The sequence below is a fragment of the Bos indicus x Bos taurus genome, chromosome 9 (assembly GCF_003369695.1).
Source record: "Bos indicus x Bos taurus breed Angus x Brahman F1 hybrid chromosome 9, Bos_hybrid_MaternalHap_v2.0, whole genome shotgun sequence".
Lineage (NCBI taxonomy): Eukaryota > Metazoa > Chordata > Mammalia > Artiodactyla > Bovidae > Bos > Bos indicus x Bos taurus.
In genome coordinates this window covers 25,945,150-26,188,942 of record NC_040084.1, presented here as the reverse complement: position 1 = coordinate 26,188,942, position 243,793 = coordinate 25,945,150, and the positions used below count along the sequence as shown (strand labels likewise).

The 243,793-nt window shown below is 41.8% G+C and overlaps 2 protein-coding genes, 1 non-coding gene and 1 pseudogene across 8 annotated transcripts; 3 read left to right on the top strand and 1 right to left on the bottom strand.

The window, feature by feature from the left end:
* The first annotated feature begins 2,100 nt into the window (after positions 1-2,100).
* On the top strand, positions 2,101-95,901 carry TPD52L1 (TPD52 like 1). Of its 5 annotated transcripts, none has more exons than XM_027551070.1 (8): positions 2,101-2,457; positions 62,552-62,667; positions 71,162-71,310; positions 80,437-80,538; positions 83,798-83,812; positions 86,688-86,726; positions 89,675-89,735; positions 95,283-95,901. In XM_027551070.1, exons 1-8 carry the CDS (start codon positions 2,439-2,441, stop codon positions 95,409-95,411), a joined length of 630 nt encoding a protein of 209 aa, XP_027406871.1. In that variant the 5' UTR covers positions 2,101-2,438; the 3' UTR covers positions 95,412-95,901. The 5 variants fall into 5 exon arrangements, with proteins under 5 accessions (XP_027406871.1, XP_027406873.1, XP_027406872.1 ...); XM_027551073.1 differs by lacking the exon at positions 2,101-2,457 and adding an exon at positions 60,654-60,675; XM_027551071.1 differs by lacking the exon at positions 83,798-83,812 and having other exon boundaries at positions 2,237-2,457.
* Positions 65,632-66,196, top strand: LOC113898772 (annotated as a pseudogene).
* A 5,810-nt stretch (positions 95,902-101,711) lies between the features above and the next one.
* Positions 101,712-121,473, bottom strand: HDDC2 (HD domain containing 2). 2 transcript variants are annotated; one of them, XM_027551069.1, is made up of 6 exons: positions 121,322-121,473; positions 118,843-118,964; positions 117,034-117,136; positions 110,976-111,044; positions 106,815-106,953; positions 101,712-102,061 (listed from the first exon to the last, which is right to left on the bottom strand). In XM_027551069.1, exons 1-6 carry the CDS (start codon positions 121,406-121,408, stop codon positions 101,964-101,966), a joined length of 618 nt encoding a protein of 205 aa, XP_027406870.1. In that variant the 5' UTR covers positions 121,409-121,473; the 3' UTR covers positions 101,712-101,963. The 2 variants fall into 2 exon arrangements, 1 of the variants encoding a protein (XP_027406870.1); XR_003512548.1 differs by lacking the exon at positions 117,034-117,136 and having other exon boundaries at positions 121,322-121,450.
* A 48,939-nt stretch (positions 121,474-170,412) lies between these two features.
* On the top strand, positions 170,413-170,484 carry TRNAC-GCA. The gene has a single exon. It is a non-coding gene; the product is annotated as a tRNA-Cys (tRNA).
* Positions 170,485-243,793: the final 73,309 nt, after the last annotated feature.

Sequence of the window (243,793 nt, the reverse complement as noted above, 5' to 3'; positions counted from 1 at the left end):
TTATACATGTTCCAGGCAATTATGAGTGCTCCTCTTTCAAGCAAAAATGTCTCTCTTAATGTTTATTAGACTATATTCTGAGAGTAACTATAGAAACTACTAGTTAGTTGTTTATTCAATAAATCATTTTATAGCTATGAATCTGTATAAGGCTCTTTGGCAGGCAATGAGAGGCTCAGTATAAAGACCCACATTGGCAACACAGGAGACCTGGGTTCAATCCCTGGGTCAGGAAGACTCCCTGGAGAAGGAAATGGCAACCCACTTGCCTAGAAAATTCCACTGACAGAGGAGCCTGGCGGGCCACAGTCCATGGAATCACAAAGAGTCGGACGTGACTGAGTGACTAACACTTTCACACTTTCAATATGAGAGACCCACACTGGACCCTGACAGACTTTACCATCTAAGAGAGGACAAAAAAATAAAAACAACTGAACAATACAGCAAATCATTCAAGACAAAAAGTAAGTAAAGACTACACTGTATTTTGCAGATGAAGATGGTATAGGTGGGAGGAAAAGTTACCGAGACAGCTAAATAGCTGAGGAGGTGCGGCAGGAGCTGATATTTCTTAGTCCCTGCCATGCTTTCTGGTCACATTGCCAGGTCAGGTCAGGCTGGGAACAGAAATGTAAATTTCTAGTCCTTTGTCTCAAAAATATGACTGCTTCATCAACCTACAGGTACAGCCCATGGGCTTCAGATTAGAAAAATTATACAGTTGATGCTTTTTATTGGCATATTCTGTATCTGCGAATTTGCCTCCCTACGAAAATGTGTGATACCAGAATCAATAGAGCACTTCCATGGTCCCTCCTGGACAAGGGCAGAGCCCTGAAATAGCTAGGAGGACTGGTGTATACCTCCTAGCAAAGGAATCAAAGGCTAACCTCCACCTTCTTCTTTCAGCTCTCAGATGGTACATAACTGCCCTTCTCACAGACTATAATGAAGGCTAAAATGAAGGCTAGTTCTACTATTTAAAAAGGCCTCCACGCCTGGTTGGCGGTATAGTGGTGAACATAGCTGCCTTCGGAGCAGTAGAACTGGGTTCAATCCCCAGCCAACGCAGCAGGCTGGTCTCTGGGGCTTCCCAGGTGGGGCTAGTGGGAAAGAACCCACCTGCCAATGCAGGAGACTAAGAGACATGGGTTCAGTCCCTGGGTTGGGAAGATCCCCTGGACAAGGGCATGGCAACCCACTGCAGTATTCTTGCCTGGAGAATCCCACGGACAGAGGAACCTGACGGGCTAAGGTCCATAGGGGCGCAAAGAGTCTGACACAACTGAAGGGACGTAGCACGCATGCGCGCACCCACCAAGCCTGGTGCTGAAGAGCCGTGGGGTATCCTAAGTGCCTGAAAGCTGTCTGCGACTTAGGGAGAAATGCAGATATTGAATAAGCTTCAGAAGTTCTGTTCACATTTCCTAAGTTAAATAGGCTTAATAGTGCTGTGGGCTGGGAGTGTTCAATATTAGTGAGTGAACAGTATGTATTAAATGAGGTATTTTTAAACAGAAACACACATCAAACAAAGTTATATACTAATCAGTTGACAAAAAAATATTGAGTCCAGAGGTTCAGAGGAACCTACCACTGTATCCCTTATTGTAAAGCCCCCTTCCTTCCCCTCTTCAGGGCATTGGCTGTACTGCAAGCCCATGGATCTTGCCATTGGTCAGCAACGGCATTCATAAGAAACTGTCCCATAAACACACACACATACACACATACCCTTTCATCTCCAGTATTCGGACACTAAGTGTCAACAGTGGTACTTTCTTCACCTAGGATATTGATTCCTAATCGTTTCTCTTTGTTCATGATTGATACCCTTTTCCTTGATTTAAACGTATACATAATTTTACCCTACATGCTCCATTGCCTAAGAGACCACTTGAGTGTATAAGGGCCACTGTTTAATGATTTATCAATATTCGGGTCTGTGAACCGGCAGAGGATTCTGACGATTGAGACCTCGGTAGATTGGACCTCGGTGATATCCAAGAGAAAAATATTTTTATGCTTGTGGATTATTTTAATGAACTATAGAAAGTGGGTATCAATAAATGTATTTACAAAAAAGAAAATTGAAAGCACCGCGGACCTCAAGCCGGCTTTAGACATCGCTGGGCAGAGCACGCGCCCTAAGCCCGGAGCGCGCGCCCCCGGCCCGATGCCCGAATCGGCCGGCAGGTGGCGCCCAGCGGTGGGCTGCACCCCCGCGAGGTCTGGGCCAGGTAGACTGGAAGGGGCGGAGGTAACCCGGAGCGGGCAGCGGAGGCCGCCCCTCGGCCCCCACCCCCTCCACGCCGCGCTCGCTACACGCGTGCGGGGAGAGGACGTGGCCAGCTGCGTTCCGAGATCCGGCACCGCCGCTGCTTCTCCGCCAGGCGCCGGGCGTCCCCGCCACTCTCAGTCCTAAGTCGGCTACTATGGAGGCGCAGGCTCGAGGTGAGTGGTCGCCGATCGCCCCGAGGGTCAGGCCCTAGGGCTCCCAAAGGCCCTTTCCCCTCATCACCTAACTTTGCTCCCCGGCCGAGCGGATGGGTGACCTCACCCCATGTGTCCACCACTCTACTCCTCCCCGCGCCTGCGGGACAATTCCTGCTCCCCCAAACTCAGGATGTGCTGTGGGCTGGGGACCAGTGGAGAGGACCCTCGACAGGAAACGCGCCCCCGGATTGCTCGACTTCTTTCCCAGCCAGTCGCGCTCGCGCTTCCTACACCCCGCGGGCACCCGCAGGACCTGTTGGGCAGGGTCCGGAGAACGCCTTTCGTCCCCTTCTTCCCGCCGGGAGTAGGGAGGGGCCGCGACGACTCCTGCAGTGCACGGTGGGCTCGCGTCCTGCACCTCCCGAATCCCGGGCTGAGCGCAGCGCGCGCCGAGGTGCTAGCTCCGCGGAGACCCCGGGTCTCCCGGACACGCGAGGGGTTTGCAGCGCGGGGACCTGCCTTCCGAGACCGGGGAGTGCGTTACCCGCCCGCTGATTTTCGCAGCTCGACGCGAGAGTCCCGGTTTCCTTCGGTCGGGGGGCGACCTCTGCCTCCCTTGGCGCGCGGGGCCTTCGAGCTCCGGGGGTCACTGGCTCCAGGAGCCCGAGAGGGCTTCACCGAGGGCAGCCTGGTGTCTTGAGGTCGCAGCAGAGAAGGGTTAGGGAATCCCGATGGAATCGTGCCAGAATGGAAGTAAATGGTATATGTAAAGAAGCAGAGGTGGACGAATGTGGAGCAGGAGACTGGAGTCTGACTCTATAGAGTCTCTCTTGGGAGCAATGCCGAGAATGAATGAATGCGAGTTCAGCCTTTTTCGGGCTTTAGAACAATCATCACCACCTTTCTTCCACGGGAAATTCTATGTAGGCTTTTAAATAAAATAAGAGCCCCGTTTAAAAAGTTTAAAAAACGAAGAGGTTCATGACCCTATGTGCTCCCTTTTTAGGGGCTTAAGTGTCCTCCTACATGAGAGCGACTTGGCAGATGCTGGGTCTGGAGTCACCCAACAGGTTTGGCTGCCAGGCTTACAATGGTCTGAACAGTACGAACCATCCTCATTCTTTCCATCAGCCAAGATCTTGTCCATAAAGCTGCTGCTTCCAGTATTTTTCCTCCACTGTCTATCTAAATAGGAAAGGAGAATGCAACCAAGGGTGGGGAATTTTTCTATGTGTGCTGTGTGCTCAGTCCTGTTGGACCCTTTGCAACCCCATGAACTGTAGCCCACCAGGCTCCACTGTCCATGGAATTTTCCAGGCAAGATACTGGAGTGGGTTGCCATGTCCTCTTCCAGGGGAAATTTCCAAGCTCAGGGATCAAACCTTTGTGTCTTGTGTCTCTTGCACTGGCTGGCAGATTCTTTACCACTGTGCCTCCTGGGAAGCCCCTGGGGAGCTCCTTAGTCTAATTCAAAAGTTGAGATCAGGTTGGAAGCCTTCACTCCTAAACTGAAGCAGGTAGGAACAGCTGGAGCTTTCCAACCTGCTTTGCCAATGAGATTTGCAGTTTTAAATACAGGCCCTGGCCCAATCCAGATCCAGCAAACTGGAATCTCTGGGGCCTGGGCATGGGTATATTTGAAAGCTTCTCAAGTGAATCCGTTATTCAGTGAGGTTGGAGAGAAAAACTACAGCAGATAGGAAACATTCATCAGATTGGACCCATTGGTGTTACTGGTTTGCTTTACTTGTGAGATTTACTTAACAAACACTTCAGTGCTTTCCTTTGCCAAGCACTGTGCTAAGAGGAACAAACATGGCCTGGATCCCTGCTTTGTGAAATTTGTAGTAGAGGAAGAGACGGACATTAACTTGAGAGTTATTTGATAACTAAACAGAAAAATTGCAACCATCTAAATGATAAGAAGAGTACCGCAGTGTAGTGAGAGCTTTAAGGAAGCTCCCAGCCTAGTAAAGTAGTGAAGTGAAGTCGCTCATTGTGTCCAACTCTCTGCAACCCCATGGACTGTGGCCTACCAGGCTCCTCCATCCATGGGTTTTCCCAGACAAGAATACTGGAGTGGGTCGCCAGTGAGAGCCTGAAGAAAGCTCCCAGCCCAGCAGGTGATAGTCAAACCAGCAGAGTTTGCTCAGTGTCCCTGTTTCTGCTCTTTGTGCTTTACATGGGTTGACTCACTGCTTCACAGCAGTTCCATGAGCTAGGTAGTCTGGTCCTTCCCATTCTCCAGAAAGGAAACAAGCCAGATATGTAAATTCCTTGTAACAACAAGTATATAATATTGCAGAGTGGATGCTGTAAAGGCCCACTCCCCACACAAAGCCTACCACTTTCAGAAGAGAACTAAAACTTAAGTCCCTACCTGCTCGTACTTTCTTTGGCCCCCTCTGCCTCTTTCCCCCTTCATGTGAAGGCCTCCTAGGGAGACTGGAATAGGGTGATGGTCAGCCAGGGGGACAAAAGTCAATAGAGTTAAGAAATACTTGGGAAGAAAAAAAACGGTAACTTGGATTGGCTGTGAAGGATGGCGGGTGACTTGGGAAGGAAACAATGGTAACTTGGATTGGCTGTCAAGGATGACTTTCAACTTTATAGTTTTACAATCTGGTGGATGATATTTGCCCCTTAAATTCTCATCTTCCCAGTACATTAAGTTCTCCATTTTCAGACTTTTTTTTTTTTTTGGTCAGTTAAGCAGCAGACATAGTAAGTTCTTTGAAAATGAAACATTTCACAAAATGTTTATGGTTTATATTAAAGAGATCTTCTTTCTACTTGGTACATTTCTCTGGCTAAATAATTGCCTCTTAGATTCTAAGAGAGTCCTGTAGTTTCCTAAACGCAAGCTTCTAACCTTAGCACTGTTTATTTTAGATTTATCTAGAGAGGGGATGGCTCCTCTTTCTGCCCTTTGATCTAGAGAAAAGCAAACATGAATGTGGTTAAGTGGTCAGTGCTATTGAGATGTCCTCAGGTACTTTATAGTACCTCTTCCTGGAAGAGGGTCTGGCAACCCACTCCAGTATTCTTGCCTGGAGAATCCCATGGACAGAGGAGCCTGGGGGCTTCCAGTCCATGGGGTTGCAAAGAGTCGGACAGGACTGAAGCAACTCAGCACACACTTTATACTACAGATGCTATGGACTTCATTTACACACAAATCTCCATAAATGCAGTAGTGGGTCTTAGAAGTGAAATGCTGCTGTTAGGTTCTTTGACTTTGTAGAAGAACAGATTACTTCCAACAGAACAGGAAGACATTCTGGGAAGTTGGCAGAAGGAAAAACACAGAAGTGGGGTTAGGAACAATTCCACGAGGAGAGGCTGGAGAACTGTGTGCCGTGAGAGGCCCACAAGAGGCTATGTTGCCCATTGTTTTCCTGGTACTAGAGAATTTGCTTTAATAAAGTTGATATGTTAGAGAGAATTTATTTTGGAATGTAGCATTTTCCTGAAATATTTGGCAGTCCTTTAAAGAAGGTTCCTTTTGGAACCACCTTTCATATTTCATTACTCTAGAAATTAACTTTTTGTCTTTCCCAATGTCTTGAATGTTACAAGGAAAAATTTCACTTAATACTTGTATGTATTCAGATTAATGATTGTGTTAGTGTCCTATGATTGCTGTAACTGTAGGGTAAGGGAGTTAGAGAAGGCGAGGTTCGGAAAAAGAACGAGATCAGCACTTCACAGAAACAGGTCACCTTTAATGGGGCGAGAAGGGGCAGCAGTCAGATTAGTGAGCTGCTGCACTAACCCAAGAAAAGAGTCAGTATATATAGGCATATATGTGGAAAGCTACTGTCTTAAGGCGGCCTGTTCTTCTCCAAGGTCGTTCGGAGTAGTTTTGTCTTAAATGGTCGGGGCAAGGAATTCTGGATATTGGCCAGAGGCTGGACTGGCTGGGAGCTGGGCATAATCAACCTTAATGTCCATTTTTTTCTTCTTTGTTTTGCACAGAATGGTGGGGAGGACCTGGAGGGGAGTTTTAACTCCAGGCTATTTTGAGCCATATAACTTTCCTTCAATAACAAATTACTACAAATATAGTGGCTTAAAACAACAGAAATGTATTCTCTCACAGTTCTGGAGGCTTGAAGTCCAAAATTACCATCGCTCGAGCAGAATTAGGACGTCAGCAAGGCTTCGATCTTTCTGGATGCTCTCAGAAATACTTCTTCCTTGCCTCCTCCAACCACTGGCCACATCTCTTCAGTCTCTACCTTTGTGGTCCCGTTGCCTTCTCTTCTGTCAGATCTCCCTCTTTCGCTCTTAAAAGAATATTTGTGATATTTCATTTAGAGCTCACCTGGAGCGTCTAAGATAATCTTCCCATCCCAAGATTCTTTTCCCATAAAAGGTAATATTTACAGGCCCCAGGGATCAGGATCTGATATCTTTGGGGACCAATATTCAGCCAGTTATAGTAACTACTTTTTATATTCAGACATTCTATTCAGGAGGATTCTCAGAAGTCCATGAATGACTTAAAGTGATACATGTCAGATTAAGCCTGTTTGCAGATTCCATTAAAGTGAAATGTCATGTTTATCTTACGTTCCTCTTTGCTCCCAGGACATTTGTTTGGAGTCGTCTTGTTCCAGGAAGAAGTCAGGGCATTTTATACAGACAAATGAAACACAGGAAGATAATGTAAGTTAGATGAAAGAAAACAAACAGATAAGACATAAAATGAAGCAAAGAACGAGCTCTAGAAAAAAATAAATACAGTTGTATCCTTTTTATTAATATTCCATGCAAACAAATTCTTGCTTTGTAAGCAAAGCATATTATTGTTTTTTTTTTTTAACAAAACAGTAAAATAATCCCTTCTTTCTCAAAGAGCAAGAGGTTAAGTCTCTTGTATTGTAGAGATCAGAGTACTCAAAGAAAAAGAAATCTGTTTTCTACATTTCAGGTTGTACAATCGTAAACCTCACACTATGGAAGCTAGGTATTACACCTTTTGATTTATGACTTTTAAAAATATTATGAAGAGTATTCTTACTGTCTTCAAAGCTACTTTCTACTGTTTTACTTTCCCTCTAAAAAATTTTAAAGTAGGTAGTGATGTATATATAAGATAAAGTCAATCATTTGTAACAAATCATATACTGTTAGGCTTCCCTGATGGCTCAGTGGTAAAGAATCCACCTGCCGGTGTAGGAGACACAGGTTTGATCCTTGGACTGGAAAGATACCCTGGAGAAGGAAGTAGCAACCTACTCCAGTATTCTTGCCTGGGAAATCCTATGGACAGAGGAGCCTGGCAGCCTACTGGCCCATCGGGTCACAAAAGAATCAGACACAACTTAGCGATTAAACAGCAGCATGTACAGTTGTTGCAATTAAATTTTTTATAAAATGGAGTCACACGAACCATAGATATTATGTTGTTGTTGTTGTCATTCAGTTGCTAAGTTGTGTCCAACTCTCTGTGACCCCATGGACGCAGCATGCCAGGTTCCTCTGTCCTCCACTGTCTCTAGGAGTTGGCTCAAATTTGTGTCCATTGAGATGGTGATGCTATCTAACCATCTCATCCTCTGCCGCCCCCCTCTCCTTTTGCCTTCAATCTTTCCTAGCATAAGGGTCTTTTCTAAGGAGTTGACTATTCATATCAGGTGACCAAAGTATTGGTGCTTCAGCTTCAGCATCAGTCCTTGCAATGAATATTCAGGATTGAGTTCCTTTAGGATTGACTGGTTTGATCTCTTTGCCATCCAAGGGACTCTCAAGAGTTCTCTCCAGCACTGCAGTTCAAAAGCATCAACTCTTTAGTGCTCATAGTGCTCAGCCTTCTTTATAGTCTAACTTTATGGTTTTTATGGTCAAACTCTCATATCCATACATTAACTGCTGAGAAAACCATAGCTTTGAATATATGGACTTTTGTCAGCAAAGTGCTTTTTAACATGCTGTCTAGGTTTGTCATAGCTTTCCTTCCAAGGAGCAAACTTCTTTTAATTTCATGGCTGCAGTCACTGTCTGCAGTGATTTTGGAGCCCAGGAAAATAAAATCTGTCACTGTTTCCACTTTTCCCCCATCTATTTGCCATGAAGTGTTGGGACGGGAAACCATGATGTTAATGTCTTTAATGTTGAGTTTCTTTTTTTTTTTTTTTTGATTTTTAAAATTTTTTAATTGAAGGATAATTGCTTTACAGAATTTTGTTGTTTTCTGTCAAATGTCAACATGAATCAGCCATAGGTATACATATGTCCCTTCCCTCCATAAAATTTTTTTAATGGTGTTTAACATAAACAGTTTTTTTTTTTTTAGTTGTTCAACTTTACCTGTCCAAGTAAAATTTGAAGGAAAGAAGCAAATAAATAACTAAATAAAACAAAGACATGCGAACAGATAGGATAAATAGTAAAAAGCAAGTAATACAGTAGCTTCAAATTTTACTTGGACAGGTAAAGTTGAACAACTAATGTTGAGTTTCAAATTAGCTTTTTCACTCTCCTCTTTTACCCTCATCAAGAGGCTCTTTATTTCCTGTTGACTTTCTGCCATTAGAGTTGGTATCATCTGCGGATCTGGGGTTTTTGGTATTTCTCACGGCAGTCTTGATTCCAGCTTGTGAATCATCCAGCTCAGCATACTAGAAGCTATTTTGAATTGCATTCCCTAATATGTGCCTTGTTTTCTTAATACTTTCTGGCAGGCAGAATTTGAGAAATTGCTTCAAAAAACTTAGAAGTATATGAGTCCATTTTCTGGTCAATCATAAGATTTGGTACTTGGTGTTAATATGTTGTCTCCTGTATTCTTCACAATACAACCTCTGAACTAAGTCTGTATTTTTATACTATGGAACTGAGACTGAGCAGACTTGCTTACTTCCTCTAATTTACCAGCCAATGTGTGTGGTGAGTGGTTTAGTCATGTCCAACTCTTTGTGACACCATGGACCATAGCCTGCCATGCTCCTCTGGGCATGAGATTTCCCAGGCAAGAGTACTGGAGTGGGTTGCCATTTCCTTCTCCAGGGGATCTTCCCCAGCCAGGGATCAAACTCATGTCTACTACATTATAAGCAGATTCTTTATCTTCTGAGCCACCAGTGAAGCCTAGGGAACTAAGTAAATAATAAATAAGTACTTTAGCAACTATCCTTTAAAATGTGCAAATCATCTATACTTAAAAACTGGCAATTGGAGAAAAGAGGGTGGCAGCCCCAGTTACCAGCCTGGCTTGCTCTCCACGTATGTCAATGTTCATCATTACTGCAGTTCTGGAATGTCCCCAGCAACACTTTAAAGCCACCTCCTAAACTGAGTCAGGATGCAGTTAAGAACACATGAAGGATGACCCTAAACTGTGGATTTTCAAGCCTGTCATTCTACTTGTCATTGAATGTTTATGAAATGAAGTGTAATGTATTTAAAATCTATGCATAAAATTAAGAATCATTATTAATGCACCAGGGAAGGCAATAGAACATTTTAATGAATTTGAGTTGGCTAAAAGAAAGCTTTGGGTCCTCAAGGAAAGATGAATTTTAAATAGTTTCTCACAGTGTGAGTTGTTTATAAATGTTGCATTTTGATGCAGAGCATGTGAAAGTCCCAGAATAAAACCATAAATCTCCAAGAATACCCCTTTATCGCCAACCTATTACTTCTTCTTCAGAAGACAAAAATCCGATGCTTGGCTATTTGTGCTGTAGCCAAATGATGTACCACATACCGAAAACGTGTGTATATATGTTACATCTCATCTCTAGACTTAAATCTAGTTATTTGCACCTTACACAAATTACATTTTCTCTGACATATATCTAAAACACAGAATCCACCAAGCCCTTGGAAACTGCAAAATGCAATTTTTTTATAATTAGACACTTCTTTTGTCAATCATTAGCAAGAGCAGCTTGTCAAGGATTCTGGAAACAGAACTGATTCATTCAGAAGAAAATTATAACTACGGGTACAATGAGCGGGGAGTCTCTTCAGATTTCTCTATTTCAGAGGCTCTGGCTGTTGGGTATTTACTTGTTTGTTTTCCCCTGATTTCCGCCCCCTGTATGTGAACAAGCTGAGAGTAGCGATAATGAGAACAGTAAATAATCTATAAATATTGCCAACACTTGGGATTTCAGAATTCATGTAGGATTCATTTCTACATGAAGACATCATGGAAAGATGGTTCCCTTACTTAAGAGTTGAGACAAGTCAGGAAGAAATTGAAGTCTTTGATCCTCATTATTCCTCTTTTGATACCCCAGGATCCATCTTCTTGCTTTCTGCAAAGTTTATTTCAAATGATGGAAAGGTTCTTATAAGCACTTACCCATTTCTCCTAATTTACACATTCCACGAAGGACATTACTGACAAGGAAAATGTCTGTTTATTGTGGACTTAGTGTGTGCTGGACCTGGTTCCAATTGCTTATATGAGATGTTCCGTCAGGTTTCCAGAGCCCAATGACTCTGTACCTGAAAGAAGGAAGCTTATTCTGAGGATTAGGACTCACATTTGTCACTGTGACCCTTGAGAGAATGTATAGAGGTAAGAACACACATGCAGAACTTTTTTGAAATATGATCTTGCTATTTTGGGAGAGGAGAGTGCTGAAGAATTGATGCTTTTGAACTGTGGTATTGGAGAAGACTCTTGCGAGTCCCTTGGACTGCAAGGAGATCCAACCAGTCCATCCTAAAGGAGACCAGTCCTGGGTGTTCATTGGAAGGACTGATGCTGAGGCTGAAACTCCAATACTTTGACCACCTCATGAGAAGAGTTGACTCATTGGAAAAGACCCTGATGCTGGGAGGGATTGGGGGCAGGAGGAGAAGGGGATGATAGAGGATGAGATGACTGGATGGCATCACTGACTCGATGGACGGACTGAGTCTGAGTGAACTCCGGGAGTTGGTGATGGACAGGGAGGCCTGGCGTGCTGCGATTCATGGGGTTGCAAAGAGTTGGACACGACTGAGCGACTGAACTGAACTGAACAGAACTGATCCACCAGCCCAAAGGCAGCTGGTTATTCCATGGTAGTGCTCAATGCATATGCCTTACGGATTCTCTTGCATGCAGGAGAAGGGCTGAACGGAGACCTTGGCCTCTCCTTTCCAGAAATGATTTTGGCATCTGAGAGAGAAAGGCCCTTGTATTTACAAACAGAAAATCTAATACATTTGAAAAGCAAATCTTGTATTGGAAAAAAAAATGTGGATTGAGTACCAGTAAAAAACAGAGGGAAAACACACGTCTAAAAATCGATTCATATATACATTTGAAAAGAATTGGAATCACAATATTACCTACCCCGCTAATGACTTACATTCTTTTTTTTTTACATTTAAAAGTATATTTTATTTTTGAATTGGAGGATAATTTCTTTACAATGTTGTGCTTGTTTCTGCCATATGACTATGCAAATAAGTCATAATCATGTATATATCCCCTCCTTCACAGTCTGCCTCCCCCCTCCCATCCCACTCAACTTAAATTCTTTGATTATGTATGTTATGGGGTTGCTGACTTCCTTCATTAAGAGAAATGGACAAATGATAGTGGTGTTAGCACTAACATTTTTTATTCTGTCATCTTTTATTTAGTTTAAAAATTTTTAATTTATTTATTTTTAATTGGAGGATAATTGCTTTACAATGTTGTATTGGTTTCTGCCATACATCAACAGGAATCAGCCATAGGTACATATGTCCCCTCTCTCTGGGTTGGGGACATCTGAACCTACATATGAACCTCCCTCCTACCTCCAACCCCATCCCACTCCTCTAGGTTGTCACAGAGCACAGGGTTGAGCTCCCTGCATCATACAGCAGATTTCCACTGGCTATCTATTTTACATATGTTAATGTATGTATTTCAAGGCTACTCTCTCAATTCATTCCACCCTCTCCTTCCCCCGCTATGTCCATTAATCTGTTCTCTACGTCTGCATCTCTACTACTCCCTACAGATAGGTTCATCAGTATCATTTTCCTAGATTCCATATATACGCATTAATATATGATATTTGTTTTTCTGACTTACTTCACTTTGTATCACAGGCTCTAGATTCATCCACCTCACTGGAACTGACTCAGATTTGTTCCTTTTTATGGCTGAGTAATATCCCATTGTATATATGTTCCATAACTTTTTTATCCATTCATCTGTCGATGGACATCTAGGTTATCCTATGTCCTGCTTATTGTAAATAAGGCTGCAGTGAACATTGGGGTGTCTTTTAGAATTGTGGTTTTCCCAGGTTTTTTGCCCAGTAGTGGGATTTCTGGGTCATATGGTAGTTTTATTCCTAATATATTTTTTAAAGAACTCTCCATACTGTTCTCCATAATGGGTGTATCCATTTACATTCCCACCAACAGTGCAGGAGGGCTCCCTTTTCTCCACATCCTGTCCAGCATTTATTGTTTGTAGATTTTTTTTTTGATCATGGCCATTCTGACTGTTGTGAGGTGATATATATCTCATTGTAGTTTTGATTTTCATTTATCTTATAATAAGCAATGATGAATATTTTTTTCAGGTGTTTATTAGCCATCTTCATGCCTTCTTTGGAGAAATGTCTCTTTAGGTCTTCCTCCCATTGTTTGATTTTCTTGTTTGTTTTTCTGATTGAGCTGCATGAGCTGCTTTATTTTGGAGATTAATCCTTTGTCAGTTGCTTCATTTGCAGTTACTTTCTCCCATTCCGAGGGTTATCTTTTCACCTTGTTTATGGTTTCCTTTGCTGTGCAAAAGCTTTTAAGTTTAATTAGGTCTCATTTGTTTATTTTTTTCATTTATTTCCATTACTGCAGGAGGTGGGGTCATAGAGGATCTTGCTGTGATTTATGTAAAAGAGTGTTTTGTCTACATTTTCCCTGTGAGCGTTTTATAGTTTCTGGTCTTACATTTAGGTCTTTAATCCACTTTGAGTTTATTTTTGTGTGTGGTGTTAGGAAGTGTTCTAATTTCATTCTTTTACACATAGCCATCCAGTTTTCCCAGTGCTACTTATTAAAGAGACTGTCTTTTCTTCACAGTATATTCTTGCCTCTTTTGTCAAAGATGAGGTGCCCATAGGTGCATGGGTGTATCTCTGGGCTTTCTGTCTTGTTTCATGGGTCTATATTTCTGTTTTTGTGCCAGTACCATACCAGCATCACTTGGCACAGCTGCTCAGTCCCTCCTCCCTGGAGCGCTTTGTTCTCTAGGTTTCCAGGATGCTAAGCGCTTTCCCCCTACTCCTTCACAAGCCCTGCCTCAGTCTCCTTTCTTTCTATCTGCACTCATTCTCTTGGTGAGCTTCTCATACTTTTAAATTCCATCTGTAAACTAACAACTCCCACATCTGTTTTCTCAGCCTGGACCTGGCCCCTCACCTTCAGCCTCTTCACTTGCTGTCTCTACATGAATGCCTAATAAGCATCTTGAACGTAATGTGTCTGACATTGAATTTCTGATCTTCTTTCTTGGAAATAACCCTAGAATCCTAGTATCTCCCAAAGTTATCCACATCTCAGCTAACAACAGCATTTCAACCACAGTAGCCCCAAACCTATCCTTGGAAAGCTTTTGTTTTGGGGCCCCCCGCCCCATCATAGCCCATTTCCAGTCTGTCATGCTAGCTCTACTTTCAAAAATATGAAAGTGTGTGTGTCAGTCGCTCAGTCGTTGCCAACTCTTTGTGACCCCATGCACTGTAGCCCGCCAGGCTCCTCTGTCCATGGGATTTCCCAGGCAAAAAGACTGGAGTGGGTTGCCATTTCCTCTTCTGGGTGGGAGGTGGGTGTGGTCTTCCCAACCTAGGGATCGAACCCAGGTCTCCTGCATTTCAAGCAGATCCTTCACCATCTGAGCTACCAGAGAATCCGCCTTTCAAAATATGCCTAGAGTCAAATGACTTGCACCCTCTCTGCACCTCGCAGATGATGGTCTGGGCCACCATCATCTCTCACTGACTCTCTCCTGGAGTTTCCTAGCTGGTCTCCCTGCTTTGGCCCTGGCCTGTCTTCAGGTTGTTCCTCCACATGGTGCCGAGAGTGACCCTCTCAAAACACGTGGCGCCATGCCACTCATCCCTTCAGGACTCGGCAGTCAGCTCTCCTTTCACTCAGGATAAAGGATAAAGGGTCCTTGCTGTGGCCACGAGGCTGCGCCATGATCGGTCCCCCTTCTTCCTCGTTTCCTCCCTGACCTCATCTCCTAACAGACTCCTTCTGAGTTCCCCGGGCTGCCTCCTCACAGCCTTTCAACTCACTGAGTCTTCTGCCTCAGAAACTCTCCCTCGGCTGCCTCCCCGGCTCATGTCCTCATCCTCGTTTCCAGTCGGGGTCACCCTTCGTCCTGGCAGCCGGGCCCTGTTGTGAGGAGACAGTTCTCTGTTGGTGTCTCGAGTTTCCGCACGGCTGGTCTTGGGAGCAAAGGCATTCACTGCTGATTCTCCCTGGACTGTCTTTTCAGGGAGGTTTTGCATAGCAGGCAGCCTTGGAAGACAGAGACCGCCTCCCTTAGGGGTAGATAGGTTTACCATCCGAGATAATAAAGATCAGGACTCCAGCGAGACCCAGTGTCTGCGGATCTGTATAAAATCAGAGCATCCTAATCTCGGTGTTGGTCTCAGAAACTCATCCCACTGTGTAATCAGACAACACCTGGCCCTCAGCGTGTCACCCTGCCAGAATTAGGGCTCAGGGAACCAGTGCAATGATGTTACCATGGCTACTGCTATCACTGTGAGTAATAAATTCTCTCTGTTCTGTGACCCAGGAGTCGGGTGTTTTCTGCCAGCAGAAACTGGCAGGCTAATTTGTTTGTTCGCCAAGTGGGGCAAAATCCAACCCTTCACAATTCTTGACACCCGTCCTGAGCCATTAACTTCAGACGGCCCCGTTTTAGGCTTCGTCTAGCTGCGCCTTGTCCAGAGTGAGCACCTAGAACCTGTGTCTCTTCTTCTAGGCTGTCTTCTGGGTACCCAGGACTCCAGAACACTCTGCGTAAACAGCCCTCAGTGGGCTGCCAGGCTTACGTGTCCCTTCGTGGGTGGACCATGCTGCCAGCATGAACAGTCTTCATCCTGAGCTATGACAGAGCTGATTGTTCTTAGAGGTGGCAGTGGTGTACGGGCAATGCACTGCTTGTCAAAGTGTGATCCCTTGACCAGCCTCATTAGCTTCACCTGGGAACTTGTTAGAAATGCATATCCTTAAAGCCCCACTCTGGGCTTCCCAGATGGTCCTAGTGGTAAAGAACCTGCCTGCCACTGTAGGAGACATAAGAGATGAGCGTTCAGTCCCTGGGTTGGGAAGGTCCCCTGGAGGAGGGCATAGCAATCCACTCCAATATTCTTGCCTGGAGAATCCCATGGACAGAGGAGCCTGGTGGTCTACAGTCCATGGGGTCACACAGAGCTGGACACGACTGAAGCTACGTGCATGCAAGCCCCATTTCTAGACCTACTGAAACAGAGACTTTGGAGACGAGCCATCTCTGTCTCCAGTGCCCTTCCAATGATTCTGATGCACACTCTGCTTGAAACTTCTGATATAAACTCACCAGGCTAGGTTGCTGCATGCACGTGTATGGGAGCCCCTACTTGTGCTCATGGTGGACAGACCCCAGGGTGACCCCAGTGAGGAATGATTTCTGGTTTGCATACCCCTGTGTGATCCCTCCGCCTGGATTTCAGGTCTGTTTGCTCACCTCTTGCTCAAGAGGTTGGGTCAAATGTCCTTTGAGCTCCTTTGTTCGTGAAACGCTCATTCAAATTTTTTATCACATGTTGCTTTTTAAAAATAAAAGTACATATACATGTATGTACCAGATGTCCCAGGTGGTGCTAGCGGGAAAGAACCCGCCTGTCAGTGCCGGAGACATAAGAAACTCAGCTTTGGTCCCTGGTTCGGGAAAACCCCTGGAGGAGGGCACTGCAACCCACTCCAGTATTCTTGCCTGGAGAACCCCATGGATAGAGCCTGGCAGGCTGCAGTCCACAGGATTGTAAAGAGTTGGGCATGATTGAAGCAACTTAGCATGCATGCGTGTGTGTGTGTGTGTGTGTGTGTGTGTAAAGCTGCTGTTCCTATATATATATACACACACACACAAAGCTATAAAGCAGCAATAATGAAACTATGCTTGTTTCCATTTCTATGTGGAAAGCTGCTGCTGCTAAGTTGCTTCAGTCGTGTCCAACTCTTAGTGACCCCATGGACTGCAGCCCACCAGGCTCCTGCATCCATGGGATTTTCCAGGCAAGAGTGCTGGAGTGGGTTGCCATTGCCTTCTCCGAAGTTTACAGCCAAATTAGATATTTTCTTTTCCTAACGTGATTCCTAAAATTTAAGTCTGGCTGCTGGTCCTTCGCATTTAGAGAATGACTGTACACCCACATAAGCTGTTTCTCCAGGCTGAGGATATGAGTGTGTCATGTGGGGAGAAGTCAGGAGGAAGAAATAGAAGAAAAAAGGAAAGAGGTTCTGGCATATAAAGAGACTCCACCCTAGTGGTGGGAACACAGATGTTGTCTCATAGAATTGAATTCATGAACTGAATTGAGTTCAGTTACTTTTTGGATGTGTGAGTTTTAACTTAAGTCTCAGTTTTCTCATATGAAAAATGGTGAGAGTGGTGGGTTTGGTGATGACTGAGACAATGCCCATGAAGCACTTTGGACAGTGCTTGGGTACTATTCCAGTAATGAAAAGGAAATGTGAGAGTTATTTATTAAACCAAGTCCTTTCTTATGAGCTTACCACCCTATTTTTGTCATAGCAGTTAGGTGTCAAGCTACTATCTTTAATGCATTCTTTTATCAGAAAACTCTTTGGATTTTGTACACCACCTACCATGCGATTAAAAATAGCTCTCTGGAGCTAAGGAAAGATGAGTAGGTTGAAGATAGAAATAAATATATAAGTTGCTGAAATTTGGATATCTGGCCTGCATGCAGAGTTCTTTTCTGGAGTGTAAATTTTACCTAGTAAAGCACACTGCAATTTTGCTAACAAGAGGGTATTTTAAATGATTGCTCCTTTGGTCCTTCTTGGATCAAAACTTAGAGATAGGCAGACATACAAAGCCGTGTTCATCATTTGGACACATTTTGAGAATGTGAGTGCTCAGTTGCTCAGTTGTGTCTGACTCTTTGTGACCCCAGGGACCCGCCAGGCTCCTCTGTCCATGGGATTTCCCAGGCAAGAATACTGGAGTGGGTTGCCATTTCCTACTCCAGGGGATCTTCCTGACCCAGGGATTAAACCAGCATCTCTTGTGTCTCCTGCATTGGCAGGTGGATTCTTTACCACTATCGCCGCTTGGGAAGCCATTTTGAGGATGAATGAGTTAAATTCTTTGCTTCCATTTCCACTGCTTCTCCCATAATAATTTCATAGATCATCGGAGGCAGGGGAGTGCTGGCAGCGCTTATCTTTTCAGATGGCAAATCTTCTTTCTGGTCTTTTGTGGTTTGGATGTTGATTATTACAGCGCAGCCTTGCTGAAGCAATGCGGAGCCCATGGAGCAAGGTGTGTGTTCTGGGTGGCAGGCCTTTGAAGGTCCTGGTGTCTGTTGCTTAGCAGCATGCTTGAGATTTCCGAGTATTCTGAAAAGCTCCTAATGACAAATGTAGGTTTCTGCTCTTGCTATTTCAGAGGTTTCAAAAAATAAGGCACAAATGAAAACTATGTATATATATAAATATATATGTGTGTGCTGTGCTGTGCAAAGTCACTTCAGTCATGTCCGACTCTCTGCGACCCTGTGGACTGTAGCCCGCTAGGCTCTCTGTCCATGGGATTCTCCAGGCAGGAATACTGGAGTGGGTTGCCTTGCCTCCGCCAAGGAGTCTTATATGCATATATATTTTATGTATGTATATATACCTATACATATATGTATACATATATATATATCCATCCCAATCTATTTCCTTTATTCTGCCTTCTTTTTCTTCATAGCACTATGGCATTTCGTATTATGTATAACTGTTTGTCTCTACTTTCTCTCAACTATTATTTAAACTCCTTGAGGGAAGGGAACTTTGTCTTGTTTATTTTCATGTCCCCAGTGTCTGGAACAATAACTGGTCCATGGAAAACACTCTGTAAATACTTGTGGAGGAAACAAAAATGAAGGAGTGAATAGTACTGAGTGGATAACATCTTATCTAACCCCAGCAGGGTGTAATAGGGGATGAACATCTCAATTTTTATAAGAAATGGCTAGTTTTTAAAAAAAATTTTATTGTAACTTCTCATCAAATCTTTCTAAATTAAAGAAGCGCTAGTAAGAGGGATGGGCTTCCCCGGTGGCTCAGCAGTAAAGAATCTGCCTGTAATGCAGGAGATGTAGGAGACATGGGTTCAATCCCTGAGTCAGAAAGATCCCCTGGAGGAGGGCATAGCAACCCAATCTTAGTATTCTTTGCCTAGAGGATCCCATGAACAGAGGAGCCTGGCGGGCTACGGTCCCTAGGGTTGCACAGAGTCGGACATGACTGAAGAAACTTAGCACACACGCATACAGTAAGAGTGATAGTAAGAATTCTCAGTATTCTTTCTTTGTCATGATTATCTCCAATATTGAAGTACCGAAGATGATATTAAGCTTAGGAGTTGAGGGATGGCGATATAAAAATAGAAGCTGGGGAAGAACTAAGTTGCTCCTCTTAAGAAAAGGAGAGTGAGAAGACTCTGGAGAGGGTGAGGGGGAAATACAGGAAGTAGGAAGGAAGGACCCACAAAGAGTGAGCCTTGGAGAGAGAAAAGGAAATACAGTGGGAGACAAGAAGAGATGCCTAGAGGCTGATGAGAGAAACTCAGGACAAGAGGTACTTCTAATGGCGCTTTCCCGGGAAATGAGATCAATCACCTCCTAATTTTCCCCGTGATATCTTGATTCAATGAAGAATTTCTTTTTTAAAATGGAGTTTTTTTGGTAAGACAGCTCGAAAGAAAAGAGGTCACTGGACACCTGATATATATTTGACAAGCAAAGAAATAGATACTGGGTTTCTCCCCGTCTCCATTAAGGCACTATCAAACAAATACATAATAGACTTCAGGATGAGCTGTGCAGATGAACCGTGTGCCCTGGGTTCCCAGGTTTTCCTGGCTGTCCTGGTGCAGAGTCCAACAGGGCATTGGAGGGACCAGAAAGAGAGACTGTAACTCACTCTCGTGAGGATGCTTTACCCGAGCAGCTGATTTTCAGTGCAGTGGGAAACCCTGCATCAGCAATACTTGATCATGCTGTTTTACCTGGACAAATGAAAGTCTCATTCATAGAAATAAAAGCTACCGGAATTTGGTAGCATTTTCTCCTGTAATGTGCGGGTGGCCTGGTCTGCTTGCTCTTTGATAGAGATTTATGAGAAGATATGTCTTTATTCTTACATCCACTCCACTTATTTCCTTCCCTGAATGAGCCACCTCTCCCAGGTCTTTGCTGATGGCCTGTGAGGGTTTGAAATATTGATGCATATGCATCCATTTTTCTCCCAATTTCACTGACCTTTCATTGGAGAGTATTTTTAGCTTTGTTGAGAATTTAGGGCAAATTCTGATTTCTGAGGGATCTCTTAGAGAAATATCAGACTTTGTGGGTATTCTTTTAGTTTCATAAAACTCAAGATGTATTCTGTAAAATGAATATTTGGCTTAGGATTAGCCTTTATACTAATGAAGTTGCACACTATGAAGTAAATTTAAAATAAGCTCCCAAGGAATTACTGTGTGATGTGAAAGCATATTTGTTTGGTAAAATCTAATCTTAATACCGGAGAAGGCAATGGCACCCCACTCCAGTATTCTTGCCTGGAAAATCCCATGGATGGAGGAGCCTGGTAGGCTGCAGTCCATGGGGTCGCTAAGAGTCGGACACGCCTGAGCGACTTCACTTTCACTTTTCACTTTCATGCATTGGAGAAGGAAATGGCAACCCACTCCAGTGTTCTTGCCTGGAGAATCCCAGGGACGGGAAGCCTGGTGGGCTGCCATCTATGGGGTCGCACAGAGTTGGACATGACTGAAGTGACTTAGCAGCAGCCGCAGCAATCTTACTACAAATAGATGTAATCATTTTGATAATCAAATGTTTGTTGAGGCCCTATGTAAATACTACCATTGTGCTGTTAAAATGTCTCTGACTTCCTAGCAGATACAGTAAATGCTGCTGCTAACACATCAGCTTTTTGAGCTGTGAGCTGTATTTATCCACACACCAGTGAAGAGCTCTCTTGACTGTACTGGATGGCACGCTCACCATTGCACATTTTTCTGTGTCTCCATTTCCCAAGCCCACTTTCTAGTTTCCCATGTTTTGTCCACCTGGAATCCTGGTTCCTCTCATTTCGGCTTGACAGATCCCATCCAACTGCTAATGAACTTCTGATTTTCTCCCTGGAGTTAATCCCTCTCTTTTCCCAACTTCCATGGCATTTTGAATCTGTTATGTCCTTAAGGAACAACATCATCACTGAGAGTTGGGAGAAGTTAATTAGTGATCTCATACAGTCACTTCATTTTGCAGATGAAAACACGGCAAGATCTGGTTTGGGGTGGGTCGTTGGCTCAGGCTGGTTTCTTTTACATGGGGACACTGGAACCGAATGTGGGTTTTCTTCCTATCTCGAGGCCCTGTGATCCTGTCATATGTGTGTGGCCTTCTCCCTTCTGAATCACGCTGTGGTTTGTTCTTGTGCCCTGTTGAAAAGACTATTGGAAGTGGGGGGTTTTTTTTTTTCATTTAACAGTTAACATTTTATTCATTGGAAATGAATGTAAAGTTTCAGAAAATTTACATTCTTAAATTCAGCTTGCAAATCTTATCCTATTTATAAAATGAGCAAATGCTAATAATTACTGTTAAAGGAACTTTGAATAGTATAATATTAACCAATATATACATTTAGCTGATAGTCAATTTCAGTTTTTCCAGTTGACTGTCCTGCCCAATTACTTAAATCTTGTAAATCTAGAAATTAAATATATAAATATAGTAAATCTAAAATTCTCTTAAATGTTCTAATGTTACTTACAAATTTAGTAAGATTTCTACCCTAAAATCACATTTAAATCAATGACCTAATTAAATGTTTAAAATTGTAATTATAAACCTGATAGTCTCTCAAAAGATGAAACTCTCTCAACCATAATATGAAATTCCAAATATTCAGATACCTTCCCACAAGTTTGCCAGTTCTGTGGTCTTACTCATTTCTTCATGTGGTAATTACCTGAAATATCTACGTGTCAAGGCATTGTTCTAAACTCCAGAAAAACATAAGCAAACAAAAAGAAAATTTCTGCCCTGAGGAAATGTCTTCCCCCTATTTGAGGGAAGAAAGTGAAAGTCGCTCAGTCGTTTCCAACTCTTTGTGAGCCCATGGACTATACAGTCCATGGAATTCTCTAGGCTAGAATACTGGAGTGGGTAACCTTTCCCTTCTCCAGGGGATCTTCCCAACCCAGGGATCGAATCCAGAGTGGATTCTTTACCAGCTGAGCCACAAGGGAAGCCCATTGGAGGGAATAGGCAAATAGTAAACATGGGCTACCTCCCGGACTGTAGCCCGCCAGCCTCCTCTGTCCATGGAATTCTCTAGGCAAGAATACTAGCGTGGTTGCCATTCTCTTCTCCAGGGCATCTTCTGTACCCAGGGATTGAACCCAGGTCTCCTGCATTACAGGCAGATTCTTTACTGCTGCACCGCCTGGGAAGCCCATATAAATAGTAAACAACATAAATTAATTAAAGATGTAGTATACTAGATGTGTTGGTCAATGTTAAAGAAAACAGTGAACAGTTGAAGGGGGTGGGTGGAGTGATGCTCACAGATGATTCTGCATCTTTGTGGGGTTGATACTCTGCACAGAGACTTTATTAACTGAGCTTACTTTCCAGGAAACAGAGTTGGCTTTCTGAGTATGTGTGAAGTTGCACAAGGACAAGAGATTTAGGTTGGAACATTGCCTACATTCTCACTGGTGACCCCGGTGAATACCCTGAACTGCTGTGTCCACAATTCTGGGACTTCTAGAGGGAAATCTGCAGCCTCCACTTGATTGGATTTTGCATTTCTTTGCCTCTTACAAAATATGAACATTCTTTCCACCCAGCTGTAAAGACCTCTGCTGTATCTCTGAAATCCTTCATATTCTTTGAACCAGTCAGTCTTAACAGACACACCTGACTGCATTCTTGGCATCCTTCATGGTTCTCTCCTTCATTTGGACACAACTTCCCCAGTCACTTTCCTGTTCAACTTTAGCTCTCCTGGCAACAGAGAACTTCAAGAAGAAAAACACTGTGCTTTGTTCCATTACTCTGTTTATCATTGTGTACTGTGGAACACAGTGGATTACCCAAGAAAGCCCTCAGGACATGTTGCTTAAAGCAGTAAGTACCAGGTACGCTTCCTGGCGGTCTGTGATTAGGATTCAGGGCTCTCACTGCCGCAGCCCGGGTTCTCTTCCTGGTCAGGGAAGCCTTTCTTCTTCCTCTCCACCTGCCACCTACCACCCTCCTCAGTGTGACTGTACCACTCTTTGGGCTTCCCTGGTGGCTCAGACGCTAAAGAATTTGCCTGTAATGCAGGAGACCATGTTCGATCCCTGGGTCTGGAAGATCCCCTGGAGAAGGAAATGGCAACCCATTCCAATATTCTTGCCTGGAGAATCCCACAGATAGAGGAACCTGGTGGGCTGCAGTCCATGGGGTCACAAAGAGTCTGACAGAATTGAGCAATTAGCACAACAACAGCACTTAGTGTTGCTCAAAGAAAGACAGGGTCATCCTACTCAGCCTCCTGTTAAAGTCAACTGCTCAGAGGCTGGACTCCCTCAAGAGTGAATGTTGTTGTTGTTCAGTCTCCAAGTCACTTCCAGCCCTTTGTGACCCCATGGACTGCACCACACCAGGCCTCCCTGTCTCTTACCATCTCCCAAAGTTTGCCCAAGTTCATGTCCATTGAATCCATGATACCATCCAGAGGATACATCTCATCCTCTGTCACCCTCTTCTCCTTTTGTCCTCAATCTTTCCCAGCATCAGGATCTTTTCCAGCGAGTCGGCTCTTCGCATCAGGTGGCCAAAGTACTGGAGCTTCAGCTTTAGCATCAGTCCTTTCAATGAGTATTCAGAGTTGATTTCCTTTTAGGGTTGACTGGTTTTATGTCCTTGCTGTCCAAGGGACTCTCAAGAGTCTTCTCCGGCACCACGGTTCAAAAGCTTTCAATTCTTTGGCGCTCTGCCTTCTTTATGGTCCAACTCTCACATCTGTATATGACTACTGGAAAGACCATAGCCTTGACTCTATGGACGTCTGTCGGCAAAGTGATATCTTTGCTTTTTAATACCCTGTCTAGGTTTGTCGTCGCTTTCCTTCCAAGAAGCAATTGTCTTCTAATTTCAAGGCTAAAGTCACCATCTGCAGTGATTTTAGAGCCCAAAAAGAGGAAATCTGTCACTGCTTCCATCTTTTCCCCTCCTGTTTGCCATGAAATGATGGAACTGGATGCCATGATCTTTTTTTTTTTAAATATTGAGTTTTAAGCTGGCTTTTTCTCTCTCCTCTTTCACCCTCATCAAGAGGCTCTTTAGTTCCTCTTTGCTTTCTGCCATTACAGTGCTATCATCTGCATACCTGAGGTTACTGATAATTCTCCTCACAGTCTGGATTCCAGCTTGTAACTCATCCAGTCCAGCATTTCACATGATGTACTCTGTATATAAGTTAAATAAGCAGGGTGACAATATGCAACCTTGTCATACTCAAGTGTAAATAGGAATTATAATAATCCCCACATGCCTCTAAGCCCTTTGTTAGCTAAGAACCACTATTGGAATACTGATTTTCATAGTATTAGTGGTTGAATATTTATTTTTTAAATTCCTTAAAACATTTCACAGGCAGATCATTTTTTCCCTTTCTATTTAGGCTTTAGGGTAATGTGAGTTTATACTGTTTTGTTTCTACCATGCTGATAATTTCATTGTGTCCAGTATATATTTAAGGCAGAAGTTTTTTCCACAGGATAGCTTCAATGTTGCATAATGATTTTTAATTTCTTTCTTTTCACTTGGTAGTACTAACTTTTTTTTCCCTAGTCCTTCAGTGTACTTACTCTGAATACCAGTAATCTTTTTATGGACAGAAATACTGAGAAGGCAGCTCTTATTTGAAGTGAGTCTTTTCGGCTCTCATGCATGATAATGTTGTTTGAGCATTCTAAGAAAATTTCAAAAATAGTTTTTAAGAGGGCTGTGTTGCCTTGGGGAGTAGCATCTTCAAGGCAATCTGGTTAAGGTAGAGAGAGAGTTTGAAAGCCATTTCGACAAGGAAAGTCACTTACTACCTCGAGTCTGAATGCACCTGGATCCATCACCAGGCAGAACTCTGATACCATCCTGACACTACCATTTCATTATCTCTTGTCCATAGTTCTGGTTACTGCTGTTCTTCTGTCAGCGTTCTATCACATGAGTAATTGTTCCACTCAGAGTCTTTGGGAATCATCAGATATGTCCCTATGTCTTCTCACAGTTGCTATACAAGCCCTATTTTATTTTTGTGCAATTATTATCTCATCATATATGATGTTGTAAGTCAATTCAACTCTGTTATGGAGTGAAGGCGGAAGAAGAGGAAGGGAGGAAAAGAAAGGCAGGCTTGTATTTGTTATGATTTCAAGGACAGATATTTGAAATTGAACATTTTCCCAGGGTTACCTACCACTTGCTATGGTTAATTGGACAGTTAGTGCCAAGCATGATTTATAACTTTTTTAAATTGAGCAAAATTTCACTTTAACTTTGAGGTTCCTGAAAGTACTAACAAATTGGAATTTGCAAATTAAATTCAATACATAATTTTTAAATAAATAAATAAATTCAGCATATCTATGTGTGTGTATTCAGCTTTTCTTTATCAGAGGATATAAAGGAGTGTGAATTACCCCATTCTGTAGAATTCAACTTATAACTGAAAACATGAGTGGGATTCTTTCACATCTATATAAAACACTGCTTCCCAGTTTTTCTAATGATACATTCAGGTATCAAAAATGTTTTCTATTTACTTGCTCAAAGTTCCTTTAAGTAAAGAAATAGAATCATACCAGCTCCCAGCTCTGGTGGCCCACAGAATGGCAGCCAAATGACTTGCTATTACCATAACCCTTTATACTTGCTGAATGCTATTCAGTACATCTAATTGTGAGTATTCACAGTCTTTTCAGGGGGTGTGAAGGAGGCTGGCATTGCTCTTGTGCAGATTACAAAGCTGGAAACAGAAGACATGAGGAAATAATGGCATAGAGTAGTCTTAGAAGTTGGGTTCAAGTCTACAGTTTGCTTTTCTCTTTAAGATCCAGAAAGGTGAAAAATCTGATGGCAGTGAACACGATGTCATATTATTAATGAATTATTAATTTACATACTTCAAATAAATTTGTAGCAATGAGGTAGGAAACCTGTTAATATGTGATCTAAATGATTAGCATAAGTAACAATGCCAAGACCAAACTTCAGGAAGACAAAGAGGTTGTAATATAAGATACCTCTTAGGAGGATTTAGGAATACAAACTATTCCTAAATAGTTCCTAATAGGATTTAGGATTTAGGAATAGGATTTAGGAATAGGAGGATTTAGGATTTAGGAACCCAGGGAACTATGTAACAGATCTAACAGACTCAAGAAACATTACCGGCCATAATACAAAAAGAACTGAGGCTGCTGGGAGTTTAGTGATACTGTCAAGGTGACCAGCTATTTCACCTGATTATATAGATGCTGTTTTCTAGAGAAAAAAGAGAGAGACGAAATCAAACCAGGATTTAACCAGAATCATGGAATTTAAATATCAGACTAAGAATAGCTATAGAATTTGGGTGTTTTCCACTAGCACTGAGGATAGAACCAGACAGAGGCATATGTTACTTTATGATAACATTTATTAAATGATAAGCATTTCCTGAACATCTTCTGTATGCTGGGCAACATATTGTTGTTCAGCTGCTCAGTCATTTCTGACTCTTTGCCATTGCATGGACTGCAGCACACCAGGCTTCCTTGTCCTTCACCCTCTCCCGGAGTTTGCTCAAACTCATGTCCATTGAGTCAGTGATACCATCCAACCATCTCATCCTCTGTCGCCCCATTCTCTTCCTGCCTTCAATCTTTCTCAGCAATCAGGGTCTTTTCCAATGAGTTAGTTCTTATCAAGTGGCCAAAGTATTGGAGTTTCAGTTTCAGCATCAGTCCTTCCAATGAATATTCAGTGTTAATTTCTTTTAGGATGTACTGGTTTCATCTCCTTGCTGTTCAAGGGACTCTCAAGAGTCTTTTCCAGCACTTGAGAAGTGTTCAAAAACATCAGTTCTTCAGTGCTGTTCTTCTTTAGGGTCCAACTCTCACATCCATACATGACTACTTGAAAGACCGCAGCCTTAACTATACGACCTTTGTTGGCAAAGTGATGTCTCTGCTTTGTAACGCACTGTTTAGATTCTGGTGATACAGTGATGACCCAGAAGGGGTACTAAAATGTGTCAGCATAGATAATCGTGGGCATTTAGGATTGATCTGTTTCCCTTGGCCTGGTATGAGCCATAGGTCTCTGGACAATTTCTCTCTTTTTTCAGGTTTCAAAGGAGAGCTGGAGTGAGTTGGTGTTGGATGGTACAGGGTCTGAGGAGTCTCTTGGGCATGAGGGAGATTCTGGGGCAGTTGGCTTTTGTTTGGAAAGTGGAGTTTGAGTTCACTTCCCCTGGTGGCTCTGTCCTACATCACCCCTTCAGGCTAGTTCTTGTGCGCCCGGCTACCTCTAGGATGTGTCTGGCTTGAGGGAGGCAGGACTATGCTCCCTGGCAGCTGTACTTTCTAGAAATCAGTTAAGCATATAATGACAGAGTCCTGAGATGGCAGAAAGGCATAGGTGCTGAGTCAATGCCCGGGGGCATTTTATTAAGCCAGTACTCGTAAATGTATGTCACTTGGCTGGACGTTGTACAGATCAGTTTAAACAGCAGCTGTGCCTTCTCGGAGGCGAGGTGCGAAGCACACAGCGGCGCTGGGAACGTCTGTAAACCTGAACAAACGCACAGCGCAGCATTGTTTTTGACCATGCAGAGGCACAAGCTGCCTTTTTTGGGGTTCGTGAGCTGAAGTCGTGAGCAAAGTGGTGTAGGAGTTGCATTTTTAGAACGTGAGGTGAGAGCAGTGGCTGCCTCTGTATAGACAGTCAGGAGAGGTTGCTGAGGGGGCGGTTCTGAGAGTTGGTTGAAGGTAGAAGGGGAGGGAACCTGCCATTTAGATGGATGATGACTTTCCAGGCGCTGGGTACTGTCTTATTTTTTTTTTTTCTTTTAAAAAATTTATTCTTTAATTGGAGGGAAATTGCTTTGCAATGTTGTGCTGGTTTCTGCCGTGAACTAAAAGAAAGTGAAAGTGTTAGTTGCTCAGTCATGTCCAACTCTTTTCAACCCCATGGACTATAGCCCGCCAGGCTCCTCTGTCCATGGGATTCCCCAGGCAAGAGTACTGGAGTGGGTTGCCATTCCCTTCTCCAGGGGATCTTCCCAACCCAGGGATCAAACTCCAGTCTCCTGCATTGCAGGCAGATTCTTTACTGTCTGAGCCACCAGGGAAGCCCTACAACAACACAATTCAGCCATAATTATACATATATCACCTGCCTTTTATGCCTCCCTCCCAGCCCCCCATCCCACTCATCACAAAGGGCTTCCCTGATAGCTCAGTTGGTAAAGAATCCACCTGCAATGCAGGAGACCCTGGTTTGATTCCTGGGTCAGAAAGATCCCCTGGAGAGGGGATAGGCTACCCACTCCAGTATTCTTGGACTTCCCTTGTGGCTCAGTTGGTAAAGAATCTGCCTGCAATGCAGGAGACCTGGGTTCAATCCCTGGGCTGGGACGATCCCCTGGAGAAGGAAACAGCTACCCATTCATGTATTCTGGCCTGGAGAATTCCATGGACTGTATAGTCCATGGGGTCGCAAAGAGTTGGACAAAACTGAGCAACTTTCACTTTCACTTTAGGAATTTAAGTAATCTGTGCACCAAGTACTCACAAATTACTGTGTGTGTTTATATACCACATTGTAACATACACACACACAGACACACACACATATGGTGGGGATTAAGAATGCAATGAATGGTATTTTGAGTACTTCATGAAACTCTGAGGACAGCCAAAGAAACAAATTCCCATTCTTTGAGGAATTTCCAATAGAACCTACTTATACAATAAACAAAAATGAAAAGAAAATGGGAATGAAAAGCAGCATTGAACATGTCTATATAAAACTGAAGCATCTAGATGGTTCAGGGTGGCCAGCCCGGGTCATAACTATAAAGGAGAACTTCTTGGAAGAGTGAGCTTGAAGCATGGCTTTGTAGTAAGGATTGACAGGGCAAAAGTGTTGGATTGCTTCTCGGCCTTTTGGCTAAGATCAAGTGTAGATTATAAGTATTGGAAAGAAGCTTGGGTAGTTGAAGTGTGTCTAGTGAAGGGCCTTGAAGTGGCACAGGTTGATGCTATTGGCGTTTGTATGGCTCCACTGGAAGGTCTTAAGGGAAGTATGTTTAAGAAAAAAAACCTGCACACATGACAGCATGCACACTACAGTATGCAAAACAAATAATCAACAAGATGTGAACTGCTCCGGTCTTTTTGGAAAACAATTGGGCAACATCTATGAAAATTCACATTCTTCTCTTGACATTTTTTGGAACCAAAACTACCCTATGTAATGGTACCTGCACAAAGATATCCATTGCAGCACTGATTATAGTGGGCACCTCCCCAGCCAGAAAACAGTGAAGTCAATAAGCGTCCATCAAAGGGGCAATGTTTGAATACATACAGTATTTGCTTATCATGAACTATTCACCAGTCCCCTAAAGCAATTAGTTATAGATGTACCATTTAGCATGCATATTCATTATGAATTGCTAAGTAAGAATAGCAAGAGACAGAAGAGTACATAACTATGATGCTATTTTTGTCAAACAGTGGAAAAAAGTGCATATGTATGTATAATTATATATTTATACATGTGTACACACACATAGACACATGCATCGGCAGCAAGTACAAAGTCTTATGTTATCTTAAATCCAGAAACTGTCAGATGCACTTTTGTTTTTATACCTCCTCTACCAAGGTTTTTATGGCATTAAAACACGAAGGGTTTTAGCTGGGGTTTGGAGGGAAGGGTAAGGGGAGCATTTCACCTCTAAGAATAATTAATAGAGATCTTGTTTTGGAAGTTTCTGTTGAAAAGGTGGCCAGGATTTATGACATCGCCTGTTGAATAAGATACCCCATAGTTATCCACGCGTATTGCACATTCCGCTAAAGCCGTCACAGCTGGGTAGGTTTCGGAACAAGTTACCATAGCTGAGAAGACTCATGACTCCGGTGGAGACTACAGTGCCTCTCTCCTCTGTCAATTGGTATCTAAGCGGAAAGGCACATTTTTATCCTTCGGTGGATCTTCTTCCTGTAGTAAGTGTTGATTCTTCCTCCTACAACTGTGTTCTAAGTAGAGCTAAAAGGGCCTCACTTATCCTGGCTTACTCCTACCCTTCCCTCGTTGGAAAGAGGGACTATGCAGTGAGAGTGTGTGAAAATTTAGATCTTGTATTAAATGAAGTAAAGCCTCCTTCTTAGATGTGTTTTTCAAACTTTTCAAACCTTGATACAAAATAACCAATACATCTTACGTTACATTCTGTTATATTGGTGTGTATGTGTATATGGTTGTGCCTGTATATATATATACACACATATATAGAATAATGGCTATGAAGCAAAATTTCATGCAACATTACTTGCCCTAACTCTGGGTATTCCTAGTAATTTCTACTCTATTCTCATCTACTTTGTTTTATTTCATTTAAAAAAAAAAAACAAAAAACGCTAGTCATACACCCTTAAGTTCACTTACTGATCCACTAAATAGGGTAGTGACCTGCAGTTAAAAAAAAAAAAAACAAAACTGCATCAGAAAACACCTATCAAGTTGGGTGCCTGGCATTCCCTGGTCAGAAGATATCCACTGGGCTGGTAAGACAGTTTACTCAGTAAGATCAAATCCAGACCTAGATGTTCTTTGCTTTGTTGAGTACATGCCAGTAAGGCCAGCTTATGTGGAAGACATTCAGAGAGCAGGTTTCTTAAGATATTGGGTTGGCCCACAAGTTCACTCAAGTTTTTCCATTACATCGTATGGGAAAACCTAAGCAAACTTTTGGGCCATCCCAATAGTTTTCAGTCTTAAGGAAAGCATTGTGTGATACTTTTAGCTGCTGCTACTGCTGCTAAGTCGCTTCAGTCATGTCCGACTCTGTGCAGACCCATAGACGGCAGCCTACCAGGCTCCTCAATCTCTGGGATTCTCCAGGCAAGAACACTGAAGTGGGTTGCCATTTCCTTCTCCAATGCATGAAAGTGAAAAGTGAAAGTGAAGTCTCTCAGTCGTGTCCGACTCTTAGTGACCCCATGGACTGCAGCCTACCAGGCTCCTCCATCCATGGGATTTTCCAGGCAAGAGTACTGTGGGGTGTCATTCCCTTCTCTGGATACTTTTAGAGAATTAGCTTAAAATGGGAGCAGATACATTTTTACTGCTGTGGTAGATGCCTTAGGTAATAATTTTTCTCCAGCGGTTGGATTTTTCATAAGAAGGCTGATCATCCTGATATAAATAGAAGGCATCCCAGTTAATTTCACCTCTGCTCTAAGCATTCTTTTCTGCTTAAGCTTTAAAATTGTATGCTTAAATAGAAAGAAAAAAGTTCCATGCCATACTTAACAACAATTAAGTATACTTTTATAGTAATTATCCCAGTTGGGCAAACTGCTAAATTAATTCTTTGTAGGACCAGTAGAGATCAGTTGCGCACTTCATTTCAAATATGGGATTTGTGTGGGTCATAATCATAGAGGTGGCTGATGTAGGCATTGAAAGTGGAAGTGTTTAAAAATCTGACTCCTACTTTGACTGCAAAGGAAAATGACATGTATTATATCTAACAGGATTTGGGAGCAACAAATTTTAAAAAGACGGCAGAAAATGGACTCTGCCTACGGCGTCCTAGGATACCTAATTTAAGATGTGTATAACAAACATTTTTAGGTATTCATTAGGAAAAGAAAGCCTTTATATCCTGCCATCAACTTTATTTTTTTAATCTAACATGTTTTTCATAGTCATTAACACTGATGCCTTTGATTTTGCAGGTGTTGTCAAAAGATAGTTAATCACACGAGGAAAGAGCAGAGTTGGGGTTGGCAACCTCTCTCTTCGTGGTACTTTTGCATAAGACTTCTTTCAACAACCTCATTATTCTTCCCCTTTTACTCTGGAGTAGATCTAATATTGTAGGAACTTGATTTTGTTTCCTTATTACATGAGTGTTTGAAATAAATTGAGCCATAAGAAGAATATAAAGTAAAAACCATAGCAGTAATACTTACAGTTAATGAAACACTTGATAAAAAGGATATTCTAAGACAGTGAAAGTCAAATCATAGGTCTTCCTAAAATATCCCTTTCCATTTGCCCTCCCTTCCTAGAATTCTCTACCAACACTGAAGTATTGGAGTTTAGGATAGAAAGGAAGTGTGGATAGAGCTTTCTGCTTTAAGATCGTTTCCCATATCTTTAAATAAAGACAGCCTCAAGAGCCAGAGTAGAAATAGCTTTTATAATCTATACTGGTCATAATTTGAACTATTCCTACTGGCTGTGACTTTGTAACTGGAAAGAATTAATACACCTTTCTTGGTTTTTGTAGGACTGCCGAAAACTAAGACACCAAACTTGTGACCGGTCCCAAGGGAAACAGACTGTTGTCCTTCGTGCCCTATTTTCAGAATAAGTCCTAGGTCATTCTCTCCGAAAACAGTGCTGAAGTAGGTGGCATTTGGGAGTCACTGCAAAACCCAGACTGAGGATAGGAAATCAATGAAGCGGAATGCCATCAACATTACATCGGCATGCTTCAGAGTTTTTACAGTGTACCCAACATAATCTCTTTTGCTAAACCAAGGAAACAATATAGAGCCATCCATTACTGTTGTCTCTGCTCTACTTACTGATGACAGTGGTTTGTATTATGTCCTATGATGTTCCATGGACTCTTAACTGGATTCTGAATTCATTTGTCTTCCAAACTATAGCTTTGTTTTTTCTAAGAGTGAATTCTTGGTGACCTTGGGATTTTGTTTTGTTCTTGACGTCTGCTTGGTTATTTTGTTCAGATTACATTTTCTCCATTCCTTTATTCTCAGTAGTGTTCCTAACCTTATTTCCTAGTGGATGATTTTGCAGGAGAACAGGCTGTCCTTTGACACTTGGATCTTACCCATTGTCCACTTGCTTGATGTGTTTCATGAGCACAGGTGTTTCTAAATGGAGAGACTCAGTGTCCTCTTTCAGTTCCGTCAAAATATGGGTTTCATTAGTTTTCAAGATAATGATGTGTTCAAAACTGGGTGAATATTATTTCTTGTAAGCGGAACAGTGTAGAGGAACCTACCCACTACCAAATATCGCTGGTGCAGCCCTGTAAGCACCCAAGAACAGTGCTGTTTTCCATTTGGCTGGCTATTCTCACACGTAGTTTGTCAAAATAGAGAAACAGGGTGCAGATATTTGAAGTGTTAATATAAAGCCAAACATACTCTGAGCCTGTCTGTCTCCTTAATATCTGGAGAGAGAGAGTTCTGAGCAAAGAAAGAAATGGATAACTGGGACATCACAGTCCTCACCAGCCTTCAGATACTTGATTTTTTCTTGTTCCTCTTTCTGCCCACTGGACACCAACATACCTTGTCATTATGAACTTTTACTGTTTTTTAACAAAAAGTTCAAGAAAAAAGAACCAATATTCACACAGTGTAATAACATGGAACTTGCTATTCTAAAGCACAATATAGAATCATAAAAGGTTTGAACAGGATTATGAATGAAGAACCTAAAATAGCAACTACACAGCCACCAAACTTTCCTAGTCATGCTGTTGCAGAAAACTGTCACCTCCTCATTACTCCCTCAGGGCCTCTGTTGCAGGAGAATTGTTGGGGTGGGGGGGGGGCGGTTAAGCATGGCTTTACTCCAAGTGGGAATTGTTGTTCTCCTGATGAAACTGGCTGGCATTCAGGACCAGGTATTTAGCTCTTGGCATATGACTGTCACCCAGCTACACTGACACCTGCCCTTAATGCCAAGGGTTTCAGAACCAGCATCATGAAGTTCTATGGGGTTAATTAATAGCAATAATACTTTTGAGAAAAAGGGGGAATCCTCATTTTCCTTATCTGGAAGTGCCTCAGAAGGATCGCCAAATGTACTTGCTGGTAACTTGATACATAATCTGCTAAGGAAGAAACGGACATGCAGACCTTGTCCCTTTAATGGAAAAAACACCTGCTATGACATCACTTGGCCACCAAGGGACGCATTACTAGCCCTTCTTTGGAAAGCACAGGGGGGTGGGTGTGTTTTCTTTTCTTTTCATGCAGCAGTACCTCACAGTGAGTCTTTCTGCTGCTCATCTTCAATTCTGAGGAAATCAGTTCAGTTCAGTTCAGTTCAGTCACTCAGTCGTGTCCAACTCTTTGCGACCCCATGGACTGCAGCACACCAGGCTTCCCTGTCCATCACCAACTCCTGGAGCTTACTCAAACTCATGTCCATTGAGTCGGATACATCTCATCCTCTGTCATGCACTTTTCCTCCTGCCTTCAATCTTTCCCAGCATCAGGGTCTTTTCCAATGAGTTAGTTCTTTGCATCGGTGGCCAAAGTATTGGAGTTTCAGCTTCACCATCAGTCCTTACAATGAATATTCAGGACTGATTTCCTTTAAGCATCAGTTTTTCTCCCCTGTGTGAATTTACCAGCTAGTGCTAAGCCCACTTTTCTGAGAGTTGTTAAGAACTCAGAGAGAAAAGAGAATATTATTCATGGTTCCAAACACCAACCATGCACTTTGCAGTGGGGGTCTGCTTCGTGGCTGGCCCGAGCCTGCACGGACCCCTGTGGGGCTTGGCTCCCCTGTTCTCCACACTGATAAAGTCAGGCCCATGCGTGGCTACCCTAGTGAGAGCTGGTTCTGTCACAGGTGTGTCCCACCTGATTTCTTGAGAGATCTTATTAGCATCCATGTCCTCCATTGTTGTTGTTCAGTCTCTCAGTTGTGTCCGACTCTTTGTGACCCTACGGACTGCAGCACGCCAGGCTTCCCTATCCACTATCTCCTTGTCCTCCCTGGCCAGCATTTAATCCTAAGGGCACCGATGGTCGTGCCTAGCTGGTTGTTTGTACTAATCAGTGCTGACATCTATTCATTATCCTTCTCTGTTAGTCTTTATACCCAAGAGTTTACATAATTTAATCTTATTTAATCTTCTGGACAATTTTTGAGGAAGTGACTATTATTTTCTCTATTTTACAGATGAGGAAAGCGACACTTAGAGAAGCTAAGTGAGATAGCCAGGACTGCTCAGCTCTTAAATGTATTGCCAGGACTAGATTCAGGTCCATCTTATTCCGAAGGAGATATTCTGAAGTTATACTGCGATTCTCAGTAGAGAGGGTGGAGACCAGGGCTAAGACCTGTCCTCAGTGGGGTGGGGCAGAAGGACCTAGGGGATTTTTTTCAAGCTGTTTGTGTTTCTGTTCCCCTTTGCCGTGTTCCTCCTCCATCCTCCCCTCTTTCTTCCTTTTCTGGTGCCTCTCTTCCTGGGTAGACAGGGTGGGGGAGTGCCTATCGTTGCTACTGCCATTCACCGCCACAACGAGTCACTGTTCCTGAGAGTGTGTCACAGCTCTTAGGGGGACCATGAAGGTAAATTGCTGAGAACCAGTGGGCTGCGGAAGGCAGACAAATCCCCAACCAATTTTCCTGTGACTTCCTGTGTGAGGCATTCTCTCTACGATGGCACAGCTTCAGGGGCACGCACAGTGGCGGAGTGCTAACGCAAGCTGAAAACAGCCTCTATGGATATGAGAAACGTATGCATAAAAAATAGGAAACTTGTCTATAAAATGTACGTATGTGTGCGGTCAGTCATGTCTGACTCTCTGCGACCCCGTGGACTGTAGCCCACCAGACTCCTCTGTGTCCGTGGAATTTTCCAGGCAAGAATACTGGAATGGGTTGCCATCTCCTACTCCAGAGGATTTTCCTGACCCAGGGATCAGACCCACGTCTCCTGTATTGGTAGGCGATTCTTCACCACTGCGCCTTTGTGTGTACACATACATAGGCAAAGCACATATTCATGAAAAATATGTATGTAAATGAGAAAAAAATATATACATAGATATTTTATATGTAAATCTATATATCTAGGAATAGATATTGATGTGAAAGTATTGGACTCTAGGTACACATTTCCTCCCCTCCCAATTCCAACATCAACCTTAGTTAAAGGTGCAAAGCTGTTATGCGTTCATTACACAGCAGTTCTCCTTTGAGACTTGCAAGACAGAGCTGGGGAGTTGATGAGGGTGAAGGCATGCCCAGGCCTTCAAGGAGCTCACAATCCAAAGGACTTTTGTTTTTCTTAAAGATAACATTGACAGTTCAATTTATAGATCACTGCTCTTAGAGCATCATGATTTAGACAGCCAGAGAATTCTGTGGAAAAGTTTTCTGAAAAGTAAAAAAATTGAAAAATGAATACAGGGCCCCATGCCATTTAGTCAGTAAGAGCTGACTAGGACCGCCTTTGGAGTTCCAGCGTATTTACTCAATTACACAATTGATATTGAGTGCGACTTTTTTGGTTTTCCTTGGCATCCTGTAGTTTGCAATCGGTTAGAAGTGGGCAGTTCACAGCAGGGAAAGATCTGGAAGAAGCAGGAATAGATCTGGAAGCTCAGTACTTCTGAGTTTTCTGTTTAAGGATGAAAGGGCCATTTATAACTCAGCAGCCCCTGGGGTCATCCCTGAGTACATCATAGCATCAGGAAAGTTGTGTTTTCTCCTATCCTGCTGTCCCTCTGCTCAAAAGTCTGTCCTTTCTTTTTCCATCTCCTGCCTCCAGTCTCCTTTCCACCGTTTTTTCCAATTCAGGGTCCTCTAGGATCCAGACCAAACGTTCTTTTTGGTACATTTCTTATCCCTTCCGGAGAAGGCAATGGCACCCCACTCCAGTACTCTTTCCTGGAAAATCCCATGGACAGAGGAGCCTGGTAGGCTGCAGTCCATGGGGTCTCGAAGAGTCGGACACGACTGAGTGACTTCATTTTCACTTTTCACTTTCATGCATTGGAGAAGGAAATGGCAACCCACTCCAGTGTTCTTGCCTGGAGAATCCCAGGGACGGGAGCCTGGTTGGGCTGCTGTCTATGGGGTCGCACAGAGTCGGACACGACTGAAGCGACTTAGCTGCAGCAGCAGCAGCTTATCCCTTCCCCTAAAAGCCTAACTTCAGATGGCCAAGCAACTCTTCATTCTTGTACTAAACTTTTTTGGTTCTTAAACTTTGCCAATGCTCTTCCTATAAGATCTCCCTCGCCATTCTCCTATTTTGTGAGACCAATATTAAACAACATTATTTCTGAGAAGACCTTGAGGATTAGTTTTTGGAATTAAACATTTCTTATTTCATGCCAATAGTATGCTGTTTAAACACTTGGCTAAAGTGTTTATTACATTCTTTCTTAATTTATATTTAGCTGTGCACACTGAGGCGCTGTACTCTGTTCTTTGAGGGTAAGAAGCATATCATGCATTTTTTGTGTCTCTTTAATGAAAGAAAGATTTTGTATAAAATGAGTATTTTAAAAACATTAAGTAAACCTTAGATCTATGAGAAGCGCACTGATGTGACATTCCCTGGTAATACAGGGTAAGTCAGCATTGTCATCTTGTGTTGCTTTAATCAGTACTTGTGTGTTTTGATTCTTTGATGTTTCAAGCAGGTTTTAACCTTAGGGCTTTTGAGCTAGCTCTTGCCTGTCCCTAGAAATGTCTTTCCTTTTGGAGTTTTAAATTTCAGCTCCTTCTTAGGGCCAGCACAATGACCCATCTTAGAGAGGCTTCTTTTGACTTCTCAGACCACTGCTGGTCCTGTTTTGAGATGGAAACCCTTCCTCCAGTTGCTCTGTCGTGGTGCCCAGCCACAGCCTTATGAGTTGTTGCTTATCTGCTGAAGTGTCTCTTAAGTTTCATGAGAGCAAAGGCTTTGTCTGCTCTGATAATCACTATATTTCTAGAAACTAGGCCAGGGCCAATCTAACTGTGACACCGCTTATATCATATTATGTCATTTAAAATCAGTTGTTCTCAATCTTGACTGCCCATCAGTGTCACCTGTGGGACTTAAAAAAACACAAATGTGCAAGATTGACCTCAAAGATTCCAACTCGGTTGACCTGGAATGATGCCTTAAAGTTAGCTCTAAAGGTATGAATCATCAAAGGCTCAGGAAAACAAGGACAGATAAGATTTGCATAGCTTCCAAAGTTGTGGTTGTTTTCTAAGACTTCCTATATTTTATGTTAACCTCGTCTCATATCCTTAATCCTTGTGACTGTCACAGAGAGATAATGAGAAGATCAAACATGAACTTGCATCAGAAGCATCTGGGGCAGTTCCAAAGTGTTAATTACCATTTCAGTAATGTAAGAGCTTAATTATAGTTTGCATGTTGAAACAAGTTTGGGTATATTGCCCTGCAAATACAGGAAATGTAAGTAAATATCATCTGGGCTTCTGTCTAAATATCAGACTGGCAATCACCAAATGGTTTTTAAGAGACATACTACATATTGTTATTTTTTCTCTTAGCTTATATAAGATACATGACATTGATTAATGAACTTGACATAAATATTTTTTTATCCATAATATATACTTTGGTGTTTATCAGATTCCATTAAAATTGTACAACAAATTTCAGTGGAAATAGAGCTTTCCTTTTCCTCATGCTTATGTATGTGACATCAGACTTTATTCTTAGACTCTCCACCTACCTCATCACCATGGTATCTAAACAGATTTATGAGTCTGACATGCTGTCCATGTTTTACACATGAGGCACAGAGGTGAGAGCAAAGAGGAGTCCTGCTTGGAGCCACTTACCCGGAGAGTGGCAGACCCAGAGTTAGAATTTCTGCCGCTTAGTAGCAAAGGTGTAGTCATAGTCTTAACTCTTTCGGCAAAAAGGAAAAAACAACAACCGTAAAACTGTTCCTTGGAGATACTTGGCCAAACCCGTGCTTTTAATCAGAATAGTCATGTGGTGACTCTCCCACTAAGGAGACTCGGAAAAGAGTCTCCTAACTTTTTCTAGACTTTGAGGAACTACATTTAATTTATAATCTGAAAACATTTCTGAACACAGACGCATAATCTTGCTTACTGAAATGTCATTTCATCTTTTTTGTTGCTTGCTGAAAAAAGAGCTGCGGCTCTTTTCAACATGCCTCCTTATATGAACAGTCTTTCCTATAGAGAAAGAGAAGTCCCTTTCCCAGATTACAGTTTCTTTTTATGTGTTATCACTTTGACCGTCTAAACCCTTGAATCTTTTAACTTTTTCATCTTGGTAGGTCTGTTCTCTTCATAATCTCTAATGAATAGTTCTCAGCAACACATATCTGCCCTTTGATCCAGTTCCATACTGAGTGGTATGAATCAAGTTCACATGCTTAGAAATTCAAGAGATGTAACTTTCCTTATTTTTCTGATTCTCGTTTTCATATCTCTTTTGAGTTCTTTTTCTAACAGTGAGAATTTTGGAGAAATGTTTGTCTTCCAAGTCAGGAATCCCTTCCCTCTTTCTCCCTGCCAGGCCCTAAAGTAAAGACTCTTCTGAGTGTTAAGTGTACGACTCAGAAGTCTAAGAGGCAGAATGTGTGCCGTGTGCTAAGTCGCTTTAGTCGTGTCTGATTTTTCTGCAACCCCATGGCTAGGCTCCTCTGTCCATGTATTCTCCAGGCAAGAACACTGGAGTAGGTTGCCATTTCCTTCTCTAGGGGATCTTCCCGACCCAGGGATCTAACGCGTGTTTCTTAATATCTCCTGTATTGGCAGGCGAGTTCTTTACCACTAGAGGCAGAACAGTTGGATGAATTTTTTAAAGCAAAGTCTGTTTTCTACTCAAAGTAAAATATAACGTTCTAATCATGTGTGCAAACTTGTTATTTCTGAAATAACATGTAATTTAATATTTTCTTAAAGTTAGCCCATACTTCAGAAACAAGAGTTTCTTTCCAATGACTACTCTCATTTGAGCTCTATCCCAAACGATCATTAAAAACTTGGCCAAGTTGCTTTTCATTTCATCTTAGTGCTAAGGATTCAGATGGGTGACAGGAACTAGGTAAACAATAGTGTCTGTAATTGGTGACGTGGAAGAGTCCAAAGAGAACTGAATGAAGCCCACTAACCTTCGGAGGTGAGAGGTTACACCATGCAGTTTTCAAAGAGGCATTTGAGTGTCCTTTACCTGAGACAGTGGAGTCACTAATGTCTCCAGAAAAAGAGGAAATAAGAGAGAAGGGAGGGAATGTTATGGACTTCCCTGGTGGAGCTAGTGGTAAAGAACCTCCCTACCATGCAGGAGAGGTAAGAACCTATGCAGGAGACATAAGAGACGCAGGTTCGATCCCTGGGTCAGGAAGATCTCCTGAGGAGGGCATGGCAACCCACTCCAGTATTCTTGCCTGGAGGATCCAATGGACAGAGGAGCCTGGCAGGCTACAGTCCATGGGGTCGCACAGAATCGGGCACGACTGAAGCAACTTAGTATGCACGCATGCAGAAAAAGCAGGGGAACATGGCTCGACCGTTTTCTCTGTGAACACCAATTTTCTCATCTATAAGTTAGGAATGATGATACTTAACCGTATGAATTAATGAGCATCAAACCCACTGGGCTAGTGCCTGACACACTGAGAACACATGTCAGCTCCCTCCTGGCAGCCATAGTAGTGGACATGGGGCTGCCTCCATGCTTCCGGGAGAACTTCTTCACTGGTTCCCGGCTGGGTGTGGTTCTGCCCTGCAGAGGACATTGGGCAATGTCTGGAGACTGGTAGTCTCAGCTGGGGGAAGGGTCCTACCGATGGCTATCTGGCAGAAACCCTGTAAACTCCTGAGCATCCTACAGTGTGCAGAACAGTCTTCCATAACAAAGAATCCTCTGACCCCAAATGTCAAATTGTGCTGGGGTTGAGACACCCATCCAACTGAAAAGTCATAGCAAAAAAGAACAAGTTTGGCTCATTTGCCTTCACCCTTAGGAAAAAGAACATGTAAATATACTAACATCGTGTTAACATAACATTACTGACCTCTTCTGGCACTTAAGGATCCCAAGAGCCTACAGAATCTAGACACTGCTATGAAACTAAATCTGATTCTGGTGAAAGAAAACTTTTTCTTTAAATATAAGGGTGTTTTTGTTTATTTGAATTTAAACAAGCCGTCTTACTTACTCAGCTGATTATGGTTTGAAGGATCTAGGGCTGGATATTATTGATTTTCATTTTTATCAAAAATACAGCCTAAAAAAGTATTTTGCTAGATTTGTATGATTCACTAATTACTGATGTTTGCATGACACATAAAACCAAGAAAAAGTCAAGTGTTAAATTCTTTATTTAGGTATTTATTTCAATTCAAATGAGATTCTGAAGGAAAAAGACATCAAATTTAACTTGCCTTAATATACAAGAAAAATGTGCTAGAATTGAGTACTTATATCATGAAATATCAGATGTCAATGAAAAATTTTAAATGACTTACTGCACAAGAATGCTTTAGAATCATAGGGCAGTGTTAAAGCTTGACTTTCTTGTGTTTCCACATTGTTGCACTGCCGGATGAAGTCTCTTCAGTGGATGATTACCACCTGACTGCCTGCGTTGGGCTCCCTGGGACACATCGCCATGGTTTAGAGCTGCTGTGTGTGCGTGCTAAGTCGCTCCAGCCGTGTCTGACTCTTTGTGGCAGTGTGAACTGTAGCCCACCAGGTTCCTATGTCCATGGGATTCAACAGGCGAGAATTCTGGAATGGGTTGCCATGCCCACCTCCAGGGGATCTTCCCAACCTAGGAATGGAACCCGAGGCTCCTGCATTGCAGGCCGATTCTTTACTGCTGAGCCACCGGGGAAGCCCTTAGAGTTGCTAGCATGTGTTAAACTTCTGAGGTGCATCTTTCTAAAAGAATATACATTTTAAAGCCGCTGATTATTATTTAAACCCTTCTTTCAGTCACTTTACTTGAAGACTTTGGTTTTGTGGTTTTGTTTGCCACCACCTGGAGAAGAAGTTTAAAGAAGGACCAGGAGCCTTCCTGTTTCCATGTTTGTGTGTGTGTGTGTGTGTGTTAGATGCTCAGTTGTATCCAACACTTTGCGACCCCATGGACTGTATGTGTAGCCTGCCAGGTTCTTTGATTCATGGGATTCTCCAGGCAAGAATAGTGGAGTGGATTGCCATTTCCTTCTCCAGGGGATCATCCCAACCCAGGGATCAAATCCAGGTTTCCTGCATTGCAGGCAGATTGTTTACTGTCTGAATCATCAGGCAAGCCTGTTTCCATGTTTAGTATGGCATAAACTCACTTAATAAATTCTTAAGATAGTTTGATCTTTAAAAAAAAATAGTTCTAGACTTAGTCATTTGTTAAAAATGTGTTGAAAATTGACTACATGTGTACAGAATTGTACTCACTACAAACTAATTTAAATACATATTTTCTTTGAAAAAATTTGCATTCAAAATATAGGAAATGCTTTCACAAAATAGAAGCAAATGATATACACAGTTTCTCATCAGTTCCACATGACCTGATTTTTAAATGTTTCTCAGTAGTCATTGCTCCCCAGAATGAGCAAAGGCTTTTATGTCTGAGAGTGTGGGGACAGCAGACCAGCTTCTGGTAACTTCTGACTGCAGTGGTCTGTGAGTGCTGTCTGAGATCCGTGGACACTGGGGCTTTGCGTTCTCCCTGTCCCTCCCCTGCTGATCTCTCAGTGAGAAGGCACTGTCTTCTCAGTTCAGTTCAGTCGCTCAGTCATGTCCAACTCTTTGTGACCCCATGGGCTACAGCATACCAGGCTTCCCTGTCCATCACCAACTCCCAGAGCTTATTCAAACTCATGTCCATCAAGTCGATTATGGCATCCAATCATCTCATCCTCTGTTGTCCCCTTCGCCTCTTGCCTTCAATCTTTCCCAGCATCAGGGTCTTTTCCAATGAATCAGTTCTTTGCATCAGTGGCCAAAGTATTGGAGTTTCAGTTCAGTCCTTCCAATGAATATTCAGGACTGATTTCCTTTAGGATTGACTGGTTTGATTTCCTTGCAGTCCAAGGGACTTTCAAGAGTCTTCTCCAACTCCACAGTTCAAAAGCATCAAATCTTCAGTGCTTCCCTGTAGCTCAAACAGTAAAGAATCTGTCTGCGATGCAGGAGACCAGGGTTTGATCCCTGGGTTGGGAAGATCCAAGAACTGCAATCCACTCTAGTATTCTTGCCTGGATAATTCCACAGACAGAGAAGCCTGGTGGGCTACAGTTCATGGGGTCCAAAGAGTCAGACATGACTGAGTGACTAACAGACAAACACAGCTTTCTTTATAGTCCAATCCATACGAGACTACTGGAAAAACCATAGCTTTGACTGGACCTTTGTTGGCAAAGTAATGTCTCTGCTTTTTAATATGCTATCTAGGTTGGACATAGCCTTTCTTCCAAAAAGTAAGTGTCTTTTAATTTCATGGCTGTAGTCACCACTGCAATGATTTTGGAGCCTCCCAAAATAAAGTCTCTCACTGTTTTCATTGTTTCCCCATCTATTTGCCATGATGTAATGGGACCAGATGCCATGGTCTTAGTTTTTTGAATATTGAGTTTTACACCGACTTTTTCACTCTCCTCTTTCACTTTCATCAAGAAGCTTTTTAGTTCTGTCTTTGCTTTCTGCAATATGGGTGGTGTCATCTGCATATCTGAGGTTATTGATATTTCTCCTGGAAATCTTGATTCCAGCTTCTGCTTCATCCAGCCTGGCATTTTGCATGATGTACTCTGCATATAAGTTAAATAAGCAAGGTGACAGTATACAGCCTTGACGTACTCCTTTCCCAATTTTGAACCAGTCCATTGTCCCATGTCCGTTTCTAACTCTTCCTTCTTGGTCTGCATGTAGATTTCTCATGAGGCTGGTCAAGTGGTCTGGTATTCCCATCTCTTTAAGAATTTTCCACAGTTTGTTGTGATCCACACAGTCAAAAGCTTTGGCATAGTCAATAAAGCAGAAGTAGATGTTTTTCTGGAACTCTCTTGCTTTCTCTATGATCCAACGGATGTTGGGAATTTGATCTCTGGTTCCTCTGCTTTTTCTAAATGCAGCTTGAACATCTGGAAGTTGATGGTTCACTTATTATCGAAGCCTGGCTTGGAGAATTTTGAGCATTACTTTGCTAGCGTGTGAGATGAGTGCAATTGTTGAGTAGTTTGAACATTCTTTGGCATTGCCTTTCTTTAGAATTGGAATGAAAACTAACCTTTTCCAGTCCTGTGGCCACTGCTGAGTTTTCTAAATTTGCTGTCATACTGAGTGTAGCACTTTCACAGCATCATCTTTTAGGATTTGAAATAGCTCAACTGCAATTCCATCACTTCCACTAGCTTTGTTTATAGTGATGCTTCCTAAGGCCCACTTGACTTCACATTCCAGGATGTCTGACTCTAGGTAAGTGATCACACCATTGTGGTTATCTGAGTCATTAAGATCTTTTTTGTTTAGTTCTTCTGAGAATTCTTGCCACCTCTTCTTAATATCTAATTTAATTCAGATGACCATTATATCTACTACTGTGGGCAAGAATCCCTTAGAAGAAATGGAATAGCCCTCATAGTCACAAAAGAGTCCAAAATGCAGTACATAGGTGCAATCTCAAAAACAACAGAATGCTCTCTGTTTGTTTCCAAGACAAACCATTCAATATCACAGTACTACAAGTCTATACCCCAACCAGAAATGGTGAAGATGCAGAAGTTGAATGGTTTGATGAAGATCTACAAGACCGTCTAGAACTAATACCCCAAAATGATGTCCTTTTCATCATAGGGGACTGGAATGCAAAAATAGGAAGTCAAGAGATACCTGGAGTAACAGGCAAATTTGGCCTTGGAGTACAAAATGAAGCAGGGCAAAGGCTAACAAGAGTTTTGCCAAGAGAACTCTCTGGTCATAGCAAACACCCTCTTCCAACAACACAAGAGAAAACTCTACACATGGACATCACCAGATGGTCAATACCGAAATCAGATTGATTATATTCTTTGTAGTCAAAGATGGTGAAGCTCTATACAATCAGCAAAAACAAGACCAGGAGCTGACTGTGGCTCAGATCATGAAGTTCTTATTGCCAAATTCAGACTTAAATTGAAGAAAATAGGGAAAACCAATAGACCATTCAGGTATGACCTAAATCAAATCCCTTACAATTATACAGTGGAAGTGACAAATAGGTTCAAGGGATTAGATCTGATACAGTGCCTGAAGCTCTATGAACAGAGGTTTGTGATATTGTATGGGAGGCAGTGATCAAGCCATCCCCCAGAAAAAGAAATGCAAAAAGGCAAAATGGTTGTCTGAGGAGGTCTTACAAATAGATGAGAAAAGAAGAGAAGCTAAAGGCAAAGGAGAAAAGAAAAGATATACCCATTTGAATGCAGAGTTCCAAATAAGAGCAAGGAGAGATAAGCAAGCCTTTCTCAGTGATCAATGCAAAGAAATAGAGGAAAACAATAGAATGGGAAAGACTAGAGATCTCTTCAAGAAAATTAGAGATACCAAGGGAACTGTCTCCTGAGCCACCTTCTAAAATCCAGAGCCTTGGGACTTCCCTTGTGGTCCAATGTTTAAGACCCCACATTGCCAGTGCAGGGGGCACATGTTCGATTTCTGGTCAGGATTCCGCATGCCACAGGGTGTGGCCAATATGTAAGTAAATAAATGAATATTTAACAAATAATAATAAAGTAAAATAAAATCTGGACCCCTTTTGCCCAGGTCCATTTTGCTCAGCTTGTGTAAGTTTTCTCTGTGCATGTTCCTTTACCAACTCTTTATTTGAAATGAAAATCACCATTCACAATTCAAAAGTTTGCATTGTCTCCCACTGGGGCCAAAGATGTAGACTGAAATGAGTTATTTAATGGTTTATACCTATACTGTATATATGCTCTCCTTGTGGTGATAACATTGACACAATTTAAAAGACTCATCTATTCTTTTTACTCCTACATATTTTAAAAGTCTATCTCCCCCCCCCCCCAAAATAGGCTATGATTTTGGATTGCAGTTTGTAAGAACTGGCAACTCTCTTGCTCAGAAAGATTCCCTGATTCAGTAATTGTTCTTGTCTTTTCTATTTTCTTGGTGATTTTTGACCAGAGGTTCCAATCATTCTCCTATTATATGCTACAACTGTGCTAAGTGCTGAAGATTCAGACACAATGAAGACAGAGTCTGTATTCTCAAAGAGTTCTTGCTGCTGCTGCTGCTGCTAAGTCGCTTCAGTTGTGTCCGACTCTGTGCGACCCCATAGATGGCAGCCCACCAGGCTTCCCTTCCCTGGGATTCTCCAGGCAAGAACACTGGAGTGGGTTGCCATTTCCTTCTCCAATGCATGAAAGTGAAAAGTGAAAGTGAAGTCGCTCAGTCGTGTCCGACTCTTAGCGACCCCATGGACTGCAGCCTTCCAGGTTCCTCCGTCCATGGGATTTTCCAGGCAAGAGTACTGGAGTGGGGTGCCAAGTTCTTAGGTAAGGACTAATAAACCCGGAAGTCCGTGTAATGAGTGCTGGAGCAGAACCAGTCAGAACAGATAAGACACATACATGAGGAAGCAGTTAATTCAGGGAAAAGCTTCACAGTGTGGGTGCCATTTGGCCTGGGCTTCCCTGGTGGCTCAGACGGTAAAGTATCTGCCTGCAATGTGGGAGACCCAAGTTCAATCCCCGGGTTGGGAAGATTCCCTGGAGAAGGGAATGGCAACCCACTCCAGTATCCTTGCCTGGAGAATCCTGTGAACAAAGGAGCCTGTTTGGCTACTGTCCATGGGATTACAAAGAGTCATACGTGATTTAGCGACTGACAGTTTCACTTTCTTTCACTTTTTGAGGTTGAAGGACTTCCCAGGTGACGCCAGTGGTAAAGAACCTACCTGCCACTGCAGGAGACATAAGAGACACGGATTCAATCCCTAGGTTGGGAAGATCCCCTGGAGGAGGGCATGGCAACCCACTCCAGTATTCTTGCTTAGAGAATCCCATTGACAGAGGAGCCTGGAGGGTTACTGTCCATAGCATCGCAAAGAGTTGGACGTCACTGAAGCGACTTAGCGGAGGCAGGCTGAGGATGAAGCAGTGTTGAACGCATGAAGGGAAGGGTATGACTTGCCAAAGAGCAGCGTGAGTAGAGGATTGGGAGCTGAGATTGCCCAGTTCTCTGAGAATGGCTGATGAGCTGATGCAGGTGGAGAGCAGGCTGCCTGATAAAGACTCTCAAAGGGCTCAGTGTAGAGGGGCTCTGTCCAGTCTTGATGCTCTGCTAAGATGGTTATACTTTATTCTGCATCTAGTAAAGAGCCATCAAAGGCTCTCTGGTGATGTTATAGACCAGCTTATCCTTAGGTGAGCTAAGTATGATGTAGGAGCCCCAAGGAACCCAACTAGAATGATAGGGACTTTTTTTCTTAATATATATCTATTATAGAAAATTTGAAGAATATAGAAAAGAGGAAATAAATTAAAAAGTCACCTATAAATCCACTTCCCAGTAATACTCATTTTAAAGATTTTTGTGGATTTCCTCCATATAATATTTTCCTCTGCATAGAAAATATATGCATTTTACATAAAATTTGTTTTAAAATTTCAAACTACAGTTTTATATGTTTTAAAATTAGCATGATATTTTGAGCTTTTAATGTTATCATTGTTTTTCTGGAAAATTGGTGTTTTACAATGCAAAATGTTTGTTTTTAACAGACTTATCATAAAGTGTAAAAATAATCCTCCATTTTTTTGACATTTAACATTTCACTTTTTTGTTGTTAGTTTTCAATATTTGTCTTTAAGAGAGTTTGCTGAACATACCAGTTAGTATTGTTAAAAATAACACATCAGTGATATTGTATAATTTTTCATTGATTCCACTGAAACAAGATAATAAATGTTGTTTGTTCTGAATGGAAATGAGGCGTTTGCTTTGATGATAGTGAGAGTAATTTGAGTTAGACATTAGAAAAGACTTTCTTACTCTAACAATGGGATACATATTTGTAACCATGGGACTCCTGAACCTATAGTCTCATTTTCTGGATAATTTAGAAGATAAATAGCCAGGACCTAAGTACTTATCTTTCTTACCTGAATTGACTAGGATAGGTAGTGTCTTATATATATATTTATAGTTTTGTTATCTTTTTAAATTTTACTTATCTATAATTTTGAAATTATAAAATGCAAATTTTGAGAAATTTTAACAGTTACATACTATGTTAGTCCATTCAGGCTACCATGACAAAAATGCCATAGACTCAGTGGCTTAAACAACAGAAATATATTTATCACACTTCTGGAGGCTAGAAAGTCCAAGATCAAGGTACCAGCAGATTCTGTGTCTGGTGGGAATCCACTTCCTGGTTCATAGACGGCCATCTTTTTGCTATGTCTTCACATGGTGGAAGGGGGCGAGAACTCTCAGGGGTCTCTTTTATAAGGGCACTAATCCCATTCATGAGGCCTCCATCCTCATTATCTAGAAGTGTTAGTCACTCAGTCATGTCCAACTCTTTGTGACCCCATAGACTGTAGCCTGCCAGGCTCCTCTGTCCAGGCAAGAATACTGGCATGGGTTGCTATTTCCTTCTCAAGGGGATCTTCCCCACCTAGGAATTGAACCTGGGTCTCCTGCATTGCAGGCAGCTTCTTTACCATTTGAGCCATGAGGGAAGCCCTCATGACCTAATCCCTTCCCAAAGACCCCACCTCCTAATATCATCACATTGGAAATTATTATTTCAACATGTGAATTTAGGGGGACCACGAACATCCAGTCAATTACATATACTTATTGTAACCAGCCAGGTAATGCAGAGGTATGTCGAACAGTTAATCTTTTCCCTGTCCAATCTCACCCTTTTGCAATAAATAGCATTAATGATTTGGTGTGTATTTTTTCTCACATTTCTCAGTACACTTAGAAACACACGGACATTCATGTTCACATATAAAAGGTATTTCTGTTGAGCAGAGTACTGTGTGCTGGATATTTATCCCAAGGGAGCAAAACACCACACACCAATACCAGGAGAGAACTTTAAACACTCTTGTCCATTGTATATTGATATTGGAGTTACCAAGGAAAATACAGCAACACAGTCAAGCACTCGATGGAACAGTGCTTTGCTTACATAGAAAGAGAGAAAGATCAGCTTCATTAGTGTGCCTAGGTCCCTCAGGACTAGCAAGTCCCCTCCCTCACCCAGGTAGACAAGGGCAATGGATCTTACTTACCCCTCTCCTTTCTACCACCATCAGCAATGGAGAGGAATGATCCCAACCCCACCCGTGTGGAGTCTGAAATACTGAAAGTAGGGTGTGCTTGGAAGCCATTGCCACATGCTTAAGCAGAGCAAAAAAGCACCCACTAAGCCTGAGATAAGGAAAGAGATTCCCTTACGAGGTGATAAACCCCGCAGAGGCCATGTGGGCTCTTTATCTCTTGGTATGAAATATCCCAGGCCCAAGGCCCTTTCTTATTCTGCCAGATGGAGGTCTGAAGACCTCATTCTTGAGACTGCCTTTCCCAACAGTTTTTATTCTTCTTCGCAAATGGGTCATAGGCAAACATGACTTGGCAATTTGCTTTAACACATTTAACAACATACAGTGAACCTTCCTCCTGGTCCATGCATGTCGATCCAATTCATTATTTTTAATAACTGAAAAATAGTACTCTGTGCGACTGTCCTGTGCTTGTCTCTGACATTTCTATACTAATGAGCACCCAGGTTTTTTTTTTGTTTGTTTTCTACAGCTGCCAACAATGCTGCTGTAAATATTTAATACCTGTTTTCTTAAGTCTTCTTTTTCTTCTGTAAGATTGATTCGCAGAAGTGGGAGGGCAGGGTCAGAGGGGCTCTCAATCAGTTGTCACAGTCTGGAAGTGAGTGACGTGGAGGAAGACCACGTAAGGTTGTTTCTCTACAACCTTATCAGCACAGGCTGTGCTCCCACATTCGCATTTTTGCTAATCTCTTAGATGAAAAATCATATGATTTTTTCAATTTTAATTTGCATTTTCCTTCTTACCAGTAAGGTTATATTTTCATATTTTATTTAGCCATTGCATTTTCTTGTATTTAACTTGCCTTTGTGCATGCTAAATCGCTTCAGCTGACTCTTTGCGACCCTGCAGACTATAGCCTGCCTGGCTCCTCTGTCCATGGGATTCTCCATACTGGAGCAGGTTGCCATGCTCTCCTCCAGGGGATCTTCCCGACTCAGGGAATCAAATCCCCATCGCTTCTGTCTCCTGCATTGGCAGGCGGGTTCTTTACCACTAGTGCCACCCAGGAAGCCCTAGACTTTCCTAGTTCTTGCATATTTTATTTCTGCTAAAGATTTCGTGATTCAGAAACACCTCTTTCTAGCTCCTTTAACATTTATTTTCCTTCTCAGATTTCAGGAGAACAGAGATTTTTCTCCTGGACATTGTCAATGGCAGCTATTTGAAATGCTAAAGTTTTAATAAGTGAAACTGGATAAATGTGAATGCTATTGAACTGATTGTTTAACGTAAAGGGAAGACTGCCTATACCTCTGACCAATGCTTTTTAAATGATCAGGCCTTGGAGTCAGACTGTGGTACCTGTAGCTGATGATTTAAGAAGAAAGAGGGGAGAGGAAGGGAGACCAAGAGGAGTGATTTCTTTTTTAAAAAATGAGTGTTAATTTTTGTTGATGAGTTTGGATCCAGGATAGTTTATTACCCTGGGATTTTCATGTAATAGAAAAGAGAACATCTCCCTTCTTATTCAAGGCAAAAATCTGAGGCTGGGTGTTAAATTTGGAGGATTTATCTTTTGTCAATTTTGATTTCTTTTTTCCAAATTCCAAGAGAGGCAAACTTGAATATGTATGTATGGGGCTGGGGGTTGTGAAATGAGGATGGGGATGCAAAAGAAAAGGATGGTTTAAAGGTTTAGATGGTCTACCTATTTGGGGTTTGTCTATACACACTCCTGCAATAGTTTTATTTTTCTGCATCAGTGTAGGAGTTTATTCAGAGAAGGAAGTTCCTAGAGTCTGTCCCACAGGAAGATTAGCTATTTTTGTTTTTCCACAACTATTTGTTTGTTTTTTTAGTCACAAATTTGTGGCTGCTGTGTTTTTATGACTGTGTTTTGGGGTTGCTTTGGTCTGAGTTGCAGATTTATCCACCACGCATCTATTTTGTGTGTGTTGAATTGTGCCTTTCAAGACCAGCAAACGATGGTTTGAAATGGGAAACGTATTCTAAGTGCCTTAATCTTATACTTGAAACACAGGCCATTGGAGAGCCAAGATGATTCACAATAAATATTTTATGTCTTTTCATTGAAAATTGACTTAATGTTTTTCTCCGTGGTTTGGAGTGTGTTCACTTGAAATGCTTGTAAGCAACAGAAGCCATTGGTGTGAATAGGGCCATGTGACTGCAGGTGAGGCATAAAAGCTCAGGTCTGCATGGCTCAGATGCATTGTGATGCATGGTGGTCCCACGGGAGTGACATTCAGAAACAGCCCCTGGCAGAACGCATCTACCACATCAACTGTAAGGAACTTAAGCTTCTCTGTTGCTGGCTTTCATTTCAGAAAACCTGACTAACGTCTTATGCCTGTTCCCTTAACCCACTTTTAAACATTTTTTTTTAACTCTTTTCCTACAGTTATCTTTTATCGATATATTCTAAAGAACATAAATTACCACTGATGTTGGAAAGTATAATACAACTATGTCCCGGGTGACAGGAAGAGAACCTTTCTACCACAAATGTTGCTGTTGTTCAGTCGCTCAGTCATGTCCGACTCTTTGCAGCCCCATGGACTGCAGCACATCAGGCTTCCCTGTCCATCACTATCTCCTGGAGTTTGCTCAGACTCATGTCCATTGAGTTGATGATGCCTTCCGCCATGTAATGCTCTGTCATCCCCTTCTCCTGCCTTCAATCTTTCCCAGCATCACGGTCTTTTTCAGTGATTTGGCTCTTCTCATCAGGTGGCCAAAGTCCTGAGTATATGTCTGTTTTCAGTTTGTGGGGATGTTGGGTAAGATCCTTCTGTGGGTGTGTTCTGTTACCAAATGGAGTTAACTTTCCTGGGTCACCCATCATGTCTTAAGGATCCTAATTCATCTTAATCTTTCTCATTTTACTTGTATCTTTTTCAAGGAAGTAGAAACTCAGAATTGTTTTATCTGCAATTATAGAGGTATAAACTCAGGCAGAACATTGATAGAATGAAAGCTAGCCTCAGGTTTAACTTAGTTTTTGAGGGGACTAAATGCAGTAACAGAAATGGAGTGCTGGTACCAGGGCAGCTGATATATTGATGTGTGTTGATTGTTACTTCTCTGCCATGTTACTTACCATTTTTGTCAACGGCCATCACGCTGGTTGTAAGTCTTTTTCATCTTATTGTCAACACCACAGAAAGATAGGTGTTCTCCTGACTGAACATTGGATTTAATGTATAGGCATTTGAATAGCACATATGTAAGGTCATGATAGCTAATTAAATTATTCCACAGGTATTTATGGAGTACCAAATTTTGAGTGAATAAAGTACCTCAGAATCTAATGGAGGAGAAAGACAATGAATCATACAGTTAAAATATGGCATAAGTGCTAAACATCTTGATGTCATCGAACTCTCTGTGTCTATCCCAGTGCTTACCAAATAATCCTTTGCTGTTCATTTGGTTTCTCAAATAGATATTGTTTTGAGAAAGCGAAGAGCACAGACTTTCCCGTTAGAAATTTGATGTACTTGACAATCTCCCAGAAAATCTGTTAGTAAAAGCTATCATCTAAGAGGGGGATTACCACAGTGTGAAATAGTGACATAAAATATCTGGACCTAAGAAAAACCTCAGATGACAGTTTGGAATCTGATATCACTCAAATATGCAGCCAAGCAGGTGATCCCAGCCTGAATGGCCAGCTAGTCTTTCACAATAATAATGGCCAGCTAGTCTTTCACACTGTACTTAATGCAATGACAATTCCTATAGTTAGCTCAGTAAAATGATGCCACAAAGCAAGCCACTCACATGGGCCTGGGCAGTGGCACTGTAGCCATAGGGTGAACAAGGCCTGTCTATCCTCAAGTGCCTGCAGTTTTCAGAGCCTTCAGGAGCACCCTGAAGATGTGGGTTGGCTGGGAGCCCAGAGGAGCCTGGGGTAAACGGGGCCAGTTCATGCCATCTGGGATTCTTATCCTGGGAGCTGAGTAAGAGCCCTGGTCAGACTTTAGTCACAGAAATGATCATTTAGGTTTAAGTGCATCTTGGATTGATCTGAGCTCCTTGAAGATAGGCTGCCCTTCGGGGCTGGGAAATGCTTGTGTAAGCACTGAAGTGAAGTGAAGTGAAGTCGCTCAGTCATGTCCGACTCTTTGCGACCCCGTGGACTGTAGCCTACCAGGCTCCTCTGTCCATGGGATTCTCCAGGCAAGAGTACTGGAGTGGGCTGCCATGTCCTTCTCCAGGGGATCTTCCCAACCCACAGGTCGAACCCGGGTCTCCCACATTGGAGGCAGACGCTTTAACCTCTGAGCCACCAGGGAAGCCGCTGGATGCCATATACTTTCTGCTAACTTTAATTCTGTTGAATTTTGGTGACCTCATCAATACCCAATGCAAAGGTATGTTTTCTTACACAATCAGAAGACAGCCACCTTGTACATATGCATGAGTGAGAAATGGAAGGAAATGTTTCCATACTTATGTTGATCTGTATCTGTAGTAGCATGTCACTTCCATCTCTAGCCAAAGTTAAATTTTGATCAGTCATAAATTTTTCTTTAGAGATGAATACATTTTAACTAGCATTTAACTGTGTGGGTTATCACCTAAATAGCATATTTTTTTTAAAAGCAGAAAGATGGAGTATAAGAATTTAATTTAGTCTTCTACAACCTCAGAAGCATCTTTAGATAAAATACTTAGTAAAAAGCATAAAGTCTTCCTTTAGTTAGCTGATTAGTAACTCTCAGGCTAAGCATTACAGAGATGACTTGTTTTAGTTACATTATTAAATGACACCAAGCTTTAGAAAACAATGCTATTAATAGTGATGATTCATGTGTTCTTCATATTTTCAGAAGGACACTAAACTTTTGCAAGACAGTGTCTGAAAAGTTTTCTTCATAAACTTGTTTAACTATAACTATAGTGATATATAGTATTGTGTGTTTTACTGCAATTTATAATGCAAATTATACTGTAGCTTATACTCTATATATGCTATTTAGTAGCAATATGTAGAGCAGTATATATCATAAAATGTAGAGAAAGCAAAAAGGCAACATTTTAGATTAATTTAAGGCACACAACACATTAGCTTATTTTCCTAGTGTTGTTGGCAACTTGGTAGGATCCTCAGAAGAGAAACTGAAGAGGAAGGGGAGAGAGAATTGGGAGAAAGATGGGGTGGTATGAAAACAGGAATGACTAGAATATGACTGAGGGACATAGCATGTGACGGCCTGTTGGGTTTTGAAGCATTGGTGGGAAAACCTTAGGTAAGCTAGTTGGAATCATCACTTGTAGACTGCTGTAGATGGTTTTGAATGCTAGTATTAGAATTTTCAAATTTAGTTTAGGAACAAATCTCATCCACTTAATGTTTTTTAAACTAGTTTTGACATGATGAGAGTATTGTGTTCAAAATATTAATTTGAGTGTTGTGTAGGTTGAGTTGTGGAGAAAGCCACTGAAAGCAAGGAGATAAAATTTAGCTGAGATTTAAATACTTTTGAGTGTGTAGTGATAAAAGCCTAAATCACAGTAAGCAGTAGGCACAGCAAGCAATATTGGGTTGTAGCAGTGAAACTTCAAAAGGATAGAAAAATATGACGGATAATGAAGAGATATGCAAAGGGCATCGAGAAGACTTGATAGGATGTAGGAAACAAGCTTATGGTTATCAAAGGGGAAAGTGGGTGGGGAAGGATAAAACAGGAGTTTGGGACTAGCAGATACAAACTACTATATATAAAATAGACAGACAACAAGGTCCTACTATATAGCACAGGGAGCTGTAGTCAGTATCCCATAAGAAACCTTAATGGAAAAGAATATGAAAAATCTATACATATATATATATGGCATCCGGTCCCATCACTTCATGGGAAATAGATGGGGAAACAGTGGAAACAGTGTCAGACTTTATTTTTCTGGGCTCCAAAATCACTGCAGATGGTGACTGCAGCCATGAAATTAAAAGACACTTACTCCTTGGAAGGAAAGTTATGACCAACCTAGATAGCATATTCAAAAGGAGAGACATTACTTTGCCAACAAAGGTTCATCAAGTCAAGGCTATGGTTTTTCCTGTGGTCATGTATGGATGTGAGTTGGACTGTGAAGAAGGCTGAGCGCCGAAGAATTGATGCTTTTGAACTGTGGTGTTGGAGAAGACTCACCGGGTGGAGAGTCCCTTGGACTGCAAGGAGATCCAACCAGTCCATTCTGAAGGAGATCAGCCCTGGGATTTCTTTGGAAGGAATGATGCTGAAGCTGAAACTCCAGTACTTTGGCCACCTCATGCAAAGAATTGACTCATTGGAAAAGACTCTGATGCTGGGAGGGATTGGGGGCAGGAGAAGAAGGGGACGACAGAGGATGAGATGGCTGGATGGCATCACTGACTCAATGGACATGAGTCTGAGTGAACTCCAGGAGTTGGTGATAGACAGGGAGGCCTGGCGTGCTGCGATTCAAGGGGCTGCAAAGAGTCGGACACGACTGAGCGACTGAACTGAACTGAACTGATACTTCAGTGAACAAAAAGAAGAGTTGATAGCTTGGTTTTCTATTCTAGGGTATTGGTTCAATAAGCATTCATTAAGCAACTCCTATACAAGAGGGTTTGGGAGATGAAAGCCCACCCTGGATTTTTTCCAGTGTTGGATGGTGGTGAGGCTGCATATGTTACAGCTACAGACTGTCATAGGCGACAGTCGGGGTTTATGTCTCACCCCTGCTCTCAAAGGCTGGAGATAGGTTACCCCCACCCAGTTCTGTCCTGCCTCAGGGCTCAGGCCTTGGTTTTAGGACATGGCAGTGCAGAGGCCTCACTGTACTGCTGTTAACATTTGAGGCCTCTCCCGAGACTACAAGGTGGTGCCTAAGAAACAATATTTTGGCTTCTTTGTGGAAGATTTAGTGAATCCTGTGGAAAGGATTCCAATGAATAAATTTGTTTTATAGCTTTAATTTCTGCCCTTCTCAAATTAATATGTATTAGGGGCTTTGTTCACTTAAAGATAATCATAAATCCAACAGGATTGATATTAGCTCAGTTGTTTTTCCCTTAGGGAATAAGTGGAGATACTTTGAAGTTTTATGTTAAAAGAATGCCTAAAGCTATTTTTACCAAACATCCTAAAGAAAATGTGATTAAGTAATAAATATTGCAGTCTTAAATTTATTATTTAAAACATGGTTAATTTTCATTTGAGCTATTTTATTGAATTCTTTTTTAAGTCCTTAGGATAGCTGTGTGTTGTTTTTGAAAATATACACTATTCTTCTTTGTTAGGCTAAATTTGTTTATTTCTGAATATTGGTGCAAACACACACATACCAGCAAGACTATTTTGCTTTTTAAGAGAAATTCTGTAACTTTTCTGTATATGCCAGCAATTCAGGATATGATCACTCAACTGAAATCACAGTTCATAGTCATTTTAACTCATAGCTGTCTATACTGTTTCAATCATATACATGAAGCCACAACCTAATCCACTGACTCTTGAGAGTCCCTTGGACAACAAAGAGATCCAACCAGTCCATCCTAAAGGAAATCAACCCTGAATATTCATTAGAAGGACTGATGCTGAAGTTGAAGCTCCAATACTTTGGCCACCTGATGCAAAGAGCTGACTCATTGGAAAAAACCCTGATGCTGGGAAAAATTGAGGGCAAAGGAGAAGGGGAAGGCAGAGGATGAGATGTTTGGATGGCATCACCAACTCAATGGACATGAGTTCGAGGAAACTCAGGGAGATAGTGATGGACAGAGAAGCCTGGCGTGCTACAGTTCATGGGGTCGCAAAGAGTCGGACATGGCTTAGTGACTGAACAACAACAGCAATTCATTGGAGCATTTGACAAAGATGCATTAAAAGTGTGCTGATGCCAGTGGCTGATTTCATTTCAAGACTAGAGGGGAGATATTTTAATCCAGAGCTCACTCTTGATTTGTGTTTACCAACATTTTGTTTACTATTCTTCAAATGGCTGTGAGATATAGAAGGGTTAGGAGTCAGACTAGCCTAAATTAGAGCCCAGTGACTTGTGACTGAGCCAGACTCCCAACCCAGGTCCTATGAGTGAGAGACCCCATTAGCAATGGCTGAGACCAGCCCACAATGACTTCTCAGTTGGATCTGGTTCAGTTTGTTGTCATTCAGCCCCATATGTGGGACTGACCCATCTGAGTCATTACCGGCCAGTGGTAGATACAGTGAAAGCAGGAAGATGCTAGCACTGGACAGGTATTTAGAGACCTACCTGCTTCCCCAGGATGTCACCTCGCCAAGGCAGAAGCATGAATCCTGCAGTAGAGTCAGACCTGTAGATATTTGTTACTTTTATTAAAACGAATCTGTATATTTTGTTGCATGTACTAAATGAAAGGAAATCAATCCCAAATATTCATTAGAAGGACTGATGCTGAAGCTCCAATACCTTTGTCATCTGATGTGAAGAGCGGACTCATTGGAAAAGACCCTGATGCTGGGAAGGATTGAAGACAGGAGGAGAAGGGGACAACAGAGGACTAGATGATTGGGTGGCATCACCAACTCAATGGACGTGAGTTTGAGCAAACTCTGGGAGTTGGTGAAGAACAGGGAAGCCTGGCGTGCTGTAGTCCATAGGGTCGCAAAGAGCTGGACATGACTGAGTGACTGAACAACAATTAAATGAAAGTAAAACGGTCATCTTTGTGTGCAAAGTACTCCACAGCAGGACCACAAGATTTATTCACACTACATCTTGGTGTACATACAAGTGCTCCATTTTGTTTTTTAAACCTATCCCTGATCTATACCTGTATCCCTACCACCCCTGGGCTTTGGATAGTGTGGAAGAAGAAGTGGTTTAGTCCATTCCAGTACAATCATTTTTAAAGCCCCTTTAAGTAATACTCAATTTCTCAGTAAAAGTACCCTTGAGCTCAGAATTCTCCTTTTATAGCTGCCCTTTCCCTTGTCCCAGCTAAGTGGGTGGCTAGTATATGGAAGCAGGAAGGGCCCATGTAGTGCCTTGTATTCTGCACTGGCTCTTTGGGCAGCTGGGACCATGAAGTCTTCTGCTGCTGCTGTTTCCTGCAGATATTGCTTGTGATCTTGTCTTCCTCACCTGAGTTTGGGCCCAGTAGCCCTTCCAGGCTGATTCAGCCTCACTTTGGCACTCACTGGTGTCAGATCTCTCTACCTTCTCCATCCAGACCTCTGGCCAGAGCCAGGACCCTCCACTCCGGCTGCAGGACCCCCACCCCTGGCCAAGGTGGCAAGTTTCTCCCTAAGTACGACAGGTATTCTGGATCCCATGCGTGGTTACCTGACTGCAGAAGATTGAATTAGGAAACTAAACACCAGGGGTCAATCTGCCCCACCACCCAGCACCTGACCAGTTTACAGAGATGTGGCTGCATTCCAGGTTGGTATGGGACAATCTGAAACATTTATTTTTTCTAGACATCTCACCCCAAAATAAAAGGAGAGTGGGGGCAGTCTTCCTGTATCAGTCAGGGACCAGGAAAGAACTTGATGGATGGCATGCTCAAAGAAGGTGCCTGATTTAAAAGGGTTTAATGAAGGAACTATTAGAAAGATAGGAAGGATTAAGGGAAACGAACAGGGGATGTTGTAGTTCTTCAGAATGACAGCAGCAGGAAATCAATACAGTCCCTAAGCTGGAGGAGAGGTCAGGGTTCTAGGAACTAGACGAGAGCTGAGCTGTAGAAGAAAACTGCCTGACAAAAGCTGTAGTCTTTGGTGGTGAAAAGCTGATTCAGTGTTTTGATATACTGAGCCACCTCATTGGAAGAGACCCTGATGCTGGGAAAGACTGAGAGCAGCAGGAGAAGGAGACAACAGAGGATGAGATGGTTGGATGGCATCACCGACTCAATGGACATGAGTTTGGGCACACTCTGGGAGACGAAGGGCGGGGAAGCCTGGCGTGCTGCAGTCCATGGGGTCACGCAGAGTCGGACACGACTGAGTGACTGAACAACAAATACTCCATTTAAAATTATTATAAAAATATTGGCTGTGCTTTACAATATATCCTTGTATCTTATTTATTTCAGATAGTAGTTTGTCTCTCTTAATCCTCTACCCCTATGTTTTCCCTTGCCGATCCTTCTTCCCACTGGTAACCAACAGTTTGTTCTTTATGTCTGTGAGGCTGTTTCTGTTTTATTTGTTTGTTTTATTTTTTTAGATTCTACATCAAAATGATAACAAACAGCATTTGTCTTTCTCTGTCTGACTTATTTCACTAAGCATAATACCCTCTGGGTCCATCCACCTGTTGCAATGTCTTCTTTATTCTTTCATTTGTTGAGGGACCCTTAGACTGCATCCATATCTTGGTTATTATAAATAATTCTGCTATGAATATTGGGGTACATATATCTTTTCAAATCAGTGCTTTTGTTTTCTTTGGGTAAACATGCATAAGTGAAATTGATGGCTCATACAGTAAATCCTATTTTTGGCTTTTTGAAGAACCTCCATACTGGCTTTCCATAATGGCTGCACCAATTTACATTCCCACTAACAGTGCACAAAGATTCCCTTTTCTCCTCACCATCATTTGTTATTTGTGGTCTTTTTGACAATAGCCATTCTGACAAGTGTGAGGTGATACCTCATTCTTCATCTTATCCCTCCTTTCTTTCAAGATTTTCCCTTTTTTGTGTATCTTAAGAAATACTTTCTTACCTACTGCTGCTGCTGCTAAGTCACTTCAGTCATGTCCGACTCTGTGTGACCCCATAGACAGCAGCCCACCAGGCTCCCCCGTCCCTGGGATTCTTAAGGCAAGAACACTGGAGTGGGTTGCCATTTCCTTCTCCAATGCATGAAAGTGAAAAGTGGAAGTGAAGCTGCTCAGTCGTGTTCGACTCTTCGAGACCCCATGGACTGCAGCCCACCAGGCTCCTCTGTCCGTGGGATTTTCCAGGCAAGAGTACTGGAGTGGGGTGCCATTACCTTCTCTGCCTTTCTTACATAGAAGTCCATAAATATGAAGTCCCATGTTGTCTTGTAAAATATTTATAATTTAATATTGGTGAATGGTGTGAAGGTGTCCCATTTTTTTTTTAATATGGGTAACAAGTTATTCCAGTAGAATGTATTGTATGACCTCCCTTTATGTGGAGAAGTATAAATGCCAGTGCTGTCATAATTCATGTCATAAATAAAGCTTCCCTATATGTGTGTACCTGTGTCCTATGCCCCTAGAGAACAATGCATTTGCATTGGCCAGATGCTGACAAACTCCATAGGGAACCTCTTTATTTTTTTGCTAATAAAGCATTTTGCTCACATGACAAGTCAGAAGTCCCTCAACAATCTGTGGCACAATGGTGTCACCAAGAACCCAGGCACTTCCCACACCCCTTACCAAGAGTCTGTGTGGTCATGATGTTTCCTCACTGCTGCAGCTGTTCTAGGCTTCATATCTGTATATTTCCATTACCAAAGTCAAAAATAGTTTTATTTAATACCTCTAATCTGAAGGTTTGTTTGTAGTGATGCTTCCAGTGGAGGTGATGGAATTCCAGTTGAGCTATTTCAAATCCTAAAGATGATGCTGTGAAAGTGCTGCACTCAATATGCCAGCAATTTAGAAAACTCAGCAGTGGCCACAGGACTGGAAAAGGTCAGTTTTCATTCCAGTCTCAAAGAAAGGCAATGCCAAAGAGTTTTCAAACAACCACACAATTGCACTCATCTCACACGCTAGCAAAGTAATGCTCAAAATTCTCCAAGCCAGGCTTCAACAGTATGTGAACCATGAACTTCTAGACGTTCAAGCTGGTTTTAGACAAGGCAGAGGAACCAGAGATCAAATTGCCAACATCTGCTGGATCATCGAAAAAGCAAGAGAGTTCCAGAAAAACATCTACTTCTACTTTATTGACTATGCCAAGGCCTTTGACTGTGTGGATCACAACAAACTGTGCAAAATTATTCAAGAAATGGGAATACCAGACCAGATTTCTGCTCCTCAGAAATCTGTATGCAGGTCAAGAAGCAACAGTTAGAACCAGACATGGAACAACAGACTGGTTCCAAATCGGGAAAGGAGTACGTCAAGGCTGTATATTGTCACTCTACTTATTTAACTTATATGCAGAGTGCATCATGCGAAATGCCAGGCTGGATGAAGCACAAGCTGGAATCAAGGTTGCTGGGAGAAATATCAGTAACCTCAGATGTGCAGATGACACCACCCTTATGGCAGAAAGTGAAGAATAACTAAAGAGCCTCTTAATGAAATTGAAAGAGGAGAGTGAAAAGTTGGCTTAAAACTCAACATTCAGAAAACTAAGATCATGGCATCTGGTCCCATCACTTCATGGCAAATAGATGGGGAAACAGTGGAAATAGTGAGAGACATTGTTTTTTGGATTCCAAAATCACTGCAGATGGTGATTGCAGCCATGAAATTAAAAGATGCTTGCTCCTTGGAAGAAAAACTATGACCAACCTAGACAGCATATTAAAAAGCAGAGACATTATTTTGCCAACAAAGGTCCATCTAGTCAATGGTTTTTCCAGTGGTCATGTATGGATGTGAGAGTTGGACTATAAAGAAAGCTGAGTGCCGAAGAATTGATGCTTTTGAACTGTGGTGTTGGAAAAGACTCTTGAGAGACCCTCGGAGTACAAGGAGATCCAACCAGTCCATCCTAAAGGAAATCAGTCATAAGTATCCATTGGAAGGACTGATGCTGAAGCTGAAACTCCAATACTTTGGCCACCTGATGGGAAGAACTGCCTCATTGGAAAAGACCCTGATGCTGGGAAAGATTGAAGGCAGGAGGAGAAGGTGATGACAGAAGGTGAAATGGTTGGATGGCATCTCCAACTCGATGGACATGAGTTTGAGCAAGCTCCAGGAGTTGGTGATGGACAGGGAAGCCTGGCATGCTGCAGTCCACGGAGTCGCAAAGCGTCGGACATGACTAAGGACTGAACTGAACTGAACTGATCTCAATGTTCTTTTGGATCACCTGAGGATGTCATGAATTCTTGGGGGAGGCTCTATTGGTCTGTCCATTCTGTGCTGAGGGTCAAGGCAGGTGATTTGCCTTGTAGATTCCTGTGGGGATGAAGGGTATTTATTTCTAGTTCACCTTACTCTTAGGGTGTAGCCCTGTGGGGACGTAGATTTATGGAGAGGTCTCTTCATAAAATCCTCTCCCTCAATAGTCCTGGGCTTTGTCCCCAGTCATCTGCATCCCAAGGGACAGTGGAAACCGAGGCTGGGATTCATCTCGGTGGCAAATGTAGAACTAATGAAAACTCGTTTGTATCTATAGCTTCCCACTTTCACTTAACTTTGGGCGATTCTTAGTATTCTTCACTTTCTTGGCAGCTCATTACACATTTAGAATGATTTTCTTCTGGAATTTGTAGTTGTTTTTCAGAGAGAGGGTCGATCAGAGTATCTAGTCTTTCAGACTGTGGAACTAGAATTTGGCTAAATTCATTCTTTAAATGACAGTATATTTTACCAATCTTGCCTAAAGGTTTGTTGGAGACCGAACCACTGCAAGGAAGAGATGAAGACGCAATAGCCAGTGCTGACTCCCCTAGCATGCTCTCCGAGGAAGAAAAAGAAGAGTTAAAGGCAGAACTAGTTCAGGTATGCTTAGTGATCTTCTTGTTGCTATGCCTATCTCCGGATTCTCAGCATTATTGTTAGTCTGATGTTGGGTTGGCCAAAAAGTTTGTTTGAGTTTTTCTGTAAGGTTTTATGAAATGGAGGTCCATTTATATGGACCAATATATTGGAACATTTATATGACCAATAAAAGGTCCATATTACAGTAATGTTGTCTTTCATTTAATAAGATTGAATAGGTGTTGAATTGTAAGATAATTCATTTTCTATGGTATTTTGTGGTGCTAATGGTCCATTGCCCAATGGTGACCATAGGAAAACAAATGGTCATGATGCTCAAGCAACAATAAAGAGTTGCAAACATGCACCTCACATTTAGTATCACAATGCTTAAACCTGATGGAATTCCTTCAAGACCTCAGTTTAGATGCCAGCTACCTTTTAAGAGCAGTTGTTGTTTTTGGTCAGCAGCCTAGCTCAACAACTACTTGGAAATGATTTATTTTTATAATGACAAGTCAGTCATGGAAGCAACTGAATTTATTAAATTGATGTGCTGTTTTTCAGAAGAATAGAACTCTGGGGGTGGAGAGGGAACTGTGATGACTTTAGGCTTCGATCTTGTGTAGTTAGGCTTAGATCTTGTGTAGTTGCTCTGAGCATCTGGTCCTAGATTCGGGGAGGCTGCCTGGCTTGTCCTGAAGACAACTCTTAGTTCAAGCCATTTGTCTGTATCACCCACTAGCCCCTCAACAGTTTGCTAAGGAGCGTTTACATTGTAGGAGGAAAGGGCAGGAGAAGGGGAGCTTCTTAAGCAGAAGCAGCAATAGGGCAAGAGGGAAGGGGCCAGTGTTCCTCCCCATTTTGAATCCCTGGCTCAGAGGACAGGAAGCCCCTGGTCCAGTGGGAAGCAGGGCTCCACCTTCCTGCTTTGGCCTCTTCTACTGCTTTAAGTTAAGCTTCACCTTACCCTCACCCCACTTCATTCATCCCAGACTCTCCAAGCTCTAAGGTTCTGATGCTGAGTGTTCATGATAGCTCTTAATAATACTGAAGACATTTCAGGTGCTTTCACAAGACACACCCTAAAATAACTTCATGCTCAAATAAAAGAGCAGCTTGTTCTTCTAGTGCAGCAGAGATTATTTTAGTAAGGACAGTGCCTCGGATCAAATGGCCTAGTTCTTTAGCTGGGTCTGTCTGTGGCCACTGATCCAGAACCACCTTGTTGACTTCACATTGGCCACACCTGCCAGGGTTCATGGACCAGTCAGCCTTGACAGAGAACGTCCTAGCTCCACATTTTCTTAAGGCCTGGAATCCTGGATCATGACTTGTTTGTGTCAGTTTTGGTGTCCAAAAGTTATATTCTACAGACCAGTGTTAGCTAACTGATTCTAAGCCAAAATTTAACTCCTTCACTGCTACCGTCCAAGTTTAAGTTCGTACACAATCTCTGTAACAGACCAAGTTTTATAAAATGACTTGATTTTTCTTTCGGCAGTTACTGATAGACAGATAGGTAGATGGACAGACGGATGGATACACACATACATACATCTATGTTTTGTGCACCTGCATTCTATATTTTCTAAACTTTCAACAATGATCATGTATTACTTTGATAATCGAGAAACAGTAAGCCTTGGTTCTCAGTGGTTGCCCCCATGAATATAAAAACCCAAAGTTTTCACACATTTTTGTCTCATTTGGCCACATTAACGATCCTCCAGTGTGTCTCACTCCTAAGACTTTTTGAGCCTGACTTCTGAAAGTAACATCAGACTCCCTGTTACTTGTTCATGTTATCAGGATTGATGTTTTCATCCCTTACGATGCATTAGCCTCCATGCCTCCTGTCTCTCATTTCTGGATTCCTCAGGAGTGAAGAAGCACTGCATCTCGCTAAGGGCAGCAGTGTGACTTCTGGGGGCACTGGGCACAGCTCTTTGCTCCTGCGCAGCAAAAAGCAAAGAAAGTAATCTGCTATTTTTCCTTTTCACATTCCCATTTCTTCTCCCTCCACCTCAGGCCACCAATGCTTTATGCTCACCCTTTTCTTAAACCCGCTTTTTCTGCCCTTATATAGTGCCTGCCCTTCGCACACACACACAAATTAGGTTCTTTCAGACCACACATGCATTCAGATGACCTCAGATGCTAGGGTTTAATTGTATCAAGGACATCTCAGCGGTCTCACCGCTGGCCCTATGAAGAACTGAGATGTCTTGTAAACAGCTCAGCTTATCTACCTCAGTTCTCCAGAGATATTTTTCCAGGACCCCTGCCCACAAGCAGCTCCTCTCTGTTTGAGGGACGATCCCACTGGGTCTGTTAGCCACGTGGGTGGACACCTCACAGATCAGCCTGTTATATTGCTTTCGAGTCAGGCAATCAGTTGTGGCCATGATCCAAGGCAAGAGCTTTGTGTAGAAGGACGTCTTATGTCTGACTGCTTTGCTTAAAGGAGTCGCAGGGTATGCCGGGCACCCAGTCTCCCCTTCTGTACACTGCCCTCCCTTGAATTCTTCTACTGTCTGTCAGCTGTACTGGATCCACCCTGCTCCATTTCCCCCACACCCTGGTCTGCTTTTACCTTACGCTGTTTTGTAGCCCATATTCCAGGAGGATACCTTTAGACTTCAGGGTGAATCTGTAACTGCATTCACTCACACAACCAGCATATTGTTCTTTTACCAAGTGCTGGCTGCAGGAAGACCTGTCCTTGAGAAGAGAGACGTAAGCAAATACTGTCCAAGAGGCTACTACATCTTAGATGGAAGTCTGCATTTTAAAAGAGGAATCTGTTCAGTCCTGAGTTTGTTATTGTGGTCATGCAATATGCGTTTTTTTAAAAGTTCCTTCAGCTTTCCTCTGCTGCTGCTAAGGTGCTTGGTCCTTCTGAGGAAACTAAGGCCATTTTGGGGTGAGGCTCTCACTTCATCCGGCAACTAGCACTGTGCCTGGCAGCCCCCTCCTAGCTAACTCGCCTGCACCCTGGCCTCCATCTTGGAGCTCGCCTGCACCCACTCAGCCCTCATTCTGCACGACAATGAGGTGACAGTCTGGAGGATAAGATCAATGCCTTCATTAATGCAGCTGGTGTACATGTGTTCACTGATTCTTGTCAGTATATGGCAAAAACCACTACAATATTGTAAAGTAATTAGCCTCCAATTAAAATAAATTAATTAATTAAAAAAAAAAAAGCAGTTGGTGTAAATGTTGAGCCTTTCTGGCCAGGCTTGTTTGCAAAGGCTTTGGCCGGTGTCAACATCGGGAACCTCCTCTGGGGCTGGCGGACCTGCCCTGGTCACCACTGCTGCCCCAGCTGAGGAGAAGAAAGTAGAAGCAAAGACAGCAGAATCTGAAGAGTCTGATGATGACATGGGCTCTGGTCTTTTTTCACTAAGCCTCTTTAGTAACACATTCAATAAAAAGCTGAGCTCTAAAAAAAGAAAAAAAAGTTCCTTCAACGCAACACCAGTATCACTTCTGACCTGATGCAGTGGTTTGTGTACACATGGAGGGTGTGCAGTTAACATTTCTAATGAACTTGATTCAGAGCACCAACAAATGTATGTATTTGTAAATTCCAGAAGTAGAATATGGGTTTTTTTTTTTTAAACAAATCTTGTCCATATATAAAGAAATACTATTTGTTTTAAGTATTTGTTCTCATTAGTCCTCTTACCAGCTGCTCCTAACATCTTTTCTGAGTTCTTTACACATCTATTCTGTGGGTTTTTTTTTTTTTTTCCTAGCTCTCTTTTTAAATAAACTTGCTCATTAGTTCTGTGCTACTAACATCCCACTCCCACTTTCATTTTGCGAAGCTGCATTTGATGCTCAGTATTCTATAATGTGGCTTGGTTTTTGAAAAGGATGAAGTGTTGGCCTGATAACTGTAAATTTATGATTATATAATAATCAAGTACTGCCAATGTCACCTCGATAAAATGACTCAAGAAAAATAGGCATTAATAGGAGTAGGAAAATTACCAGACAGCGTTACTAAGTAGACAAGCCTCTTTTGGCTGTTCCTTCTTGGCGTGTGGTTTCCCAAGGAAAGCACACAGTGCCCTCAAGCCACCTGTCTCAGGCTGACAAATAAGTGTCCTGGGCTCTTCCTTCCTTTCCCAGTTTTTTCCTTCAAGTCCTTATTTCTTTCTGGACTGAACTGGTGAACAATTAAAGCCTTCATAACCAATAGCGTCTTACTGTAGCACCCCTCTGTGTTAATCGGGGTTCTCCAGAGAAGTAGAACCAATAGGATGTATATACAAAGAGAGTTATTCTAAGGAGTCAGCTAATGTGATTCTGTGTCCAGTCAGCAAGCTGGACACCCAGGGGAGTCAATAGTGCAGCTCAGTCTAAAGGTCTGGGAAGAGCTGATGTTTTAGTTTGAAGCTGAAGGCAAGAAAAAACAAAAAAGCCAAACAACAACAAGACAAAACAACGTCCCAGCTCAAAAGCAGTCAGGCAAATAGAATTCCCTTTTACTCAAGGGAGGGTCAGCCTTTTTATTTAAGTCATCAACCGATTGGGTGAGGCCCACCAACTTTGGGAGAGCAATCTGCTTTACTCAGTCTGTCAGTTTAAATGTTAATCACATGCATAATCACCCTCAAGGACACAGCCAGAATAATGTTTGACCAAATGTCTTGCTAACCCATGGCCTGTCATACTCTCCCAGATAGTATCTGCATTTTAATTTTAGTTCTTCTTTACTCTTAGCCAGGGCAGGAGAAGAAGCATGACTTGAAGCAGTATGAACAAGAGACCAAAGGCTCTTACTCCTAAACATCATACTGATAATTAATGGTTTAAAAAGCTATTTCTTTCTCTGTATTTGTGACATATTTTATGTAATATGGCCGAATAAATAGAAAAGTAAGTCTTCAGTCTTCTAATGTAAATTTTATTTTGAGGCTAACTCATTCGTTCATTTGTATTTTTACATTTTTATTGTAATAAATTGATATAAAATTAACTATTTTAAATTGAATCATTCAATGGCATTTAGTACTCTTATAATGTTGTGTAACACCACTTCTGTCTAGTTCCAGAACATTTTCATCATCTCAAAAAGGAATCCGTTACCTGCTAAGCAGTTGCTTCCCATTTACCCTTCTTTTCTGTAGCCATGAGCCAGCATTCTGTCTCTGGATTCAGCTATTCTGGGTATTTCATATAAATGGAATCATACAATATGTGACATTCTGTGTCTGATTCCTTTCATCTAGCCAAATGTTTTTGAGGTTCATGTGTGTTGTAGCTTATATCAGTACTTCATCTATTTTTGTGACTAAATAATATTCCATTTTATGTATATACTACAATTTATTTATCCATTCATCCTTTGATGAATATTTGGATTGTTTTCATCTTTTGGCTATTGTGAATAGTTCTGTTATGAACATGTATATACATGTATTTGTTTGAGTATCTGTTCTCAATTCTTTGGGGAATATAGTAGAAATAGGAATGCTGGGTCATATGATAATTCCACCTTTAACTTTTTGAGAAACTGCTGGACTATTTTCCACAGTGACTGAACCATTTTTATTTCCACCAGCAATGTACAAGGGTTTCAATTTCTCCACATCCTCGCCAACACTTAAATTCCTATTCATTCATATATAAGTAACCAAGTTTAAATATCTAATCTTGTACATAAATATTTATCCTACAAGGAGATCTCCTAGGGGAATCAAGAAACCAAAGAACCAGACTATTAGTTTCTAACGAAGACATGATTAATTTAAAATTAACAGGCAAAGGATATCTTAAATACTTCAATTAATGATTTACCTGCACTCCAGCTCATTCCAAAATGAATTTGATATGGGTTACAATGTAGAATTTCTATACTACCTGCATCAGAGTATCTGGGGGTGCTTGTTAAATAATATATATAGACACACACACACACACAGAAGTCGCTCAGTCGTGTCCGACTCTTTGTGACCCCATGGATTGTAGCCCACCAGGCTCCTCGGTCCATGGGATTTTCCAGGCATGAATACTGGAGTGGGTTGCCATTTCCTTCTCCAATATATATAGACAGGCCTCACCAAATTTGAGACATCAGAATCTCAGGGCCTTAAAAGGGGCCTCCTTCTGGAATATTCATTTTAAATGTGCTCTCTGAGTGACTTTTATATAAACTGAAATTGATGTAACTAGGCCAAAAATTCTCATTAGTCCAATAAGGGATTGAATCTCACCAGGATCATCATTTAAAGTATTTGTGATTAAAGGACTTTCTGCTGTGTCAGGACTCTGTGCTCTGCAGAAAGAGATGAGATTGACCATTTTCAGTCTTGCATGTTAATATAATTTAAGAATTATCTTTTAATTTTACCTTTTGGGATTTTCTTAATAACTATTTTGGCATATATTATATTTAGATCACTGATATATAAATGAAAGCATTAAGAAGTGTGAGTCTAACATTTTATTGAAATAGTGAGACTTTCATTATAGTACCTGCCATTAGTCTGCATAGAGTAACTGAGTTCATATTTTCATCATTAGAAGTCTTTTCTCTACAAATACCTTTTAACATATGCTTCAATTTTTAAATGATTATATGTGGGATTTAATATTTCTTTAGGATGATGTTTGATGAATTGGTCACTTCAGTATTTCTATCACTTTTTTGGGACCATGGATTTCATTAGAAATCTTATGAATCCTTTACCCATTCCTCCCAACTCCCCAAAACAAATGAATATCCTACTGTCCCCCATAATTTTGAATAAATTTCTGAGATTCCATAGATAAAAGGATGAGAATACCAAGATGTTTAAACCTCTCTCTTCTTCTCTACATCTTTAATTTTTCTCTGCAAGTTAAAAAATTTCTCATTACCCTTGTTACACATTGGAAAAAGCAGTAATACCTAATATATCTATAAAACCAGATTCCTAGTTATTTCAGTCACTCAAACATATTATTTATTCAAAAGAAAGAAGAAAAAAAATCTTTCTATGCTGAATAAAAAGCTGATCTGAAGCCCAAGTATTTTCTATGGTAAGAGAGCTAGAGATACAACCTTGAGAAATCTTAGTCAATGGACTAAATGCAGGTGAGCTCGTTGACTAAGATGAAAATATGGAATATAACATGAGAGCAAAAGGATAGAAGGATCTGATTTTAAAATGATAGTGTGTTCTCATTGAATGGAGAGACTAAAAACATAGTCCCCCTTGGCCACCCCTGAATATACTCCTTTTGGAGTAATGAGTATATAGCTGCATACTGAAGACTCTTGCTTGTCAAGAAGCTATAGCTTGGAGACTTCTCTGGTGGTCCAGACTCTGTGCTTCCAACACAAGGGGTATGAGTTCGATCTGTGGTAGGAGAACTAAGATCCCGTATGGCACTTGGCATGGCCAAAGAAAAAAGAAAAAATGAAAACATAGGATGCTACTAACTATAACATGTCATGGAAGGTGGAATTCATTTTAGAAAGACTTCAGGAAAATTTCCACGAACATACAAAAACGTTTCACAACTGTAAAAAAAAAAAAAAAAAAAAGGATAATGTTAGACTACTAGGACATTTTGCTGATATTAAAACCTCGAAGATAGTGTTCTTTTCTACTAGAATATTTCAGATGGTTGATTCAGTATTTCTGCCTAAGTGATTTTCCACGAACATACAAAAACGTTTCACAACTGTAAAAAAAAAAAAAAAAAAAAGGATAATGTTAGACTACTAGGACATTTTGCTGATATTAAAACCTTGAAGATAGTGTTCTTTTCTACTAGAATATTTCAGATGGTTGATTCAGTATTTCTGCCTGTTTTAAGTGATTTTTTATGAATACAAAGGTTTACAACACTATTTTTGCAAAAGTAGATGTCATTGTTGAGTTGTTTTTCTAGCAGCTATGTCTCTGGTGACCCAAGGAACACATTTGCAAGATGATTGACAGGGTTAGTGATGCTGTTTGTGGTCAGGAGTAGAGTGACACTTGGAATGTAAATGAAACTTAGCTGCTTCGTTTTTTTTTTTTTTAAGTAAGGAGTAAAATGCCAGCTTGGCAAAACCACAATGTATGCTTAGGTGTGGATGGCAAAAAAATTAAGCTGACTAATGGCACTTGAAAAGAAGTTATTAGATACAGACTACACAATCAATTTCCTGTTCAAAAATTATACCTACATATAATTTTAGAAAAACCTTTGGACGATTGAAAACCAGAAACTCTAAGCAGTGTCTATTTCCTAGTAGATTACACATGGTTTTTATTGTCTTTGTATTTTGCTGTATGAGTGAATTTTTTACAAGGAGTAGTGTTTACATTTAGAACCATTCAAACTAAAAAATCTACTTTCATTTAAAAATATTAGACTTCTCTACAGGATGTGTTTGCTAAGGCCTTGCATAGGGCTGTGTAAACAAGAGGGTGCCCAGGGTGCTTTGGATCACTGAGAGCTTCCGCCCTTGAATGTTTCACCTGGTCTGACATTTTTCCCCCATCATTTTCCCTCCTGCTTGTAGCTGGAAGACGAAATTACAACCTTACGACAAGTTTTATCAGCAAAAGAAAGGCATCTTGTGGAGATAAAACAAAAACTCGGCATGAACCTGATGAATGAATTAAAACAGAACTTTAGCAAAGGCTGGCATGACGTGCAGACAACCACTGCGTAAGTATATTTTTTTTCTTAAAAAGTAATCACTCAGCCTGCTGTCTTGCCTCTTCTATATTTTTTTTTCCTTCAAGGCTTATTTTGTACTGGTGTCCAGGGAAAATATTTTCTCTAGAAGTAAAATATATAGAAATATGAATGGTCATTAATATGTTGCATGATACAGGCTCTACAAAGTAGCTCCATGAAATAAAACTTTGTTCACCAAAACTCTGTTTTCACTTAGACTATTTTTATGGAGTTGTACAGTTTTAAATTCTTTCTCTTCAATATACATATTTTTTAACATTTGTTAAATATATACTTTAGGCTTATGTTTTTCCATAAAATTCTAAATCCTTTGAATACGTGGCACTCACTACATATTTTGAATTTCTATTAAAAATGATTGACAGTTTTAAAAACTGTAGACTTTTTGACCATTAACGTAAAGAGAAAAACCTGTATCTTTCATATTTTGGGGATGTGCTTTTTATCCCTGTTACTCTATAGAATATGTATGTGTATATTGGCCTCTGCCTCAGTTCCCGGCACAAAGCTCCCAAAATTCATATAATTTCTTAAGTGATAAGAGCACTAGGAGCATCTTTTGTTCTCATGTTTGCACTTTTACCCTGATTCCTGACACAGAGTTCCTAAATCCTTTGGGATTTCCAGGGTAACAGCCGTATCCTTGGTTCTAAAAAGATGACTCTTGGCGGACTCCTGGAGGAGAGCCGGTCACAAGAAAGACCAAGGCATGATTAGAAGCTGTCAGTCCCATGCCCCCATTCTCTATGGAGAGAAAAGGACCTGGAAATGGTCTATCATGCCTATGATGAAACTCCATAAAAATCTCAGAAATATGGCATTTGGAAAGCTTTGGGGTTGCTGAACCCATGAAAGTGCCAGGCAGGTGGGTCCCAGGAGAAAGCATGGAAAGCAGGTATTTCCGTGGGAACATGGGGATGGGTTCCCATCCCCACATGCCTCTTTCATCGGGCTGTTCATCTGTATCTTTTATCATATAATTTTTACAATAAATCGGTATAACCTAGCAAGTAATCTGTTTTCTTAAGTTCTATGAGCCACTCTCGCAAATTAATTGAACTTGGGGAGGAGGTTGTAGGAACCTCTGATTTATAGCCCCTTGGACTTCCCTGGTGGCTGCAGACAGTACCTGCAATTCAATTCCTTGGTCAGGAAGATCCCCTGGAGAAGGGCATGGCAACCCAGTCCAGTATTCTTGCCTGGAGAATTCCATGAACAGAGGAGCCTTGTGGGCTACAGTCCATGGGGTCACAAAGAGTCAGACATGACTGAGTGACTAACACTTTGGTCAGGAGCACTGGTGATAATCTGGACTCGCGATTTGCATCTGAAGTGGGGTGAGTAGGGAGCACTCTTGTGGGACTGAGCCTTTAACCTGTGGGATCTGATGTGATCTCCAGGTAGTGTCAGAATTAAATTGTAGGAGACTCAGCCGGTGTTACAGAACCTCCTGATGTGAGAAACTCCTCCACACAAACACATCTGGTATCAAAAGTGTCCTGAGTGTGCTGGTAAGTGTGAGAGTACAGGAGAAACACTGGAGAAGCAAGTTTTTCTTTCGTAGACCAGCAGAAATGTTTGCAGTTTTGCTATTATCTTCTTGTCTGATATTAGGCAAAGTATAGAATAACTTTGTGGAGAAGGCAATGGCACCCCACTCCAGTACTCTTGCCTGGAAAATCCCATGGACGGAGGAGCCTGGTAGGCTGCAGACCATGGGGTCGAGAAGAGTTGGACACGACTGAGCAACTTCACTTTCACTTTTCCCTTTCATGCATTGGAGAAGGAAATGGTAACCCACTCCAGTGTTCTTGCCTGGAGAATCCCAGGGACGGGGGAGCCTGGTGGGCTGCCGTCTATGGGGTCGCATAGAGTCGGACACGACTGAAGTGACTTAGCAGCAGCAGCAGCAGAATAACTTTGAATATTCTACAGTCTTGCTTTTATGGGGTTACTTGTTAAAATTACACAAAATAATGAACTATTGTGGTACTTTTCTAATGATTTAAAATATTTTGCTTGCCAGGTGGTCTTGTACCAAAGGGAAGAAGGTGCCCAAATCATAATGTGATTTTTCTTCCTTTTGTGTGTTGAGGGGTGGGGCCTGATGGAGAAACCATAGAGGCTTCCTATCTTTGACCCCAGATTCCACCATCAAGAAATTTTTGACCTTGTGTTATGCATTTTCTTCCCTACTATTACCCTTTGGAACTTAAAGATATTACATTCCTAGTATCTGAGTGGGAAACAGTTTTTCTCTTTGCTGATTCTTCTCTCCCAAGCACAGAGGGGCTTCCATGAAATGAGATCATATTAGTACGTATCATAGGTAGTGAGGATTCAGTGAGTGCAGAACAGCATCTGGCACTTTGTATGCTGTTTGCTGTTGTAGGAAGCAGGTCTGGTGGGGAGATCCAAGAATTCTGTTTTGGCTTCACAGACTTAGAGAAGGAACCATGGTTGCCAGGGAAGGGGGGAAGAATGGGGGGCAGGGATGGCTAGGGAGTTTGGGATGGACAGGTCTACTGCTATATTTTAAATGGATAACCAACAAGGATCTGCTGTATAGCACATGGAATTCTGCTCACTGTTTTGTGGCAGCCTGGATGGGAGGGGAGTTTGGGGGAGAATGGATACATGTATACGGCTAAATCCCTTCACTGTTCATCTGAAACTATCACAACATTGTTAATCGGCTATACTCCAATAGAAGGGCTTCCCTGGTGGCTCAGTCAGTAAAGAATCTGGTGGAAATGCAGGAAACCACCTGCAATGCAGGAGACCTGGGTTCAGTCCCTGGTCAGGAAGATCCCCTGGAGAAGGGAATGGCAACCCACTCCAGTATTCTTGCCTGGGAAATCCCATGGACAGAGGTGCCTGCTGGGCTACAGTCCATAGGGTCGCAAAGAGTCAGACACACCTTAGCAGCCAAGGCAAAATAAAATGTTGAAAAAAATTCTGTTTGAGCTGTGCTTAGTCTGAGATGCCCAACAGACCAACAAGTTGCTTCAAGGGGGTGACTCAGAGGAAAAATCAGGGCTAGAGATGGACATGAGAGTTATCTACATACTGATGCAGTGAAAGCTACAGGACTAGAATAGATTTCCTAAGAGATTAATTAATAAATACAGATGATTATGGTCTCACTAACCTTTAGGAATGTTGCGAACTTTCCTTTGTAAAGAAGAATAAATCTCTTTTTTAAGAGGGAGGCCTGAGTCTATCAGCAACATAATTTCAGGAGATCATTTTCTCTCACCCTTTTTTCTTGACTGCTAAGGGAAGGAATGATGCTAAAGCTGAAACTCCAGTACTTTGGCCACCTCATGTGAAAAATTGACTCATTGGAAAAGACTCTGATGCTGGGAGGGATTAGGGGCAGGAGGAGAAGGGGATGACAGAGGATGAGATGGCTGGATGGCATCACCGACTCGATGGACGTGAGTCTGAGTGAACTCCGGGAGTTGGTGATGGACAGGGAGGCCTGGCGTGCTGCAGTTCATGGGGTCGCAAAGAATCGGACACGACTGAGCGACTGAACTGAACTGAAAGGAAGGGAAAAGTCCTATGTTGGGACAAGGGGTAGGATGTGATCATAGAATCTATTTTTCCCCTGGATATTTTTAATGGTGAAATAAATTATTGTTTATTAAATAATTTGCATCCATTAAAATGCTACTTTTCCAAAAAAATTAATTACATGGAAAAATGCTAGCTAACATAATATTCAGTGAAAACCCATCTCACTTATAAAATATATATATGTAGAAAAAAGACTGAAAGGAAACCAATATATTAACTGGGATTAACTGTGAGTGATGGATATGTGTGTAAGATTCATTATTTTTTCCATTCACCCATCTTTCCTTTTTTTTTTCTCCCTTAAATATTTAAATTCCTGCTATTAATGTACATCACACCGATTTTAGAACAATATCTATGCATCATGTGGTGAAAATTTTGATGTGAGGGAGTGATGAACTGGGCTAGGGTTAGCTAGGATAGAATTAGATTTCAAAGCACTAAAAAGAATTTTAGGTGTCAAGGCACTCACTACAGGTATTCCAGAGGCAATACTTTGCATGCTGATTAAACAGTCATGACCTATTTAGTTTGATTTATAATGAAATGAAAACCTCTGATATGTTAATGAAAGATTTTGCATATTTTAGTTTGTGGTAGGATTCATACTGGAATGAAACCAGATGACTAGGAATAACTACACAGCAGATTAAAATTATCTCCCTTTTAGAAAGATAACCATACAGTATTAGGTCAAGACATCATCTGTGTCCCAGGGCTTGCTGTTGCTGTTGTTTTTGTCATAGTTTTTTGGGTGCCTTGATTTCAGAGACTCTAAGAACACACACAAAAAGTCCCCCTACCCTCTTCTTTTTTCTTCTCTGAAGCTCTATAATGTTTCTAGGCTTTAAGGAGGCACAGGGGAGGTGGGTGGCCTTGGGGTGAAGAGGTGGGGAGACCATTGGAGGAGAAATTGAATCTCTTCTGGAGATAGAAGGAAAAGTAATTTGAAAACCTGATGTCATGGTGGGCTATTCAAACTGATGTGCTTCATTTTAGTGAGTGTTTGGCCTTTGCTAACCCGTGAAATTGCCCCAACAATAAACCCCTCTGAGTTGTATTAGACCAAATGGTAGTCTACAAAGGGGAGAAGGTCATGGAATGGAATTTCAACTATTCCATCTTTTTGGAAGCTTAATAAATTCACCCTATATACAGAGGAGTAAAACTCTAACATTCAGCTTTTAAAAAAAATGCATAGTGCTTGAAAATTGAAGCTTGGTATACGATTTATTTACTCTTTGATTTTGTGCTTCTAAGACTTCCAGCCTATTGTGGTCAGTAAAGATTATTATATCTTATTTATGAGGAATTGTTGTGGCACCATTAGGTTCAGAAGTGCCAGTGAAGATTAAAGACCTAATTTTAAAAGCCCATCTCTCTCATGGTTGTTCATTCTTACTGGCCTCATCATACAAGGCAGAACATAGGTTCTCCTTTTCGAGATTCAAGTGGTAAATCTGTGATTTGGTGTTGTGTTTGGGGAACCTTTGGAAGAGAAGAAGTCTAAAAAGTTTTTGTGTCTGTGGTGAAGTGCTGCATATGCAATTGTTAAAGTAATGCTCTCTTTTAAATTCCATAATAGAAAATAGATTTGGGCTATAAAGATATTTTATCTTCTTGTAAAAAGACTGTTGAATTACAATTTTTTTTTCTACCTGCATGTAGAAAAATGCTTTAGGTCAGAACACTTTAGAGGATGACATGCTTTCTCCTTTTGATTATTAACACTGATTTTCAAATCACTAGGACATGAAGAGAGGAAGAGCCCTCTGTCAGTACGCTGGCCAAAGAGCTCACCTGTTCTAATGGTTAAAGGTTACCCAGTCCTTAAAATGTAAAGATACACACACAGATACAATGGAGTATTATTCAACCATGAGAAAAGGAAATCCTGTTGTTTGCAATAATATGGGTGGACCTTGAGGGCACTATGCTAAGTGGAGTCAGAGAAGGATAGAATCTGCATAGTATCTCTTATATGTGGAATCTAAAAAAAAAGTCAGACTCTTGGAAACAGAGAATGCAAGAGTGGTTTCTGGAGGTGGTGGGTATGGGTGAAATAGGGAGAGGTTTCTAAGAGTACAAACTATCACTTATAAGTTGAATAAGGTTTGAGGAGCTAATGTATAATATAATGACCATAGTTGAAAACACTATTGTATAAATGAAATTTGCTAAGAGAGTAGAACTTAACGTTCTCCTCAATATATACATGTGCATGCATGCTTAGTTGCTTAGACTTGTCCTACTCTTTGTGACCCCCATGGACTGTAGCCTGCCAGGCGTCTTTGTCTATGGCGTTTTCTAGGCAAGAATACTAGTGTGGATTGCCATTTCCTTCTCCAGAGGATCTTCCCGACCCAGGGACGGCGTAACCTGCATCTCTTGCGTCTCCTGCATTGCAGGCAGATTCTTTACCTTCTGAACTACCAAGGCAGCCCATATTCCCCCAAAGCGGGTGTTTGCTGGAGTTGCTTCAGAGCACGCAAGGACAAATTTCCCTCACTCATTTTAAGGTCACCACGGCTCTTCTCTGAAGGGGAAAGTTCACGCTGCAAAGTCCTGACTTTGCACCTTGTGCCTGAAGTCGGGGAATCCAGCTGGACTCTGTTTCCTCCCTTTGGCCTCAGGGGGCTCTTGTTCTGGTTGATTTCAGCTGCTGGGGATACAGAGATGATGAACAAGATGTGGTCCCCACCCTCAGGAAGTTCAGATAAGTCACAGAGAGGATTCAAAAACCCTAATTGCAGCACAAAGGAACAATGTTTGGAAAGAGCTATGCGGAGGGGATTATGGGAACCCTGAGGAGAGGCACGCAACACCGACGTCTTAGAGCAAATACTCTCGAGTTTTCTGCCCCCCAGTGCATAACTGACAGCAACCTGAGGATATCTTAACATTTTGACTTTTATTTAAGGAAGAGGTATTAGTCTCCTGCTCTGTCAATTATGAAACTCAGCAATGGTGTAATTCACATTTAGCTTAAAATAAGAGATGCTAGTAATCTAAAATGTTAAATACTGCTTCCTTTTAAATTAGAAGGTTGTCAGGTCAATCAGAAGGTTAGCATTTAAGTTGTTTTTCATCATTTGAATATTATTGAACATATTTTTATGCAGTAGAGTTGAAAAACAGTTTTAAGTGTTAGTAGTATAAACTATTGGAGAAGGCAATGGCACCCCACTCCAGTACTCTTGCCTGGCAAATCCCATGGACGGAGGAGCCTGGTAGGCTGCAGTCCATGGGGTCGCTAGGAGTCGGACACGACTGAGCGACTTCAATTTCACTTTTTACTTTCATGCGTTGGAGAAGGAAATGGCAACCCACTCCAGTATTCTTGCCTGGAGAATCCCAGGGACAGGGGAGCCTGGTGGGCTGCCGTCTCTGGGGTCGCAGAGTCAGATACGACTGAAGCGACTTAGCAGCAGCAGCAGCAGCAGCAGTATAAACTATGTAGGCTTCCCAGGTGGCGTAGTGGTAAAGAATCCAATCCACCTGCCAGTGCAGGAGACACAAGAGACGTGGGTTTGATCCCTGGGTCAGGAAGATCCCCTGGAGAAGGAAATGGCAACCCATTCCAGTATTCTTGCCTGGAGAAACCTATGGACAGAGGAACCTGGCAGGCTGCAGTCCTTGGGGTTGCCAGAGAGTTGGGCGCGACTGAGCACAGCACAAACTATGTACAGAATTTCATGGCACAGTGAAGGGAGGAAAATGCAACTATGCTGACTTCCTTGGGGGTTATCAGTGGCCTGACAGAAGGGCCCTTTTTCAAGATGCAGGCTCCTAGCATCTGGATGGGGGTGTATTCAGTTTTAAGATCAAGCACAATTAGGATGCAGCATAAGGACAGGCTCTGTGCAGTGCATAACTGCAGAGGGGCCCTTCACTTAGGCTGTGATGTGTAATATGTGTCTTTCCCTATTCCCTAGGAAATGTCTGTTTAGTAATGAATGTTTGGTTTGACTTTATCATCTAGATAATACATGATTTTTACACTTCCTAAGAACACAGGCATTGTACAAATAAATAACATATGGTGCTGGTAATATAGACTTCTTTCTACCTGCTAACAAAAAAGAATAATAGAATACCATATTACTAAAGTGATTTCAGTCCCAAGGAAACCAACAAGGGTGTTTTAAAGCATTGGCTTAAAGTCTGATAGTATATTTAGGGCTGGATGACTTGTGGGAGGTGGAAGGGGAGGAAGGATAAGGGAAGCTCCCACTTAATGGATTTCATAGGACATAGTCTTCTCAGAGACGCCATATGCATGAAAGTGTTCTAGGCTAAGCAGGGAGCATTGGGGAACTTACCTGGGAACAGCTCTGTAGAAGTCTAAGCAGTGCGGTATAGTGACTTGACTTACATATTCCCTCAGGTTAGGTGCTTTTGTTTTCTGGTTTATTAACGCTTAGAAATTTCCCAGGCCAGCGGACACACCGCTGCCTTTCCTGCCACCATGCTCAAAACCTGAAGCCAATCTTTTTGTCTTGTTTCATTTGTCACTAGCAACCTTTTGTCAAGTCTGTCCATTTTCTCTCTACAGTCCATCACACCGCTCTGTTCTTACTGCCTTGACTCCCAGTTCAGACCAACAGAGGAGCTTCCCCTTCGATCACTGATTCCTTCATCTAGTATTTATTCAGTTTCCCCTTTTTCCTGCTGCCAGATCCTAGGGACACAGAAATGAATGGCTTCCTTGTCCTCGGGGAGTCAGCCTTGTGGGGACATAGGTTTAGGAACAGATCATTGCAGTACTGTATTCCTAAAACTGTCTTGAAAAAAGTCACTGTATTAGCTTAAGATTATGCACCCTTCTTACTCCAACCTCTCTCCATATTACAAAATAAGTACTAGTTCAATTTTGCCTTTTTATAGTTCCTTTTACCCACATAAATAGGAAAAGCTTACATTTCTCTTTGAAACATGCATTCTCTAATCTGTGTTAGCTTTGATGGCTAGAGCTTTCATTGTCCTTTCATAGAGTTAATACATCTCTTTAAGAATAATTTTCTACTATTGAAGCAGTTCCATTATTTGTGATTAAAGATCTGCACATTCAGATCTAGGCTTACAAATGTGTATTTTTACTGAATTCAGATTGCATGGTCTGACTTTCCTGCTGATGAGCAGCCACCAATCCATCCTCCCCAAAGAACAGAAGCAATTGCTTCTGTGGATCATCTTCCTAAATCTGTTTTGGAAAGGGAACTTTCAAAAGTTCCCTGGTGGCTCAGATGGTAAAGAATCTGCCTGCAATGTGGGAGACCTGGGTTCGATCCCTAGGTTGGGAAGATCCCCTGGAGGAGGGCATGGCAACCCACTCCAGTATTCTTGCTGGAGAATCCCCATGGACATAGGAGCCTGGCAGGCTACAGCCCATGGGGTCCCAAAGAGTCGGCCACGACTGAGCGACTAAGCACACAGGAGAGAGAAAGACGATGGATGTATTATGGGTGGTCTTGATAATAAGCTGTTCTTATTTTTCTGTTTTATTTCTAGCTATAAGAAAACACATGAAACCCTGAGTCATGCCGGGCAGAAGGCAACTGCAGCTTTCAGCAACGTTGGGACGGCCATCAGCAAGAAGTTTGGAGACATGAGGTACTGTGGGAAAGAGCCATGTGGAAGAGGCTTGGCCTTTGGCTTTCAGAGACAAGGAGGGGCATTATCCATTGACTAGTCTTCCTAAGGCATTCTTTTCTTTAATTAGATTAAAATTTTATGTGGCTGATCGTATTGGTGACTGAGATACATTTTTATATTGGGACCTTTACCTAAAGGTCAGCTTAGTGGATCTGATCCCAGAGATGCCCTTTCTACTATTCAGTAAAAATAGAAGACAGAGGGTACCTTTAATCACCAGTAATAAGGAGAGATTCCAAAAGAATGCAGCACATACTGAATTTGAATCACTGTAACTCAAACTAAGTTAAAATATGCTTTCAGTGAATATGCTCTGATAAACTATTCTTGGCTACATTTTTGTACACATACAGCTAGTATATATATTTTTTTCTATGCTAAATATATAGATATTTATTCTTTTATTCTAGAAAGGTACCATGGATATATGCACCTGGTAATATTCTTTCTTTACTTTGGCAATATATTGTGAATATTTAATAAGTGTTTATTACATCTTCATTTTCAGTGGATGTATTCTCTTCCAGTGCACAGCTGTTAAATGTAAAATTTACCAAATTTTAAAAATTTAAAAATTACCAAAATTTTTAAACCAGTTCCTTTGCACATTTTGGTTATTTTCAGTATTTGTTATATAAAATTAGGGTGAATATCAAGATTTGAAACTGAGAACAATGTAATATTGACCATTTTTATTTTTTATATTATATTCTAGAAAGTTATCTTACATACAGTTGCTGCTCTCATATTTTTTTGCTTATTTAAATACCTATCATAGTTTATTTTGAATTTGGCTGATATGCTTAGGAGATTTTTCTTTATAAATCAATGTCATTTTTGTCTCTAAAAATCAAGTTCAATTTTTAAAAACTTCTCAAGTACATTTTATATTTCTTCTTTTTTAAAACTATGTGCATATTATTTTACTGGATTCTTAAATTATTGCTTTCTGTATTACTCTGCAGCTTTGATGCCTAGAGGCAAATATTTGTATCTTTGTGTTTAAGTTATTTTTTGACTTCAAAAATTACTGGATTGTGCCCAACATTCATGCATCATCTTAAGAACTTGGCATTCATGAGGCTAGAATTAAGTAAGTACATATGCATGAATCTGAGTACATTGCTTTATCTTCATTTTTGCTAATAAAGCAATAACAAAAAGCAATTAAAATTCTTCAGAGGCAGCGTGTGATGAACTGGTAAGCATTTTGGATTATTAATTAACCCTAGCTTTATTAGAATAAAATTTGCAGTCATTTCAATGGCAGGAAAGCATTTATCTAAACTAATTAAATAATTCCTTAAAACAGGAAAGACCTTATCACCAGTTATATCCAAGAAAATATGTTTTGTCATGTTTATAAAATTTGTTTTCCACATACTTAGTTGAAACAATGATCATAGTGGCATAATACTGCCAACAGGAACAGTGTTTCTCCAACTGGAGGAGACTTTACAGACAGCTCTGAAGCTTGTTACATGCATATTCCTAGATTCCACCTCTCTCTTTTGAGATTGCACCTAAGTAGGTCTTGGATGGCATCTAGGAATCTGTTTGAAATAAGCTTCCAGGTGATCTGACTTCAACTGGTTAGGTGTTGAGGAACCAAGTGTAACTTAGCTTACCTGTACCTGGGTATTCTCAGTTATAAATGTAGATAAGAGTAACGTCCTCAGGTTATTATGCAAGTAGCAGAAGACAGCATGCTATGTATTAAACATTCAATAAATGCTAGTTTTTACTTTACTAAGGAACTATCTCAGTTACAAGGTGGCCCTCCAGGACAGAAATTAGGCAGAGTCCCTGAACAGGAGTGTGCTGTATTTCATGAGTTGTAAAGAATAAAGACTGTGTTTCACACATATACATGTTGACACACTCATGTTCCTGCATGAACTGGGCATAATATCAAGGTGTGTTGACTGCCTTTCCTCCTGTTTCAGTGTGGCTTTATTTTAGCATAATGGATAATCTGTTTCCCAGGAGTTCTAAACTTTTCGTTAATTACCGCTCTGTGCAGAGGACACAACACTTCCATTATAAACTGTGTCTAAAAATATTGGGAGATGTAGTCTTTATTACTAGAGATTCAAATATGATCCTGTAATAATATGTATACCTATATTTTCCAATCTATATTTTTCTCAAGCTAAATATCTAACATCTATATATAAATGAGGATAAGTCCCTGTGAAAACAAGTTTTACAAAGGATTATTAATTTTGATTATACTAGAACAAGTAATATATGTAAAAATCATATTTGAAAATTACTTAAGTTTAATACAATAATGATTCTTAAATGAGAACAATTAGTGGGTTTTCAATTTGGGGTTCAAATTAACTTGTCAATTTATAAAATGATAGTGGGGAAATTTAAAAATTTTATCACAGGCATTTTACTTTGAACCCCTTTGCAGTTTGAAAGTATTAATATCATATTATTTTATATTTTGTTGGTTACATCATAATATCCCTTTGTGAATTCTGGGAACACATTTCTGAATTTGTTTAAAAATTGCTAGAAAAATTTAGATATCTTAGGAGAAAAACAGGACCTCTCAATTTTTGTTTAAAGTCATTACAAGTTAATACTCACAGGTTTCCAAAACTTAGAATTTGGACCTTTTAATAACTGAGTGAAAAGCACTATGTTAAGATTTAATTTAGACGTTTTATAAAAATAAATATTTCCTGAGCTAAGGTCCTCCTTTTATCCTGATGACCCCTAAATGAAGGCCCCTCAGCCCAGTCACGGAATTCTGCCTCCTTCTCCGTCTGCTAGATAACATGGCTAATAGCTACCTAACCAGATGGTTTTCTCTGAGGTTAACACGAAGTCACATTTATGAAAGGACTCTGTGGAGAAATGCAAGCTATTGGAATCATTTTTATAATAGTAATGTTGCCATCTTCTTGGCATTTCTGGGTGAATTCGCTCAAACAGCGTGTGATCTAGTGGAGGGGAAATCTTTGGACAAGGCTTGTAACTTTAACAGAGAATCCAGCTATAGCCATGAGAAAAACAGTGATAAGAGTCGGTAAAGCAATCGTGAAGACATTAAAGTCAGTGCACTCAAAAAGAGTAAGGAATGGGGTCCCGTATCTTTTCCCTGGGGCTTTTGAAAAGGGACAGCGGGCAGTGTGGTCCTTCCTCTGCATCCTGATGTGCTAACCTTGCTCCTCCTTTCTCTCCTGTGCTGCTATGGCTGTAGGTCTCATTCCATCGGGTAAGCGCTGCCCCAACTGGCTCCCTTCCTCGAAGCTCCCTTCCTCCCCAGAGCACCATGGTGGGCATGCCTGGGCCCCAAAGCTCTTTTCCTGAAAGTGTTCACTACCAGGGAGTTACAGAGTATAGGGCACCTAATGTGTTTGCATCTATTTCAGCACTTGTTTATATCATTTCTGAATCATTTATTAATGCATCGCTTTCGCTTGCTGAGTCATCCTCAGGGATCTCTTTCTGCATCATGCCTGTGTACATGGCAGAGGTCCTTAGAAGAAACGGAAAGTGGAAATTGTGCACTGCAGATGTATATGAAACCGGCAGAAAGTAAAGTCGAGAAACAGAACAATTTCCTCTAGATTGTCATGTTTTTCTGAACTTCTTATAACTGTAATTTAAGCAGATGGTTCACCTTCAGCTTTCTGTACCCTCTGAAGTTGAAGTGGAAAAGCCCAAATGTTAACACGTGTGCAATTGTCAGTCCCAGGTCTCTGAATTAAGCCTCCTTTGGGGTGGAATCTTATTACATAAATTAAAAAAAATATATTTCCTAAGAAAACTACCTGTATTTAAGAGATAAATACTTGATAATGTTGATGAATTTCTTTCGGTAATTCTCTTTTTTAAATGTAATTTATGAAGAAGTATTTTGCCTATGATTTCTTTTTTTTTTTTTTCTCTAATTTTATTTTATTTTTAAACTTTACATAATTGTATTAGTTTTGCCAAATATCAAAATGAATCCGCCACAGGTATACATGTGTTCCCCATCCCGAACCCTCCTCCCTCCTCCCTCCCCATACCATCCCTCTGGGCCGTCCCGGTGCACCAGCCCCAAGCATCCAGCATCATGCATCAAACCTGGACTGGCAACTCGTTTCCTACATGATATTTTACATGTTTCATTGCCATTCTCCCAAATCTTCCCACCCTCTCCCTCTCCCACAGAGTCCATAAGACTGTTCTATACATCAGTGTCTCTTTTGCTGTCTCGTACACCCGGTTATTGTTACCATCTTTCTAAATTCCATATATATGCGTTAGTATACTGTATTTATGTTTTTCCTTCTGGCTTACTTCACTCTGTATAATAGGCTCCAGTTTCATCCACCTCATTAGAACTGATTCAAATGTATTCTTTTTAATGGCTGAGTAATACTCCATTGTGTATATGTACCACCGCTTTCTTATCCATTCATCTGCTGATGGACATCTAGGTTGCTTCCATGTCTTGGCTATTATAAACAGTGCTGCGATGAACATTGGGGTACACGTGTCTCTTTCCCTTCTGGTTTCCTCAGTGTGTATGCCCAGCAGTGGGGTTGCTGGATCATAAGGCAGTTCTATTTCCAGTTTTTTAAGGAATCTCCACACTGTTCTCCATAGTGGCTGTACTAGTTTGCATTCCCACCAACAGTGTAAGAGGGTTCCCTTTTCTCCACACCCTCTCCAGCATTTATTATTTGTAGACTTTTGGATCGCAGCCATTCTGACTGGTGTGAAATGGTACCTCATAGTGGTTTTGATTTGCATTTCTCTGATAATGAGTGATGTTGAGCATCTTTTCATGTGTTTGTTAGCCATCTGTATGTCTTTTTTGGAGAAATGTCTATTTAGTTCTTTGGCCCATTTTTTGATTGGGTCGTTTATTTTTCTGGAGTTGAGCTGTAGGAGTTGCTTGTATATTTTTGAGATTAGTTGTTTGTCGGTTGCTTCATTTGCTATTATTTTCTCCCATTCTGAAGGCTGTCTTTTCACCTTGCTAATAGTTTCCTTTGATGTGCAGAAGCTTTTAAGGTTAATTAGGTCCCATTTGTTTATTTTTGCTTTTATTTCCGATATTCTGGGAGGTGGGTCATAGAGGATCCTGCTGTGATGTATGTCGGAGAGTGTTTATGGAGTGTCTGTAAATATCCGCTGCATTTCTTTGTCCTTTTCTTTCTGAGTTCTAGTAAAGTTACTAACCCTAACCTCAGTGGATATTGTTAGGGAAGGTGAGGGTGAGTTTGATCCCTTACCTGTTAAGCTTCTTGGGAGAGGAGCAGGCAGGAACTGTGCTGGAAAGTGGATGAAGGAATGCTTGCCTAGGAAAATGAACCCCATTTTGCTTCTTCCCTCCACACACCCTGATTTCTAAGCAGAACTCACATAGAAATAACAGTCAGTCAGAGGGACAATGAATCAATTGCTGTAGGATTAATAAGGTAAGACAGCTGATGCTCTTAGAAGTCTCAGAAAAGTTGATCCTCGTACCAGTTGTCCTAGGATGGAGGCGGAAACCCTAGCTCCCACGTTGGACTGTGTGAAATGTGTTTATTTGGCATGTTTCCTTGATTGATTCATGTTAACTCTGTGTAGTCCTCTGATGAGCTTCAAATGGAATGATGAGCTGTTAGCTGCCTGGTTCTACCTGCTGGGCACTGTCCCTTGTCCCTGACTGTCTTCCTGAAACAGGAGGAGGGAGCTGGACCAGGAGTCATGTCCTCAGAATCATGTACATGGACTGCTGGCCTGACCTGGGGGGAACCAGACACTCTCCTCAGATTTCCTGGCTTACCGAGAAAGTATAGGGTTGGCCAAAAATTTGTTTGGGATTTTCCATACGATCTTGCAGAAAACCCAAACGAACATTTTGGCCAACCCAATAAAATAATATGCAGCCACGGACCATCTGCTCTTCCTTAATTCCTTTGGAAATGATTGTGGCCCATCCTACCCAACAATAACAAATATCATCTTGGTGGGGAGGGTAGGGAATACTTCAGATAGTTGACATTGCTGTTTTAAAACTGTGAATGAGGAGTTTCTCATATACTTATATTGTACTATCTTCTTTTTTCTTTTTTTTGTTTCCCCTTTAATCTGCTTTTGCCCTGAAGCTACTCCATTCGCCATTCCATAAGTATGCCTGCAATGAGGTAATGTGTGTAAATTAGTTTACATAATCTCAATGCAGAATGTGTATGAAGTGTTACTTTTATTGTGGATTTTTTCCTTTTTTATATGAGGGGAAGTGCCATGACCTATTATATTCTCTTTTCTGATGGCCCTCAGGAAAAAAAGGCTATAGAAGAATTGTAGTTGTGAAGGGCTCAGGCTACTGATTGGACACGCTAGTTTAAATCCAGCAGTTCCTGATTTGTATGACCTGAGACAATTTACCGAATCTACTTCAATCTCCATTCTCTTGCCCATATACTAGGAGAAATGAGAATCTATCTACTTCAAATGGCTGTTGTGAGATGTATGGTCTGCATAAAGCACTCAGTACAGGGCCTGGAACATTCCAAGCACACCTATAAAAGGGGGAAATCACTTTATTGCCACAGCAGTAAATGAAAAAATAGGAGACAAAGAGGGCTACAGTTCTAGAAAGGATAACATTAGGATTTGTTAAAGGATATATTAAGGTGAAGAGTCTGTTGAACAATCAAAATGCCATTAAGCTTATTGGTCAGCTGAAAACTCCGGAGAAAGGTGTTCCTCTGGCTTCCAGTTGGTGTGACATACTGATATGATCAGATAAAATCAAAATGTTAGACTGGGAGTCAGAAGATGCAGGCTGTAGCCCAGTTCAGAGCAGGGGTAAACTTGGCAGCTTTGGGAAGATCATTTCGGTGATAGCGGTTTCATCATGCTTAAAAATAAAGGGCTAGAACCAGACTTTGGGCTCCTCCCACGGTGCTTCCAGGAACCCTTGGGCTGCCCTGGGGAGGGGCTCAGTGGAAAGACATCTGGCCCCTGGAGCTCTCTCTTACATCATGCAGAACTGTGTCTCTTCTTTCCTTCTTTATATTACATATTGTGGTGTGAATACATTCTAGAGGGAGCTCAGTTACTCTAAATAGTTCAAGCACTTTGAAGCCAAATTCTTTCTAAGGTTATTTGCAGTTTCTCCCTGTTCTCCAGCATGCACTCTAGGGTAATCAGATTAGAGGAATGTCTGTTTTATTATACCTGCTGATGTCTCTTCTACACTGGGCCTATGTTGTGACTTTGCAAGTTGGACCAGAGCATTTGATTTCCCTAATGTGGGGAAAAATAGACAGCATAGGTGGCTTAGTTTATATTTGAATGACTTGCTCCCCTAGCATAAGAACATTGACCAGTGCACCCTGCAGCCCTGAGCTTCCTTACTTGTTAAATTTTGTCTGAGTGCCCAAAGAAGGCTTGAAAAAAATTCGTATGGCTTTTCTCTGGGAGCCAGAAATAATCAAATAACTTATGGGTCAAATGCGTTCCTTATGAGCTTGCCTGAAATTAACTTTAAAAAAAAAAAAAAAAAAAGACATTTTACTCAACTAACATCCACTATGAACCATCAGGATGAACTAAGTGTCTGCCCACTGTGGTCTTATACAACTGATGGATAACAGGTAGTCATGTGACCAGCTTGGCCAAATAAAATGTGTGTTGGAAGTAAGGTGCTAGTAAGTACACACTTCTGAATCACTCTCATGCAGTTTCACTAGCATTTCATCACGAGACAGGTACTGTGGAGGATCGCTCATAGGAATTTGACTCCTATTTGAGTCATATACAAGATGTGATTCTGTGCTTGGTCCCTCAGGGCTCAACATTGTTAATTCATGCAACCTGGATGCAAATGCATTTTTGACCATCCAGAGTATCAGCCTTGACAGACAAACTCTAACAAAGACAAATTCATTCAAAAACATATTCTGTATGTTAGCTTTCTCTTTATAGTATTAGAGCCATGCTATAGTGCACACCACACAATGAAGCCCACGTTTTATAACTATTCTCCCTTATAAAGTTTCTTTAGGTCATTTCTCTTATTTTATTTCTTCTGCACTCAAAAGAGACTAGAAAGTGGTTTATCAAATATAGTAACATTCAGTTGAATTATTTGACCTGAAAATGATGAGAGTCATTGTTGCTGAAAGCTGACATGAATACTAGATTTAAGTTTCATTTTTAATTCAGTTCCAGTTGCCTTACTTGGACTTAGTTGATATCATTGGACTTGGTTGATATCACTTTTAAGAGTAATGATGTCATTAACTCATAATTTCATGTAGACAAATACAGTATAGGAAACCAAAAAGCACCACATGAAAAATGTAATTCTCAGAAGTATAACATGGTATGTAGATTATTTAACACAATGACTGAGTTACAAATAAAATGTCAGTAGACTGCAAGTTTCTAATAGAACAAATAAGTATCTTCTTTGAAAGGAAATATAACACATGTGAATAGCACCATTTTGATTAAGCATTAGACAAGTAATAAGTATATTTCAACCTAAAATAAAGAAGGCATTGACTTTCAGAAACACTGCTCCCTGGACACTGACAAAATACTTAGTTTTAAAACTTAAAAACTTTAACGTTTGAAAACATATGAACCTTTTTTCCCCGTAGCTATTTCTGTCTTGTCTCACAGTCACTAAAAATAAATGACTTTTAAAATTCCATGTGGGAAAACTTGAACATGACATTCTTCAGATAGACTTTCCAGTGGTTATAAAATAACTGGGTTTGGAAAAGGTGTATTGTGATAGAAATAATTAATTAGGAAATGAAAAATTAAGCTATCACTTCTTTGACTCACTGGAAATGATTTATGGTTCAACATGGAATTAAGCCAGTTGTATCCTTGCCAAATGCTATATTATTTATTCTATAGCTGAGCATCTGACAATTTTACTTAGAAAAATCCCATGGTAGGTTATGGTTTCTGGATCTAACCTAGCAGAAGTGAAATGTCTTTTAAAACATGGTTGGTGTAGGTGGCCAACCAACAACTAGCTCTGGTGCAGAGGTGATGTTTGAAACCAGATAGCACAGTTGCTAACACAGCTAGGTCTTTGGAGCTGACCTCTCTTTTTTTGTTATTTTAGGAATTCTCCTACTTTCAAATCATTTGAGGAGAGGGTTGAGACAACTGTCACAAGCCTTAAGGTACAGATGAAGTAAATTTTGCGTCATGGGGTTCATGAATCAGGAAAGCTTAGTCGCTTGGTTCCAAAGGCGGGGCCACCAGCATTTGGTTCCAAGGCTGCTACCAAGAAGGCAGCCTTGCACTGAGTCACTTTTCTTCAGATATAAATCTGTAAATAAAACCAGTATTGAATATTGTTACTGTATATGTACAAAGTTGTTCATATAAACCATTCAGGAATGAATTGTGCATTCAAGGGAATTGGGCTTGGGTTGATCTCTTTGCTGGTTAGAACTCTTAATGCTATTACTCAAGAAGCAGATACGTGATAGATGAATGTGGATAGGACAAACTATATATGAACTCTGAATTTAGAGTGTAAGGGAAATTTCAGTAACAGCTTAGAGCTCCTCTGATTTGGTGTATCAGTAGAAATAAACTGTGGATCAGTAGAAATAAACTTGGCTCCATGGGTTATCCTGCCATCCACCACCCCTCAACTATTTAGATTTGTTTACTGCATTCATATATTGAGCACAGCACAGCATGAAGGCAAAATTAAGCTGAGTCACAAAATGTATTATTTTGTAATGGTGCATTTGTTCCCTGGATATATACTGAAAAGATGCCTGTTGTATAGTAGGTGCTAAAAAAAATTGATTGAATTTCATGTTTGAGCATAGATAAATTAATATACTGAAGATAAAAGAGCAAAAATAGAAGCAGTCTAATCTTAAATGTATAGAACATTTAAAACAGGAAAAATCATGGATACTACTAAGATTTTTTTAAAGGTATTACCTAAACATAATTACATCTTGATATTACTATTTTGTATACAATCCATTTCTGTATTTCCCTATTACTGGGAAAATTAAGAACATGTGTGACCTTTAACTAGCTCAAAAGCAGATATAGGCATGTGCTGATTACCCAGCTGCTTCTGAATCATGCAGCCCTCACACGTGCTGCCAGGTGAGAGTCTATGAGATGGTAAGTAATTCCTTCCTGGAGGTCCTACATGCTCTTATCAGTTTTGAGCTGGAGGGTCCTTCCCTTTAGAGGAGGGTTTTTACATGGTCTTCTCTTTTCCAGGCCTGTGATTAGGTGTTTAAGGCCCAAGAATGAAATTATTACTCAGCATTTACCATGCTTTCATTGACTTCAGTTACGAGCAGTTTCTAGTCGCATAGTTCTACTGCTCTGCTTGTCAACGTTATCATTTACTGAGTGTTTAGGAACCAGGAGGAGCCATTATATTGCCCCTATTTGTAGAGAAAACTTTTGATAGTGAGGGACCTGCAGTGTCACAGACATTTCTCTTGCTAAAATACCTAGTTTCAAAAGAGAAGATTCAAAAAACCCTAGGGGTTAATTTCTCAACATTTGGTTCTCAGCCTTAGACAGTCCAAGAAGGATGGATTCTGTTGTTAGCTAAATTCGGACATAGGAAAAGTTGTACGTTTTTAGGTTTCCTTTAGAAGAAGGAGATATGAAGAAGCAAAAGAAGAAGAAAGAACAACCTATTTACTTTTGCTTTTAGGAAAATCTGGTAAGCTTACAGGACACATATGATTCAAGAGTTTGATCCACACTGTCAGCCTCTCACTTTTCTCACTTCATCTGAATGGAAGGTATAGAGTGTGCCTCCTCCCTCTACTGCTAAGTCGCTTCAGTCGTGTCCGACTCTGTGTGACCCCACAGACGGCAGCCCACCAGGCTCCCCCGTCCCTGGGATTCTCCAGGCAAGAACCCCGGAGTGGGTTGCCATTTCCTTCTCCAGTGCATGAAAGTGAAAAGTGAAAATGAAGTCGCTCAGTCGTGTCCGACTCTTCACAACCCCACGGACTGCAGCCTACCAGGCTCCTCCGTCCATGGGATTTTCCAGGCAAGAGCACTGGAGTGGGGTGCCATCACCTTCTCCGCCCTCAGACATGTACAAAACCAACTCAGCCAACTGGATACTAGCCTGTGTCAAGACCACCTGAAAACAGGTCCTATATCTGCATGACTGCCCATAGATTTTACAAGACTCACATCCCACCCATCTCCTGGGTCATGGTCAATGCTTAGTTTCCCTTTTTCCTGCCCACACAGACAGTGGAGAATGGCTGATAATCATTCTTTGTGTCAAACCGTCAATTACAAATTCCTCATTCCTTTTGTTCTCCAGACTAAACAGCAGATGTTTAACCCTTCCTACATTGTTTGTTTTCTGTGCAGTTTACTGTGGTGTTCTGAATCTTCTCCAAAGCTTCTGTAACTTTCAATTATGAATCCTGAGGCTGTTTCCTGCTGAAGGAATGACTCATGAATCAGTAAGGATGAGTGAAATAACCTGTAGGTCGATATGCTGTATTTGTACTGACACATAACTGCTTCAAGCCTGATTTTTCAAACACCACTTAGAGGGGATCATGTTCATATTTGAGTTCTATTGGAAATAATGTTCTGCTGTGAAGTGAGGTCTGTTCCTGCCATCTTCTCACACAATCTGTCACACCATCTGGCATTTGTACCCAATGGATCATTTGATGGATCATTCTTATTTTATACCCAATTGTGTAGTTAGTTTGATTTTCCAGAAATACTTGCCAATTCATCAAAATCATATAAAGGTGGTCCTTTCCACCTACATCCTTGTAATACACATCAGTGTACTACTTGAAATCTTGGCTGGTGTCACCTGTATGCTCAATAAGCACAATTTCTATTTCATCTAAAACAAGCAAACAGAAAGCAGACCTAGAATCAGCTCCTATGAAACCATATTTGGAACATTGTTCTACCATGTTCCAGTGAATCATGAGCAATGACATCCTTTCCAACTATTGTATTGTTCCATACCAAACAGAACATATTTTCAGTGCACCTACTTTTTGATAAGCACATTGTATAGCCTAAATTAAAACCTCAAAAAAGGTAAGACATATGGGAGTTGGACTGTGAAGAAGGCTGAGAGCTGAAGAATTGATGCTTTTGAACTGTGGTGTTGGAGAAGACTCTTGAGAGTCCCTTGGACTGCAAGGAGATCCAACCAGTCCATTTTGAAGGAGATCAGCCCTGGGATTTCTTTGGAAGGAATGATGCTAAAGCTGAAACTCCAGTACTTTGGCCACCTCATGCGAAGAGTTGACTTATTGGAAAAGACTCTGATGCCGGGAGGGATTGGGGGCAAGAGGAGAAGGGGACAACAGAGGATGAGATGGCTGGATGGCATCACTGACTCGGTGGATGTGAGTCTCAGTGAACTCTGGGAGTTGGTGATGGACAGGGAGGCCTGGCGTGCTGCGATTCATGGGGTCACAAAGAGTCGGACACGACTGAGCAACTGATCTGATTATACATATTGATTCTTTGTGTCCTTTCAACTAGACCTTTTATTATGAGAGACCAGGAAACCCAATTCAGTAATTCAAAGAAATTTTTTTTTTTTTGCTAAGAGCAGTTATAATTTTGGGGACATAGTGACAAATTCTTGGATGAAAAACCATTTGAAGGGAAGAGTTCAGGAGAAGCTTATTGTTCACATCTCTGCTTAAGCACATGTGTACGTGCTAAGTCCCTTCAGTTGTGTCCAACTCTTTGTGGCCCTGTGGACGTGTAGCCCACCAGCTTCTTCGGTCCATGGGATTCTCCAGGCAAGAATACTGGAGTAGGTTGCCATGCCATTCTCCAAGGGATCTTCCCAACCCAGGGTTTGAACCCAAGTCTCTCAAGTCTCCTGCATTGGCAGGGGAGTTCTTTACCACTAGCACCATCTGGGAAGCCCACATCCTTGGCTTTAGGCAGTACTTTAGTATTATAGTGTGTGGTCATTAAACTCACATGGTTAGGAAACCCCTTTAGTCCACTCCTTTCTTTGCTAAATTGCTTTATTTCAAAGTGGTTTCCTCCTTCTTTAATTTTCTCTTTTGATTTGAGAAGTGGAAAACTAGGAGAGAGGAATAAAACAAAGCCCAGAAGAATACATCAGTAGTTGGTATTCACCAGACTCAATACTCTGTGTGACTGAATGCGACTAAAGAGGAAGATGAAAACTATTAATAGAGTCAATTACATTGAATTAGACTTATCTCTCTCAGAAAATAAGCATAGTGAAAAATTAGGTAGTTAAAGCCAATCCCCTGCTTCTTCCCAGTGTTAAGATAACAGAGTAGAGGAGGAATCAATGCTCTGTGTCTGAGGTCTGCAAACTAAGATGGATGGACTGAATCCAGCTGGTCCCCTATTTTTGAGTGATCTGTATGCTAAGAAATGATTTTTACTTTTTTCTTAATGGTAATTATTCTTCAAAGGAAGAATAATATTTTGTAATTTGAAAATTAAATTACATGAAATTCACATTTCAGTGTCCATACATACAGCTTTTATGGAACTCAGCCATGCTTATTCACTTATATATTATCTTGGCTGATTTCTACCATGGCTGATTTGAGTATTTGTGACAGAGACTATGTGGTTCTCAAGTCTAAAATATTTATAATCTGTCACTTTCCAGAATGAGTTTTCCAATTCCAAGCAGAGTGGAAAAACTCAACTTAGTAACTGACTTTAAAGAGGCAGAGGGATTTTAGCGACAGTGGGAGAAAAGTATGTGTGTGATTTTCGAGAACTGAACTGCTTTCAAAACCTGGTTAAAGTTTTTAAAGGGCAGGCCAGGCAATCAGCAGGTACATTCCCCAATGTAGTCTATGTCCTTGTAAGTGATCATAATAAGTGACAGTGAGGTGTAGATAGAATTTTGGAAATAGCCACATTATCTATTCTGTACCTTTCTTTTCCTCAAAGTGTTTTTCCATATTGTTACTGGTTAAAGGAGGGCCAAGACTTGCATTAAGCCTTTGGGGCCATTAAATATTCTTTTGAAAGACCGGTTGCTAAGAAATTTTTCAAAGTACTTAACCATATTCCTTAATTATAAACTGATTTCTTCCTGACTATATTCTTAGCCAACAACAAGTATACAAAAAGAGTATCTGAAAGCATCATAACTTTGCATTTTAAGGTATATCCTCCTATTAAGACCGCTGCCTGGAAAGATGTGGGGTGACTAGTGCTTAAACCATGATTCATCTCCAGCTCTCAAAGTAGAGACATTTACCAGAACTTCAGATTGTCTTGTTAAGTCTCAAAATGAAAAGTTGGCGTCGCTTGAAGGAGTTCCTACATTTGTAAAATTGGGGGGATTTATCTAACATTCAATTCTGTTTAGATTAAATTGGTTCTCTGGGTGACTGAAGAGACGGTGCAAATCCACAGATCTGGACATGCCCCTGAAGGGACTGAGAATTTTAGATGTAGAAGGGACAAAGAGAATACTGATAAAGTTAGAGAGACAAAGAGAGTGTTGTACAAATTAAAGTTTCGAGTCCAGCCCCCAAACCCAAATATGATTGACACCCTAGCCCTCTGTGAAAGGAAACAACTTCTCTACATCCTTTGCATCCCCTTTGCATGCCCGCTCAAGAAAACAAGTATTTCTGAACTTCAGAGTAATCCATCTTATTTTTTAAAATTATGAAAATGACGAACTAACTACACGTGTGCCTCTCTGCCTGTTTCAGACGAAAGTAGGTGGTGCGAACCACGGCGGCGGCAGCTTTGAGGAGGTGCTGAGCTCCACGGCGCACGCCAGCGCGCAGAGCTCGGCCGGGGGCCCACGACTGGCCGAGGGGGAGGAGCTGCAGTGCTAAGGCCCCGCCCTGCCCGCGTGCCTCCGGAAGGAAGACCACAGTCCTTCGGGGAAGACACAGGCCTTGACCTTGTTCTTCAAATGGCTTCTCCTCAAAGTTTAATTAAATGATTTACATTTGAATTCGTGTCTTTGCGGGACGACGCAACCATTTTAGAGTTCCTAGACTGTCATCTTTTAAAATGTCGACTTCAGCAGGTACATAGTTGGTCATGACCCTTGTTTTTGTGTAATTCAACATGTTTTCCAAACCTGTAGCTGTTAATTATTTGCTTTGATTTTTGCTTGGACTCCTATAGGAAGTGCATGTCTTTGAAGTCTAAGTGCCCCCTTTCAGTTCTGTCTGCTGGAGTGCTCTCTTTCTGACTGGCTCCAGCAGGGAATGAGATGACACTGCAAATATCCTCAAATCGCTTGTGAGCTCCCTCACCTACTTCAATTAATTCCTTATGCTTATTTGAATTAATTAAAATAATTGATTTTAATGATAACTTTGAATCCTTAATTTCTTTACATTTCAGGGCTGTTGATGACCTTGATAGGTGGTAGTGTAATTCTGCAGATGCTGTTTTAAAATCAACTTCTACTGCTAATCTGGAGAATATAAGAGGATACATAAGTAATTATAACCTCTGCTACTTTAGGATGCTAAAACAATCTCCAATTCTGAAATTCTCTCAAATCTACCTAGAATAGTATTTAACTCAGGTAACTACTTAGTTAAGTAGGCAAGAAACAGATGCAAAAGGATTTGCTAGAAAATGGTAGAAGCAGAGTTCTGCCACTCTTTCCAGTTTGCAAACTGCTCACATTAAAAAAAAAATCATCTTAGTATGATCAGATTTCTGCAGTAATGTTTACCTTCCACATCACAAACTTTTCTTCTCAATAGGAACATATGTTGGTTGTTAGGTAGCAGGTAGCATTTATTATTAGTAGTGTGTGTTGGGGCGTGGGGGTGTATAATTTCCTCAGTTCTGTCTCATTGCAGCAAAAATTTGAAATGGTGGACCAGTGTTGCAGCTCTTTACAGCTCAGTTTTATTGAGCAAGCAAAGAAGAGTACACCCGTGAGGCAGGAGGGTGGGCCAACCCAAAAGGAGAGGCCTCAATCTGTCTTGGCGTCCTCCTTTTTATTCATTCATCTCCTCCTCCCCTTGAGCCTGCCCTATGCCAATTGGGGTAGGCAAGAAGGGGGCATGTTTGTTTCACCTGAAGCTCTCACTCCAGTCTGCGGATTTTCTTCTGTTCAGTTTTTGCAGGCTTTTCTCTTTGTCTTTTAGCCACTGCCATTTTGGACTCATTTTTTCTATTCTAATTACCTGACAGTAGCAGGTAATATAGCTACATTTTAAAAATGTACACTCTAGAATGTAGAATAGACTTACCAACTGAAAAAAAAAACCCAAATTTAAATATAGTAATAATATATATAACATATGTTATTTATAAATAATATATAATCCATATAATATGCATAACATAGTATGTTCATTGTTCATTTTTAACTTCATTAGATAGAAGTGGGTATTTGTGACACACTGAAATAAAGCTAACTTTAAAAAATTCTATTCACATTAATGGAGCAGGACAATCCATATACCTAACTGAAAATCAAACTGGTTCAAGGACACAGAATCTCCAAGGCCTGGACTCTCGGGAGCAACAGGTGTGGGGATGTAAACTCGAACCAGAGTAGATGAATGTGGACAAAGGACCTCTGCCAGTCGAAGTGTTGGCATTCTCCCTAACTTAGCCTTCCAGCCTGCTGGCTGAAGCCAAACCCTGTCTAGCTGGCTTGTGACTTGTGTTGCTTGCCCACTGCTGTGGCGTGCCCTTGGGCTGTCTGTCCACTCTACAGTGGCCTGGTCACCTCTTATAAACTCACTGCCACCTTCTTTTGGCCACATTCCGCACACTGCATTGTATTAGAAAATGCAGTTACATTGCTATAAATAAATGTCTTCATTCACCAACCCATTTCTACACACAATAGTCTCAGCCTTACAATCTGAAAACACAGCATGAAAACCGGGCAGAAAAATGATCAAGAAAATTAGTGTTAATGCTCAAAGCTAAAATAAACTATATCTTAGCTGTTCATTTTAAATCATTCTTCAAAAATTCTATTTTGATATTTTATAAAAACTATATTCATATCACCTCTATTACTTGTTAAGTTTTTAAAAATTATTCCCTCTGAGCAAGGAATGGTATGATGCCCATGGTGTCTTTTTTCATTCTGCCATGAGATGTGTGATGAATAACCCACATCACTTCAGTTCAGTTCAGTTCAGTCGCTCAGTCGTGTCTGACTCTTTGCGACCCCATGAATCACAGCACGCCAGGCCTCCCTGTCCATCACCAACTCCCAGAGTTCACTCAAACTCATGTCCATCGAGTCAGTGATGCCATCCAGCCATTTCATCCTCTGTCGTCCCTTCGTCCTCCTGCCCTCAATCTTTCCCAGCATCAGGGTCTTTTCCAATGAGTCAACTCTTCGCATGAGGTGGCCAAAGTATTGGAGTTTCAGGTGCAGCATCAGTCCTTCCAATGAACATGCAGGACTGATCTCCTTTATTATGGACTGGTTGGATCTCCTTGCAGTCCCGACTCTCAAGAGTCTTCTCCAATACCACAGTTCAAAAGCATCAATTCTTCGGGGCTCAGCTTTCTTCACAGTCCACCTCTCACATCCATACATGACCACTGGAAAAACCATAGTCTCGACTAGATGGACCTTTGTTGGCAAAGTAATATCTCTGCTTTTCAGTATACTATCTAGGTTGGTCATAACTTTCCTTCCAAGGAGTAAGCGCCTTTTAATTTCATGGCTGCAATCACCATCTGCAGTGATTTTGGAGCCCCCCAAAATAAAGTCTGACACTAAGCCATGCTGTGTGGGGCCACCAAAGACGGATGGGTCATGGTGGAGAGGTATGACAGAATGTGGTCCATTGGAGAAGGGAATGGCAAACCACTTCAGTATTCTTGCCTTGAGAACCCCATGAACAGTATGAAAAGGCAAAATGATAGGATACTGAAAGGGGTACTCCCCGGGTCGGTAGGTGCCCAATATGCTACTGGAGATCAGTGGAGAAATAACTCCAGAAAGAATGAAGGGATGGAGCCAAAGCAAAAACAATACCTAGTTGTGGATGTGTCTGGTGATAGAAGCAAGGTCTGATGCTATAAAGGGCAATATTACATAGGAACCTGGAATGTCAGGTCCATGAAACAAGGCAAATTGGAAGTGGTCGAAACAGGAGATGGCAAGAGTAAACGTCAACATTCTAGGAATCAGCGAACTAAAATGGACTGGAATGGGTGAATTTAACTCAGATGACCATTATATCTACTACTGCGGGCAGGAATCCCTTAGAAGAAATGGAGTAGCCATCATGGTCAACAAAAGAGTCCGAAATGTACTACTTGGATGCAATCTCGAAAACGACAGAATGATCTCTGTTCGTTTCCAAGGCAAACCATTCAATATCACATCACTTAAGTAGAATAATTAAAACAGTCGTTGGTTGGTAGGTCTCATTTTCTCACTGCCTAATGACTCTGGAGCTCCCTGTGTCCCTGACTTTGATGGGCAAGTGTACCCCAATTTGACCAGCTGCTGAGTTGCCCTATTTTGTTCAGCTGGGCTCAGCTCACTTGCAGTATTTTCAAGTGTTCCACAGTACTGAACAGTATTTGCACACAATGGACATATTTGGCTAACAAATCAAAACAGCTTCAGGCTAGATCAGCACCAAGTATCTGAAATGATATTACAATATGTATGATACCAAAATTACATCTCAATAATCAAAAATTCCAGTGTGAATTGTGATTACAAAATATCTTTTGAAGCCATTCTGTAATTTAACCTTTTATCACTTATTAAATTGTTGTTTGATGGAGAATATTCATAAATTCACACTACACCTTTATCTCGAGTATGACTATTGATAGTCATGTCAGCAAAACAATCTGCATTTCCCCTAAATTACACATTTCTTATAGATCTGGTCATGAACCATGGAAAACAGAACAGCTGTGTGCTTTACTGTGAACACTCCTGATAAGCCACGCCACTCACAGTGGTCAACGTGATGAGAACACTGGGGATCTAAGTGACTGTTGTGCCTCTGTACATTGTTCCAAAATTATGTCAGCCTGAAAGTTGTTGAACTTCACTGTATATTAGTGCATAAGGTCGTGAACGTTAACCCCAACCCTCTCCTCTCACTTTTTATCAGGTTGGAGTGTGGATGGGTGCAATAAAACAATGTAACCGGGAAGGGTTAATGTTGAATTCATGTTGCTTGCTGCTGCTAAGTCGCTTCAGTTGTGTCCGACCCTGTGTGACCCCATGGACTGCAGCCTACCCGGCTTCTCCGTCCATGGGATTCTCCAGGCAAGAACACTGGAGTGGGTTGCCATTTCCTTCATGTTGCTTATGTGACTTTAACCCTCATTTTGCCACTTTTGGGGCTTCCCTGGTGGCTCTGATGGTAAAGAATCTGCCTGCAATGTGGGAGACCTGGGTTCGATCCCTGGGTCAGGGAAGATACCTGGAGAAAGGCATGGCAACGCACTCCAATATTCTTGCCTGGAGAATTCCATGGACAGAGGGGCCTGGGAGGTGACAATCCAGGGCTGCAATGAGTTGGACATGACTGAGCGACTAACACTTTGCCACCTTGTTATTATAGGTGTACATAATTGCCTGCCTTGGGGAGATAACCTGAGCCCACCTACCTGTGAAGGACAGTAAGGAAGTGAAACTAATATATCCATCCCCCTGCCTGAGGCTTGCCATTCTGAGACATTTGCAAGGATTGAATAGTCTTTTTACTTGTTTCCTCACTTCCCCCCACCTCTGATCCATAAAAGAACCTGGCAACCAGGCCCTGGGAAGATGCTTATTTTGAGGTGCTATCTTGCCATCTTTTTGGTTAGCCAGCTCTCCGAATAAAGTCGTCTTCCTTGCCTTAACACCTTGTCTCAGATTTATTGGCCCATCTTTTGGCAAAGAGAGCGAGCCTGGACTTGGTAACAGGGAGATGGTGATAATGTGATGTGGAAAGCAACTGTTTCAAACCTGGTATTTAAATATATTATTCCAGTAAGCAAGATTTAGGAGTCAATGTGGACCCTCACGTGGCAGGTAAATGAAAAACTGAGATGATTGTGACCAGTATTAAGTCTGACCCAGTAAAAACTTCCAAAGTCTCTGTGTGGATTTATGAAAATTACAGCAGGCAAACATCCCAATAAAACTCCAGGGTTACAGAACATCTTCCGGTTTTAAATACCTGAACTTTATCTGGGGTTATTTTGTGTGCATGATTTCATGCCAGGAGGGAAAAAAAAAACTCCAAAATACTGATATGGTTCTGTTCGCCTGCTAATCCAATCTCCGGTAATAACCAGACTTTGTTGACTTTCAACCATTTACTGCTTTTTACTTAGTGTGGCTGTGATGCAACAGCATTTCAGTGCAGAGCAGCACAACTCTTGGCAGTGCAGATCGGCTCTATGTACACACGTGTTGTCTCTGAAGAGATCACGGCACCTTGCTTCCGGCAGACTGGGTATCCATGGATACTGCAGAGTTTCCAAAGAAACGCTGCCTAGAATTCTCACCATGCCAGCCTTTTTAGGCCTTCTTCAAATGGAAACTGACATCTGAATTAAAGGGGTAAGCATCATGCTTCCACCAAACTCTTGAGCTGGCCTGCACAGCCAGCCATCCTTTCTTCACCATTCAGTGGCTGTGCATCATTTAAAGGCAAGCATCTTATCCTGTGAAAGGGAAATGAGGGGAAGAAGCCAGGTCTGACGTGATCTCTCCATAAGGCCCAATGACCCAGTAATAACTTATGATGTATTTCTTGTCTGGTGATAAATATAATCAAGGCCTGAAAAATATAAACCAGCCAGGGGAAAAGCAGAGGCAGACAAATAACATTTAAAATTGCACACCCAGATTTCTATCCCCAGATGACAAAAAGAATTGCAGGGAGGGAACCATGACCAGATTTTCAAGTCTGTGATCAGGGGCCTAAAACAGGTCACAGTGAATTAAAGATTGGGCTGCAGAACTTGAATAAAGCAGCATTTCAATTGATGGGAGAATGTATTATAATAATTTGTTTTTCCTAGATCCTTATCACTAAGCCAGCTGAAGAATTTTCTTAAAAGCAATCATAATTAAATTTTCTATTGTTCAATGAATCTGGCCTTCAGGAGTGTAGGTTATGAACTCAGAATACAATGATTTAGAATCAACAATAAATATTCCAAAGTTTAAGATTTAAAAATTTTATTTAGTTCAAACCCCTCCCCCTCAGCTTCCAAGTCTCCATCCCTAACATTTTCTTGACCACATTCTATAGCTTCTTTTATTATCCAAACTGTATCACGTTTTTTGCTGGAGTCCAGGCAATTGAAAATAAACACATCTGGGAAAATCAACAGATCAACAGTGGCAAAACACAATACCACGAGACAGAAAACTGAAATGCTTGCTACAGGAGTGCAGCAACGGAGGGCACATCTCAGGAGCAGGGCTCACTGGCGGCGCCGGCTATGTTAGCGTTTCTTTCTGCCTCAAGTTCAGAAACGAGCTGGACTATCTCAGGGTGACTGAATTTTCCTGCAAGGCAAGAAGATGGGGGAAGAAATAAGGACAAGAGAATACATCAATTTCTCCAGCTGGGTCCTAGGGCTTCCCAGGGGCTCGGTTCTGTGATCTGACCCACACTTCACTCCAACACAGATGATACAATCCCAGGTCCTGGAGAGGCGCTGGAGGCAACCGCTCAGAACTTACTTTTCATCACCCCAGATGCAACGGAGAGGAAAGATGAGAATTAGGAAAAGGACTGCAGCTCAGGCAGAGCTGGGCAGAACTGCAACAAGCAACTTTTATTGGGAACTCCAGGGAAACTAGGGGAGGTTGGGGCCCTCTCTGGGAACATCTGAGAACAGCCTCTGGCCATTTTGAATCTACAGTTGTGGGGAACCAAGCACCTACATTGGAGAAGGAAATGGCAACCCATTCCAGTATTCTTGCCTGGAGAATCCCAAGGACAGAGGAGCCTGGTGGGCTACAGTCCATAAGGTCACAAAGAACCAGACACAACTGAGTAACACTTTCACTTTCAAGCACCTACATATGAAAAGACTAACAGGAAGACCAGTGGGTCCAGGCTGTCCCCTCGCTTGCAAACAAGAATGCAAACATTTACTCTGAAATCAGCTGGTCTGCCCTGTCTTCCCAGCCCCTTGGCTTTCCCTGGACTTCTGCCCTGGGCAATAACCGAGCTCTGAGCTATTTTAGGTGGACAGACGCTGGCAGGGGCGGTGTTAAGCCCACCGTCTCTTCCCTGATGGTCTTCTCTTGCCAGTGCCTTTTGCTGCTTACTGTTCATTTCACAGTGAACTCTATCCCATTTATTCCCTATGCGCCATCTCTTTGTTTAATGTCCCTTTCACTTTCTTGCCCTACCTGACACCTGGCTGGCCCTGCGGTGCAGCTTTCCCTGTAGCTCCCCCAATGCTGGCTGTTTTCTGTCTTACGCAGCTCTTAGCACCAAGGCGGGGCCTGTCCTCCACGCTCCGTGTTGTTTCCAGGTCACCCTCTGCCCCACTGCGTAAAGGCTGGCCGTCAGACTTATCATCATTCCACCACCGAGCAGCACCACGTTGCTCAATCTGACGGCTACTCCTCCCTCCTGAAACTTTCTCCCGTTGGCTTCTGGGACCCCTGATTTTTTCCCATCTTTCCCATCTAGTGTGTGTGTGTGTGCTTGGTTGCTCATTCGTGTCTTTGTGACCCAATGGACTGTATCCTGCCAGGCTCCTCTGTCTGTGGGATTCTCCAGGCAAGAATACTGGAGTGAGTTGCCATGCCCTCTTCCAGGGGATCTTTCCAACCCAGGGATGGAAATCAGGTCTCCGGCATTGCAGGTGGATTCTTTACTGACTAAGTCACCAGGGAAGCCCAATCTAGTGACAAGTCCAAACCCCTCAGGTTCCTCTTACAGACACCGCCACATACAAATCCTGTTGAATCTACCCTCAAAATATATCCAGAATCTGATCTCTTCTTATGTTTTCTACTACGACCACCCTGTTCAAACCGGGGCAAGCAAAATGGTGAGAAATCATTTCTTACATCGGTTACATGTTTTTGTTAACTGTTCACTAGAAGTAGTACATCAGAGGAGAAAGTGCTGCTGCTGCTGCTAAGTTGCTTCAGTCGTGTCCGACTCTGTGTGACCCATAGACGGAAGCCCACCAGGCTCCCCCGTCCCTGGGATTCTCCAGGCAAGAACACTGGAGTGGGTTGCCATTTCCTTCTCCAATGCACGAAAATGAAAAGTGAAAAGCAAGTCGCTCAGTCGTGTCCGACTCTTAGAAACCCCATGGACTGCAGTCCACCAGGCTCCTCTGTCCATGGGATTTTCCAAGCAAGAGTACTGGAGTGGGGTGCCATTGCCTTCTCCGGGAGAAAGTGCAGTGAGTTTTAATCTCAAATTTGGCTGTGGGCTCATCACCCACTTTCTAGGCTCAAGTTTCTTCCTTGGTAACATGTGGAGCTTAAACTAGATGATCCTTCCAGCTCCCATATTTTTGGATTCTATCAGTATTCTCATGTTTCATTTTCTATTTTTTTCATTGTGAATCTATCTGAGGATAACAGTGTAAAGCACAACACAAACATGAGTATGACCTTATTGGGAAAAAGATGCTATCTGGGAACCTGATCATTGCTTCTAACACAGTTGGCAGGTTAGAGTAAAGAGTCACGTAGTAAATATTATGGGCTTTGTGAACAATTTGGCCTTTGTGGCCAACTACTCAACTCTGTGGCTGTAGCACAAAAGCAGCATAAACAACACATAAAGAGTGTGGCTGTTTCAATAAAACTTTATTTACACAAAGAACCAGCAGGGCAGTTTGGCCCATGGGTTATAGTTGACTGACTTCCTGGTTTCCAGTGTTATTCTATTTAACTGAAGTCAAACATTTTGAGCATCACTTACTTCAAAGACAGAGGAGACAAAGCTGGTCGTGGCCCTCTACTGCTTACCATAGGGTGGGGTGAGTAGATGGGGATTTGGGAAGAAACCCAACTAGGAACATCATAATGGAGAATGCAATTCAGACTGTGACATCACGGTGGCATGCTCTGGACCACGCACAGACTGAGCAAAAAGAAGGAACATTTAGTTGTGATAGGGAGGATTGAGAAAGGAAACCAGAGAGTTGAACAGAGACTACAGAGCTGTTTGTGCTCAGTCGCTCAGTTGATCTGACTCTTTGTGGCCCCATGGACTGTAGCCCACCAGGCTTCTCTATTTATGGAATTTTCCAGGCAAGAATACTGGAGTGGGTTGCCATTCTCTGATATATCAAGATTTTATTTTTAAGGACGAGGAAAGCCATAAAGCAAAGATGTGATGGTACTTAAGATCTACAAAGGAGAAAAGCACTGAGATGTGCAGGGTGAACTCCTGAGCCTGGGAGATTAAATTCGGTGGTTATAACCAGACTTTATTTTTTTAGGCTCCAAAATCACTGCAGATGGTGACTGTAGCCATGAAATTAAAAGACGCTTACTCCTTGGAAGAAAATTTATGACTAACCTAGATACTAGCATATTGAAAAACAGAGACATCACTTTGCCAACAAAGGTTCGTCTGGTCAAGGCTATGGTTTTTCCTGTGGTCACGTATGGATGTGAGAGTTGGACTGTGAAGAAGGCTGAGCACCAAAGAATTGATGCTTTAGAACTGTGGTGCTGGAGAAGACTCACCGGGTGGAGAGTCCCTTGGACTGCAAGGAGGTCCAACCAGTCCATTCTGAAGGAGATCAGCCCTGGGATTTCTTTGGAAGGAATGATGCTAAAGCTGAGACTCCAGTACTTTGGCCACCTCATGCGAAGAGTTGACTCATTGGAAAAGACTCTGATGCTGGGAGGGATTGGGGGCAGGAGGAGAAGGGGACGACAGAGGATGAGATGGCTGGATGGCATCACTGACTCGATGGACGTGAGTCTGAGTGAACTCTGGGAGTTGGTGATGGACAGGGAAGCCTGGCGTGCTGCGATTCATGGGGTCGCAAAGAGTCGGACACGACTGAGCGACTGAACTGACTGAACACGACTGAGCGACTGAACTGACTGACTGACTGACCCGCCATCCATACAGAAACAATGAGGGCCTTGCCTAGGGCAGAGGTAAGTGAGCCCAAACAGTAGGAAAATCAAATCAACCCCATTATAATGCAAATTAGATCTGGGAGCTTATTTTGGAGCTGGGACTTTGCTGGACTTGATGAGGCCACAAAAGGGTCGGGAGAGGTCACAGCAAGGCCATCTCTGACAGTTCTCTCAGGAGAGATGGAGGGTCAGCTGAGCCTGGGGAACTCCAAGGGAAGAGAGCTGGAGCTCTATTCCAGGGAGCAACAGGAGACCTGTGGTCAGTGCCCCTGGCTCCTCGCTGCAGAAGTTGTGCCGAAATGAAGACAGCCAAGGCTTACTGCCAGGCAGTCTTCTAAACACTTCACATATATCCTCAAACAACCCTATAAAGTAGACTGTATAATCATTCTCAATTTAAAAATGAGGAAGAAGAAAAGAAAGGTAGTGCTAAGTCGTGTCCGACTCTTGCAATCCCATGAACTGTAGCGTGCCAGGCTCTTCTGTCCATGGGATTCCCCCCTCAAGAATACTGGAGTGGGTTGCCATTGGGATCTTTCTGACCCAGGAATTGAATCCAGGTCTCCCACATTGCAGGCAGATGCTTTTACCGACTGAGCTACACAGGAAGCCCCAAGAATAAGGAAACGAAGACCCAGAACTAGGTGAAGTAATCTACTGGAGGTTACCTAAGCTGAACGTGGAAGAACCAAGAGGTAAACCCAAGCAGCTTCAGGCCTGTGCTCTGTAGGGCTACAGCGACAATGATGACTTCGCTGCCTGCAGTTTTCTCTTTTTAAATCTCTACCTCTACCTTACATGACCTTCTATCTACTAAGCACTAACATAATGCACTTTGACATTCATCATCTCTCTTAAATCTCAAAACCAACCAACCTACTTGTAGGGTACTATGATTTCCATTTTTTAGGAAGGATACAGAGAGGTCAGGAGATCACCTAGGAGCACACAGCCAGTGTGCATGATGTGAATCTGGTGCTCAGACTCCAGGGCGGCAAGGCTCTCTTGCATTAGGTAGCCTCACACCATGAATCCCACCATTTTCTTTTCAGATGCTCCATATGAAAGGGTCAGAGGAGGGTTGAACCACCATGGACTTCCCTAAGGTAATATTAGTCATTACACTAGGAGTAAGTTAAGCCAAACTGAAATGATGCTTATTGACATCAGTGCTGCGTACCTGCTGTGGAGTCGTAGAAGTCCTGCAGTCTCCCAGGCTTGTTCTCAAGGTCTTCATATTCAGATGCCTGAAGAATCATCTCACATTGGTCTAGCTGCTTCACGAATTTAGCTTCTGCACTAGACTGGGTCTCATATTCCTAAGTAAAAGGACAATTAAAGCAGCATGATTAGGGCTGCAGATGTGGGTGCTAAGTCGCTTCCGTCGTGTCTGACTCTTTGCAACCCCATGGACTGTAGCCCACCAGGCTCCTCTGTTCATGCAGTTCCCCAGCCAAGAATACTGGAGTGGGTTGTCATTTCCTCTTCCAAGGGATCTTCCCAACCCAGGGATTGAAGCCGTCTCTCTTACGTCTTCTGCACTAGCAGGCAGGTTTTCCACCACTAGGGCCACCTGGGAAGCCCACGTGGTAGGTTATGCCAGGAACACCTGGTACCCGGAATCAGTTACAGCTAAAAGCACATTCTCCATTGGCCATATTTCTCCACTGTATACAAGACCATCACAGAGACTATTCACACACAATTCCACAGCTTAACACCCATGTTCCATGCGGGCACTCACAATTCCATCTAGTCCACCTGATGCCTGCCAAGTCTCATGTGTTAACATGGGTACTTCCAAACATTCTCCTTCCTGTTTAGTAACTTGTCTTCAAGATCATTATTCTTTAATCCAGATTCTGAGTATTAATTTCAAGTTAATATTTCATCTTGAGGCTTCCCCGATGGCTAGGTGGTAAAGAATCTGCCTGCTACGCAGGAAACATGGAGATGTGGGTTCGATCCTTGGGTTTGGGAAAATCCTCTGCAGGAGGATATGGCAACCCACGGCAGTATTCCTGCCTGGAGAAACCCACGGACGGGGGAGCCTGGTGGACTACAGTCCATGGGGCTGCAAAAGAGTCAGACACGACTGAGCAACGAAACAACAACAAATATTTCATTCTATGCTTCTCCAGTTAGTTCCCTCTCCAGTTAGTGTCAGGTCTCCTTTTCCGTTTGAAGTGAGTTTCTGGCTTTCTCCTTTAGTTTTGGTTTCCACTCTACACTGGGAAGCTCTGTCTTTGCTTTCAGAATAGAAAGGAGCTAATCACACCCCTCTTGAGGATACAGCCAGGGTCTGAGAACTCTTTCTGCCGGGTGTATGTGCACGTGTTGGTGGCAGGCAGGCAGTGAAGGCAGTGGGCAGGAAGCAGCGTATTTACCTTTCCTCGCCCCACTGGTCCCTCCCTCCTCAGTGCAGGCCTGAAACAAGAAGCTACAGGCAGTCGGCATCTTAGAGCACACGCGTCACACAACCACATGCCCCAGTTAAGACTGCAGAGAAGCATTCTTCTGTTAAGCCCAAAGTATTCCCAGCTGATTTCTGTGTCAGGCTCTCGTTTCTAATTCCACCCTAGATAATGAATCTGCCATGCTTTCTCTAGCCAGGGTGATGTGTTGTGAATCACTGATGGTTTCTTGGTTTTTATTAGATGCAGCTCTGGTGGGTGTTCGCAGAGCAACAGAAGGGCTTCAAGCAGGAAAGATATACAACTTCTAGGTCTTCAACATGGAGGACCCAAAGGGAAGAGAGAGAGGAAAGGCAAAGAAGGTCAAAGGTTGCCTGTCTCCCTTGGAGAAAGGCTGGCCCTGACCACAGTGCAGACATAAAGTTAATCTTCTGCATGTCACGCTTTCCCACCTTAGTGCCTCTCCCTCTGGGACCCAGGACCCTCATATTGCTGCACATCAAACTCCCCACCGAAATCCTACCCTTTTACTTCAGAGGAAAGAACAAGGAGACCTCCGAAGCGCTTACACGCTAAGTCGTGTCTGACTCTTTGCGACCCCATGGACTGTAGCCCGCCAGGCTCCTCTGTCCATGGGATTCTCCAGCAAGAATACTGGAGTGGGTTGCCATTTCCTTCTCCAGGGACCTTTTGAAGGAGTACTTTTTAACCCAGCTGGATCTTCAGCTGCAGGCTGGGAAACAATTCAAAGGTAGGTGTGTGTGCCAGGCATTGGGCACGTGGCGGGGAGCAGATCCTGATCTGCCTTAGGATTCGAAGGGCTCTTTCTTTAAAGGAAAACTCAGGTGGTAGAGAGGACATCCTTCTGTGATACTTCGAGGAAAAAGTGAAAATGCTTTCTCTTGACTTACTGAAATGTGATTTCACGCTTCTGTGGCAAACGATAAATTATAATTGCTTTAACTAGACGTGACCCTTTGGGCCGAAAGCTGTTGTTAGTGGTGAACAGCAGTGATTTACATTTCAGAAATCAATTCAACTGCCATTTTCTATGTACCTAGCACTATTCAAAGTTCCTTGCATTCAGAATGACCCTATTTTCTGAAATCAAAACCAGACCACACAGACTGGAGACAGAAAAACATACTACATATGTCAGGCAATATTCTAACTGTGTGGTCATCATTGGTTGCTAAGTCATGTCTGACTCTTTTGCAACCCCATGGACTGCAGCCTGCCAGACTCCTCTGTACATGGGACTTCTCAGGCAAGAATACTGGAGTGGGTTGTCACTTCCTTCTCCAGGCTATCTTCCTGACCCAGAGATGGAACCGGTGTCTCCTGCATTGGCAGGTGGATTCTTTACCACTGAGCCACCAGGAAAGCTTTCCAACTGCTTACCATACTAATTAATTTGATTGCCATACAACCCTGTAATACGGGTACACTATTAGTGCCATTCTGTAGATGAGGAAATGACATTCAGAGAGGTACCATAAGTTGCCCAAGATCACACAGCTAGTAAACAGAGGAGCCACTAATTCGAACCCTGGAAATCTCATACCAAAGCCAACGTGTTAATATTGAACATGATTTTTAAAATGTGTAATATGACAGCTGTTCTATGTTTACAGTGTTTCCACAAAGTTCAAATCTACTTGTAATCTATGAATGTGATCTTATTTGCAAACAGTCTTTACAGATGTAATCAAATTAAGAAAGAGCCATAGTGGATTAGGACGGATCTTAATCTAATGATCAACATTCTTACAAGAGGGAATTGGGCCCAGATACAGACACAGGGCTGGGGGTGGTGAGGCGGCACAGGCAGCTTCCCTGGTGTCTCAGTGGTAAATAATCTGGCTGTAATGTACGCAATGCAGGTTCGATCCCTGGGTCAGGAAGATCCCCTGGAGGAGGGCATGGCCACCCACTTCAGTATTCAAACCTGGAGAATTCCCACGGACAGAGGAGCCTGGCAGGCTACAGTACATAGGGTCGCAAAGAGTCAGACTTGACTGAAGCGCCTTAGTACGCATGCACAGACACGGGGAAAACAACAGCTGGCTACGGAAGCAGAGCCTGGAGCCATGTGTTCAGAGGCAGGGCTGCCAAAGCTGGACAAGGCATCACCAGAAGCCAGGGAGAGGCAAGGAGGGAATCGGAACATGGCCCTGCCCACACCATGATCTGGACTTCCGGCCTCCAGAGCAATGAGGCAGGGCTACCCCAGAGTAAGGAGGGCTAGGGGCTCAAGCAAGGAAGGCAGGGGAAGAGGTTGGAGGGAAGTGAGAAACTGCCCGAGGCAAGGATGTGTTATTTTCCCTTCACACGTGGAAGTCAGCGCTAGGAGGGGGACAACAGGAGCACTAGCATGCCCCTTCCCCAGAGCCGCCTGCTATCAGCAGCACCAGGGAGGCACTGAGGCCCGACGGGGTCCATGTTCAGTGCTGGGCTCCACGGCACATCTGCCCTTGACCTCATGCAACCTGAACAACCCTTACGGGTTTCACAGATGCGCAGCTGACTCAGGGAGGCGAATGAGCCCAAGGCCACTGAGCCAGGAAGCAGTGAGTTGGGAACCCAGTTCTGAATGACCCCAAAGCCCACGTGTCTCTCAAGGACCAGAGATGGGTGGGTGTGAGGCTGGCACAGTGGAGGATGAGAGCAATGCATCAGGAAATCCAGGGGCTCTGAGTCAGTATTTGTACCAGGCATTATGGTGAGAAGGGAAATGCAGAACGTGGAAGGAAGAATCATTTCTATTAGCCCTGACAGACACCTATAACAGCTGGGATGTGAGAATCAGACAATCCAGAAAGCAGGTAAGTTAGACACGGCACGTTAAGATACTCTAAGGCAACTAAAACACTGACGTGCCATACAAATTCAGTTACGATAAAAAGCAACCCAGTGTATATACTTACTTCCCAAAGTTCATAGAGCTCCTTCTGGAGATCCTCTGGGAGGAGCTGGGTTAGCTGCTTCATTGCTTCCTGAAAGATCAAACCGTTATTTTAATCATGTTCACATTTGTTAGTTAACAACTCATCTGCAAATGCCAAATAATGGACTCACACTCTTCCAAATAACTCCCAAAGGGGCAGCAGAATATTGGAGAAGATTTAGGCTAACAAGGAGAGCAGTTGTGTATGTTAAATAAGTAAGTGTCTTTATTTATATGTATTTATTCAGGAGTACTTATGTTGTGGCCTGCAGCACACTAGACACAATCAGGGACAATGAGGGTATGAGAGACGATTACAGAAATAACAGAAGTGAGGCCAAAGGTTTTCTATCTTGTGGATGAGAGTCCCCAAATGCATGTCAATTTCAACCGTAAGTGCATGCGTGCTCAGTCGCTTCAGTTGTATTAGACTCTTTGCGACCTGATGGACTGTGGCCCACCAGGCTCCCCTGTCCATGGGATTCTCTAGTCAAGAATACTGGAGGGGGATGCCATACCCTCCTCCAGGGGATCTTCCCAACTCAGGGATCAAACCCTCGTCTCCTGCATTGCAGGCACATTCTTTACTGTTGAGCCACCGGGGAAGCCCTCAACAGTAAGTACTACAGTTCAAACCAAATCTGACTGTGGGGAAAACAGGAAAGTATCAGTGAATTACGAAGCTCAAATAAACTTTTGGTATACCATTATGTTCACTTTCTATTGTTAATGTTTTTATTTGCAAAATGTAAAGCACTACACAAATGGGAAGCTATTGTCACTAACATAAAGGAAATTACAAGACAGCATTTTGTTAAGCTCACAGACTCACAGGCTGAAAAGAGATGTTAAAGGGCAGTGAGCGAAACCATCCACGTGCAGCAAACCCCTCAGCACCATCAGTGGGGACCTGTGTCCTCCCCCCACACATGCCTCATGGTGGGAACCTAGCACCCCAAGAGGCTGCTCAAGTGGACTTTAGGCAGCGTTAGTAGGAAGTACCAGTGTCTCATATCAAGCTGAAAATTGTCCCTGCAAGTTCCTCCACTGTGCCTAACCCTACCCCTCCTGTCTTCCTCCCTCACAAAAACACAATGTCAATCAGGTGGGCGGTAACCCAAAAGACGAGAATCTCTGTGGCCAGTGATTGGTCCAAGGGATGGCCATGTAACTCTAACCAGCCACCCAGGCACCAGCTGCATGATGAGATGGAGGGCGAGAAGCCCCAGAGTAGAGTTCAGAGAGCCAAAACGCACAGAAAGGCTGAAATGAGAGAGTGAGAGCACGGAGGTGCTCAGTACATATTTCTAATCTCCAAAGTCCCAAGAGCCCCTCTTATTCCATCTCTTCCTTCATTTCTGTGTTGCTCCAAAATCCTCAAGTATCCGATTTGGGGGACATGAGGTCTGCAACCTACTTTCAAATGGCTTCCAACTCCTTCCCTCTCCTCCTATCGTCATCTTCCACCTCTTAATCAGCTCCAGTTCATTTGGCCAGAGCTTAGGCTCCCTGAAAAGAATACTGTTTTAAGAACCACTTTTAGCAAAGTGCTTATACAAAAGGGGCAAGGTCTTACTAAAATCAAATGGTGAAATGGTAAAAAGCAATAAAAATAAAAGTGAATATTTTATATATAACTATTTATAATGGGGAGAAAAAATAAGTTATAGAACGCAACCACTTCCAGAGCAAACCATACTGGCCAGTGTCAATGGTCTGCTCTTGTAAGTAGCGTTGCCGTCTTGAATGGCTTGTAGCATTATACTATCCTTAGTGGTATGAAATTTTGGTTATTTTGTACTTGCATTCTCCCTTGTTTCTTTTCCATAAATCTCAGCAAAATACTTGAGAAAAAACTCTGCATTTTCAAAAATTAAAAATGTCTCTACAAATAGATCACTTTTCTCTCCACTATTATAGAAATGTTGCCCACTGCTTTTGTTTGAAAGGAATGAACTGAATGACATATATGTACAGAGATATATCAAAATCTAAACTCTTCGAATACAAACTTAAAAGTCCTGCTCTGACAAGGAATTATTTTATTCTCTTTAAAGTGATGTACCCAGCACTGAATATAGTGATTGATGGGTGGTCTGACCCAGACAAAACACAATGGAACCAAAGTGTCCATCATGGTAAATGCTCTGTTTCTATAAATGCAGCTCAAGACTGAGTTGGCTTTTTGGAAATCACATATGACTTATTAACAAGCTTCCTGTTGACTAAAATCACAATGTCCTTTAAAAAACAAAACATAACAAATATGTTTTTGCTTTCTTCCTGAAGCTGAGCAATGATTTTTCTGGATCTAAACTCACTGACACCACTTGTTATTATACAATCAGGATTGCATTTGAGACCTCTTAGCTGTTATTCCTTGTTCGGCAGCCTATGCCATAGAATCAGGCCCTTTTTAAATGATCCTCTGAAACTGACTTCACTGAAGTCCAGGACAAGGGTCTGATGATACCAGACTTTCCCTTCTTGATTGTGAGCCCTGCCACTCCCACTTCTAAACTGAGTTTTGCCTTGTTCACACATAGACATAGAGTGATAATTTCCCTAGCTTCTTCCTGTTAGCAAAGCATGTCAAGAATTTGCCTGACGTTCTGAGCTGAATGAAACGTTAAGCACCCAGAAGGCAGTATTCATCACTCACACGTCACTGGTGACGCTGCACAGTGCAAAAGCTAATGACAAACTACAGACTGAGATGCGGTTTGAAACCCAGCTTGCCATTTACTAGCTGTTGAATCCTGAGCAAGATACATCTTGGTCTTTCTGATCTATAAAATGAAGGGGTTTGCTGTGAGGATGAAATAGTCACTATAAAGTACTTATTATCTGGAACAGGGTAAGGACTCTATAAAATACTCACTGTATGTTTCACTTTCTCTATCTTGCCATGTTCACCCCCATAATAAATGGTTCTTCCCCTTTTAACCTCTAGTTCTTCAGCAACTTTAACTGTCAGGTATGTGTGTATATATATATATCATGACTCTGTCCTCTTAGTAAGTTTTCCCTTTGCAGAAGAATATAATAACCTATTATTGCTGTATTCCAGCCTCAAGCTCCATTCCACTAGTTCTTAATGGTCCTTTCAGTTCAGTCGCTCAGTTGCGTCTGACTCTTTGTGACCCCATGAACTGCAGCACGCCAGGCCTCCCTGTCCATCACCAACTCCCGGAGTTTACTCAAATTCATGTCCATTGAGTCAGTGATGCCATCCAACCATCTCATCCTCTGTCGTCCCGTTTTCCTCCTGCCCTCAATCTTTCCCAGCATCAGGGTCTTTTGAAATGAGTTAGTTCACATCAGGTGGCCAAAGTATTGGAGTTTCAGCTTCAACGTCAATCCTTCCAATGAACACTCAGGACTCATCTCCTTTAGGACGGACTGGTTGGATCTCCTTGCAGTCCAAGGGACTCTCAAGAGTCTTCTCCAACACCACAGTCCAAAAGCATCAATTCTTTGGCACTCAGCTTTCTTGATAGTCCAACTCTCACATCCATGATTCCTATGAGGCATCATTTACCATCTCTGTTTATAACATAAAGTTTATTTTATTCTGTTTAGGAAGGGAGTCAGCCTACAAGCATTGCTTTTGCCCCACCCTCTATATTTTCTCTTCTACACCCTCATGCTCCCTTTCATCTTAGTACCTACTTTCCTCTGAGACAATCAGCCTTCCAGGGTTATCAAATATTTTCCTTCCCTCTTACTTGGGTTTAAAGCCCTCTGGATGCAGCGGACTAGCTTCTGGGAAAATGACACTTCCTGGTCCCGTATGTGTGTTTCACCTCAAAGAGCCAAGAAACCCTCAGTTAATTATCTTAAGGCATGGTTCAGACATCCAAACCTCATCCCTAAACACCATCTGCATAAGGAGTTGTTTACCTCCCACATCTTTCTCTCTGTTCCCAAATCCTAACGAGTGGAGGAAGAAGCAATGAAGATCAGCGCTTCCCAAGCCTTTGATTTCTTGCCCAAGAACTTGCGGTTCTTAAAGATGTTTGCCTGTCCTTTCTGATGATGATATTTATTCTCCTGTGAGTCAGATGGGGTGGGCAGCAGCCAGGAGGTTTAATGAGGCCGGGAAGGCTTTTCATCACTGCCCAGATATGGCATCAAGCACTCTCTGGGTGGCAAGTCCTCTCGATGCCCCTCCAGGGGGCACCACTAGCCAGGACTCAGCTTCTGTCAGGACAGAGGTAGGTTTACTCTGTTGCCAGGCGTTGGAGATCCCTCCTACTGAACTGTTCTTTCTTCAGAAGGTTTTGATTCGCTCCTCGGTGGAGTGAACCTCACACTGCTTGGGTGCCCACATGGGAAGTGTCTTCTTCCTCTGGTCACTTTAAGGTTTCTGATCACCTTATGGTTCTTCAGCCTGTGATTTCTCCTCCACAATATCTAAATTCACCCTTGTATGAAACTACCATACATCCTGAAACATGCTATATAACTGAGGGGTCTTTTCCTCTATGGCATACGTCAGCACCCAGCATCCTCTGGTTTGGGGCTAATTCCTTTCTGCAACTCAGTATCTTTTTTTTTTTTTTTTTTAACTTATTTGGCTGCACCTGATCTTAGTTGCGGCACATGGGAACTTCATTGCAGCACATGGGATCTAGTTCCATGACCAGGGATCAAACCCAGGCTTCCTGCTTTGGGAGTGTGGCATCTTAACCACTGAGCTACCAGGAGAGTCCCTGCAACTCACTATCTTGAACTAACTGGTTTCTTTTTCTATCAACCAATCAACTCAGGAATTCTTTATTCACCACAGTCTAGACTCCTACAGAGAAATGTTTCCTTAGCTCCTCCCTTTTCACAAACTGTCCTGATGCTCATGTGGGATGACCACATTCCCTATCTCCCTTGTTCCCATAATTTATGGTGTGTTGGAACTCCTGAATTGAGATTCCCTGTGGATCTTCTTACCTCAAAAGGGGAAAAAATGCTGTTGGCTACTGAGCTCTGGCCATACCCTTCCCCCAAGAACAGCTATTGAAGCCCACCTTCCCTGTTAAACCATCTTGATGAAGGATCTGTTGACTTAAAGACATTTAGGATCAACCCCTCTGGCCTACAGCTTGCAACAGTCCCTGAATTGGGACCCGTCCATTCAGCTAAAAAAAAAAAAAAAAAAAAAAACCTTCCTGAATTTTCCAGTCTCTGCTTCAAATACGTCTTCCTGTTTGTCCCTGGGCTCTGGTTTTAAGACTCCAAATCAGCAGATCCTGTTTAATTGATGTCATTTCTTACTAATACAAATTTTTAAAATTTTTAACCACCAAAATAAAGGACTAATTTAAAATTTGTTGTTATTGTTTTTGTTTAGCCAGTAACTTGTGCCTGACTCTTTTGCAAACCCATGGACTGTAGCCCACCAGGCTTGTCTTACTAAAGACTAATAATAATAATGATTATTCCTGGGTTTTATAGAACTTCTCTCCAAAGAGCTTAACTGGCGTGGAGAATGCCTTCAAGTTCCAGCTATCTCCATGGTTCGAATGAAAGCCACACCATGTATCCTGTGCTCAGATCCCCTTTCTGCCTCTCTGTGAGAAATGAAACCAACACAATGCCCTGTCCCTGTGTTAAGACTTAGAACAAGAAAACCAATTCACTGCTTATTCCACGAAATCCTTACTTCTGGAAGGTAAGATTGTAAACCAATCCAAAGTAGAGTAAGCAGTAACAGCTTGCTCTTGAAGACCCTTGCTAAGACCTTGCCTTACCAGCCCTACCAACCCAAAGCCTTTATGTTTAAAGTCTGGGCAATCTCACCTTGTAAGACAGTAGCCGCTCTTGTAAGATCCATCCAAACATCCTCAGGCCCAGGCCCTACAACTCTATAAATACCCTCCCCTGATCTTCCTTCCCAAGATACTAAGACTCTGTCAAGGAGGTACTCTCTCTTACTGCAATAGGGTCAGTGAACTTAGCTGCATTTCAGTAACGGGCTTTTCTGGTTTTCCTTTGTTTCAGCAATGGGTTTTTCTTTTGTGGAATCAACAGTCAACACTGACCTCTTCTCGCCTATGTTTTTCTTCTCTGGGGACGTTATCTGCTGGTGCTATGTCCCCAACGATGCATTCTGCCATATCATGAACCAGGGCTAGGCGTACACATCTGACCAGGCAAGAAATAATCACACAGAATTATACTCACTACAGACTCCTTCTCTATACTACTTTAAGTTACATAATATAGTTTTTTTCTCCAGCCTTACAGAGGATTTTAATGTAGTATTTTCTAGGGGTTATTATATTCTGCCAGCCTGCAACAGATCTGAATCAAAACTGCTAGTTAATATTCAGCAAAAATACATGAGAATGCAAGGGAAGCTGTTAGCATGAATTAAAAAAAAAAAAAAGCTGGTCTCTCATATATCACTTTAAAAGGTTAATAACTTTAAAAAGCCAGAAGAAGGTGATCTGGTTATAGCATTTACTTACCAATGTAACACTTAAAACAAATCATTTTCCAAATGTACTAGTTAAATGTCAAAGTGAAGCCCTTTATAGAGAAATAGGTAGAGCTGGACAGATCTGAGTTTGAATCCAGCAATTAACATCTATTAGCTGCATGCCCTTTGCCAAGTCACTTAATTTCTTTAAATGCTAAGTTTTGCAGCCTTCATTTTATTATCCATAAGAAAGGGGTACTAATACTTCCTAAGTTTGGTATGAAAATTAAATTTGATACTTTATGTTCCTGGAACATGTTGATCATTCAACAAATGACTATAATTATTAGTGGTAACGATTGGTAATTGTTAGTGGTAATGATTGCTGATCAGGATAATCGTCATCAAAATAACAAAGGCAGCTATGAGATAAATGCCCCAGAGGGCCAGTCTACTTCGTGTTCCCAGCCATCAGCAAGGCAGAACAAGACTCCAGGTGTCCCTGCCTGCAGCTGCTTCCTCATCTAGCTCTAACTGCAGACTATGCGTAGGTTCATCGCCATTCGACACCATGTTCATCTTGTACTATGTGCCAAAAATCTCCTTAAGTTCTACCCCATCTACAGAGTAACAGGGCTCCTGAGACTCCCAGATGAACCTCTGCTTCAGATGGATGGACTGACTTATCATTTCCAAAACATACCTTTACTTCCTTATCATCAGAGATTTGGTCTCCATGCCCTTCTCTTTCTGTGCTGTGTCTTCTACTTCTATACCGAATCAACCCTTTAGAGGTCAACTCAGACTCTGCCCCCTCCAGTAAGATCACCCAAGAACAGGTGATTTCTCCTATTAGTTTTCTAATATGACTTATTTTGTGCTTTGTATAGAAGCCACTCTGGGCCTATGTACTTCATCTGGGTTTTATTTACTACCTTATACTGTTTGGCTAGAAAACTTTGTCTTGTGCTCAAAAATTATTTTCAGCACTTGATGGATGACTTAAGGGGACAGGATATCTCTTTCTCAGCTCTTTCCTGCACATACCACTACAAAAAGTCACTTCACAAAAGAGTGCTGCTATTCAGAAAAGGGGCTAAATAAAATACATAGTGTCTGGATCCAATTTTAGACATAAAACACTTACCTTCAAGGCCCGGGAAAATCATCAAATCACACTTATGTTTCCTTGAGACCAAGGCAGACACTTTCACTTGCCAAGAGAAAACCCAGAGTGCAGTTTACAACTGCAGCACACAGTTGCTGAATCTGTATGGTCTGCCCACATCCTGAATCTGTATGGTTTGCCTCAAATAATTTTTCTTGACTATAAACTAACCTAGAAGAATTGGACACAGGCCTCATACGTGAAGAGTCATGCATTCCCAAAGATCACAGACCCAAACTGACACCAGAGTTCACAGCTTACCGGTCTTTGTTAAGATGTTCATCTTTGGTCACCAGAGCCATAACTGCCATTCTGTACATGTGATCTGATACGCTCTCTGGCTTCTGGACATTTCTGTATACCCAGCCAGTCCGTGGGACTCTCTGATAAAAATGAACAGAAAGAAATTTATAAGAATACATATTTTAACTATCTGCTATGCTGCTTTATTGCCTATGCCAAAGCCCTTGACTGTGTGGATCACGATAAACTGTGGAAAATTCTGAAAGAGATGGGAATACCAGACCACCTGACCTGCCTCTTGAGAAACCTGTATGCAGGTCAGGAAGCAACAGAACTGGACATGAAACAATAGACTGGTTCCAAATAGGGGAAGGAGTACGTCAAGGCTGTATATTGTCACCCTGCTTGTTTAACTCCTATGCAGAGTACATCATGAGAAACGCTGGGCTGGAAGAAGCACAAGCTGGAATCAAGATTGCCAGGAGAAACATCAATAACCTCAGATATGCAGATGCCACCACCTTTATGGCAGAAAGTGAAGAGGAACTCAAAAGCCTCTTGATGAAAGTGAAAGAGGAGAGTGAAAAAGTTGGCTTAAAGCTCAACATTCAGAAAACGAAGATCATGGTGGCATCTGGTCCCATCACTTCATGGGCAAACAGTGGAAACAGTGTCAGACTTCATTTTTGGGGGCTCCCAAATCACTGCAGATGGTGATTGCAGCCATGAAATTAAAAGACGCTTACTCCTTGGAAGGAAAGTTATGACCAACCTAGATAGCATATTCAAAAGCAGAGACATTATTCTGCCAACAAAGGTCCGTCTAGTCAAGGCTATGGTTTTTCCAATGGTCATGTATGGATGTGAGAGTTGGTCTGTGAAGAAAGCTGAGTGCTGAAGAATTCATGCTTTTGAACTGTGGTGTTGGAGAAGACTCTTGAGAGTCCCTTGGACTGCAAGGAGATCCAACCAGTCCATTCTAAAGGAGATCAGTCCTGGGTGTTCTTTGGGAATGATGCTAAAGCTGAAACTCCAGTACTTTGGCCACCTCATGCGAAGAGCTGACTCATTGGAAAAGACTCTGATGCTGGGAGGAATTGGGGGCAGGAGGAAAAGGGGATGACAGAGGATGAGATGGCTGGATGGCATCACTGACTCGATGGATGTGAGTCTGAGTGAACTCCGGGAGTTGGTGATGGACAGGGAGGCCTGGCGTGCTGAGATTCGTGGGGTCGCAAAGAGTCAGACACGACTGAGCGACTGAACTGAACTGAACTGATGCTCTTTAAGAGAAGTCCAGAGAATACAGCACTGGGCCATAGTTTCAGTACATATTAAAAAATGTTTAACCAACTTAGGGAGAAACATCTGGATCAAATGAACGAGTGAGGTCAGAGAATGAGAAAGAGAGAGGGAAGAATAAGCCATAGATATACAACATAGAAGGGCTTCCCTGGTGACTTACATGATAAAGAATCTGTTGGCAATGCAGGAGACTTGGGTTCAATCCCTGGTTGGGAAGATCCCTGGAGAAGGGCATGACTACCCACTCCAGTATTCTTGCCTGGAGAATTCCATGAACAGAGGAGCCTGGCGAACTATATATTCATGGGGTCACAAAGAGTCAGACACAACTGAGTAACACACACACACACACAACCTGTAAGTCCAACAGTGTTACTGATGTTTGCATGTACAGAATATACACAAGTCCTTAGACATAAAAGGGAAAGCGCTGAACTTGAACAAGTGACAGACTTCCAAATTCTGAAGCAGAAAGGGTTAAGTAAGGCATTTCTAATTCCTGTACACTACCGCCTGTCCTACCCTGTGATCCTAAGAGACTGTCTTTTCTCCTTGGGACTTCACATGTCTAAAGTTTATAAACTATAGTAACAGTGCACGAAACCACCTGCTTTGAGCTTGGAGAAGATCATTATTGGGTGTGGCCAGGATGGGGGTGGGGGATGGAAGGAGGATCCCCTCGGATATAACTTCAGTGTATCCTACATAAAACCCTTCCCTAAAAAAAAATTTTTTTTTTAGGCACTCAAACCCTGCAGGATCAATGGGTTCTGTTCTTCCCACTAGCCCAGTTGTGGGGTCGTGACCCTATGTACTCGGGGCAGACTGGAGATGCACACATCACCGCGCCGGCTCCCCTTCAGAAATCTCTCGCAAGGCCGCCGGGGCCGGGCCCCTCCGAGCGCCAGGCCAACACTGGGGTCCAGTGCGGCTCGGACTCTGCCCAGCCTGGGGTGGGGCCCAGAAATCCCGCCACGCCGTCTCCACCACTTGCCTCCTCCGCCCGCGATCCTCACGCACGACCGCATCCCTATGGAAGGGCTTCCTCTGCAGGCCCCACGAGGCGAGGAGAACCGAGGAAGGGGGCAGGCCTCAGGCCAGGCGGGGACCGGAAGCCTGGTTGCCCGGCGGACGGCCCCGGCCTCTCTCCGCGCAGCCGCGAACTCAGACAGCCCTCCCGGTGCCCGCTCACCTTGAGCTGCCCCACCAGCCGCAGGAACTGCAGCAGGTTCCGGGCCCCGCGGCCCGACATGGTCGCAACGGGTGAGGCCGAAGCCATGCGGCGGCGGATCCTACAGCTCCTAGCCGGCCGCGGGGCCTCCGCTCGAAGCTCCGCCCCCGAAGCTCCTCCCCGTGAAGCTCCCCCGAAGCTCCGCCCCCTGAAGCTCCTCCCCCGAAGCTTTGTCCCTGAAGCTCCTCCCTCCCTCTTCTTCTCCTCTGCGTCCCTTTACGTTTCTGTCTCGGTTCCCTCAACCCTTCTATCCAGACTTCCGCCCTTCTGGCCCCGGTGGCAGCCGGTGAGCATTGCACCACCCACGTCAGAGACTCTGTACTTGGAGCATCTAGGTATGCGTTAGTTATTTGCTAAACTCTGCTCAACTGCACTCCATCAAACTTTTGAAGGGCTTGCAGTTCCCTGGGGACGGGCAGAGAGAGCGGCGTGGAGGAGGGAGGGTTATGTCATAATGCACCAAAATCTTGCCTCTGGACTGGAGGAAGAGAGAAACTCTACCTCCAAGCTAGCAATCTGTAAACATTTTTAACGGGGGCACAAGGAAAGTGAGTTGGAAGGGGACATTAATTAGGAGTGACAGGAGTACTGGAAGGATTGGATGCTAGCCATAACTAGAGGACTTGGAGGTGAGGATAAATGGCTAGGGAGTGAGAACAATCCCATGATGAAATCACAACCTCCCTGACACCGCAAGTGATAAAGAATCCCCTACCCCGAAAAGTTGTTCAGGGCCTGTCTCAAGCGTCTGTCTTAATTCTATCAACAACCAAGGGTGCCAGGTTTTAAAGGCACTTGAGAATCCCAGGGACGGGGGAGCCTGGTGGGCTGCCGTCTATGGGGTCGCACAGAGTCGGACACGACTGAAGCTACTTAACAGCAGCAGCACTGTTAGTCACTCAGTCGTATCCCACTCTTTGTGACCCCATGGACTGTAGCCCCCCAGGTTCCTGTGTCCATGGAATTCTCCAGGCAAGAATACTGAAGTGGGTGGCCATTCCCTTCTCCAGGGGATCTTCCCGACCCAGGGATCAAACTCAGGTCTTTGCAGGCAGATCCTTTACCATCTGAGCCATTAGTGATGTGCCTACTGAAGGACTCCATGAGAGCGGGTAGCATAGAAAACAGACTCTATAAGGAGGAAGGAAGTAGAGAGACCAGTTAGGAATCTATTGAAGTAATTCTTCGGGGAGATGATTTTGGCTTAATCCAGGATTCTAGTAGTGGAGATGGTAAGATGTGGAATTTGGGGTATAATTTAAAGGTATGACTAACAGGGTTTGTGACAGATTGGACATGGGGGTTGAGAGAAAGAGGAATCAAGGGTGACTTCACAAATTTTACCTGACCAACCAAAAGGATGGAGTTGCTATATACTGAGCTGGAGAAAACTGTAAGAGTAGGTTGTGGGAAGGGTAGGAATCAGCAGTTTAGTTTAGGACATGTTGAGATACCTATCAGAGATCTTAGTAGAGATGTAAATCTAAAGGTCAGGAGAAAGGTAACAATTTTGTGTCAGCAACATAGGACGGTTCGAAAAACCAAGAAACTGGATGAGACTATGTGGTGGAGAAGTGTGGATGAAGAAGAAAGGATGTCTGAAGCCTCAGGTCTCAGGCAAACCAACATTTAGAGTTTGAGAGGCCAGGATGAAGTAGCCAGTGAAATAGAAGACTAAGAGATAGTTGTGTCCTGAAGGCCAAATGAAGAAAATATTTCAAGAAGGAAAGAATGTGATCAATGAAGTCAGCGTTATATCTTATCAGTCAGTCAGTTCAGTTTCTCAGTCGAGACTGCAGCACACCAGGCCTCCCTGTCCATCACCAACTCCTGGAGTTTACTCAAACTCGCATCCATTGAGTCAGTGATGCCATCCAACCATCTCATCTTCTGTTGTCCCCTTTTCCTCCTGCCCCCAATCCCTCCCAGCATCAGGGTCTTTTCAAATGAGTCAGCTCTTCACATCAGGTGGCCAAAGTGTTGGAGTTTCAGTTTCAACATCAGTCCTTCCAATGAACATTCAGGACTGATTTCCTTTAGGATTGACTGATTGGATCTCCTTGCAGTCCAAGGGACTCTCAAGAGTCTTCTCCAATACCACAGTTCAAAAGCATCAATTCTTCGGCGCTCAGCCTTCTTCACAGTCCAACTCTCACATCCATACATGACCACAGGAAAAACCATAGCCTTGACTAGACAAACCTTTGTTGGCAAAATAATGTCTCAGCTTTTTAATATGCTGTCTAGGTTGGTCATAACTTTCCTTCCAAGGAGTAAGTGTCTTTTTATTTCTTGGCTGCAGTCACCATCTGCAGTGATTTGGGAGCCAAAAAAAGAAAAAAAGTCTGCCACTGTTTCCAATGTTTATCCATTTATTTGCCATGAAGTGATGGGACCAGATGCCATGATCTTAGTTTTCTGAATGTTGAGCTTTAAGCCAACTTTTTCACTCTCCTCTTTCACTTTCATCAAGAGGCTCTTTAGTTCTCCTTCACTTTCTGCCATAAGGGTGGTATCATCTGCATATCTGAGGTTACTGATATTTCTCCTGGCAATCTTGATTCCAGCTTGTGCTTCTTCCAGCCCAGCTTTTCTCATGATGTACTCTGTATATAAGTTAAATAAGCAGGGTGATAATATACAGCCTTGAGGTACTCCTTTTCCTATTTGGAACCAGTCTGTTGTTCCATGTCCAGTTCTAACTGTTGCTTCCTGCCCTGCATACAGATTTCTTAAGAGGCAGGTCAGGTGGTCTGGTATTCCCATCTCTTTCAGAATTTTCCACAGTTTATTGTGATCCACACAGTCAAAGGCTTTGGCATAGTCAATAAAGCAGAAATAGATGTTTTTCTGGAACTCTCTTCCTTTTTCAATGATCCAGTGGATGTTGGCAGTTTGATCTCTGGTTCCTCTGCCTTTTCTAAAACCAGCTTGAACATCTGGAAGTTCACGGTTCACGTATTATTGAAGCCTGGCTTGGAGAATTTTGAGCATTACATTGCTAGCGTGTGAGATGAGTACAATCGTGTGGTAGTTTGATCATTCTTTGACATTCCCTTTCTTAGGAATTGGAATGAAAACGGACCTTTTCCAGTCCTGTGGCCACTGCTGAGTTTTCCAAATTTGCTGGCATATTGAGTGCAACACTTTCACAGCATCATCTTTTCAGATTTGAAATAGCTCAACTGAAATTCCATCACCTCCACTAGCTTTGTTTGTAATGATGCTTCCTAAGGCCCACTTGACTTCACATTCCAGGATGTCTGGCTCTAGGTGAGTGATCACACCATCATGATTATCTGGGTCTTGAAGATCTTTTTTGTACAGTTCTTCAGTGTATTCTTGCCACCTCTTCTTAATATCTTCTGCTTCTGTTAGGTCCATACCATTTCTGTCCTTTATTGAGTCCATCTTTGCATGAAATATTACCTTGGTATCTCTAATTTTCTTGAAGAGATCTCTAGACTTCCCCATTCTATTGTTTTCCTCTATTTCTTTGGACTGATCACTGAGGAAGGCTTTCTTATCTCTCCTTGCTATTCTTTGGAACTCTGCATTCAAATGGATATATCTTTCCTTTTCTCCTTTGCCTCTGGCTTCTCTTCTTCTCACAGCTATTGTAAGCCCTCCTCAGACAGCCATTTTGGTTTTTTGCATTTCTTTTTCTTGGGGATGGTCTTGATCCCTGTCTCCTGTACAATGTCATGAACCTCCATCAGTAGTTCATCAGGTACTCTTATCAGATAAGGACTGAGATTTGACTACTAGATTTAGCAAATTCATTGTCACTGCTGACCTTGATAAGAGCAGATTTAGTTGATTGGGGTAAGCAGGACCCTACCTGAAGATGGTTCCAGAGAGAACAAGAGTAAATATTGCACCTCTTTTAAAATGAGTGGGGCTACTAGAGGACATTTCTTTCTTTTCTTTTTTTCAGAAGATTGGGGTATTATATTAGTATCTTATTTACTGATGGAGGTGACCTAGTAGAGAGGGGAAAATTGATGATTTAAGAGACAAAGGAGAAAAATGCTGGAATGATGGCCTCGAGTAGATAGAAGAACATACAGTCTAGGGTACAAGACAAAAGATTGGTCTCAGGAGTATTCATCCATAATACAGAAGGAAAGGAGAATAAATGGTGACTAATTAATGGCAGTTGTGGTCATGAGAGATTTCAGAGTTGCCTTCTGATTGTTTCTATTTTGTCACTGAAATAGGAAGTGAAGTCTTGACTAGGTTATGTTGTAGTAACTTGCAAACTCTGTATCTGAGGAGTTTGACATGACAAAGGTCTATTTCTCTCTCAGGCTAAATCTCTATTGCTGGTCAAGTAGGGGATGTTGCTCTAACCTCAGCCGGGGAGCTGGGTGACTCGCTGTTCTTCTGTATTACTGAAATTGAAAAAGGGAAGAGTGGCATCTTGCCCCTTAAAGCCTGTCCCTGGAAATGATATCTGACCCTTATTCTATATATCATGGGCCAAAATAAGGAACACCACCGTGGTAGCTTCAAAGGAAGAGACCTGTGAAATGCAATCTTACCATCCCAGGAAGAGAGGAGACCAGGAAATCTGTGAACGGAAGAGGAGACATTGGAGGGTTATGGAAAGAGAAGATGACATAAAGTAGTTGTTTTGGAGAGTAGGATAGCAACAGAATTACATACCACTGAGCACCAAATGAATGCCAAGGACAGTGGGGCTTGTTTAACACATGGTTAGGATGGTGCTGCTGCTGCTAAGTCGCTTCATTCGTGTCCGACTCTTCGAGACCCCATGGGCTGCAGCCCTCCAGGCTCCTCTGTCCATGGGATTTTCCAGGCGAGAGTACTGGAGTGGGGTGCCATGATGGTGGGCCAAGAGCTATTCTTTAGGAGCACGTGTGCTCAGTCGCTCAGTCCTGTCCATCCCTTTGCGACCCATATTCCATACCCCACCAGGCTCCCCTGTCCATGGAACTCTCCAGGGGATCTTCCTGACCCAGGGATCAAACCTGCACCTCCTGTGTCTCCTGCATTGGCAGGGGAATTCTTTACACTGGGCCACCTGGGAAGCAGTTCTCAGGTAGGTGGTGCTAAATAAGGAAAGAATCAGACCTTAAAGAGGTCTATGACCAGAATGGGGCAAAAAGCACTGCTATTGAGAAAGCTGCCTCGATGTAGGGGCAGGAAGGCCGTGGGGTCTCCAGGAAGCTCTGGTCTTGGTGTTCTAACTTAAAAAGTTGTCACTGATTAAGTCTCTGCTAAGTGAGATATATTGTTATTCATCTCACCTCATTTTACTTCACCCAGTGTTTCTCCATGATGACATTTCCACGTTTCTGATGAGAAAACTGAGGGGCACAGAAGCTGAAGAGCTGGCCTGAGTTTTCACAACCAATGAACAATGCTTCCAGAATTGAAGCTCTGGCCTGTCTTTCTCCAAATCTTTCTTTATTGACACCTTGCTGCTTCCCAACCCTCTGGCTTTTAGTACCACATCTTGTTGTGGAAATTAAGATCCTGTGTATAAAATAGATTTGGAGACTTCCCTGGTGGCTCAGACAGTAAAGCATCTGTCTACAATGTGGGAGACCCAGGTTTGATCCTTTGGTTGGGAAGATCCCCTGGAGAAGGAAATGGCAATCCACTCCAGGACTATTGCCTGGAAAATCCCATGGACAGAGGAGCCTGGTAGGCTGCAGTCCATGGGGTCGCAAAGAGTCGGACACGACTGAGCCACTTCACTATTCACTATTTGTTTAAAGCATTGGGCAAGTGAACAGATAGCAATGGATTGATCCAAGAAAATTTGCCCAGAAAATGTTTATAAAAATGTCTTAGGAACAGATGAAAGAATAGAGACTAAAACCTATGTTCTTTTTAAAAAATTTTTCCTTTGGATACCCAAGAAAGAAATAATGCTTCTGCCTGCCCTGTCTTCATTGATAAAAAGGTTTAATAGTTGGTCTTTATCAGTGACTCTCAATCTCCGGGTGACTTTGCCCCAAAGGAACATTTGGCAATGTTTGGAGACATTGTCCAAATCAGACAATATCTGGTTGTCACAGAACAGGGTGGAGGGTGTGCGTCTAGGAAGCAGAGGTCAGGGCTGCTACTAAAACTGCAAAGCCTGTGACAACCGCCCACAACAAAGGATTATCCAGCCAGATGTCTCTTATGCTGCAGTTAAGAAGCTGCAGTGTATAGCTCCAAAATGAAAATGCTTACAATTAAACTCATATTGTTGATGAATTGTAATTGGCAGGAAATGGAAGTATATTTACTTTAACTTGAGTGAGAAAATAAAGTAAATAATTTTCACGTGTAATCCCTTTTTAAAGTAGGGTAGACAGGCTCTGGAGCTTGGCCACAGAGGCCCTGGAAAGGTGAGGGGAATCAGGAAGGCTTTGATCATTTATGTAACTAGGTTGGGCTTCTCAGGTGGCTCAGTGGGTGAAGAATCTGCCTGCAACGCAGGAGACACGAATTCTGTCCCCGGGTCAGAAAGATCCCTTGCAGGAGGGCATGATGACCCACTCCGGGATTCTTGCCTGGAGAATCCCATGGACCGAGGAGCCTGGCACACTGTGGTCCATAGGGTTGCAAAGAGTCGGACACAAGTGAGGCAACTGACTTCACACACACACACATAAGTAGGTTAAGCAGAGCAGTTCAGCTCACAGAAGTGAAACGTAGGAGAGTAAGTCTGTGGAGTGGATGAGTATTCCAATGGGAGTATTTGCTCAAGGGAAAGAGCCTGGGCTTTGTTCCCTTTTGCCACTTGCTTGCCTGTGGTGCAGGACTGCAGTGCAACAAAATAAGTTAGGAGTGGGCAGCAGTCTTCCATAAAACCAGCCATCAGGGGCAGAGGTGGAGGGGTGCTCTCTGCTCAGATGAGCAGCTGCAGAGTGCACCCTGTCTGTTGGCTGAGGGTAATGGCCGAGACGTTGCCCAGAAAGATGTATCTTCTTAAGCTGAGCAAGAACAGTTTGGCTCCACGCTAACTGTCATGAGTAGGTGTGTTAGAATCACCCCTGGACACATCTAGATTACAGAGTGGGGGTTCTGCATGTATAAAGATGGTACTACAGTATTGTTTTGGTTTATGTTTTACATTATTATCTGAGTATTAATCAATAATCTCTTACATGAGTTTTCTGGCAAGCTGCCAGACTTTCTCCATAGATAACTATCTACAGTGACTAAAGAGTTTCATAACTGCATAAGAGTCTTCAGCTACTGTATCACTCCATCCTTATCACATGGAACAGATCGGAACTTTTATCTGTCTTAATTGACTGAGACTACAGTCTGCCCCTGTTCATCAGCAGGTATCATGAGGAATAGGGTGGCACTCCAGGTGAATTTCACGGAGGACCTTGACGCCAGCCCCTGTTTTGGGAACTGCTACATGGTGACCTAGGGCTTCCCAGATGGTTCAGTGGTAAAGAATCTGCCTGCAAAGGCTGGAGATATAGGAGATGTGGGTTTGATCCCTGGGTTGGGAAGATCCCCTGGAGGAGGGCATGGCAACGCACTTCAGTATTCTCACCTGGAGAATCCCATGGACAGAAGAGCCTGGTGGGCTGCAGTTCGTGGGGTCCCAAAGAGTTAGACACGACTAAGCAACTGAGCACACTTGCACGTGCTCACATTCAGAGACCCATCAGGTATCGTAGACCAGGTGCTGGAGTTCTTCTCCAAACACAGACAAAAAAAGAGAAAAAAAGAAAGAAACTGTCATGCATACTCAGCAGTAGCATTTCCATGTTAAATAAAAATAATTACTCCTATAAAATAGCAGCCAAGTTAAGTAATATATAGAATAAACCAAAAGAGAGCCAGAAAACAATTCTGATAATATGAAGCTTCTAACAGTCTTTCTTTTTTTTCACTCCCAATTAAAACAAATGCTGTTGTTCTAGCACATTCCTCACTATTAAAGAGTAAACCTGTATGTTTTGTAACAATACCTCAGGTATCCCAGAGGCCAAAATTCCAGTAATCTTATACATCTGGAGTGACATGGAACCCAGAGGGTTAAAGGGGCATGTGAATTTTAAAGTGTGTCTAACAGAAAAAAACAAACAAACAGCCCCAGAGCATCCAACATTCATTAAAGCCATTAGACCAAAACCTGTTGGATTGGGCCCAAGATGGCACTGGCACTTAATGGTTTCTTGGTTTGATGTTCAGGAAGAATAGAGATCCTTCAGTGCATTTTCAGAGTCATAAAAGGCAAACCAAACCACACCAGCCTTCAAGACAGGATGTATAGAGGAAGTCTGACGGAAGAGGGGGGCGAACAAGAATGAGAATGGCAAACAGCAAAGGCAGTGAGTGGCGAATATTACAAGTGGTGGAAACAGACATTGGCTCTAGGAAAACAATTAGAAATAAGGACAGATACTAAAACTGCAGGGCTTAGCCTCACTAAAAGCTCAGGACAGTCAGGCAGTCTTGCAGGAGGAGTGGGGGCTTGTGAGAGGGTAACAGTGGTGGAGTATCTGCCTACAGTGCAGGAGCCCCAGGAGATGTGGATCCAGTCCCTGCATTGGGAAGATCCCCTGGAGGAGGGCATGGCAACCCACTGCAGTATTCTCGCCTGGAGAATCTCACGGACAGAGGCGCCTGGCAGGCTACGGTCCATAGGGTCGCAAAGAGTTGTCCATGACTGAAGCAACTTAGCATACATGCATCAGGCAGTGAGTACAAGAAGTATTTAGATAGAAATGATAATGCCTTTCTTTTTAAAAAATTATTTTTATTTATTCATTTTTAATTTTTGGTGCACTGGGTCTTTGTTGCTGAGTGCCTAAGAGTTGGTGCTTTTGAACTGTGGTTTGGAGAAGACTCTTGAGAGTCCCTTGGACTGCAAGGAGATCAACCCAGTCAATCCTAAAAGAAATCAGTCCTGAATAGTCATTGGAAGGACTGATGCTGAAGCTGAAGCTCCAGTACTTTGGCCACCTGATGTGATCAGCTGACTCATTGGAGAAGACCCTGATGCTGGGAAAGATTGAAGGCAGGAGGAGAAGGGGGCGACAGAGGACGAGATGGTTGGATGGCATCACTGACTCAATGGACATGAGTTTAACAAACTCTGGGAGTTGATGGACAGGGAGGCCTGGCATGCTGCAGTCCTTGGGGTCGCAAAGAATCAGACATGACTGAGCACTGAGCGACTGAACTGAACTGTCTTTTGTTACTGCACAGGCTTTCTGTAGTTGCGGAGAGCGGGGACTACTCTAGTTCCAGTTACAGTGGGCTTCTCATTGCTGTGGCTTTTTTTGTTGTGGAGCGTGGGCTCAGCAGTTATTGGCACACAGGCTTAGTTGCCCTGAGACATGTGGGAATCTTTCCAGATCAAAGATCAAACCTGTGTCCCTTGAATTGACAGGCAGATTCTTAACCACTGGATCACCAGGGAAGTCCTGATAATACCTTTCTTTAAAGAATATCTCATTGGTGCCAGACTCTGCACTAAGAGTTCTACTGTATTATTCAAATTTGTACTGTCCTTCAGAGTGTTATTTGTTTTCTTCAGGTGAGAAAACAGACTCAGAAAGATAAAAAAAAATTTGCCCGAGATGGTACACGTGTTAAATTGCTGTGTCAGAATTGAAACGTGGTAGCACCAATGGTCATGTATTTTCTAGTATCCACACCACCTCCTAGGACTTTCTAGAATGGCATTGTGGGAATCCTGGCAGTCATCAAGTTCTCCTGTGTGAGGAAATCATTTCACAAAGAGAGACGCTGTGTCAGAATATGCCATTACTTGGTAAATGTTGAATGAATTTCAAGTGGCTGTATTACCAAGGAATTATATGTCAGAGCTTGGAAGGTGATACAGAGCAGAAATGCTGTTATAGGCAAAGTGCATCTCAAACTTTCTCTAGGAATAAATCAGGTTCTGTGTGTGTCTTTGGTTCAACTTAATTGAAATGGTAATTTTTTATCTTACGCTTATAAGTTTCCTTTCTGACCTCAGAAGGTGGGAAGTGTTGTTGTTCCATCACTAAGTCCGGTCCGACTCTTTGCAACCCCATGGACTGCAGCATGCCAGGCTTCCCTGTCCCTCACTGTCTCCCAGAGTTTGCCCAAGTTCATATCCATTGAATTGGTGATGTCATCCAACCTTCTCATCCTCCGTTGCTCTCTTCTCCTTTTGTGAGTATGCTAAGTTGCTTCAGTTGTATCCGACTCTTTGTGACCCTGTGGACTGTAGCCGGCCAGGCTCTTCTGTCCATGGGCTTCTCCAGGCAAGAGTACTGGAGTGGGTTGCCATGCTCTTCTCCAGGGGATCTTCCTGACCAGGGATCAAACCTGTGGCTCCTGCATTGCAGGCAGATTCTTTACTGCTGAGCCACCAGGGAAGCCCCATTGATATGTTTACAGAAGAGCACAAGTCAGGAGGGCAAAAATGTTAACTTAATGAACAAACTTCAGTCTGTTTGGGAGATGTTTTCCAGTATCTACCAAAAGAGATGCCATTGGTCCAAAAGTCTTGGAATTTTGATAAAACAAGGGCATTCAGGACTGGGACACACGTGTTCCCCTCTTCTCCCATGCAAGGTGAAGCTGGGTGGCAGAGAGTTGGGAAGGAGATGTCAAGCTGCCTGGATGGTCCTTTCTGTCTCTGGAGCCTATCTTGGGTCAGAGCCACGGCAGCAGCAACATCTGTTCCGCTCTAACTTTCTGTTTCTTCCTATTCTCTCTTGATCTGCGCTTTTATACTGCCTTTTAAAAAAGGAGCAGCAATGGGTGTGTATGTGCCTTCAGCTGTTTTTAATTCTCTCCCAGGCCGCCTCTCTGCAAATAAATGACACATTGTAGAAGGTGTTTTACAGCCTGACTTGTTAATCGATCCAGACTGTTCTGTAACAAAACCTTACACGGCAATCAAGGTTAAAAGACCAAATCACAAAAAATGTGCATTCGATAAACATAGTGTCATTTATATAAGAAGAAACCTTCTTTAAGAGGGATTGCGTGCATGCTTAACCGTGTCCGACTCTTTGTGACCCTATGGACTGTAGCCCGCCAGGCTCCTCTGTCCATGAGGATTTCCCAGACAAGAATCCTAGAGTGGGTTGTCATTTTCTTTTCCAGGGGGTCTTCTCGACCCAGGGATTGAAGCTGAATCTGCCTGCGATTGGCCACTGAGCTACCCAGGAAGCCCTCTTCTTCCTAAAGTTCTAATTCTAAAATTCTAAAATTTTCTTACAGTTGAAGGATATGTTGCTTTATTCTTGAGCTACTGGAATTTTCATTTGTTGGTGGAATTAGTTTGTCTTCATAGATTCTACAATGAACAAGTGAATAAATAATACAAAGTTAATCAAATCTGCTTATTTTCTCTTTCCCAGGGATTCAGGACAGAATGTCTATACAGCGCTGTATAACCCCTCACTTAACATCATTGTATTTAATTATTTTCAGTAACTGCAAGATGCCCTATCATGATAGATAAAACATTTTTCTTAAGCATTCATAATTTTCTGAACTTCATTTGAGAAACTTACAAAAAGTATTTTTTCCTTCTTTACAGAGGGGGAAATGATGACCAAGGTCACAGTTTATCCGGCCAATGTCAAGAAGAATCTCATTATCCTTGTTACTTTGTGATTAATTAATATGTTGGTTAATTGCTGACTTGTTGCCAATGAGTTAATTGATAAGCACAGAGGATCTAGCTATTAACGTAGAAGTAACAAGCACAGAAAGTGAAAAGGAACTCAAAAGCCTCTTGATGAAAGTGAAAGTGGAGAGTGAAAAAGTTGGCTTAAATTTCAATGTTCAGAAAACGAAGATCATGGCATCCGGACCCACCACTTCATGGGAATTAGATGGGGAAACAGTGGAAACAGTGTCAGACTTTATTTTTCTGGGCTCCAAAATCACTGCAGATGGTGACTGCAGCCATGAAATTAAAAGACGCTTACTCCTTGGAAGGAAAGTTATGACCAACCTAGATAGCATATTCAAAAGCAGAGACATTACCTTGCCAGCAAAGATTCGTCTAGTCAAGGCTATGGTTTTTCCCATGGTCATGTATGGATGTGAGAGTTGGACTGTGAAGAAGGCTGAGCACTGAAGAATTGATGCTTTTGAACTGTGGTGTTGGACAAGACTCTTGAGAGTTCCTTGGACTGCAAGGAGATCCAACCAGTCCATTCTGAAGGAGATCAGCCCTGGGATTTCTTTGGAAGGAATGATGCTAAAGCTGAGACTCCAGTACTTTGGCCACCTCATGCGAAGAGTTGACTCATTGGAAAAGACTCTGATGCTGGGAGGGATTGGGGGCAGGAGGAGAAGGGGACGACAGAGGATGAGATGGCTGGATGGCATCACTGACTCGATGGACGTGAGTCTGAGTGAACTCCGGGAGTTGGTGATGGACAAGGAGGCCTGGCGTGCTGCGATTCATGGGGTCGCAAAGAGTTGGACACGACTGAGCAACTGATCTGTTCTGATCTGAACAAGCACACAGGAAAGTGCTACTGAGCAGATCCATGAGCGCTGTCCACAGCCCCATTCGGGATGGGTGCACAGGTGGTACAAGAGGTGCACACCCATCTTCTGAATAGAGACAAAAGGGATAAACTGGAGGCTCCTTTGGCAATTATTTCCCCACTGCTTACTGAGTCGCTGCATGTAATATTAGGAGACTGCCACTAAGTGGCGCTATCTCACCAGTGTTCTCTCTCATCACCGTGCTGAAGCCTGCTGGGCTGCACTCTGAAATACTACATTTATTGTCCTGTGTTTGCTGATTTGGTTTCAGCAAAAGCTTTCAGTTCTCATCACGTTTTTCTGGCTTTTTATATCTCCTTTCTTCTGCTTTTCTTTAGTTCTTGAGAATCTGGGCCAATGATAGGCTTAGAGATGGTGGTCATCATGGTGGTAATAGTCATACTAGACCATTTAAAGAGAAAAGTACAGATCCTGACCTTTTTCTGAAGGCTTATTATGTGTTAAGGACTTTTCAAGTGTTACTTCTAAGACTGCTGGGAACTCTGCATGATTGCCGTCATTTTATGAACAAAGAAACCAAGGTTCAGCGAACTGATGCAACATTCCCAAGGATCCCCAACAAGTAGGCGATAGAAGCACAGCATGAGCCTGGGTTTATGTAACGTCTAGGCATTAATGCTCTCTGAATCATTCCTGGAACTTGAACATGGGGTGTAGTGAGAAAAACAGGAAGAGGCTCGACATCGTGAAGTTCATAATCTGAAAGAGGAAATAGAGTAAATGAACTAAATTATTTGCAATATAATTTTTAAAACATGGTGGCTTATTTATAAGTTCATAAAGTTTATAAAGGGTCTAAGATTACTGGGGACACTTACGAGAAACAGAGTCAAGAAGACATTCTGAAATCGACTCTTCTCGAGTTTTTTTTGTAAGGGATGTAGTTCTGAAGACAAAAGTAGCGTAGGGAGGGAAGGGGGAAAAAGGCAGATATTCTTAAGTTTATCCCCAAACTCATGGATCCTTAGGGTCTTATAGGTGGTGCTAGTGGTAAAAACCCTGCCTGCCAATGTAGGAGACATGAGACTTGGATTGGATCCCTGGGTTGGGAAGATCCTCTGGAGGGCAAGGCAACCTACTCCAGTATTCTTGCCTGGAGAATCCCATGGACAGAGCAGCCTGGCAGGCTACAGTCCATGAGGTCGCAAAGAGTCGGACACGACTGAAGCGACTTAGCACAAAACAGTTTTGTGTCATGACACCTTCATTTGCTCTATGTCCTTTGAGGTGAAGTCTCAGCTAGAGCCATAGTAACGGGGTGGGAGACCTAAGTGAAATATTTTAAGGGCTAAGAGACCCAACTCTCCCCAATTATTTATCACACAGAACCTTATGAACAGAAAGAACCAGCAATCTCATAATACTAAAACAAACTAATGTTAATTTGCTTGGTGCCTTGCATGCATCACTGTACTTTATGTTTTCTGTCTTTATTTTTTGTTGAAATGTAGTTAATTTAGAATGTTGTGTTAGTTTCAGGTGTACAACAAACTGATTCAGTTATATATACATATATTCTTTATCATGTTCTTTCCCATTATGGTTTATTACAAGATACTGAATATAGTTCCCTATGCTATACAGCAGGAACTTGTTTATTATTTGTATTGTATATACAGTGTATGTATCTGCAAATCCCAAACTCCTAATTTATGCCTTTCCACCTCCCCACTTCCCTTTGGTAATAATGTTTGTTTTCTGTGTCTGAGACTTGCTTTTTTGTAAGTAAGTTCATTTGTATCATATGTCAGATTCCACATATAATTGATCTCATGTACTATCTGTCTTTCTCTTTCTGACTGACTTCACTTAGTACAATAATCTCTGGATCCATCCATATTGCTGCAAATGGCATTATTTCATTCTTTTTTAATGGCTGAGTAGTATTCCATTGGCCTTCCTGGTGACTCAGTGATAAAGAATCCACCTGCCAATGCTAGAGACACAAGAGACATGGGTTCAACCCCTGGGTTGGGAAGATCTCTTATAGTAGGAAATGGCAACCCACTCCAGTATTCTTGCCTGGGAAATCCCATGGCTCGAGGAGCCTGGTGGGCTGTAGTTCATGGTGTTGCAAGAGAGTCAGACATGACTTAGTGAGTAAACAACAAGTATTCCATATATATATATATGCATGCCGTGCGCTGAGTCTCTTCAGTCATGTCCAACTCTTTGTGACCCTATGGACTGCAGCCTGCCAGGCTCCTCTGTCCATGGGATTCTCCAGCCAAGAATACTGGAGTGTGTGCCATGCCTTACTCCAGAGAATCTTCTAGATCCAGGGATCGAACCTGCCACTCTTATGTCTCTTGCATTGGCAGGCAGGTTCTTTACCACTGACACCACCTGGGAAACCCATATTTTTGTGTGTGTATATAGATAGGTAGGTAGATAGATAGATGTAGACATAGATGGGTGCTAAGTCACTTCAGTCGTGTCTGACTGTTTGCCACCCATTGGCCTGTAGCCCACTAGGCTCTTCTGTGCATGGAATTCTCCAGGCAGGAATACTGGAGTGGGTGCCTTTTTCTTCTCTAGGAGATCTTCCTTACCCAGGGATTGAGCCCAGGTCTCTTGCATTGCAGGCAGATTCTTTACCATCCAAGCCACTAGGAAAGCAAATATATATATATATATATATATATATATATATATATATATATATCTCCACGGACATTTAGGTTGCTTTCATGTCTTGGCTATTGTAAATAGTGCTGCTATGGATATTAGGGTTCATGTATCTTTTCAGGGATTGAACCTGGGCCTTTATCAGTAAAAGCACCAAGTCCTAACCACTAGACCGTTAGGGAATTCCCTATCTTTTTGAATTAGAATTTTCTCTGGATCTATGCCCAGGAGTGGGATTGCAGGATGACATGGTAACTCTAGTTTTTTAAAGAATCTTCGTATGTTCTCCATAGTGGCTGCGCCAATTTACATTCCCATCAACAGTGTATTCTATCTTAATACGGCTCAATAAAATGTGCACTAAATTGATATTCCTTCAGGATGTCAAGCTTAGGCAGGTTCAGTAACTCACCAGAGGGCACCCAGCTAGTAAGTAAGCAGTGAAGCTGGGATTCCATCCAAATTGGCAGATCAAAGAGCCTGGCTTTTAACCTTTACAAATAGGACTTCCACTTCACATGCTACATTGTTGTTCAGTTGCTCAGTCATGTCCGACTCTTCAGGACCCCATGAACTGCAGCCCACCAGGCTCCTCTGTTCATGGGATTTTCCAGGCAAGAGTACTGGAGTGGGGTGCCATTGCCTTCTCCAAGCAAGTGTCTTTTAATTTCATGACTCTAGTCACTGTCCACAGTGATTTTGGAGCCCCAAAAAATAGTCTGCAACTGTTACCACTGTTATTCAGTAGAAAGTCCAAGGTTTTAAAGAATGGTCCAGGCTGAGAAATAAATTAAGAATTACTATCTTTTAACAGTGAATTCATAGATGGTAAATAATGATTTTAGAGCCCAGAACTGCTCCCACTGAAACAGCCATGAGGTGCAGTCTGAGGTCCAAAAGGTGATGGAATGCTGTGCAAAGAGAAAATGCTTGTGATCGCTGACTTATTTTTCCGTTTCGTCTCTGACTCTGGCCCGCAGAAAGGCTACCTTGGTTTGCTGATGAGAGGTGGCGCTCTTCACCAAAAGATCATCACAGCAAGCCTACCAGTTGAGCATGAGGCTTCCCTCTTTATTACTTCTTTTTAACCAGCCACAGTTGTTCAGTATAAATCAACGTGGGATGCACAGATAATCTCAAAAAGAAATTATCAAGGTACCACATTTCCTGAGATGATAAACTTCATTCAGAATTAAGGAGGAGGAAAAGAAAAAGGAAGGAAGAGGAGGGAAAAGCAGTCATGGGTGGGGGGAAGTCTTCAAAAGCCTTACAATGTTTCAAGAAATGTTGGAATTCTCTTATGGGCCACATTTAAATTAATTTGGAAATTTGGGCCCCAAATTAGTGTGATAAAGAGAGGGGTTTCAAGGTCTTTAGTTCCACAAGAAGAGGGAAGTGGGTTTTTAGGACCTGTCAACCACGGCTCTAGGCTAATAAACATCAGCATTCAAATGATGCTCTAATGAAGAAAATCATATCCATGGAGACTTTCAAAGGTACAAGTGTTCTTCTTGGTAAAAAAAAAAAAAAAAATCTTTAGTCTTAGGAATAGAAATTACAAACTTAGGATTTAATAAACTGTGACTCAAATTTAACACAGAACTCCCAGAAAGCAGGGCACAAGGATCTGGAGCCCTGGTTTAAACTGACAATATTGCGGGCTGCATCTTTCTATACCCTTCGAAAGATGAATCTGCTCATGGTCATGAGTAGAAGGTGTTGGAGTTTTTCCTTGGCCTGGAGCTAAAATGGACTGCCAATGTTCTCACTGTATAAATAGGGTCAGCTCCTCAGCTTACATAACACTATCTCCAGTTTGTCTGAACTCCTCCAAAGATGAAGAGCTCACTGTCTCTCATATAGCCACCTAGGACAGTGCTTCTTCTTAGAGCATTCCACTTGTATTAAAGTGAAATTTGCTTCCCTGCTTTTTTTTTTTTTTAATTCGTCAACGAAATAATACTTCAAAAAGCATTTTTGAGCACTTGCCGCATGTCCAGCCCTGTTAGGCTTTAGGAATAAAAAGATAAGGGGATTACATGTAGTTCAACTGATTTGGTGGAATTTATAGTCCAGTTTGACACACCTCAATTTTTTCCATCCTCATCTTCCTAAGAAATAGGTCAGACTCTCAGGATAATGATGGCATTCTGCTGCAGTGACATTAGCATCTCGGCAGAGATGTAACCTAAAGAATTCTCTAAGTGTCTCTGCACACCACCACACCCCCAGAATCACTGCTGTGATGGTTCTGCATTCCTCCAGAAGTCCAGTCCTATGTCAACAATGTGGCAGGTCAAATATCTGAAGACAGCTGTCACATAGCCTTCTCTCTGTCCCAGTCAATTCTTTTGGCTAAACATGCTACTGTTTTCAAAATATAATTATTATCTTTCTGCAGCAAAGACGGGGTTTAAGAAAAAAAAAAAAAGCAGTCAATAGTAGCTGTAAGTGCATCCATTCCCATGGTACATGAACTGAACCTATCAGGCCAAACCAGTAGCTGAGCAGGAGCAGAGATGATGAGCATGGAGAACCGTGAGCTGTACGCGGTGCCCAGCAGTCGTGGCTTTTCTACTGGAACTGACTTAAATGTGTGAAGGACGTGGATTAGAAAACAGGGAGATGGAGGTACCCACTGCCCCATCTTCTTGTCTTCCTTTGTTCTAAGGCAGAACAGATTATTGCTGGATGGGGGTTAGCAAGGAGGTAGAAGAAAGCCTATTCTGTACTGATTGGCAAAACCTAGAATTTAAAGAGAGAGGAAGAAGAAGAAAAGACAAGCTAAGATAAAAATCGTTCCAGCTCATACAGCTGGAATGTTTATAATGTAAAGAGACAGCGGCATTAAAGGATTAGGCCCCAGTGCCTGATTAACATCATTTGATCTTTTGCTATTGAAAAGACCCTGTGTATTTTCAAAGGCAGTGGGCTTCTTAAATAAAACCAGGAGTCTGGGTTAGCAGAAAGCTGTTAGAAAACAACTCATTTTCTGTTTAGTAATCTCTTTTCTTGCCCTACCTGCTTCCTAGCCTTTAGTGTCTTTCTCTGTTATTGGGAGATGCATCTCAATCTGAAAATTGGGACACAGGGACGTGTGATTTGTCAAAAACAAACATAAAAATCACTGTGACCTAAAGGGGTCAGGTCATATTTTTCTCCATGAATATCATCCGAGGGGAACTTCTTTTTCTGTTTTGTCCTAAGTTTAGTGTTTCATCCTTTACTCTCCATCTGCAAAATTCCCTGTACAGTTTCAGTGGGAAAACATTAGCACATAATTACACGATAGTGTTTTCAAGATACACTTTCTATCTCGTTTTTCTGCTTGCTTTTTTTTTTTTTTTTTCAAGTTTCCAGTAAGCTTGATGCCCCTCCTGAATCAGATGGATCATCAGGTAGCCGATGCTTTCCGTCGGCCAACTTGGTGGAGCATATTTGTGGGGGGAGTAGGAGTGTCTCCGTGTCCACACTGTCATCCCGGGGCGGCCGGGCGATGGGGTGGGGAGGGCCTCTGGTCATTCGGGGGGACCCAGCGGTCGTCATAACTAGTTCAGTCTCTGTGGCCCATTCAGCTCTTGGCATCGCTGCCAAGCCAGCCAACAAAGGAGCATTGTAATCCTGACAGTTTCCCAGCATTGACTGGACAGGCGCAGACCACCAACCAGCTCCTTTCGCTTCTACTGTTCACAAGTGAGACCATGAATAGAAAAAAGTCAGTGGCAAAAATCCCACATCCTGCTGAAGCTGGTGTGTGGATGCTTTTCTCCCAAGTCAGTCTCCCTCGGACTCGTAATCCTCGTACCTGTTTCTTTGTGCTTTTTTGTCTGTTTTTAAATACAATTAGCTTGAATGGTAAGACATAATCCTCAGCAACCCTACCAAAAAATTAAGTTTGAGTTTTGAAAAATAAGCATTTGCATGCAAGACTTTGAAGAAGGGGAAGTATAATAGAAATAAAAGTTCATGATAAGCTTGAGATAAGAAGCAATACTTCCAGCTAATGCAAGGGGCCATGGTGAGCCTTAAGAAGTTGAATTTGGAGGAATAGACTAGGGTTTTCAGAAATAGAATGGAATCATTTGAACTCATTTGTGTTTTTAGATGTGCACCCAAAAGCCTGCCCTTTCATTAGACCAGGCCAAGGACTTCTACAACTCTTGATTTTAAGAATAGCAATAAATAAAATGTTTAAGAACAAAGTAAATTCAGAGAGATTTATCATGACTTTACCATTAATTGAGGGCTTCTGTGGTGGCTCAGATGGTAAAGAATCCGCCTGCAATGCAGGAGACCCGGGTTCGATTGCTGGGTTGGGAAGATCCCCTGGAGAAGGGAATGGCTACCCACTCCAGTATTCTTGCCTGGGGAATTCCATGGATAGAAGAGCCTGGGGGTTACAGTCCATGGGGTCACAAAGAGTCGGACATGATTGAGTGACTAACACACACACACACTAAGAGCCTAAGCTTTGAGTTAGACCCAGGTTGGTAACACCAGCCTTAGAGTAAGGCTGGAGGGAGGAGGTGGAGAGACACATGGGGATTTGCTCCAGGTTCCACATTTTGTTCATTTATTTATTAAAATTGCTTTTATATTTGTATAGTGATCTAAGGTCAGTGATCTTTAAAAATTTTTTTAAATTTATTTTGGCCACACCACATGTGGGATCTTAGATCCCTGGCTGGGATCGAACCTGCACCCCATGCATTGGAAACAGGGCATCTTAATCAATGGACTGCCAGGCAAGTCCCTGGGTTCTGCATTTTAGAAATCTCTGTTCTGGCCTCTGGGCATCGCATCAAGGAGTGTTCACGTCAAGGGGCAGACTCCCCTGGCACCCACTCAGCCTTTAGGCCATCATCCAGGTACCACGGACAATTTCTTGCTTTGCTGCCCAATCTGTTTCCAGTCTTCTCAGGCCTCTTTCTTTCCAGGTCTGTTTTCCTGAAACTGCATTGCACCATCGGGGATCACTTGTAGGCTGAAGTGGGGGCCAAGACAGGCATTTGTGGGATCATGAGGGGAGCTTGACTGTACAGACAGCACAGAACCATGAAGACTGAGAATTCGTAGCACAGTGTCTTAGCATTCAGTGGATCCCCTGCAAACATTTCTGATACAGTCCTTGAGTAAGGTATTGCGTATTTTCTACTTTGAGAGAGAGAAAAAATAAGTATGAGAATACAAGCTTCTACAGGGACGGGGGTAGGGGGTGCCATTTTAATTTTTGGTGTCCAAAATGGAGTATTCTTTTCAGTAACTTGGCTGTTGTCCTGGCCCAATTCCAAGTGCTCTATATTCAAGCCAATTACATTCCTCCCCCCTGGATAAATTATTCTTCACCTCCCCCATAAAAATCATCATGTTATACTTGTGAAACAAAATAGCTTCTGTATTCTACCAAACATTCCAAAAAAAATGGTTATATCTCAGTACATAGTGTATTTCTGTCTGTGACTGGTTTGGAGTTGCACTGGAATTTATTAGAGTGAGATGCGAGGTCCACGATACTTCTGAATAGTAATAGATTCCATATTAAATGGAGAAATATCACACGATAGTCTCTTGGTGACTTAAGATGAGACAAATTGTTGTTTTTAAATGTATTGATTATTTATTTTTGGCTTCAGCAGTTGCAGCACGTGGGCCCTAGAGTGTGTGAGCCACAGTAGTTCACAGGCTTCGTTGCTCTGCAGCTTATGGGACCTTCCCAGATCAGGGATCGAACCCAGGTCTCCTGCATTGGCAGCAGAATCTTAACCACTGGACTACCAGGGAAGTCCTTCTGATACAAATCTTTGGGTTGAGGCTCAGCAAATGTGAGCTGTTGAGCTTACCTCTAGATCACTGAGTTCCCAAGCAAGGTCTTTATTCACTTCATCACTTTGACCCTTTACAATGCCAGCAGCCTGAGCATTCATGAAACAGGTTCTCAAGTCTTGTTCCATATCCACCTCCAATAACGAAGAGCTGTGATTGTAAGATAAAACTGTTGAAACTGGAAAGAAAAACATTGACAGTTGTTAGGAAGTCACTATCTTTTTTTCTGTCCCTTTCTCTGAGTTTAGCATCACTGAGGTCTAAAATCCCTTTTGGTGATTGATTTAGGGAAGTGACTTTCATTTCCTGAGATCACAGAGCATGTGACCAGACAAAAGTGGCAAATTTCCATGAGGAAAGGACAGCTTTAGGGCCCACGGCATAGCTGGGAGCACAAGTGGCTCCCCTTTGAGGAATATTCCAAGAAATACCATCCCTAGATCTAAACTGTACTTGGTTTTTAATGATTTCAAGCAAGAGACAGTTCTCACCAAGAGGGTTGCCTTTCCCTGCAGTGTTCCTGTTTGGAACGGACCTTGTTATTGTAAATTGTTCGCCCGGCCGCTGTGTTCCTGGCTCAGCGCTCCTTGCCCCTCTGTGCTCGCTTCAGTGGAGAAGGCGGTCAGCAAACTCTGCTGCCCTTATGGACTTACTGAATTATTGTTTCCATGCAGGATGAGGTCACCCAGGTCTGTGACTTTCCCCTTCTGACTTTGCTTTTTAAACTTTCATTCTGAAATAACTTTTCTCATTCTACACATCCCCTGCTAAAGTCAAGGAGATAATAAAAGTAATGACATGGGTTGTTCAGGCCCAAATAACTGTTTGGGAAAGGAAGGACTTTAATGATTCAATGAAAAATAGTGATTTCATCTGATTTGATTCTGAAAAATCATTGCAATTATTTGTCTTCGGTGTGTATATACAAAAGTATAGTTTTCTTTTTTTCACATGTGTTCGTTTATTCATCCTTTCAGTTCAGTTCAGTTCAGTCGCTCAGTCATGTCTGACTCTTTGTGACCTCATGGACCACAGCAATGCCAGGCCTCCCTGTCCATCACCAACTCCCGGGAGTTTACCCAAACTCATGTCCATCGAGTTGGTGATGCCATCCAACCACCTCATCCTATGTCGTCCCCTTCTCCTCCTGCCCTCAATCTTTCCCAGCATCAGGGTCTTTTCAAATGAGTCAGCTCTTCGCATCTGGTGGCCAAAGTATTGGAGTTTCAGCTTCAGCATCAGTCCTTTCAATGAACACTCAGGACTGATCTCCTTTAGGATGGATCTCCTTGCAGTCCAAGGGGGTCTCAAGAGTCAGAAGCATCAATTCTTCAGCACTCAGCTTTCTTTATAGTCCCAACTCTCACATCCTTTACAATGTTTAATTTTTTTTTACATTTAAGTATTGTTGACTTACTGAACTTTTAATTTTTTTAAAAAGTTATTACTCATGGCGAATGGATTGATGGTTGCCAAAGGTAGAGGGTGGTGAGTGAGAGAAATGGAAGAAGGGGGTCAAAGGGTAAAAAGAAAAAAATTTTAAATATAGATGAGGAAAAACATTAGTGCCTTAATCTCTTTGCAAGAATTGGTGGTATGGTTTACATTAGATTATCATCCCATTTATTGTCATTTTGCATACTAGGTAAGCCTTTCTCCAAACTGAATTCAAACTATTGAATAGAATTTTTTTTACTATAATAAGAGTCTAAATGGTATGCTGTGCAGTGGTGTTCAGCCTGATTTTGGAATTATACCTTATTTCTCAAAGTATGTCTCTCCATGGATGATAAACTATGGACATGGAAGGAAAGTCTCTGTTTCCAGTTTCTCTAGCAGATTGATGTGCTCTGTACATGCTAGATATTCAATCAGTTTCATGCTTTAACAAGTTAACAAGGAGTTAAGAGTGCTGACTAAACTGACTCATTAATAGTTCAGTTAAATAACCAGTGAGTTGCAATCTAGTTAAAAGAATGCCGGTTAATTTTGTAGTGACCACCAGAGAAAAGCCTGCCAGTTTGATAGATAATAGAAAAGTGAAGTCAGAGGCAATATGAACATCATTTGTAACCCTTGATAAGTGTGTTGAAGTCAGATCTAAGTTTGCAACTTGAAATGGCCATTTACTATCTGTGTGCCTTGGGATGAATTTCTTAATATTTTTAACTTTGTAGTGCCTAAATTTCCTCATCAGGAAAATGAAAACAATATTATTGCTGTAGTGTATATAAAGTGATGAGCATAATGCTTGGAATAAAATCAGTACTCGAGGAATAGAAACTCATGCTTTTATTAAGAAACCATTATCATTTTCTGTCCTACCTCATAAGAAGTAAGACTATCTTATATGTGCTACTGCATGTAAAGTCACTCAGTTATGTCCAACTTTTTGGACCCCATGGACCGTAGCCCGCCAGGCTCCTCTGTCCATGGGATTCTCCAGGCAACAGTACTGGAGTGGGTTGCTATGCCCTCCTCCAGGGGATCTTCCCAACCCATGGATTGAGCCCTCATCTCTTAAGTCTCCTATATTGGCAGGCAGGTTCTTTACCACTAGTGCCACCTGGGAAGCCTCATCTTATATGTACACTCCCTTTAAAAAAATCTCTCCAAATTAAAAAACCCAAAAAACAACAACAACAAAATAAAAAATGAACTTGTGGGGAAACTTGCGTATTGAATTACTTGCTTTTGTTGAAGCCTCCAAGATGATGCACCAGGAATTTGAAATTTCATTTAAGTTTTGTGAGCTTTGCTAGACTGGGATGTGTAAAAAAGAGGGAGGAATAATTATCTACTCAGAGCAAGCATCTCTTTCTGGTCCCTGTAGTTCTCTCAGTACATTATTCCCATTATTTTGGCTCAAAACTGTGACTTTGGATGGCTCTACTCTTTCAGTCATTGTGATCTCTTATCAAGTCTCTTCCTTTCTGCTCCCATATCTGCCACCATAAGCAGCGTTTAGATCACATCATGATCAGCTTTGACCATGGTGGGTGTGGCTGGAAGCCCCCCTCTCCCCAACCCCTGCCCACGATGGGTCCCCTGACCACCCCCCTGCCTGGGATGGGATTACAGCAGGAGGACATGCATTAAGCCTGTTGCAAGAGCTATTCTGAGCCCTCTCCCTCTTGCAGATGTTGCTCTCTTGTCTCTGAGCTGTCCTTCTCAGTTTCTCCCCGCTGCACTCACCACAAGAATGGTAGGCGGAGGATGTCTAAGAATCAAAAGACTTCTTGGCATTCTTTGGTGTAGGTTCTAATCCTGCTTCCACTTACACAGAATTCTCCACACAATCTGTCCTTTTGGCCTCAAGCAAGAGATGTCAAGACTTAGACAAGCCTTAGAATCAAGACTCTGCAGTATTAAAGGACGTGATTTTCCTGGGCCTGGTCCTCTGTACAGTTTCTCTTGGGGACTTCTCAGTGGTGGGCTTTACGGCATGCGGGCTTCAGTGGTTGTGGAATCGTCCCAGACCAGGAATCGAACCTGTGTCCCCTGCATTGGCAGGTGGGCTCCCATCCCCTGTACCACCACAGAAGTCCCCTTCTCACTGGTGATGGTAGTTTTGGATAGCTTTTCTAGTGTGATGACTCTCACACTTCTTGTGTTGTTTGCTTCCCTTTTTGTTTTTTTTAAATGTATTTATTTTTCGCTGCACTGGGTCTTCATTGCTGCGTGAGGGCTTTCTCTCGTTGCAGTAGGGGCTGTTCTTCGTGGCAGTGCACAGGCTTCCCACTGCCGTGGCTTCTCTTGCTGTGGAGCGCAGGCGCTCAGTGCACGGGTTTCCGTAGTTGCAGTGTGTGGGCTTAGTCATTAGCAGTGTGTGGGCTCTAGGGCATGCGGGCTTCCGTAGTTGTGGAATCTTCCCAGACCAGGAATCGAACCTGTGTCCCCTGCATTGGCGGGTGGATTCCCATCCACTGTACCACCACGGAAGTCCCCTTCTGTTGTTATCATAGCGCTTATCAGGACCTTTTCTTTCTTCTGCTCCTGTTGCTCCTGCCCATGATGAATTCTACCTCAGCAGTAGTTTCTTCTCATTGCAGGGCTCTGTCTTGGGAGGGAGCTTTGATGAGACCCTCCAGCCTAACCGCTCGCTCATACGGCTGTGGGCCCCTAGGGAGAGCTCAGCGGGCCTCTCCTCGTCTCAGGGCTGCCAGATGCCTGCCGGCTTCCCTCTGCATCCTTCTGCGCTAAGGATGACCACACACAGATCTTGTAGCTGTGGGTGCTCATAGTTTGAGGTTTGTGGAGGATACTTTGTCACTTAGTTTGCTGCACATGTTGCCTGTGGGTTGTTGGGTTCTGGTATCATAGTTGCTCTGTCTGTTCTTTATGAGGGGAATTCAAGGATATTTAAATACCATGCTTTCACCACTGCCATCTTCCCGGAATCCTTGTAAGTCATTTACAATCCTTTCTGATGTGATGTAGGCTATAAAACAAGTGAATAAATAAAAAGTTCTCCTTCCTATTCCTTATAAGCCTCTGTGTTACATGTAAATAATTCATATATACAGACATATTCCAGTCAAAAGAGAACTCTAGCTATGTTTTAGGTTGCTGGGACACTGCCAGCTTATTAATTAGCTCTCTAAAGTTGGTGTTTGGAGTCTTGCTCCCCACCTGCACCCCCGCCCCCATTTCTAGGAAGGTCCACACTGTAGCCATTTCAGAAAGCTGAGGCTCTAATCTGATCCCAAGGCAGAGAGGCAGCTTTCCTTTCTTGCCTGCTTCCTTCACCCACGTGCTCTCCTCAATGGCGGGTGCCTTGTGCCACCCTCAGTGGGAGTGGGGAACGGAGGTTTGGGCTCATGCTGTGAATATCCTCAGGGGCCACTTGACAGACTTTCAGAGACCTGATAATATCATAAATAAGGCTTCTCTGTGAATTTTCTCTTAACATCAATGTTTTTTTCAATAGATGTATCCCAACTGAATAACATAGGTTGGTACGGCTCTTCTCTGGTGGCTCAGAGGTAGAGAATCCACTTGCCAGTGCCAGAGATGCAGGAGACTTGGGTTCCATGCCTGGGTCCGGAAGATCCTCTGAGGGAGGAAATGTCACCCACTCCAATATTCTGACCTGGAGAATCCCATGGACAGAGGAGCCTGGTGGGCTACAGTTCACAGAGTCACAAAGCGTCAGAACATGACTTAGTGACCAAGCACCAGCACAGCTCTACATGTGTGTGTTGGGCAGGAATTAACCTCCAGCTCCTACAGCCTGTTACGCTTGCTCTGAAAAAATGATTGTTCTGAAATGCTGCAGTAGTCATGTGGTATTCACTCTGAGTCCAGGATTGGAGAATACTTTTCTATTATTCTTTCACATAAAAAGCCATTCTCAACAATTTTATTTGTGTATTTTCCTAGTTCTAAATTAGTCTGCAGCTTTTTTTTTTTTTTTTTTTTTTTTAATTGGTTTCCAACTGATCACGTTTCCAGTTTTACATGATCACTCGGAATTTGGAACATTGTCCCTCAAGGCAGAGGAGAAAAGTTTTGGCCTCAGGGTATTGATAACTAGGCTTGTATTCAGTCATTCATCCTACTAATGAAATTATGAAATGATACTGAATCAGAAGTGTTCAGTTTTCTATGTATAATCGTGTACATTTGCAATCTCCGCATTGCTCTGTGAAATCCTTTAATAGAACAGCTGTGATATAATTGTTAAGTCTGCTTTTGGAATCTGTATAGATAGCACTCTGATAAACATGTAATTGTTATTGCTCAATACTGTTGAAGGAAGCGGGAGAGGATGGAGGGAGAGAAGAAGGGAGGGAAGAAGAAAAGCAGGGATAATGTGCTGATATATAGATGAGTGTTAGGTTATGATATCCTGGAGTCCTTGCAAAATGGCTTTAAAAAATAATCAAGACCTTAATTTTTAGTCCTTTGCAGGAAACACAAAGTGAAGATATGCAATATTTCCCTTAAGCAAACTACTTAAGAACATTTCATGTTATGCAAACAAATGAGAAAAATACCCCTCTGCTGTGGGGAGCTGAGGGGAACAGAGAAAACTGGATTTTTTTTTTTTTTCCAAAAGCAAAGCTCAGGGTTAAATTTGTGGTTTTATGGGTTCTTGTTTTTATTTTATTTTTTAATTTATATTCATCTATGGCTGCTCTGGGTCTTCGTTGCTGCACAGGCTTGCTCTGGCTGTGGCAAGGAGGGGCTGCTCTCTGTCGTGGTGCGCGGGCCTCTCACTGCAGTGACTTCTCTTATTGGGGAGCACAGGCTCCGGGCGCACCGGCTCCAGTCGTTGTGGTGCACGGGCTTTGGTTGCTCTGCAGTATGTGGAGTCTTCCCGGACCAGGAATCGAACTCGTGTCCCTTGCTCTGGCAGGCGGATTCTTATCCACTGTACCACCAGGGAAGTCCTGGATCATTGTTTTTGGATTAAAAGTAAACACTGATGGAAATATTTTATGAGTGCTTTGTTACACCCACATCATTTACTGTTTCCATTTAAAAGTGGATTATGCGGATATTCTTAAAGATGTATCAATTTTTAAAAATTTTCTTGGGATACTTTTGTAGATTCTTTAGCGTTTAAAAAAAAAAGTTTTGTAGCTCGTCTATGAAGCCTAATTAAGCTGTAATTGCTGTGTCACATGGAAGTCTGTCTCTTTCAGTAAAAACTAAATAAAACGATTTTTGTTTTCAATGACTTTTGTTTATTAAGATTGTAGAAATACAGTCAAACCTCATGGTACAGTGGTTTATTATTATGTGGATGTAGCTAAAGAAGAATTTTATCTGATAAATTTATTTCACAATTTAGTAAGTTTGTTTGTTCCTGTCCCCAGCATGAGTGTCCTGGTAGGGCTCCATCATAAATATATGTGAGTGTGTATTTAGGTTTTTCAGAATGAAGAGTTTAATTGTAACCTTGCAGATTTCCTACTTACTACTATATCATTTTTTTGTTACTTGACTTTATCTTTGAGCTTTCTGTACTATTTAGCAAACTAAATGTTCAGCTCTGTGGACTTCTTTGCCAAAGGCAGTGAATGTTTTAGACTCTTTTCGGATCTGTACGGACCGGTCTCTGGGTTTCCAGTGCAAGCTGTACACATCTCCATCACCTCTCCTCCCAAACTGCTGGAAATGTGGCTACTGGTTGATCTCTTGCCTTTACTGGAGGCAGTGACTAGTTACTCCATTTCTATGTTCCTTATACCTTGGACTATTCCTGGCAGAGAGGAGGCACTCAATAAATATTTATCATATGAAATATAATTTATACTTTATGGGACATACTAGAACTCTTCTCCAGTTCTCAATAACCTTGCTTCTCATTATTTCATAAAGTATGAAGAGTATTCCCTCTTTCCTGAACCACTGAAAGCACTAAATTATAATTACAGATGGAAGACAAGATTTCATGGCTACTGGTGAACACATTATTTGATGGTCTTTATACCAGTTACTCTTTGCAAACTGGCATGTAGTATTTTCATCAGTATGCATCTTACGTACCGACAGGTCACTGTGATGACATTAGGGAGGTGATAGGGCTGGAAGAATGACCCAACGATGAAACACAGACATCGCTATCGTGGGTGTTTATTGAGTAATTAGAGAAAGTCACAAACAGGTGAAATGCTAGCTTTTTTCAGACAGAGTTTACAACGATTTAATAATATGTTTAGGCTTGGATTATTGTATACTTTGGGGTCATAAAACAGAATAATCAAATTGACATCTTCTGGGTACTTTTTGTTAGGTCTTTTCTAATAGTGTAGTTGGATATATTTTTTCCTTTATGCTCATATCACTGTCATTTTCCTTTTGAAGCTTGGCTTTAGACACTCAAGAGTGAGAAATAAAGTAAGTGACTGCCTTAACAAGCACAGTTGCCCATGACTGCGATGTTGTGTCATATGAACACGTGCTCCCTGAATGTTGAACAATAATCTAGATAGTTTTTTCCTTATCATGAGAATAGAGAAACACAAATTGAATGTCAATTATGCTTTACCAGTTCTAAGAATTTTTTTCTTCTTAGGAGTAACACAAAAAAAATGTAACATATGTACTTTGACCCCAAAATTCCAACTGTGGGGATCTCTTCTGAAGCTATAAAGGTGTCTATGATTAAGGAAGTCTCCTGGAACATTGCTTGTAGTGGAAACAAACTGCAAATATCCTGACTATCCACTTATAGGGCAATACTTAAATAAAATATGTGCTTTCATGCTACAGATCCATTCATTTATAGACAGGATTTAAAATAAAAATAAAGTCATACTGTATACTCTATCCTTCTTTCTTTTTTATTTAAGGTATGCCTTTGGAATCCCCTCATGTTAATACATATAGCTGTTTATTTTCTTTAGTATAGATGTGCCATATTTTATTCACTTGTGAGGGTGATATTTGTGGAAGAGAAGAGGATGGAGATTATTATTTTTTCCTTATACATATATTTGACTTATTATAATGAATGTATATTACCTTTACTATTAAATACCTAATAAATTAAAAACATAATAGCAAAGGTTCATTCAAAGGGGCTGACTTAAAGACAAGATGTTTAGGACTATCTCTTGAATATAATAAGTATTCCAGATAATTAAACAGTTTGAGGATGTATGTCAGATATGAACACAAAGTAATGAGTATGCTTTCTGTTTTTAGTTTTCACAAACTGAATTCAAAAATGATTCTAAAAGAACAGTTTCACAGGCTTTTAGATAAATACAGTTGCATTGGAATGACCACATGTTTCCAGGATTAAGGAAAATAATAATTTGGATATTTAAGTTCTGACATTTTTCAAAAAGTCAGTCTCAAAACTTCATGGTCACATTTACCACATATTTGTATATGAGGATGGATGTACAGTGTGGTCTTTGTCTATGAGGACTGAGTGTCAGAAAAAGGAGAACAAATCCAAGCATGGAATACTGACCAATAACACCCTCCACTGAACAGCTAAAATTCATTCTAACTCATGTTATTCTCTTCCATTCTTTGTTCTTTTGTTAATACATCTTTTCACTGTCTTTGTTCTTCCTACTTTGGCTGGATAGTCTTGTGATTTTCCACTATTCAGACGTCATTTTGAAAATCATATTTACATATTTTCCCTTGTCAGGCTGCCCTGGCGAGACAAGCATGTTAAGTGTTACAAGGAGATGCTGTTACTAGTACAAAGGATAAAAGGACTTGGCTGGGAACAGTAGCCCCAGACATGAGAAAAAAATGTTACATGGTTCCAGAGGCGTTGTAACAAGAGTGGAGGGTACATAAATGATCTCAGGTCACCAGATTAGTGCAGATAAGAGAAGGAAGCACGTGGACCCGAGTTCCCTCTATGGATATTAACTGGAAAATACAGAGGCATCCGCAGCGTGGTGTGCTACGAGTAGAACAGGGCGCGAACGTATCCTGTGACCTGCTTATCTACAGCACACTGGGACCGGGTCCAGCTACTTTGATCCTCTAGAGAAGCAAGACGGCTTCCTCGTGTAAAGCTAATTTGGTAGAGTTCACGGGGAGTCCAGAGCTGGGTCCTGAAGCCGGGTGCCCAAGAGACCTCACTGCAGGACTCACCAGGGCCCGGATGCCTGCCGTTCTCCTAATCACACATCCTTGATATGGCTTATAGGGCGCTGTTTCTTCCTGAGATGCAATTTTCTCACTCCCAGAATAATTCGAAGACTAATAATACAAATAACACTAACAATACGATGTGTCCTGATAACTGAGGGTGTTCTGCTTTCTCTGGTTTCAGGATATAAGCGGGAGTCCTGGTTCAAAAAGTACTCATCTGTCCCTCCCAGCAAATGGTACTGTGGTTGGAAATCTTTACAGCATTCCAGTGGAACCATTGTGCCTTTGATGCATTATTATGCAAAGTCCCAGGAGCTATGGAACATATTACCTTAAAGGTCTGCCTAACACAGCCTTGGCACTTGCAAAAATGGTCTTCACACTGAGAGTCCCAGAATGTGCCTTACAAAGTAATAAATTACATTTCCAACAGCCGTTATGACCTCAGCGAGAGATTCATGCCGCCAGGAGCAACTCCATGTTACTGTCAGTTAATTAGTTTGGTATTCATTAAAAATGGGAGTGAGAGCCCGGAAACAATCCATTACTCATTGTGAATGGAGTCATGGGACAGCATAAAAGCTCTCCAAGTAACCACTGAAAGCAAAAACCAGGAATCAGAATAGAGATCAAGAAACTGTTTACTTGGTTGTAGTTCTTTACAACGTGAATACACACTCACACAAACACACACTCACACAAACACACACTCACACAAACATACACTGAGCCCTCACTTGCACATTCACATGTGCATTTCCATTAGCTCCCATAGTTCAAGCTCTGGGTTGAATTGTGTTCCTTCCCCATCTCCCTAAAAAAAAGACATGTTGAAGAATTAACTCCCAATATGTGTGAATGGGAACTTCTTTGAAAATAGGATCTTTGCAGATGTAATGAGTTAAGATGAGGTCATATTCAAGTTAGTGGGCTCCAATCCAATATGACTAGTGTCCTAATAAGAGAAAACAGAGATCCAAAGGGGAAAATGTCATGAAGACACAGAGACATACAGACCCAGAGGCAGAGACTTAGGACTGCACAAGCCAAGGACTGCCTGGGGCCACAAGAGGCGAGGAAGGCTCCTGCCCTAGAAGAGTTGGAGGGATCATGGCCCTGCCAACACCTTAATTTCAGACTTCTAGCATCCAGTTTGTGGAGTTTTGTTATGGCAACCCTAGGAAACTTGTATAGTTCATTACTATGGAATGGATACCCTCACACACATACCCTCCATGCGCGCCTCCTCTGACACACGTTCATACTCGTGTTATGTCTCACTTAAAACAATTCAAACTTAAACACAATAAACTCACCCTCTCTACTCCAATCAATTCCTGTCAGGCTGTCTTGTTTGGAGTATGATGAGAGATGAGTCAGATTTGCAAGGTGGGCAACTGCCACTCTGTACTATAAGGAACATATGCTTCTTTCTTTATCTTTATTCAACCCAGAAAACAATTGTGATGTAATTACAATAAAAATGTTTCTTTAGGATATATTTGCTCCATTACTAACCTAGCTTTGGAATCCCAATAAACTGGCCCATAAAGGAAGTAGTCATCTGAAGGGTTTTTAATGAGGTAATTTTTAACCAATTTGAAATTCTGGCAGAAAAAAACTTGTGAATGTTCATGGCAAATTTAAATATGATTTTCCTGTTAATTCATTTTTGTTTCTACTAAGCTTAAATAAAAAACTTTCCAAATGAACATTCATTTTGCTTCTTTAAAATAACATGTACAAATTGCCTTCATACCTACTCACCACTTACAATGGTCACAGTAGCTTATATTTGTGTGTTAGCTGCCATAGCAAGTTTAAATAATTTAAGGTGGTCCTTGACATCCGTGTGCATCGATTATAACCAGTGTTCCCCAGTTTATATCTCCTGCCCACCATACTTTTTCTTTGAGCTCCCTACACGTGACTCCAGCTGTTTATGTCCACATCTCCACTTAGATGTATTAAAGGCATTCAGATTCAATATATAGAAAATCAAGACTTTGATATTTTTTGTCATTCTAATTCTATTTCATGTTCTTTTTCTCCGTAAATGGTGCCACCCTCCACTGAAGTATGCATACAAGTCAAAAACTTGAGCTTCAGGCCTAAGGCCACCATCTTTCCCCACCCTCCACCACTCTACCTTTATGGAATTGAACACCACTAATTCTTTCCCCTCCTAATTGGCTCTGGTGGTGGTCGTTTAGTTGATAGGTCATTCTGAGTCTTTGGTGACCCCACAGACTGTGGCCTGCCGGGCTCCTCTGTCCATGGGATTTCCCAAGTAAGAATACTGAAGTGGGTTGTCATGTCCTTCTCCAGGGATTTTCCCGACCCAGGGATCCAACCCACATCTCCTGCATTGCAGACACATTCTTTACCGCTGAGCCACTAGGGAAGCCCCAGTTGTCTCTGGAGTCTGTCCCAGTTTCTCATTCTCCTCCAGCACTGGTTTCACCAAGCTCCCATGATCTTTCCTCTAGATTACCGCAGCAGCACCCTAATGGCAGGAAGAGCAACAGCCACACTGCCCATGCCCCAGCATCTTCTTTACACTGCAGACAAAGGGATATTTTTAGAAAGCAATCTTAAGATGGCATCTGCCTGCTTAAATACACAACGGTTTTCAAAGCCTTGATAGTAGAGTTGGGAATCCTTATCTTGTCTAGAAGCTCTGCATGCCTCTCCCAGTCACAGTTGACACTGCTCTCCTCTGTCCACACACTCTGAACAGAGTCCGTCCTTACGCTGTAATAAATTAAAGGTGGGGTGCTCTTCCCAACTCCAGATTTCTACACCAATTGTTCTTTCTGCTTAGAAGACTTTTCTCACCTCTTCTTCTGCATGAATTCTTTCCGTTAATTGCCACTCATCATTCAGGATTCTGCTCAAGCAACACTTTTTTAGGGAAGTCTTTGCTGAGGTCACAGATCACCCCCTGAGAGTATGTTTATTGATTCTGTCATTCACTCAACAGTTATGTAGCATCAGGGCATGCCAGGAAATCTTCTAGGTACATAGACTACATCACTGGGTATGAAGACAAGGCCTCTGCTCACAAGAGCTTATGATATTGTTGGAGGAAGAAATAATACACAGACAAATGAACAAGGAACCACCAGGCAGTGATAAGCTCAGTGATAGAAATAGTTAAGCATTAGACCTCTCTGAGAAGATGACATCTAAACTGAGATCTGAGTGTTAAGAAGGAGCCAATGGCATGAAATTCTAAGGGAAGGACATTTCCAGTGGAGGTTCAAGTGGAGAAAGGAAGGCTTTGGAGAAGAGAGAGATGGTAGAGTGCAGAAGTGAAGGGGGTTAGGTCTACAGAAGAGATCACCGGTGGCAGGATTTTGCAGGTCAGCATAAGGTATTTGAATTTTATTTGAAGTATAATGAGAAGGTACTAAAGTGCTTTAAGCAAATAAATTATTTTCTCTCATTTACATATTCAAAAGACCACTCTGGGTACTGTGCGTGTGTGTTAAGTCACTTCTTTGTGACCCTATGGACTGTAGCCTGCCAGGCTCCTCTGTCCATGAGGATTCTCCAGGCAAGAAGACTGGAGTGGGTTGCCATGCCCTCCTCCAAGGGATCTTCTTGACCCAGGGATTGAACGTGCATGTATTAAGTCTCCTGCATTGGCAGGCAGGTTCTTAACCACCAGTGCCACCTGGGAAGGCCCTGACTACTGTATGTGAAGGATTTTAGGTGTATAAGTGTTTAATACAGCTGTCAGATGGAGGCTACTGCAGTAGGTCAGGTGACTTGGACTGGGAGAGCCGCCGTGGTATTGGAGGAAGACAGAGGATGGCAGTTGGAAATCAAAAGAAGAGAAATTTCTGGCAGATTGGATATTGGCAATAAAGGGAAAAGAAGACTCAGGAGTGATGTCTTGATCGTGCAGCTAGGTGATTGGTGGTAGCAATTTTTGAGAAAAAGGATACAAAGCAACAAGCAAGTCTGGAGATGGGGAAAATAGGAGCTCTGTTTCAGGCATGTCAAATTTGAGATGTGAGATGGCCACGTAGATTCATCAGGGAGGCTGTGACTTCTAAGAATCTGAAGTCCCAGTGACAGGTGATGCCTAGAGTCACAGATTGGAAAGCCATCAGCATATCGATATTATCAAAGCCAAAATCCTAGGAAGAACAGTGAAGAGGAACCGAGATTGAGCCTTGGGACATGCTATCTTTCCTGGTGGAGCTGAGGGCAAGGGACTAGCAGAGAACGATAGAAGGAGCAGCTAGTAAAGGAGGACACACGAAGGGCGCGCTGCCACAATCTGCTGCTGTGCTCAGCCGTGTCTGACTCTTCGAGATCCATGGTCCAGGCTTCTGTGTCCATGGAATTTTACAGGCAAAAATACTGCAGTGGGTTGCCATTTCCTCCTCCAGGGGATCTTCCCAACCCAGGGATTGAACTTATTCTCCCAAATCTCCTGTGTTGGCAGGTGGATTCTTTACCACTGCGCCACCTGCCTGCCGAGAGTAAACGTGATCCCATAACAACTCTGTTTAAGGTGTTCTGTTACTGTTGCAAAAAAAAAAAAAAAAAAAAAAATCAGCAAAAATTTTTTTTAAAAATTCAGCCAAAAAAAAAAAAAAAATCGAAACAACATTTTCTTCCAATATTTGACAAAAATATGAATCCTGCTTCCACGATCAAAATTAAGTTTATTTCTCCTACCAGTAGGAGAAAATCACTCCCTTGGAGTAACAAATCTCATTCTTATTAGAAAATGCACATAGTCATAGATCTTCCCTGGCTCCCAATCTAAGTTCTGGCTAATTCCTTCCTCTTTTCTTTTTCAAATACCAGTCATGTAAAAGGTGACTTTAAAACATCTAAAAATAACAAATGTATGTCTGAGGATCACGGTCAAATATATCCCCAACAACATGCAGACACGTCACATTTTCAAAGTAGAAGGCAGGATACCCAGTGTGTTGTGGATAATTTATACCTTTTCAGTGAATATGTGCTGTGTCATGCTTAGTCACTCAGTCATGTCCGACTCTTTGTGACCCTGTGGACTGTGGACCGCCAGGCTCCTCTGTCCATGGGGATTCTCCAGGCAAGAATACTGGAGTGGGTTGCCATGCCCTGCTCCAGGGGATCTTCCAGACCCAGGGATGGAACCCAGGTCTCTGGCATTGCAGATGGATTTTCTTTCCTTTTTTTTTTTTTTTTACCATTTCAGCCACCAGGGAAGCCCTTGCACTGAATATGCATGTGTCTATAGTTTAAAAAGCCAAGAATCTTCAAAAGAAGTTTGGGAGAACAGGGAGCAAGGGGAAGTAGTTAACAGATAAATAATTTGTGTTATCAAGGCCTTTGCAACCCTGGTGTCTGTATGTCAGGCTCTAACACGCTCACCGAGGGCAGCAGAGGTTTTGCATCAAAACATTCATCAAAGTTGCATTCCATTTCCACAGCCCAATATCAGGATTGCCCAGAATCACATCGTTATGCCATTAGACACCTAATGCAAAGCCATCAAGGCTTTCAGCTTTCCCTGGGGACCCCTTGGGAGGAGTTTTCTGCCGAGAGAGCCGCAACTCAGACCTGATGCCTGTCAGGAATGAACTGTGGGGCAAACTTCGGGGAGGGCTTCCGTTGTCAAAACAATAATAGCTGTAATTTTCTCTCCCTCTATTTACAGGAAACAAACTCTTCCTTCCTGTTCTCTGCCTGTAGCAGAAAATAGACAAGCCCAGCAGATGTCCAGGGATGGCGGAGGAGTACTGCAGCTTCCTTGGAGAGAAGCAGGCGCTCCAGGGAGCCTTGGGGTGGGGACAGGAAGGTGGCTGCAGTGTTGCATCCTAATTCCTAACGAGAGCAGCAGCCTTTCTCTCCCACCATCTCCCTTTGTCCCTTCCCAGCCCTTTCCTACCCCTGTGAGGCGGGTGAACTAAATATGGCCAGGGAAATCTCCAGCAGTCACAGTATTTTTATTTATTTTATTTTGTTTTTGTTTTTTGTTTTTTTCAGCCACAGTATTTTTAAACCCTTTGTGGCCGCCTGTTCGCAGTCTCCTGTGACTTCAATGAACCAGATCCAGAGAGTTTCTCATGGGAATCCAGGACGCTTTGCCACAACTGCTGGCTTTGCTTGCCTGTGTTTGGGGCCCTTGTTAATGCAGCCCTTGGGGTTTTGTTTTGTGTCTTCAAGACTTGGGAAGCAGCAGACCCTGCAGAGGCACCGGGAATGTGGTAGGGAGGCTGTCTTCACGGTGCGTTGCAAGGACGGCTGCCCTGGGCCTGTGAAGACTTGCTGGCTTTGTGGATGGAGCAGTTCAGGTTGAGGGCTGAACTTCAGGCATCTTCATGCAAACTTGGGCGCTAGCAAGAGAGATTCAGCTCTCACTCCTTTCTAAGGGCCCTTTCATGTGGAAGTTCTTGTTCTTGTAGTGGTTTGTTGCTTGCGTATTACCCAGCTTTAGTCAAGACGTTGTGCAGGGGACTTCCCTGGTGGTCCAGTGGCTAAGACTCCACGCTCCCAGTGCAGGAGGCCTAGGTTCCGTCCCTGGTGGGTGAGCTAGATCCCACATGTCCTAACTAAGAGTTTGCATGGGTCAGCTAGAAAAAAAAAAAAATCGTGTTACCGCAACTAAGGCTCAGGGCAGCCAAATAAATAAATATGAAAAAAAATATTCTGTAAATATATGGCCTATCCCGTCCCTTCACCTTTGCTCTTCCCAGTAACTGGTTATTTATCTTTCTGATGCTCTTGCTGAGGTCCTTTTCTGCACTGAAAAGTTGTTTCAAAATGTCCTGGAATAGAAAACATTTCCTTTTATTAATATTTGAGAAATATCTTTATTTTCCAGCCATTTCTTTATAAGGATTATAATGTATTTGAGGTTAAAATGGAACGAGGGGAACCACTCTTTTTAAATTGCCTTCAAAACAGTAATGGAGAAATGAAATGGTCACTGAGTGTTGTTTCTTGCGGGACTACCATATGTAGTTAGCTGTCTGAGTTATGCAGTATGTAACTCTAGCTGTCACCATTCATACTGCTGATTTAATTTAATATTTTAATTTAATATGATGATTTCCTGGCAAGTGTCAGTGAAGTGTGTTGAAGGAGAGGTGTTTTTTGTTTGTTTTGTACAAAAGAACTATAAAGGACCAGCAGTATCCACTTTTTTTTTCATATTACACTTTACCTATGATAATCACTACTATTTACCAAGGGCTATCAGACATTAGTATAAGTATTATGCTAGTAATCCAGCTCTGAAAAAAAAAAAAAAAAAGCCCTGAATTGCAGTGTTTGTCAATTTAGTTAATTATCCTGGTGTAAATATTCCCTTCACAGCCTAGTTCAAGTTACCAAATCTCTTGAAACTGAACGTGGACAGTTTTAGTTCACAACTGGCTTTCCTGAGCTGGTACATACAAGTCAGAGCCAGGATGCCGCTGGTAACAAACATTAGCTGGTACTAACTGCTGTAAGTATTCACAATGTTATTAATAGTTCCTCTATCGAGTGACACTGTTATTACATACTTTCATACAAATAAGGAAACTGAGGCATGGGGAAGTTATGTTCCTTTGCCAAAAGTGATAGAACCAGTAAGCAGTGGAGAAGGGCTTTGAGTCCAGGCAACCTAATACCGGCGTCCACACACTTAACCCCTGTACCATTCTGGGAGTTCAGTAAATGATTTCTGAATGAGGAAATATTGATTTGAGGAAGTTTATAATGGCACCCCACTCCAGTATTCTTGCCTGGAAAATCCCATGGACGGAAGAGCCCGGTAGGCTTCAGTCCATGGGGTCGTGAAGAGTCAGACACGACTGAGCGACTTCACTTTCACTTTTCCCTTTCATGCATTGGAGAAGGAAATGGCGACCCACTCCAGTGTTCTTGCCTGGAGAATCCCAGGGACGGAGGAGCCTGGTGGGCTGCTGTCTATGGGGTTGCACAGAGTCGGACACGACTGAAGCGACTTAGCAGCAGCAGCAGCAGCAGCATACTCCTATAGGTGTTGTATCAGTTGGAATTCTACCAGATAAAGAGCTAGTACTATATACATATGTGCATATGTTAAGAAATTGATTACAGTGAATTGGCTTACCTGACTGCAAGGACTGGCTAGGCAAGTCTGCAGGACTGGTCATCCAAGAGGACTGACTGGAAACTCTGGGGCAGGAGCTGACACTGTGGGCCACAGGTGGAATGTCTTCCTCGGGGAAACATCAGTTCTGCTCTTAAGGTCTTGCAACTGGTTGAATCATGACCACTTAGATTATCTAGGATACTCTTCCCTACATAAAGCAAACTGATTCTGATCAACTTTAATCATACCAACAATCATCCTCACAGCATCATCTATGTGTTGGATTGAGTAACCGGGAACCATAGCTTAGCTAAATTGACACAGAAGGTATTATGATTTGAATTGCATTCCTGCAAAAGTGTGGTATCTGTGACTGTGACCTTATTTGGAAACATGTCTTTGCAGATGTGATCAAGTTAAGATGAGGTCATACTGGAGTAGGGTGGCCTTTAAGTGAACATGACTGGGTGTCCTTGTAAGAAGAAGGAGGCAAGTTGGACGCAGACAGGCAGGAGGAATGCCCTGTGACAGTGGAGACAGAGCAGTGATGTATCTACAAGCCAAGGGATGTCAGGATCACTGGAAACCACCAGAAGTTAAGGAAGAAGCAGGGAAGTATCCTTCATTGGAGCCTTCAGCAAGAGCATGGCCCTGCCAACACCTTTGTTTTGGACTTCTAATCTCCAGAACTGTGAAACAATGAATTTTTGCTGTTTCCAGCCAGTTTGTGATCTTTTTTTTTTTTTTAATGGCAGCCCCAGGAAACTAAACAGAGAATCTTAAACATAACACTAAAAGATGTGAGCTCAGTCGATTCAGTCGTATCTGACTCTTTGCGACCCTTGGACTGTAGCCCGAAAGGCTCCTCTGTCCATGGGATTCTCCAGGCATGAATACTGGAGCAGGTTGCCATGCCCTCCTCCAGGGGATTTTCTCAACCCAGGAATTGAACCAGCATCTCCTGTGGCTCCTGCATTGCAGGTGGATTCTTTACTGCTGAGCCACAGGGGAAACTTACACTAAAGGATAATAAATTCAAATAATGTCTACCTTACCAACGTTTGAAACTTCCCTTCCATTTATAAACAGTAGTACGTTTGCCACTATTTTCTTGTGGGCTCCTCAGCAGGCATCTTTGTGGATCCTTTCAAGTTTGACCTGTGTCTATAAACTGATTTGAGTAGCTTCTATTTAATTACATATAGGCAGGAATTTATACACATTCCTATTAAAACAATCAGTTAAAATATTTTGCTTAAGCCAGTGTGATTGATATTGTAAAAGCATCTTTAGTAGTGCATTGAAGTAAATATTTATGGATGAATGGGGAATAAATTCATTTATTGCTTTCAGGGCCAGTTATTCATTCTTTGGATTTATGTTATTGTTAACAATTCTTTTTAAGGCTAAGCAGGATTTTGAGGGATAATTACCATCAGTGTCAGATGTGATGGAAAAAAAAAATAATTTGATTACTTTTTGCCTTGTAGCCTATAAACTGTCTTCCTCAACAGAAGAACTAAGAATATTTTCAACAATTAGAATCACATTAGAATAAATTTTAGAAAAGTCTCACAAAGTAACAGCTTGGAATGTCAACAGTTCTTTTGATAGGTAAATTTGGCATAGCAGTTTGTGGGTTTTTTCCTTCAATTCATCCTGCAATTTTATAATCATATCTGTAATGTTATTGCAGCAGGCTAAATGAATTACCAGGCTATTTGATGTTATCCAGTTAAAGACATTTTACCTGCAGAGTTCTGTATGATTGTGGAAAACTAAAATAGACTAATTCCAAAGCTCGAGACTCATTCGTACACAGATGTTAATTGTAACACTGGAATTCTTTACGTGTGTATAGCAATTGGATTTCCATTCTATGTATTTGATGCCTTGCACTGTATATAATGAACTTGCTGCCCATCATTTCCATTGATTACATATGACAAAATAAATACAGTGAGGTAAACAAACTTTCCCAGATCACACAGCTAGTAAGTGGTAGATCCCAGGTGGTGCAAGTGGTAAAGAACCTGCCTGCCAACGCAGGAGCTGTAAGAGGCACAGGTTCAATCCCTGCGTTGGGAAGATCCCCTGGAGGAGGGCAGGCAGGCAGGCTAGGATTTGATCCTAGGCAGTTTGACTGCAGAGCCTGTTCTTTTAACCTTCTTGGTATGTGAATAGCATGTAAATGGCATTCAGCAGAATTGAAAACACTTCAAGTGTTCATTTAAAAATAGTTTTCAGCCATTAGCATTAAACCAGTAACAGTAATAGAGATATTAACCAGTAAGTATATGGTTGAAGAAAGTGAAAACAACTTCACATACTCTTCAGTGTTTGATCTAAACTGAGTGTCCTATCGCCCTGTAGGCTTAGTCTGTGTGGATGGTGACCTGGGCCCCCTTTCTCCAGCTAAACCTCCTTGGACTCATGACTCATTCACTGTGTCTGGAAGGCAGTAAGCTGCAGAACTACTGAAGAAATGGCTCCTTTATATATTGAGATACATTGAGGTCACAGACATGATCTGGTAACCATTTCTGTTCGTATGTTTCTTTGGTTCAGGAGACCAGGTTATCAAGCATGTTGTTTCAGAAAAGGAGAGATAAAAGAAAACAATGGCAAAAATCTGTAAGTGGCCATTTTTTTAGGATATTAGACACTTAGCTGACTCTCCATATTTGATTCCTTATTATCTTATTTGCTTCAGAAACATACCACAGCGCAGGGATGATGCTAGAAACACTTGGACATATTTCAAATTGAATTATCGTCATTCCTTTTATTTGAAAACACCATGAGAAAATTGAGCTCCAAAGTGCTCCTCCTGGGTATGCCTTGACAAAGGGCATTCTTGTTTCCCTGCAGCCAAGAGGCCTGTGAGAAAGGGCAAGAAGTGTCTGCTCTATTTTCAGGAGGACTCCACTGCAAGAGTGGGTTTTCTCATGGCTGTCAGTTGACAAGGGAATTCCATGGGTCAAGCCTATAGTTAAATCAATTGCGTGCCTATATGGGAAAAACTCCAGCTTATCAAACTTTCCAGTGTAAATGCAGGAGTCTGGACTCTTTCACATACTTCAGGTATTTAAATTATTTGAAAATGTATTTTAAGATTACATCCATTAAATCTTTTGAGCCCGCTAAGAATAAATCAACTGCCTGCTTTTCCGAGATACTAAAAATTAGTTCCCACCCAGACTGCATCTCTACCTGTTGTGCTCCATGCCTTGTAGATCCACGATGCTTCTTCCAAATGTGACTTTTAGCTCTCATACTTAGAATGAAGGCACTCCCTAGACTACTTCTGGGCCAAGTGATGCTGTGGTGTTGAAATGTCCTGTTTTGTGACCAAAGTTCCATTTGGTCTTAAAATGATCAACTTGCAATTTAAATGTTATTTAAAAGAAAACAACTGTTTGGACTAAATTAACTGGCTTTTTAAACAATAATTTTCTTTATTCATGCATTTATCTTTCTCTGTGCTGGTTCTCGTTACTTCAAGGGCTTTTCTCTAGCTGCAGAGAGCAGGGGCCATGCTATGGGTGCGGTGTGGGGGTGTCTCATTGCGGTGGCTTCTCTTGTGGAGCTCTAAGGCGTACAGGTTCAGGAGTCACAGCTCCCAGGTTCTAGAGCACAGGCTCAATCGTTGTGGCACACAAACTCAGTTGCTCTGCGGCTTGTGGGATTATCCCCCATCAGGGATCAAACCCATGTCTCCTGCATTGGCACGGGGATTCCTATGCACTGAGCCACCAGGGAAGCCTTACTGGTTTATTTAATTCAATTACCCTTTTGAATAACCTAGTGTAGATTTAATCCAGTCACTCCCCTTAAAAATTGACCACTGAATAATCACGTGTCTTGGTTTGATAAACTCTTATTTTTTTCTGCAGGAGCCCATTGTTCTAACTAAATCCACTAGTAGATGGGCATCAAACGTGACAGTGACCATCTGTGCTGTCTGTCCCCTATTTCCTCTGTGCAGGGAGTGAATTAGGCAACCAAAGTCTCCAACTCTCCAGCGCTGAGGAGTGGTGACCTTCATTAAGAATTTTTATTTTAGGATGTGGTGTAGGTTAGGACTGTGTGTGTGTGCTCAGTTGCTTCGGTCATGTCCAGTTGTTTGTGACCCCGTGGACCGTAGCCCGCCAGGCTCCTCTTGCCCATGGGATTCTCCAGGCAAGAATACTGGAGTGGGTTGACGTGCTCTCTTCCAGGAGATTTTCCCTACCTGGGATTCGAACCCTCGTTTCTTGTGTCTCCTGCATTGCAGGTGGATTCTTTACCCACTGAGCCACCTGGGATGCCAGGTTAGGATTAAGTTCTGCTAATGCCAGAGAGCCATCTAGAGGGAACTGAACAGTTTAAGGGTCCATTATTTTACATTTAAGAAGTCCAGCAGTATTTGGTGCAATGCTGTTGTGGTTACCCCATAAAATATATCAGGGACCAGTCTCGTTTTCTTCAGCTTCTTTGCCTTGCATTATCAAGATCATGACACGGCTGATAAAGCTGCAGCCATTCACATCACATTAGAGGAAACAAAAAGGAGAGAAAGGGTGCCCCTTCTTTCTTAAGAGCTTTCCATAAGTAAGTATTGATAGAGATTTCTCCGTCCATCTCATTACACTGCCAGGGCTGGGAAATACAGTTTTTCAGCTGAACACATTCAGGGTTCTGGTACAAATGAAAGAGGAAAAATAGATATTAGAGGCAATGAACAGTTTCTGCCACAGTTAAACTGTTATGAAGAAAATTTTCTCATTCATTCAAAATTCAGTAAGCCAATATTTATTGATTAAGACACTGACCTAGGCACTGAAGACTCAGGACCAAACTGACACAGTTCCTGCCCTCTAGGATACCACAGTCTAATGGAGAAGATATTCCTGTTCATGTTCACAGGTGACTATGTAACAAAAGTAGGCACACTTTCTATGAGAACAGCAGGCTAAGCTCTGCACTCAGGTAAGGGAGAAAGCTTTAGGGAAGCCACGAAAGAAAACTTCTGGACAGGAAGATGTAATCTCCAGTGATGATATGTTGGCCCGAGGTCACATAAGGTAAAGACAGAAAAAACTGGCAAGGGGACAGGTGAGGAGCATAAAAGAAAGAGCCTGGAGAGGTGAGGCCGGCCCAGATCACAGAACTCTCTGTAGGCTGAGGTGGTGGCGGTGGTTTAGTCGCTTGGTCATGTTCTATTCTTGTGACCCCCAGGGACTGTAGCCTGCCAGGCTCCTCTGTCCATAGGATTTTCCAGGCAAGAATACTGGAATGGGCTGCAATTAGGCTGAAGTAATTGCATTTAATTCTAAGGAAAATGGGATATGATTTCAACAGTTCAGCAAAAGGGAGATGTTTAAGACATCTGATATTGTTTTTAAACAATAAATTTGGCTACTTTGTAAAGAATGGATCAGAGAAGACAAATAGTAAAAACGTGGAGAAGCTGATGGAGGTTAAGGTGGTCTGCATACTGGACAATGGGAGCATGAACTAGGGTGATGGCTGTAGACGAGAGGCGGAATCAGTTAGGCTTGCTGGTGAATTAGGTAGGTGTCATCTTTGGTAACTGTAACTGGATAGATGGCAGGAATATAATTCACCTGTGTGCATATCCTTTGTAAGGATAAAACTGAGGCCTTTGAAGGCAGACACAACCCCTTTGGTGCTCAGCTTGTTGTGTTCGACAGATGTCACCTTTGACAAGGAAAGATGGCCTTTTTCATCCAGGCAGATGCAACTGTACATGTATAGTGAGTGTTTCAGGAAGAAGATAGTGCTCAACGGTGTCCAATGCTGTTGAAAAGCTGAGTTAGATGAGACTGAAACAGCATCCACAGGTTTTGACACCAAAGAGGTGACCGATGACTTTCTCAGAGTGGATTCAGGAGATTGGCGTAGGACAAAAGGCAGATAGATGGAAGTGGAAAAGTGAATAAGCGAGGAAAGGAGCTACAATGAATGGAACACTCTAGAAAACTTTCTCTGCAGACTGGAAAAATTGGCAGTAGCTGAAAGAGTATGTAGAGCAAATCTAGGGTGCTTCTTCTAAAAACTGAAGTTACCTGAGTAGTCTTGATGCAATGGGACTTATCGCACGCCCCTTCCTTTGGGAAGCCTGACATGACCGTCTGGGCCCAGGTTACACCCATGTTCTGTGTGCTACCGAGTAACTTGAACATACATCCTCCTAGGATGTTGTCCTAGGTTGTCCTAGGATGCTGGCCCGAGGTTGTCCTGGTGTTTGCAGGCTTCTCACAGTCACCTGTAAGCAGTCCTCCCCTGGGCGTGGACAACAGCTTAGGTCCCCACTTACTTGTCATGAGCTCACCACATTCGTAGGTCATCGGTGTACACGTTTTGAGGGAAATCTCTATATTTAGTTCAAAAGATAAGATGGTAAACAACCTTTTGTTTAGAAGTAGACTCCCCCCTCCCCCCCTTTCCCCACTACAAACACACTCAGTCTGATATTGGACTTGCTGTGAAAAAGAAAAACATCCTCTTGGAAATTGTTCTTCAAAATAGAAAACACGGCTCTGGCTGGAAGGTGACATTGTTGGTGCACATGCTGTATGACATTCCACTAGAGGTTTTCAGCATGCACAGGATGTGGTTATGAGCAGCAAGCCCATCCCTGCAGAGACCTGAACAAGTGTGCGTGCTTTTAACTCCAAGGACATCCAGAGTTTTCATATGTTACTTCTTCGCCAGATTTGTCTGCTCTGAGAATGGATCCCTGTCCTGACTTTCTGTGTGTTTGGTGCCTCCCCTTTCTCTTTCTCCCAGCAGGAGCAGAAGTAGCATCTTGGCAGGACTGGGCGAGGTTCACTTGGTGAGATTCACTCTGCCAGGAAGAGAAGCGTCCACACAATCCTTGGTTTGTTTCTAATGACAACCCGTAATAAGGATGCAGGTCAGGTCTGGCTTCTGGCCAGCTGTGTACACTCATGTCAGAGTATACTGGGGTTCAGGAGGGACTTCAGAAGGAAGGGCTGCCTGTCAGTTCAGAGGAAATGGTGTCAAACAAGTAAACTGCTCCCCAGCCCCCTCCCCCGCCCCCGGGTCAGCCCATTGTGTGGGGTCACCAACCAACAGCTAATTCTTCTATCCCCTTGCCGTTGATTGGCAAGATGAATGCCAGAAGCAGGTGAGAGAAGATGTGGCCACAGAGGGGGGCTGCGTGCTGACACGAGGGGGTGAGAGAGCTCCAAGTACCTCTCCATCCTCAGGGCTTGAATTAAATGACTTCCTTCTCTGGGGCTACAGACGGGTCACGAGGGATAAAATTATCAACTCAGGAAAGAGAAGATGTTTATAGCTTCTGCTACTTTTACAAAAATAGATAAAAGGATTGTTTTTTTCCACCCTCTGCAGCCTGTAAACTTCCTTAGCACTCTGCATAATTTGCTCCTTCTTCCAGAAATAGGGGAGTCCAGTGGGACGTTGTGTGTTGAGACTGTCGGGTCCATGGTGTGTGACGCTTTCAGGGCAGAACTCTCCAGCTTAGAGTTATTTCACTGCAGCATCTCCATCTTTCCCCTTCCTTCTTTCCCTCCTTTTTCTTTTCTTTCAACTTTATGATTTGTAATTTGCATACCATAATTCACCTGTTTTAAGTATAATTTACAGAATCATGCAACCATCACTATGATCCAATTTTAGAACATTTTTATCACCCCCTCCCCCAGCACTCTTTCTTTTATCAACCACTCCTCATTCCCAGCTCCAGGCAACCATTAATCTACTTTCTGTCTCATAGAATTTCCTTTGTTCAACATTTCATGTAGATGGAATCATGCATACATTTTTTATGGTTCTTTGTGTCTGACTTCTTTCACTTAAGCTACTCTTTTGAAATTTTATGTTATGGCTTATGTGAGTACTTGGTTTCTTAATTACTGAATAGTATTCCATTGTATAGACATACCACATTTTGTTTATCCATTCATCACTTAGTTGATATTTGATTAATTTTACTTATTTACTAATATGAATAGTGCTATTATGCACACTTGGGTACAAGTATTTATGTGGAAGTATGTTTTTATGTTTTCATTTTTCTTGAGTCAATATCTAGAAGTGGAATCACTGGGTCACACAGTAAATTTGTGTTCAACATTTTAGAAACTGCCAAATTGTTTTTCAAAATATCTGCACAAATATCTATTTCTATCAGCACTGGATGAGAGTTAGTTTCTCCTCATGCTGACCAATGATTGTATTATTGGTCTTTTGCATTTTAGCCATCCTGGCAGGTGTGAAATGATACTGCAGCCTTTCTTGCAAAAGCTAGATTTAGGAAACTGTATTTTCCTGGTTGTCAGGGTATTATCTATGTTCTGCTAGCTTGACAGGAGCCATTCTGAGATAAGGAGACCAAATAAAGTCAGGAGAAAATAGTGGCTAAAATAACAGGTTTCCCAGGTGGTGTCAGTGGTAAAGAACCCACCTGCCAACGCAAGAGACCTAAGAGTTACAGGTTCAGTCTCTGGGTTGGGAAGATCCGCTGGGGAACGGAATGACAACCCACTCCAATATTCTTGCCCGGAGAATCCCATGGACAGAGAAGCCCAGTGGGTTATGGCCAACAGGGTCCCAAAGAATTGGACATGACTGAAGCAACTTGGCACACAGCACAGAGTTTTAAAAGACAAATATCCTAAAAAGAAGTATTCTTTTTATGGATCAATAGTAATGAAAAAAATCATCTTATACTCTAATTCTCCTTGAAATAAGAACTGATTTGAAATACCTACCTTCTTGTTCAACAGATATGCCAAGATTTAAGCCATGTCTGAAATGTAAAACTTTAACTTTGTGGAATCTGATTCTACTTTGGGATAGATGATGTCAGAAATGTGTTCAATTATAGGACACCCAGCTGATGTTCAAATACTGCCTGATGGTGATGGTATGGGGGACTCCCGATCCCCAACTCCACCCCCCCCAAACTTCCCCTGCTAATTCACACACACTGTGGTTTCTGGACCCTTTTTAAGGCCACTTGGGTTTGTAGCATCTTCTGGTTATAATGCATTTTGAAGAAGGACATCTAAATTTTATCTTATATCAGATTTCATGTAAGGACATTAAGCCAAAAAGAGCATTTTGAGAACTTCACACTTTGGAAATGTTGCTTGACCAGTTCATATGGAGGTATGTGTATTTTTACTTTGCTTGTATTAGATGAAATACAATAGCTGGGTCTGCTTTGGGATTTAAATAGATGTGTTTCCTTATAGACCATATTATAAATGCTTGTTACTTGCCCTTGGTTAGTTCATTTGGCTTCTACATAGAGCTACTAAGCCCAATGTTAGCTGACCTCAGTACTTCCATGGCTACAGACTACACAAATGCGTGCCCTTGGTCAGAAGTAGGTGTGGCAGGATACATGCCAGGGTCAGCACTGGAAGGAGCTTGGGAAACAGATGTGACTGTTCTTCTGAGGCTTTAAAATGTCCTTTATTTTACTCTAAGTAGGTCATTCATAAATGAGTAGTGTAAAAACACCACTGGATACTTCATGGGCACTTAATGGATATTTTCAAGGCTGTGTCAATTAAGCAGGCAACTAATCATTTTGCCCATTTTTCCTAGGGTGTGTCAGAGGAGATAGAAAGAGACAAGATATGTGGACAAATTGCTAGAAATGTGTAATAAATTGCCCAAGATTGATACAAACAGTGTTAGATTTCTTGAGTAAGGAAACATATTTTTTTCCCCCTCTGAGAAACTGGGAAAAGGTTCACACTTAAAAGGAATACTTGGCCTAGACTTTTAAGGATGGATGAAGTTTTTTAAAGTTGTTTTTCTTTTTAATGTGCCATTTTTAGTCTTTATTGAATTTTTCATAATGTTGTAACTGTTTTGTGTTTTTGTTTTTGGGCTCCAAGGCATGTGGGATCTTAGCTTCTTAACGCATGCCCCCTGCATTGGAAGGTGAAGTCATAACCACTGGACCAACAGGGAAGCCCCAAATGGCCAAGTTTCAGTAGAGAGGTGAGAGGTGTCTTGGATAGGGCACACAGGACAGAGGCAGGAAAAAAAAAAAAAAGATTTTTTTAGGGAATTTTTGATGAATTATTTTGACCAAAGCAAAGAGTTTTAATAGAAAGAAGGCAAATAATGTTGGTAAATAAAGGTCTTGAACGTCCCATCAAGGAGTTGCACATTTTACTATGGAGAATAGACAGTCCTCTAATGTCACCGGGATGATGAGTATATGACAATATGGTAGCAGCATATGGGCTGGAGAGCTGGAGAATGAGAGACTGCAGACCCTGGTTACCATCTGAGAGGGGAAGAAATGCACGACCATGTCTCTGAAAACATCGAGCAAAAGCCCCCTGTGAGAGATGGTGCAAAGGCAGAGGGGAAAAGATTTCATAGCTGGTAGGATGTGCTAGCCATCGTTTCCGTGGTGGCTCAGACGGTAAAGCGTCTGCCTGCAACGCGGGAGACCCAGGTTCGATCCCTGGGTACGGAAGATTTCCTGGAGAAGGAAATGGCAACACACTCCAGTATTCTTGCCTGGAAAATTCCATGGACTGAGGAGCCTGGCAGGCTACAGTCCATGGGGTCGCAAAAAGTTGGACACAACTGAGCGACTTAACTCACTCACAGGATGTGCCTGGCAGGGTAGAGAGTCATCAAGAGGATTTCAGATTTGCAAACCCGGATGGATGGGAATTGGTAAACTGAGCCGAGAAACGAGCGACAGGAGAGAAAAAGATCAAGTTCGGTTTTTGGTGTGTGTGTGTGTGTGTGTGTGTGTGTGTGTGTGTGTGTGTGTGTGTCCTATTTTAAAGGCCTGGAAGAGGAAATTTCAGCAGGCCTTTGGAAATGCATTTGCCTAATACAAATTAAGCATCCTCCCCCCCAACTCCCCGCCCCCCCCCTCCCCCCGCCATTTTAAAGTTAATTAAATTTCCTTCACTCAGGGCCGTTCCCGTCCCGCCCGGGAGAAGTGAGGCTGAGTCACGCCGTGAAAAGGTCCTGCCTGGAGGAAACTGCAGATTCCACTTCTGTGGGGGCTAACTGCTTCCTTGCAGTCAGGACAAACGAGGTCACTGGAAACTTCCAAAGACAATGCAGCCGTCTTTGCCAGGCTGGAGGAAGAGGGCCAGCCCCGCGGCCGGTGAAGTGTCCCCCCGCGTGGGCGCTTGGTCTCTTTTTCGCTCCCGCCGACGTGCCTGCTGTTTTCCGGTCCCAGGGGACAGCTCCCGGACTTCCGCCCTCGGGGCAATAAATATAAAAGCTTCCCCCCAGCCCCCTGCACCGACAGCCAGCTTCATTCAGGCCACCAACAGGCACGCTGGTAGCAGGTGTTGTTAAAAGTTAGGGGATGGCCATCCGCCACGCCGGGCCTCCTGGCCGCGCAGGGTGGGCCCGCTGGGATGCGCGGCGGCGCGCGGGCCGCAGGCGGAGGAGGGGCGGGGGGCGCCGGGTCCAGCTGCCGGCCTCGCCAGCGGAACAATGCATCTGTCACCCGGTGAAGGATAGAGCGGCGAGGGCTGAAAGGGAGGCGCACGTCTGGCTAGTCTTCCCACCAGGCTGGCTTGTGCGCCTCCCACTGCTCTCGGGCAAAGAGCCAGCAATAGGGGCCTTGGAAGGTTCTTGACCAGGATGTACCCGGTGAAGAAGGAGCCACAGGAAAAGAAAAAAAAAAAAGATCAGCGGAGGCTACTTTCTGCCCTGCCTTTAGTGAGGCCATGCCTTCAGCCCTCCAGGGCCTAGGTCTCCTGCCTGCCTCCCCCCACTGCTCACAGCAGCCCTTTCGGAAGGAGGATGGAATGGAGAGCTTGAGGATTGATAAGCCTTCCCTCCACTATCGGGAAAGCCTGCCCCGGGTCACACCGACCCATTATCACTCAGGAATCCTGCTGTGGGCTATTCCTGGCTCCAGCCCCAACCTGCTCTCTAACCTGAGGCAGGCCTGTCGCTCAATTTCCCCTTTTCATCCACGCTCAGACGCTTGTCCAGAACATAAGCCAGAAAGGAGGCAGCAGTATATCGGTGACTCCCACCACCTGGCCCAAGGCTATAGTGTTACTAGTGATTAATTTGAAGGACCAAAATTCTGGTCATTACTTTCAAATGTGAATATAAGCACACATACTGTACACACCTTCGTATGTATTCTAGCATGATTATTTCACAAATACATATATTTATTTATTAGCTATAGCCAGTCCTCCAGGATCTGATCAAGAGAATAAACGACACATATAATTAATCAGAACAATTCATTTAGTGATAGTCTTCAGATTGTTTATGCTTTTAAACAAATCCCTCTAACCTTATTTTCACTTTTATTTTGTTTAAGCCTCCCCGGGTACGCTTGGATTCTCCTCAACACAGGTCAACGTCACACATCCTTTGTTACTTGGATGGATGGTGATTAGGTTACACAGAATAAGCCAACCTTTACCAAGGCCACAAAACTGAGTTAGGGACAGAACAGGATGGCTCCCAGAGATTTGGATTTCTAATTCAGTATTTGTTTATGACCCACAGCTAGATTATGATTTTCTAGAAGGCAAGACTATGCCTTGTGTCTCTAGTTCTTCTAACCCTAACCCTGGCATACAATAGGTGCTGAATAGCTATTGTTGGGATTTCTCTAAAATTCCAGAAAGAAAAGGAGATGGACAGAAAAAAAAAAAAAAAAGGACCTAGTTAACGTTAAAAAGGAAGAAATAAATTCAACGGCTCTATAAAATAAAAATGTGGCCCCACATTTTTAAGCAATTTGGTTAAAATGGCACGTGGTGTAATTCTGAGAGACATTTCCATGTCCAGAAAAAAACTCCTGAGTACACAGGAGCTGAATTTTAAGACAGTGGTAGTAGATGATGATCTTGACAACAAATATCTGGAAAAGAAAATGAATTCTGGGCTTGATTTTGCAGTACAAGTAGGTCACAGATAAAATTGTCCTATGTCCAGAGTAGTCAGAAATCAAATAGTTGCCAGAAGACGCAAAAGGAGGACTGCAAGGTCATAAATCAGATGAATGAGCCTCTTGACCATTTTGATCAGGAAAGTACAACTGAAGGAAATGTGTATCAGAGGAAACCAGAAGAGCTGCTTTGCCAAAGCCATTTTTGGGGTGGAGAGAATGAAGGTATCAAATTTCTGTGGACATGAAGGAAACGAATATCTTGGTGTAAGGTGAACAGTCACTAAAGAACACACCACATCGGGAGAGGAAGGGCAGAATCAGGACAGAGAACCAGAGACTGAAGAAACACATAAAACGACGACCATGTTCAAGTTCCCCCCAAATGATCACTTGTAGATACCAGGGAGAAAGACACAAAGAAGCGTGGTGCCACCACTGCCTTCCCATCAGATGTTTCTCCTGAACAGGGACTCCCCGTGGATAACCTCGTAATTTGGGGAGACTGAATTTATAGGTACTTGACTCCCCCCTTTTCTTTTTCTTTTATTTTCACTAGTGAGGGGATGGAATTGAGTGGAGATATGGGCAGGGTTGAAGGAGGAAATTCTCTTCTGTTATGAGCAGCAACCAAAATGATGTGACCGCAAGCCCCCATCCATGTGCCTGCTAGAACTGGGAAAATATGAAGCCTGCAGCCTTTCGAGGAGTTCCGATTTCTTAATTTCCGCTGTGGGGTCCCAGACAACAGTATCAGTAGTTGTGGGCTGCTGAGGGGTCCTGTACAAAACTACAGAATATGTAGAATTGATCGTTGTGCCCCCTTTCATCACCTTTTCTGAATCTCTCTCCCATCTCTTGCTCCTACCCTTGTCTCCCAGATACACAGCCTCCTCTGCTGCTCTCAGAAATGTCTTTAGCTCAGCTCACAAAACCCCCACTGAATCCATCCATACAAATGAGCTAATTTGAGCCCCACTCTCAAAAGGACTTATTTAAAATGTACACAGTTAAAGCACTCCTGTGTTACAAGAAGGTTATTTGCTGCAAGGTCATTCAGGAAGAGATTGTCAGAGCTGAGACTTGAACTCAGGTCCTCAGAAGGGTGTTTCCCTTAGGTGCAGTTTGCATGGGGAATTCTCATTCCTACTTTACACTGCGCTAGGCGGCCAAGGCTACCAGATAATAAAGACAGATCAGTGTCGCTATGACATCTACTCTCCTCCTTCGCTCGTGTTTGCAAGATGCTCTCTCCCGACACCCATTGGCTTCATGCCGCAAGATGAGACTGTGAGAAACTGTGAATTACAGATTGAACACTGAGGACATCTTGAAGCGGAAATGAGGAAGAAAGTTTGGCAGAGGGGGAACAAGATAATGAAAAGCAGTCGTGCTGTTTCTCTGGGGAGAAGGATTCTTCTTGAGGGTCAGTTTAAAGGTTTTAGAAAGGGGAAGATGGTGAGATGAAAGGCAGGCTTCCTCAGCCCAGAACCTGGAGGAAAAAAGAGAGGAAGGCAGAGCGGATGTGATATGTATGTGGATGGTGGTCTCTGGTCTTGGGAGGAAGAAAGATTCCTCATTGCAGATCAGCAGCCTGGGTGCCGAGCACATCGGAGGCAGCAGATAGTCAATATTTGTGGACACAAACCTTAACCTATTCCCCAGGCCAAAACTAAAGCTGGGAGGCCAAATGGGATAAGGCAAAAAGGAATCTATAATATGAGTTAGGGATGAATAATTAAGACAAAAATATAATTGAGGCTAGTGGTGAAAGTTATTGGTATTAAGAGACCAACCAGCGGTGGTGTTATATCGGAGGCTGTGAGAGGCAAAGAGAGCAGAAAGGCCATTGAGAAGCACCTGCTGATGTTATGAGGGAAGAAAATGAAAGAGAGAAAGGTTAAGTATCCTTCTAAAGCATAGGGAACTGCTTTAGTAGCCAAGAAAGGGCTTTACATCTGAGACTCCTTATTTAAAACCTGAATTTAAACTAAGGCCAGCATGGATGTAAGGCCAGCATCCTACACTAGCCCCAAAGTGGAGAGAGCTGTGCTTTTGTCTGTGGCAGACCACGTTGGAGTCACAGCTGTCACCTACTTTGTGCCACTAGACAAGGTTTGAGCTTCTTGTATTATCTGAAATGTTGGGAGGTTAATAATGACTATCTCTACTTCATCACAAAGTTGTTGTGAAAACCTGTGAGACAGTGTGTCAAAGGCTTATACAAAACATTTGCAAAGGTAAATTTTTTTTGGTGTCTTTTAGTATTTGGACAAAACCCTCACTTATATAGTGTTAAGTTGCCCTAATTGTCATCCAAAATCTGTGTCAGAATATGGAGACATTTTAAAAGATATTAAATCTCATGTGATAAAGAAAAGACATGTGGTCTACATGCATTCATGCTTTTAAAAATAACCTCATGAAAGAAATATTCTGCCTGTTAACCACATGGCAAGTCTTCTTTAGATTGTATTTTACATTTTCTTCTTTTATGTTTCTATTTAAATTATCTAATGTTTATCTATGTTTATAGTTATACATATAAATGTATCTTTAGCTTCATGTGACTATGTGTGCAGCATCTTAAGAAACTTACTGCCTTCTAGAATGATCAGGAAAATAGATTTTAAAGGATCCTAGTGGTTTTTCATCCAAGAGAAATGAAAGACTGAGAATAATGATTTCAGAGCTTCCCCTTACAGTGACTTTTAGTTTTTGTTGTTCTACCATTTGAACAAGAGGGAAAGAGACAGAGAAAGAGATGCTTCAACTTTCCCATTCAAAGTCATGATGGGAGAGCTGGCTCTTCTCAAAAAGAAAGAAGTGGGAAAGGGACAAGATAGCAAAATAACATCAGTAGGTAATAAATAGATGGCATTTGCATCCTAAAGATGGAAAATAACTCTTGCAGCTACTTTGAAGGAAGCTTCTGCAAATAAGCTTGAATTCAAAAGAGAACAATGCAAATACATTTTGAAGAATCTTAAGAAGATGCAAATATAGGAAGAATGTATGTAGAGTTGGAAATAACTACTTAAGAGCTAAGAAAGAAAAAAAAAGTGTTGGTTGTTGGTTTGCTCCATTTTCCAGCAAGAAGGAATGCCTAATGGTTACAAATAGAATAAAGTACAGAGCTCCTGAGTATTGCAGGATGATGTTAAGAATTTGGAAGAGCAAAGTCTGAGAACTACAGAAACGTCTTGAGTCGAATGGGTGAGGGTATCCATTACATGAAAATGTAATGAAAGGGTACTAGTACAATTAATAGAGCACCATTCTTAGAACAGAATAAATGATGAAATTAGAACAATATTATTCAGAGAAAAGAGAAGACAGCTAATACATAAGAGAAGTCATGTAAATTAGAGAATGGAGAAATGATAGGAGAAATGATATAAGGAAAACCATCCATCATGGATTATTGTTTGGTTTGATTTGGTATTATGTTGGCAGGTCTGACATTTTATGCATTAAAAAAAAAAAGAGCAGTAGCTAGCTAATGAGAGGAAAAGACAATAATAGAACCAAATACAATTTAAATATTTAAAATAATTTTTAAAATGGATTTAAATAATATGCAAGAAGTTTCTAGAAGACCTGAGAGGAGATTCTTTTTGTAACTCTTATACATTTCTAGGAAAAAAGGGGAAATTATAGTCAATTTTTAAAATATTTGTGCTTGATTTTCACAAAATCCTAGACTAAAATGTCAACTGATACATTCCTCTCAGATTATTTGTCAGATTAATGATTAGATTTAGTTGAGTCTTGTTTTCCTGGAGTAACACAGAAGTTTTTGAAAAGCCCATGAATATTAAGTCTGCAGGTGTCCCTTCCCTGGTGTTCTGGAAATGTGACCAGTCTCTCCGTGTGACAGGATCACACCACAGCTCGTAGCCACTCTGCAATAATCTGCAAGTGATAAAGACTTTACAAGGCCGACCCCCACATGTACTTGCAGAAAGGTCCCTGTCAGATGCCGCAGGTGCCTGTAACATGCGAGAGTGGATGACCAGAGCTGACATGTTCCGCAGCTCAGAGAGCAGTTTAAAGATGCCGAAGCAGGGTGCTCTGTGTGCGGCTCTGCCGGGGCAGTGGTCCTTGAGGGTTCTCCAAGCCAATGGCACTGAGGCAAATAGAAAATTATTTACCCCTGAAACTGCTCAACGGCTTTAAGAAGAAGAGAAATGCTGAGCATGGACTGTAACCCCATGATGAAAGCAATCTCTGGGCAAAAAGCAGGCCATTTCAAAAAATACCAGTGAAAGAACTTTTGAGACTACTGGGAAACGTTTCACCTTGAAATCAAATGAAAGTAAAATTGGCAAGTAACCCTGAGGGTGGGAGGGTTAACTTTTCTCCCTGAGTTAGGGTTCTTAAAGCCTTATATTAATACACATGTGATACCTTTGCATCACTGAACAAATGGAGAAACACTCTCCGAGCAGGAATATACATCACTTGTCTTTCCTAATGAAGTTTTAAAGTCTGAGACCTTATTTGGATAAAATCATTAAATAAAAACTTAGATAAACCTAGCTCTGAGCCATTTATATGGATAAATAATATTTTCTCACTTTAAACCCTTTTGAATTTTAAAGTTGGATATAGGGAGCAATTTAGGAGCAAACTTTAGAAAGGCTAAGTAACATGATCAAGAGACAACTTGAATCCAAATGCTGTCATCCCCAGGAAATTAGAATTTCATAGATATATTTTCTTAATATTGTAATATAAAAAAGAAAGGTAATATGTGACATTAAATGTTTGATTAAAATGAGATAAATACAATAAATTTCACTTTTAAAACTTATATTGGTATATACACACTTACTCTGCCTACCAGGTGGCCAGTGGTAAAGAATCCGCCTCCCAGGTTTGATCCCTGGCTCGGGAAGATCCCTTGGAGAAGGAAATGACAACCTACTCTAGTAGTCTTGCATGGAGAAGTCCATGGACAGAGGAGCCTGACGGGTACAATCATAAACGAGTCAGACATGACTGAACGACTAAAACAACAATGACAATACATACTTGACATTTAAAAAAAATTTTTTTTTGTTTATGGCCATATCATGCAGCATATAGGATCTTAGTTCCCTGACCAGAGATCAACCCCATGTCCCCTGCAGTGGAAATGCAGAGTCTTAACCACTGGCCTGCTAGGGAAGTCTCACGCTTAACATTTTGAGTCTAAGGAGTTGCTTTTTTCTTTTTTAGTAAAAAGTTTGAGCTTTTTGAGAAAAGTCATTCCATTAATTGGGAAATTTGTTTTATTTTAATCAAATACAAAACTAAGGGTAAGGGAGAGGTTAGGATTTATTTATTTTTTTTCCTATTGCAATTATTTGGTTATTTTTAAGATGCTTGTACCTAAATTAATTCAAATCTCTTATTCATTAGTTTTGTTTCTAATAATTTGGAGCCTATGTGAAAGTCACAATAACATTTAAAATTTGATTGTCCATCACCATCAAAGACATTTAAATAGGAAGCTTTAGGAAAGGACAAGTGAAAAAGAAGAGAAAAACCAACAGATTTACAGCAACACCTATGGCAACAACCTTGGTAGAACCTTGACATAAGAATTATTTTACAGTTAAACTTTGTGTCTATTCCTGAACCATGTATGAATGGATACATGTATGACTTCAAATGAGCGTAGAATCTAGAGATGAAATCAGTCCCCCTTCTATATGGTCTACATTTCAATCTCCTCTCCTTCTGCCCCGTGTAGTGTATCAGATTGCTTTCAGTTTAGCTGGACTCCATCCTAAGGGTAAGTCACTACTTAAGTTGAGGATAATATGAACAATAACAATAGTTAATATTTATTGGACATGTATCGAGTTCTGTGAAGTGAAAGTCGCTCAGTCGTGTCTGACTCTTTGTGACACCATGGACTATACAGTCCATGGAATTCTCCAGGCCAGAATACTGGAGTGGGTAACCTTTTCTGACTTATATGAAAATCACCAACTCTAAAATCCAGGATTAGGAAAGACCAATTATAACTTTTTTTTTTAAGAAAAAATCCTGTGGTCACACCATCACTCCTGACTTTATATTATTTTAATTCTAATTCAAACCTTCAGTTGGAAGGACTCAACTTTTAGACTAGCAAAGGTTTACTAGTCAGGGAAAAGACATTCAGTTCTTAAATCAAACTCCAAATGCTAATTTGTGTTTGAGATTGCACCCAACAGCTAAAAGCAGAGGAGAGTGGGGCTTGTTTTGTGTGTTTTTACATTTCTTCCTTTTTTAACTATACATTTAATTTGATCATAAAGAATTTTCTCTAGTTTTGAGTTAAATTTAGAATAGAAAAACATTGAGAACATAATCACTACATTGTGGGAAGAGTGGGACCCCTGGCATTATCTTGGGTGGCTCTTCTTATCTTTATAAGATAAATCACTGTTAAATCACTTCATTGAGTGAGTGAAGTCGCTCAAGTAGTGTCCGACTCTTTGCGACCCCATGGACTGTAGCCTACCAGGCTCCTCTGTCCATGGGATTTTTCCAGGCAATAGTCCTGGAGTGGATTGCCATTTCCTTCTCCAGGGGATCTTCCCAACCCAGGGATCGAACCCGGGTCTCCCGTATTGTAGACAGATACTTTACCGTCTGAGCCACCAGGGAAGTTAATCACTTCATTAAGTGTCTCAATTATTTTGTCAAGTGATACAACTAACAAATAAATGCCAACATGTTTACATTTAATATTCATGAAATTTAAAGCAAAGAACTCCTTTTTTTAATGGGTTCTTGTTAAAACCCTTTAAAGGGTTTTATCTATATATTTGTATTCTATAATAAACTTGCTAAAAAGTCCAAGTTTCAGACAATATTTTTATTTCTAAGAAACGGGAGCATACTTTGGTAAAAGGCATTTAGGAGGGGGAAGTACTACAGACACACTCTGGTTTCCTTATGTTAGAAAGCATTAAATTTCTTTATTGACAATAACAATATTGTTTTGGGGCTGAGAGTTATGCAGGCAACAATCATTTGTTAACCCCCTGCCAGGGGTTCATCAGAAGCTGAGCTGGGCATGGATGTCCACAAGCAACTAGAACAGAGATCATGCCTTCCCTGGGCTCACAGGCCAGGAAACATGAATACTTACAAAAACAGCATAGAATTGTATGACATTCTGGACAGACGTGTGAAAAGAATAACCCGGGAGAAGTGGATTTCATTCACGTTCACTGCTTATAGATTCAGATATGGTGCTTTATTTTCAAACTGCCTACTCTTCAGCAGTTTCATGTTATTACCTCCTGTGAGAATCTATAAACCACCCACTTTCTTTCTACTTTCCTTGTAAACTGAATAAGACTTCAGCTTATTAATATCTTTGCTGACTGTTTTGCCCTCACTCCTGACCACTGACCCAGAGTTGCAAGAGAAGGATATTTAAAGCTTCTGCTGTTGAAGCATGACATGTTCAAATGCCAACAAAAATGGCAGTGTAATCATCAAGATGAAATTAAAAAATGGCCATTCCTATATTTATGCTTTACACTGCCTGGGACCAAATACCATTGCTCATTCTCAGCTCCTCCAAAGCAAGCAAAAAAAAAAAAAAAAAAAGGCAATCTTCTCAAATCTCTGGTGGCTCAGATAGTAATGAATCTGCCTGCAATGCAGGAGACCAGGGTTCGATCCCTGGGTTGGGAAGATCCCCTGAGGAAACGGCTGCCCACTCCTTGGAAAGTATTCTTGTCAAGTGTTCTTGCCTGGATAATCCCATGGACAGAGGAGCCTGGCAGGTTACAGTCCATGGGGGTCACAAAGAGTCAGACATGACTGAGTGACTTTCATTTCTCTCGTGTTATATAGGACAAGTAATATATTCACTTGGTTTAAAAATGTAAAAACTACGAAACTTTTCAAAACATTGAAAAGGTACAAAAGTACATGCCTAGCTTCCAGTTAATATCCTAGGAGATGGGGCTTCTAGAGATATTTGAAGCATATATACATCAGTGCTCTTCTTTGTCCCTTCATTCTTTCTTCCTTCTTTCTCCCCCTCCTTTTCCCTCCTGTCTCTTTTCCCTTTTCTTTTCTTTTCTTGTTTCCTACTGCCTCTTTTATTTTAGACATGTTTAGCAAAATAAAGGAGAAGGCAATGGCACCCCACGCCAGTACTCTTGCCTAGAAAATCCCATGGATGGAGGAGCCTGGTAGGCTTCAGTCCATGGGGTCGTGAAGAGTCAGACACGACTGAGCGACTTCACTTTCACTTTTCGCTTTCATGCATTGGAGAAGGAAATGGCAACCCACTCCAGTGTTCTTGCCTGGAGAATCCCAGGGACGGAGGAGCCTGGTGGGCTGCCGTCTATGGGATCGCACAGAGTCGGACACGACTGAAGCGACTTAGCAGCTGCAGCAGCAGCAAAATAAAACTATCCTCATTGTTCTTTCCCTTGACTTCTTATTTTTTCATTTAACAATGTATCTTGAAGATTTTTCCACATCAATATATACTGAACTTTGCCTTTAAAAAAATTTTTTTTTTGGCCATGTCACAGGACACGTGAGATCTTAGTTCTCCTACTAGGGACAAAACCTGCATTTCCTACATTGGAAGCACAGAGTTTTAACCACTGGACCATCAAGGAAGTCTCCCTGAACTTTGCTTGATTTTTTATCAAACAGCTGTGTACTATTCCCTGGAATAGATGTGTCAGGATATATTTAAGTTCTAACTTGTGAGAAATCTTGAACATAAATCATTTCACTAATGAGCAAGTATACTTTAAGGACAAACTTTTAAAGGTGAAAATGCTGATTTGAAGGATATATCCAGTTGAAGGAACTATAACAGATATTGCCAAACAACCCAAGATTGTTTACTTGTTCTGACCATTAAAGAGTGACTTGGGAATTCAGTTAAAATATCCAACAATGACAAAAGAAGACTGGGTCTTATAGTAATGGGAGTATCTGGTTTTCGGTTTTGTCATTGTCAAATTATTCACGTTTTGGTCTCTTTGCAGACATGATCAAAGGTTATCTGCTGAGTACAAAAGCAGACCAAAATCTGGAGAGTACAGAGAGATCTCAGGACAGTAGTTTAATTTTAAAGATATATTATTTGTATATAAGTATTCTGATTGTATTTCACTTCTGTCTTCTCTCATCTTCTCGATCATTTTGGCCACCGATGTTCAAAGCAAATCTGTCTTTAATATAGTTACTAAACTCTGTAGGATTTGGATAATCTTTTTGCATGCTTTTATAAACTGGAATTAGAGACAGCAACACAATTCAGCCTCTTGCTGTGGAAACCACAGCCTTCTAAAGGGCATCCTGCCTGGACATCACTTCATAGAGAACAAGTTCTGTCCCTTGGGCGCCGTGAAGACTGCCCGCACGACTTGTTGCATCATGTGACCTTTGGCAGTAAACTTAAATTTAAACCAGAGACGAAACAAGGCATTTCGCCTTTTAACAATTGAAGTCCCTCCAATTTCTGTGACAGAGCTCTTCCCATTATACTTCCTGCCCTGGTTTACCATCGAAACAGTCCTAGTTTGAAAACCCATGTGAAAAGACTCAACTTATCCCCCAAGATCATTCAACATGGGCCAAGTGACCCAAAGAGTAACAGATCTTGCCTTAAGTCAGTCAATGGAGGGATGCTAGTCATTCTTATCTTCAAGATTATACCTCATGTGCAAGGATCATGGGAATCTGCCTGTTCTGATCAATCAGGCAAGAGAATCCCCCCATGAAGATGGTTTTGGGCGTTTTGTGTTGTGTGCTGAAAATGTTGCCCAGCATTTTTTCATGAGTCGTCATGGGGAAGTTGGGGAACAAGTGAGTTTATGAAGTGAATGGATCATCCTGTCTCTAACATGGCAGTGAGCTCAATGACCATTTGAGGAGTGAAATTAACATTTGCATTTTCACCTTCCTTTTCCTGATACACTTTGTTTCTTGACCAGCCTGGAAAGGCCTTTCTCAGGGAGACAGCTAATCTGGAAGTAATAAGACAGCAGAATAGCTAGAAAAGCCAAGTTGTCTTAAATAATAGGATGACGCTGCACAATGGCACATTGCTTAGCCAATATTTTATGAACCAGATCTTGCAGCAGCTTTGACTCTGAGACTATGAGAGAGAGGATCAAACTAGGCCTTAAGTCCCATGTGTGACTAAGGAGCCGAGGCTCCATTGAATGGTCGATGGCTTGAGGGCCAAAATAAAGGCTGACGACCATTGTCTCCAGTCAGTGCTGACCTCTGCAGAGAAAGGAAAGGTGAGTAATTAATATGATCACAGGAACCATTGTAAAACTCATTCAGAAAAACAGTGGAAATTAAAATAGTGTAAAAATGCAAAGGAAGGGGTGATGGATCTAAAACACTTTAACGGGAGAAAGAATAAAAGAAAGTGGCTATGATTTGATTGGGTGCTGAGACTAATGACAGATGGTTCTTCAAAGTAGCTAAAAGCATTAAAGGGGCCTATTGAGATGAGCCCAAGATAGGAGGGTGGGTTTTTCTTTTTGAAGAGAGCACAGTGCTTTGGCATGCAATTTTTAAAGCGTAAAGGAATAATGGAACTACATTGGGCCTTACTGTAACCCAGATTTCAGTATCTCATGGGCAGGTATCTGTTCAGTACTGAAAACTCCACAGCCTCCAGGAAGCTCCTGCTGTCAGCAGAGCCTCACGACTGGCCAGGTTAAATGACAGCAACGACAACCAGCAGACTAAAGAGGCTGCAGGCCCAGAGGAAGACAGATACGCAATAGTTACCCCGGAGGAGAAATATTTTGCCACCCACACAACGGGGTGGCCCAACTCTCTTCCTTCTTTTTGGGCAAGCAGAGGGGGAACTGAGTTTTAACTCCTGTTCTTTTTCTCCTGGGATGTACAAGGGCCCATGCTGTTCAGGCTGACTTCTCATGTAAGAGGGGCTGATTCTGACTCATGAAAAAACTACATATGGTTTTACTTCCAATGACATCTGGAAAGCAAGGGGTCAAATATCGCCTCTCAGAGAGATGTCCTGGTGAACACAGGGAAGAAGCCGGCTCTGTTCTCTTTGGGAGATTTAGTAAGAAGTGAAAGAGTCAAGACTGGATGTGGGTGGAATTTTAGTGAGGAATTAGAATAATGCTTCTTTTCCTTTACTCCCCTTCTTAAATTACTTCTATGAGGAGAGGTAAGGACAGAGGTGGGAGAGGAAAGGAGAGCAGAAGGAGCTACTGGAGAGATCACAAGAATTCAAAGAAAGTCACAACCTTCCAAAAAGAAATGAAAGTTTTTTTCAGCCCTATTTAATATCTGCCCCATGCCTTGGCACTGAGTGAGTTTGAATTAACATTTCATATTTAGAGAATTTAGAAATAATGCCTAAATGTTTACAGCATTTTGTTTCTCAAGCCATAATAATTTTCATTTAATTTCACATGAGCCTTGTCACATTTACACAAAGAAAAATCGAATTGGCAGTAAAGGAAGCATATTCTTGTTATAATAGGAGCACTTTATGACCAGTTCCTACCCTCCCCAGAACTGGCATTGGGAAATGTGATAGCACAATAGAAAGACAAAGACACACATTCTCTCCCCCTCCCTAGACATATAACAAGTTCCCTCAAGTCTAATCCCCCCAGCAAGGGATCCCACATTTTTCATTAATATAATACAAAAACATATGGTTAAGAAAAGAAAAAGAACATAAAGAAATGAGTAGAAGAGCTACAGAATTCAAAGAAAACACATTCCCTAGTTCATACCCACATCTAACTGCCTACGAAATTTCAATGAAAATCAGATGTGATTTTCAGCATGTATTCTGCTTAAATAAAACATGAGTGAAATACAAGGAATTCTCTATGTGGTGGTTGCAAAATTGTCTTTCCAGTACTGAGTTATAATTGTATGGGATTATTGTGTGGATTAGATGGTATTTGTCAACTGTTAAAAAACTATACAAATTTATATTCCCAAATGTTGAAAATTAATTCTTACTGTTCCAGAGATGGAAATATGGTTGCAAAAGACAAGAAAAGGTAGATTTTTGGCCTAAATGTGTACCAACCTCAAGACATAAATTGGTAGTTATTTTTAAGAGATAAAAAAACAATTCCACCAGCCTTTTTTCTTTAAAAAATTTAAAAAAAAATTTTTTTCTTAAAAGAAAATTCCAGAAAAAAAAAATCAATCCTCATTTCATATGTGTCACAATTGAATACAAATGGAAAGAAATACAGTAGGAAGAAAGACTTTGCCTGTAAGGTCCCAAGTTTCTTAGAAAGCCCTGAAATCAGATGAAAGAATGAAAGGAGGGAGGGAAGCAAGGAAGGACATGGAGGAGAGAGGAAGGAAGAAACAAAAGGAAAAAGCCCAGGTAAGACCCAACAAGGAAATGAGTCTCAGCTTATCACGAATCACTTGCTCCTCTTCTGCTGAACACACTGCAGCCAGCTCCACTGGTTGGTACCTTGTTCTTTAATCTGAGGCTTCGACTTCCTTTCATCTTTCTGAATCTGATCTAGTTCATCCTTAGAAGGTGCTTAAGGGGCTGAGGACCGCGAAGTCTCACTCTAAAAAAGATTAGGATAAATAATAGGTTGTAGAAGGGTTTTTCTTTCTTTTGACTTCAGGCTTTTGAGAATGTTTCCACATTTATTTCTATTTAAAGCCAAATATAATTCCTTTGCTGGAGTTGAAAGCCAAAGTCATAATATCAGCAGGAAAGAATATCTATAGGTTCACATTCATCTACATGTGATGGCAAGACAAATGGAAGTAATAATGCCAAAAAACCCCCAGTCCTCTTCTTCCAAAAAGATCGCTCCTTCAATCAACACACTGAGTGAGCACCTTTTATGTGCTGTGCATTCATTCTTTCAGGCTCTGGAGATACTGCAGTGGACAAAACAGAGAAAAATCCTTGCTCTTCAGAAATGAGAGTCTTGGAGGTGGGAGGCTAAGTAGTAAATTGGAGATGCTCTAAATCATCACTTATTTGTCAAAGGTTATTTGCATTGAACACTCTCACATAAACATATCCAGATTCAGTCAAGAGCAAGATATAAAATTTTGAGATCTTAAAATCGTGAAATCTTTTAAAAATCCTTAAACATTTGAGAAAGCTGGAATATATACAAAACATAGGTTTTAGCAGTTTTGAAACAAAACTAAGATGGTTTTGTTTGTAGTCTGAAAGGCAAAATATGTTGTACAGTCTGGTTTTTAAAAAATTTTTTTAATTTTTTTTTTCAGTGATCAAAGGCTCAAATGAAACATGAGTAAGAAAGAAAAATATTTTTTCAAACTGTTTCACAAGAGAGTGGAGGAATTGGAGGGAACTGTTCTTAAAAATATTTCCCCCCAACTTTTCTAGTTTCATTTTTATGTTCCCATAAAGCCTGGGCTGGTGTCTTGCATTTCATGGCTTTTTAGTGAATATATGTTGCACAATTATTTTATGAGTAGTAAAGGCAAGTTCTTGATTTAGAGAGCCTCTCAAAGTCATTCTACAAAAGATATTTTGTTGGATCTAAACTGAAAAGTAACCATTTTATTGTATGGTTTATAATTAATTCTAACCTTTTAATCCCCAAGAATCCAAAATTTCCTTTGGGAAATGAGCCATGCTTATAGCTTATTGTTCAAAATCTATTGGAGATAATGACATTGTTTTATTTTATAAACCATTACATAAAAGATAGTTATTATAACATGGCTTCACTATTTTATAACTCTGGAGATTCTACATTATTAAATTACTTACAACATAACTTGGTCTTACTTAGCATAGTTTCAGAAATGAATGGGTTGGCTTCATCCCTAGGTACAAGACAGAGGGAGAGTGCTCTGAAAGGCATGATAAAAGTCCAGGAAGAGCCAAACCATCGGGTAAACATAGTCTCAAAGAAGCTATGATCAGAGGATTGGGTTTATTTTGTGGTCCAGGAGGTGGAGAGTTAAGGGTCAGCCAGGGTTGATTGCTAGGAGCCAAGTCGGGGCAGTGCCAGGAGGCATGGCCAGGAGATGGAGCAGAAAATCTGTAAGACTAACCCAGGGACTGAAGGCAGGAACATAGAAAGCCAAAGAAGTCAGATGGCTCTTTCTTAGCCTAGCACTGCTTTAAGGACCTTGCTCTAAGAACCTCCTCAATAGCACAGGGAATTCTATTCAATACTCTGTAATGGCCTATATGAGAATAGAATCTAAAAAAGAGTAGATATATGTATATGTGTAACTGGATCACATTGTTGTACTGCAGAAACTAACACAACATGGTAAATCAACTATACTCCCTTAAAAAAATTTTTTTTTTAAAAAGGACTTTGCCCTGTCCTTCTAGGCATCATGTTAAAGACACTGTCCAACACCAGATACTGAAACACTTGGATTTTTTTTGAATTTATTTATTTATTTTAATTGAAAGATAATTGCTTTACAAAATTCTGTTGGTTTCTCTCAAGCATCAACATAAATCAGCCATAGGTGTACACACTTGGATTTTAGTTTGGGGAGGAAGTAGAAAAGTAAACATTTTCCCAAAGAATTGCCAGTGGATTCAATGAGATCAGTGACATGCTGGTATTAGTTACCTGTTGTCATGCTTGCGACAATATAATCCTAGTTAGCAGTTTAAAACAACACACATTTATCATCTCACAGTTTCTGTGGGCCAGGAACCCAGGAATAGTTTAGCTGAGTGTCTCCGACTCTGGGGCTTTCACAAGTTACAATCAAGGACTCAGCTGGGCTGACTCAGGAGAGTCATCTCAAGCAGGAGAGCAGAGAACCATTTCCAAGGTCACGTTCCTGGCTGTTGGCAGGCCTATGTCCTTGCTGGCTGGAGACTAAAGATATTAGGTCCTTGCCATGTGAGGCTTTTAACAGGGTAGCTCACAACATGGCAGCTTGGAGCAGCTCACAACAAGGCTTCCCTTGGAGCAGGCGGGCTAGAGAGTGAAAGAAGGCAAGAGTGAGTGTGTAAGATGGAAGCGACAGTCCTTCTAACCTAATCTCGGAAGTGACATCACATTGCATTTGCACTATCCCATGTGTCACAGTGAGTTTTTACTGTGTTCAGCCATACTCAAGCAGAGGGGGTACACAAAGGCACCAGTGTTAGGAGGAACCTTGGGACCCTTTGGGGCTGCCTAGCACTGCACTCCACAAAGAAGTCTGTATCACTGGATATTTTAGAACAGATTAGAAAACACTTGATCATGCAAAGATCAAGGTTTCACCTGCCTGAAGGTAGAAACCGATGTTATCTCAAAAGTTCCTTTTATTCTATGGTTATATTCTCTGTAATGAAATGGGTTTTTTCCGTTGTCTTGGTCCATTCTGTCTGATACACTATGGTAGGTCAATCTCCTGTACTGTCACATGGCCAAGGTCTCTAAATAGTATAACACAGAGGTTAAGAGACAGACTGCTAAGCTTTGAGTCCCAGATCTTAAGTTACTAGCTACATAATGTTGTGCCTCAGTTTTCTCATCTGAAAAATGGGGATAATAATTTTACCTAGCTCATAGGGTTGGCATGAAGATTAAATGAGTTAAGGGCTTAGTACAGACTCATGCTCAAACTACATGGTCAATAAATGCGAGCTAATGCAAGAAAATTGACCTGTCCTCTAACTGTTGACAACTTCAGGAGAAAAGGAAATTAATCTTTTTTTTCATATGATTTCGTATATGTTGGCCATACAGACCCTTCTCTTTCCTGATTTCCTAAAATGTCCTCATCAGATTAGTCATACCTCTAACATGATGACTCAAAGACTTAAGCACAGTGGCAAGATAATGTATGTGAGGAGACAAGGACTTCAGTCTTCTATTGTCATATTTTAAGCCTTTGACTGTGTGGATCACGATAAACTGTGGAAAATTCTGAAAGAGGTGTGAATACCAGACCACCTGACCTGCCTCTGGAGAAATTTGTATGCAGGTCAGGAAGCAACAGTTAGAACTGGACATGGAACAACAGACTGGTTCCAAATAGGGAAAGGAGTATGTCAAGGCTGTATATTGTCACCCTGCTTATTTAACTTCTATGCAGAGTACATCATGAGAAACGCTGGGCTGGAAGAAGCACAAGCTGGATCAAGATTGCCGGGAGAAATATCAATAACCTCAGATATGCAGATGACACCACCCTTACGGCAGCAAGTGCTGCTGCTGCTATGTCGCTTCAATCGTGTCTGACTCTGTGCGACCCCATAGATGGCAGCCCACCAGGCTCCCCCATCCCTGGGATTCTCCAGGCAAGAACACTGGAGTGGGTTGCCATTTCCTTCTCCAATGCATGAAAGTGAAGAGTGAAAGTGAAGTCGCTCACTTGTGTCTGACTCTTTGCGACACCGTGGACTATAGCCTACCAGGCTCCTCCGTCCATGGGATTTCCCAGGCAAGAGTACTAGAGTGGGGTGCCATTGCCTTCTCCAATGGTAGAAAGTGAAGAGAAACTAAAAAGCCTCTTGATGAAGGTGAAAGAGGAGAGTGAAAAAGTTGGCTTAAAACTCAACATTCAGAAAACGAAGATTATGGCATCTGATCCCATCATTTCATGGGAAATAGATGGGGAAACAGTGGAAACAGTGTCAGACTTTATTTTTTTGGGCTCCAAAATCACTGCAGATGGTGACTGCAGCCATGAAATTAAAAGACGCTTACTCCTTGGAAGAAAAGTTATGACCAACCTAGATAGCATATTGAAAAGCAGACATTACTGTGCTAACAAAGGACCGTCTAGTCAAGGCTATGGTTTTTCCAGTGGTCACGTATGGATGTGAGAGTTGGACTGTGAAGAAAGCTGAGCACCGAAGAATTGATGCTTTTGAACTGTGGTGTTGGAGAAGACTCTTGAGAGTCCCTTGGACTGCAAGGAGATCCAACCAGTCCATTCTGAAGGAGATCAGCCCTGGGATTTCTTTGGAAAGAATGATGCTAAAGCTGAAACTCCAGTACTTTAGCCACCTCATGCAAAGAGTTGACTCATTGGAAAAGACTCTGATGCTGGGAGGGATTGGGGGCAGGAGGAGAAGGGGACGACAGAGGATGAGATGGCTGGATGGCATCACTGACTCGATGGACGTGAGTCTGGGTGAACTCAGGGAGTTGGTGATGGGCAGGGAGGCCTGGCGTGCTGCAAGTCATGGGGCCGCAAAGAGTCAGACATGACTGAGAGACTGAACTGAACTGAACTGAAGGGTATATCACCTATTTACAATAATATTTATGTTTAAAAATTATTTCTCAAGTACTAATCTTTTCAATTTCCATAACACAACTGGAATTTAAAAACTTTTTAAAATTCTCTGACGTCTCAGTTGATTTAGTCTTTGATGTTTTTATGTGAAAAAATCATGCTTATGCTAGGAAAAATAGAAAATATTCCCAATAACTCAGTGCATAAAGAATCCACCTGCAATGTAGGACACAGAGGAGACATGGGTTCAATCCGTGGTCAGGAAGATCCTTTGGATAAGGAAGTAGCAACCTATTCCAGTATTCTTGCCTGGGAAATCCCATGGACAGAGGAGGCTGGCAGGCTATACTCCAAAGTTCTCAAAGAGTCGGACACAACCGAGTGACGAAGCATAGCACAGAGATAAGTAGAAAAATAGAGAGCTAAAAAGTAAAACAACGAAATGCACTAATAATTCCAGTATTACTGATATCTTCTTAGTTGATTTTTAGAGTTTTTTATTTTTAATTAAAAAATTATGTTTATTCTAGAAAAAATGTAGTAAGTAAATTAGTAAACAAATTAAAAAAAGAAAAAGGAAAATACATACATACATATAATATACTCTGTGTACAGAAGGTCTTTGAGAATACATTCTGCTGAACAGCTAATATCTATACTTTCCAAATTCAACTTAATAAAGACCCATTTATGCCTCGTTTGGGACTGGAAGTGCCAACACCCACTAAAAAATTACCTTTTCCTTTTAAAAAATTACCTCTTGAATGGAAACCCATGTAGTCAGCTAACATGAAATTTTGTCTAACCTGAATGAAGATACTAATCTAATTCCAACCCATTTTTAAACTTGAGCATGATAATATATTTTCTAACATTTTCAATGAAAGATAATTAATGCAACATTCACATTTAGCACTAAAAAATCTCAATCATATGCTTCTCCATCAAAGAAGGAAATCTAGTCTTAACTATTAGAAAAATAATTCCTATTTCCATTTATCTTCAACTCCTTTTGTAGTTCATTCCAGGCTGATGATCCATTGTTTAATTTGGTAAGAAGTCATTCAAAACGAGATCCTTCAGTTGTCTGTGAACTTTAAGTCTTCCTCTCCTGTTCACATTCTTTAGGCTTAAAAGCAATAACTGCCCTCCTGCTGCTATGCATTTATCTTTTAAAAAAATTATTTAATTTCTTTTGGCTGTGCTGGGTCTTTGTTGATGCACTGGCTTTTCTGTAGTTGTGGGAGCAGGGGCTATTGTCTGGTTGTGGAGCTCTGGCCTCTCCTTGCGGTGGCTTCTCTTTTTGAGGACCGCCGGGTCTAGGGCACTCAGGCTTCCGTAGCTGCGGCGTGTGGGTTCAGCAGTTGTGGCTTGCAGGCTCAGTAGCTATGGTGCACGGGCTTCGTTACCCTGGGGCATGTGGACTCTTCCCAGACCAGGCATCGTATCTGTGTCCCCTGCACTGGCAGGTGGATTCTTAACTACTGGACCACCAGGGAAGTCCTATGCATTTATCTTATTTCTCTTATTATCTCTACTTCCTATGCATGGATCTACTTTTAGAATCTATGCTCTTCCCCAGTTGTTGAATTTATAGTCATGGAATTGTTTACAGTATCACCTCATTATTGCTTTGATGTCCAATATCTATAGAAAATGTAAAAATGTCTCTTGCATTCTCAAAAATTATAATTTGTGTGGGTTTTTCTATTTTTTTGGTCAATCTAATTAATTTATCAATTTTATTAATGGCAGCAAAGAAAAAGCTTTAAGTGTCTTGATTTTCTCTATTGTCTATCATTTCATTGGTTTCTACTTTTGTGTTTATTCTATCCCTCTTAATGATTGCTTGTATTTAATTTGTCCTTCCTTTTATAGTTTCTTAAATTCTATAAATTTAAATCATTGACTTTTGACCTTTTTTTCCCCTAATGTGAACATTTAGAGTTACAAATTGCCCTTCAAGCCCTGCTACATCTATATTTTGCATATTTTGATATGCTACTATATTTTAATTTTTTCATTATCATTCAGTTCCAAATATTTGTCAATTTTCTTTGGGATTTCCTCTTTGATCTATAGATGATTTAGAACTCTGTTGTTTAATTTCCAAATATTTGATGATTTCCAGGTGTACTTCTTTTTCTGACTTCTAGAGTAGTATTGTGTTCAGAGAACATGTTTTGAACTATCCCAATTCTTCGATATTTATTGAGACTTATTTTATGGCCCAGCATCTGATCTATCTCTGTATGTTTTAAGTGAGCTTGAAAAGAATACTGTCAAAGGATGTAATATTCTACAACATCAAATGGGTTCAGTTTGCTGATAGTGTTATTCAAACTTTCTATATCCCTAGTGACTTATGCCAAATTTTCCATCATTCCTGAGAGAGGAATATTGAAATCTTTAACTACAATTGTGGATTTGTCTATTTCTCGCTCTGGTCCTATTAAGTGTTTGTTTTGTGTATTTTTGAAGTTCTGTTTTTAGATGCATACACACCCACTTATGATTTCCACCTCCTCCTGATAGACTGACCCTTTTATCATCATGAGATGTTCCTTATATCTTTGTCAATACTTTTTTTTTCTGAAGTCTACTCTGTCTGCTTTTGATACAGGCAAACTTTTTATGAGTAGTGTTTCCCATCCTTTAATTTTAGCCTATTTGTAGCTGTTTTTTTATACTTAATGTATTCCTCTTTTAAGCTACTAATAATTGAGCCACAGTTTTTAATCATGCCTGGTGAACTTATTTTTGTTGGAGAGTTTATGTTTGGTTATAAGCCTACTGTCTTATTTGAGCTTTATTTGTTCACATAATCTGTAGGCTTTTCCCTGCTTTTCTGACTTTCTTTGGAATTGAGTAATTTTTAGTACTTCATTTCATCTCCTTTACTAATTTATCTTCATATTTAAAAAATTTTATTTTTATAGTAGTTAATTTAGGATTTATTACATGAATTTTATTATTTTTTTAAAAATTTTATTTTATTTTTAAACTTTACAATATTGTATTGGTTTTGCCAAATATCGAAATGAATCTGCCACAGGTATTGAATTTCACCAGAAATATTATAATAATTTATATATAATAAAAATCTTGATAACATATAATTTCATTTTCTTCCTTCTCATCTTTTGTGCTACCACATATGTCATAAATCCTGTGATTGTTTTTGCTTTAAGGAGTCAACTAGTTTTTTAAAAAAAATTATGATATGAAAAGCATTTTATATTTACCTATGTGAAATCTGAGTGCCAAAGAATTGATGCTTTTGAACTGTGGTGTTGGAGAAGACTCTTGAGAGTCCCTTGGACTGCAAGGAGATCCAACCGGTCTATCCTAAAGGAGATCAGTCCTGGGTGTTCATTGGAAGGACTGATGTTGAAGCTGAAACTCCAATACTTTGGCCACTTAACGCGAAGAGCTGACTCATTGGAAAAGACCCTGATGCTGGGAAAGATTGAGGACAGGAGGAAAAGGGGACGACAGAGGATGAGATGGTTGGATGGCATCACTGACTCAATGGACATGGGTTTGGGTGAACTCAAGGAGTTGGTGATGGACAGGGAGGCCTGGCGTGCTGCGGTGCATGGGGTAGCAAAGAGTCGGACATGACTGAATGACTGAACGGAACTGATGTATTAACCATATCTGGCGTTCTTCATTTCTTTGTGTAGAATCACATTTTCATACAGCATTATCTTTCAACCTGAAAATCTTCTTTATATACTTCTTGTAGCCCAGGTCTCCTGGCAATAAATTCTCTCAGATTTGGCTTGTCTGATAATCTCTTTACTTCAACTTAGTTTGAAGTATAATTTATCTGCTTATAGAATTCTAGGTTATAGTCTTTTTTTTCTTTTAGTAATTAAAAAAATAATAATCTCTTATCCTTTTTTCCATTACATCTGATTAATAAACAACAATCATTCTTATTATCATTCCCTTAAAGGTAATTCATCTTTTTCTCTGTCTGCTGGTATGTGCCTTGGGGAAAAATGGACTCACCTCATTTTTTTCTTCTTTTCTTGGGGTTCACTGTCCTGTGTTGTTGTCAAACATTTGAAATAGTTCTTTCATTTTTTCCAGTTGTATAGTTGTTTATGCCTTGGAGTAAATTTAGTAGTTTAGTCCCAACATCATGGCTAGAAGTGGATGTTAAATAGGGTAGCTTCTAAATGCAAATAAGTAATGAGTATCCAATAAAGAGTGAGTTCCCAGTTTGGAAACTTTTTTTATTTAACACTCAGCAGCTGCTAGTGATTTTGAAGTAGGGTTGTGACTTACTCAGTAATGTAATTTAAGTTTTGGCTAAGGGTTGCAGCAAGAATATGAAATGAGAGAAAAAAAAAGAAAGGCTAGGTGATCTTGTAAGATGCTGTTTCAATTGTGAAGGAGAGACATAATAAATTCCTAAACCAAAATGGAGGCATAGAGAAGGGAGAATAAATTCCCTTTGAAACAGAGATAGATTCTACAGATATAGACAAGGCAGAAATAATCCTAGCTGAAGAAGTTGACATTATGGATTCTAACCAAAAGTAGGTAAATGTATGGAAAGGAGGACGTTTATTTCTTTTAGAACAGAAGAAAGTGGAAGGGAGAGGAAGACTAAAAGCTCAGGGACAACTGAAAAATCTCATTTTGAATGACTTCTGACTAACAGTGGAACATTGTTTAACAATGGCCTAGAATAAAGTAGGAAGTAGACTAGGCATAAAAGGAAAATGAGACTTATTTTTCTAATTTTTGTTGTTGTTTGTTTGTTTTTTGGCTGCTTGGCTTGTAGGATCTTAGTTCCCTCACCAAAGATTGAACCTGGGGCCCTTAGCAGTAAAAGCAGAGTCCTAATCACTGGACCACCAGGGAATTCCCTTTCTAATAGCTAAGACTAGAAACAGGTCCTTCTATAATGGAAAAGCAACTGTTGAGACTAAAAAAAAAAAAAAAAAAAAAAAATCAAAGCAAAAAAGTATGCCTTTATATAATCCTTAGAGCATTAAATAGGCAGAAGATCTCCTAACAATTGGATCAGGAAAACCTTATCCTTAGTTAGATCTTTATCAATGTTATGTAGCAACATCTTTCATGACTTCTGGTATCTAAGCAATACAATATCATGTCACTGCAGCCTTCTTATTTTCCTGCTAAAACATTGGAGTTTGGCTTTCATAATTCTGAAATGGTTTCTAAATAACTTTTACAAACAAGGTAATTAGTTAAAGAAGTCAGTGTCTGGATGATAGTGAAAAACTAAAAGATTGTATTTTCCACATATATCTAGGTAAGAGGTATACTTCCACTAGCTGGCTCCAGTATGCCTAAATTCCTAGTGGTAATGGATTTTAATGAATGAAACTTAAAGCTGGGGCACGCATTACCCGTATCATTCAAGTCCCTCACTTTGTAGATGAGAAAGACATGGCTCCTCTTGGTTCACAGATGTTGAATGATTGGCACAATGTCACACAACTTATTAGTGACAGAGGCATCCTATAAAAATCACACCGTACGTATTAAGCATCTTGTGCCCAGTATTATGCTAAGTGTTTTAGTGCCACCAGAAACTCTGATGAGAAAACAGCATCATAGAGCTTAAGCAAATCGTCAAGGTAACCAATTTGTAAGCGGCATGGCCAGAATTTGATTCAAAGCTTGCCTGACTCCATAGTCTATGCTCTTATCCAGTACCTCAAAGTCTTTTTTTTTTCCTTTTTCTCTCTTTTTGCCCCATTTGTAGTGTACTTTTTGTCATTTCCATTGGTAAAAATGAAAGCCTGAACTGGTAGTCTTCTCAAAACTTGGACTGATAGATCTGCAGAAAAATGGGTAAGACCAATAAAATAGTCCGCACTGTTGTACCTCAGCTTCTGACTCTAAGAAATCTAATGCCAGTGGAAAAAAATGTAGGTTTTCCTCCTTGGTGGCCTTGCAACCTTATACTTCCTCTTTCTCAGGCCATTCTGCTTAAAAAATTTATACATCTCGGGTATTCACAGGCTCAATGCTTCAGATCTAAATCTTTTCCCACTCATAAATGGGTTCCCATAAAAACCAGTGTTTTTTCAACCGAGGATTGTGACCCACCATGAAATCAATTCAGTGGGTCATAACTAATGTATTTTTTTATAAACTAAATAAGATAGAGGACATTATGTCCTTTACCATTTGACCACCCCCGCCCCCACTAATATATTAGGCTTGAAGGGGATTTCATTTGATTCATATTGGGTGGCCGTGGGTAGAGGTAGTTTCTTTTAATTTTGATTTTGCTTGAGTTAACATGCATTGCAAATGTACTGAAATCAGCATAAATCCTGACCCAAAAAAGTCCCCTGCAGAGATCCTTAGAAGAAGAAACTTGTTTCCTTACGAGTTATTTATATAATAATTAACTTAGGGTGCTCTAGTGGTCTTTCTAACTTTCTCTTTACCAGGGGCCTGGAATCTAGAGGCTTCTCAGGTTAATTACACCCAATTTAATTCTTGCCTCCTCTGTGCAAGTCAGAGTTCAAGACTTTGGAGCCTTGAGGGCTCTGTGAAGCTTCAGCTGCCAAATAGCATGGGTCTGAGAGGATGAGAATCAGCTGGAGTTCAAGTGTTAGTCCCACTCCCTCCCCAAATGAAAAACCGCATTGAAATCTTTGTCCTCTGTGCTTTGTTCCTAAAGCAAACAATATTCAGCTAAGTACGGTGTAAAGGGTTACCATTTGCCACAACTGATAAATACACTGGTGACCACAATGATGAGGGAGCAGTGGGGTATTTTGTGGTCTTGAGGGGAATTGAAAGCTCTCTTTCAGTGGAGACAGGCTACAAAAGACTAAAATCATCAAAACAAGGAAATCAATCTCTTTCTTAGAACAGAAGCTTTGTTGCCTGCAGTGTTTTTAGTTTTGGATGCCTGCTCATTAGCAGGTAGATCAATTTCTAGAATCATTTTTTTCTGACAAAGAGATTAAGGGTGGAGGTAAAGTTCAACTTCATTTTTTCTTTTTTTCTTTAAAGTTTTTAACTTAAATAGTATATTGGGGTCCTAATAGAAACATAAAAAAATTAGATGACTAGATTTTCCTGATCAAAGCAAATTTATTAGAAACAAAGTTCAAAAACAAGATGCTAAATAAGTGATGCCATAGGTTTTATTGTTGTTCAGTCGCTCAGTTGTGTCTGACTTTTTACGACTCCATGGACTGCAGCATGCCAGGCTTCCCACACCATCTCCCGGAGCTTGCTCAAACTCATGTCCATTGAGTCAGTGATGCCATCCAACTGTCTCATCCTCTGTTGTCCCCTTCTCTTCCTGCCTTCTATCTTTCCCAGTGTCAAAGTCTTTTCCAATAGGTTTAGATAAATTTAACTGTGTACAATAGTTCAAGTTAACTATTACAGAAGAATCTGGTTTTTTTTCTATGTTTACATTGCAAAGTTTTTATATTTATATAGGCTTTTGGTTTTATAGGGACTTGATGAAATTTACTTTGGAATTAGTAGGTAGTGGCCAAGATGTCTGAGTAGGAAACCCCTGAACTCACCTCCTTTCACTTGTGTCAAGTCGCTTCAGTCGTGGCTGACTCTCTGTGACCCTATGTAGTAGGGTCCTCCAGACTCCCTGTCCAAGGGATTCTCCAGCAAGAATACTGGAGCGGGTTGCCAAGCCCTCCTCCAGGGAATCGAACCCACGTCTCTTAAGGCTCTTGCATTGGTAGGTGTGTCCTTTACCACTAACGCCACCTGGGAAGCCGCATCTCCTTTCACAGGCCATCAAAATTACAACTATTCATAGAGCGATTGCCCCTGAGCATGACCTGAAGACTCGTAGAAAATATTTCCCACAACTAAAGATACAAAGAAAGAACCACAATGAGATGGGTAGAAGGGGCAGAGACATGGCATAGTCCAGACCTACACACCTGGTGTAGGCAACCCACAAACAGGATTATCGTGACTGCAATGTTTATCCCTAAGAAGTAAGGGATCAACACCCAGACCTATATTTTCTGTTACGTTGATCTATCCATTGATCTTAACACCATATTAAATTTTTACATAAAGTTTTAATATCTAGTAAAACAAATTCCTTCTTAACTACTCTTTTTATTTTGTTTTAATCTCCAAATGTTCTTGGCTAAATTTTTCTGTTTAGTTCCATTAAAAATAAGTAGTTTTTAATATCCCTAAATGACACAAGTTTTGGGTAGAGAGGGTAATTTTTATTAGAATCTGTATAAACATGTAAATTAATTTAGAATAATTAACATTTGTCAGATTCCATCTTCCTTAAAATATGATACATCTCTATATAGCAAAACTTTTTTTACATCTCAGTAAATATTTATGGTTTTCTTAACATAAGCCTCATATTTCTTGATAAGGTACTACTCAGTTATTTTACAGTTAAATTACTGTGATGGGAAATAGATGGGGAAACAGTGGAAACAGTGTCAGACTTTATTTTTCTGGGCTCCAAAATCACTACAGATGGTGACTGCAGCCATGAAATTAAAAGACGCTTACTCCTTGGAAGGAAAGTTATGACCAACCTAGATAGCATATTCAAAAGCAGAGACATTGCCAACAAAGGTTCGTCTAGTCAAGGCTATGGTTTTTCCTGTGGTCATGTATGGATGTGAGAGTTGGACTGTGAAGAAGGCTGAGCACCGAAGAATTGATGCTTTTGAACTGTGGTGTTGGAGAAGACTCTTGAGAGTCCCTTGGACTGCAAGGAGATCCAACCAGTCCATTCTGAAGGAGATCAGCCCTGGGATTTCTTTGGAAGGAATGATGCTAAAGCTGAAACTCCAGTACTTTGGCCACCTCATGCGAAGAGTTGACTCCTTGGAAAAGACTCTGATGCTGGGAGGGATTGGGGGCAGGAGGAGAAGGGGACGACAGAGGATGAGATGGCTAACTCGATGGACGTGAGTCTCAGTGAATTCTGGGAGTTGGTGATGGACAGGGAGGCCTGGCGTGCTGCGATTCATGGGGTCGCAAAGAGTCGGACACCACTGAGTGACTGATCTGGTCTGATCTGACAGTTCCATTAATTATTAGATTAACTTGGGTTTTTTCAAAAGCAAATCTTGTAATCTACAAATTATGCTCTATTCATTCAATGGCAGTTAGACACGAGACCCATGAAAAGTGCTGGGGCCAAGTTTTCAGAAGAATTCGAGAGATTGGGATCTTCCTCATGAATTGTGTCTGATGCTTGATCCACAGGGCCTGGGCCCTTTGGGGCATATGCCTGTAATGCTAGCCAGTTTTCACATGGGGTACAATAGTATTGGAATGATCCAGAGCTTTATGCATCCCACTGATCACTTGTGAATATACATACAGACTCTTTCCTGCTTTTAACAGGTCACCTAAATATTGCTCTATTTCCAGTGACTAAAGTTTTTTCCCATGAGATAAGCAACTCTTTTTCCCTTTAGGATTGTCCTATCTCCAGTAACAAGCCACCCAACTGAAACATATGCTATCAGTTCCCATTTTCCCCCCATATTATTCTCTGAAATATGAGAAAAAAAAATCAAATGGGGAGTGAGAAAATTAAAACTCTCCCCTATACACCATTTTTGGAATGTATTATTTTTATAAACAATGAAAGCAATTTTCCCACCCTAACTATAAGATTTCAATAAGCCAACTGTTTTCCCATTCATTTTTCAAAGTCTTTATGGGGCAAACTGTGTTGTGTCATAGACCAGAGACATTCTGGAGCCAGACACCAGTTTGGCACTCAGTCTTCAGCTGTCAACTTATCCAGAAGGAGCAAGGCGCTCCTTGCTCCCATTCTGGTCCGGGTGTTTCAGCTTCTTCCCCTTGCTTCCCCTTGCAAGCCTGGGTGAAGCATCAGTCCTGAATATCAGTTCTAAAGCCAGTCATGGGAGACGTGGGATGAGTGGCTAGGGTTGACTCTCATTATAGCTTTCTCTTACCCAGCTCAAGACCTGAAGCATCCAGACAGTAAATCTCACTTCAGCATGTGCACATTCCACAGAAGTCCACACATAGAAATATTCCCAGGTACATATGAAGTTTCACATTTCTTAACTTGATGAAATACTTATAAAATAATTGGAAAAACTTGTCTAAAAAAACAAAAATAATCACATAAACAGTCTTGCTAAAGCTGTTGGAATTTCAGAGAAATAAATCACTCTTTCATCACTATTCCCTCACAGAAGTGATATTCAAAAAAAAAAAAAAATACACTATAGTCTTACTGTTTGAACCATACTAATGGGAAGGTCTCATGGAAAAGAGATGTAATTGGTGTTGATAGTAAAATTAGTAGGTCATGTGTTTGCCACATTACCTTTTATACATTTGGGGGACAGAAAAGAAGAACTTTGTGTGATGCAACCAACTATTGTACGACCTCAAATACAGTTCAGGTTAGGTCATGTCTCTAAAACAGGACATCCTTGTTCAGTAGAAATTTGAAATAACACAATTTACCTGGGAAGTGGCTATATTTCTAGACCCATCAATATTGTGCTCAAGATCTTTCACAACACGAGAATGGGCCATAACAGAGGCTGAAGAGATGGCTATCCATGAAATTTGTCCCAGTAATCTCTTCAAATTCTCACCTGCTCTCAGTCACCTCTTTATCAGATGCCAGACACTGGAATTCTCAACATTAGTATATGTTGTTTGCACTAAGACATTATCTCCAGACTCTCAAAAATCACAGAATCAAGATGTCGAAAGGTTTTGTCAAGAACTGTGAAGGTCTCAGATTTTACCCTACTTTCATGCTAGTAGGCTAACCAGTCATTTTCTTGGATTCTGGCAGAAGACAGGAGAGCCTTGAGTCATAAACAAGAAAAGTTTATCACTCACATGCGTAGCAGTAGTCAAAATATCAGCATTTTCTCTGGTTCCTTGAGCACCAATTCCCATTCTCTTCTCCTCTCCACCTCATAACTGACTCTGGTGTTTCCCTTTTTGGCCCTGCATGGTCTGCTGAATTTTTCCTGGGGAACTGTGAGTATCATAAACTTTCATGACTTCAAGGCCCCTTCTCTTTGATTTCTGTATTACCTCACCATACCTTAATTAACATTAAACTATGATTAAAACATAATCATTAACTCTGCCCACAATGCACACAAACACATGAAGAGATCATGAAGAATTGTCTCCCAACAGCACTATCTTGAAGGGCATTGATTCAAACACCACTGAAGCCCAAATTTTCTCAAGAGGAAATCTTCCTCTCACAAAGTAACTCAATCTATCTTTTAAACATTTTTCTTTAAAAATTCTCATATAATCTGTGACTCTTAATCTACTTCTTTGATACCTTGGATCCAAAAAGAATGTATATATCTGAAAGCCTTCATAATATATAAGCATATGTGAGCGCTCAGTTGCTTCAGTCATGTCAGACTCTTTGCTACACCATGGACACACATGCAGCCTACCAGGCTCTTCTGTCCATGAGATTCTCCAGGCAAGAGTACTGGAGTGGGTTGCCATGCCCTCCTCCAGGGGGTCTTCCCAACCCAGGGATCAAACTCATGTCTCCTTTGTTTCCTGTATTGGCAGGTGGATTCTTTACCACTGGGCCACCTGGGAAGCCCCATAAAGCAATTATACTCCAATTAAAAATTAAAAAAAAAATAAAGAGGTTAAATAAAGAAGTTAGCATGCCATGACTTGTTCCTACTAAATCCAGAGTGGCACCAAGTGGTCACCACTTTATTTTCTCCATCTAGGAGCTCATTATTTTATATTATAGTTATATTAACTATATTATATTATATATAAAATAATTATATTATATAAAATGTTATATAAAGTTTATGTATGTATCTCTCTGTTTTTAGTAAACTTATAGCAGATTAGACCAGTTCCTTGAATTATTTAGCCGCTGCCTTGCAAACTGAGTTTTTATCATCATCAACAAGCATTTAGTCAATATTGTATGTTGCGCTGATCTATGATTTGTCTTGAAGGAATGACATAAAGAAAAAATTGCTGTTAGAAAAAGAAATTCCAGGAAGCATTCCAACACTAGTGACAACTGGGCCAACTAATCTCAGCAGAAAGAAAAGCATCAGTAAGGAGAACACGCCAAAGTGGCTGCTGCTGCTGCTAAGTCGCTTCAGTCGTGTCCGACTCTGTGCGGCCCCATAGACGGCAGCCCACCAGGCTCCCCTATCCCTGGGATTCTCCAGGCAAGAATTCTGGAGTGGGTTGCCATTTCCTTCTCCAATGCATGAAAGTGAAAAGTGAAAGTGAAGTCACTCAGTCGTGTCCGACTCCCAGTGACCCCATGGACTGCAGCTCACCAGGTTCCTCTGTCCATGGGATTTTCCAGGCAAGAGCACTGGAATGGGGTGCCATTGCCTTCTCCATGCCAAAGTGGGGAGAAGTATTTAAGTGAGGAAGACCACACTGTACTGAATACTTTTAATGCAAATCAAACCTATCCTTTAAGAATTAACATTTTTGTAATTATTTTTTTTACCATGTTACTCTCTCTGCAGACAACTCTCTATTATCACTTGTGTCCTTAATCTGATTGGTTGTTTTATCATTTATCATGTAAATATCCTGGCCAGTTCATAATCCTGGGAGGCAGGGACTGTATCTAATTCTTTAATATTTTGACCCTCTGCAGCTCTAAGATTTAACTGGCTCATCCTGTGTACTTAGTGATAATTTTTGAGCTGAAAATTTCAATTTTAGGGGATTATAAAGCAGAGACTTTTAAAACTGAAAGGAGCCTTGGAAACTGATACCTAGAAAGACTGAATGACTTGCCTACAAGCTCATAAATCTCTATGCATTCATTCACAAAAATGCTTCTCCCTAGCCTCATTGCCAGGATTATGTTTCTTGGATATCCAAAATTGCTCTAAAATCTTTGCTTACAAGGCAGCAAAGCCTATTTTGATTGTTTGGCTTGGTGGAACTAGTTTACATATTAAGAAAGGTACACTTTGATCCCAGAGTCTGATAATTCCTTCCAAGACCATGTGTAGGCTTTTACATAGACACAGACATAAACAAATTCATCCCAGAGAGCTATTGGGAGTGTTTCTCAGATACTGGTGTATATTTAGGAGATGATGGTATATATTTAGAAGGGTCTCTTTCCTAATTCTTTTTCTTAGCAATTGGGATAGTGCCAAGAATCACAAACTGAAAGTCAGCATTTCATTAAAATGACCCAAAGAGCAAATCAAATTTTTCTGTAGCCCCAGGAAGAACTATCTGTGGTGCACTTATAAACAGAGTTAACCAGAAGGCAGAGCTTCTTTTGATGACCGCACTGGTCTAAGCTCTTTAATATGACTCATGGAAATAACCAGCAGTTGTGGCCATGGCTTCATCAGCTGGGCTAAAAAGTCCCAAAGATTGTATATGTCAAATAGACCATACTCCTTCCCTGTTGATCGAGACCCAAGGCCTTCTGCATTTACACCTCAACTTGATTACTTTAAAAATCATTCTTTGTAAATCATTGGGATGTTTTTATTAGTTTATATTTTATTAGAAATTGAGGGAAAAGGAGCACCGTAACATCTATCCTTTGTCTACATCCCATTAGAAATTCTGGAAGTACACCATTAGGGACCCTAAGATACGTTCTTTCTTCATGTTTACTATACTGATTTTTAATTTGTAAGGGGTACATGACACAGAGACTATACTTTTCCAGTCATTTTGTAATGGGATATAATATAGAGAAAAACATTCAAAACAACCCAGTCCAACTCTGTGAGTTTTCTCTCTTGAAAGTCCCCGGAGACTCTCTTTCTGGACATTTTCCTATTGGTAAACCTAATATTTGCCATCTATCTTTCCAAGAGCTATGCAAACGAGAAGGTTTTTAAAAATATATTTAGAGCTCTTTGGAGAACATGACGTGCACAAGTATGTCATTTTGGAATTGACTTTTTTTTTTTTTCCTTTCAGGAGGAAGAGAGAAGCCAGGCAGTTCTGAGTATTCAAGAAAACAAGAGGGGCAAGGGGAGTGGCTGACATAGGAAGGGAGAGGAGACATATTTCATGGACAGAAGTTCTTCTCCTTCTGGGCCACATGGACCCTAGAACACCTGGACCTCAAGCAGGTTGGAGCGGGGAAGGTGTCACCGAGCTAGAGCTCCTCATTGCCTTTCACTGCTCTGAGGCCAGCATCTCCATGTGGTATCCAAAGGCTGCTTTTGGCTGCTGCCTCTGGAAGTCTTGCTGCTGCAATGAGCAGACCATTCTCTAGGTCAGCCCAGATGGAAAGAGAAAAATTGAACCCACTTTTATTTTTATTACCATAGAACTTCTGTTTTCTTCACAGATTTTGAAAAAGAGCCAACTAGATATTACTTAAATATAAGAAAACCCTCAATACTATGGATGTGCCACATGCTCAGTCATGTCCAACTCTTTGCCACCCCATGGACTGCAGCCTGCCAGGCATCTCTGTCCATGGAATTTTCCAGGCCAGAATACTGGAGTGGGTTGCCATTCCCTTAATCCAGGGGATCTTCCTGACCCAGGGATTGAACCCGCATTTCCTACATCGCATGACAAAGCATGAATTTTCCTCAACTCATCATCCTGAAACTAGGCAGGTTCTATGCATAATATGCAGAGTGAGTAATAATGGCCACACAGAGAGGCAATCTCTACTAGCTAATAAATCCTACATTCCTACACCAAGCCTGTCCTTGCTCTGTTAACATGTCCTTGGCAATTTTTAATTCAGTTATTAAATTCAAGTGTAAATAATCACCAACTCTAATTATCATTAAATATTACTCATAGCTAGCCACTGTATAATATTTTGTTTATAAATTTCCTTCATTTTGCAAATCTAATTTGAACCTTACAAAATCCCTCCAAAATGTATTATCTTAATTCACATGTATTAAGGGCTGCCATTATGGGCTGCCATAACAAAATACCAGTCTGGGTGGCTTAAACAACAGACATATATACTGTCACAATTCTGGAGACTAGATGTCAAGGGGCCAGCAGGACTGGTTCCTGGTGAGAACTCTCTTCCTGGCTTGCAGGTTGGTGCCTTCTCACTGGATTCTCTCATGGCCTTTGCTCCGTACACATGGAGAAAGAGATGTATCACTGTCTCCCTGTTCTTCTAAGGACACCAGTCCTCTCAGATGAGGGATCCGACTGTATGACCTTGACCTTAATTGCCTCCTTAAACACCCTATTTCCAAATACAGTCATACTGGGGATTAGGGCTTCCACATATTAATTTGGGGTGAGAGACAAGTCCATGGCACCCCATTTCTCAGGTAAGACAACTGATGGAAAACTAAAACTAGAAGAACTAAAGTGTCAGAGCCAGTGCTTGCTCCCAAAGTTCTGACTCTCTAGTCTGCTTTTACTGCAGTTCACTTGTGATTTAAAAAAATAATAATAATAATTTAATGTATGTTTGTAAAGAGCCCCTGGCTTTTCAGAAATTTCAAAGATGATCTGTAAAACACTGAAACAATGAAAGCATGAGATTTAAAAAAAGATGTTTAATAAAATTATTCCATACCATATTATATATTACTTGTTTAAAAATAACGATTATTATTCCTTATACTATATTATAATGCAGTAGAGGTAATGTCACCCTGCTCTGAGCCTTGGTAGTCTCACATCCCAGCGAGCATGCCTGCAGACCACAGACGCATGAATGAGCCTGTTGAGACCAGATGAACCATCCAGCTGAATCCAGCCCAAATTGCCAATCTACAGAACTGTGAGCTAAAAACTCATTGTTATTCAAACCCCTGAGGTTTGAGGTTGCTTGCTCTTGCAATAACTGATAACTGAAGCCCTAATTAATAAAAGAGAGTTAAAAAAAAAGTACAAAGAAGTCAAAGGCTGCCTTAATATTTTGAATCTCCTTTCTTTTCTAGGTTTAACACTTAGGCACTTGATAAATATTTATTTTCATTATTCTCAGAAAGACTACTCTGAGATTGAAAATGTAGACAGCTTAGTCAATAACATTTATTCAATCATAGAGTTACCCAAGGGAGAAGGAAAGAAAATACTTTAGATATGAAGGTTGACCTCTAAATTCTCAACAGCCAGTAGGAGTATCTAAACCAACTCTGAAACACATATATGAATAGATGGGTACAGAGGAATAGATATATAACTATGTAAACAGAATTAAAGATTATGGAGTGATGTGCATGAGAGCAATGGTGGGAAGAGGCAGTGTGATTAGAGTGACTGTACGAATATATTTTCTGACTAAAGTGAGCTTCTGAATGGACCCTGGTGTGCCCACATTTACTGATTATCTCCTCTACCTCTTCACCCTCATTGTAATCGTATTCACTTGCCTTTTTGGACTGAAACAATCTGAGTATTTTTACCAAGCAAGCACAGAGAATTCTCCCATGAGCAAAAAGATACTAAGGTGCAATTCAGGTTTTTTCAAGCATCTGTATTTCACTGTGCCTTCTGCCCGATTGCCTTGTTCTACATCCAAGCAATGGAGATTAAGCCTGAGTTTGTGTTCCTGGCTGCCAAATAAATCATTCTCCTGTGTATCCTTTTTATGAACCATCATATTTTTCCATGTTGAGGGCATTCTGAGCAAATATGGCATTCTGGAGAGGAGATTACTATTGATTACAAGCACTGCATTTTGACTTTGTCATATGGAGAAAAAACAAAAACCAAGAAGAGTATGGTAATTAGGTTTAGGCTAAGATCTTAAGGTTGTATACTGAAGGAGTTGATGAATGCCCTTTTGGGAAGTGGTTGCTTTCTGAAGAAATCTGTGTAAGATCTGTCAGGTGATTTTATTCCACACCATTAGCCTCTCCAGGTTGGAGGTGGTTGTCACTGGCATCTCAGAGCCCTGAGTTAAAGTCCTTATGGGAAGAGTGCTAGCTGGGAAAGGATTTTTGTGGCAGTACACACGACTTGTGTGGCAAAGGAGTACATACAAGTAGTTGGTACTGTAACATTTCCAACCTAAATCTAGAGTTTGGTGAACTTGCCCTAGGAAGAAGTTAGACTTCTGGAAATTTTACCATTTTTAATCTTCCTTTCTCCCACCTCCAATTTCCCACATATTTGTGATAAAATATAAAATACAGACACCTCAAGAAGTCAATCTTAACATCTTACAGTGTGGCAATTAGAACAATTACTCTAAACTTTTTTTTTTGGAGCCCATTCTGTATTTATTTATAATTGAAGTACAGTTGACTTACAATGCAGTCATTTCTGGGCTTCAGCAAAGTGACTTATATATATATTTTTTTTCATATTTTTTTCCATTATGGTTCATTATAGGATATTAAATATGATTCCCTGTGCTATACAGTAGGACTTTGTTGTTTATCTATTTTATCTAAAATGGTTAGTATCTGCTAACCTCAAACTCCTAATTTATAAACTTTCTTTTAAACACAAAATATGATGCTATATTCTGGAATAAACTTTAGAAATGCTCATAAATCAGAATTTCCCCCAGGATATAATTCTCTTCTCTCAACACTCCCTTCATATTGAATTGTCTTATACATTTTTTTTTTTTTTGGATGTGAAGTTGTTTGTTGTTTGCCATTAAGGCCTTCTCATAGTCTTTTCATCTATTCCCATTCTGGTCTACTTCCTCTAGTTTCCTGCCTCTCCTCCTAGTTTATTTATAAAAGAGATTTTTTTTTTCAGAACAACTTTTGATCAAAGTTGCATTATTGATACTTAGGGAAACTCCAAAACTTTGGATTATGAAACTAGTCCATAGACAAGTCTACAGTCTGTGATTGACCAAATGTATTGCATCAACACCAATTAGACATCTTAGTGTTTAAAATGGATCAAAATGAACTATAAATAAATAAAAATACTTTTTACCTGTAAAAGTGCTTTACCTCTTTAAAAACAAAGCAGAGGAGTTGTTTTTTAAAAAAAACATTAGTTTGCTGGAAGGAATTCTAAGAGGTCCTCTACTTTATTCTTTTTCAGTTAAGATCTGCTCTTGATATCACTAAATAAGAGTAGTTTTTATCATTTCTTCATTTGTTTTTTGCTAATAAAATTGTTTTTTTTCATTTAGCAAAAAAAAAAAAAAAAAAATTGGGAGGTATCTATTCTATGATAGACATGCTGCTAGGACTGGGCCTAGTAAGAGGAAAACATTATGCCCACACATGAGGCGATCATTTAATTAGAGAAGATGGACTTGGGTACCTGAAGTCCTTAAATGAGGGAGGGAAAATGAGAAGACGTAGAGATCTGAAGGAGAAGAAAGCAAGCCATGTTAACAATATTGAGTCTGAAGTTGCCCGAGGAGGGTCCAGTAGGCAACTGGGTGTGTGGGTCTGGAGAAATTTTGACTGATGGATATTGCAGTCATTGCCATAGAGTTTATTGAAACTATGAGGATAGGAAAACCAGACAAGAAGACCACGAAGACTGAAAACAAGGCTTAGGAGAGATAGCAATTAAAAACCCAGCTAAACATTGTTATTATTCTAATGATCCTGGTTACCTACCCATAATTACCAGCAATCTACTAGTTTAAGAATTCTCTTCTTTAAACTTGATGAAGAAAAAAATACAAATTCATAAGCTCATCATTTGAAAAGTCCGTAGTGAATGACCTTAAAACTTGGCAGGATTGAAGCACGACATCACCATAGTCAGGACCTCTTTGCATCTTTCAGTTCTGCTGTTCTCCCATTGGTTTCTTTTCTTCTAAGAAATAAAATGAATTAAAAATAACCCCTGTCCAAATGAACTTATTTACAAAACAGAAATATAATTACAGATGTAGAAAACAAACATGGTTTTGGGGGGTAAGGTGGGGAGAGAGATAAATTGGGAGATTGAGATTGTCATATACACACTACTATATATAAAATAGCTAACTAATAACGACCTATTGTATAACACAGGGAACTCTACTCAATACTGCATAATGGCCTATATGGGAAAAGAATCTAAATAAAGTGTGTATATGTGTATATATATGACTGATTCACTTTGCTATACAGCAGAAACTAATACAACATTGTAGATCAATTATATTCCAATAAAATTTTTAAATAAAAAGAATAGCCCCTAGACATAAGAGAGGAGGATGACTGACAAGACACAGAGAAAGTGATGCTGCTGCTGCTGCTGCCGCCAAGTCGCTTCAGTCTTGTCCGATTCTGTGCGACCCCATAGACAGCAGCCCACTGGGCTCCCCCATCCCTGGGATTCTCAAGGCAAGAACACTGGAGTGGGTTGCCATTTCCTTCTCCAGTGCATGAGAGTGAAAAGTGAGAGTGAAGTCGCTCAGTCGTGTCTGACTCTTAGCAACCCCATGGACTGCAGCCTACCAGGCTCCTCCATCCATGGGATTCTCCAGACAAGAGTACTGGAGTGAGGTGCCATTGCCTTCTCTGAGAAAGTGATGAGTACCCCACAAAAAGTACCTTTAAAGTATTAGGGAGTTACAGCCAAGTCAGGTACATAAAGACCTAAAATGCAGACCCAGGTCTTCTTGGCTCCTGAATTTTCTGTTCAGGAAAACTGAACTATAATTCAATAAGGGATCGAGGTGTTGTCTTTCACCTATTCAATTACTTTCAGTGCCTACTATTGCTAGACACTGTCCTGAGTACAAGGTTATACTCTGGAAATAAATGAGAACCATTCAAATGAGAACAGAGGCCATTTGCTCAGAGTTTGCTATAGCAAGGGAGTTGGCGACCATCACTTACATTTTTGTCATTGTTGTTGTTGTTGAGTCACAAAGTCATGTCCAACTTTTCTACCTCATGGGCCATCGAACACCAGTCTCCCCTGCCCTCCACTATCTCCTGGCCTTTGCTCAAATTCACATCCATTGAGTTGGTGATGCTACTGCCCTCTCCTCCTTTTGAATTCAGCTTTTACCAGCATCAGGGTCTTTTCCAATGAATTGACTCTTTGCATCAGGTGGCCAAAGTATTGGAGCTTCAGCTTCAGCAACAGGCCTTCCAATGAATATTCAGGGTTGATTTCCTTTAGGACTGACTGGTTTGATCTCCTTGCAGTCCAAGGAACTCTCAAGAGTCTTCTCCAGCCCATAGTTCAAAAGCACCAATTCTTTGACATTCAGCCTTCTTTATGATCCAACTCTCACACCTGTACATGCCTACTGGAAAAACTATAGCTTTGATTATGTGGACCTTTGTTGGCAAAGTGATGTCTCTGCTTTTCAATATGCTGCCTAGGTTTGTCATAGCTTTCCTTCTAAGGAGCAAACATCTTTGAATTTCATGGTGGCAGTCACTATCGCAGTGATTTTGGAGCCCAAGAAGATAAAATCTGTCACTGCTTCCATTTTTTCCCTCTTCTATTTACCATGAAGTATTGGACCAAATGTCATGAACTTAGTTTTTTTTAATGTTGAGTTTCAAGCCAGCTTTTTCACTCTCCTCTTTCACTCTCATTGAGAGACTCTTTAGTTCTTCACTTTCTGCCATTAGAGTGGTACCTACATGCTAAGTTGCTTTAGTCATGTCCAACATTTTGCAACCCCATGGATTGTGGCATGCCAGGTTCCTCTGTCCATTGGGATTCTCCAGGCAAGAATATTGGAGTGAATAAGGAGTTGCCAATAAGAATATTGGCAAGAATAAGGAGTTGCCATGCCTTCCTCCAGGGGATCTTCCCAGCCCAGGAATTGAACCTGTGTCCCTTATGTCTCCTGCACTGGCAAGCAGGTTCTTTACCACTACTGCCAGCTGGGAAGCCCATTAGAGTGGTATCATCTGCATATCTGAGGTTGTTGATATCACTTATGTTTTGTTGACTCCAAGGCAGGCAGGGGAGTGGAAAAGCAATATATTGAAGAAAAAAGGCTTTAGGCCTGAGGGAAGCTGGGGAGGGTCTGAATGGGAGGGAGCATGCTGTGTGACAGTTCTGGAGAGTGTATTTTACTTTCTCTTGTTGGTCCTGACTTAGATATGGGGACAAAACTGAAGAAGCTGTCAGTTATCAACCAAACTCTGACAACATCCTGACCATTCGGGACCAAAAAGTTGTAGTTTGACTTCAAGAACTGGTTGCTACAGAGGTTGAGGGCCAGTGTTATACTGTCACATGTGGTCTGGTCAATGTCCATTTATATATTCATTCACATTGGTGGAGAACCAGAGAAACCATGCCTGTTCCATGGAGCTTACAGGCTGTTAAAGAAGGCAGGTGATGAATAATGCTTTAATCAGGCCATAGACAATGCTTCCTAGGTATTGAAGCAAGTCGCTAATAGTGGATATGACCTATTTTGGGGAGTCAGGGAATTTACCTGAGCAAATGATGTCAAGCTGGCCCCATCAGTTAAGTGGAAAAAGCTCTTCAGAAGTGTCAGCATGTCACTACTTATAGTATTTGTGAGGTTTATCAAACATCTGTCAATAGTAGACTATATTCTCACAAAAGGGTACCAATTCCCCTCTGTCTCCGATTGGAATCAAAGGAGCCAAGGCTTTATGCTATTTTTGTCCCTCACATCATAGCAACAAAATCAGGACTCTCATCAGTGAGGGCCTATTGGTTCTTAAAACAGAACCTCCGAAAGAGCAGCATTAACCTTGAAAATAGTATCCTGACCCTCCTTGGACTAAATGTTGTTAATCAAGTTTAAATTTAGCTCCCACGAAGTCTCAAAAGAAAAGGCTGAGAGAGGAAAAACTTTGGAGGCCTCAGAGGCAAGGAAAACGAGTGTCAAGTCTATGCCAGCGACCTGTAAAAACAAACGGTCCTGATGAGAAGGCGCGCCCTCCAGAAGGCTCATTAGCAATCAGATGCAGCCTTGGGGCTATCTCTGGGTTGGGACCAGGGTGGGACCAGGCCAGAGCCACCGCCAAGCCTGGGACTCAGTGTTCTGTCTGCTGCCAGGCTCCTGAGAAGTACCCTAGAGGGGCTTAGATGGGAGGAGGAGGGGCAGGAAGCCAGGAAACAGGACAGGCAATGTGAAGAAAAGCAAAGCTGCGGTCCTTACTTCCCCCCGTGATAACCAGTAATGAGAGATGCAGAGAGGCTGCTATAGAGACTAAAGATTTCATGCCAGAGCCAGGGCTTCCTAGCTGCCTTTTTGCTCCACCAGAAAGCTGTTCCCATTTTTTAGAAGTTGAAGGACCTCTTAAAATCAACTATTTTTGTGGCCTTTTATGTAAGTGGAGATGCATTTTATTTCTTAAGTAAATTAACTTTTTTAAAAAGGCTACCTTGAATTTGGTAAACACTATAAATGAACTTGTATTTTTTTCCCCCTCAACAGCAGCTGCATAGGTGAGAAAACAGAGGGTGTAGTTTATACAGCCCTCCCCCATCTGCCTGCCAGTGCAGGAGATGCAAGAGACACGGGTTCAATCCCTGGGTGGGGAAGATACCCTGGAGAAAGAAATGGCAACCCACTCTAGTATTCTTGCCTGGAAAACTCTTATGGACAGAGGAGCCTGGCGGGCTACAGTCCATAGGGTTGCAAAGAGTCCAACATGACTGAGCAGGCCCCAATCCCTCCCTCATCCCTACAGGCTCCAGAAGGGAAACTGTACCACACAATGGAAAAGGAAAGAGTGAAAAGGGGGAAACTTGCATTTATTGAGTACTGACTGCATACTGTACTTGGGTAAGAAACATATTATTTATTATCCTTCTTTTGTATAATCCCTGCTGGTGCTCAAACATGTCCAACTCTTTGTGACCCTATGGATTGTAGCTTGCCAGGCTCCTCTATCCATGGGATTTTCCCAACAAGAATACCGGAGTGGGTTGCCATTTCCTCCTCCAGGGCATCTTCTCGAACCAGGGATCGAACTAGTGTCTCCTGTGTCGCAGGTGGATTCTATACCACTAAGCCACCAGGGAAGCCCAGAAAACAACTAACTTGGAGAAATTATGATACCTGCCTCAGGTCCGACTATTGGTAAGTGAGAGAGCAAAGACTGAAAATCACAGCACACACCTGTTCCTGCTTATTTAATTAAGCAAGGAGACCATTAGACAGGAGATTCTTATGCCTTAGCAGCCTATGTAAGCAGACAAAACCTAAGCCTGTAAATACCTCAAGATTAACACCTGTCAGCACTTCTAAACACTTCCGCTTTGGTGCTGCCTGATTTGAATTGATTTTTGCTCAGGTAAACTCTTAAAGTTTTTAATATGTCTCAGTTTATATCTGTTTATCTTTTAAATTGGGCTTCTCTCTGGTGGCACAGTTGATGAAGAATCCACCTACAGTGCAGGAAACCTGGGTTGGATCCCTGGGTTGGGAAGATCTCCTGGAGGAGGAAATGGCAATCCACGCCAGTATTCTTGCCTGGGAAGTCCCATGGAGAGAGGAACCTGGTGGGCTACAGTCCATGGGTCACAAAGAGTCGGACACGACTGAGTGACTAGGCACAGGCACACATCCTCAAATCAGTCCAGCCTCTTTGGGAGTACATCAGGAGCCCGCTGACTATCGCTCATGTGCATTTGAGGAGTCTTGCACCTGGTGGGACTTACTCTCCTAGATGCTGCTGGTGGGATGCAGCAGTGATGAAGGGCTGAAAAAGGATGGGGCTTCCTGGACATCGAAGGTTTAGGATAGCTATGTGAACAGAAGATTGTAGGAACTTTAACTTACATGGCACATTACGTGTTAAAACTACAAAGAGTTTAAAATATAATTCATAACCCCTCAAAGACATCTTCTATAGAAAAAGAATGAGAAATTAACATTTGGGCCACCATCCCCAAGTGCTTTTTCTTTTTTAAATCTGTTTTCTATCAGTATCTGAAGATTATTGAATCTTTTCACCCAGGACCCTAGTTTTCAAATGTGCTCGAATTCCTCCAAACTCTTCAAGGATCCCCTAGGAAAGCAATGGCCGATCTGGGAGTCTCATCTCAGCCCTGAGACCCTCGATCCCTGCTTTCACAAAAAGTGCTTCATATTGGTCTGTTTCACAGGTTAGATTGACTTAGATTTTGTTTGAAGAAAGTTGTCTCTGTCTTGAAAAAAAAAAAGTTTTAAAACCACTGTAGTAAGTAACTTTAATGTCTGGCTGGTGATAAGCCCTCAAAACATATTTGTTGGCCAAGGGTACTTGAACCACAAATGATTCTTCTGAAAGTCATATTTCATTCTTATTTAAAATAACATGAGATAGTATTAGAAACATTCATATATTTTCACAGAAGATGAACTATGACATTAATCTGGCCCATATGGGAAGGTTAGGAAAACCATGCTGCTGTTGGCTGATCCATGAGTGGGGTTAAGGCGATCTCCTGGGGAGTCCGGAGGAGCATTTGAGCTGTCACCCTACTTACTCAACTCACATTTTCAGTTTTGGGGTAAATATGGGGAAGTTCCCCTGGAGAAGGAAATGGCAACCCACTCCAGCATTCTTGCTTGAAAAATCCCATGGACAGAGGCTACAGTCCATGGAGTCACAAAGAGTCAGACACGACTGAGGGACTAACGCTTTTACTACTAAATCTGAAGTGTTTTTTTTTTTTTTCCAATTAAATACTAAAAATGATCCTGTGGTCCCTTCTACTCTGAGAGAACAAAGACCTTGTTAGACCTGGGGGAAGCCACCTTTATTGCACACCCATCCTCCCGGCCAGATCTCATACCACACAGCAATGCAGAAGTAGCTTTCTCAGACTTGTTCGCTGACTGTGACATAATGAGATATAGGTTGGCTAAGATGCCTTCTGGGGTGAATATGATGCTGATGAGCAAAGAATGATGAGGTGGGCAGTGCTTTTTTCCCATCCAGGAATAAATAGCAATAGTGTCATTTATCGAACTCTTACTAAGAACCAAGCACTCTCTGATTCACTCCTGTGAAGTGAATCACTTCACCGCTTTACAGTGAGAGGCTGTGGCTGCTTTAATGTGTTCCAGTGGCTCTCCATTCTAATTAGAAAAGAATCTAAACACTTGACCTTGGTTCCAAGGCTCTAGCTAATCTGGTGCGTCTTTCTCTCTGACTTGATCTTTCTCTTCTCACTCTCCCTTTTGGTAGCCCTACGTCTGTCTTACTGGTCTTCATCCTGTCGCTTGGCTGTCTAAGCTTATTGTGGGGTTTGTAGTCCTATTTATGGGGCTTCCTGGGTGGCGCAGTGGTAAAGAATCTGCCTGCAATGCAGGAGACCCAAGTTCAATCCCTGGGTTGAGAAGATCCCTTGGAGAAGGGAACGGCTACCCACTCGAGTATTCTTGCCTGGAAAAGCCAATGAACAGAGAAGGCTGGCAGGATATATTCCATGGGGCTGCAATGAGTCAGATATAACTGAGTGACTAAGAACATTACACACACATATGTAGAACATACAGTAATATATATTATATAATACATACTATATATATGTATATATTTATAGGGGCTTCGAGGTGGTACTAGTGGTAAAGAACCTGCCTGCCTGCCAGTGCAGGAGACATGGGTTCGATCCCTGGGTTGGGAAGGCCTGGAGAGGGCATGGCAACCTATTCCAGCAGTCTTGCCTAGAAAATCCCATGGACAGAGGAGCCACAGAGTCGGACATGACTAAACTGACTTAGCACACGTACTATATACATAGTAATATATGATATATATATATATATATATATATATATATATATAGTATACAGCATGTATAAGTAACATATATAGTGATCCCATGGACTGTAGCCCCACAGGCTCCTCTGTCCATGGAATTCTCCAGGCAAGAATATTGGAGTGGGTTGCCATTCCTTTCTCCAGGGGGTCTTCCTGACCCCGGGATTGAACCTGAGTCTTCTACATTGCAGGCAGATGCAATGCCATCTGAACCGCTGGGGAAGCCCACACACATATAGCATATATATGAAATTAAAAACGAATGCCCCTGTGGCTCCTTCCTCATAGCATATGCACATATAAGTTAGTTGACCGGGGCAGACACCTATTTCTCAGAGTGACTCACTTTTGGAGTAGGTACAAAACGACTCTTTCCTGGGTTGGGAATCTGAGCCCTTCATCTGTGACTGAGATGCAGTCTCCTAGTTTATAACCTTTACTCCCTGCCTTTTACAATCTGAGATAAATATGTTTACCTTTTTTTCCTGAAGATTAGCATGAAAACACATCTTCTTAGGACTATGAATCTGTTTAATAAAAGAGTAATTTCAACTCAGAGACTTTAAAGGCCTGGATGAACTTTTGGAAACATTGTTATTTGAGATTTCTTTATTACCCTTGAGAGGATGTAGGAACCCAATAAGCCAAATAAGAGACTTGAGCTGTTTTTATTCCCTCATAGAGCAAATCAGAAGCCTACAAACTCTGTGAATAATGATTGCATTTAAACCACCTAAATTGAGCACCCTAAAGGCTTGCTTTGATAATTTAATTCTGGGATCCTTTGCCTTAAACTTTCTTAGCTTTGGATGAGTTACCTGATGGTATTTGTTAAAGTTTAGTTTACAAACAATAACTAGGCAAAGCTGTTTTAGTCTGTGGGGAATCATGACTACCAGTTGCAATGATCTGAATAAAAGAACTTTCTTTTTTTCTATGCAGCTCACTGCTTAGATTGCAGTGTTGGAAAATCTTATATCCGAATTCCTGTCAGTTGACCTCAATAACTTTCACTTTCAATGGTCTTAATGCATTGATTTTTGTCTGACTTGAAACCATGGGGAAAAAAAGAAGTTTCACCTGAAACTTGGCTCAGAATTCTTTGTGGTTTATAAATCATGCACACACAGTTGGGTTGGGTTCGTGTTTAGAACAAAAATCAGACAAGGAAACTTTTGCTTATTTCATAATTTTTTTAAAAAAAAATTACAGTCCTGCCCAGAACACTATGTGTTATAGATACCAAAATGCACTTCTGGATATTTGAGTGGATAGGAAGATCTTAGGGCAGAGAATTAGACAGAAATCTTGGATATCTCATCTGAATGTACTAGATTTATTTCAGTATATTTTTAATATTTTTAGGCTTAAGGGAGTTATGATTATTTTTGGCATTAACAATGAAAAGAAATTCCTTTTGAAGTATTGAGATAAAACATTTAAGCAGTATTAATTTTTCTAAAGAATAATATAGAAGAAATGAAAAATTGATGAGAAGTGTTCTACAATCTCCAAATTTCTTCAAAAATTTAATCTGTGACTTTCTAAGGATGAATACCATTACAGTAAGAATATTTATATTTCTACTAGTGGTTATAAAATTTTTACTGAGTCATCTCAAAACAAATGAGTATCAAAAAATACCATTCAAAATTATTCAAATAGTTTAAATAAAACTTTATCTTCTAGATACTTAAATATGAGGAACAAAATCAATCTACTGAGCTGCCTCTTAATTCTGAGAAGAATGGTAGGCACATGTAGGAACCTTCCTCTTCTTTCTCCTCAGTAAACTGGTTATGATTTTGGAAGCATTCTAATTTTCCAATGACAAGAGCTTTTATATTCATTTTATACAAATTAACTGCAGATAAATGTAATTAACACTTTCATTCACAGAAAAGTATGGAGAGTGAGGAGCGTAAAAGCTTGCAAATGGAAGAGAGGCAGATAGAGATCTGTGTCCACAGAAGCCCAAATAAAGTGTAAGGAATGGAGTAACCTCCAGTGAAGTAAAGGAGGGCCCAAGGTAGCAAGGGTAAAATACTTTCCCAAGGATATATCTTCCTAAAAATTGTGAGGGGAAACCATAGAAGATGTTTAAAGAGTTTACTGAATAGCCTTTCTGTGGAATGATGTAGCCTATGGGGATTATCTAATTTTGTAGGATTGTGTGCCTTTGTCTCTATTTGACTAGGTTCCTACAACTCTGTAGAGAGGAGTTACCTTGTACAAAACTGCACATACAACTGTTCATAACTGTGCAAATGATTCCTGCTTAAGGCAGTGTGAATGGATTTCTCAGAGTTAGCTCAGGCTGCCATAACAAAACAGTGTAAAGGGTAGCTTAAACAACAGAAACGATTTTCTCACAGGCCTTAAGACTAGAAGTGTGAGATCAGAATGCCAGTAGGGTCATATTCTGGTGACAGCTCCTTTCCTGGCTTGCAGATGGCCACTTTATGATGTTCTCACGTGGCAGGGAGAGTGACCACTGGTATCTCTTGCTCTTTTATAAGGACACAAGTTCTGTTGGATCAGGGATTTACTCCTCAGTCCTCATTTAACCCTAATCGTATCCATGAAGGCTCTACCTCCAAATAGTCACATGAAGGGGTTATGGCTCTAATAAACGAATTTGGGTAGGGATTGTGAGGAGCAGGGACAATTCAGTCCTTAACACTCAGGCAGATAATGTATTATCTCTGTATGTCAAAGTATCATTTAAACCAGGGGTTCCCAACCTCCAGGATCTAATGCCTGATGATCTGAGGTGGAGCTGATGTAATAATAATAGAAATAAAGTGCGCAATAAATACAATGCTCTTGAATCATCCCAAAACGATCTCTTACCCTCATTCTATGGAAAAATTTTCTTCCGTGAAACTGGTCTCTGGTGTAAAAAATGTTGGGAATTGCTGCTTTAAACCATCTGCGACATCTTACTGGTTCCCTCATTGTGGAATTGATTGTCACTCAGTCGTGTCTGACTTTGCAATTCCATGGGCTGTAGTCTTCCAGGCTCCTCTGTCCATGGAACTCTCCAGGCAAGAATACTAGAGTGGGTAACCGTTCCCTTCTCCAGGGGATCTTCCCGACCCAAGGATCAAACCTTGGGTTTCCCGATTGCAGGCAGATTCTTTACTGTTTGAGCCACTTTATTAATTAATTAATTAGTTAAATCAAATCTTTGATGTGTGTTTGTTTTATAGTTGCATAAGTCATACTTATATCTCTTTTTTAAGATTTACCCTTTAACAAGAGGATCCGACTTTATTCACATACTGTAAAGAGTCAGATATTTTAAGACCCTTTTATACCTCAATTTATTGGAGTCATTTTCCTTGGTTGAAAAAAATTCACCCTGGCTTTTTTTTTTATAGTTTATGGATCAATTATTAATTGAAAAGTAGCTGGATTAAGGGCTTCCCTGGTGGCTCAGAGATAAAGAATCTGCCTGTAATGTGGGAGACCCGGATTCAATCCCTAGGTAGGAAAGATCCCCTTGGCAAAGGGAATGGCACCCCACTCCAGTATTCTTGCCTGGAAAATTCCATGGACAGAGAAGCCTGATGGGCTACAGGCTATGGGACTGCAAAGAGCTGGATTAAAAACACTGAGAAGTCCATATCCTTAGGCTTAGACCCTGGTGGATTCCTACAGGTTGTACAATTTGGTTGAAGTTACTCAAACCCTTGGCCTCAATTCCTAGATCAATATACTGAAGGAATTGGGATGAATGTTTTCTAATGTCCCTTCCAGATTTTAGAATGTGCTGGTCCCATGATCTGTGCATATAAAGGGTGGGTTGTAGAGACAAAACGTCCCCAGTTGTCTTGAAGAAAAATGTTTTAATAAAATATCCACATTTCAGTGATGTCTGCCCTCTCCCTTACCCTGCCAGGTAAGACTGGGTTTCAGAAGATTTTCTTTCTCATCTTTTCCCCATTCCTTTATACAGCTGCTTCCTGCTCCCTCAAGGAGTCTCTACCTCCCTTTGTGTTCAAGTTTCTCCATCTGTGAAATGCAAGGCTGAGTGCCCATCAGCCTCCCAGGGGTATTCCATGTCTGATTCCCTTTCAGAGCTTTCGCTAGGCTGGGCATTATCTACAGGCTAAGCTTGGCATTTCCTTCCTTTCCTTTCTTGATCATAATTTGATCCCAACTTCTTTGGGAGCCTCTTGTCTATACAACATGTCAGTAGTTCTAATCCTGTTTTAACATAATTTAGAGCTATGGTGATGCTAATGATGTCATTGATAATGAGCTGGGGATTGGCAGAGATCCTTTTAAAAAGTGTGCTCGAATAGCAAAGAAAAGAATTCAAAAACAAAAAAATGAAACAAACAACAACAAAAATCCCCACAGTGATTATATAGGAAAAAGTGTCCATCTAAATAAATTAATTTACACAAGATAGTGTTGCCAGATAAAATATAGGACATTCAGTTAAATTTGAATTGCAGATAAACAGAGAATAAATTTTTAGCGTCCCATGCAATGGACATGTGCTTATCCATACTAAAAACATTTTTTGTTGTTTGTCTTAAATTCAAATTTAACTGAGTGTCCTGTATTTTTATTTCTTAAATACAGCAACCTTGATAAGACATTATAAACAGGGCTTCTATCCAGCAATTTCTGACTGAGATAAACTGAGGTTCCAGTGTGAGGCTGGGCTTTTTTCAGTTCTTCAAATGTTAAACAGAGAACTATTCTGAAGTCGACAAGGGGAAGAGGTTGAAACTTCCCCATAGTTATACCTTTAAAAAACATGAGGGAAAACTGTAGATATCATCACTCTGAACTTTTAATGTCCATGGATATTTGGTCCTAGAAAAAAATAATTGTCAATTCCATGAGAATTTGTAGTTTTCATATGTTAGTAGAAACAATGCAAGAATTTTCTAATGGCTATAAAAATTATGCTGTTTTGAGGGATTCTGAAGGTGGGATTCATAAACAACGAAAGGTTACGGGTATTTTCAGGACGTCTTTGGCTTTAAAGCAAGCACTCAGTGCCAAGAATACTGCTGCACAATTGTAGGCGCTGATTCAGCGGTCGCTCTGTCGAGGATTGTGTGATAAGCATGTAACAAAAGGCCTGGATGATCGCCATAGCACACATGCGCACTGCTGCCCCCCGTGCTGCCTCAGAGCACCACCCGTGACTCTGTACCCTCTACAGAAACCTGAACTATGAGGGAGACTGACTTAGTTCATTGACCAGTAGAGACACAGCTCCTCACTCGCTCTGCAAAAACAAAAAGGACTTTTATCTAATGATTTTTGGCAAATAAAATGATATGTGTGTGTGTTCACTCACGTCCAACTCTTAGTGACGCCAAGGACTGTAGCCCACCAGGCTCCTCTGTCCATGCAATTCTCTAGGCAAGGATACTGGAATGGGTTGCCATTTCCTTCTCTAGAGGATCTTCCTGAGCCAGGGATCAAACCTGTATCTCCTGCGTCTCCTGCATTGCAGGCAGATTCTTTACCACTGTACCTCCTGGGAAGCCTAAAGTGATCAGAGAAAGATGCAAAAACACTGAGGGGTGTGACTCTCTCTGTCATCCAACCCAGCGCTACTCAAAGTACGGTCAGCTCTCTAGTGCTGGTTTGTGAGCTGTCACCATTCAGCACCAGGAGAACTGGAGAAATTTAGAGTAAACATTTAGAAACCTTTATAGTTATCCCACAGATTAAAAACAAATCTGTTGAATTTAATAATGAAAAGTTGGAGCTTGCATGCTGTATACTTTTCTTGTTATTGCTGGCTTCATTTTTCTAGTAATTTGTTTTTTACAACTATTTCACAAAAGTATCAGTTATTAAAACAGTATCATATTGTAAAAGATGAAAGGCATACTGTTTGATGTCCTTTAAAACAAATCACTCCTACAATGTTTTAAATGAGAATCACTAAATTTATCAATTCAGACTTTCAGTATATAGTAATTACAAAGCAAGTACTTTGCTAGATACTGTGGGTAAAGTGATGAATAAGATAGGCGTAGTAGTGGGGTAGTGGGGTTTCTAACCTCACAGAGTACATTTCAAGGAAGAAGACGAAATAAAATCACAATAAAATAGAAAAATACAAGGTGAACTGGGAGTGTGCTGTAAGAGACCCTGAACTGGTTAAGAATTCTGTGAAACATTCCCAGAGGAAATCACCCAAACCCTGTTAGGAATGCTAGTTTGAAATTCAGAGGAGAGATCTGAGCCAGAGGTATAAATGTGGAATAGTCCTCTGAAGATGTTAATATAAGGCTGAGGGATGGATGAAATTGCCTACGTAGAAGACAGCACATGAAAAGAGGGGAAAACTGAATCTTACCGGTCTAGCAGCTGAAATGAACCTCCAAAGAAAATGGAAATAGAGTAGCAAAGAGGTGAGAAGAATTAAGATCTGTGGAGCCCCTGAAGCTAAACAAAGAGGGTCTGGAGAAACAGGGAGTGATAAAGAACTTCCAATACTGCTGAGAGGTCAAACCAGAACTAAAAAATAGGCACTTTCTTCACAGAGTTGTGGTTTTTGGTTGGAGAGGTTCCTGGGATCTGGTGATAGACGAGGGAATGTTTCAGAAGCCAACATGCAGTAAGAGTTAGGAAAAGGAATACAGTGATTATAAGCAACTCTTTCCAGAAGTTTTGCTGGGGAATGGAAAACAGCTTAGGACTATATTTAGAGAGAAATATACATGAAAGAATTTTTATCTTACCTTTAAGATGAAGCAGCAAACAGAAATGCTGATTGTGGTGCAGTGAAGTCAAAGTCATTCAGTCGCGTCTGACTCTTTGCACCCCATGGACTGTAGTCCATGGAATTCTCCAGGCCAGAATACTGGAGTGGGTAGCTGTTTCCTTCCCCAGGGGATCTTCCCAACCCAGGCATCAAACCCAGGTCTCCCATATTGCAGGCGGATTCTTTACCAGCTGAGACACTAGGGAAAGTTATCAAAAGCAAGAGCTTGAAGATAATGAAGACTGTAGGGGTTGGTCAATGGCAGTTTCCAAAAAAGCAGGAGGAATAAGAATTCCTGTGTGATTTAACACTCATCCCATTTATAATAACAAATACCTGCTCTCTACTGGGTTCTCACCTCCTGAGGGCAGGGACCACATTTGTGTGGTTCATCATCCTCTACTCAGCACCTGGGCTAGTGCTGTGATATCGAGACGCTCAGAAAATAATGAAGAGAACCTGATTCCCAAAGAGGATTTTGACACATGGAGAGGTGCCTCTTCCTGCTAAGAAGACATGAAGGAAAACTTCGAAAGGGAGAAATGTGAGGGACTTTTCAACTGATATATTTTCTCTGTGAAATGAAAGAGTGAAAGAAGAAGAGGGGATTGATAGGGTAGAAGTCGAGTCAGGAGGGCTTCCCTTGTGGCTCAGATGGTAAAGAATCTGCCCTCAAATCTGCCCGGAGATCCAGGTTTGATCCCTGGGTAGGGAAGATCCCCTGGAGAAGGAAACGGTTACCCACTCCAGTATTCTTGCCTGGGGAATCCCATGGACAGGGTAGCCTGTACAGACTCGAAGAGAATGATCAAGTTTTGACACTACTGTTTGATAGTACTAGTTTGACACTACTGTAACAATATTTACTGAACCGCTGAAGAGTAATAAATGGCAATCTGTGATGACAACACAACTAAGTTGTGTTAGATATTCATATATGGTACATACTTCTTGGAGTCACAACTGTCAAAGGAGTCGTGGAGGAGAAAAATCTTCTGGTTGACTGTCAAGTATGTAGACTAAGAAGAGACTGGGCTATGGCACTGGGAAAGCAGTGTTGGCAGAAACTCAATGACAGAATTTGGCCCTTTGGAATTGACAGGAATAGCAGCTACATGGACAGAGGAGCCTGGAAGGCTGCAGTCCATGGGGTCGCTGAGGGTCGGACACGACTGAGCGACTTCACTTTCACTTTTCACTTTCATGCATTGGAGAAGGAAATGGCAACCCACTCCAGTATTCTTGCCTGGAGAATCCCAGGGACGGGGGAGCCCGATGGGCTGCCATCTATGGGGTCACACAGAGTCAGACACGACTGAAGTGACTTAGCAGCAGCAGCAGCAGCAGTTGCCACGCTGTGTCTGACTCTTGCAACTCCGTGCACTGTAACCCGTTAGGCTCCTCTGTCCATGGGATTTTCCCAGGCAAGAATACTGGAGTGGGTTGCCATTTTCCCCACCCAGGGATCGAACCTGTGTCTCTTGCGTCTCCTGCAATGGCAGGCGGATTCTTCACCACTGAGCTACCAGGGAAGCCCAAAAGGAGACTGGATAGATATTAAGCAAGGAAATATCTACTATTATATTCACCACAGTGGACAGGGAAAGTATATTATAAGATTATAGAATAAATATATTCTATATTATAATTTTAATTTTATAGAATATATTATATTATATATAATATATATATTTTATAGAACATAGTATATTATAATTCTATAGAATATAGTATATTATAATTTTATAGGATAAAATTATAAGAGGCAGAAAAAAAGACTAGGAAAGTTTTTAAAAAAGTCTTCTGATATAATACTAAGTGATGAATTACAACTTGAAGAACTCTATTGATATAATATTGTAAATATGCAAAAACTGATGAACATATGGAGAAATAGTTGATATCACAGACAAATTAGGTAATTTGTCCCTGACAGCAGGGACCTATTGTATAGCACAGGGAACTCTGCTCAATGTTATGTGGCAGCCTGGATGGGAGGAGGGTTTGGGGGAGAATGGATACTTACATGTATATGTATGGTATATGTATGGCTGAGTCCCTTTGCTGTCCACCTGAAACTGTCACAACACCGTTAATTGGCTCTACCCCAATACAAAGTTAAAAAAAAAGTTTTAATCAGGCAATGTGATATGGGACAATTTTTATCTAGGATTTCAATTATGTTAATTGGTTTGTGTTATAGTAACATCAAAATTGATAATGAAATTTTTTTAAAAAAAAGTTAAGTTGGCAAGACTAAAGGTTTAACAATTAGTATGAACTGGGGAAGTAAGGTGAAGGTGAAAGTCGTTGGTGCCAAGATCAAAGGTCTAAGAATTTGGCTCACCTGTCCTGTATCTCCGAGAAGGCAATGGCACCCCACTGCAGTACTCTTGCCTGGAAAATCCCATGGACGGAGGAGCCTGGTATGCTGCAGTCCATGGGGTCGCTAAGAGTTGGACATGACTGAGCGACTTCACTTTCACTTTTCACTTTCATCCATTGGAGAAGGAAATGGAACCCACTCCAGTGTTCTTGCCTGGAGAATCCCAGGCACCGGGGAGCCTTGTAGGCTGCCCTCTATGGGGTCGCACAGAGTCGGACACGACTGAAGCGACTGAGCAGCAGCAGCAGCAGTCCTGTTTCTAACACAATGCTTAACAGATAATAGATGCTCTGCATGTGTTTTGAATGAACATCTCTTTAGCTCAGGAAAAAATTGTCCAGATGACACTGAGTCTCCAAACTCCTTAAATACTTGATATAGCTATCTTTTTTACTGTTGGGGAAACTAAAGTTTCTTAGAACTAAAGTTCTAAGATGGGAAGCATAGTAATCTCTTGCAGTTGTATAGTCTTTTACTTTTCAAAGCTCTTTTGTGTAATATTTTTGTTTACAAAAAACAATTTTGCAAACAGAGAATGTTATCTATGTAAATGACTATCATTGTTGTTACCCCTGAGACATAGCTGTGGAATAACTTGTGTGTTAGGAATGGGGACACTGAGATACACGGTGCAATAGGGAATGACTTAGAGCCTGACAACCGTTCAAGACCATGGCTCAGTTGTTCAGATGCAAGCAACCACTGAAAGAACTAGGTACGCTTGTTTTTTAATTATCAGTGATTTCCCCTGGGTTCCTTAGCAAGGGGTGAAAGAGCAAAGAGAAGGAGTCAAATGATTTGGGATTGAAATTTGCCTCAACTTCTGACTGACTCTGGATCAGCTCCTAAAAGCCACGAGACTTGCTTCATTGGCTTCTTGATCGAGTGAAATAATACTAAATTTTACAGTCTATGAGAACTCTATATTTGGCACTGTTTTTCTCCTTAAGCCTTTTATATCATTTGTGATAACTACTGTGTCTTCTGGATTTATAACACCAAACTGAAGTGATTAATTTAGTGCAAGACACTATATAAATGCATGCTAAATACATATTAAGTTAATAAATATATATATAAAATAAATGGGACTAATAAAAAAATGTTCAAAATAGTATGAAAATACACAAAAGGGACAAGTGAGTCATCTACTCCAAGTTTTTTAATAGTAGGAAAAAATCCCAGCATTTAAAAAAAATTGAAGTATAGTTGCTTTACGATATTATGTTAGTTTCAGGTATGCAACATAGCGATTCAGTGTTTTTGCATCGAAAAACACATTCTCACCTCCTGAGGTCAGGGACCAGGTTTGTGTGGTTCATCACCCTCCACTCAGCACCTGAGCTAGTCCTGGACATTAGAGATGCTCAGAAAATAATGAAGAGACCCTGATGTCCATAGAGGACGTGTGTCTTTGACACATGGAGAGGTACCTCTTCCTCCCTGCTAAGAAGACACGAAGGAAAACTTACATGACAGGTTATTACAAGGTAATGGCTGTAATTCCCTGTGCTATACAGTCTATCCACGTTGCTAATCTATTTTATACACAGCAGTTTGTATATATTAATGTCATACCCCTAATTTGTCCCTTCCCCCTTCCTTCTTCCCTTTGGTAACCACAAGTTTGTTTTCTATGTAAGAACTCAGCATTTTTGTAGCTTCCTTCCTCTTTATCACTCCAAACATAAAGTAAATAGAGAGATCTAAATACATGGCTAAAGAAGCCCATTAAAACGGACTCAAATGCATTTGCATCAAAAATAACTGAAATTTTGGACTTTCTGTTATATAGACCCAGGTCTGTCAATCCTTTCCTAGAACAAGATCTGTACATCAAGTTGCTGATGTTTGAGCGGTAGCTGGAACTGATTTTGAATTTCATTTTGTTTCCTGTTAACAGTTCTTAATTACATCTTGAAACATTAACAACATCAAATGAAGGCTTTCTTGGAGATTTGAAAAGTCCCAGACGCTACAGTCTTTAAGAAAAACGTCTCACCTAGTGTATCATTTCCCATCCAGTCAGTGACGCTGACAATCTCACCCTGACTCAGAATCTCTTCTCCACAACTGTCCACAGAGGAGACTGCGCTGAGGTTAAGTTTTTAAGCCAAAGGCAACCGAGTGTATTTGGGAAAAAACCCAAGGAATTTTGCCCAAAGGATAGTTATGCATTCCGCTCCCCTGTTTGCCAACATGATCACGCAGAACCCAGTGAGTTCCCCGAGCGCTAGGAGCAGCCACAACTTCTCTGTGAGGCCAAGAGTCCCACTGCCCTGACACACCACCAAACTCCAGGGCACATGGCGGGGGCGTCGCCTGTGTCCCTTCAGGCTGAAAGCTCGATTTGTCTTCAGTTCCACGGACACCCCAGGGACAGAGCAGCTTTGAACACCACCCACTCTCCTAGGGGTCATCACCTGTTGCCTCGCCAAGGCCAAGGGAGGTCAGCTTCTCAAGGGGAATTTTCAAAAAGGAGACAGACTCGGTCTGTCCATAAAAGGATCTCTTTGAGGTCGTTGGGAAAAAAAAAAAAAAAGCAAAAAAGCAATGCATTTCGTGTTCCCAGTTAGAGCTTCTGGAACGAGGCCGCCTGAGAACAGGCCTGTGAACGGTTCTTGTTGGAGGACAGCCAGCAGAGATGGCCCAGACGGTTTTCACAGGACCTCTCACCGCCATCCCTCACCCAGAGCAGCTGAAACTGGAGTCTGGGCGGCCACCTCCCAGCCCTACCTCCCTTCACCCCCACCCCGGGGACAGGGGGCTGCGGAGCAGCACCCCGCCACCAAACAGCTGCCTTCTGACAGGATCAAGTCATTCAGGGTCAAGGGCAGGAAACCAGATTTCCACACACAAGCCAGATGAAATGCTGACATTTGCGGATGCCCATAGGGAGCCTTCACTCTTACACCCTCCTTCCCTTGCTGTGAGAAAGTCATGAAATCCAACCTCCAATCCCTTTCCCACCATAGGACCCTTTAGCTCAATACACCTGTGGATGGGGCTTCCCTGGTAGCTCAGATCGTAAAGAATCTGTCTGCAATGCTGGAGACCCGAGTTTGATCCCTGGGTCAGGAAGATCCCCTGGAGAAGGGCATGGCAACCCACATCAGTATTGTTGCCTGGAGAATCCCATGGACAGAGGAGCCTGGCGGGCTACAGTCCATGGGGTCGCAAAGAGTCGGACACGTGAGACTTCAGTCACTAGGAGACACAGGCAGTGCCCAGGCCTGCACAGTTCTCAGGATGGTGTACCTCCCTTTACCTCCTTCCCTTTCCTCTACAGAATTGGGGTGGATTCAGGAGAACAGCCCTGTGTGCTTGGGTTGCTCAGCATGGGAGATCAGGGCGGAGGGGCAGGCGTGGGCAGCCCTGGATGCGGCTGAGGAAGGGGCAGGAGAGAGGCGGCCGGTCCCACCTGCCTCCCCCGCATGGAGTTGCCAGCATCCGCCCTAGGGCTCCCCGGAACCTGAGGGCCTCCCCTCCCCTCTCCTGCCTCTCCCACTCCACTAAGATAACAGAGCATTTTTTAAAAATTAAGATTTGAGAGAGAATTTGAGAGTTCAGAAGCCAAAGAAAGAGTAAGAAAATGTGAAATCAGAAAGAGCTTTGCGCCAGACTCTCAGGGCCAACCTGCCCCTCTTGCTCCCCTAAAGTTAAACTTTTACTCCCCTCCTGGGGTCCTCTGGGAAATAATTTTCTTTACTGCAATGTCTGAAATTTGTCATCATCTCCACTTTTATTAAAAAAAAAAAGTGAATCTTTCTAGAAGACCTGCATGCACGGCAGGGCTTCGTGGCTCATGCTTGGCCTCTGTCTCTACAGGCCAACAGCACTATTTTGCTTCTGTCCAGACCCAGGGTAAGTATCTCCTTCCCTGTGAAGCCTTCCAGATGCCCTCAGATATGCACTTTTTTTCCAGATTCTGTAGGGACCACTATTCTGCACTTTGAGCTACTAAGTACAACTACATACATGTAGTACTTAGTCTTAATGAAGTTAAACCAAGTTCTTCGGCTACTACCCGTGAAGCAGTGATGTAAGGCTCTTCCCTTGGTGCTGCCGCATGGAAACTTCTCCAACACCTTAACTCAGTGCCCCCGTGGCCAAGCCCAGGCCTTGGTGGGGCGACTGTGGGTACCGAACCTAGTGGTTCTGTGGGCTGGAGCTCACGCTTTGGCTCCATAGGAGCAATGCTCTAATAAGCCCCTTAGGGAGGCTTCCCAGGTGGCTCAGTGGGAAAGAATCTACCTGCCAATACAGGAGATGCAGATTTGACCCCTGGGTCGGGAAGATGCCCTGGAGAAGGAAATGGCTACCCACTGCAGTATTCTTGCCTGGGAGATATGAACAGAGGAGGCTGGTGGGTTCCAGTCTATGGGGTTGCAATGAGTCAGACATGACTTTGCGACTGAGCATGCCCAAACCCATCTCTTAGCTGTCGAGGCAGCCACCCAAAGGTGAATCAGCTCATGGTGATACAGAGTGTAGATTTGGGTGCATGGCTTCCAGGGACAAACCAATACAAGAAAATCCAGGAGGACAAGAACTCTGGCAACATCCACTAACACAACCTTCTGTGGCACCAAGTCTTTATTAGATTTGGTGTGTGTTCTTTTGGAATCTGCACATGTTCTTATTGTTGTTTGTTTAAGCCTGAAGCGGTCTTGTCTCTCAGCTCCCTCGTCCCAGAGGCTGATGGACGCCAGTTACTGTTTAGTTGCTGGTAGGATGCTATTTGAGCGAACCACATCTGAGGACCCTGGTGCTGGTAAAGCATCTTTTCAGTGGAATAATGCAAGACAGCACATTTGGGGAGGTGAAAGGCATGCAGTGGTAGTTCAGAAGGAAGACAAAGGGGAAACAGACCGCTGACTCTGGTGGGAACCAGGGTGGTATGTGGCATCCCTCACATGAAGACAAAGATCCCAGCAAATTACCACAATGCCAAACAGAGGGCCGTGACAGACATAATGGAACCACACAGCCCTGCCTTTGTGCAACAATTAAGAGGAAAATCATAGTGTATGCATTGGTTGTTTTCAGACAAGAGAATTAAAAGACTTGGTTGGTTTTCCTTTAAAATGCATTTGAAGAATTCCTCAGGTAAAGAGATGAAGGATGCATACTTCCACAGAGCTGCAAGCATAATCTCAAGCTGCTGAGCTGTTTCCTTTGGGGGCTTCATGATTTCCCATCATACCCTTACTAGTTAATTCCTCCAGCTTCAAAAGGCCACCTGGAAGTCTCCAAGTTGCTCATCCACCTCTTCTCTTTTAAATTCCAATTTTCTTCTCTGAAAACCTATCTTCAGCCCAAGGAGCCTCTCCATGCAGCTCTCTGGAGCATGTCAACCTTGCTCTGCACTATTGCTAAAAGGATGGATCATGGCCCTCCCTCTTTGCTGGTTCCCTTTGTTGCATGTCCTTATATGACATTAGTGAAAGAAGTACTTTATGTGCCTGGTGTTGTGCAAATTCCCTCATCTGTTGCTTGTTGCTATTTTAATGGAAAAATAGGGAAAGAAGGGTAAGGTATACCTGGATTTTTCTCTGTGGCAAAGCTCTCAGATATTTTATAAAAACACGTTGCAGATGCTGAGGCTATTGAATAAATTGTAAGAATCTTCTGAGCTTGTTCTAAGTCCCCTTTCCCTCTTCTTCTCCAGGAGACACCTCAGTTCTGAACTTGGGAGCAGGCTGAAGAAAGATCAGGAAGTGTCAAAAGTTACTCCGTCAGACAAAACCCAGAAGATGCTTAGGCTCTGCAGTAGGAAATAGTGTTCTTTCAAAATTTAGAAGTAAAAAGCACGTGAAAGCATTTTATGGGAAAAAAAAAAAAAAAACATCTTTTATTATAATCACTTATAATGAGAAATCACCTTTGGAAAAATCTGAGTCATGGCTTTGACAAAGAAACTCAGAATGTCACTTTGGGCCTACAACATTCCCCTGGCACTCCACAGGAAGGGCAAGAGGGAAGACCCACACTGATGCAGGGCTCTTCTCAAATGCTGGAAGTGGAAAACTGCATAAGATTTCTCAAAACAAAGCCTTGTGTTGTAAAACTCTGGGGTGGTCTTCCTCAAAACAGTCCCCCAAAGGCCCAAGATGACTTTGGGACATAGTAAAACCTAAAAGAAAGGAAACCAAATAAAATCCGCAGAATCATTACATGATAGGAAGCCAGTCTAAAGCTGGGAATTTAAAAGCAGTGACCTCCTTTGGCCATCCCTGATTCCATCCTCGGCCCTTGAGAACCTGAGGCTTATTCTATGTCACGTTCCATTTCTGAGATGCCTGGGGAGACTCGTTCATTCATTTATGTATTCAATTTAGTCAAAAAATGTCTACTTTAGTGCCACTCTTTGAGTGTACTATGCTATGTAGCACTGAATTTACAAAGGATAATAATCATAGCTAGGATTTATTGAGTTGCTACTCATCATTGTGATGTTTTACAGGTATTTCTCACTTATTCCTTACAAAGTAGGTAGTATTATTGTTGTTTTTATTGCTATTACTGTTTTCAACTCATGGATGAAGAAATTGAGACTCAGATTGGCTGACTTGCTCAAGGACACAAATCAATTAAGGGATTTGTCTGGGATACAAATCCATGTGGTCTGACCCCAGAGCCCATGCTTTAATCACCATGTATCATTAAACAGGGGCATATAACTGCTCTCAGGAACTTATACTCTAGTGGAGGAGACGAAGCATGTGGATACACTACAAGGCTTGTGCTTATAGGCAAACAGGAGCTTAGAGGTTCAGGCAACTGGGCTATGAGGGTAAAATCACCAGTGGACAAGGTTACAGTAGTTAACTTGAGAGCAAGGTGGGATTTGAACTGTGCCTTGACAATATATACAATTTTATAACTGTATCATTTTCCTGGGACTTCCCTGGAAGCTCAGTGGTAAAGAATCTGCCTCCCAATGCAGGAGACACAAGTTCCATCCTGCCTCCTGACTTCAACTCTCCTACCAACTAGGACAGAATGATGTGTACTAAGCCTGTCTTCCTACCATGGGCTCCAAGGATTAGAGGAGTGCCTGCCAAGTCAATAAATATGAAGTTCATGTGATGTACCAGGCATGTAGGTTATAGAACACTCTTGTTTCATGGTCTTCACCTGGATAGGTAAAGGAAATGAAAGCAGCGGACCAGGTCAAACTCTGAAGCCAGTGTTTTGGGCTTAAGAAGTGTTCAAAGCAGAAAAAGACCCTGATTAAAAAAAAAGAAAGAAAGAAAGAAAGATAAAGACCCAGATGACACTTTCGCACGATCATTGGATCCAAAGCGTGGCCCATTGTGGTCTTGGTGGCTCAGCGGTAAAGAATCTGCTTGCAATGTAGGACATGTGTTCAAGAGACATGGGTTCAATCCCTGGGTTGAGAAGATTTTTCTGGAAAAGGAAATGGCAACCCACTTCAGTATTCTTGCCTGGGAAATCCCATGGACAGAGAAGCCTGGTGATTTACAGTTCATGGGGTCACAAAAGAGTCGGACATGACTTAGTGACTAAACAACAATGATGAAATAAAGGCTACAGAAACCAAATGAGTAGCACGTGTTATAACTAGAATAGTTGTTCTGAAGACAGAGGTGCCACTCACAGCTTGGGTGAACCATTTACTAAAATCTGGGTTTCAGTAAGAGGTTGAACGGAGAAGGCAATGGCACCCCACTCCAGTACTCTTGCCTGGAAAATTCCATGGACAGAGAAGCCTGGTAGGCTGCAGTCCATGGGGTCGCTAAGAGTCGGGCACGACTGAGCGACTTCACTTTCACTTTTCACTTTCATGCATTGGAGAAGGAAATGGCAACCCACTCCAGTGTTCTTGCCTGGAAAATCCCATGGACGGAGGAGCCTGGTAGGCTGCAGTCCATGGGGTCGCTAAGAGTCGAACATGACTGAGCGACTTCACTTTCACTTTTCACTTTCATGCATTGGAGAAGAAAATGGAAACCCACTCCAGTGTTCTTGCCTGGAGAATCCCAGGGATGGGGGAGCCTGGTGGGCTGTCGTCTATGGGGTCTCACAGAGTCGGACACGACTGAAGCGACTTAGCAGCAGCAGCAAGAGGTTGAAAATAATCAGAATTTAAACAGGTGGAAAGAAGCATAAAAGGTATTTTAAGGAAGAGGTGAACATTTATTCCAGTATTTCTCAAGATGGTATCAATAAGTACAGCATTAAGAAAGAGATAGAAGAAGTTTGTGTTCAGGGGATTAAACATGAAAGCAAATTAATATTTTCCCCATAGGATCTCTTAAAAATAACTAAATGATAATGTGTCCAGTAGGGAAGAAATAGTGTGCAACGCTTCTGGACCTTGGGAAGTAACGTTACATAAATGCTTTGTTTCTGTTATATATGAGATATGGTAAATCATTACAATAACTAAAATGTATATTAAATGTAATATCAAGTCCACAGGAGAAGGTCGGGCTTCAGGGCTGGTTGATTTAGTGTCTCAATGTTATCCTGTGAGACTCAGGTTCCTCTCATACCCCTACCCTGGTATCCACAGCACCGAGTCCAGCTTTCCTGAGACCATGAATAGGCCACCAGCAATAACTGGGACCAATACTTGGCTGTTCATAGTCAGTGGGATGGAGAGGAACTTGAATCTATTGCCCAGAGATTCTTATCTCAAGTAAGCCTCATCTGTCTCACTGGTCCAAACAAGCTTAGATTTGTGCATCCCCAAACTGATCACTGGCAAGGCGATGGATAGCTGGAATTGCCTAGGCAATGTGCAATATTCACACTTCGGAAACACTTATTCATTTATTCTTTCTTTATTTTGATCTTCCATCTCTCCTTCCAAAGTGCATTTACCGAGCACCAACTGTGGTTCCAGGTTACCAGTCCCTTCCCTTAGGAAGCTCACCATCTGCAAGAGAGGAGGATAACACTGCATTGCTGCTAGTGTGCAGACATTACCGTGGGATTCAGACAAGGGGTCCAACAAGCGATTCACAGAAGAGGTACCTGCATCTGCCTGGAAGAGAGGAGCCAATGGGAGAGTCTGAGTGGAAGTCATTGGGGAAAACACACAATTCAGCGAAAGATAAAGAGGATATGTTGAGATAGAATACTGTGGAGAAGGAATGAAAAGGAAATAATACAGCGTTGAAGACATCAAAAAGAAAACGTTTCAAGAAGGAAGTGCAGTGTCTAATACAGCAGAATGGTTAATACATAGGAGGCAGTGACAACTTATGAAATACCCAGCACAATACATTTTAAACGTCTAAACAGATGAGGAGCATAAGGCTCAAGGAACTGCCTCCAGAGCACGGTTAACTAGTAAGGGACTGTTAGGAACTATATGCTTAGGTCCCCTCAAAATTCACCAGTCAAAATCCTAAAAGTTCACATGTTGAAATTGCCTTGGGATGTGATAGTATTCGGAGATGGGGCCCTTGGGAAGTAGTTAATTCATGAAGGTGGAGCTCTCGTGATGACATTAACATCCTTGTAAGAAGAGACATGAGAGAATGTTCTCCTCTCTGCACTCTAGCTGTGAAGGCTCAGCGGGAAGATGGCCACCTCAACCCAGTAGAAGAGCCCTCCCCAGAAATGGACCCTGTTGTCCCCGTGATCTCAGCCTTTCCGACCTCCAGAACTGTGAGAAATTAATTCTTGCTGTCTAATCCACCCAGTCTATGATATCCTGTGGGAGCAGCCCAATCTGACTAAGACAGGGACCGGACCAGGTTTTGAACCTGGGGAAGGCTAGCTTCAAAACATATACTCTTTTAACAGATTACTCTGTCTTCCAGCAAAACGAGTGAATGGCTTTTGAAAACAAGAAATGCAAGGTCGGTAAAGAAGCAGGTGAAAGGGAAGGGACTGGTGAGGTGGAGAGGCCACCTCATTCTCTCATGTCTCATCTTCTGAGGCTACTAATCTCATCATAAGATCTCTACCTTCTTCCATTAATCACCTCCCAAAGTACTTCAGATGGTAAAGAATCCACCTGCAATGCAGGAGACCTGGGGTTTGATCCCTGGGTCAGGAAGATTCCCTGGAGAAGGGAATGGCAACCCACTCCAGTATTCTTGCTTGAAGAATCCCATGGACAGAGGTGCCTGGTGGGCTACAGTCCATGGGGTCGCAAAGAGTCAGACACGACTGAGCATTTAATACACACAAAGGCCGCATCTCTGAATATTATCACACCCCAAGGTGATTTCAACATATGACTTTTTAAGACTTCAACAAGTGAACTTTAGGAGGTCACAAGCGTGCAGTTCTTAACAGCCCCTTACTAGTTTCCCTATTCTAGAGGAAGTTCGTTGAGCCTTAGACTCCTTGTGGGCTGAGGAACTAGCTGTGTAAAAAGAGTGATACATGCTACAATAGCATTAACTCTATTGCCAGTCCATCCTTCACCACTGCCTTTATTTGGCTTAATTTAATATTTGTTTCTATTTATTTATTTACTGGCTGCACTGGGTCTCAGTGGTGGCATGAGAACTCTTAGTTGTGGCGTGTGGGTTCTAGTTCCCTGACCAGGGATCAGATCCAGGCCCTCTGTATTGGGAGCAGGAGTCTTAGCCTCTAGACCACCAGGGAAGTCCCTTCACTACTGTTTTTCAAATTTTGTTAGCAACTATTCCTTTCCCCCTCCCCCCACCTTCTGATGTAAATTTCACACTTTTCCTGCAACTCCTCAGCTAATCTAGGCTTGCATGTTGGTGCCTATTTCTTTAACTGCATCCTCTTCAGACAGTCCATTGTGCTCCAACTCTAAGTAACCTCACGTTCACACACCTACACATCATGCCTTTTGCTCCTTATTGTTTTACTTTGTGGACTTCTGGAGACAGAGTCAACAATCCAGCAGGAGACGTTTAGTCACTGAGCTCAGAATTTGTGGCTTCTAGCCCAGTGGGTTGTAACTCTAGCTGCACATTTGAATCAATGAGGAGACTTTTAAAAAATTCACATTCCTGGTTCCCACCCCAGACCTCCTGAATGGGAATCTCTGGAGATGGATTCCAGATATTTCTAAACCCTTGCAGCCAGCCTGGCACTTGTCCAGGGTCAGCTATTGGGAGCCATAGCTTTAATTTCTGAGTCACTCTTCAATTATTTAGTCTCCGCTGTTTTCTGGGTTTGAGAGCAAAGTATAATCACTCTTGACCATGGATATTTTGCTACTGTATCTTTCTTGGACCTCCCATAACTTGGGGACATTGTGGGAAATTATCCTAGGTTGACCCTACATTTATTGCAATTTAAAATCATATCATAATTATATCCTATCTGTCTCCTACACTTCCCTTGTCTGCTACCCAAATCTCTTTTCACTTAACTGTTCATATTTTGTCTTAATCCAGAGAGGAGTCATTTAAAACTTACAGTCATTTAAAACCAAATTTATCTTTGTGTTTATTCATTTAATCTTTTTGATCCTTCTAAGGGCTTCCCTGGTGGCTCAGATAGTAAAGAATCTTCCTGCAATGCAGGAGATCCGAGTTCAACTCCTGGGTCAGGAAGATCCCTTGGAGAAGGGAATGGTTACCCAAGGCCAGTATTCTTGCCTGGAGAGTTCCATGGACAGGGGAGCCTGGTGGGCTATTGTCCATGGGGTCACAAAGAGTCAGACATGACTGAGCAACAAACACACATACATCCTTCTTCTATTTCAAATTCACATTCTTGACTCAATTGGTGGTCATGGCCCATTGTTTATCTCTAAATTTATATTTTTTCCTCATCTGAGCTATATACTGCTTCTATCATCTTTCCCAGAATTACTGACTTGGGGGCCTCCAGGGTGTGGGTATAAGAGTGAATGTTGGGATGGTACAAATCTAGTGGTGAGAAAGGAAATCAGAATCATCACATGATCCTGGGGAATATAGAAGTTTTAATTACTTTCTAGTGATAGTTTTTAAAGTTAAGTTAAAGTGTTAGTCGCTCAGTCATGTCCAACTCTTTGCGACCCCATAGATTGTAGCCCACCGGGCTCCTCTGTCCATGGGATTCTCCAGGCAGGAATTCTGGAGTGGGTTGCCATTCCCTTCTCCAGGGGATCTTTCTGACCCAGGGACTGAACCCAGGTCTCCTGCATTGCAGGCAGATTCTTTACCAGGGAAGCCCCGGTGAGAGTTCTTAGTTCATGCAAATGATGAATTGTGAGTAAGGGCTTGGGTCTCTCAGCGCAGGTCTCTGGGCAGGGGAGATGGAGCCTAGGGTAGTTTCCTAGGGGTTAAACTGGAGCCTTGGGAGCCTCACTGTGATCGATGCTCCTGGAAAATGGAATCTGGACTGAATTCTGCGACTCGTGGACGTTTAGGATGGATCAGTGAAACAACAGGGAGTGCGGAGGAAGGGACGAGGGCACCGGCATTATAAGAAAGGACTGTCCCCTGATAGAAGACAGGGATCCAGGTAAAAGTTTAGACCCATTGGCACTTCTAGAAAACCCAAACTTCAATTCCCAGTGAGCGTGGTATTGGAGGAAGTTAGCATTTGTGTAGCTCTTATGTGTTGAGGGGTATAATGATAGGAAGGGACCAGAGAGAAGGTAGCGAACATCCTTCTTAGGCGCCTGATGGGTGGGGGCCAAGGACCTAGGAGGCCTCAGGGACTCCCAGGGTCTTCAGTTCTTCAAGTTATCTCTGATCAATTCTTAGTGTTTATGAAAGCATTGGTTAATTAGGCCTTGTTCAGTTACTCTACCACTAATTCCCAATCAAGTATTTCTCTTTCAGTAGTTGTGATCTTTGCCTTTTTGAAGTTACAGAAGAATCTAACACAAGCCCTTTTGAGTATGAAAATCTTAGGACACTTGCCTTTTCCATATTTGTGTATTTTGTATTATCCCTTTATGGAAACTGTTTGGTGATCACTCCACATGCAACAAATGTCATTTTAGCTTCATTTTCACTTCTGGAATTATTTTTCACTCCTCTTGATTTAATGTAATACTAATTTCAATGAACAAGATATGTAATGTCATCCAACCAAAAGAATATTCTTAAAGAGTGATGGTATTTGCCTGATAATGCCAAAAGATTATCATGTGCTAGATCAGAATTTATGTATAAATAAAACATCCTTTAAAATATATTCACAAACTCCCACCTCCAAACTCATGGGACCAGACTCTAGAAATGATTCTTGGTTTTAGTATATCCAGTGGTCCAAAGACCAAATAAAATGTGGCTAAGAAATGGAACAACTAAACATTTAAAATGAAAATATTTCCCTTCTAAGAAAATGCTTTCTTTAATTCATTCAAATAGAACAGGGAATTCCTGTACTCAATAACCACAATGTTCCTAATTTGTTAAAGATGTTTCCTCTTATGATGGGAAATCACCAGATCCAAGAAAGTCAAAACTAACCTACGGTTTATTACAAAAATAAGAAACACCCAATAAGAGATTCTTCAGTGTTGACATAGATAGAATGATGCCCATTTGTCTCTGGGACTACAGTAATTTGATGGTCAGGGACATATTAACAGCAATGGCCATATCACCCCTTGTGTATGATGGTGATTCTCCCTTTTCCTGTAGCCTTCTTCAACACTCTCCTGTATGTTTCCATGAAATAAGTATCTGTGTATTTAACATAACATTTATGTATTTAGCATATGCTCCCCTAGCTTGCTGGTAATTGAGAGCAACAAAAGGTGTTTACAGAGAATTTTTCTAGAAAGAAGCAAAAAGTCAGTTCCATTAGGTTATTAAGGATACACTCCATGCCCAGCAGTAATACAGATTCTGAGGAAACTACAGTGGATGAGACAGAGCTCCTGTCCTCAAGTAGTTCACCAAATGGAAGTGCAAATTCTTACACAATGGTGTGTGAGAAACACTAAAATAGTTTTAAGGTCCTGGTTTTATGAGCTAATGATGGAAAAGACTGTTTGTTCCATGTAGCAAGGTCATTAAGAGTATTTGGATAAGTTTCACAAAGGAGAGGGTGTCTCCTAACACCTCAGGAGTGAAAGGAAGGTCCTCCAGTAACAGTGGCCACCAGGGACCCAATCCAAAGAACCAAAAAATTGAGAAAGGAAAAAGCCGGAGACATACCACAGGTTGTTCATTTTTATTTTGTTGAGTGAATATTAAACAAATAATCAGGCAATTGGCTAGTATCTTTTGCTTTCCTTATCTATTGCTACATATCAAACTATCCCCAAACCTAATGGCTCACCACAATAGCAATCTATTGCTTCTCACAATTTTGTAGGTTGTCTGAGAACACATGCCTCCCGTGGTTTCAGCTGGGATGGCTGAAAAGGCAGCCTAACTCACGTGTCAGCCTGGCAATTAGCTGGGGCAGTCAAAGCTGGCGTTGCTTCTGTTCCACGTGGACCTCACCATCTGGCTACTTGGGCTTCGTCACTAGATGGTAGCTAGTTTCTGAGAGGAAGCATTCTATAAAATGAGAGTAAAAGCTGCTGGTGCTGCTAAGTCACTTCAGTGGTGTCCGACTCTGTGCGACCCCATAGACCGCAGCCCACCAGGCTCCCCCGTCCCTGGGATTCTCCAGGCAAGAACACTGGAGTGGGTTGCCATTTCCTTCTCCAATGCGTGAAAGTGAAAAGTGAAAGTGAAGTCTCTCAGTCGTCTCCAACTCTTAGCCACCCCATGGACTGCAGCCCATCAGGCTCCTCCGTCCATGGGAGTTTCCAGGCAAGAGTACTGGAGTGGGGTGTCATTGCCTTCTCTGGAGTAAAAGCTACAGGTCTCTTAAATCCAAGTCTCAGAAGTTAAACAGCATCACTTCTGCTGTGTTCCATTACTGAATATGGGTCACAGCACCAGACCAATTCAAGGGGGGTGACGGGGAATAGATTCCATCTCTTGGTGGAAGAATGAAAAAGTCACACTGAAAAAGCTATGTGGAATGGGCAATGTGGCCACGTTTAGAAACATTATTTACTATCCCTCATTTTATAAAAACATAGGACATTTTGACATTGATAGAAGGACATAATCTCAGACTGAAGGACCGTTTAAATCGAATAAATCTAGTTTAAATCGAATAAATCTAGTTTAATAAAAAGCCTACCATATTGTTTATAAGTTTCTCTATTCACTAAATATCAGAGGTAACTTTATCAGAAACAACACTGGTTCAAAGACTAGCCAAGGTTTGGAGAACAACTTTCTACACCAGTACTTTTCGTACCTACTTAATAACTCACTAGAAATCTATTTCACAATCTAGTGCATTTCACATGCACATACATCAGACAAGAGTTTTACAAAGGTGATACTTCAAATAATTCCTCTTCTACTTTTTGTATCCATTTAAAAAATGATATTGTTAATATCCTGCTAAATTAATTTCAGCATCATACCCATGGTTTGGAAAAAACTCTTCCCTCCATATTCTTATTCATTTGAATACCTTGAATAATAGCAGTAAGACTGTCTTTGAAGACAGTCCTTATTAGAAAGAACAGATCTTTTGGTTAGAAAATCATTCCTTTAATTTAGGGGAAACTTGCTTCCTTAAGGTTTTCACACATTCTCCTTTGGGCTCAAATTTAATCCTTCTTCCACCCAGGAGACCTTCCAGTATTTGTGGACAGCTGTCGTAGGTCTCAAAGCAACTTGTCCATGAGTCAGCTGATTACCTCTTTCATCTTATCTTTGGAGAACAGCATCCTCAGTTCCACAGGCAAGTGGATAAGAGAGTGAGCCCTACAGTCAGCCTGCCTAGATTCAAATCTCGGCTTCATATTTTTTATTTTAATTTTTCGCCGTGCTGGATCTTCATTGCTACTCATGAGCTTTGCTCTAGTTGCAGCGAGTTGGGGCTGCTCTCTAGCTGCAATGCTCGGACTCCTCACTGTGGCGGCTCTTCTTGTGGCTCACAGGCTCTAGAGCCCACGGGCCTCAGTAGTTGTGGCACATGGGCTTAGTTGCCTTCTGGAACGTGGAATCTTCCCAGACCAGGGATTGAACTGGTGTCCCCTGCATTACAAGGCAGATTCTTAACCACTGGACCACCAGGGAAGTCCCTTGGATTCATATTTTATTAGTTGTCTGGCTTTGTGTAAGTCACTTAATTTTCTAGAGACTTCATCTCCTCATGACTTAGTGACTAGGAAGATTAAATTAAAATATATAAGTAAAATGCTTAGTATGGTACTTGGCATGTATCAAATGTCCAGAAGTTATTAGATATTATTTTTTTAGTTACCACTCCTTAGTTTGCTTATATTCCATTCAAGATGAAACATTTAAAATAGAACATCATATACTGTGCATTTACATTATATATCACATGTCTATATAAAATATATTTGAAATATATAGTGGATACATAGCATTCAGTGCTTCCAGTATCATCTGTTAAGTGCAGTATGAAAAAAGAACATCCTTTTCCTGAATAAGCATACTGTGCCTCTGTTAAGAGTGGATTAAAGTGGTATAACTTTTATAGTAACCACATTTTTTTTTTTTTTTTTACTCAAATTGCACTAACTGGTGTCTATAATCCATTGATTGCTTTTCACACATGTTTCCCCTAAGACAAGTCTCCACTCTGCTTTTTGGTCATTTGTCTTTTGGAGCCCCATTCAATTTTATCTTTTTAGAGTAAGACTACTGCTAAAATCTGTTAAATAATATTGCATTCTAATCCTACTGTCCACTGAGTTACAAAATTTTACTATCCCTGTCATCAGTGGAGTCTGTGAGGCTGTCCTCTATATTTCCATCGAAAACATGGATAAATATGTTAAAAGGAATAGAATCCTTTCAGCGCTCCCACAACATGGCGCCAGAAACACCATTTGAGGCACCAAATGGTCAGTCAGGATTCTTTATATCCAATATTTTGACCAGTTGCTGTCATCTAAATGGCTTAGTGACCAAACCCCCAATCTCTTTTTCTCCCATTTATAGACTCTAGTGAAAGATCTTGTTCTATGGAGCTTTTAAAGCTCAGTTATACTAGATAGCATATTAAAAAGCAGAGACATTACTTTGCCAACAAAGGTCCGTCTAGTCAAGGCTATGGTTTTTCCTGTAGTCATGTACGGATGTGAGAGTTGGACTGTGAAGAAAGCTGAGCGCCGAAGAATGGATGCTTTTGAACTGTGGTGTTGGAGAAGACTCTTGAGAGTCCCTTGGACTGCAAGGAGATCCAACCAGTCAATCCTAAAGGAAATCTGTCCGGAATATTCATTGGAAGGACTGATGCTGAAGCTGAAGCTCCAATACTTTGGCCGCCTCATGTGAAGAGTTGACTCATTGGAAAAGACTCTGATGCTGGGAGGGATTAGGGGCAGGAGGAGAAGGGGACGACAGAGGATGAGATGGCTGGATAGCATCACTGACTCGATGGACGTGAGTCTGGGTGAACTCCGGGAGTTGGTGATAGACAGGGAGGCCTGGCGTGCTGCAATTCATGGGGTAGCAGAGAGTCGGACACGACTGAGAGACTGAACTGAACTGAACTGAACTCTACTACATCTTTCACATTTCCCTATAATAACATTCTGGTAATAACCCCATCAACAAAAGAAATAGAAGCATCTGTGTTATGGTTAGATAATGTGATTCTGTCGTCTCCTGGCTTTAAGACTTTGGGCAAAGTCCAATAGAGTTTCCTTTTTTCAGTGACTATTCATTGATCACCTAACATGAATCCAAATGCCAGCTTGACACTTCCACTTGTATGTCTAAGAGATATCTCAATATTCATATTTCTGTATTAGGTTAATTCAAGAAGGTGAAGAAAGAGGTGGAAGAGAATAAGAAACCCAAAACATCAGCAGCTTAACACAGAAGAATTTTTTGGCTGGTTCAAGTAACTGTTTAATACACATGTTCCTGGGTTGTTGGGGAGCGTTCTTCCATGTGGTGATTCAAGGAACCAAGACTATTACTACTTGTGGCTCATTGTTTCCTAGGACGTCAATGTCCTCTGCATCCCTCTGCAGAAATGGACACAGAGCATGGAGAAGGTACATCTACTCCTGAAAGGCCATGGCCAATGAGAGATAGTCATTTCTACTTACACCACGCTGGCGAGACTGGTCACATGGCACAGGGGATTGTGAAAGGGGCGTTCTAGTTGGACAGCTGCTTTTGTAATACAATTTCCTATAGAAGGAGGGCAGATTTTGTGGACAGCAAGCTATCTCTGCCACAGTGTAAAATCAGACTTTTCATTGTGCCACTCAGACCTATTCTCTCTTTCTTGTTTCCATCTCAGTAAATGGTACCTCTGTTTCACCCAGGTGCTCTGGCCAAGCCTCCTGGAAGAATTCTGACTTTCTCACTCTGCAGACCAAATCTATCATGAAATATAGAAATTCTGCTGACCGCACTGTTGTGACATATATAGAATTTGAGCATCTTTCACTCTTCCTGCTGTCAAACTCCCACTCTGAACCAATATTGACACATTACTATCAACTAAGCTCCGTGCTTTAGTTGTATTTCATTAATTTTCCCTAGTGTCATTTTTCTGTTCGAGAATCCCACCCAACATACCATACTACCTTTATTCATTTTGTTTCTTTAAGTTTCCCTGGACTGTGACAGCTTCTCAGACTTGCCTTGTTTCTGATGACCTTGATAGTTTGAGGAGTATGGGTATGTATTTTGTAGAATATCCCTCAGTTGGGATTTGTCAAGTGTTCAGGTGGTTAGACTGGGGTTATTGATTTGGGAGAAAGACCAGAGAGGCAAGATGTCATTCTCAACAAATCATATGAAGGACTCGTGCCATCAACATAACACGGATGATGTTAACCTTGATAACCTGGCTAAGATGGTGTCTACCAGGTTTCTCTTTTCTGTAAACTTTAGAAGCAAGTTACTAAGTAAAGCCCAGATTTAAAGAACAGGGTGTTACACTCCATCTCCTTGCTGCTGCTGCTGCTGCTCCTAAGTCGCTTCAGTCGTGTCCGACTCTGTGCGACCCCATAGATGGCAGCCCACCAGGCCCCGCGGTCCC

Coding starts and splice junctions, on each gene's coding strand:
- TPD52L1 (XM_027551070.1), top strand. Junction 62,668..71,161: donor TAAAGGCAGAACTAGTTCAG/GTATGCTTAGTG, acceptor TCCTGCTTGTAG/CTGGAAGACGAAATTACAAC. Junction 86,727..89,674: donor ATAAGTATGCCTGCAATGAG/GTAATGTGTGTA, acceptor TTGTTATTTTAG/GAATTCTCCTACTTTCAAAT.
- HDDC2 (XM_027551069.1), bottom strand. CDS start 121,408: ATGGCTTCGGCCTCACCCGTTGCGACCATGTCGGGCCGCGGGGCCCGG. Junction 117,137..118,842: donor GAACATCTTAACAAAGACCG/GTAAGCTGTGAA, acceptor TTGCCTGGTCAG/ATGTGTACGCCTAGCCCTGG. Junction 111,045..117,033: donor AAAAACATAGGCGAGAAGAG/GTCAGTGTTGAC, acceptor TTGATCTTTCAG/GAAGCAATGAAGCAGCTAAC.